This window comes from Trachypithecus francoisi, unplaced genomic scaffold, assembly GCF_009764315.1.
Source record: "Trachypithecus francoisi isolate TF-2019V2 unplaced genomic scaffold, Tfra_2.0 Lachesis_group19, whole genome shotgun sequence".
NCBI classification, from domain to species: Eukaryota; Metazoa; Chordata; class Mammalia; order Primates; family Cercopithecidae; genus Trachypithecus; species Trachypithecus francoisi.
Window position 1 is genome coordinate 23,920,533 of NW_022681464.1, and position 264,455 is coordinate 24,184,987.

A 264,455-nucleotide genomic window follows, 5' to 3' on the forward strand; every position below is an offset into this window, starting at 1 on the left:
CCACCTCAAAACAAGACAACAAAAACTGGGGTAAGTGTTAAATATACAGTTGAAGAACTAAGAATAAATGGGGGATAAAAGGAAGAAAGTACAGTATGCTATACCAGTATGTTCTGAAAATGTTGATATAGTATAACTATTTTAAAAATTGGGGTGCTGGGCGCAGTGGCTCACGCCTGTAATCCCAGCACTTTGGGATGCCAAGGTGGGCAGATCACCTGAGGTCAAGAGTTTGAGGCCAGCCTGACCAACATGGAGAAATCCCATCTCTACTAAAAACACAAAATGAGCAGGGTGTGGTGGCGCATGCCTATAATCCCAACTACTCGGGAAGCTGAGGCAGAAGAATCGCTTGAACCCGGGAGGCGGAGGTTGCAGTGAGCCGAGATCGCACCATTGCACTCCAGTCTGGGCAACAAGAGCGAGGACACCATCTCAAAATAAATAAATAAATAAATAAATAAAATAAAATAAAAAATTGGGAAAGAATGGGAAAAGCAAATGGAACACTTATTTCAATTGCCATATTGGTTGTGGTTGTATTCTGAGACAGTTGCAAGTGTAAGGTAAATAAAAGAAATGAGTAATTGTGGGATGTTCTAATTCTATCATGCTCTGTGTTCTTGAAAACCAGGACTCTCAGTATAGAAGAAGAGCAGTATAGTTGTAACAGAAAGGTTAGATAAAAACCCTGTAGGCCGGGCACAGTGGCTCATGCCTGTAATCCCAGCACTTTGGGAGGCCGAGGTGGTCGGATCACAAGGTCAAGAGTTTGAGACCAGCCTGGTTATTATGGTGAAACCCCGTCTCTACTAAAAATACAAAAATTAGCCAGGCGTGGTGGCTAATGTCTGTAATCCCAGCACTTTGTGAGGCCAAGGCTGGTGGATCACTTGAGGCCAGGAGTTCAAGACCAGCCTGACCAGTATGGTAAAACCCCTTCTCTACTAAAAATACAAAAATTAGCCAGGCGTGGTGGCGTGCATCTGTAGTCCCAGCTACTTGGGAGGCTGAGACAGGAGAATTGCTTGAACCCGGGAGATGGAGGTTGCAGTGAGTCGAGATCATGCCACTGCACTCCAGCCTGGGCAACAGAGTGCAACTCTGTCTCAAAAAAAAAAAAAAAAAGAAAAGAAAAGAAAAGAAAGAACACACCATGATTTACAGTCTTGCCAAAGGACTGAACCAAAGTCTTCTCAAATTCAGTGTGCCTGAACCTGCCCCGTGTGCTGATATCTAGAGGACAGGGGAATGTGCTAAACTGTGCCATGAGTGTGCAATCAGCAAAATACAAAGTATGTGAAACTCTACAGGTCCTAGGATCAGGTTCTTCACCAGGTAAATTCTAAGGAACTGGAAAGAAGGAGGAACTTCTAGATTAAAAAAGAGAGGTAAAATAAAATATACATTTAATAATTTTAAATTGATAATATTAAAATATAGATATATGCATTTAGGTGTTACAGCAGTAATCAAATGCAACAAAGTGATTACCATTTAAATCAGTCTAGTGGTTACTTTTGTGGGATTGTAATTGTTGACAGGATACAAAAAGGACACGTGGGGTGACTGGCTGAGTCCTAAAAGAGTATTTCCTTATAATAAAGCATTCAGCTATAAATTTTGTGTCTAGTTTTCAGTACTTTTATTTCATAATTTTTAAAATGTTACAATCAAAAAAGAAATCAAAACCCTTAGGGTTTTATACTAAAAAGTTTGGATGTGAATACTTCTACTGTAAGTATCACCTGGTGGTTTTTAAGAAATTGCCTATATTATAGAAATATTTCAAAATAAACTACAAATATTTGAAAAATATTGAATTCTTATGTATGCATAGTTATAAAAAGTCAAAGAATTAAGTATACTTTTCTAACACAAAACTTATTTTGTTACAGTATTATGTAATATAATTTGGTTAAATGGATTTCTTTTTTTTTGAGATGGAGTCTAGCTCTGTCACCCAGGTTAGAGTGTACTGGCATGATCTCGGCTCACTGTAACCTCTGCCTCCTGGATTCAAGCGATTCTTCTGCCTCAGCCTCCCAAGTAGTTGGGATTATAGGCGCCCACCACACACTCAGCTAATTTTTGTATTTTTAGTAGAAACGGGGTTTCACAGAGACCAGTGTTGGCCAGGCTGGTCTCGAACTCCTGACCTCATGATCCACCTGCTTCAGCCTCCCAAAGTGCTGGGATTACAAGCGTGAGCCACTGCGTCCGGCCTAAATGGACTTTCTTGACTTCCAAAATTTTCCTTTCCAACTCCCGTACAAGATTATTAATGTTAATCTATTAGAGATTAGAGCAAGAGCATTGGAGCAGACTTCTTATTTCTTTGAATGTCTGCATTTTGTTTCACTCTCTATTTTTTTACATAGAACAAAGATCAGTTATCGTGCCTAACCATGATGGTAGTTATTAATATGTAGCATTATACACAGAGTGTTATCTAATTTGCAAACCGAGATCCTCCACCCACTTGCCTACCATGTGTCTTTTCCATATAATAACGACTGATATAGACAGCTTTTTTTTTGTTAGATGTGTAGGAATCTCAAGGATGTAAAACATTTAAATCATCAAAATTAAAGCAGTTTTTAAATGCACTATAACAATAAACATGGACAAACATATAACTGTGTTGTACATTTTTGCCCATCAAGCATTGACAACTTCCCTTCAATTTGTTCAAGCAGCATCTTAAATGGTGCAATTCAGTGGTCCCTTTTCCCTTCGTTTTAATAAAATTATGTGGCGTTCGACTGATTCACATATTCAAGAAGTGACCGGTCTAAGACTCTTCGGATAAGAGCTTCCTCAATTATATTAAAATCCTACAATAAAGAAAAATAATTAGAAATATTCAGTCAATAGTATTTCAGAAACTGGAGGATGAGGGTCAATCCAACACCCTCATTTTGCAGGGAACTAAAGTTAGGAGACTTGTTCAAGGTTCTACAAAGCTTGTCATAGAACCCAGGACTTTTGCTTTGGGGCTAATGAATTTTCTCCTTCACTTTGCTGCCTATCAATTAACTAGTTACTGTCATAATAAAAAGTCTTCATTCGAAATTTGAAGTTTTTATCTGATATAATGAGAAGTTTTTAGTCATCATTACAAATCCTGCTCAGAGTCCTATGTTCCACACAAACCTGTAAAATGGAGCAAAGTTCAGGCACCCCCACAGGCTTCACCAATGCCAGCAGTACCACTGAATAGCTATTTCTGAAGCAAATGTTAAAAACAAAACTTTCTCTTTACCTCCCTATGTGTCAAAGTGGAATTCAAAATTCTATGTCAGCACATTCTATAAGTAAAACAAAAACCAGTAAGAACCCTATCCTCTGCAATCCCTCTCCTCTTCCACAATAACAAAAGATGAAATCTCTATTCAAAGTCCATTCTGCAACATAAAAACAAAAACCAAAAAAAACTCCACAAAATCCAAAGGAAAGCCATAAAGCACAGCAGAGCACAAGGTTTGGTCTTGATACTGGCTTGTTCTTAGGTAATTTAGTTAACCTTTGAGCTTCAGATATTTCAGTTAAATGAAGATAAAAATACAGTATTCACTTCACGGAAGTTGCTACAAGGAATAAAATGTGATATATACATAGAGTGCTTAGCTTAGTATATAGTAACTCAGGAAGCAAAAAATCAAAACAAAGAACACTACTTCAAGCTCACTTCCATACCCAAGAAGATGGCTGTGAGTGGCTGCAAAGAATTCTTATCAAAGTGGCTTCATCCTGCCTAGCTCTGCATCATGCTTTGTCTGAAAGATCTTGAGAACAGACTGAACATGATTAGCCAGAACAGCCATAGAATCGACCTGGCTTTAAAACATCTCATAGAGCTAAGATAAAGAGAAACCTCTTGAGACGGAGTCTCACTCTGTCGCCCAGGCTGGAGTGCAGTGGTGCGATCTCAGCTCACTGCAAGCTCCCCCTCCCCAGTTCACGCCATTCTCCTGCCTCAGCCTCCCGAGTAGCTGGAACCACAGGCACCTGCCACCACACCCGGCTCATTTCTTTGTATTTTTAGTAGAGACGGGGTTTCGCCGTGTTAGCCAGGATGGTCACGATCTCCTGACCTTGTGATCTGCCCATCTCGGCCTTCCAAAGTGCTGGGATTACAGGCGTGAGCCACCACACCGGGCCAAGAGAAACCTCTTTTTTACCAGAGAGAACACATAGACTAGAACCAAGTTCTGTTGAGGCCTGTGTGCCGTATGGGCCACAAAAGACATGCTTAGAGATATGGAGCTGAGGATTTAAAGCCTCTGTCATGTTCCTTGTTCAGTTCCTCAAGCGGTCCTAATAATTCCACTCCTATCCCATCTCCAATTTGCCTAACATCTGTGCCTGAACTGTGCAAATCACTTCATATACATTATCTCATTTAATCCTAAGAAGAGTTTTGGGAGTAGGTGCTTTTAATCTCTTCCCTTAACCAATGGACAAAATGAATTTCAGAGGTTAAATGCCTTCTGCAAGGTCGCACATATGTGACAGAGCTGTTGCTTAAAACTAGTTTAGAACCTAAGCTCCTTATGTCCAACCTGGATAATAATTGGCAGATAGAAAGCATGGAAAAAATTCTCAAATGATGATCTTGAATCGTTATTAAATTTTATCTTGAAATTGCATTTCTTTTTTTTTTTTGAGACAGAGTCTCACTCAGGTGCCCAGACTGGAGTGGAGTGGCGCGATCTCAGCTCACTGAAACCTCCACCTCCTAGATTCAAGCGATTCTCCTGCCTCAGCCTACGGAGTAGCTGGGACTGCAGGCGCATGCCACCACACCTGGTTAATTTTTTTATTTTTAGTATTTTTAGTAGAGATAGGATTTCACCATGTTGCCCAGGCTGGTCTTGAACTCCTGACCTCAAGTGATTTGCCCACCTCGTTCTCCTGACGTGTTGGGATTACAGGCATGAGCCACTGTGCCCGGCCAAAACATTCTATTTTCTTGATTTCTTACATAATGCTAATACTCAACACTATAGCTATATATACATTTTTTCCTCTATAATTGTATTCACTTGGATCAGAAAAGTAAGCTTAACAAAGACAGCATAAAAACATAATGTAAAAATAAGAAAATATACTTACTATGAAATCATCATAAAACAAAGTGTGACTAACTTGCAGATGTCTTATTAAACTGCCACTGAAGCTGCTTGGATTCCCATCGGGTATTAAACGGCAAAGCGGACAGAACTGGAAACAAACGATACCAGGGGTTCAAGAAAGAATGTAAAACAGTTGTTAGTTCCAGAATTCAAAACAACAGCCGGGCGCGGTGGCTCACGCCTGTAATCCCAGTACTTCGGGAGGCTGAGGTGGCCGGGTCGCGAGGTCAAGAGATGGAGACCATTCTAGCCAACATGGTGAAACCCCGTCTCTCCTAAAAATACAAAAATTAGCTGGGCGTGGTGGTGCACGCCTGTAGTCCCAGGTACTCGGGAGACTGAGGCAAGAGAATCGCTTGAACCTGGAGGTGGAGGTTGCAGTGAGCCGAGATCACGCCACTGCCCTCCAGCCTGGCGACAGAGCAAGACTCCGACACACCAAAAAACAAAACAAGGCCAGGTACAGTGGCTCACACCTATAATCCCAACACTTTGGGAGGCCAAGGCGGGTAGATCACGAGGTCAGGAGTTCAAGACCAGCCAGGCCAAGATGATGAAACTCTGTCTCTACTAAAAATACAAAAATTAGCCAGGGCGCAGTGGCAGGCGCCTGTAATCCCAGCCACTCAGGAGGCTGAGGCAGAAGAATCACTTGAATCTGGGAGGCGGAGGTTGCAGTGAGCATTGCACTCCAGCCTGGGCAATAAGAGCAAAAACAAGACAAAACAAAACAAACAATAACAACAACAAAAAAAACAACAGGTAACCATTCAAAAAGAAACTGTCAACTTTATTCATCCATTAGCCATACCTCAGTATTATGTTATAAAATTGCATAAACATGAAAGCAACATTAAGCAAATAAAATTACATTTATGTCTTCATATGCATTTCTCGCTCATATGCATACATAACAATATAACTATTTGTTTCACATTCATCAATTTATTACTTAAACAATATTACAGTTAATAGATGTACCATAATGTACTTAATTAGTTTGCCTACCTCTTGGAATACTTGTTTGTATGTGGGTATTTTGTTATCACAAATGAGAGTAACTACAGTGTTTACCTTTTAGGGGATTAGTTCCTTAGGAGAAATGACCAGAAATAGCAATTACCAGGTCAACAATCATGAACATTGGCCAAGAGTGGTGGCTCATGCCTGTAATCCCAGCACTTTGAGAGGCCAAGGTAGGTAGATTATTTGAGGCCCAGAGTTCAAAACCAGCATGGCCAACATGGTGAAACCCTGTCTCTACTAAAAATACAAAATATAGTCAGATGTGGTGGCTCACACCTGTTATCCCACCTACTTGGCAGGCTGAGGCAGGAGAATTGCTTGAAAAAAGATTTCACCAGGTTTTGCCTGTACTCATATTTTTCAGTATGTGTGTGAGATATAGTTTGGAAACTTGTCCCCACCCAAATCTCATGTTGAAATGTAATCCCTGGGCGTGGCGACTCAGGCCTGTCACCCCAGCACTTTGGGAGGCGGATCACTTGAGGTCAGGAGGTCGTGACCAGCCTGGCCAATATGGTGAAGCCTTATCTCTACTAAAAAGACAAAAAAATTAGCCGGGTATGGTGGCAGGCACCTGTAATCCCAGCTACGCAGGCAGCTGAGGCACCAGCTCTGTCTCAAAAAAAAAAGAGAAAAAATAAAAAGACTTCACCAGGTTTTGCCTGTACTCATATTTTTCTGTGTGTGTGTGTGTGTGTGTGTGTGTGTGTGTGTGATATAGTTTGGAAATTTTTCCCCACCCAAATCTCATGTTGAAGTGTAATCCCTGGGCACAGTGGCTCGGGCCTGTCATCCCAGCACTCTGGGAGGTGGATCACTTGAGGTAGGAGTTTAGGACCAGCCTGGCCTACATGGCAAAACCCGTCTCTACTAAGAAGACAAAAAAATTAGCCAGGCATGGTAGTCCCACGCCTGTAGTCCCAGCTACTCCAGAGGCTGAGGCAGGAGAATGGCTTGAACCCGGGAGGCGGAGGTTGCAGTAAGCGGAGATTGTGCCACTGCACTCCAGCCTGGATGACAGAGTGAGACTGTGTCTCAAAAAAAAGACAAAGATACAGACCATTCTGTCACTACAAAGGAATGTCAGTGCGTTGCTATCCTTTATTTCCTTCTCTCTCCCTAACCTCTGCTCTGTTCCCCATATTATTATTATTACTATTTTGAGAAACTTGTATAAATAGAACTATAGAGTATTTAACTTTTGAGATTGGCTTTTCCCATTGAGCATGACTTTGAGATCCATCTAAGTTGCTGGGTGTATCCATAGCTCCCTCCTTATTACTGAGTAGTATTTCATGGTATGGATGTCCCATAGTCTGCTTATCCATTTATTTTGTAAAGGGCATTTGGGTTGTTTCCAGTTTTTGGTTGTTACAAATAAAGCTGTAAGAAATATTTGTGTACAAATGTTTGCATAAACGTAAGATAACAAAAAAGTTATCTAGGACAAATTTTCAGGAGTGTGACTGCCTGGTTATATGATAGGTATATGTTTAACTTTGTAAAAAAACTGCCAAACTGTTTTCCAGAGTGGCTGTACTATTTTACATTCCCACCAGCAATGTATGAATTATTCAGTTTTTCCTTATTTTCCCCAACATCTGGTATTGTCCAAATTTTTTTTATTTTAGCCACTTTATTAAATGTATACTGGTATCTCAGCATGGTTTTAATTTGCACTTTCAACATTTTGGCCAGGCTGGTCACAAACTCCTGACCTCAGGTGATACACCCACCTCGGCCTCCCAAAGTGCTGGGATTACAAGCATGAGCCACCCCACCCAGCCCATGTATTCATTTTTTAAAGTATGAGATGCAGACTTATTACTGTGTGCCAAGTATGTGTTGTTAGGTAGTAAATTAGGTGGTATTCTCGTTTGATCCTCACAACAACTCAGTGAATTCATTGCTATCCTTATTTTGTTGATGAGCCCAATTTCAGAGAAAAAAAAATAGCTTGAATTTACTCAGCTGTAAGTATCAGATCTGGAATCAACTTCAGTTGATTCCGGTGTTCTTTTCACATTCTAACAGTGTCCAATTTATCAACTTGGGTGATAACGTTTTTCTTTATTTAAATGAGGTCTTCATATACTTCTTTCTTACTGTTTTATGAGGATCTCAGTTTCAATATGCTCAATTTCTATAATTAAAGGTCTGAATTTTGCTCAACTTCGCTAATTTTTACATCTTATTTTTAGTAAAATTACATCCTTTTAATTAATTATTATTGAATTTATAATCATTTACAATTTCCTAATGTTCTTGGTTAATTGGCACCACTGGTCATTCCAAGACAGCATTTAATTTTCCCTGATGCCACTATGTGTAATGAGAACAAAGCTGAGACCGAGAAATATTTCAACAGAAGAGCACTATTAATACTTGTAGTGTGGGAGAAGGAACCTGCTTACAGAAATTTGTTCATCCAACACTCTTTATTATGCCCCTACTACGTGCTCGGCACTTAGAATATGGAGATCAGTAGGATACTTTGAAGTTAGATACTTTGGGTTCAAATCCTAGCACCAGCAGTGTGATCTTGAGCATGTAAGTTTCCCCTTCTGTGAAATGGGGATAATATCACCTGCCTTGTAGAGTAGCTGTAATATTTACAGATAATGTCTTCAGTGTGCCAGGTAAACATCAAACATTCAATAAATGCCACATATTTACTACTATTTGACCCCTGTCCTTGAAGAGTTGGAGCTCCCTGAAGGAAGAAAATACCATGTGTCTAGTTGATCCCTACATTCTTAGTACCCAGAAAATAGTTTCCAATTTCATCTCAGCCTCTTGCTGATTTTCTGTGTCTCAGAGCTGTTAGATTTAAAATAATACACCATTTAATATTACAACGCTCAGTCACATTAACTCAGTCTTCAGCACATGTAATAAACAGCTGCCATTATGATCACTTAAGCAGATACTTTCAAGAGTGTATCATGCACCATATTCAAGATGTGAACAGACAACTATTCAAGATCTGTAAAGGGAATTACTAATTTTGCCCAAGGGTTCGGAAGGGCTTCAGCAGAGTTGCTGGTAACTGAAGTGGGTCTTGAAGAATGAGCTAGCCAGGCCAGCAGGGAGGAGCATCACAGCAGAGAAATCAATGTGGGAAAAGGCAGTAAATCCTAAAAGAAAAAGGCCTGCTTAGAGCAATGGAAAAAGCTCAGTGTAACTGAAGGTAGGGCAAGTCGGGGAAGTGGCGGGGGATGAGTTTGGAATGATAAGTTGGAACTAACTCTGCTCCGTATTTATTCAAGCACCTGACATGGTTTTGGTAGACTTGATGCAAAGAGTCAGAGGTACAGAGATGTCTATTACCTTGATCCCTACCATTAAGGAGTTGATTAGAGTCTAGTGGAGAAGACAAATACAGAAAACTTGGAATTTTAGGCCGGGCGCAGTGGCTCACGCCTGTAATCCCAGCACTTTGGGAGGCTTAGGCGGGCAGATCACGAGGTCAGGAGATCAAGACCATTCTGGCTAACATGGTGAAACCCCATCTCTACTAAAAATACAAAAAATTAGCTGGACACGGTGGCAGGCGCCTGTAGTCCCAGCCACTCGGGAGGCTGAGACAGCAGAATGGTGTGAACCCGGGAGGCGGAGGTTGCAGTGAGCCAAGATCGTGTCACTGCACTCCAGCCTGGGCGACAGAACAAGACTGTGTCTCAAAAAAATAAAAATAATGTTTAGGCCGGGCGCAGTGGCTCACGCCTGTAATCCCAGCACTTTGGGAGGCCGAGACGGGCGGATCACGAGGTCAGGAGATCGAGACCATCCTGACTAACACGGTGAAACTCCGTCTCTACTAAAAATACAAAAATTAGCCGGGCGCGGTGGCGGGCGCCTGTAGTCCCAGCTACACGGGAGGCTGAGGCAGGAGAATGAGGCAGGAGAATGGCGTGAACCCGGGAGGCGGAGCTTGCAGTGAGCGGAGATCGCGCCACCGCACTCCAGCGTGGGCGACAGAGCCAGACTCCATCTCAAAAAATAAAAAAATAAAAAATAAAAATAAAAATAAAAATAATTTTTTAAAAAAACTGGAATTTTAAGCAAAGAAGTTTTTGTTTTGTTTTTGACACGGGATCTCACTTTGTTGACCAAGCGGGTCTTGAACTCTCAGATTCCAGCGATTCTCCCGCCTCAGCCTCCTGAGTAGCTAGGATTATAGGTACAAGCCATTGTTAATCTGACGTTGATAGGGAACTGTTGGAGTCTTCAGTCTCTGGTGTACATAAAATTTAATTGTGTGACTAAAGACACATCTGTCAAAACAACATTGCAAACAATGCGCTGAAGTCAGTACTAGTGGAAAAACTTCTTTTGTTTCTTAAATTGGGAGATTAGACCTGAGGGAAGAGAGGGTAAGAATAGGAAGGAGAAAGAAATGGTAGATAAGAGACAGACTGAAGGTTACCTAAGTATTGACTTACACTCAACGTTGTCCATTTCCTAATATCAGCTTATCCTTTCTTGCTTGTCTCTACTCAATGCTCCCAGGCCATACTACTTATATTAAGAGCCAACAACTGTACAGTATACATTCAAAATATGTTGGCTTCATCTGTGTATGGATTTTTTCTGATGGTGAATGCAATGGGTGAATAATAGCTACCATATTAGAAGCTACTACCAACTTCAGATAATTGAAAACTGTTTCTAAGATTAGCCTCTCACTTATGATAATATCATAATAGTGATATTATCATGTCCTTAGGCTCCCACCAACCCGCCCCAAACAATGACAGGTCTGTAGTGGATAAGCTTACAGCCCATTCACTGTGCAGGCCGGTGTGTCAGGGACCGGACATCTGCCTGTCCTGATTTGTGACCTGGCAGCTTAGAAGAGCTTCACCTCATCCTACTGATGCCTTCAGTTGATCCCCTTAGCCCTGTGGTTTCTATTTTCTGGCCTTGAGCATGTTGACTCCAAATAGGCCCTTTCTGTGCAGTGAATCTTCATTTATTGTTCTTTCTTTTCAAGAAATTATAAAGCCAAAAATAACCAAAATCATTCCGTAGATTTTCTCTACCTTTGTTTTACAAATGACCAAATTGAGGACCAAAGAAATCCTCTTGCTAGGAAAAGGGAAAAGATCTCCTGACCGAGCCTGCTTTAATAGGATTAAAACAAAACAACACTTGATGTGGATGGAAATCAGATGAGGAAGATTCTTTTGAAAGGTTATTTATTCCTCCAAAACCTTAGGATATATTTTATTTAATGCTGGTCAAAATATAATCAAATTTTTAAAATAGTCAAAATCAAATCAAAATGGATTATAGACTTGAATCTAAGACCTCAAACTATGAAACTACTAAAAGAAAACATTGGGGAAACTCTCCAGGACATTGATCTGGTCAAAGATTTCTGGAGTAATACCCCACAAATACAGGCAACCAAAGGAAAAATGGACAAATGGAATCACATCCAAAAGCTTCAGCACAGCAAATGAAACAATCAATAAAGTGAAGAGACAACCCACAGAATGGGAGAAAATATTTGCAAACTCCTCATCTGACAAGGGACTAATAACCAGAATATATAAAGAGTGCAAACAAGTCTACAGGAAAAGAAATTAGCAATCCAATTTAAAAACGGGTAAAAGATTTAAACAGACATTTCTCAAAAGAAGACATATAAATGGCAAGTAGGCATATGAAAAAGTGCTCAGCATCATTGATCATCAGAGAAATGCAAATCAAAACTACAATGAGATACCATCTCACTGCAGGTAAATGGTTTTTATCCAAAAGTCACGCAATAACAGCTGCTGGCGAGGATGTGGAGAAAAGGGAAACTTCATACACGGATGGTGGGAATGTAAATTAGTACAACCACTATGGAGAAGAATTTAGAGGTTTCTCAAAAAACTGAAAATCAAACTATCATATGATCCAGCAATCCTACTCCCAGGTATATTCCCCAAAGACAGGAAATCAGTATATTCAAGAAATATCTGCACTCCCATTTTTATTGCAGTATTATACAGAATAGACAAGATTTGGAAGCAACCTAAGTGTCCAGCAACAGACAAGTGGGTAAAGAGAACGAGGTACATATACACAATGGAGTACCATTCAGTCATAGAAACGAATGAGATTTTGTCATTTGCAACAACAACACGGATGGAACTGGAGGACATCATGTTAAGTGAAAGAAGCCTAGCACAGAAAGACAAATTTCACATGTCCTCATTATTTGTGGGAGCTAAAAATTAAACCAATTGAACTCATAGAGATAGAGGGTAGAATGATGGTTACCAGGGGCTGGGAAGGGTAGTAGGGATTGGGGGAAGTGGGCATGGTTAATGGGTACACAAATATAGTTACACAGAATGTGTAAGATTTAGCATTTCATAGCACAACAGGGTAATTACAGTCAACAATCATGTATTGTACATTTAAGAGTATAGGCCAGGCACAGTGGCTCACGCCTGTAATCCCAGCACTTTGGGAGGCCAAGGTGGGTGGATTACCTGAGGTCAGGAGTTTGAGACCAGCCTAACCAACATGGTGAAACCCTGTCTCTACTAAAACTACAAAAACTAGCTGGGCGTGGTCATGTGAGCCTGTAGTCCTAGCTACTTCGGAGGCTGAGGCAGGAGAATCCTTGAACCTGAGAGGCGGAGGTCGCAGTGAGCCAAGATCGCACGACTGCACTCTAGCCTGGGTGACACCGCAAGACTCCATCTCAAAAAAAAAAGAGTATAATTGGATTGTTTGTAACACAAAGAATCCAATTATATGCTTAAGGTGATGGATATGCCATTTACCCTGATGTGATTATTACACACTGCATGCCTGTATCAAAGTATTTCATGTGCCCCATAAATATATACACCTACTGTGCATCCACAAAAATTGAAAGTACCTATATGGTCATACTTCTCACTTGCCTTCTCTTTAATTTTTTTCTTTTAGAGATGGGGTCTCACTCTGTCACCCCGACTGGAGTGCAACGGTATGATCATGGCTCACTGTAACCACAAATTCCTGGCTTTAAGTGATCCTCCCACTTTGGCCTCATAAAATGCTGGGACTACTGGCATAAGCCACGGTGCCTGGCCACTTCAGCGCTTTAAAGGAAGCAATGGTTCTCAGCGTGGGGTCCTCAGACCAGCAGCATTGCCACCATCTGGTAACTTGTTAGAAATGCAAATTTTCAGGCCCTAGCTCAGACCTATTTTATCAGACACTCTAGGGTCAAGAGCCAGCAATCTATGTTTCAACAGGTCTTCTAGGTGATTCTCAAGCAGGATAAAGTTTAAGAACCACTGCCTTAAAGACAATGTAATTTCTTTCAGAGATATAAGAGAAAATAGTAGGTGAACAAATGAGAAATTCTAAATCTAATACATAGGCTGTAATGGAGAACACCTTTCTTAAATCCAGTATCTATAAAAAAAAAAACAGTCGTTTGGACCAGGCGCGGTGGCTCACGCCTATAATCCCAGCACTTTGGGAGGCCGAGGCAGGTGGATCACCTGAGGTCAGGAGTTTGAGACCAGCCTGACCAACATGGAGAAACCCCATCTCTACTAAAAATATAAAAATTAGCCGGATGTGGTGGCATGCCCCTATAATCCCAGCTACTTAGGAGGCTGAGGCAGGAGAATTGCTTGAACCCGGGAGGCAGAGCTTGCAGTGAGCCGAGATCGCGGCACTACACTTCAGCCTGGGCAACAACAGTCTCAGAAAAAAAAAAAAAAAAAGTCATTTGGGGTTCTGTTTTACTAAGAATCATTATTAGGCCAGAAATATGACTTAATCATAAAAAAGCTAGTACAGTGCTAAATAATGAACTGTATGGATAATATTCAATTATCTAGAATAATGATTGTTTCCTCTGTTCTGCGTTCACTGACCATACTTGGAGTGCTGTGTTCTATTTTAAGTGCTGGGTAAGGAAAACATCAATAAACTGCAATAGACGCAGAAGGGAAATTAACATGTTGAAAGGTCTAGAAACAAAATCCTTGTAATAACTGGGTTACCATTCTGGAAAACTGCAAGCACTCACACAGTAAGTTACTTATCACCTTGAGAAAGAGTCTACATTAGATCACCTCTGAGGACCCTTTTCTCTACGACTGTGTAAAAACCTTTATTACCTCAACACTATAAACAGTCCAAGTATATTGTAGAAATAGAAATACTGCTGTATGTCTATTATGCAGAAGCTTGAGGAGGAGAGGTGAGAAAGAAGATTTGTAATTTTTTGCCATGTAAAAAAAATCATTGTTGGCATAAAGCCAAGGGCATTGAGTTTTGTACCTGTTCTCATTCTCCTACTGTAATCCATGAGAATTAGAAAAACTTCCTACTCCTTTTGCTCTTTTTTTAAAAAATTTTTTTGAGACGGAGTTTCGCTCTTATCTTTTTTATTTTTTGTTATTATCTTTTTTTCTAAAATCATCTCTTTTTTTTCCTGAGACAGAGTTTTGCTCTTTTTGCCCAGGCTGGAGTGCAATGGCGCGATCTCGGCTCACTGCAGTGCAACCTCTACCTCCTGGGTTCAAGCGATTCTCCTGCCTCAGCCTCCCGAGTAGCTGGGATTACAGGCATGGGCCACCATGCCTGGCTAATTTTGTATTTTTAGTGGACACTGGGGGGTGGTTTCTCCATGTTGGTCAGGCTGGTCTTGAACTCCCGACCTCAGGTGATCTGCCCGCCTCAGCCTCCCAAAGTGCTGGGATTACAGTTGGGAGCCACCGTACAGGGCCAGTCCTTTACCTCTTTATTTATGTGAGTCATTTTCTCAGAGCTTTGTAGGGCAATTTTAGAACAGTCTAGATTTACGAGGAGTCAGTACCTAAAGTCTGTTCACTTTACAGAAAGTCTACGAAATCTCTCCTTCTTCCTACATGATCCACTTACTTTTGTTTTCAGAAATATTGAAGAGAGTAAGAGTCCTTGCAAATTCCAGGAAAAAAAACTCCTATATGATGTTTAAAAAAAAAAAGTGTCTTTTATAAAGGCAGCCAGAAATAATAATGGATTTCTTAAGTTTCTTAAAATTAGGATTTAAATCTTTTTTAATTTTTTAATTTTTTTTTTTTTTTTTGAAATGGAGTTTCACTCTTGTTACCCAGGCTGGAGTGCAATGGCGTGATCTCAGTTCACTGCAACCTCCACATCCCAGGTTCAAGCGACTCTCCTGCCTCAGCCTCCCAAGTAGCTGGGATTACAGGCATGCACCACTATAGCCGGCTAATTTTGTATTTTTAGTAGAGATGGAGTTCTCTATGTTGGTCAGGCTGGTCTTGAACTCCCGACCTCAGGTGATCCGCCCGCCTTGGCCTCCCAAAGTACCGGGATTATAGGCGTGAGCCACCACACCTGGCCTAAATGTACTCTTAATAATCCTCACGGCCGGGTGCGGTGGCTCAAGCCTGTAATCCCAGCACTTTGGGAGGCCGAGACGAGCGGATCACGAGGTCAGGAGATCGAGACTATCCTGGTTAACATGGCGAAACCCCGTCTCTACTAAAAAATACAAAAAACTAGCCGGATGAGGTGGCAGGCGCCTGTAGTCCCAGCTTACTCAGGAGGCTGAGGCAGGAGAATGGCGTAAACCCGGGAGGCAGAGCTTGCAGTGAGCTGAGATCCGGCCACTACACTCCAGCCTGGGCGACAGAGCAAGACTCCGTCTCCAAAAAAAAAAAAAAAAAAATAGTCCTCACAATCCCCAAGTGTCAAGGGAGAGACCAGGTGTAGGTAATCGAATCATAGGGCAGTTTCCCCGATGTTGTTCTCATAATAATGAGTTCTCACAAGATCTGATGGTTTATAAGTGTGTGGTAGTTCCTCCTGCGTTCATTTTCTCTCCTGCTTGTGAAAAAGGTGCCTTGCTTTCCATTTGCCTTCTGCCATAACTCCTGAGGCCACCCCAGCCATGTGCAACTGTGAGTCAATTAAGCCTCCTCCTTTCTTTCTAAATTACCCAGTCTTGGGCAGTTCTTTATAACAGTGTGAGAACGAACTAATACAGGGAAGCAAGATGTTGGAACAGGAAAAACTAAATCAGAATAACTTGGTCTAATTTTTTTTTTTTTTTTTTTTTTTTAAGAGACATGGTCTTCTTTTGTTGCCCAGGCTGGAGTGCAGTGGTGCCATCATAGTTCACTGCAGCCTCAAACTCCTGGGCTCAAGGGATCCTCCCACCTCAGCCTCCCTAGTAACTGGGGTTACAAGTGTGCACCACTAGGTCCAGCTAATTTTGTCATTGTTGTTGTAGAGACAAGGTCTTGCTCTGTTACCCAGGCTGGCCTTGAACTCATGGGGTCAAACAATCTTCCCACCTCAGCCTCCCAGAGTGCTGGGATTACAGGTGTAAGCCACTGCACCTGGCCTAAATTCTTGCTATGTTAGCTTGCATAGGATTTGGCACATAATAGAAGCTCAAATTCAATTTTTCATATCTAAAGTAGGAATAAAATACATACTTCGCAGATTAGATAATATATATTTTATTCAAATTTTCTTCTTCCTTAGAATAAAGGATCCTAGGGCAAGAACAAATCATATTTATCTTATTTCCTTATGCCTAGACCTAACATAACTTGGCACACAGTAGACACCTCATGAATAAAGAATTCCTTTTTAGGATAAAGATTTCTGGTACTTTTCTTTCTCTTCTGATGGATTTTTGCTAGGTTTTTGTTTGTTTGTTTTTTCCAAATGTCTTCTACTTCACATCAGTTCCTATAACAGAGCACTTGGGCAGGTCAGAAATGGGAGAAGAATGGTTGATACACAGAATCAGATGGGAGTTCTTTTCCAGTGATATACCCTTCCTTCCCTAAATTCTGATACAACCACATTTTCTCCCCAGAGGAGTTCTCACCACTCTTATGCGTCACTATTACTTATGGGAAAATAAGAATGATTTCATTCAGTATTATATTTTTAGGTGTGATAGGACAGGGAAAAGATTAGGAATCACCAATGTAAAGGCTTCTGAGAATACATAAAATGTACAGGCCAGCTGCAGTGGCTCTTGCCTGTAATCCCAGCACTTTGGGAGGCCACAGCAGGAGGATCACCTCAGGTCAGTAGTTCGAGACCAGCTTGGTCAACATGGTGAAACCATGTTTCTACTAAAATACAAAAACTAGCCGGCATGGTGGCGCACACCTGTAATCCCAGCTACTTGGGAGGCTGAGGCAGGAAAACTGCTTGAAGGTTTCTCAAGGAGGTGGAGGTTGCTCTGAGCCGAGACTGCACCATTGCACTCCAGCCTGGGCAACAAGAGCGAAACTCTGTCTCAAAAAAAAAAAAAAAAAGTACAAACATCTTCACAGGATCATATGAGCTTTGATCATCAGGATCATAGGTGAGAGCATCTAACATGGGTCCATTAGGATACATTTCCTAAAGTTTCTCACACCAAACACCAAAGACACAGAAGTGGATTTGATACTGCTTCATGGATACATGGAATCAAATATCCTGTCTCCCCCCTAGTCTTTTTGAACTGGTCCTTACTAGGGTTTTCAATAAGACACCCCTCCCTTATCCCATTAAGAATAAAGGCAATATTACTGACAGATCATAACCAACAGGGTAGTTGGCTTTCCAGTTCTCCTATTTTTCTTTTTTCTAAAGACAGTGTTTTACTCCCATCACCCAGGCTGGAGTGCAATGACGTGATCTCGGCTCACTGCAGCCTCTACCTCCCGCGCTCAAACAATCCTCCTGCCTCCTACAGGTGCACTCCAATGTGACCGGCTAGTTTTTTTAAATTTTTTTCTAAAGATGGGATTTCACCACGTTGGCCAGTCTGGTCTCGAACTCCTGACCTCCTGACCACAAGTGATCTGCCTGCCTTGGCCTCCCAAAGTGCTGGGATTACAGGTGTGAGCCACCATGTCTGGAGAGTTCGCCTAATCTTGACAGTGTTTCCCCATTTTTCTATTGTTATAGGGAATCCCTAAAAGTATACCATAGCCAGTGCAGGTCTGACAGCCCTCACTGTGAATGACAAGTATTTTCTTTCTTTTTTTTTTTGTTTGAGACAGAGTTTCACTCTTGTCACCCAGGCTGCAGTGCAATGGCATGATCTTGGCTCACTACAACCTCCACCTCCGAGGTTCAAGCGATTCTCCTGCCTCAGCCTCCCGGGTGGCTAGGATTACAGGTATGCACCACTATGCCCGGCTAATTTTGTATTTTCAGTAGAGACGGGCTTTCTTCATGTTGGTCAGGCTGGTCTTGAACTCCCAACCTCAGGTGATCCGCCTGCCTCAGCCTCCCAAAGGGCTGGGATTACAGGCATGAGCCACCACGCCCAGCCAACGACATACATTTTCTACTATAAAACTTGAATTCCGTTTCTAAAGTCTGTACATGACTGATTTAATATTTAATAGAAAATAGGTGTGTCAGAACTTAATTTTTTTCTGGTACCCTTTTCTTAGGTTCTAATAGCATAGATGCATGAACACCATATTTTACCTTTGAGGGCTTTCAGTTGCCAAGTACTATGTATGCAATCTACTATCAATGATCCTTAGTGAACAGCATGTTCTATCAACTTCTCCTGAAGCCAGAAGATGAATTCTAGGAGTACAAGTGTAAAAGAGCTGGAAGACAGTGCACTCGTGTTACAGCCATCCCAAGATGCAAAGGATTCGATCCTTCAGAATATATATGATAATGGATACTCTGCTCAATCTGTGGCTTAGATTAACCTCCACAGCAACTCAGCTGATTATAGAACACTTTCCATGTGATGACAAGTGCCATTTGAGGAGGTAATTAGAGGTTATTCAATCCAATACCCAAGGAAGAAAAAAGGAACATGCACTGAAAATATTCACAGGCAACTATGTAATTAAAATCAAGGTACAAGACTGCATACCTAATTTTTTTTTTTCTTTTTTTTGAGACGGAGGCTCGCTCTGTCACCCAGGTTGGAGTGCAGTGGCACAATCTCGACTCACTGCAACCTCCACCTCCCGGGTTCACGCGATTCTCCTGCCTCAGCCTCCTGAGTAGCTGGGTGCATACCACCACGCCCGGCTAATTTTTGTATATTTAGTAGAGACAGGGTTTCACCCTATTGGCCAGGCTGGTCTTGAACTCCTGACCTTGTGATCCGCCCACCTCTGCCTCCCAAAGTACTGGGATTACAGGCATGAGCCACCACACCCGGCCACTGAAAGCAAATCTATTGGAAATTTTTTTTTCCTTCCAGAATTATTACCACATAGATCTCCACTGTCGCATCAAGTCCCAGATATTCTAAGTACTCAGGGAAATTAACTGCTATGGGGAGGGGTAGCCCAGTATGTAGTCACCACAGTTTACACTTCAAACCAAAAGTCCTGTCCCTTCCTTAAGGAAATGAGCCCTCAGGGTAAGGTAGAAAATATAGAACTCAGGCTGGGCGCGGTGGCTCACGCCTGTAATCACAGCACTTTGGGAGGCTGAGGCGGGTGGATCACAAGGTTGGGAGATAGAGACCATCCTGCCCAACATGGTGAAACCCCATCTCTACTAAAAATGCAAAAATTAGCTGGGTGTGGTGGCGCATGCCTGTAATCCCAGCTACTCAGGAGGCTGAGGCAGGAGAATTGCTTGAACCAGGGTGTTGGAGGTTGTAGTGACATCGTGCCACCACACTCCAGCCTGGAGACAGAGCAAGACTCCATCTCAAAAAAAAAAAAAAAAAGAAAAGAAAATATAGAACTCACTGGAACGTTTGAATCAGGGTGAATGGAATCATGTCTTTTTTTTTTTTTTTTTTTTGAGACGGAGTCTCGCTCTGTCACCCTGTCACCCAGGCTGGAGTGCAGTGGCCAGATCTCAGCTCACTGCAAGCTCCGCCTCCCGGGTTCACGCCATTCTCCTGCCTCAGCCTCCCGAGTAGCTGGGACTACAGGCGCCCGCCACCTCGCCCGGCTAGTTTTTTTTTTGTATTTTTAGTCGAGACGGGGTTTCACTGTGTTAGCCAGGATGGTCTCGATCTCTTGACCTCGTGATCCGCCCGTCTCGGCCTCCCAAAGTGCTGGGATTACAGGCTTGAGCCACCGCGCCCGGCCTTTTTGTATTTTTAGTAGAGACGGGGTTTCACCGTGTTAGCCAGGATGGTCTCAATCTCCTGACCTCGTGATCCGCCCGTCTCGGCCTCCCAAAGTGCTGGGATTACAGGCTTGAACCACTGCGCCCGGCCTTTTTTTTTTTAAGACAGAGTCTTGCTGTTGTTGCCCAGGCTGGAGTGCAATGGCGTGATTTCGGTTCACTGCAACCTCTGCTCCCTGGGTTCAAGCAATTCTCCTGCCTCAGCCTCCTGAGTAGCTAAGATTACAGGTTCCTGCCAACATGCCCAGCTAATTTTTGCATTTTTAGTAGAGACGGGGATTTCACCATGTTGGCCAGACTAGTCTCGAACTCCTGACCTCAGGTGATCCACCTGCCTTGGCCTCCCAAAGTGCTGGGATTACAGGTGTGAGCCACCGCGCCCAGCCTGTCTTTCTTTACTACCCTTTTTCCACATCAGTACATCCTGCTATGTTCTAGGCACTCTGCCAAGAACTGGGCATGCAGTGTTGAATGAAGGACTTAGGTCCCATAACTCCATAAGCCTAATAAATTAGAGGGAGAGACAGACATGAAATGAATATGCAATTATAAGTTGTGGTAAATACTGAAAAGTACAGGGGAGAAAAGCAAAAGCTGAAATTAATTTAAGTGTCAGGGAGGGCTTCCTGGAAGAAGTAAAATTTAAGCTAAGTTCCAAAGGATGAGTAAGAGCCAGCCAGTGAAACAAAGAGCACCTTGAGGCCTGGCGCCGTGGCTCATGCCTGTAGACACAGCACTTTGGGGGGCCGAGGCAGGGGGATTGCCTGATGTCACAAGTTCAAGACTCAGCCTGGGCAACATGATGGTGAAACTCCCTCTCTTCAAAAAAAAAAAGAAAAAAGCACTCTGGACAGAGAGACTAGCTGGAGAGCATGGTTCTTGCTAAAACATCTTCCCTTTACAGAATAAAATACATTTCTCTCAAAAGTAGTCTCATTAATGCTATCTACATTTAAGGAAAAAGAAAAAAGTGGTCTCCTAATGCAGTCTAAAGCATGCTGTTTGTGTCATCGGCTTCCTTTGGGTCTAATATTCCAGAGATAGAATTATTAAAAAAAAAAAAAATTACCGAGCTTAGTGGCTCATGCTTGCAACCTCAATGCTTTCAGAAGCCAAGATGGGAGAATAGCTTGAAGTCAAGAATTTGAGACCAGCCTGGGCAACATAGCAAGATCTCATCTTTACCAAAAAATAAAGAATTATCCAGTTGTGGTGGTGCACACCTGTAGTCCCAGCGACCCAGGAGACTGAGGTAAGGATCACTTGAGCCCAGGAGTTGAAGGTTACAGTGAGCTACTACTGCACCACTGCAGTTCCACCTGGGTGATAGAGAAAGACCCTGTCTCCAGTTTTTAAAAAATGGCAGAATATAACAATATAATTACTGCTTGACAAAAAGGAGCTATTGGCTCTTAAGGCTGCATATAAGAAAAGTCAAAATCCCCTGATGTTTTTTACATACATTTTATCATTCTTGAGCAGCTCAGAAAGAAAAGACTGGTTATCTTGTGGTTTGATCTCTGAGTTATCTAATTATTTTTGGAAGTCAGAGGAATCATTTACCCAGGAAATCTCTAACTGCCAGGAAACCTCTTATGTGAGGTAGGTCAGATCATGCCACTGATCTCATATGCTTGCAAAACCTGTAATGCAGTCCTTTAAAGCAATAATTCCTGGTTAACTTCCACACCCATCTAGAATCAGCATTGGACCCAGCCCTCCTTGCCCAGGACTTCCCTCAGGGTGTTTTCACCCACATGTCCCCATTAGGGACTCCTAAGCATGTGAACCCCAGCTATACCACATATCTGTCCCTTGCCTTTTCCTAACCATGGGGTAAATCATGACTTCCAGTGGCTCTAGATCCTTCAGAGTGACATGCTCTTGAGCTTCTGCTCAACAGTGAAACACTAACACAGGACACCTGAAGGTCTTGTGTTCCAACTGCCACCTCTGGACAGCCCTAGGGTATTACAGAACCTTGGATTTCTGAACAATCTGCTCCTGCTTCAATGCCATGACAGCATCCTGGTCTTTGTGGTGAGATTTTACCACTTCACTTCCCCATCCTCCTCCTCCCCGCCACCCCCCAACTCACACCATCACCCCATGTGGGTTCTCTAACTGTGAGAGGACATCACTTCCTCTAAGAAATCTTCTCTAGGCCCAATTTTATAGAATTGAAAAGCATAGTGAACCTCCACTACCACCACCACCCTCTTCTATTAATGGAGTGATCGGCAGGTGATAGAGTGCTTACTTTATTATATGCCTGATTGATTTACTACCTGTGAAAAAGGTATGAATGTCATCACTATCCCCATTTGACAAATGATGAAATAGTGCAGAGAGAATTTAATAGACTTCCTGGGATTAGAACCAAGCCTATCCCCTTTAAAGCCTAGGATTTAACTACAAAATCCCATAGGCAATCTGATCCCACCATTCCTAGTTTGGTTCCCTGCTTAGGTCAGCTGTCTTCAATGACCCTGAAGACCTATAAAATCACAGAGGACCTAGTTTCATGGGCCACCTTCAATTTGGGCCAAACTGAGCAGCACGTGGACTGGATTTCTGCTGGAGCAGGGACACAGTACCACAGAACTGACCAATCTGTGGCCAGTCTGTGGCCTGCCCCAGATTGCTGCTTAGATGCAGCCTAGGACCACAGTCCAGAGGGCCTGGCATTCTTCCAGCCAAAGCAGCACCCTGGGTACTAATGGTCAGGGTTCAACCTTCTTCATAGAGTTGCTAGGAGACAAGAAAGTACTTAGAACTCAGTAAACTCCGTGATAGTAGTCACTATCATTCCATCCTTATGCTTTCTTCTAACTTCCTCTAGCTCACCAGGGACCTATTGTGCAACAACTCCCTAGCCCAGTTCCTCCTACAGAGCAACTTGAGCAGGAAAAGCCCATAACCATCTCCTCTGCTCCCTCAACATCTAACAAGCTCCTACTTAGCCACTCCAATTGTCAACTCCCTGGGCCATTAAGATCAATAACAAATATCTCTGCATGCTTTTCTCTTGAACTTGCTATAGACCACAGGGGTTTCCCACGCAGCCCTGGAGCTAGATTACTGTATTCAAATTCTGTCTTTGTTACTTACCAGCTGTGTGACCTTGTATGATTGACTTAACCTCTCTGAGCCTCAGTTTATCATTTTTAAAATGGGGATAATCATCAAGCCTATCTCATAGGATTGCTGTGAGGATTTTCTCTGTCTCTCTGTTTCTTTTGAGATAGGTTTTTTTTTTTTTTCTTTTTGAGACAGAGTTTCACTTTTGTTGCCCAGGCTGGAGTGCAATGGCGTCGTCTCAGCTCACTGCAGCCTCTGCCTCCCAGGTTCAAGTGATTCTCCTCAGTCTCCCAAGAAGCTGGGATTATAGGTGACCCCCACCACACCCAGCTAATTTTTTAAAACATATTTTTAATAGAGACGGGGTTTCACCATGTTGGTCAGGCTGGTGTCAAACTCCTGACCTCAGGTGATCCACCCGCCTTGGCCTCCCAAAGTGCTGGGATTACAGGTGTGAGCCACTGCGCCTGGCCTCAGACAGGTTCTTGTTTTGTCACCCAGGCTGGAATGCAGTGGCACGATTTCAGTTCACTGCAACCTCCATCCCCTTGGGCTCAAGTAATCCTCCCACCTCAACCTCCCGAGTAGCTGGGACTGAAGGTGCATGCCACCATGCCTTGCTAATTTTTGTATTTTTAGTAGTAGAGATGGGGTTTCACCAAGTTAGCCAGGTTGGTCTTGAACTCCTGGTCTCAAGTAATCTGCCCACATTGGCCTCCCAAAGTGCTGGATTACAGGTGTGAGCCACTGTGCCCGGCTGTTATGTATCTTTCTCTTTATTCTCTATTATCTTCCTATCTATTATCTATCTACCTACCTAATATACTTACGTTTGAATCTCATCCACTTTCTGAAAGGATTTTATGGAAAAAACCCTAAAACTGAAAAACTTCTAAAAACTTATATAAGAAAACAACACACACCCATTTGTGTATATATTACATAAAAATACATACTACATAAAATAATCTTCAAAGTATCATTTTATATTTGTTGAGCCAGGGTAAATTAAAAATAAATGTTCCTAATTATAGCCCATTAAGGTCAAAGTGGTTTACTCATAGATTGCTGACACAAATATAAATTGACTCAGACTTTTTGGAAAGCACTTTAAAATTACATTTCAAGAGCTATTAAAAAGTCTGCATTATTAATTGCAGAAACAATAATGTAAAGAATTTCCTCTTAGAAAAATTCCAATATAAGGAAAAGTTTAAATGTACAAGAATAGGAACTCAAATTCTAAAAATTAGTAACAATCCAGGCCAGGAGTGGTGGCTCATGCCTGTAATCCCAGCACTTTGGGAGGCCGAGGTAGGCAGATCATGAGGTTAGAAGATTGAGACCTCAGCCTCTCTAGTAGCTGGGATGACATGTGCCTACCAATGCACCCAGCTAATTTTTGTATTTTTACTAGAGATGGGGTTTCACCATATTGGCCCAGCTGGTAAACTTAGATCTTAACTGTGCATTTTGGATCATTTTAGTTGATTATGCCCATGATTACCTGTTAGAGATAATGTGTAATTTCATAAATGAGTGATTACACATTAGTCATTCTTATCAGTTTCAACACAACACTTTCACATATTATAGTCACAGAGTTACCATAACCTTAACATAAATCATTATCCTTTATAATATATCTATAAGTAGAAATCTACTAAATGGCTTTCCTAAGGTGTCCTGGATTCAGACACTGCTGTAATACATGTAACAAAAATCCTTACCACAGGCCTCCTTTCCGATCTGTGATGAGTAATACAGTGATCCAGCAAGCTGTCTTCATCCAGTTCCCTTTGACAAAAGGGACATACACACCTGGAAACAACACAGAATACAAATATTACTAAAATGGTTGGCAACTAGATAGTAGTCACTTTTTTTTTCTTTTTTTTGAGACAAGAGTCTTGCTCTGTGGCCCAGGTTGTAGTGCAGTGGCATGATCTCAGCTCAATGCAACCTCCCCACCTCCCAGGTTCAAGGGGTCCTCCTGCCTCAGCCTCCCAAGTAGCAGGGATTACAGGCCCCCACCACCACACCAAGCTAATCTTTGTATTTTTAGTGGAGATGGGGTTTCACCATGTTGGCCAGGCTGGTCTCAAACTCCTGACTTAAGGTGATTCACCCGCCTCGGCCTCCCAAAGTGCTGGGTGGATTACAGGTGTGAGCCACCACACCTGGCCACATATCTGAATTTGGACTAGCCACATTTCAAGTGCCCAGTGGACACATCTTGGACAGCACAGATAAGGGACAAATATTCCTAAGTGTACATAAGGATTTAACAAGGTAGCTGCAGGTCACTTTTCTTTTTCTTTCTTTTTTTTTTTCCTTTTTGAGAGGGAGTCTCACTCTGTCGCCCAGGCTGGAGTGCACTGGTGCAATCTCAGCTCACTGCAACCTCCACTTCCTGGGCTCAAATGATCCTCCTGTCTCAGCCTCCCAAGTAGCTCAGACCACAGGAACATGCCACCATGCTAATTTTTTGTATTTTCAATAGAGGTGGGAGTTTCACCATGTTGCCCAAGCTGGTCTCAAACTCCTGAGCTCAAGCAATCCACCCTCCTTGACCTCCCAAAGTGCTGAGATTACAGGTGTGAGCCACCTCGCCCGGACTGCAGGTCATTTTTCATTCTTCACTGGAAACTAACAACATAGGCTGACACATGTAGTTATATGCTAGTGAAGGTGGAAAACAATAACACCCCATCTAAATGTTATGTGAATTTGGAAAGGGAGGAAGAAAAAGGTAATCCAAGGACAACTGGGTGCTGCAATCCTCAGTTTCTCAGTTAATGCATGCTCAGATTGCACTTCTCTCCCAAAGAGAAGTGCAGTGAGCCAGGATTGCACCATTGCACTCCAGCCTGGGCAACAAGCATGAAACTCTATCTCAAAAAAAAAAAAAAAAAAAAAATTCAGATTTGCTGGATGTATAAGATACACACTGAATGTTGATGGCTTAATGTAAAAAGAAAAAAGAACGTGAAATATCTTGATAATTTTTATACTGATTACATGTTCAAATGATAATATTTTGGTAATATTAGCTTAGATAAAATATATTAAAAGGCAATTTAAACTTTATCTTCTTATTTGTTTAAATGTTGCAACTAGAAAATTTTGAATTACATGTGATTAACATTATATTTCTAGGCCGGGAGCGGTGGCTCACAGCTGTAATCCCAGCACTTTGGGAGGCCAAGACAGGTGGATCATGAGGTCAGGAGTTCAAGACCAGCCTGGCCAAGACGCTGAAACACCGTCTCTACTAAAAACACAAAAATTAGCCGGGCATGGTGGCACATGCCTGTGATCGCAGCTACTCGGGAGGCTGAGGCAGGAGAATCGCTTGAACTCGGGCGGCAGAGGTTGCAGTGAGCTGAGATTGCGCTTCTGCACTCCAGCCTGGGCAACAGAGCAAGATTCCATCTCAAAAAAAAAAAAAAAAGAGAAGAAAAAGAAAAAAGAAATCATTATATTTCTATTGGACAATACTGCCTCAAGTTCTTAGGGACAACATGGAGTCTTGGAGTTGTTGGCTCACTTTCTTTTACAGATGTAACTTCCTGTCCCCCAAAACTTGTACTCTGGACAAACTCTATGTGTAAGAATTTTTACAATTTGAATTATGTGGTAAATTCTTCTGTAAAGCAAAGATTTTTTATGATAAATCCAAATATTAATTTATCTTGTAAAATAATCAACAACCCTCTCCATTTTCTATTATTTTAATTCTTTACTATTTAATTCTAACCAGTAAAATAACTGGGATTCAAATTAGCTTTCATATATTTTTAAATTTTCATAAAAGCTGTCAACCTTGCAATCAAACCCATACTTTCTCAACCTGTTTGTAATCCTTCCTTCCTATTGGTCATTGTGGTCAATCTAACAGGATCCATACTGTGTTTATAGCTAAAATACTCATTTGAAATTTATAATGTCAGGGTATAAAGCTAATCCTATAATAACAGGTGCTTTTGCAAGGCAATCTCTAGTAAAACAAAAGGAATGAGGTGATTGTTTAGACTTTTAATTTTGAAATGTAAGCTCTATTTTGAGTATATTTTCTAAAAATGAGCAGAACTAACATTTTTCTCTGGGAGAAATTATACAGAATACCAATATTGGATACATGAATCCACAGACAGATTAATGTCTAGAAAGCCATCAACCTTTGCTAGAGAGCACAAATCACTTTATTTGGTTAGTAGGAGCAGATTATAAACTTCATAATTACTCTGATTCAGCTCAATTTCCTTTCTCATCAGGAGAGTAATAACCTAGATGTGTTTCTTTCTTTCTTTCTTTCTTTTTTTTTTTTCTGAGACAGAGTCTTGCTCTGTCACCCAGGCTGGAGTGCAGTAGCCAGATCTCAGCTCACTGCAACCTCTGCCTCCCAGGTTCAAGTGATTCTTATACCTAAGCCTCCAGAATAGCTGGGATTATAGGTGTGCACCACCATGCCCAGCTAATTTTTGTGTTTTACTAGAGACGGGGCTTTGCCATGTTGCCCAGGCTGGTCTCGAACTCCTGACCTCAAGTGATCTGCCTGTCTCACCTTCCCAAAGTGCTGGGATTGCAGGTGTGAGCCACTGCACCCCATGAATGTTTCTTTCTCTTTTTTTTTTAAAGAATAAAATATCATCAATATCCTCCATTATATCTACCAGCTACCTCCCTCCTTCCCCTACCCCCATACCAGATTACCCATCAAAAAGGCAAAGGATTCAGGATGCCTGCCCAGCCTGTTCTCTTGTATACTGAGATGTTGCTGTCTATATTCTAAAGAGAAACAAGCAAAATGATAAGGTACGAGCTGGTGAAATGAGCAGTGGTGACAGAAGATGGATAATCCCAACCACATCTACTTCAGGAATCTATTAGAAAACAAAGCCTAGCAGAAATGTAACGGTTCTGCATTCTATTTTTGGATCTGTGTTAACACAAACTTGTTTGAGGAAGTTGCCCCAATCTCTCCAGTCTGTGGTTGGTTGCCCCTGGAAATTTTTAAAGTAGAGAGAACAAAATTCTTCAACAATGATTGCTGTCAACAAATGATTACCAGTACCAGGTATTATAGTAGAGAATGTAAACATAAATACATAAATATTTTCATAAGAATGTTAAAGTTTCCAGCCCATTAAATTCCTTATAAACATGATCAATTATAGCATTAAACTACATTGTATGGAAACAAACCTCGCTGCTGTCTCCTCAAGTTCTTGTAGTGGTCCATACTTATCTATGTACTTCTGACAAGTCCGAATATGTGCCCTCATTTCACTGAGGCAAACCTACATAAAAACAAATTCAAAATGAACTCACTGTTAAAAAAGGGCTCAATGAAAGCTTAAGTGATCCAGCCTTTTAACTTTCAAATAAGGTCATACTGTGGGATCAATTGACTAAATAGATGCATTCATAATACCAGTACCACCAAAAATTAAGGCATTATCAAGAATACTACTATTTTTCAAATTCTCCAACACTTAGAAGACCCAACTGTTAAGTTCTTGAATTCAGTTCTTCTAAAAAGCATATACATTTTTTAAAGTAGATAGATGTGTAGTAACTCAAATTTACTTCTTTTGTATGCCATTACATAAACAGGTTTTAGAAAGAAGGGGGAAAAAAGGGTGAAGAAAAAGAGCACGAGAGAGAGAAAAGAAGAAACAATCTAAGATAGAAAAAGAGACAGAAAAAAGAAATGGAGAGATAAGAAGAATAAATGGATAAATTTTAGAGGTGCCCATAGTAAGTTAAATGAAACACTGTGCCTTAAGGAAGGATATAAATACCATGGTTTTATAACACACCCAACAGTATTACATGAATTCACAATACATGGTATACTTAATGGTCCCATTAAGAGCAAACATAAAAGACAGCTCTTGCAGTCCATTTTTATCAATGCAGAATAAAGAGCCCTTGTTCTTTCACATATACATTCAGAGATCCTAACCATGAGGGATCTGTTGCTAACATAACACACCCTATTAAATGTTTCATTAGAAACTCTGATAAGATCTTGTGCTAAAGGAAGCTCTGTACAGCTGTGGTAAGGTGGCCGACCCACTCTGCTTCGTTTTGCCCAAGCTACGGAAGTTAAACCTCAAACATGAAATCTGCCATGTCAAGGAAACAGTTATAACTGTTTAACAAATGGCAAAAATAAAAGCAAGTGGAAAAGTAAGAACAAAACCCTGGCTTTACAAATATCCACCTAAAAGATATAAAAACTAGGATTGATCTGCATAAGCTGTCTTAAACAGATGTATTTTACAATCTGTAACATCCAACTTTGCACATTAGCATTCTGTCATGTCTTTATGACTTTTGCTAGTAAAAATTTCTATTTGTATTCTTTGTTCAACAAAGATATGCATTAGTCATGAAAATTAACAAGCTGTGGACTACTGACAAATGAATTGATCAATTCAGTCTAGACACAAAATTATCTGAGACATTATAAAAATGGCAGAAGAAATGTAATTCATTGTGCCTATTCTAATGGTGCTTATAATCTAATAGAGGAAAAAGGATGTGTAGACAAGTAGATAAGAAATTGTCTGGGCCGGGCGCGGTGGCTCAAGCCTGTAATCCCAGCACTTTGGGAGGCCGAGACGGGCGGATCACGAGGTCAGGAGATCGAGACCATCCTGGCTAATACGGTGAAACCCCGTCTCTACTAAAAAATACAAAAACTAGCCGGGCGAGGTGGCGGGCGCCTGTAGTCCCAGCTACTTGGGAGGCTGAGGCAGGAGAATGGCGGAAACCCAGGAGGCGGAGCTTGCAGTGAGCTGAGATCTGGCCACTGCACTCCAGTCCGGGCGACAGAGCGAGACTCCGCCTCAAAAAAAATAAAAAAAAATAAAAAAATAAAAAAATAAAAAAATAAAAAAAAAAAAGAAATTGTCTGATGTAAGGGCTGGGCATGGTGGATCACGCCTGCAATCCCAGCACTTTGGGAGGCTGAAGTGGGTGGATTACCTGAGGTCAGGAGTTTGAGACCAGCCTGATGGAACACTCTCTCTATTAAATTAGCTGGGTGGGGTGGTGTGCACCAGTAGTCCCAGTTACTTGGGAGGCTAAGACAGGAGAATTGCCTGAATCTGGGAGGTGGAAGTTGCAGTGAGCTGAGATGGTGCCACTGCACTACAGCCTGAGCGACAGAGCAAGACTCTGTCTCAAAAAAAAAAAAAAAAAGAAATTGTTTTATATAGGGAACTGGAATACTAAGGCCAGGCCTCAAGGAATGGAGATCTGGTCGGGACTCTGAAGAACATAGAGAGTGCAAAATGGGAGAGGGCAAAATGTGCGAAGGAACGGGGAGCATTCCTAGAAAGAGGGATAACACAGAAAGGAAAAGACAGAATATAAGAAGTATCTCAAGGCTGGGCGCAGTGGCTCATGCTTGTAATCCTAGCACTTTGGGAGGCTGAGGTGGACAGATCACCTGTGGTCAGAAGTTCAAGACCAGCCTGGCCACCACAGTGAAACCTCATCTCTACTAAAATACAAAAATTAGCCGGACGTAGTGTCGGGCCCCTGTAATCCCAGGTATTCGGGAAGCTGAGGCATGAGAACCGCTTGAACCCAGGAGGTGGAGGTTGCAGTGAGCTGAGATCGCACCACTGCACGCCAGCCTGGGCAACAGAGTGAGACTGTCTCAAGTAAAAGTAAAAATAAAGATATAAGCCCAATCTTGGCACTCCAAAATTTACTCTCTTTCTCTGGCTTACTATTGCATTTAAGATAAAATCTAGAATCTTCTACATAACCTTCAAGACCTCACATGATCTGGGGAGGCTGATATAGTACCCAAGCTGAAAGCTGCAACAGGCAAGGTGTGCTTGATAGAGACAAATACGGCAAAGTCCAGATTAATACAGGTGGAAATATGTCACTGGGTTTGATAACAAAGTTATTCACTCGTGGCCTGCAACAGAGTAGTAGAACTGGAGGACACATCATAGAGGATCACTGGAGTAATGGGAAGAAGGGAAAATGGAGGTGGGTCAATGAAAGCATTTGTTTGACAAATTAGGGGTGATGGCAGGAGTTCAGGGTTTTTTGCAGATGATATACATAAATATACAAATTGGAGGCTGGGTGAGATGGCTCACGCCTGTAATCCCAGCACTTTGGAGGCCAAGGTGGGCAGATCACTTGAAGCCAGGAGTTTGAGACCAGCCTGGCCAACATAGCAAAACCCTGTCTCTACTAAAAAGACAAAAAATTAGCCAGGCATTGTGGCACATGCCTGTGGTCCCAGCTACTCCAGACTCTGAGGCATGAGAAACACTTGAACCTGGCAGGTGGAGCTTGCAGTGAGCTGAGATTGCACCACTGCACTCCAACCTGGGCAACAAAGCAAGACTCTGTCTCAAAAAAAAAAGACATGGACCCAAAGAGTGAGCGGTAGCAAGGTTTGTTGTGAAGAGCAAAAGGACAAAGTTCCCACAGCCTGGAAGGGGACCGGAGCGGGATGCCACTGCTAGCTGGGGTGGCCGGCTTTATTCTCTTATTGTCCCCTTTTTTCAATCCAACCTGCGATTGGCTACTTTTAGAATCCTGCTGATTGGTGCGTTTTACAGAGTGCTGATTGGTGCGTTTCATAGAGCAGTGATTGGTGCCTTTCATAGAGCAGTGATTGGTGCGTTTTATGGAGCGCTAATTGTTTAACAATCCTCTTGTAAGACAGGAAAGTTCCCCAAGTCCTCATGTGACCCAGGAAGTCCAGCTGGCCTCACAGCTCACCAGCACTTTGGGAGGCCGAGGCAGGCGGATCACGAGGTCAGGAGATCGAGACCATCCTGGCTAACATCGTGAAACTGTGTCTCTACTAAAAATACCAAAAATTAGCCAGGTGCAGTGGGACGTGCCTGCAGTCCCAGCTACTCCAGAGGCTAAGGCAGGAGAATCGCTTGAACCCGAGAGGCGGAGGTTGCAGTAAGCCGAGATCGCACCACTGCACTCTAGCCTGGGCGAAAGAGCGATACCCCGTCTCAAAAAAAGAAAAGGTGGGTACCATGGGTCAGAAGCAGAGGTGAAATAACTTTCACAGGGACTTAAGCTCGTAACCATGAACATAGGTGGGGTCACATACCAGGGTGTCACACTCAGCGCAGTTCTTATACTCTGATTTCATTCTTTTGGCTACATCAGTTGCTGGAACTCCTTCTGAAGGAAGATATGCCCGGCAATAAGGACAGGTCCATTTGTTGTTCTTTAGACTGGTAGCAATACAGGAACGGCAGAATCTATCCCAAACAAACCAAAAATACATCACTTTCCTTGAAAGCTGTAAGGAGCCACCACGGTGTATTCATTTGTGTAAATTGTAATTTAATGACACCTTGTACCCCATGAGCCATACTACCAAATTACAGGTCCACTTGCACCCTACACATCCCGAGAATTGCTTAACTTCCCAGCAAGACTTCTTTGAAATCACACATTCTTACCATATGCACTTTCACGCATTTCAAGAAAAGTAAGAATTCAAAGTGGGTGAAATAGCTTTCCTACAGGCTAAGTTTAAACGATAATTTTAAGAATGTCTACATTAGATTTTACCTCAAATTTCTTGAGAAAATATGTCTTTCTTCTGTGGGGTTTTGTGTGTCACATAAGAAAATAGCAGGAAGTCAAGGAAGTAAAAATACCAGACACATTTTATAATCCCCTATAAAACCATTTTCTCCTTCCCTCCCTCCCTCCCTCCCTCCCTTCCTTCTCTCTCTTTTTCTCCCTCCCTCTCTGCCCACCTCTCTTTTTCTTTATTTTGAGAGCCAGGGTCTCACTAGGTTTCTTAGGCTAGATTCAAACTTCTTGGGCTCAAGAGATCTTCCCCGCTTAACTTCCCAAATGGCTGGGACTACAGGTGCAAGCACCACACCCAGCATAAAATAATTTTAAAGTCATCCCCAGATATAGAAAATTAGCTAATTAAAGTGACCACTATTAGGAATGTCTTCCAAGTCAAGAAATATGTTCTTTGGTTTATTTAAAGGTGCTCATTATGAAATCTTAACATAATCAACATTTCCAGAAAATTCTCACCTATTTATAGGAGTTGTTGAAGGCTCCATGAACACAGAAATAAAAACGAGCATTTAGGTATTTATACACATCAGCATGAACCTCATACCTCTTAAACTACTCAGCGCATAATATCTTTTTGGGAGTATTAATACATATCAAAAGGTAGGCTTTTTTAATTTTAAGTATACTATACATACTGTAAAGTTCTTATATCATAAGCATATAGTTGAATGAAATTTCAAAATTGAACACATCCATATAACCAGTACCTATAACAAAAACAGCATGGCCAGCCCCTAAAATTTCCCCTCGTTTCTTTCTCTCTTCTTTTTTTTTGGAGACGGAGTCTTGCTCTTGTCACCCAGGCTGGAGTGCAATGGTGCGATCTCAGCTCACTGCAACCTCCACCTCCCAGGTTCAAGCAATTCTCCTGCCTCAGCCTCCTGAGTAGCTGGGATTACAGGCACCCACCACCATGCCTGGCCAATTTTTTGTATTTTTAGTAGAGACAGGGTTTCACCATGTTGGTCAGGCTGGTCCCGAACTCCTGACCTCAGGTGATCCACCTGCCTCAGGCTCCCAAAGTGCTGGGATTACAGGCGTGAGCCACTGTGCCCGGCCTCCAGACACAATTCTAACCCCTCCAAAGCAATCATTGACTTTTTAAAATGTATTTTAACATACAAAAATTATACTTATCAAACATTGTACCAGCCTATAGACCACAGCTTTCTCACCCCTGCTTACTGTCTTTGGTGGTGGTAATCATTGACTTCTAATAACAAAGATCAGTTTTGCCTGTTTCTGTACTTCCTGTAAATGGAACCCTCTGGTATGTATTCTTGGTCTTCTTTAGCTCAATATTATGGTCAAAAGATTCACCCATATTGTTGTACATGGTTGAGATTGTCCATTCTGATTTTGTGAAGTCTATTGTATGAATACACCCAAATTTATTTACCATTCTGTTGTTAATGGGCATCTGAATAGTATTTAAATACTTGCAGATGATAGACTTTAGTGATGAGCAGGCACAGCTATTTTCCAAACCATTCTTCTTCTTTTTTTCCTCTTTAACTCCTAATTATATTAGTCATTACTGATTTTTTTCCTCTTTTTTTTTCTTATTATTTTGAATTTGGCTTGGATCATGACCGATTCATAACAATATTCTCTTCTGCATCTGTTATCAAATTACTATAAGCACACAGAGGATGCTCACTTGTGCGGTGATTGAGACATCTACTTGTTTATACCTGTCCAGCATCCATTCCTCCTTTTTCTTGCAATAGCATCCTGCTCTTGCTGTGCAGGAACAATACCTCTTTTATTACATATAGACTCAGTGGGACCTCAATCAAGGTGCCTGCCAACTCCTGCTGAAGGTGTGAGCACCTGGCAAGCCAAATCATGTACAGACCTTGTCTCTGGAAGTTGAACACTGCACACAGTGACATAATGACTGATTCAGTAGCAACTAGATGGAATTTTTCTCCGTTTACGTAGAACTCCATATCTGCCTTGGTTCCTACCCTTTCCTTCTAGCTATTTTTGTCATTTTTTGGTAATTTTTTTTTTTTGAGATGGAGTTTCACTCTGTTGCCCAGGTGCATTCTCGGCTCACTGCAATCTCCATCTCCCAGGTTCAAGCGATTCTCCTGCCTCAGCCTCCCAGGTAGCTGGGATTGCATGTGTGCACCACAATGCCTGGCTAATTTTTTTTTACTTCCAGTAGAGACGGGGTTTTGCCATGTTGGCCAGGCTGGTCTCGAACTCCTGACCTCAAATGATCTGCCCGCCTCGGCCTCCCAAAATGCTGGGATTACAGGCGTGAGTCACTGTGCCCGGCCAGTAATTTTTTATGTCTGATTTCAAGCTTGATACACTGGCTCTCTACAAAAATTTGTGAAAACACTTCCATATACCTTAATTCACTTAACCTTAATAAACTCCCAAGAAAGATCATTATTTCCACTTATATATAAGGAAACCGAGGCACATACAGGGTAAGTTGTTTCTGCAAGATCACATAAAGGAGCAGTGTGAAGAAGAAGCAAGAACAACCTTCAGACCGACTATAACCCATACGCTGTTGCATCCCCTACCCAGGGTTTATGTCCCACTGCAGCTGCCGCCCTGCTCAAGAGAAAGACTGAGCAGGATGCTAAGGAGATATGCCAAGGTGAAGGACAAACCAGAGAAGATCCGCAAGGTTGTCTGTTAAACCTGCTTCTCCAAAGCCAAGTCTAACGAGGCCCTTGCAAAGAAGGGAGAGAAAGTACCCAGAGATAAAGGGAAGAACTGATGCTGGCAAGGAGGGGAATAACCCTACAGAGAATGCAGATGCCTAAACAGACCAGGCACAGGAAGGCAAAGTGCTGAAGGTGCCAGGTGAAGTGTGTGCATTCGTGATAACTATGTACTTGTGATGACTGTACAGTTTGAAATACTATTTTTATCAAGTTTTACAAAAATGCAGAATTTGGTTTTCTTTTTTTTTCTTTCTTTTTTTAAGGTACGTTATTAGCACTTCATTTTTGTTTGCTGGGGACGGGATATCTGTCACTGTCACTAATAGAATGTCTCGAAGCTGGATTGATGTGGGGAAAACACCTTTCCCTTCTAGTTTTTTGTTTTGTTTGTTTGTTTGTTTGAGACGGAATATCACTCTTGTTGCCCAGGCTGGAGTGCAATGGCAAGATCTCTGCTCACTGCAACCTCCACCTCCCGGGTTCAAACGATTCTCCTGCTTCAGCCTCTTGAGTAGCTGGGATTACAGGCATGCGCCACCACACCCAGTTAATTTTGTATTTTTAGTAGAGACGGGTTTTCTCCGTGTTGGTCAGGCTGGTCTCGAACTCCCGACCTCAGCTGATCCACACACCTCACCTGAGTGCGGCCTCCCAAAGTGCTGGGATTACAGGCGTGAGCCACTGCAACCAGACCTTTTTTTTGGGGGGGGGGGTCGGAGTCTTGCTTCGTTGCCCAGGCTGGAGTGCAATGATATGATCTCGGCTCACTGCAACCTCCACCTCCCGAATTCAAATGATTCTCCTGCCTCAGCCTCCCAAGTAGCTGGGATTACAGGCGTGCACCACCACGCTTGGCAAATTTTTGTATTTTTAATAGTAGAGGAGGGGTTTCACCATGTTGGCCAGGCTGGTGTTCCCTTCTAATTTTGAGAGGCTTCCTCTTGGCTCCCAGGAGGAGGGATTTCCCTGACTTTTACAAACATAGACACCTTGGCACAAGAGCCTTGTGGTACGGAAAAATGAATTTGTTTTTATGTCCTCTTCTCCCTTTCCATCTTCAGCATAAACTTAACTCCATTAAACCCAGACACCTGTTGGGGCCTGAGCCCCAGTCATTGGTTAGCAGCGTGTCAGGCAATCTGGACTTTCCAGTGATGCCCCTGAGATGGGGCTCCTCAAAAGAGCAGTGGTTCCATCTCTATACTGTGTATCTTCAGACAAATTCTGCCATTCTCATTTCACTCCCTGAAAGTCAGGCTCAGCTCATGTTGAACAACATGCTAAATGTGAAATGTCACCCCTTGCCCTAAACTTTCTTGTTCAGAGCATCAAATGAATACTCCATTGGGTTTCTTGTTGTTGTTGTTGTTTTTGCCAGATGTCTTGCTCTGTTGCCCAGGCTGCAATGGCGCAATCTCGGCTCACTTCAACTTCTGCCTCCCAGGTTCCAGTGATTCTCCTGCCTCAGCCTCCCAAGTAGCTGGGATTATACAGGCATGAGCCCGGCCCTCCACTGGGTTTTAAAGTGGCTTTATGTTTTTTGATAGTCCACTGAAAAAGGGAGTTTGAAAGTTGTTGTATACTGTTAAGGACGTCTGCCCATGTTCTGCCTGAAATACTGTGACTGTTTATGGAAAGCATCTTTAATAAAGCTGGATAAAGTTTGGCTTGGGGGAAAAAAAATCACATAAATAGAAAGTGCTTGAGCTTGGCTGGGCATGGTGGCTCACGCCTGTAATCCCAGCACTTTGGGAGGTTGATGGATCACCTGAGGTCAGCAGTTCGAGACCAGCCTGGCCAACACAGAGTGAAACCCTGTCTCTACTCCAAAAAAAAAAAATGCAGCCAGGCATGGTGGCTTCAGCCTGTAAACCCAACACTTTGGGAGGCTGAGACGGGTGGATCGCTTGAGGTCAGGAGTTTGAGACCAGCCTAGCCAACATGGTGAGACTCCATCTCTACTAAAAATACAAAAAATTAGCCAGGTGTGGCGGCACATGCCTGTAATCCCAGCTACTTGGGAGGCTGAGGTGGGAGAACCACTTGAACCCAGGAGGTGGAGGTTGGAGTGAGCCGAGATCATGCCACTGCACTGCAACCTGGATGACAGAGGAAGACTCCATCTCAAAAAAAATACAAAACAAAACAAAATACAAAATTTAGCTGAGTGTGGTGGTGCATGCCTGTAGTCCCAGCTACTTGGGAAGTTGAGGCAGGAGAATCACTTGAACCCGAGAGGCAGAGGTTGCAGTGAGCCAAGATTGCGCCACTGCACTCCACCCTGGGCAACAGCAAGACTCTATCTCTCAAATAAAAAAAGAAAAGAAAAGAAAAGAAAGTGCCTGAACTTCGTTGGTCTTAAGCTGGGGTTTTCTGACCCAAATTTCGGTAACCTTTTATTCCACCACCACAGCTACCCCAGTTGGAAAGAGCAATATTTTAAGATCAAGAAATCTAAGTCCTCTGCTATACATATTTTACTTATTTCTATCTCAGCTGATTATAAGTTCTAAGGTACAATCTGACCTTGAATGTCTCTGAGTCTCTAAGAATTGGTTCTCAAAGTATAGTCTATGAATGAAATTTATGACAAATGGCTCAAATGCGCAACTCATAATTAACATTTCTAATACAACACCTATGGTTCTAACATGAATTATCTGCTTACATTATTTAGAGGCAAGCAGGTAACATTTTGTTTTTTGTCAACTAGCAGTTTTCCCTTTTTCTTCCCCCCCGCGCCCCCCCCCCAACAATTTGAGTTGTATGCCAGTGCAAGCAGAATACAAATACTGGTGCCGAGCCCTATGGGGGACACTTGTAAACATTATCCCCTATAATTGTAGGCTCCTATGATAATTCATAAAATGCTGCTGTGCTAACCCGGGCGCAGTGGCTCACGCCTGTAATCCCAGCACTTTGGGAGGCGGAGGCGGGTGGATCACGAGGTCAGGAGATTAAGACCATCCTGGCTAACACAGTGAAACCCCGTCTCTACTAAAAATACAAAAAATTAACTGGGCGTGCTGGCAGATGCCTGTAATCCCAGCTACTAGGGAGGCTGAGGCAGGAAAATGGCATGAACCTGGGAGGCGGAGGTTGCAGTAAGCCAAAATCACGCCACTGCACTCCAGCCTGGGCGACAGAGAGATTCTGTCTCAAAAAAAAAAAAAAAAAAGTGCTGCCGTGCTTTCTCCTCATTTTATTGATGGCAAACTAAGGTTCAGAGTAGGTAGCAATGTGCCCAGTTTCTGCAGCCACAAACAGTAGTGTTCGGATCCTTAAACAGTTTAGGTAGGGCCTCAAATTTTGTTGTCTTTTCAAGAAACCTCAGTTCTTCCCAGTGACAAGCGGAAGCCACAAATATAAGACCATGAATGTGCCTATATAACCAGGAGTCTTGATATAATGAATGTGTCCCCCCAAAGTTCAGGCATGAAAACTTGGTTCCTGTTGTGGTGGTATTGAGAGGTGGAGCCTTCAGGAGACATTTAGGTCATAGGGGCTCCACTATGATGAATGACGAATGCCATTACCACAGGAGTGGGCTAGTTCTTGCAGAAGTGGCTTTGCTATAAAAGTAAACTCTCTGAGGCAGGAGGATCGCTTAAGCCCAGGAGTTTGAGTCCAGTCTGGACAACATAGTGAGACCCCCATCTCTAAAAAATAAAATAATAAAGTAATAAGCGAGCGCTCTCACATGCATTTTCCCACTCTTCCAACTTCTTTCTACCTTTCCACCAGGGGATGACCCTAGCCAGGTCCCGGCACCACGCTCTTGGACTTCCTAGCCTCCAGAACTGTGAGCTGAAAAAATTATTTTCTTTATCCATTACCTAGTCTGCAGTATTTGATAAATACCCATTCTTTAGAATGCCCTTGGCAGACAGGAAAGGTCCATTCAGTTGGTTGGGGGCCTTAGAATTTTATTTTTGGTTTACACTGGGATTGCACATGTCCTGTAAGAATAAAAGCATTCATGAATATTTCTGGATCAATTTTAAACTCACCAGGAAGACTCTCAGACTCTACTTAGGAAACCACCAATTTAGTGCAGGCTTTACTGCTCATACTTGACCACAAATTGAACGTTTCAATCCATTTACCTGAAAGTACTTCAGAATTATCCTAAACAGAGTTTCATTTTCTAAAAATTAGGTACATTCACTGCTGGGTGGGGTGGCTCACGCCTGTAATCCCAGCACTTTGGGAGGCAGAGGCAGGCCGATAACCTGAGGTCTGGAGTTTGAGATCAGCCTGGCCAACATGGTGAAACCCTGTCTCTACTAAAAATACAAAATTAGGTGGGCATGGTGGCATGCGCCAGTAGTCCCAGCTACTCAGGAGGCTGAGGCAGGAGAATCTTTTGAACCCAGGAGGCGGAGGTTGCAGTGAGCCAACATCGCGCCACTGCACTACAGCCTGGGAGACAGAGCAAGACTCTGGCTCAAAAAATAAAATAAAATAAAATAATACAAAATAAAAATAAAAATTAGGTACATTCTATGACTTAGAACAGTTGTATCTGAGGTCAATGGAGACTTGGCTCTTTCTATCTTATAGTGTGCTCCAGTTCACTGAGCTCTCTTCAGCCCATTCTCAACCTTTAGATAACTCAGTCTCCAGCCCTGATCTCTTTCCCCCAATCTATTCCTCCATAGCCTTTGGCTATTTCCATTTGGATATCTGCCTATCAGACTGCTGTACATTCAGCAGGCCCATTCATGAGTGCACTCACTTCCTCCTGGGTCAGTCTCTCTGACCCTGTTTATCCACCTGCCTTAAAGCCCAGCAGTTGGTTTTTATATCTTTCTCCCTTGCATCTACTATTTTCAATCTGAAACAAATGTCTTCGAACATTTCCTTTAAATGTAAATCTGTTTTTTTTTGTTTTTGTTTTCTTTTGAGGCAGGGTCTTGTTCTGTCACCCAAACTGAAGTGCAGTGGTGCAATCACTGCTCACAGCAGCCTCCCGAGCTCAAGTGATCCTACCACCTCAGCCTCCCAAGCAGCTGGGACTACAGGCATGCACCACCATGCCCAGCTATTATTATTATTTTTTTTTTTTTTTGCAGCAATGAGGTCTCACTATGTTGCCCAGGCTGGTCTCAAACTCCTGGGTGGAACTGGTGGCTGGGTTCCACCTCGGCCTCCCAAAGTGCTGAGATTACAGACATGAACCACCACACCCAGCCTCCAGACTCCTTTTAAGTTCCATTTATACAGCTCCAAGTTATCTACTGGCTCTCACCACAGCTCTCTAACAGAAGATAAGGCAGAAGTGAGAAGGCTTTTCCCTCAAATCTATTTTTTACAACTGATACAGCAATATGAATAAAGTCCATTTAAAATTATAAAACATTAAAGTGAAACTTTACTTAAAGTCCAACAAACGAAAAAGAACTAAGCTAAAAGTGAGGCTATCTGAGACATCTTGGAAATGTCATAGATCAACCTTTCGTGGCACAGTGTTCTTCCAAAAGAAATACAGAGATAAGAAATAATACCTGTTCCTGTGGGTTTCGCTTATGGAATGACTGAAGGAAACAGAAACCATGTTTTGAGCCTTTACTATGGGATATCTTTACATTTTAAATATTCATAAAAATACCACTACTCATCCCATTTTACTTTTTTTTTTTTTTTGAGGCGGAGTCTCGCTCGGGGCTGGAGTGCAGTGGCCAGATCTCAGCTCACTGCAAGCTCCGCCTCCCAGGTTTATGCCATTCTCCTGCCTCAGCCTCCCGAGTAGCCGGGACTACAGGTGCCCGCCACCTCGCCTGGCTAGTTTTTGTATTTTTAGTAGAGACGGGGTTTCACCGTGTTCGCCAGGATGGTCTCGATCTCCTGACCTCGTGATCCGCCCGTCTTGGCCTCCCAAAGTGCTGGGATTACAGGCTTGAGCCACCGCGCCCGGCCCATCCCATTTTACAAATGAAGAAACTTGAGATTCAAAGACATTAAGCAACTTAGTAGTAAAGAAAATCGGCTGGGCGGGTGGCTCAACCTGTAATCCCAGCATTTTGGGAGGCTGAGGTGGGCAGATCACTTGAGGCCAGGAGTTTGAGACCAGCCAGGCCAACATAGCGAAACCCCATCTCTACTAAAAAATACAAAAATTAGCCGGGCATGGTGGCACATGTCTGTAGTCCCAGCTACTCAGGAGGCAGAGGTTGCAGTGAGCTGAGATCACACCCCAGCACCCCAGCCTGAACAACAGAATGAGACTCCATCTCCAAAAAAAAAAAAAAAGGAAACAAAATATTTTACCCCAAAAAATAATTATTTGACATACTTTGAGATGGCTATTGAGATGGCCTGCAGAAAGGAAAAGCCCTGAAAAGCTGCATGTTGTAGGGGAGAGCTGCATTGGTAAAGTCTACATTAGTGAAATAAATAGGCTTTCTCTGAGGTCTCCTTTGCCCCATCTAGGATGATTAACCAAGAGTCTGAAACGTTTGAAGGTCTAACAGAGAAACTTACCATGGACTATTACCTATTCTTTTTTTTTTTTTTTTTTTTTTTTAAAGACAGAATCTCGCTCTGTCACCCAGGCTGGAGTGCAGTGGCGCAATCTCGGCTCACTGCACGCTCAGTCTCTCGAGTTCACGCCATTCTCCTGCCTCAGCCTACCCAGTAGCTGGGACTACAGGCGCCGGCCACCACGCCCAGATAATTTTTTGTATTTTTAGTAGAGACGGGGTTTCACCGTGTTAGCCAGGATGGTCTCCATCTCCTGACCTCGTGGTCCGCCCACCTCGGCCTCCCAAAGTGCTGGGATTACAGGCGTGAGCCACCACGCCCGGCTGACTACCATCTGTTCTTTCTGAGAGCTGCTACCTGTCTAACTTTCTTCTGTATAACAAGACCACCTTTGCCCCTTACCGTTTTTTTTCCCTCTTATAACCTCTGGTGCCATCTTGCAATCCCCCATTCTTCTGTAACCTCAGGTATAAAAACATCAAGCATCTGCCGGGTGCGGTGGCTCATACCTGTAATCCCAGCACTTTGGGAGGCCGAGGCGGGCGGATCACAAGGTCAGCAGATTGAGACCATCCTGGCTAACACGGTGAAACCCCGTCTCTACTAAAAATACAAAAAAATTAGCCGGGCATGCGCCTGTAGTCCCAGCTACTCGAGAGGCTGAGGCAGGAGAATGGCATGAACCCGGGAGACTCAGCGTGCAGTGAGCTAAGATCACACCACTGCACTCCAGCCTGGGAGACAGAGCAAGACTCCGTCTCAAAAAAAAGAAAAAAAAAAAATCAAGCATCTGGTCCTTTCTTTCACTTTTCATATTTTTTATGACTCCCATGCCCATATGCACATTAATAAATGCGTATGCTTTTATCCCATTAATCTGTTATCTGCCTGCTTTATAGACTCAAAGTATCAAAACTTTAGGGGAAAAATTTAAGCTTCACTAAATTTTTGGTGTTGTGATCCGGATATAAGTCATTTTGTTCATTCTAGAGCCAATGAATGGGATCTTGGAACAATGGATAAAAAGCCAGCAAAGAAAGGTGAACTCATTTTTTTTTAACCAAGTCAGTTCTCCTCTCTGATCTCTGCCTATAGTGCCTGGTCAAATGTGGATGGTATGAGTCTCTGTGTTTTATCTTTTCTAAATTTGGATCAACAGGGAAAAACATATAAATTAGTTCTTGTATTGGTTTGAATCGCTTTTAAAATAAATGAATGGCTATATTTAAAAAAAAAACCTTTTAGAGCTCACATCTTAAATAGCTACCTTATTGGTACCTATGAAAAGATAGAAAAGGAATACAGGTTTAGAAACTCCCTCGGCAAGACTGTTGAAAAGTAGAAATCAGATATAAAACAAAGTTAAAATCCTTTGTACTCAAACTGCATGCTTTAGATTCCTTATGAAATTTGTTTAAAAAAAAAAAAAAAAGACTCCATCCTGTAGTCTAGTGGTAAGGATTCTGCACTTTCACCTCTGCAGCCTGGATTCAATTCCCTTTCAGGAACAAGTCCCTAGGAGACAGAAACCCTTTAACTCAGGAAGGAAAAATAAAAGAAACACTTGGAAAAAATTAGTTTGAATTGTTTTGAATTTATATCTGTATAACTTAACCTTTGGGGTACCCGTTCCTATTGTAAGCCTCTCATCCAGCTGTTGTTTTCCTCTGTCTTAAACAGTAGAGAATATGGCCAGACAAAAATGTGGGTTGTATCCCATTCGCGGCTGGCAAAACTTTCCTTTCTTTAAGCTGTTGTAGGGAACGATCTGGATTTTGAAAGGGTTGCAACTTTTGCTCCCTCTTAGGAAACCTTGGTTAAAGCCATCAAGAGCTTCTTGGTTTCAGTCTCAAATGTTCTTATTTGTTTTGATTTTGAGTTATTTCCCTTGGTTAAAACTCTGGTTTATACTTAGAGTGTGATAGTAACTTTTTCCCCATTAATCTGCTTCCTCTACAGAGAGACATACCTCCTGCTACGGCTGGGAACCAAACAGATGAGTAGAGGTGGGTACCCCTCAGACAGGGGGTGCTGGGAGGGTCTGGGGAGAAAGAGGCACGAATGCCACAGCTACCATTCTCTCTGCTCCCACAAAAGACTGGGTGCGCAGGCTGGAGACAGTGGTTCACACCTATAATCCCAGCACTTTGGGAGGCCGAAGCAGGCAGATCACCTGAGGCAGGAGTTTGAGAGCAGCCTCATCAACATGGTGAAACCCCATCTCTACTAAAAATACAAAAATTAGGTGGGCGTGGTGGCACACCCCTGTAGTTCCAGCTACTTAGGATGCTGAGACAGGAACATTGCTTGAACCCAGGAGGCAGAGGTTGCAGTGAGCCCAGATCGGGCCACTGCACTCTAGCCTGAGTGACAGAGCAAGACTACGTCTCAAAAAACGACTGGGTGCTCAGAGGACAAAATGTTTGCTGCTTGCATATTTAAAAGGATTTTTAGGCTGAGGCACGAGAATCGCTTGAACCTGGGAGGCGGAGGTTGCAGTGAGCCGAGATTGCGCCGTTGCACTCCAACGTGCGCAACAGAGCAAGGCTCCATCTCAAAAAAAAAAAAAAAAAATTTAAGAAAAATGGCTCTATGGTCAAAAGCTAGCTTAATTAATAGCTGATATTCTCTGTTCTCTTTCAAATCCTGTTTCTCCCATGGGAACTTCTTAGTCAACTAGACCTTTGTTTGTTCCTCAGACTCCTACTAAAACTGTATTGGCCTTTTGAAGCTTAAAATCTCCCCAAATTGTCTCCTCTAAGACTTGTTCTTCCATTTCCTTCCCCTTCTGCCCCTCCTCCTTTTTGCCATTTTTGATACCACATGAAGAGGCCTAGAGGGGACCTCTATCAACCCTGAGACTCCTTGAGGAACACACACACATGCATATACAAACACAAAAGCCACCAGTCGCCCCTCTTTGGGGGTCCTCTGTCTTCTTCTTTTCTTCTTCTTCTTCTTTTTCTTTTTCTTTTTTTTTTTTGAGACAGAATTTCACTCTTGTCACCCAGGCTGGAGTGCAATGGCATGATCTCAGCCATTGCAACCTCCATCTCCTGGGTTCAAGTGATTCTCCTGCCTCAGTCTCCCGAGTTGCTGGGATTACAGGTGCCTGCCACACCCCTGGCTAATTTTTTTGTATTTTTAGTAGAGATGGGGTTTCGCCATGTTGGGCAGGCTGGTCTCGAACTCCCGACCTCAGGTGATCCACCCGCCTCAGTCTTCCAAAGTGCTGGGATTACAGGTGTGAGCCACCACGCCTGACCGTTAGGGGTCCTCTGTCTCTTACTGAGCCACAGAAGCCGTGGGCAGGGTCCATCCTCTCATGTCTAAAGTTCTGCTCTCATGCATTAAACGTCCTAATCTCTTTGGCTTTTGGATACTGGTGTGTGCGTGTGATATATGTTGTGTCTACACGTATATATATGTTTACAGGTGTGTTTGTACAGTCTGTGTGGTACCAAACTGACTTCTAAATAAATGAGTACTCACAAATTAACTATCCCAAATGTTTTTCAAAGTTCATATGACTTTAGTAATCTTTGGTAAATCAAGCTAGGATTTTTGTTTTTGTTTTTTGAGAACGACTCTCGCTCTGTCACCCAGGCTGGAGTGCAGTGGTGCGATCTCAGCTCACTGCAACCTCTGCCTCCTAGGTTCAAGCGATTCTTCCACCTCAGCCTCCATGTGTGCCACAATGCCCGGCTAATTTTTTTAGTATTTTCAGTAGGGACAAGGTTTCACCATGTTGACCAGGCTGGTTTCCAACTCCTGGGCTCAAGTGATCCGCCTGCCTCGGCCTCCCAAAGTGTTGGGATTATAGATGTGAGCCACTGTGCCCAGCAATAAAGCTAGTTTTAAATTGTTGGTTGGCTGGTGTGGTGGCTCATGCCTGTAATCTCAGCTCTTTGCGAGGCTAAGGCAGGAGGATCAATTGAGCCTAGGAATTCAAGATTGGCCTGGGCAACACAGGGAGACCCTGTCTCTATAAAAAAATAAAATTTTAGCAGGCTGTGGTGGGGCATGCTTGTCGTTCCAGCTACTAAGGAGGTTGAGGTATGAGGATTGCTTGAGTCCAGGAATTTGAGATTGCAGTAGGCTATGATCACATCACTGAGTAGTTTATTCTTAGATCATGTCTCTAAAAACAAACAAAATTACTGGAAATAAGAGAAACAATTCTTCAGGCAGAATATACAAAAAAAGCAAGATATGTTTTTGGAGAGAAAGGTTATAAGAATGGCATGAGGCCGGGTGTGGTGGTACATGCCTGTAATCCCAGCAACTTGGGAGGCTGAGGCAGGAAAATCGCTTGAACACAGGAGGCGGAAGTTGCAATTAGCCAAGATCATGCCACTGCACTCCAGCCTAGGTGACTCAGTGAGACTCCGTCTTAAAAAAAAAAAAAGAATGGCATGAAGTGTGATTTTTTTGTTAATGGAAAATTAATTTTGTCCAGAAGTTATTTAAAGATTGTTTCAAATTGAAAGAATAAAAAAAGATATAGATAAAACTAAATGAATATAGAAAGTTGGAAATAGAAGAAAAATTCTAAGAGGTTATAAAAGATATGTAAATCTTATCTTGTGTGGTCAAAGCTGACTGAAATTAGATGGACTTGTTTATTAGGCTTTATTTAAATTAGCTTTATTATTGATATATTGATTCAAAAGTAAAATACGGTTTTCTCTTTTGAACAAGACTTTTGTGTATTAGAGATGGGGTCTCGCTATGTTGCCCAGGCTGGTCACAAACTGCTGGTCTCAAGTCATCCTCCTGCATTGGTCTTCCAAACTGCTGGGATTCCAGGCATGAGCCACTGCACCTGGGCAAGTATACTTTTGTGAGCAAAATAATTTACCTTTTTCTCTTTGGATTGACAAATTGTTTTTTGAGTATTCTTATTTCGTGGCAATATAGTTACATGCATAAGTTTAGTAACAGTCTGAACAGGACATAATTGGAGACAGTGGTTATTTTACCAAGGCTTTAACTGGAATGTCATACTTAGATACATGATCAAACTGCTTTGAGGGACTAAGATTGACATTAAAAAGCCAATAGACTTAGAAAAAGATTGGCCTGGTACCCTGTGTATATGGTTCCCTTACAAAATTCCTGACCTTGCGGTATGTAAAGAATTGTCACTTTCTTGGCTGGGTACAGTGGCTCACTCCTGTAATTCCAGCACTTTGGGAGGGTGAGGCAGGCAAATCACCTGAGCTCAGGGGTTCAAGACCAGCCTGGGCAAAATGGCGAAACCCTGCCTCTACAAAAAATACAAAAACTAGCTGGGCATGGTGGTGCGTGTCTTTAATCCCAGCTACTAGAGTGGCTGAGGCAGGAGAGTCACTTGAACCCAGGAGGCGGAGGTTGCAGTGAGCTGAGATCACGTCACTGCCCTCCAGCCTAGGCAATAGAGAGAGACTCCATCTCAAAATAAATGAGTAAAAAATAGCCAGGCATGGTGGCAGGCACTTGTAGTCCCAGCTACGTGAGAGGCTGAGGCAGAAGGATTGCTGAGCCCAGGAGGCAGAGGCTGCAGTGAGCCATGATTGCACCACTACACTGCAACCTGGGTGACAGCGTGAGATCCCACCTCTAAAAATAAATAAATAAATAATAAAAGGAAATAAAGGAAATGTTAAAATGGGGGACTCAAGGAAACTGAAAATATTTCACCCCAAAATGTACTTCTTTGACATATTCCCGCATACAGGAATAACCCTGAAAAGCTGCCTTTTGTGGAGGAGACTTGTATCTGTAGAGAAGATCTACACTGGTGAAATAAACAACCAGGCTTTCTTGGAGCCACCTCCTTGTCTGTACCTAGGAAATTATTAACTGAAAGTCTGACACCTATGAAGGTCTGACAGAGCAACTTAACACAGGCTCATGCCTATTCTTTCTAGGAGCTGCTATCGATGAAGTTTTATCTGCATAACTAGACCATCTTTGCCCCAGTACCTTCTTTCTGTCGCCCTCCCATAACCATGTTCCAAGCCCCTATTCTGGTGTAACCTCAAGATGGTATAAAAGCATAAGCATCTGGCCCTTTCAGTTTTCATAGTTTGTATGACTCCCGTGCCCATATGCACATTAATACATTTGTAGGCCTTTCCTCCCTTGTTCATCTATTAGCAGTTTGTTTCATAGACTCAAGTGATCAAACCTTTAGGGGAAAAAAATCAAATACAAATTTCCCTACAGTGGTCACACAGCTGGCTAGTGGCAGAGGGGAATTTCAAATCCAGCTTTCTATAAGTGCCAGTTACTACTGCATCACAATACAACTTATAAAGTGCTCTATACATATTCATTCAAGGTACTGTTGTTACTATTAAACTTGTTTGACTTGAAAATCAGCATAAACCACCAGTTCAATATGTCTGAAAATGAAGCTTCAATATGGGATAATAAAATACAGAAGGTTCATTTGCATTTATTCATTTTCCAACTTAATTTCAATGGAAAAGAGTAATTCATTTAGAATGTACAAATGGCATTAACAACGCTCATAATCTCTACTGCAGAAAGGACTCTGGTTAACATTTATAAAGTGGAAGGGGCCCAAGTAAGTTTGCCAAAAGGAGGAATATGGAAATTCTGCCCACAGCTAGAACAATGGACATAGATTTGTCAAAACAAAGAACAGTAAAGAGAGGAAAGGCAATTTGTTCAGCCCTTGTAATGCTATTTTATGGTTATTTTTCCAGTTGCTAGTTTCCTATTCACTTTAACAAAGAAAAAGATTAAACAAAAAATTTAACATTTTGCAAATTTATATTATCCTTTAGTAGAAAGAAGAATATTGTAAATGGTAAGTTATAATAGTCAAAGTCCAAAACAGGAAAACAATCTCCACTCAGATCATTGAATTAGCAGCAAAGCGGTCTATTCCAAAAAGAATCTTCAAAACGCCCACTGTTTATGTTTTGCACAACTTCAAAGTTTTAATGCTAATAATGATTCAGTTTAAATGGAGGTATCTTTAGGCTGTTATTGCCCTAAAATTATCAATATATTTTATGACTCACACAGCCCATCTTGGCTTCCAGATTGGCCTGTGGATATTACGTTAATGAGCTACATTTGGACAGCTGAGCAACAACACTAGTAATCAGAAAGGAGGGTAAATTTAAGCCTCGAGTTTTAAGAACAAAGCTGAAACAACAGGCCTTGAAAATACAGCTACGAAATACTGCCCAAAGCACTCTTTATTTATACATTGTGCAGGCTGCACACTTTTCTCCCTGGCTCACAGGTGGGCAGTGGTGAAAACTGCTTTTCAGATACAAGGCCATAGGTATTAAGGATCACCTAAGGATTCCAGGTGTGAGCCACCATGCCCGGCCTCAAAACTTCTGAATGCAAGTGCACAACATGTTTTTAAGGACTACCTAAATCCTTTCAAAAGTGATCCTCAAAAGTAATAACGCTATTTCTTTCTTCCTGCTAAGCCAAATGCTGGTACATGCCACTGTGGTATTGCACAGGGCTTCATCATACTAGTCACCCTTCAAAGGACATTAAGTAGGCTTCGACTTCTGATCTGTGCAGACACACACACACACACACACACACACACACACGTATCCACGAACAAAATTCAAACCAAAGAGAGAAGGCTGGGTGCAGTGTCTTACACCTTTAATCCCAGCACTTTGGGAGGCCGAGGTGGGTGGATCAATTGAGGTCAGGAGTTCAAGACCAGCCTGGCCAACATGGTGAAACCCCATCTCTACTCAAAATTCAAAAACTAGCCGGGTGTGGTCGTGGGCACCTGTAATCCCAGCAACTCGGGAGGCTGAGGCAGGAGAATCACTTGAGCCGGGGAGTCGGAGGTTGCAGTGGGCGGAGGTTGCAGTAAGCCAAGATCGCGCCACCGCACTCCAGCTTGGGCGACAGAGTCAGATTCTCTCTCTCTTTCTCTCTCTCTCATACACACACACACACACACACACACACACACACACACAGTAAACAGAGAGCACAAATTCACAGATCCAACTCCACCAGTTACTCAAACACACATTAAGCATGTGCCAATTTTATATAGGAACTTTGTTTTTAAACTCTTCTTAGAAACGACCACGGCTTTGCACCAACTGCGAGTTTTAGCTAAGTACTATGCCGTTTTGAGAAAGTTATTTTACTCTGTAATTTCTGCCGGTTTGGAGAGACGGTGCGTAAAGCAGGTAGTCTGCCATCTCCTGTCACATTGTGGCTGGGTTTTGAAGGAGTACATTCAGGGGCTTGCGGCTAACGTCCAAGCCCCACCCTAGCAGGTTGTTAAACTCTTAACGACTGTGGAAAGTCACTGGGAAGCTCCAGTTTGACTTGCTCTTTGAGGGGATGGGTGTCTGTGTTGGGAAAGGGTAGCAGGGATGGGGGTGGAAAACACTTTGCACAGATCCTTGTTTGTTTAAGACGAGCCTCTGTGAGCATTCTGGGAACACGTGCACAGCTCCAGCAAAACAAAACGGACCCGGGTTTCTGGGGCAGAGGGAAGCGCAGCCCGTTCCACCGTGTTCAGCGGGGTAACTGAGCTTTGAGGGAGCCCCTGCCTTGCAGTTGGAGCTCGTTTCTTTTTCGTGCCCGGGCGAGCGAGCGCTCGTTCTCCAGCCAAGAGCACCCTCCCCTGTTGGCGAGCCCTGGCTCTGGGCGGGACCCGTGCCTGGATCCCCTTCTCTGGAGCTCCGCACCTGGACTTCAGGAGGAGGCTGCGCAAGGGGGCTACAGGGCCCGACTGTTTCTTTTTTCTCCTCCCGAAATCCTGTGTCACCTTCCGACCGGCGTTTTCCCCGTGGCCCCGCACCCGACGGGTCCAGGTTTCTCTCTGCAGCAGTTTCCTAACGCGCTGTCTTCCGTCCCCCTCCTTCCCCACACCATGCTCTCAGCTTCCCGACATCGCCCTCCTTGGGGGGGGCCAAACCGAGCTCCCCTGGCACTTACACGTGGCCACAGCGGGTCCGGACAGGCTGGTGTAACACCTCAAGGCACACGGCGCAGTCGAAGGACGTGACGGGCAACTCCGGGTCCCCCCTGCGCTCCAAGGCCCGCGGGGTGGCAGAGGCGGGAGCCGATTTGCCGCTGTCGCTGCTCAGCACGGAGCCCATCGCTGTGCCTCTCGCCCAGACAGCTGCCAAGCACTCAGTGCCTGCTGCAGGGTTGTTTTGTTGTCGTGCGGTGAAGGAAGGAAGTCCCGGCCCAGCTGCGATGGCCGCCTCCCAGCGCGCGCAGCTCGCGCAGCCCAGAAGCAACCTCCGCCGCTGCGCCCAACCCTGGTCTAGGGCAGGGCAAGTGCGCGGCCGCGGGGCTGAAATCTTCGGCAAGCCGCCTAGGTTAAGGCGCGGAGGCGGAGGCGGAGGCGGCAGCCGCCCGGTGCTCTGTCTTGTGGTATTGGGAGGATTGAAACCTGAAACCTCAACTGCAGAGAAGAGGACTTGAGGCAGTAGTAAACCTTCCAAGCTATCACACACAGCCTCTTTCCCCACTGTCAGAAGTTAAGTGCGGGCGTGGCCATGCTTAATGGTAATCAGAGAACAGCCGCTTGTAAGGTGATGGATAGGACCATCCTCCACTGTTGTAATCACAATAAGCTGCAAAGATTGAACTATGACCTATGATTGGACGTCTGCTAAGACGGTGCTATCATTACTCTGTCATCCAATCAATAGTCCGTTAATGGAGAGATAGCCCGGGTAGTGGAAAGAGTTCTGGAGATTCGGATTCCAATCCTACCTCTCGTACAGATATTTTAGTGCTAAACCCTGCAGTCTGCAGTTTCCTCTGCGGTTCAGGATTTCCTCTGTTGTTTGTACTCTCCCCATCCCGCCCTTTAAATGTGATCAGCCGGGCGCAGTGGCTCACGCCTGTAATTCCAACACTTTGGGTAGGCCGAGGCGGATGGATCGCTTGAGGTCAGGAGTTCGAGACCAGCCTGGCCAACATGATGAAACCCCCCCGTCTCTGCTAACAATGCAAAAATTAGCCGGGCGTTAATTCACAACTTTTACGAAGACTTATTTCGTGCCCACTGTACGCTAGACTCAGTTCTAGTGATGGAGACACAACTGTCAACAAGCAAACAAAATCCCAGTTCTCACAGAACTTACTTGAAAAAACAAAACCAAAACTTTACTTTGAGGTAATTATAGATTCGCAGACAGTTGTAAGAATAGTACATAGTACATAATACACATATACAATAATATATAATGTAACACATGGGATATAATAACGCATATAATACATGTATGTATTTAACAGGCCATAAACTTCATCCAGTTTACCCCAGGCTTTACTTTTAATTAGGAGATATAGGCCGGGTACCGTGGCTCACGCCTGTAATTTCAGCACTTTGGGAGGCTGAGGTGGGAGGATCACTTGAGCACAGGAGCCAAGATCACGCTACTGCAATCCATCCTGTGCGACGGAGCGAGACCCTGTCTCAAAAAACAAACCAAGCTGGGGCAGTGGCTCACGCCTGTAATCCCAGCACTTTGGGAGGCCAAGAAGGACAGATCACCTGAGGTCAGGAGTTCGAGACCAGCCTGGCCAACATGGTGAAACCCTGTCTCTACTAAAAATACAAAACTTAGCTGGGTGTGAGCTACTTGGGAGGCTGAGGCACGAGAATCGCTTGAACCCGAAAGGTGGAGGCTGCAGTGAGCCGAGATCATGCCACTGTACTCCAGCCCGGGCAACAGAGGGAGACCCTCTCTCAAAAAACCAAAACAGGCCAGGCACAGTGGCTCATGCCGAAGTGCTGTAATCCCAGCACTTTGGGAGGCCGAGGCAGGCGGATCACGAAGTCAGGAGTTCAAGACCAGCCTGGCTAACATAGTGAAACCCTGTCTCTACTAAAAATACAACATTTCTTTAGTAAAAATTTTTGTACTAAAAATGCAAAAATTAGCCAGGTGTGGTGGCACATGCCTGTAGTCCCAGCTATTCGGGAGGCTGAGGCAGGAGAACCGCCTGAACCCAGGAGGTGGAAGTTGCAGTGAGCCGAGAGCACGCCACTACACTCCAGCCTGGGTGACAGAGGGAGACTCTGTCTCAAAAACAAACAAACAACAAACAAACAAAAGGAAGATATATGTAATCAATCAATAAACAAATAAACAAAATCAGATAATCAGAGCCATGAAGAAGATAAAACAGTAACTGACAATGAGGAGAAGACTAAACTCAGAATAATTTTTGGATGAAGTGACATTTGAGCAGAGCCATGAATAATGGAAAGAAGTGAGCCGTTCAAAGATTTAGGAAAAAGTGTGGTAAGCACTGGAAACAGTGCTTACTGGGAACAGTGAATGAGACAGGACCAAAGAAAGGAAAGACCTATGGAGCTGGAGCATTAGGTGGTGGGTGGCAGGCGTAGGGGGCAATAAGATGAAAAGATAGTTATTCCTATCTTCGAAAGGAAAACAAAAACCTCCCTTTCATCCCACTTATGCCTCAACTCCTGCCCCATATCCCCTTCAAGGCCAAATCTCTTGATCTGATCCTCTACATTATGTCATCATTTCTTAATTATTCACTTCTTATTCAGTCCATTCTGGGTTCTGAACCAACCTGTCCACCTCCGTCTGTCCAAAAACTGCTTTATTATCAGTGTCACTGGTGACGTTCATGTAACTAATTCCAATAGATTCTTTTCAGCTATTTTTGTGCTTGACCCCTCAACTATTTTTGTCAGTGCTGACCATCCCCTCCTGGAAGCTCTCTGACTTTCCTTCTTTCTTTCTGGCTATTGTTTCTCTCCTTTGCCAGAGTCTCCTTCTCTACCGGCTCTGGGCTGGAGATCCTAGGATTCTGTCTTAGGACCTTTTCCCTTCTCCTCTCTGTTTCCCTCTCTCTTTCTCTCTCTCTCAAAAATCACACAGGTTCTGTCACTATTTTGGTTCCAAAGACTTTCACATCTTTATCTCCACCCCAGGCCATTCAAATGCCCAATAGCCCAATAGCTTACATGACTGACCATTTGACATAGACACCCTCAGCCCAATGTATCCAATAATGAACTCGTTATAGCAGCCACCACCTCACCTTCTCCAGTGGTTGATCTCTCTGTTAGCAAATGGCACTATGATCCACTTTATAGCTCAGTCTAGACACCTGGAAGTCATCCTTGATTTCCTCCTCTTATTCACATTGAATCAGTCATAATCACAATCCTGCCTCCAATATGTATCTCAATAGTTATTTTTTTTCTGAGATGAAGTCTGTCTCTGTCACCCAGGCTGGAGGAGTACAGTGGCACGATCTCAGCTCACTGCAACCTTTGCCTCCTGGGTTGAAGTGATTCTCCTACCTCAGCCTCCGGAGTAGCTCCGATTGCAGGCACATGCCACCACGCCCACCTAATTTTTTTGTATTTTTAGTAGAGATGGAGTTTCACTATGTTAGCCAGGCTAGTCTTGAACTCCTGACCTCATGATCTGGCTGCCTTGGCCTCCCAAAGTGCTGGGATTACAGGCGTGAGCCACCATGCTCATTTTCTTCTATTTCCATAGCCACCGCTTATTTTAAATCACTGCATTCTCTTGTGTGACTTATGGCAATAGTTCCTAACTGCCCTACCTGCATCCATCATTGCCTCTCTCCAGTTTATTATCCACATGGCAACTAAAGTGATCTTTAGAAAAGCAAACATCTTGTGTGCACAAAATCCTTTAATAGGTCTCCTAATCCTTAGGATTAAATTCCAAATCCTTAATATTATCTAAAAAGTCCTGCAAGAGGCCAGGTGCGGTGGCTCAAGCCTGTAATCCTAGCACTTTGGGAGGCCGAGATGGGCAGATCACGAGGTCAGGAGATCGAAACCATCCTGGCTAACATGGTGAAACCCTGTCTCTACTAAAAAATACAAAAAAACTAGACGGGCGAGGTGGTGGGCGCCTGTAGTCCCAGCTACTCAGGAGGCTGAGGCTGGAGAATGGCGTAAACCCAGGAGGCGGAGCTTGCAGTGAGCTGAGACCCGGCCACTGCACTCCAGCCTGGGCGACAGAGCGAGACTTCGTCTCAAAAAAAAAAAAAAAAGTCCTGCAAGACCTTACTCTTGGCCGGGCGCGGTGGCTCAAGCCTGTAATCCCAGCACTTTGGGAGGCCGAGACGGGCGGATCACGAGGTCAGGAGATCGAGACCATCCTGGCTAACATGGTGAAACCCCGTCTCTACTAAAAATACAAAAAACTAGCCGGGCGAGGTGGCGGCGCCTGTAGTCCCAGCTACTTGGGAGGCTGAGGCAGGAGAATGGCGTGAACCCGGGAGGCGGAGCTTGCAGTGAGCCGAGATTGCGCCACTGCACTCCAGCCTGGGCGACAGAGCGAGACTCCGCCTCAAAAAAAAAAAAAAAAAAAAAAAAAAAAAAAAAAGACCTTACTCTTAAATAACTATAATCAGTTAAGATACTTTTGATGGCAGAAATCAGAAATTCAACTAAAAGTGCCTCATTCAATAAGGATATTTATTATCGCCCAGCTCAGTGGCTTACACCGGTGATCCCAGCACTTTGGGAGGCAGAAGCAGGCTGATCACGAGGTCAGGAGTTCAAGACCAGCCGGGCCAATGTGCTGAAACTGCATCTCTACATTATACAAAAATTAGCCGGGCGTAGTGGCACACACTTGTAAGCCCAGCTACTCAGGAGGCTGAGGCAGGAGACTCGCTTGAACTGCAGAGGTGGAGGTTGCAGTGAGCCGAGATCATGCCACTGCACTCTAACCTGGGGCAACAGAGCAAGACTCTGCCTCAAAATATATATATATATATATATTTATTATCAAATATGGTAAATTAGTCCAGGGGTAAACAGTTCCAGAGATGTCTCAGCAGCTCAATTATGTCCTCACAGCCTCAGCCCCTTGCCATCCTCAGCATGTCTCCCTTATGGCTGAAATAGTCACCTCTATACACAACCTTCAAAAACAAAAAGGAGGCCGGGCGCGGTGGCTCAAGCCTGTAATCCCAGCACTTTGGGAGGCTGAGACGGGCGGATCACGAGGTCAGGAGATCGAGACCATCCTGGCTAATATGGTGAAACCCTGTCTCTACTTAAAAATACAAAAAAAACTAGCCGGGCAACGAGGCGGGCGCCTGTAGTCCCAGCTACTCGGGAGGCTGAGGCAGGAGAATGGTGTAAACCCGGGAGGCGGAACTTGCAGTGAGCTGAGATCCGGCCACTGCGCTCCAGCCTGGGTGGCAGAGCGAGACTCCGTCTCAAAAAAAAAAAAAAAAAAAAAGGAAAGGGTAAGATTTCCCCCTTGTAGCTCTCTCCCCTTTTATATGGGAGAAAAATGCTTCCTAGAGGCCTTCCTCTGCAGATTTCCCTTCCTATCTCATTGGTCAAAACTGGGCATCATTGCCATCCTAAATCAGTCCCTAGGAAAAGAGAACCGGAGCACTCTAATTGGCTTAAATTCATTATTTATTCCGTAGGACTTGGCACCTCAGCTGTCTGAAACAACATAACTAGGGTTCTTATACCAAGAAAGGAAATGAAACAATCGGATGGACCAACAGTAAGGTTTCCCAAAATAACTATTTTTCCACTTCCCAGGCTCAAGTGATCCTCCCATCTCAGCCTCCCAGGTAGCTGGAACTACAGGCGTACGCCAACATGCCCAGCTAATTTTTTGTATTTTTTGAAGAGATGGGGTTTCACCATGTTGCCCAGGCTTGTCAGTCTTTAAACGTGTAGATGACAAGGGTGATGATGATAACAGTGATGGTGATGGTGTCAGCCTGAAAATAAATTCACAATTTCATTTCTAATCCCTGAAGTATATCAAAAGTATAGATTAGTACAAAGAAAATTTGAAAGGCCTATAATCAACATCCTGTCACCAAAAAGACTAATGTATCTCTCAACCACCCCCAAAAAAAGCAAAGCTACAGCTCTTTAAAACATCTAGGAAAATACATACTTCACTTATTTATTTCCATGGAAGGGATGAAAAGAAATTAGTTCATAATTTCAAGCAGTGTCGAAGAAATGAGAAAAACATTCCTATATTCTCTGAAGTTTATTTATCAACAAAACTATTAGGAAACCTGAATGTTCATCATAGAGAAATGTTTTGTAAAGTATGGTAAATTCACTCAATGAATAGATAAAACAATGTTAAAAATGTTTGGCGCATCATTTTTAGGTCCATTAGAAAGTATTTCATAAAATAAAAAAAGTACGTAGACAAGATAATACATGGATATTTACTGTAGTGTTGTTATAGCAAAATATTAGAAACACTTTATTTTTGAGATATTTTATTTATTTATTCATTTCTGTGTTTATTTTATTTTGAGACAGTGTCGAATTCTGTCACCCAGTCTGGAAAGCAGTGGCTCACACATCACTGCAGCCTTGACTTCCTGGGCTGAAGCGATCCTCCTACTTCAGCCTCTTGAGTAGCTGGGACAACGGGCACATACCACCATGCTCAGGTAGTTTAAAAATGAGTTTTTTGTAGAGACAGAGTCTTGCTATGTTGCACAAGCTGGTTTTGAACTCCTGGGCTCAAGTGATCCTCCTGCCTTAACCTCACAAAGCACTTGGATGACACTCATGAGCAGCCAGCTAGAAACATTTTAAATATTCACCAATAGGTGATTGGTTAAATAAATTATGGCTATCTCCAGATTGCTGTGAGCCAAGATTGCGCCATTGCACACGAGCCCAGCGACAGAGTGAGACTCTGTCTCAAAAATAAACAAATGAATAAATAAAGGCATCTCCATACAATGGAGACGTGAGCCACTACCCTCGGCCTGTTGTTCTTTGAAACACTGTCTATGGTACCAAAAATATGCAAGCAACAAAATTTCTATTTATTAGAGGGATAATTAAATGTTACAGTGTAATATATTTAAAATATAAATATTAAATGCAGCAGTTAAAAAGAACTTTCGGTGGGGGGTGTGGGGACTGGATCTTCCTCTGTCATCCAGTCTGGAGTGCAGTGGCTCACTGTTCACTGCAGCTTCAACCTCCTGGGCTCAAGCAATCCTCCCACCTCAGCCTTCAGGTAGGTAGGACTAGAGGTGCCCACCACCATGCCTGGCTAAGTTTTTTTATTTTTAGTAGAGATGAGGTCTCACTATGTTGCCTAGGCTGGTCTCAAACTCCTGGGCTCAAGCAATCCTCTTGTCCCAGCCTCCCGGAGGGCTAGGAACACAGGCATGAGCCACAGCACTTAGCCTAACAAACAAAACTTTTGATAGCACTTAACTATGTATCAGGTATTATTCCAAGTGCTTTATATGTGTTAACTCATTTAATCATCATAATAACTCTATGAAATAGGTAACTAATGTTGTCATCCTGCTGTTTCCAGAGAAACAGAGGTACAGACAGTCCAAAAACTTGCCTCAGATTACATTTATGATAAAAAAAAACAGCTGAGTTGAAGCCAGGAATTCTGACTCTAAATGTTAATGAACTTAACCCCTACACAATATTGACCTTCTTCTAATTTTTCCAAGACATTGTTAACTAAAAAGAGATGTTACTGAAGAACACAAAAATCAGGCTGGGCGTGGTGGCTCACACCTGTAATCCCAGCACTTTCGGAGTCCGAGGCTGGCAGATCACCTGAGGTCAGAAGTTCGAGACTAACCTGCCAACATGGTGAAACCCTGTCTCTACTAAAACTACAAAAAGTAGCCGGGCATGGTGGCGGGCACCTGTGATCCCAGCTACTAGGGAGGCTGAGGCAGGAGAATTGCTTGAACCCAGGAAGCGGAGGTTGCAGTGAGCCGAGATTGCGCCACGGCACCCCAGTCTGGGCAACAGAGACAGACTCCATCTTAAAAAAAAAAAAAAACTGTGGACAGCAGGATTTGCTTGTTCCTAGCAAACTTGGAAGTGTGTCCCTTTTGTAATTGTTTATATTCTTAAACTTAACATTAAATTACAGGTTAATTTGGAAAGAACTGCCATGTTTACAGTGCTGAGTCCATAAATAAAGTATATCTCTCTATTTAAATGCTCTTTCAAATTCTTCAGTTTTTTGTTTGTTTGGTTTTGAGATAGGGTCTTACTCCTGCCCCTCAGGCTGGACTGTAGTGGCACAATCTTGGCTCACTGTAACCTCCGCCTCCTGGGCTCAAGCCATTCTCCTGCCTCAGCCTCCTGAGTAGCTGGGATTACAGGCACCTGCCACCACGCACAGCTAATTTTTGCATTTTTAGTAGAGACGGGTTTCACCATGTTGGCCAGGTTGGTCTTGAACTCCTGACCTCAGGTGATCCGCCAGCCTTCACCTTCCAAAGTGCTGGGATTACAGGAGTGAGCCATCGTGCCTGGCCATATATGCTTCTTATGGAGAAAAAAGATTCTATATTTCTCACTGAGGGAAGTCAATGCCCACACACTCAAGGCCACAGCTTTCTCTTGCTGAGTGTCCTTGGCAAGTTTTTTCTTTAGTCTTAGGTTCCCCATCTGAAAAAACACCGTGTTTACCTACAGAATTGTTGTGAGAGGTTAAATGCAATAGCAAGTAAATCCTTAAGTCATTGCCTAGTAGGTGGTGTTAAGTATCAGTTCTCTGTCTCTCTGACTTCAATCATTCTGAAAATATTCAATAAAAGCCTAATTTGTGTTAAGCACCTCATTAGACATTGGAGACACAGTCCAGAGCAAGGCCCAATGGAGTGAACGGCTATTACTTTCGGCTGCCAAGCACCTCTTCAGCTTCTTCTGTAACAGCACCATACACCCTTCCTTCGAGGGAATCGTTCTTTCATCAAGCCACAGATAGCATTTTGATTGATTACTATGAACTGTCTCACGTGAAGAGACCACCAAACAGGCTTTGTGTGAGCAACAAGGCTGTTTATTTCACCTGGATGCAGGCGGGCTGAGTCCGAAAAGAGAGTCAGCAAAGGGTTGTGGGATTATCATTAGTTCTAATAGGTTTTGGGATAGGTGGTGGAGTTAAGAGCAATGTTTTGGGGACAGGGGGTGGATCTCACAAGGTACATTCTTAAGGGTGGGGACAATTACAAAGAACCTTCTTAAGGGTGGGGGAGATTACAAAGTACATTGATCAGTTAGTGTGGGGTAGAAACAAATCCCAATGGTGGAATGTCATCAAGTAAGGCTGTTTTTACTTCTTCTGTGGGTCTTCAGTTGCTTCAGGCCATCTGGATGTCTACATGCAGGTCACTGGGGACATGATGGCTGAGCTTGGGCTCAGAGGCCCACATTCCTGTCTTCTTATATTAATAAGAAAAATAAAACAAAATAGTGGTCTAGTGTTGGGGCGGCGAAAATTTTTGGGGGTGGTATGGAGAGAGAATGGGCGATGTTTCTCAGGGCGGCTTCAAACAGGATTAGGGGTGGCATGGGAACCTAGAGTGGGAGAGATTAAGCTGAAGGAAGAATTTGTAGTAAGGGGTGATATTGTGGGGTTGTTAGAAGGAGCATTTGTCATATGGAATTATTGGTGATGGCCTGGATGCAGATTTGTATGAATTGAGAAACTAAACGGAAGACACAAGATCCGAAGAAGAGAAGGAGAAAAACAGGTATTAAAGGACTAAGAATTGGGAGGAACCAGAACATCTAATTAGAGAGTGTCCAAGGAGGTGTTAGGGGGTTTAGTGTAATTACTTGCTTGGTTGGCAAGTTTTTAGGCTCTATCTTTGAGTTTTTTTTAATGTTGTCATATACCAGGCCAGTCTGATTTAGGGAAAAACAACACCCTTCATTTAAAAATATACAGAGTCCTCCTTTCTCAGCAATGAGTAAATTGCGGTACTCGGTGATTTTGGAGGAAAGAAATGCAAAGCCAGCAATTGTTTGTTAAAGAAGGATTAGAAATGGCTAGGAGAGAGTGAGTGAGATTGATAGCGTGGTGGAGATAGCTGGGGAGAGGTAGAGGGTGGCATAAGAATGGGAACAAGAATAATTGAGTATAAAAGTAAAGGCCGGGCGCGATGGCTCAAGCCTGTAATCCCAGCACTTTGGGAGGCTGAGACGGGCGGATCACGAGGTCAGGAGATCGAGACCATCCTGGCTAATACGGTGAAACCTCGTCTCTACTAAAAAATACAAAAAACTAGCCGGGCGACGAGGTGGGCGCCTGTAGTCCCAGCTACTCGGGAGGCTGAGACAGGAGAATGGCGTGAACCCGGGAGGCGGAGCTTGCAGTGAGCTGAGAGCCAGCCACTGCACTCCAGCCTGGGTGGCAGAGCAAGACTCCGTCTCAAGAAAAAAGTAAAGAATAGGACTTCATCAGGGTGAAAGTGTTGGAGTGTGTCCTGTCAACAAAGATCATCTATCCACTCCAAAAGGGAGTCAAGAGTGGAGGACTGGGGATACATGTTCACGATGGAAAGGAAATGAGACGTTTTAAGAGGCAGGCTAACAGCTTGTAACCTACATGGAAGAGGTTATGAAATGACGACAGAATAGAATGGGCCTGTGGGTTGGAAGGAGATATTCTCCTTGGTCCAAGAACCATTTGCCTTGTGTGGGAAGAGATTGATAGGTGGAAACTTCAGTAGGAGAGTAAATAGGAGTGACCAGTGAGAAGGAGAAAAACTGGCCATGAGGGATAGAAGTTGGAACACTAGCTGCTTCTTTAGTTACCTTATCAGCATAAGCGTTGCCCTGAGCCATGGGATCTGATGCCTTTTGATGGCCCTTGCAGGGAATGACTCCAGCTTCCTTTGGAAGTAAAGCAGCTTTGAGAAGAGTTTTTATTAAAGAAGCATTAATAATGGAGGACCCTTGCATAGTAAGGAAATTTCTTTCTGTGCATATAACAGCATGGTGGTGCAGGATATGGTAGACATATTTAGAGTCAGTATAAATATTGATGCGTAGTCCCTTTGCAAGAGTGAGGGCCCAAGTTAAGGCAATGAGTTCGGCTTGCTGAGAGGTAGTGGAGGGGGGCAGAGTGGTAGCCTCAATGACATGTGAAAGATACTATAGTATAGCCTGCCTTTGCTGGTGAGTGGCAATTAGGCCTGGTGGAACTGCCATTAATAAACCAAGTGTGATCAGGGAAAGGAACAGGAAAGAAGGAAATATGGGGAGTGAATATCAGGTGGATCAGAGAGATACAGTCGTGCGGGTCAGGTGTGATATCTGGAATAATGTGGGAGGCCAGATGGAAGTCTGGGCCAGTAACAATGGTAATTCTGGGAGACTCAACAAAGACTGAGTGTAGCTGAAGGAGCTGGGGGGCAGAAAGTATATGCGTCAAGTGTGAGGAAGAAAATAGATTTTGAAAGTTTTGGGAACAGTAGAGAGTAAGCGGAGCATAGCTTGTGATTTTGAGAGCCTCTAAAAGTATTAAAGCAGCAGCAGCTGCCACATGCAGATGTGAAGGCTATGCTAAAACAGTAAGGTCAAGTTGTTTGGACAGAAAGGTTACAGGGCACAGTCCTGGCTCTTGTGTAAGAATTCTGACCACACAGCCCTGTACTTTGCCTGTGTGTAATGAAAAGGGTTGGGATGAGTTAGGGAGGGCTAGTGTGGAAGCAGCTTTTAGGTCTGTTTTTTAAGGAATGGAAAGGGGAGTGGAGAAAGGATTTAGGATTTCTGGGGTCAGCTAGGTTTATCTAGAACAGAATGGGTTGTGGAGGGAGGTATTGAGGATAGGAGAGTATATGGGTTTGGCACCATGGGGTGGATAGGCAAGACAATTTGGTTGATAAGGCGCAGATCCTGAACTAAGCTGTGAGACTTGTCTGGTTTTCCAACAGGTAAAATGGGGGAATTGTAAGGAGAGTTCATAGGCTTTAAAAGGCCATGCTGTAACAGCTGAGTGATAACAGGTTTTAATCCTTTTAAAGCGTGCTGTGGGATGGGATATTGGCATTGAGCAGGGTAAGGGTGATTATATTTTAATGGGATGGTAAGGGGTGCATGATCGGTCACTAAGGAGGGAGTAGAGGTATCCTATACTTGTGGATTAAAGTGGGGAGATACAAAGAGAGGATGTGAAGGAGGCTTTGAACTGGGGGAAAGGTGGCAATGAGGTGTGGCTGTAGCGCAGGAATAGTCAGGGAAGCAGATAATTTAGTTAAAATGTCTCGACCTAATAAAGGAGCTGGACAGGTGGGGATAACTAAAAAGGAGTCCATTAAAGAATGTTGTCCAAGTTGGCACCAGAGTTGGGGAGTTTTAAGAGGCTTAGAAGCCTGGCCATCAATACCCACAACAGTTATGGAGGCAAAGGAAACAGGCCCTTGAAAAGAAGGTAATGTAGAGTGGGTAGCCTCCGTATTGATTAAGAAGCGTACGGACTTAACCTCTACTGTGCGAGTTACCCGAAGCTCAGCGTCCCTGATGGTCTAGAGGGCTTCCGAGGGGATGGGGCAGTGTCAGTCTTCAGCCGCTAGAGGATCTGAGTCGGTCAGAACACCATGGGCCAGAGTTCCAGGGGCTCTGGGAGTGGCTGCCAGCTGAGTCGAACAGTCCAATTTCCAGTGGGGTCCAGCACAGACGGGACACGGCTTAGGAGGAATCCCGGGCTGCGGGCATTCCGTGGCCCAGTGGCCAGATTTCTGGCACTTGAAGCAAGACCCTGGGGGAGTCGGTCCTGAAAAAACGCCTGGCCACTGCGGTTCAGATGTTTTGAAGTTCCTGTGTGCTGGAGATGTGGCTGGGGTTTCTCTCACAGTGGAGGCAAGGAATTGCAACCCAGAAATAGTTGAAACTTGGCTGCCTCTACTCTATTATTGTACACCTTGAAGGCGAGGTTAATTAGGTCCTGTTGTGGCGTTTGAGGGTTGGAATCTAATTTTTGAAGCTTTTTTCTAAAGTCAGGAGCTGACTGGGTGATAAAATGCATGTTAAGAATAAGGCGGCCTTCTGGCCCCTCTGGGTCTAGGGCGGTAAAGCGTCTAAGGGTTGCTGCTAAGTGGGCCATGAACTAGGCTGGGTTTTCATCTTTACCTTGGGTATTTTCTTTAAGTCTGTCATAATTAACAGCTTTGTAAGCTGCCTTTTTAAGTCCTTCAGCTAGGCAGGAAAGCATGTAATCTCGCCTAGCTATACCTGGGGAATCTGCCTGATAGTTCCTTTGGGGATCTTCTCAGGGAACTGCTCTAATGCCTTCCTGCAGGTCTGGCTCATGAAGCCAGCGGTTATCTGTGTGAGACTGGGCTAGAGAAAAACTCTTTCCCATTCATCTGGGGAGAAGGTAGAAGTCAGGATGATATTTAAGTCACTCCAGGTTAAATTATAGGACGGAGTTAGATATCGGAATTCCTGTATATATTTAGTGGGGTCTGATGAGAAAGAGCCTAAACGCTGACTGATCTGAGAGAGGTCTGATAGAGAAAAAGGCACATGTACCCTGACTATGCCTTCAGCTCCAGCCACCTCTCTAAGAAGAAATTGTTGGGCAGGTCGGGGAGGGCTAGTCGCAGAACGAAACTGTCAGCCAGACCGGGTGTGGGGAGGGGAGGTGATAGAAGGATTATAGGGTGGGGAGCAGAGGCTGAGGAAGAATTGGGACCCGGCTTGGCCTGGTGAGGAGCAGCCTGGGGAGAAGGGGAGAGGTCAGATAAGTCTGTAGAAAAGGATTCAAAGGACTCAGAGCTTGAGGTGGAGACTGAAGGAACAGACAGGTGAGAAAGATGAAAGATTTGGGACAAGTTTCATTGCGAGCAGAGACTAGGGAGCGACAAATGTGTAAAAGAATGCCTGGACATCAAGCACCTCAGACCATGTGCCCATTTTTCGACAAAAATTATCTAGATCTTGTAGGATAGACAAATCGAAAGTACCATTCTCTGGCCACTTGGAACTCTTGTCGAGTTTGTATTGGGGCCAAATGGTATTGCAGAAGAAAATAAGACGCTTAGATTTTAGGTCAGGTGACAGTTGAAGAGGTTGTCAATTCTTGAGAACACAGGCTAAGGGAGAAGAAAGGGGAATAGAGAGTGGAAGGTTGCCCATAGTGAAGGAGGCAAGTTTAAAAAGAAAGGTAGAGACATGGAGAAGGGGGTGGGTGAGCAGCTAAAGCAGGCGTCCCTGCAATTGATTTGCCACCAAGGGAATGTGGGTGAATGACCAAGGCAGGCATCCCTGCACTGATCAGAAAGGTGAAAGGTGGGTGAAAAATCAGGCAGGCATCCCTGCACTGATCAGAAAGGTGAAAGGTGGGTGAATAATCAGGCAGGCATCCCCGCAGTGATCAAACACCAAGGGAAGACTGTCTTCCAGAGTCCGTGACCGGCACCGGAGTTTTGGGTCTGCGGATAAAATGTGTCTCCTTTGTCTCTACTAGAGAGGAAAAAGAACTGGAATTGGAAGGACAGGGAGATTGAAGGGTAGCGAGAGAGGAAGATTGAAGGGTAGCGAGAGAGGCTGAAGAAGAGTGAAAAGACCGCTTACCTGATTTGAAATCGGTGAGATGTTCCTTGGGCTGGTTGGTCTGAGGACCCGAGGTCATAGGTGGATCTCCTCACAGAGTGAGGGTAGGGACAGGGGACTGGTCTCCCGAAGGAGTCCTCCTGTCCCGGGTTTCTGCACCAAATGTCTCACCTGTCCATGTGAAGAGACCACCAAACAGGCTTTGTGTGAGCAACAAGGCTGTTTATTTCACCTGGGTGCAGATGGGCTGAGTCCGAAAAGAGAGTCAGCAAAGGGTGGTGGGATTATCATTAGTTCTTATAGGTTTTGGGATAGGCGGTGGAGTTAAGAGCAATGTTTTGGGGATGGGGGTGGATCTCAAAATGTACACTCTCAAGGGTGGGGAGAATTACGAAGAACCTTCTTAAGGGTGGGGAAGTTTATAAAGAACCTTCTTTTTCTTTTTTTTTTTTTTTTTTTGAGACGGAGTCTCGCTCTGTCGCCAGGCTGGAGTGCAGTGGCCGGATCTCAGCTCACTGCAAGCTCCGCCTCCCGGGTTTACGCCATTCTCCCGCCTCAGCCTCCCGAGTAGCTGGGACTACAGGCGCCCGCCACCTCGCCCGGCTAGTTTTTTGTATTTTTTTTAGTAGAGACGGGGTTTCACCATGTTAGCCAGGATGGTCTCGATCTCCTGACCTCGTGATCCGCCCGTCTCGGCCTCCCAAAGTGCTGGGATTACAGGCTTGAGCCACCGCGCCCGGCCAGGAACCTTCTTAAGGGTAGAGGAAATTACAAAGTACATTGATCAGTTAGTGTGGGGTAGAAACAAATCACAATGGTGGAATGTCATCAAGTAAGGCTGTTTTTACTTCTTTTGTGGATCTTCAGTTGCTTCAGGCCATCTGGATGTCTACGTGCAGGTCACTGGGGACATGATGGCTGAGCTTGGGCTCAGAGGCCTGACATGAACCACACACAATGTTAAATGCAATGTATGTGTATGTATGCGTGTGTATGTTTCAGTGATGTAACAATGACCTTGTTGAGGCTGCCACTGATAGTCTCCACTTTTTATCCTTCATGACCCTCCTCTGGCATAGGTAGAAGTTCCTATTGCTGTGACCTGTAGCTTCCCTAGTGTCTGCCCTTCCTAAGCACAGTTGAAATACTTCTTTTTTATCTCTTACCTATGCAGCATCTTACCAATACTTCTTTCTTTCTTCAGATTTGAGTTCTGTTGCCTGCAACCAAACTGACCAACACATTTATCCTGTCCTCAAGACTTTCATGGCCTATTATGTAATATGTACAGAAAAATAGCCCTTGAGGCCACGCAGTGGCTCACGCCTATAATCCCAGCACTTTGGGAGGCCGAGGTGGGGTGATCACCTGAGGTTGGGAGTTCAAGACTAGCCTGCTCAACATGGAGAAACCCTGTCTCTACTAAAAATTCAAAATTAGCTGGGCGTGGTGGCACATGCCTGTAATCCCAGTTACTCGGAAGGCTGAGGCAGGATAACCTCTTGATCCCGGGAGGCGGAGGTTGTGGTGAGCTGAGAACACACCATTGCACTCCAGCCTGGGCAACAAGAGTGAAAGTCCATCTCAGGAAAAAAAAAGAAAAATAGCCCTAGCATTTATAATTCCGTATAAGGCTGATGATACAGATCTACAAAGAGAAAGAGCAGCCATGTTAACTTAGTTCAGGAGATGTAATGAAGGGGAGGAAGAAAGAAAGAACATTCTAGATAGAGGAGCCTGGAAAGAAAAGGAAGGAAGAGGCTGGGCGCAGAGGCTCACGCCTGTAATTCCAGCACTTTGAGAGGCCGAGATGGGTAGATTGCCTGAGGTCAGGAGTTTGAGACCAGCCTGGCCAAAATGGTGAAACCCCGTCTCTACTAAAAATACAAATATTAGCCTGGTGTGGTGGCAGGTGCCAGTAATCCCAGCTACTCGGGAGGCTGAGGCAGGAGAATTGCTTGAACCTGGGAGGCGGAGGTTGCAGTGAGCCAAGATTGCGCTATGGCACTTCAGCCTGGGCAACAGAGCCTAGATCGTGCCATTGCCCTCCAGCCTGGGTGACAGAGCAAGACTCCGTCTCAAAAAAAAGAAAAAAAAAAAAAAAAAAAAAGGAAAGGAAAGAAAGGAAGGGAGGGCATTCCAAATAGAGGGGACCTGGTCAGCCCAGTCAAGGAGACCAGAAGCAGCAAGCTCTGTTTGCAGAGACTGCAAACAGTTCCTTGTTGCTGGAATTTTAAGCACACAGCACGCAGCGGGGAGAGAATGAAACTGGAGACCTAGGCAGAGAAGTCATTAAAGCTGTATTTGACAGGTTGAAAACTTTCAACTTGCTTCTGTGGCTTTGTGGAGCCAATTAAGGGTTTAGGTAGAAGAGGGAAAGAGCCCTACCTACAGTTTCAACAAGTCATTCGGTTTAAGTCAAGAGTTCTCAAACTTTATCTTGCATCAATCACCTAAGGAGCTTGTTAAAATGGCCCCATTCTGAGATATTTCAATTCAGTGGGTTGGGATGGGCTGCAAAAGCCACATTTTTTAGCAGTCCCTGGCTGATTCTAAAGGGGTCAGCAGATCATTCTTTGAGATATACGGTCCTACATGATGGACCACAGGAGACTCTGCAGGTTACTTTGACAGCAGGAGGGACGTCAGGTGGCAGGAGGGAGTTACATTTTTTTCTAGTGTCTTCTGCCCACAACTCTGCCTTCTCACTACTGGATGACATTACACTGGTTAAAAATCCTGGCACTGAAACATAGATATTTCTACAGTTAATAAGATAATTTTAAAAAAATTCTTATCTATAAACCTATCGAGAGTAATAAAGTTTCACAGTATTCTACAGAAATACAAACATCTGAGATATGAATTTGAATAGCACACCTCCTCAATCCGAAGCATCATTTGATGGTAAAACAAGGCACCATCTCTTAAAGCCAAAGGGACATAATCACAAATAAAATTCTGCTGAATGAAGGATTTATGAGTTCACCCAGGTAAGACAGCCAAGGACCTGAACCTTCTGCCTTGATTTTGGCACAGTTGGGTTTTTAAACTTACATATTGCCCTCAGTTCTTCTGCTAGCCAATCTCATTGCTATTTATTGCTAGGCCCTCCAGATAGCATATTGGGGGCAGCTGTCTTCTTGACAGTCTGACCATTGTCGCTTACTTCAGCTGTGGGCAGTCACATTACAGACATCTTCAAAGCATGCTGTCTTCCTCCAGGAATAACTCAATGAATATTTCAGTAGTTGTCAGTTGGCAACAAAATTGGGTAACATTTGCCAGGTGTGGTGGCTCACGCCTGTAATGCCAACACTTTGGGAGGCCAAGGCAGGCAGATCACCTGAGGTTGGGAGTTCGAGACTAGCCTGACCAAGAGGAAGAAACCCTGTCTCTGTTGAAAATACAAAATTAGCCAGGCGTGGTGGTGCGTGCCCTGTAATCCCAGCTACTTGGGAAGCTGAGACAGGAGATTCGCTTCAACCCAGGAAGTGGAGGTTGTGTTGAGCTGAGATTGTGCCATTGCACTCCAGCCTGGGCAACAAGAGCAAGACTCAAAAAACAAAACAAAACAAAAAACCTGGGTAATGTCTGAATCAACTCCACATTTGTGGTGTTCCAGCTCAATATGCATGAAATCATGGCATATTTAGAATGGGAAAAGTCAAAAAGGGCATCTGACCCAATTCTCTAATTTTGCAGAGAAACAAACTGACTCTCAATGAGGCAAAAGCATATTGTATCTGGAATATTACATCCTTCAACATTCCAGATCAACACATTTGAAATAAAAATTAAGCCATTAAGTACAGTACTTGGAAAGCACTGGCCTATTTAGAAGGGATGTAACCTATTTGGTAAGGTAAAACCACAAATGGTAAAAATATAAAAAACAATAAACTATTTAAATAGTAGTTTAAAACAAAATTAGGCTCGGCGTGGTGGCTCATGCCTGTAATCCCAACATTTTGGGAAGCTGAGGTGGGAGGATCGCTTGAGCCCAGGAGTTTGAGAACAGCCTGGGTAACAGAGACCCTGTTTCTACAAAAATTAGCTGGGGCTAAGTTTGCAGCACGAGGCTACAGTGAGTCCTGCTCATGCCACTCTACTCCAGCCTGGGTGACAGAGTGAGACCCTGTCTCAAAATAAACAAATAAATAAAATTAGAAGCAATATAACAAAGCAGTCCATGCATGATTAATTGCAGGCAATTATAAGATCATTTTGTAATTTTGTTTTTTGAAATGGAGTCTCGTTCTGTCACCAGGCTGGAGTGCAGTGGTGCGATCTCAGCTTACTGCAACCTCCGCCTCCCAGATTCAAGCAATTTTCCAGCCTCAGCCTCTGGAGTAGCTGGGACTACAGATGCACACCACCATGCCCAGCTAATTTTTGTATTTTTAGTAGAGACAGGGTTTCACCATGTTGGCCAGGATGGTCTCGATCTCTTGAACTTGTGATCCACCCACCTCGGCTTCCCAAAGTGCTGGGATTACAGGTGTGAGCCACCGCACCCGGCCTTTTTGTAATTTTTTTATTTTTTACTACACAACACCAACAATTATATCAATAGTTTTCTATTGGACATTATTCTACACAACTAACCATCTTTTGTCATTTTGTCACAGAAGAATGTCAGTGCTTCAGACTTCACCTCTTTTTTTAAAATATTTTTTGAGATGAAGTCTTGCTCTATCGCCCAGGCTAGAGTGCAGTGGCGCCATCTTGGCTCACTGTAACCTCTGCCTCCTGGGTTCAAGCGATTCCCCCTGCCTCAGCCTCCCGAGTAGCTGCGATTACAGGAGCCTGCCACTATGCCCACCTACAGACTTTACTTTTAAATAATGTGATTGCTTCCTGTGCTGACACTATAAGTAAATAACATAGATAAGTTATATCTTTCACCTCGGGTAAGTAGAAATGTATTTTATTCGTACATACATGTGTATATAAGTATGTTCCCACTATGGAAAGCTCCTTTAAATTAGCAGAAAACAATAAAAAATAACAACAGATCCTATTTTGATTGATTACTATGGACCATGCAGAATGTGAAGTGTAAAAATGTAATATGTGTATATGTATGTGTCAGTGTTATAACAATTAAAACATGTATATATGCATATGTACACATGAACATTTATATACATATATGTATACATTACACTTGTGCGTATAGTTTAATGTTTACAACACTTTTTTTTTTTTTTGTATTTTTAGTAGAGACGGGGTTTCACCATGTTAGGCAGGATGGTCTACGATCTCCTGACCTCGTGATCCATCCGTCTCGGCCTCCCAAAGTGCTGGGATTACAGGCTTGAGCCACCGCGCCCGGCCAACAACACTTTCTTGTTTACCCTTTTTTCAAAATTGAGGCTCAGAGAGCTTACGTAACTTGCCTGAGGCCAAACAATCCCTGTGTGGTAGAGAAGCGTTTGATACTCAAGTTTTAGACTCCTAAGTCTTTGCTTCTGACCACTATGCAAGGGTACGGGTTCATAGTACCATTTTTTCCTATTATACCATCAAATAGCTAGGTAGGACTAAGTCTGTTCTGCTTATGTTGCTTGTTTTCTTTAATGTATTAAAAGTTCAGCACTCTGAATGCTCCAATCCAGAAAATATTATAGAATATGGTGAAAACAGGCAGACTTGATTTTTTAAAAGATATAACATAGGTAATTAAAATATCTTATAGTAGTAAAGATGTCCCCAGAATACAGCAGATATAAACTTTATTATTCCCATTTTATAAATGGAAAAAAATACACAAATAGGCCTCACACACCATTTATTTCTAGCTGTGCCTCCATAATTTGAAACATAGGGCATTTGAGATATAAATACCTGGAAATTATGGTAGCAGTTAGATCCTAATGATCTAGAAATGGCAACAACAACTAGTGTAGGGATTTTATGCAGAAATGTTTGGGAGGATTAGTGGTAAGAGCTATTCTTCTGTGCCTCAAACTAAGAGAGCAGGTTCTCTTCCTTTTTTTTTTTTTTTTTTTTTGAGATGGAGTTTCATGCTGTTGCCTAGGCTGGAGTTCAGTGGCACAATCTTGGCTCACTGCAACCTCCACCTCCCAGGTTCAAGTGGTTCTCCTACTTCAGCCTCCTGAGTAGCTGGGATTACGGGTGCCTGCCACAACACCCGGCTAATTTTTGTATTTTTAGGAGAGACGGGTTTTCTCCCTGTAGGTCAGACTGGCCTTGAACTCCTGACCTCAAGTGATTTGCCTGCCTTCAAGTGATTCGCCCACCTTGGACTCCCAAAGTGGTGGGATGACAGGTGTGAGCCACGGCACCTGGCCAAGCTTATTACTTTAAAGACTTCAACTAGGATCATCAAAATAAAAGTATAGCAGGCCAGGCGCAGTGGCTCAAGCCTGTAATCCTAGCACTTTGAGAGGCTGAGGCGAGTGGTTCACCTGAGCTCAGTAGTTAGCGACTAGCCTGGGCAACACCGTAAAACCCCATCTCTACTAAAAATACAAAAAAATTTGCCGGGCGTGGTGGTACACACCTGTATTTCCAGCTACTTGTGGGGCTGAGGCAAGAGAATCACTTGAATTCAGGAGGCAGAGGTTACAGTGAGCTAAGATCGTGCCACTGCACTCCAGCCTGGACAACAGAGCTAGACTCTGTCTCAAATATAAATAAATAAATAAATAAATAAACAAACGTGAGTATAGCATTTCTTAACTTCAGTGCAATAGACCAAAACAATAAATAATTACTGGTAAACACAAGTTTATTGAAAGCACAATATCCAAGAGTACATAAATGATCATATGAACAGAAGTAACTTAAATCCATAAATCCTTCTTCAAGACACTGGGGATCCAGTACGATGACAATATGCCACAGTTGTTTTTTAGTTTATGTCTATTGCTCTAGTGAATTGCATTAGCCTTCTTTCTTCTTCTATTATCTAATACAATACCGACTTCCCTCCCAATATATTATGGCAGCTACTATTAAAATGCCAATGTTGGCTGGGCGCGGTGGCTCACACTTATATTCCTGATCACTTGAGGTGTTTGAGACCAGCCTGGCCAACATGGTGAAACCTCGTCTGTACTAAAAGTATTAAAAAATTAGCTGGGTGTGGTGGCCCGCGCGCCTGTTACCCCAGCTACTTAGGAGGCTGAGGCAGAAAAACCGCTTGAAACCAGGAGGTGGAGGTTGCAGTGAGCCGAGATCATGCCACTGCACTCCAGCCTCAGTGACAGAGGGAGATCCTGTCTCTAAATATATAAATAAATTAATTAAATAAAAATAACATGCCAGTGTTGCTGTGGTGAGCAACTCTGTGATCAGGAATATAAGAATACAACCTGTCAAATTGGAGGTGATTAATTATTTTAACATGAGACTGATTAAAGATGATTCTACTTAAACAAAAAGAAAGCAGCTGTGAGTTTGTCTTATATTTAACCTTCGTATTCATAATTGCTGACCACGATACACAAATGAGCAAAAGATTTCATGGCAATGCTAGTTCATTCCATTTGTTTCAGGATACTCCAGCAGCACATAAACAAAAATTGGAATAATACAAAGAATAATAGCATAATTTTTTTAATTAAAATTTTAAAAATTAAAAAACCAAGAAACTAAAAAAAAACTTAAAAATTTTTTTTTTCAGGGAAGCATCTGTCCCCATTGCCAAATGCGAATTAACAGCCAAGCCAGGTGTGGTGGCACCTGCAGTCCCAGCTACTCTGGAGGCTAAAAGGGGAAGATTGCTTGAGCCCGGCAGTTCCAAGCTGCAGTGAACCATAATCGTGCGTCTGCACTCCAGCCCAGGCAAAAAAGCAAGACCCTATCTCAAACGAAACAAGATAAAAAGAGGCCAGGCACGGTGGCTCATGCCTGTAATTCCAACAGTTTAGGAGGCCAACGTGGGCAAATCACTCGAGGTCAGGAGTTCAAGACCAGCCCCGCCAACATGGTGAAACCCCATCTCTACTAAAAATACAAAAAAGAGCTGGGCGTGATGGTGCACACCTGTAATCCCAGCTACTCGGGAGGCTGAGGCAGGAGAATCACTTGAACCTGGGAGGTGGAGGTTGCAGTGAGCCGAGATGGTGCCACTGTACTCCAGCCTGGGCAACAGAGCGAGACTCCATCTCAAAAAAAAAAAAAAGAGAAAGAATGAATAGCCAAAAGTTTGGCCAAAAATGGAAGCAATTAATAGCTATCTATAGAGTAGCTGTAATACAAAGGGCATCCAGATGTTAAATGAAACAATTTTTATGTTAGGGTAACATCAAGTTAATATTAACGATGGGTTAATTCTACCCTAAACATAAGTCTTATCTGAATGAAAACTCAACAAAAATTTTAAACTGAACTACAGGGCTTCTGGCACACATAAGACCTAAATCAGAAATGATGTTTTTTTTTTTATACAGCATAGCCGTGCCCTTTTTCTAGCTTGTCTCTGTGTTATCGAAGTGAATAAATGAAGGAAGAAAAAAAAACCAAACAGATGATTCTAAGTCAGCAGTTGCAGAGGTAAGAGAAGAATCATTGTTTCCTTCACTTTAAGGCCCCTAGAGAGTCCTCCCTCAGGAAGTACAGTGGAAAAATCAATGCCAGATGGCGCTCAAGGAGATGCTGCTAATGGTTCTGCTATTGTTAAATCTCCTGTGGAGAAAATTCCCTCACAGTCAATCAATACAGTAATGCAGCTCTACAGACTTTCCATCTCAGGAACCACTGACCTCCATTGTAGGTGACCACCTGGCTCAGTGTCACCCCACAGGCCCCAGCAAAGACTATATCTTATGGTACCAATAATTTATAACTTTGTTCAGACAAAGCAGCAGAAATATCCCCCCCTTCCACCTTTTATTTGTTTTTAAATGGTATTTTAACCAATTAAGGAAAATTCATAAATAATACCAGCTACTACTTATAAGGCACTCATTATGTACCAGTATGGTGCTGAGCATATTACATCGATTAACTCATTGCATTCTTAACTTTTGGACAGGTATTATCCTCATTTAAAGTTAAATATTGGGCCGGGTGCGGTGGCTCAAGCCTGTAATCCCAGCACTTTGGGAGGCCGAGACGGGCGGATCACAAGGTCAGGAGATCGAGACCATCCTGGCTAACCCGGTGAAACCTCGTCTCTACTAAAAAATATAAAAAACTAGCCAGGCGAGGTGGCGGGCGCTTGTAGTCCCAGCTACTCAGGAGGCTGAGGCAGGAGAATGGCGTAAACCCAGGAGGCGGAGCTTACAGTGAGCTGAGATCTGGCCACTGCACTCCAGCCTGGGCGACAGAGTGAGACTCCGTCTCAAAAAAAAAAAAAAAAAAAGTTAAATAAACGGCACAAGGCTATGCAGCTTGTAGGTGGTGCAGCAGGAATGTAGGTGGGGTTGGGGGCCGGGTGAGTGTGACAACAAAGTTTCAGTTTTTTATCTGCTGCATTATGTTTTCTTTTTCTTTTTTCTTTCTTTCTTTCTTTTTTTTTTTTTTGAGACACAGTCTTGCTCTGTTGCCCAGGTTGGAGTGCAGTGGCTCCATCTCGGCTCACTGCAACCTCCACCTGCTGGGTTCAAGCGATTCTCCTGTCTCAGCCTCCCCAGTAGCTGGGATTATAGGCACACTCTACCACGTCTGGCTAATTTTTGTATAGTTTTATTTTTATTTTGAGACAGAGTTTCACTCTTGTTGCCCAGGCTGGAGTGCAATAGTATGATCTCAGCTCGCAGCAACCTCTGCCTCCCGGATTAAAGCGATTCCCCTGCCTCAGCCTCCTGAGTAGCTGGGATTACAAGCATGTACCACCACACCCAGCTAATTTTGTATTTTTAGTAGAGACGGGGTTTCTCCATGTTGGTCAGACTGGCCTCGAACTCCTGACCTCAGGTGATCTGCCCACCTCGGCCTCCCAAAGTGCTGGGATTACAGGCATGGGCCACCAGACCTGGTCAATTTTTGTATTTTTAGCAGAGATGGGGTTTCACTGTGTTGGCCAGGCTGGCCTCAAACTCCTGAACTGAAGCAATCTGCCCGCCTTGGCCTCCCAAAGTGCTGGGATTACAGGCGTGAGCCACCGCGCCCGGCCTGCATTATGTTTTCTGTTCTAAAATACAAAATTTAAAATAATAACCTCATAAATAATCTCATAAATTTGATAAATGCTTTCGTTTTCTCATATTCCCTTTCATTGTTGTTCAAGTGTATATTGCTAAGAACTTCTTTTCTCTTTATTGTTCTCCACTCCTGCTCTATCCGTTTGGTGCAGCAAGAGTACCCACTTTCCTAGAAGTGGCCTTCAACCCGACACCCCTTCCCCAGCCACCAGCCACTGTTCATTAGTTCAAGAATGGCTACCTGACCCAAGCTGGGCTAAGTTTGTTCTGTAGGAATTTTAAAATTCAGAGCGATTTCAAAAGTTAGGAAGGCAGGAAGAGAGGGAGAGAAAATAAATCCGTCTCTCTCTGCATTAGCTGTAACATGGAAAATTCAAAGGCTGTGTGTAGTTATGTTCTTCATTGTGGACGGAAGAACAAAGAAAGCCTTTCTGGCAGTAAGCAAAAGACACTGCAAAAAGATGAAGAAAAAGGACTCTTAATTCCTTACAATTGGCTTATTCCAGAGGCCAAGCTGTGACTCTGTCCTTGGATTCCATGAAATGTCCCGGTTTTCCAAAAAGTCCTCTCTTTTGCTTAAGTTAGCTACAATTTACTCTTGTTACTTGCAACCAAAAGCATCCAGATTAATACTTTTTTAAATGCCATAAACATTTTCTCAGTGGTCTGGAGGGGAAAGGGCTGGAGTGAAGTCTGAAGATGCTCCTTCTTTCTGCCAAAAGGGGAGATAGTCCATGTCACGCTGACTTAAATGGTGAGGAGACTTAGTGGTTCCGGAAGCTATGAGTCCAGAGGAAGTGCAGGTTTCTGGGATGACTTAATCCAGGACTGTAGCACCATTTCCCTGCTGTTCTTCTGATTTGCCTCCTCTATGTCGACCTCTTCCTCGGGCAAGTGGTGAGATAACTGCTGCCTATGAGTGCAAGGAAACTTTTCTAATGTTCCCCAGCACATTTTCATTGGGCTGAATTCTTGTGGTTTTTTTTTTTTTTTTGAGACAGTGTCTTGCTCTGTCACCCAGGCTGGAGTGCAGTGGCATGATTTTGGCTCATCTGCCTCCTGGGTTCAAGCAGTTCTCCTGCCTCAGCCTCCCAAGTAGCTGGGATTATAGGCACCTGCCACCATGCCCTGCTTATTTTTGTATTTTTAGTAGAGACGGGGTTTCACTATGTTGACCAGCTGGTCTTGAACTCCTGACCTCAGGTGATCTACCTGCCTTGGCCTCCCAAAGTGCTGGGATTACAGGTGTGAGCCACCATGCCCAGTCTGGCCCTTATTCTTGTAACAATTCCTGTGACCAGGGTACAGTCATGCGCTGAGGTTAGGCCCTGAACTAGCATCTGGAAAGCAGGATGGAGATCCATCAGGTTCACTTTCCAGAAGGATGTGGCTGCCACTCTAGAGCCTGGCAGAATAGATGACGGAGATTCTACCACAGTGTCACCTTGGGCTCAGCCAGGGCTTTGTTATTGGCCTTATACATGCCCCTTCCGCTTCCTTACTGAGAAGCAATACATATGGTATGAATAGAACAGGCTGTGAAGCCAGAGTGCCTGAGATTTTTCAGATTCTTGGCTTTCCTCTGGGTCTTTTTCCTGTTCGCAGCAGCAGCTGCCCCTGCCCCATTCTTTGTTTAAAGGAGACACTGGAGTCTTTGGTATGTGTTAAGGAGCCTGTGCTCCCCGTAACCTCTACATGGCCAATGACTGCCCCTTCTGAGACAGCCCAAGAAGCTAGGGGTGAGCTGGGGAGCACCTAGAGTTGGTGATCCTGTTGGCCATGGGCAAGCTGAGCCCACTGCCACATTTTATCCGGTTTGCATCTGCTTCTTACAGCAACTTGATATTTTTCTTGGCCTTGAATTTCTCTGTAGTGGTGCTGGGTGAAAGGTGTTGGTACGTCATGAATACTATCCAAGTGTCTCTGAGATAGTAAAGAGTGCAGTACTCTGCAAACAGATTGCCTAGGCTTGGATCCTAGCTTTGGCACTTACCAGCATGTGAACTTGGACAGCTTAACCGAACCTTTCCGTGCCTCATTCTTTCCATCTATAAAACAAAATTAATAATAGCATCTACCACATTGGGCAGTGAGAATTAAGTGAGTTAATATACATAAAGCATTTTGAAGAGTGGTTGGCTCACAATAAGTCCTAAGCATTTCCTACCACATTATTACTATTATTGCTATTATTATTATTATGTTTTGAGATGGAGTTTCGCTCTTGTTGCCCAGGCTGAAGTGCAATGGCACAATCTCAGCTCACCACAACCTCTGCCTCCCGGGTTCAAGCGATTCTCCTGCCTCAGCCTCCCGAGTAGCTGGGATTACAGGCATGTGCCACCACGCCTGGCTAATTTTGTATTTTTAGTAGAGATGAGGTTTCTCCATGTTGGTCAGGCTGGTGTCAAACTCCTGACCTCAGGTGATCCGCCTGCCTTGGTCTCCCAAAGTGCTGGGATTACAGACGTGAGCCACCGCACCCAGCTTCCTAATATTATTATAATTATTATGTATTATCTTAGGTTGCATTCCTAGGAAGTAGACTTTTTTTAGATGGAGTCTTGCTCTATTGCCAGACTAGAGTTGCAGTGGTGTGATCTTGGCTCACTGCAACCTCCGCCTCCCGGGTTCAAGCGATTCTCCTGCCTCAGCCTCCCAAGTAGCTGGGACTACAGGCATGCGCTCCCATGCCCAGCTAATTTTTATTTTTTAGTAGAGACGGGGTCTCATCGTGTTGGCCAGAATGGTCTCTCTCTCTTGACCTCGTGATCCACCCACCTCAGCCTCCAAAAGTGCTGGGATTACAGGCGTGAGCTACTGTGCTTGGCCTGAGATAGACTTTTTTATATTAATTTTTTTTTTAATTAGAGACAGGATCTTACTCTTTTGCCCAGGCTGGAGTGCATTGGTGTGATCACAGCTCACTGCAGCCTCGAACTCTTGGGCTGAAGTGATTCTCCTGCCTCAGCCTCCTGAGTAGCTGGGACTACAAGAATATGACACACAGCTAGATAGGGATTTGGGTGTAGGAGAGTTACTGGGTAGTACTTTTGGGATCAACCACTGTGAATAAGAGAAAGAAGGAGGATTGGGCAGAGAGAGAGGTTGAACAGTGATGCAGACGCCACAGAGACCTCAGCCTATCCCCAGGGGAAAGGTGCAGCAGGGATGACACTTGAGGCCTTTGTACCACTCATCATTCCACACTTCTGTTTCCCTATTTCCCTGAGAGTATGTTGGGTGTAGGCTTTCCCTGAGGACAGGTGTAATTTGGAGACAGGACAATTCCTAGAGTGAGACTTGGCTGTGGGCCACTAGCCGACTTCACTCCTGGCAGCTGGCAGGAATGAGCGCTTTGGTCATAAACCCGCTTATATGAGATGCATTCACCTAGGAGTCAACCCAAAGACCCATCTAATTATGACATCAGCACCAAGTTCAGCGATCTAGGCATTGTGTTGTCATGTTTATCAGTCCTGGCTATAGCTTCTCAGAATGATAACTTACCTCCCAACACCCCAGTACTCAAAGAACAAGATTACTGATTAAAAAGTTGGAAAATAGGCTGGGCACTGTGGGACATGCCTGTAATCCCAGCACTTTGAGAGGCTGAGGTGGGTGGATCATTTGAGGTCAGGAGTTAGAGACCAGCCTGGCCAACATGGTGAAAACCCATCTCTACTAAAAATACAAAAATTAGCCGGGCATGGTGGCGCACACCTATAATTCCAGCTACTTGGGAGGCTGAGGCAGGAGAATTGCTTGAGCCTGGGAGGCAGAGATTGCAGTGAGCCGAGATTGCACTACTGCACTCCAGTCTGGGTGAGAGAGTGAGACTCTGTCTCAGAAAAAAAGTTGGAAAATAAGAGACTGGGCAACAATACACACTGTCCACTGTTCCAGAACACATACCACATCCTGTTGGGCAGGAATAGCAAGAGCTCTGTGCCATGCACAAGGTTGAGGCCCTTGATTAATCACACTGGCAGTCTCAGGCAGTACCCCTGAGAGGACTGCCCTTTCTATCCCCCTTATTGAGCCCTAGTTCTGTCTTCTAGAAGGTTCTCTTTTATCCCAAGTCCTTGGCCATATATGAACATCAGCATAGATCCTCTTCTAACAGCAATATCAATTAAGCAACTTATTTCCTGATGATAGAGTTTCCAGGTCATGGAGATTACCTGAGAATTGAATGGTCAGAAGATATTCAAAATGACACTTTGTGTGTGTGTGTGTGTGTGTGTGATGGAGTTTCGATCTTGTTGCCCTGGAGTGCAATGGTGCAATCTTGGCTCACTGCTCCACCTCCCGGATTTAAGCGATTCTCCTGCCTCAGCCTCCCGACTAGCTGGGATACAGGCATGTGCCACCACGCCCGGCTAATTTTGTGTTTTTAGTAGAGACGGGGTTTTTCCATGTTGGTCAGGCTGGTTTTATTAATCTGAATCAGGTTATATACAGTCTCAAAATAAGAATGGTCTACATAATTTAGGCCTAGGATCCTGAAGTAATAATTGGGCATTGGAATGGGTTTATCTAATTGGGGCACATTCCTATAACTGTTCCCTATTTCTCAATCATTTGGCTTAAAAAATAGTGAAAGAAGGCCGGGCGCGGTAGCTCAAGCCTGTAATCCCAGCACTTTGGGAGGCTGAGACGGGCGGATCACGAGATCAGGAGATCGAGATCATCCTGGCTAACACGGTGAAACCCCGTCTCTATTAAAAATACAAAAAACTAGCCGGGCGAGGTGGCGGGCGCCTGTAGTCCCAGCTACTCCGGAGGCTGAGGCAGGAGAATGGCGTGAACCTGGGAGGCGGAGTTTGCAGTGAGCTGAGATCCGGCCACTGCACTCCAGCCTGGGCGACAGAGCAACACTCCGTCTCAAAAAAAAAAAAAAAAAATAGTGAAAGAAGTAATGGATACTAAGGAATCATCTATACATTGCGTCATTAGTGACAACTGGATTAACTTGTTTTATGGGCAAGCTATATAAAGCATGGACTAATTTGGAAAAGTTTGCAATATAATCTCCTCCAATTGTACTCAAGAATCCGAAGCTGTACTTTCAGCCAGAACAATTGCTAAAGAGACATAATTTATTCTAGAATATAGTTTAGAGAGAAATGTTTAACAGGTGATTGTTAGTGGCAAGGAAAGGCAATTAGCAAATTAATTTATTTGGTTTTACTTATATTGCTTTTATAATGGTGGCTTATTGTTCATTTTACATTAGATGGTATGATTTTGCAATCATTACTGTCAGGGGATAAGTAAAATTGCCAAAAAATAAATAAAAATGCATGGTGTCCATGGTTAAGTACAATAGGGTGTTTTGTCTTTTTCCCCAATTAGTAACTTGATCTCATTCAGCTTTATAAATCTGACATTTTATCACAAGGTCTTAACCATGGTGGAAACATAACCAAAGGCCAGACGTGATGGCTCACGCCTATAATCCCAGCACATTATAGGCCAATGTGGACAGATCACTTGAGGCCAGGAGTTTGAGAACAGCTTGGCCAACATGGTGAAAAACCATCCCTACTAAAAATGCAAAAAAATTAGTCGGCCATGGTGGTACATGCCTGAAATCCCAGCTACTTGGGAGACTGAAGCACAAGAATCGCATGAACTCAGGAGGTGGAGGTTGCAGTGAGCTGAGATTATGCTACTCCACTCCAGCCTGGGTAACAGAGTGAGATCCTGTCTCAAAACAAAAACAAAAACAAAAACACACAAATAGGCCGGGCGCGGTGGCTCAAGCCTGTAATCCCAGCACTTTGGGAGGCCGAGACGGGCGGATCACGAGATCAGGAGATCGAGATCATCCTGGCTAACACGGTGAAACCCCGTCTCTACTAAAAATACAAAAACTAGCCGGGCGAGGTGGCGGGCGCCTGTAGTCCCAGCTACTCGGGAGGCTGAGGCAGGAGAATGGCGTAAACCCGGGAGGTGGAGCTTGCAGTGAGCTGAGATCCGGCCACTGCACTCCAGCCTGGGCGATAGAGCGAGACTCCGCCTCAAAAAAAAAAAAAAAAAAAAAAAAAAAAAAAAAAAAAAAACACACAAACAAACATGAACAAAGATTGTCAAATGGCAAATGGAAGTTCCTGTTAACTTAGTTGTTCACAATTATTCCACATTTACTAATGTTTTAAAAATGAACTCTTTAGGATGAAACTTTTTCTCATCTATCTATATCTATAAACCAAGCATAAACTGCAGAAATATAGTGAGTTCTTGAGAAATGAAATTACTAATATTAATGTCAACATCACCTTATTAGCAAAATAAGTCTTCCAAGTTAGTTGAAAGTGGTTGAAAACAATTTGCTTTTCTAAAATGTATAAATATATATCATTTGTATTTATGTAGTGAAAATTATTCTTTTTGGGAAAATTGAAAATGAGTAAATTTTCCAATGCTTTATCTGTCTATAGAAGACTTGCACACATATTAATAATCATCTTTCAGGGTCAGGCACGGTGGCTCATGCCTGTAATCTCAGCATTTTGGGAGGTTGAGGTGGGAGGATCACTTGAGGTCAGGAGTTCGAGACCAGCCTGGACAATGGGGTGAAACCCCACCAACTAAAACTACAAAAATTAGTCCAGTGTTGTGGTGCATGCCTGTAGTAACAGCTACTCAGGAGGCTGAGGCATGAGAATCATTTAAACCTGGGAGGCAGAGGTTGCAGTGAGCTGAGATCTTACCATTACACTCCGGCCTCCGTGACAGAGCAAGACTCTATCTCCAAAAAAAAAAAAAAATAGGCGGCGCATGGTGGCTCACGCCTGTAATCCCAGCACTTTGGGAGGCCAAGGCTGGCAGATCACGAGGAGGTCAGGAGTTTGAGACCAGCCTGACCAACATGATGAAACCCTGTGTCTACTAAAAATACAAAAATTAGCCAGGCATGGTGGCACACGCCTGTAATCACAGCTACTTGGGAGGGTGAGGCAGGAGAATCACTTGAACCTGGGAGGCGGAATTTGCAGTGAGCCGAGATTATGCCACTGGACTCCAACCTGAGTGACAGAGCAAGATTCCATTTCGGAAAAAAAAAAAAATTACAATAATAAATAAATAAATAAAGCTTCAGTGAACATCCTGGAAGTCAAACCTTGCATATTTCCTTAAATTTTGCTTTAGAATCACAATTGCTAATTTAATCTGCTTTACATGCTTCTTAGTAACAAGGAAATGGTTTCATATGCCCTCAAGGACTGAATAGTTTTCAGAATTTGGAAGAGCAATTTGATAAAAATAGAAAATATTAACAATCATACCATGTATACCAGCTTAATTACCAGCTACAACAATTCAAGGAAGAGCTGTCCAGTGGCTTAGGACAACTATTTTCCTGGCTACACTGGTTTTGTTTAGAAACTGTTCACCATCAAGCAAACGATGTGCTTTTGGAACAATTTTTAGATGTTTTTCTTCCTTGGCTTAAAATATGTAACTAAGCCATTTGAGTCTTTAAAAAAGTACAACTGAATAAGGACGAAATGAGCTCCTTTAGTTTTACTATTTTCACCTGTTTAAATAATGCAACCACTTCAACAGAAGTAGTGTTTGTGTAAGAGCACATTCCAGGGAAACCAATAATGGGATCTCTAGTGAGGGCAAAGAAAGGACATAAGGAAGTTTCTTTTTTTTTTTTTCTTTTTTTTTTGTGAGACAGAGTCTTGCTCTGTCGCCCAGGCTGGAGTGCAGTGGCACGATCTCGGCTCACTGCAAGCTCCACCTCCCAGTTCACGCCATTCTCCTGCCTCAGCCTCCTGAGTAGCTGGGACGACTATAGGCGCCCACCGCCACTCCTGGCTAATTTTTTGTATTTTTAGTAGAGATGGGGTTTCACCGTGTTAGCCAGGATGGTCTCAATTTCCTGACCTCATGATCCGCCCACCTCGGCCTCCCAAAGTGCTGGGATTACAGGCGTGAGCCACCGCGCCCGGCCTATAAGGAAGTTTCTAAAGCAGAGCTGGTTGTTTGAGTTACTAGGACCACAGAAAAACTCCTAGCTGAAATCTGGAAATTAGGAAGGGTACTACATCCTCAACATTTATACCAGTTTTGCTTTGTTTCTTCTGCTAGTGTCTTGCCTGTCAACCAGAATCTAAACCTGGTTTGCCAGAGGCAAATCTCAGGCCAATTCTCTACCCCTTATTCTAGTCTTCTTTCTTTTTCAGAGACTGAGTCTTCTCACCACAACCCTTATCAATAGGTGTTTTGTTTTGTTTCGTTTCTTGAGACAGAGTCTCTCTCTTGTTGCCTAGGCTGGAGTGCAACGCCACAATCTCAGCTCACGGCAAGCTCCACCTCCTGGGTTCAAGTGATTATCCTGCCTCAGCCTCCCAAGTAGCTGGATTAGAGGCATGCACCATCACGCCCGGCTAATTTTGTATTTTTAGTAGAGACGGGGTTTCTCCATGTTGGTAAGGCTGGTCTCGAACTCCTGGCCTCAGGTGATCTGCCCGCCTCAGCCTCCCAAAGTGCTCGGATTACAGGCGTGAGCCAGCATGCCTGACACCAATAGGTGACTTCTAATAGATCTCCCAGTCATGATCACTACAGCAAGTGACTTACAAATTAGGTCTCTACCTAAAATAATATTAATAGCTATCATTTATATATATATGTACTACACACCACACTAAAATCTTTAATTATTAGGATTTATTCTCCCAATCACCCTGGGTTGCTATAATCTGCAAGTAACAAACTTTATTGGCTCAGCCGGGCCTGGTGGCTCACACCTGTAATCCCAGTACTTTGGGAGGCTGAGGCAGGCAGATCACCTGAGGTCAGGAGTTCAAGACCAGCCTGATGAACATGGGGAAACCCCCGTCTCTACTAAAAACACAAAATTAGCCAGGTGTGGTAGTGCATGCCTGTAATCCCAGCTACTGAGTACAGGAGGCTGAGGCAGAAAAAATCGCTTGAACCTGGGAGGCAGAGGTTGCAGTGAGCCAAGATTGTGCCATTGCACTCCAGCCTAGGCAACAAGAGTGAAACTCTATCTCAAAAAAAAAAAAAAAAAAAAAGAAATTATATTGGCTCAAATAACAGGAAGTGCCATAATATTACACTATTGACTTCAGGTATGATTTGATCAGGGTTCTCTCTCCATTTTCCTGAAATTCTGCACAATTGTATACATCAGCTTTGTTTTCAAGTTGGTTTCTCTGGTGGGGTGCAATGGGTACTGGTAGCAGTTGGCACTATTTCTGTGTTTTTTGATATACGAAGAAAGAGACTTATGGTTTCCCTTAGAAGAGCAGGAAAAACTTACCTAGTAGCCTCCATTAACTCCTTTTTTTTTTTTTTGAGACAGAGTTTCGTTCTCGTTGCCCAGGCTGGAGGTTAATGGTGCGATCTCGCCTCACTGCCACCTCTGCCTCCCGGGTTCAAGTGATTCTCCTGTCTCAGCCTCCCGAATAGCTGGGATTACAGGCATGTGCCATCATGCCTGGCTAATTTTGTATTTTTAGTAGAGACGGGGTTTCTCCATGTTGATCAGGCTGGTCTGAAGCTCCCGACCTCAGGTCATCTGCCTGCATCAGCCTCCCAAAGTGCTGGGATTATGGGCATGAGCCTCCGTGTTGGGCCCATTAAGTCCTTTTTGTCAGTCAGCTCAGGTTGACATAACAAAATACAGAAATTTATTTTCTTACAGTTCTGGAGATTGGAAGTCTAAGAGCAGGGTGCCACCCTGGTAAGGTGAGGTGAGGACTCTCTTTCTGGCTTGGAAATGGCCATCTTCTCATTGTGTCCTCACATGGCATAGAGAGAGAGCAAGCAAGTTCTCTGGTGTCCCATTGCATTCTTCTGCATATCTCATCAGCCATCCCTGGACCAATCATTAGCAAGGAGAATGGGATTACCATGATGGCATTAGATGGATCAACTGAGGTGGAAAGGATTTGGGGGAGTCAACCACAAAGTCTAACATAAAGTAGTTATATTTCATAATTTAGGAAACTGAATCTGAAAGATGTTAAGTGACCAGCGGAATGTCATACATATAATAAGCAGGAAAGCCAAGATCTAAACTCAACTGACTCTAAAGCTCTTGTATGACATGACACTAGCATTTCTTATTTTCTTTTCTAGTTTGCAGGTTATCTGTACCTTCTAGTTTTAGCCTATATCCTCTTTTGATATCAGAAACCTTGTCCTTGCCCTTTCTTTTTTTTTTTTTTTTTTTGAGACGGCGTCTCGCTCTCGCCCGGGCTGGAGTGCAGTGGCCGGATCTCAGCTCACTGCAAGCTCTGCCTCCTGGGTTTACGCCATTCTCCTGCCTCAGCCTCCGGAGTAGCTGGAGCTCGGCCTCCCAAAGTGCTGGGATTACAGGCTTGAGCCACCACGCCCGGCCTGTCCTTGCCCTTTCAACCTGAATTGGCACAACCTAAGATCCTGAGCTCCATGCCCTATCTTTGGCTCCATGCATAGAGGGCTCAAACATAAAGAGTTCCCCATGACTCTTTGCACTGCTATTTAAGGCCTTTCACAAACTACTCCTTCCTTAACTTTTTAGGTGGAATGCCACCCTTTCACTTTCCTGAAATTTCTACTCCTATCAAAAAGGGCTATTTGCAGAACTCCAAACATATCTTCCATTATTAGACTTACCTGAGCTTGTTTACACTGTTCAACCTGACTGGACGCCTCTGGTTTCTTTTCTTTTCTTTTTTTTTTTTTTTCGAGATGGAGTCTCCCTCTGTTGCCCAGGCTGGAGTGCGGTGGCAGGATCTCAGCTCACTGCAAGCTCCGCCTCCCGGGTTTACGCCATTCTCCTGCCTCAGTCTCCCGAGTAGCTGGGACTACAGGCGCCCGCCACCTCGCCCGGCTAGTTTTTTGTATTTTTTTTTTTTTTTTAGTAGAGACGGGGCTTTACCGTGTTAGCCAGGATGGTCTCGATCTCCTGACCTCGTGATCCGCCCGTCTCGGCCTCCCAAAGTGCTGGGATTAGAGGCTTGAGCCACCGCGCCTGGCTCTTTTCTTTTCTTTTTCCCCCTTCAGAAAAAATAGAAACTTTGAAGTAACATACATATGGGTCTGAGCCTCTATGCTTTTTACTGGCTGGGTGACCTAAGAAAAGTTGCTTAAACGCTCAGCGTCTCAGTTCCCTCCTTTGTAGACTATGGATACCAATGCCTATTTCATAGGATTGTTCTGAGAAATAAGAATCCATATGTGAAAATGTTTGACAAATAGTAAGTACTTAATAAACGGGAAGTCCTTCAAGACTTGATGTCCCGGCTGGGCACGATGGCTCACACCTGTAATCCCAGCACTTCGGGAGGCTGAGGCCGGTGGATCACCTGAGGTCAGGAGTTCAAGACCAGCCTGACCAAGATGGTGAAACCCTGTCTCTACTGAAAATACAAAAATTAGCTGGGTGTGGTGGCATACACCTGTAATCCCAGCTACTCTAGAGGCTGAGGTTGCAGTGACCCAAGATCATGCCACTGCACTCCAGGCTGGGTGACACAGTGACACTCTGTCTCGAAAAAAAAAAAAATACTTGATGTCTTGTTTCCTGCAAAATATTTTTTTATCTTCCTAATCTGAAGCAGTTACTCTTTCTCTTTGAACTCTCATAAAAATTACAGCTAACACGACTGGTTTGACTATTAACCAGGCGTGAGTTTTTGATAACTCTTCTGTTGCTCTCTTGGACTGCTATTTAAACCTTTTATAATTATTTAACTTTCCAATTAGATTATAAGCAACTTGCAACCTCTGCATGATGTAGCACAGTGTCTTGTCCATATACTTGGAAAGAACACCCTGCGCAAAACATTCTCTTCTTCAGGGATAGTTAGTTAACACTCTTTCAAATGTTAAGTAAATAGTAGTGATTCTCAGTGATGAGTCTGATAATAAAAATACCGATATAGGAAGACTATCTCCTCCTGCATTTTGGAGGATTGCAGGTGCCATTGTTAATAAGGACAAAGACCCTCATTGCTTTCTGCTTGGGATATGGGTAGTACTGTCTCTTGAGATTTCTAGTAACTACAAGGACAGCCTGCTTTTCCAAGGTGGGCCATAGTTCCCACCTTGATTCTTTCTTGCCCCAGTTTATAAAGCTGGCTTTTGCCTTGGTTCCTGTTGCAAAGTTGTTTTTCTGGGGATTCTTCCAAGTATTCCGTGCCAAAAATGACATATAATTTATTGTCCTAAGTAGGAGCCTGTTGAGGACAAAAAAGCATGTTATTTATCATTATATCAAGACAGCAGGCATCACACGGTACTGCCAGGTCCACTCTCCATACTTCTTCTGGCATGACAGCTTTGCCTTGCATTTGCCTACTCTCTCCTTGGGACTTGAGAGCCTGTCCCCAAAACCCAGGCTGGTTGGTGAATGGAAGTCACCACCAAGCCACAGATGTGCCAGACACTAATGGCTTTACCTGAGGACATTGTTCTTTGCCCTCCTGGCTGGACCTCCATTGTCAGTTGAGTCAGACTCTCCCGCCCCCTTCCTATGTGAGCCAGGGCCAAGTCCCAAAATTAGTGCCTCTTTTACTCTGAGAAAATAGTCACACTTCCTGCAATAGGGCAAGCACTGCTGTTAATCCAATCATTGGTTAAAGTACAAGCAGTTCTCAATTAAGGGCCCATAGGCACAGGGTGTTTTGCACTTATAGGGCTCTGTTGTTACACTTTGCTATATTTTACAGCACTCCCAGCCTTGCACGAAGTAGGTCATTGGGTCAGAATGCTGGGGAGTTCCATCACATTGTAGTGCTGCCTTGGCTGTGATTCAAGCTGCCTTCCTCCCATCCCGTCTTTTCTCTTGAGGGTCTTTTCAGTCTCTTGGCCAACTCATGGACTTGGGTTTCTCTGACTCTTACTTTTAGGCACTTGCCATGAAAATACTTTCCAAAACATCTCTGCCTATCATTATAATTTCCCCTTTATTTAAAAACACTAGCAGGATCAGTGGTTCATGTCTGTAATCCCAGTAGTTTGGGAGGCTGAGGTGGGCGGATCACCTGAGGTCAGGAGTTCACGACCAGCCTGGTCAACATGATGAAACCCTGTCTCTACTAAAAATACAAAAATTAGCCGGACATGGTGGTGGGCACCTGTAATGCCAGCTCCTGGGGAGGCTGAGGCAGGAGAATGGCTTGAGGCTGGGGGGCAGAGGTTGCAGTGAGTTGAGATTGTGCCACTGTACTCTAGCCTGGGCGACTGAGTGAGACTCCGTCTCAAAAACAAAACAAAACAAACAAACAATAAAACTTCCTTGGAGTGAGTTCAGTCGCCTTTTCCTGGTCTGTACGTTTCTCCGGTGACCTCCCCATTTCTGGAAACTCAAATAAATTCAATTCAACAAGCATTTATTGAGGCCTACTTTGTGCACAGCATTATACTAGGTGCTGGTGATACTAAGAAGGATAAGACATAGTCCTGGCCTTCAAAACACTCAAAACCTTGTAGGAGGCTGGACACAGTGTCTCAAGCCTGTAATCCCAGCACTTTGGGAGACTGAGGTGGGCAGATCACCTGAGGTCAGGAGTTTGAGACCAGCCTGACCAACATGGAGAAACCCTGTCTCTACTAAAAAAATATATTAAAAATTAGCTGGGCGTGGTGGCGCATGCCTGTAATCCCAGCTACTCGGGAGTCTGAGGCAGGAGAATCACTTGAACCCAGGAGGCAGAGGTTGCGGTGAGCCAAGATCGCACCATTGCGCTCCAGCCTGGGCAACAAGAGCGAAACTCCATCTCAAAAAAAAAAAAAAAATTAGCCAGGCATGGGGTACACACCTGTAGTCCTAGCTACTCGGGAGGCTAAGGCAGGAGAATCACTTGAACTTGGGAGGCGGAGGTTGCAGTGAGCTGAGATTGCACCACTGCACTGCAGCCTGGGCAATGAAGCGAGACCCTGTCTCAACAAAAAGAAAAAGTATGTATATTTTATGAAACCTTTGTCTTAGTTTTACCTTTACAAGTGTGTGTGTACTGGTTTATGATATGAAATCACAGTTTAAAAACAAAAAAAAAAAAAAGAAAAACCATTGTCCCCAAGTGTATTCCCTTGGAAAGTTAGTCCTCAAAACCAAAGTAGGGGGTGTATGGGTCGAATAAGTTTGGAAAGTCTAAGAACCAATTTGCCTTTTGGAGATTTAAAACTCATGTTAGTATGTTAAAGGCATTATACAGTCTTGCCGTGAAGAACTCTGTGTAACTACACTTTTTCCAATGATTGGCTGCAGAACCTTTTGTGTATTCCAAGGACTACATCTATTCACATGCCCCAGTACTGTCGAGAGAAGCCGCTGTCATCTGTGCCATCACAATCTCTGAATTCTACTGGCAAATTATAATCTCTGAGAGTGCTAATTTTTGTCCTTGAGTTTTAACTACTGCAGTCTAACCCAGATTGTTAGCAAGAGGGACAATCGTGCATCTGTGTAGAGAAGTATAGACCATTGACAGTAAGGAAACAACAGCACCTGTCAATTTGCTCAGTCTTAGTCTGGTGTTTAGAATTAAATTGCTCCACTATGCCTTGCTTTTGCTCTCTCATTTAAATCCCAGAGTTTCTTCCAAGTCTGTGGCTAAGACTTCTTCTCAAGCTTCCTCCAATCTGAGCATGCTAATCTGGAGTCAATCTGAGCATGCTAATCTGGAGTCAGAGTGCAAGATCCCACAGTCTTCCCATGATGATACTTCCTGCAGCTCCACTAGTGTTACATTAAGAAGACTGAAATCCAAAGTCCTGGCCAGGTCCGGTGGCTCATGCCTGTAATCCCAGCACTTTGGGAGGCCGAGGCTGGTGGATGACTTGAGCCCAGGGGTTCAATACCAGCCTGGGCAACAGAGGGAGGATACCTTGTCTCTACAAAAACACAAAAATTATCCAGACTGCACTCCAGCTTGGGCAACAGTCACTCTGTGACTGTGTGCACGCACGCACACACCAGTCCAAAGTCCTAACATCTGGGAATGACACAGTAACCATCTAGCCTGAGATATTATAACCCTGGGAAGTTAGTGAACTCCTCTGTGTCTCCAGTTCCCATATCTAAAATAAGGAATCTGGACATAGATTTTGGAGATCCCCTCCTGCATCAATATTTGGGCTTTTATCTAATGTTCCTGAAACTTCTTTCCTCATTCTCTTGGCTTTTCTCTCTTCCTCTTTTGTATATTTACTTTCTAATTTTTTTTTTTTTTTGAGGATCTGCTTTTTACCAAGCATTGTATCAATTGCTGGAGATACAACAGTAAGCAAATTGTTTTTACATCCTGTTCCCAGTAATCACCTGTTTGGACAAAATGGTGATTCCTTTAGATCAGGCCATTCTTTAACCTGATCACTATCATTATCACAGAAAACATTGCCTCATTTCAGAGAAACATGTAATCTGCTCAAAAAAAATAAATCTAAGCCAGGCTGCATTTATTATAGTGGTTCATGGCTATAATCCCAACACTTTGGGAGGCCAAGGTGAGTTGATCATTTGAGGTCAGGAGTTCAAGACCAGCCTGGCCAACATGGTGAAACCCTATCTCTAGTAAAAAATAAAAAAATTAGCGGGGCGTGGTCGTGGGCACCTGTAATCCCAGCTATTCAGAAGGCTGAGGCAGGAGAGTTGCTTGAACCCAGGAGGTGGAGGTTGCAGTAAGCCACCATCATACCATTGCACTCTAGCCTGGGCAACAGAGCAAGATCCATCTCAAAATAAATAAATGAATAAATAAATAATAAATAAATATATGACTCATATTGACATTAGAAAACAGATCATGCCAGTTTCCTGTTGGGGATGCTTCCCCAGATAACATTACCCTTTCACTCTTGGAGAAAAAGCATGATATCATTTCTTGCTGCCAATATCCAACAATAGCTGGTCAACATTCACTATGTATTCATGCTTGGAGTAGGTCTTATCCAGGGGAATTCTATTCAGGCAAGAATCACTTTTGAGCTGATAGATTGCTTTAAAGTTGAGTTAAATGAAAGTAGTAAGTGGGAGCTAAACACAGAATACATATGGACACAAAAAATGGAACTATAGACACTGGAGCCTGCTTTAGGGCAGAGAGTGGGAGAAGGGTGAGGATTAAAAAAGTGCCCATCAGATACCGTGCTTATTACCTGAGTGATGAAATAATCTGTACTCCAAACCCCTGAGACATGCAATGTACCCATATAACCAACCTGCATATGTATCCTTGACACTAAAATGAAAGTTAAATAAAAAAGAAAGTGGCTACTGATGCTAATGAAACTGATCCTTGAAAAAGGTGAAGTATCCATGTGAAGCCAGCATATCAAATATACTGAGAAGGTAGCTACAAATTAAAGTTTTACAGGTCCCATAAAACTTTAGCCTCATATTCTGCAAGTTTCCTTTTTTTTTTTTTTTTTTGAGACAGAGTCTCACTCTGTCACCCAGGCTGGAGTGCAGTGGCATGATCTCAGGATCTCAGCTCACTGCAGCCTCCACCTCCTGAATTCAAGCAATTCTCCTGCCTCAGCCTCCCGATGTTGGAAACAGTGAGTTCCTCTTCAAAGGTTCTGCTTGTCCTCTATTTTCAGAGCCTAATTTCCTTGCCTCCTTGCTGCTAGTTATGGTAAACAATTTCCAGCTGTTCCCAATCTGTAACCCACATCCATTCCCAATCTGTAATCCACATCTGTTCCCAATCTGTAACCCACATCAGTTCCCAATCCGTAACAACCCACATCTATGGTAAACAATTTCCAGCTGTTCCCAATCTGTAACCCACATCCATTCCCAATCTGTAATCCACATCTGTTCCCAATCTGTAACCCACATTGGTTCCCAATCCCTAACAACCCACATCTATGGTAAACAATTTCCATCTGTTCCCAATCTGTAACCCACATCCATTCCCAATCTGTAATCCACACCTGTTCCCAATCTGTAACCCACATCCATTCCCAAGCTGTAATCCACACCTGTTCCCAATCTGTAACCCACATCGGTTCCCCATCTGTAACAACCCACATGTGTTCCTTATTTGATGCCCTTAGTTGCAAAACTGCTCTTCCCTCTGCTGTAGCTCCCACCCCTGCTCCATTTTGAAGTAGCCAATTGGGATCAGCTTAGGTTGTGTGGTCTGACCCCAGCCAATGGGGACTGGACACGGTAGTAGGGACTGACTGTGTTAGGGATAAAAACCCATTTCCTTCTTTGTTTGGTGTGCTCTTGCAGTGACCAGAAGAATGAGCAATATGCTTCTGCAGAGGTAAATTTGCCTTGCTGAGAAATCCTTTATTTGAGTGCTTGTTTTCTTTGTAACTCTGAGCTCTTATTTCCCGAGCTCATCTGGGATTCCATTCTCCTCCAGGAACGGGTCTTCAGTCCCCTCTCATGAGGAGAAGCACCCCACTGCCTTGTTGTAGTGGCCTCAGAGTAAGGAATCAGGCCCTACTAGGTGTGACGAATAAACCTGGACACTCAGCAACGTGGGTGGAAAGGATCCTCACATACTGCAGAAACCAGGTAACTCGGTGCACAGACCAAGGTAAGAAATGTCATGTGGGTGACAAAGTATATCCTTGGTGGTCGGGATAAAGGCAAGAAATCTCCAGTAAGGGGGGGGGGGGGGGGGGGTGTTAAGCCTTTAGAGAAAGAAAAGGCAAGAAATTTCCAGTAAGGGGGGTTGAGACTTTAGAGAAAGGAAAGGCAAGAAATCTCCAGTAAGGGGGCGTTGAGCCTTTAGAGAAAGAAAAGGCAAGAAATCTCCAGTAAGGGGGGGTTGAGCCTTTAGAGAAAGGAAAGGTAAGAAATCTCTAGGACAAGGGATTGGGCCTTAGGTCAAATCTCCAGGATGGGAAATATCCCAAGTCTCCTTTATCCCCTAAAAGCTATAGGAAGTAAGTCAGAAACCAACTCATTGGAAAAGAACAGGGTCCCTACCCCCAAACAGTTCACCAGAGTATGGGATCCCCTAGACCACCTTCCCCTGCTTAATACCCCGATCCTAACCTCCCTCCCCTTCAGACAGCCACTGCTGCCCCAGATCTTGCCCCAGATCCTTGCCTTACTGACGTTGTTCCTCTTTTTGACAACCCTGACTCTTGGAAATTATTGTTCCAGGAGTCTGCTCCTAAGTACCCTTCCCTAAAAGGACTTCAACATGAGGTAGAGCAATGTAAAAAGGATATTCAGAACTTCCCTTTCCCCTCTACCTCTAGGGAATCAGTTCCAACACTCTTCCCCTTAAGAGAGGTGCCCATAGGAGGGAGAGCCATTGGCTTTGTGAATGTCCCCTTAACCAGCTCAGAAGTTCAAAATTCTCAAAAAAAAAAAAAAAGAAAAAAAAAAGTCAAGCCACTGTTAGATGACCCTTGTGGAGTGGCAGATAAAATTGACCAATTTTTAGCAGCCCAATTATATACTTGGGCTGAATTAATGTCCATCATGGGCATCCTCTTTTCAGGGGAAGAAAGGAGCATAATCCATAGAGCTGCTATGGTAATTTGGGAACATGAACACCCTCCTGGTCAAAACGTTCCCACCGCGGACCAAAAATTCCCCACCTAAGACCACTGAAAGGACAATAACAATGCAGCTCACTGGGAAAATATGAAGATTCCCTCAGGCAGGGAATGCTAAAGACAAAAGAGAATTGAAAAGACCATCCCATCAATGAACTCCTTAGAGAAGTTCAGGAAGTATACGTAAGCAAAAACAAAAAGCAAGTATTATATTATCCACCTGCCAGCAGGGGGCTCCAAAGGATAAGGCCCACCAAAATTACTCTCCATTGGCCTCCTTAACCATTTCAGAGAAAAAAGCTTACAGGTTTCAAAGGGAAAGGTCCGATTTGTAGAGCCTGAAGTTAAATACTTAGGGCATTTAATAAGTAAGGGCAAAATGAAGGATAGGACCTGAGTTGAAGGAATTGTATCCTTACCTTTGCCTAAAACTAAGCAGGAACTCCTAGAAAAGCCATTTCACCTCTTCATTAATGTAAACAAGGGGGTAACTTTAGGGGTACTTACCCAAGAACATGGGGGCCACCGGCAACCTGTAGCTTTTCTATCAAAAGTTTTAGACCTCATAACCTGTGGATGGCCTGAATGTGTTCAATCTATTGCAGCCACTGCTTTGTTAACTGAAGAAAACAGAAAGCTAATTTTTGGGGGAATTTTGGTTGTAAGCACACCCCATCAAGTTAGAGCTATTTTAAACCAGAAAGCGGGAAGGTGGCTCAATGACTGAAGGATTTTAGAGTATGAAGCTATCCTATGAGATGATTTAACACTAACCACTGATAATTCACTTAACCCAGCAGGTTTTCTAACAGGGAATCCAAATCTAAACGGACCTGAGCATCAGTGTTTAGATTTAATTGATTATCACACAAAAGCCAGGTCCAATTTAAGAGAGACCCCTTTCAAAACAGGACAGCATTTATTTATAGATGGCTCTTCCTGGGTAATTGAAGGAAAAAGACATCATGGGTATTCAGTAGTTGATGGGGAAGCTCTCACAGAAATATAGTCAGGAAGATCGGCTAATAATTGGTCCACCCAAACTTGTGAATTGTTTGCATTAAATTGGGGTTTGAAACACTTACAAAACCAGGAAGGGACTATTTATACTGATTCCAAGTATGCCTTGGAGGCGGGTGGCTCACACCGGTGGAAAATTTGGACTGAACGAGGTCTCACTAATAGCAAAGGCCAAGACCTTGTCCACGAGGAATTAATCACTCAAGTATTATCCAGCTGCCAGAAAAGACAGCTGTTGTTCATATCCCAGGACACCAAAAAGGTCTGTCTTTTGAAAGTCAAGGGAATAACCTTGCAGATCAAATAGCCAAACAAGCTGCCATTTCCTCTGAAACACCCGTTTTTCACCTAATCCCTTGTCTTCCTCCCCCAACCAGTCCCCATCTTCTCTTCCACTGAAAGGGAGAAATTAATGAAAATAGGGGCCAAAGAAAATTCAGAAGGGAATTGGGTGCTACCAGACCAAAGAAATGTTTTCCAAACCCCTCATGAGAGAAGTCTTGTCTTACCTGCATCAAAACAGGACCTCAAGCTATGTGTGATACAGTTCTCAGGGTTTATGGATGTATAGGAATTTATACTCTGGCAAGACAAGTTACAGATAGTTGCCTAATATGCAAAAAGACTAATAGGCAGACCCTGAGAAAACCACCCCTTGGGGGAAGAAGTCCAGGATGAAGACCATTCCAAAGTGTCCAAGTTGAATACACAGAAATGCCCACAATCGGTCACCTACAGTACTTATTAGTGATAATAGATCACCTTACTCACTGGGTGGAAGCTATTCCCTTTTCAAGTGCAACTTAATAATGTAGTCAAAACATTGATTGAAAATATTATACACAAGTATGGACTAACAGAAAATATTGATTCAGATAATGGGACTCATTTCACTGTGCATGTCATTAAGAAATTAACCCAGCCGGGCGCGGTGGCTCAAGCCTGTAATCCCAGCACTTTGGGAGGCCAAGACGGGCGGATCACGAGGTCAGGAGATCGAGACCATCCTGGCTAACACTGTGAAACCCCGTCTCTACTAAAAAATACAAAAAAAAAAACCAAAAACTAGCCAGGCGAGGTGGCGGGCGCCTGTAGTCCCAGCTACTCCGGAGGCTGAGGTAGGAGAATGGCGTGAACCCGGGAGGCAGAGCTTGCAGTGAGCTGAGATCCGGCCACTGCACTCCAGGAAAAAAAAAAAAAAAAATTAACCCAAGCACTAGACATAACATGGGAATACCATACTCCCTGACACCCACTTTGATTGGGAAAAGTGGAGAAAATGAAGAAATTAGTCTTAGAGAAAAGTGGAGAAAATGAAGAAATTAGTCTTAGAGACTCAGTTGCCATGAACTAGATGCCTTCCCATTGCCTTGTTAAGAATCTGAACTGCCCCTCAGAAAGACGTTGGTTTATCTCCTTATGAGATGCTATGTGGGTTGCCCTATTTATACTCCACTGACATTCCTACGTTTGAAACAAAAGATTGGGTTCTCAGAAATTATATACTTGGTCTATCTTCCACTTTCTCTTCTCTCAAAACTAAAGGTCTTTTAGCACAGGCGCCACACCTAGAGTTCCCAGTACACCAGCATCAGCCTGGGGGTTACATCCTCATCAAAAGTTGGAAAGAAGGAAAACTCGAACCAGCTTGGGACCCTACCTAGTGCTTCTAACCACCGAGACTACAGTCCAAACAGCAGAAAGAGGATGGACTCATGATACCCGAGTCAACAAGGCGTTGCCACCTCCAGAGTCATGGGCCATTGTTCTGGAGTAGAGTCCTACCAAACTAAAGCTAATAAAAATTTAACCTTCCTATACCTCCTTGATCCCTTCCATACCCAATGACCACTTGGATGATCTTCCACCCGACAGGGCATGAGCTGTATGGTAGCTCTCTTCCAAGACCCCACAGCCTGGGGTAATGAATTCTGCTGATCTCTCTTTCTCTGCTCTTCCATGAAGTCTGACACTCTGTGGGTCAGCCCCCGAGGGCCATCCAGCCTCCATCTCCTGATGCCAGTTTTACCTCGTGTCCCTCATGACAGGAAGAAAACTTAGCATTCCTTGGAGACCTAATGGGATGCAGTGATCTTAAGCCCTTCCAAGAGCTTACCAACCAGTCTGTCCTGTCCTTATTCCATCCCTAATAACACAGCCCCCAATGGAACAATTACAAAGGCATTATAAGGCCTTACCTCTTGCAATTAGTTATAGGTGTACTTATTCTTGGATGCTGCATCATGCCCCGTACTCATAGATTAGTGCAGGGACTTATAGAAACAGCTGCTCTCACCAAAACCTTTAATTCTCCCCCACCTTACTCAGATAAATTCCTACTTTCAGAAAACCAAGCAGAACAGCAGAGTCAAGATATGCTAAAAAGTTTGAAGAGGAAGAATTATGAAAATCAAAAGGGGGAAGTTGTTAGAAACAGTGAGTTCCTCTTCAAAGATCTGTCGTCCTCTATTTTCAAAGCCTAACTTCCTTGCCTCCTTGCCCCTAGTTATGGTAAACAATTTCCAGTCATTCCCAATCTATAACCCACATCTGTTCCTTATTTGGCGTCCTTAGTTCTGAAACTGCTCTTTCCCACTGCTGTAGCTCCCACCCCTGCTCCATTTTGAAGTAGCCAATCAGGATCAGCTCAGGTTGTGCAGTCTGACCCCAGCCAATGGGGACTGGACATAGTAGTAGGGCCTGACTATGTTAGGGATAAAAACCAATTCCCTCCTTTGTTTAGTGTGTTCTTGCAGTGACCAAAAGTATAAGCAACACCCTTCTGCAGAAGCAAATTTGCCTTGCTGAGAAATTATTTGAATGTTCATTTTCTTTGTGACTCCGAGCTCTTATTTCTAACACCGAGTAGCTGGGATTACAGGCATGTGCCACCATGTCCAGTGAATTTTTGTATTTTTAGTAGAGAAGGGGTTTCACAATGATGGCAAGGCTGGTCTTGAACTCCTGACCTCAAGTGATCTCCCCACCTCGGCCTCCCAAAGTACTGGGATTATAGGTGTAAGCCACCAAGCCCAGCCTGTTTAAGAGACAATGTCTTATTCTATCACCCAGGCTGTGGTATCATGGCACATTATAGCTCATTTCAGCCTCAAACTCCTGGGCCCAAGAAACCTCCCATCTCAGTCTCCTGAGTAGCTAGGACTATAGATGCAAGCCATCACAACTGGTTAATTTAAATTTTTTTTTTTTCAGAGACAGGGTCTCACTATGTTGCCCATCCTGGTGGTGGACTCCTGGCCTCAAGTGATCCTCTTGTCTCAGCTTTCCAAAGCACTGGGATTCCAAGTGTGAGCCACAGTGCCTGGCCTTGTTCTGCAAGTTTTCTTAAAAACAAAAACAGGCCAGGCATGGTAGCTCACACCTGTAATCCCAGCACTTTGGGAGGCTGAGGTGGGCGCATCACGAGGTTAGGAGTTTGAGACCAGCCTGGCCAATATCGTGAAACCCCATCTCTACTAAAAATACAAACATTAACTGCATGTGGTGGCAAGTGCCTGTAGTCCCAACTACTTGGGAGGCTGAAGCAGGAGAATCGCTTGAACCTGGGAGGCAGAGGTTGCAGTGAGCCGAGATTGCGCCACTGCACTCTAACCTGGGCGACAGAATGAGACTCTATCTCAACACATAAATAAATAAATAAATAAAATAGAAAAGCCAGCATGTTTTGTTTGGTTAGATTTTTGTTTTTATTTTTTTACTTTTTTTTTTTTTTTTGAGACGGAGTCTCACTGTGTTGCCAGGCTGGAGTGCAGTGGCATGATCACGGCTCACTGCAACCTCCACTTCCTGGGTTGAAGCAATTCTCCTGCCTCAGCCTCCCGAGTAGGTAGGACTACAGGCACCCACCACCTCACCCAGCTCATATTTTTGTATTCTTAGTAGAGATGGGGTTTTACCACGTTGGCCAGCATGGTCTAGATCTCTTGACTTCGTGATTGGCCTCCGCCTCCCAAAGTGCTGGTATTACACGCATGAGCCACTGCACCCGGCGTCTTTTCTTTATTCTTTCTTTTGGTCTCATTCTGTTGGCCAGGCTATAGTGCAGTAGCATGATTATACCTCACTGCAGCCTCGACTTCCTGGGCTCAAGCACTCCTCCCACTTCAGCCTCCTGAGTAGCTGGAACCACAGGTGCATGCCACCATGCCTGGCTAATTTTTAATTTTTTTGTAGAGAAGGGGGTCTTGATTCCTGGGCTCATGTGATTCTCCCACATTGGCCTCCTAAAGTGCTGGGATTACAGGCATGAGCCACCATTCCCAGCCTGGCTTCTCATTTAACATTCAGAAATACTTTGGCATTGCCAGCTACATACATTCCAATAACTGTAAAACTTTTTTTCTTTAACTTCCTGTTTGTTAAATGACATATAAGAAGTACACTGTCAAGATGGTAGAGAACAGTTGCATTGTACTTCATACTGGTCAGATCTCATCTAGAACTGCATGTTCAATTCTAAGCATTGCATTTTCAGGGTAACACAGGCAAATAAAAATATTCTTATAGAAGAGAGGAAAATGGAGAGGGAGTTTAAAATTATACATAAAGGCATGTGCTAAAGAAGGTGTTCATTTTGGGCCGGGCATGGTGGCTTATCCTCGTAATCCCAGCACCTTGAGAGGCCAAGGCGGGTGGATCACGAGGTCAGGAGTTCAACACCAGCCTGGCCAAGATAGTAAAACCTCATCTGTACTAGAAATACAAAAATTAGCCGGGCATAGTGGCAGGTGCCTGTAATCCCAGCTATGCGGGAGGCTGAGGCAGAGAATTGCTTGAACCCAGGAGGCGGAGGTTTCAGAGAGCTGAGATCGCACCACTGCATTCCAGCCTGGGCAACAGAAGGAGAGTCTGTCACTCCCATCACCCCCAAAAGAAAGGTGTGTAAGAGAAGGGCAGATGATCAGGGCACACAAAAGCTAATTAGCTCTCTTCAACTACGTCCAAACAGACAGCATTCTCATTATATATCGCAATGGAAAGTAAAACCCAGAAAAAGGCTAGAAGTCATGAGAAGTCATGTTTCAACTCAATCTAAGATCTAGGTTAGGTCTTTGCTTTGGTATTCAATGACTTCTGGATTATCACCAGTAAACAGGCTTAGACTAGACTACCACATTGCTGGAATATTGTAACTTTTTTTTGAGACAGAGTCTCACTCTGTCACCCAGGCTGGAGTGCAGTGGCATAATCTCGGCTCACTGCAACCTTTGCCTCCTGGGTTTAAGCGATTCTCCCACCTCAGCCTTCCAAGTAGCTGGGACTACAGGCGCCCACCACCACACCTGGCTAATTTTTGTATTTTTAATACAGACAGGGTTTCACCATATTGGCCAGGCTGGTCTTGAACTCCTGACCTCAAGTGATCCACCCACCTCAGCCTCCTGAAGTGCTGGGATTACAGGGGTGAGCCACTGCGCCTGGCATGTAACTTTTAATTCTATTTTGAATATTAGATTTTATGTTCCTTCTTGATCTTTAGTCAATGTGAAACTCAGAATCTGATGAAAACTTAGGCCACAATTTGTAATTCTACAATACATTTGAAAAAGTTTAGCTTATATAATTTGACATAAACCTAGGTATTTTTTTGAAACCCTGTTACTCACTGCTCTTAACTAATTGCAAAGTTGTGCGTGATCTCATTCCTATTTCTAATGTATATTTCCAAGGATAAATAGTGTAAAATATCTCATGACCTCAAGGATAGAGTTTGGAAATATGGATTACTTACAGAGCCAGAAATATAGCTTTTCAGCTTTTTATTTTTTTTTTTATTATTATTATTTTTTTTTGAGACGGAGTCTCGCTCTAGCCCGGGCTGGAGTGCAGTGGCCGGATCTCAGCTCACTGCAAGCTCCGCCTCCCGGGTTTACGCCATTCTCCTGCCTCAGCCTCCGGAGTAGCGGGGACTACAGGCGCCCGCCACCTCGCCCGGCTAGTTTTTTTTTTGTATTTTTTAGTAGAGACGGGGTTTCACCGTGTTAGCCAGGATGGTCTCGATCTCCTGACCTCGTGATCCACCCGTCTCGGCCTCCCAAAGTGCTGGGATTACAGGCTTGAGCCACCGCGCCCGGCCTAACCAGCTTTTTAAAAATTGAAACTTCAAGAGCATTTTTTTAAAAAAATAGATTGACTTCAACCTGTCCTGCAATTTTCTGGAAGAAAACCTATCAGTTTTCAGAGAATCATTCTGGGAAATGCTCTCTGACTTTCAGAAGTAGAGTGGAAATCATATCCTATGTATATCGCATCCAGTGGATGGGCCTCTAGAAGGTATTACTACGGGTGCACTGCTCTGAGGGGTGAGTGTGAGGGTCACAGGATCCAGGCAATGCATACGTTGGGGGGCGGGGCAGGCAGGGAGGAGAGAAGTAGGAGGATGCAGATCAGCAGGAGAGGGGGAGGACTGGCAGGTGTCACAGAAAGTGGTGGTTAGAACCTTCAGCAGAGCAGCTGAGATTGTGCAAAGATGCATGCAAGGAAACTGGAAAAAGCAAGTCTCTTTCCCTTTCCAGATGGATACTTAGATGGATGAAAGGAGAATTGTATAATCAGATTTCAATCCTTTGATGTTGAAAATGGAGACACAGATTCTGATGATGGTAATAACACTACTTTATGTCTCAATGCTATCTTATATTTTTCAAAATTCTTTCACATTTTATGGGACCAAACAGAACATTGTAGAAATGTTAATATTTTCTTGAATTTTTGGAAGCCCCAAACTTGCTTGCTGACTGCCAAATTCAGAGTATCAAATTTCATTAAAGGTCAGTGAATTTAGTGGGTGTCTGTGATGTTGTCTGCATTTTACTCCTGCAATAACTAATACAAAGATCACGTTCCCAACCTGACATTCTAGCCTACTGTGTAGTTTGGAAGGCTAGAGTTCGTAGTTCTGTGGTGCAGAATATTGTCCAAAGAGAGTTTGGTCAGGACACTCACTCAAATGCTTAAAAGCATGAAGGGTCTAGGATGCATTTTACATATTTATTCTGGTTTATTCTAGTAAACTTTATGTTAATGTAGTTTTAGGTCTTGTGCCAGTGATTCCTCAAATTAAAGCAGAAATGTTGAGTATTATTTTTCAAATTAATAATTAATAGCCTTTTTTTTTTTTTTTCCAAGACAGAGTTTCACTCTTGTCACCCTAGCTGGAGTGCAATGGCACAATCTCGGCTCACTGCAACCTCCACCTCCCGGGTTCAAGCGATTCTCCTGCCTCAGCCTCCTAAGTAGCTGGGATTACAGGCACCCGCCACCATGACTGGCTAATTTTTCTATCTTTAGTAGAGACGGGGTTTCACCATGTTGGTCAGGTTTGTCTCAAACTCCTGACCTCATGATCCGCCCACGTTGGTCTTCCAAAGTGCTGGGATTATAGGCGTGAGCCTCTGCACCCAGCCCCAAAATATTCTTATAGAAGAGGGGGAAAATGGAAAGGGAGTTTAAAATCATACATAAAGGAATGTGCTAAAGAAGGTGTGTATTTTTGGACAGGAGAAGGGCAGATGATCAGGCACACAAAAGCTGGCCAGCTCTCTTCAACTGTGTCCAAAGAGACAGCGTTTTCATTATATATCACTATGGATCTAGATTAATGGCCACAAATTAAGCCTTGTAACTTAAGGTCTTTCTCTGAAAATGCCAACTCTATTATTTCTCAAATACATATTAAGAATTATATTCAGACCCACTTAACGTGTTAATTGAGGATACAGCCAAAATACTAGTTATGACATTATGAAGCACTGTGGCAACAGAAGGGATATAGTATATAACAGATAAGAGTATGGAGTTGGCCAGGTGCCATGGCTCACACTTGCAATCCCAATACTCTGCAAGGCTGAGGTGGATGCGTTGCTTGAGCCCCTGAGTTTGAGACCAGCCTGGGCAACATGGCGAAACCCCGTCTCTACTAAAAAATACAATAGCTGCGGTGGTGGTGTGTGCCTGTATTCCCAGCTACTTGGAAGGCTGAGGTGGGAGGATCGTGTGAGCTCAGAATGTCGAGGCTACAGTGAGCTGAGACTGTGCCACTGTACTCCAGCCTGAAAGACAGGGTGAGACCCTATCTCAAAAAAAAAAAAAAAAAGAAGTAACAGTAGGGAGTCAAGCCATACTGTTTAAATTCTATGTCTGCCCCTTACTACATGGGATTTCCAAGGGAGGTCAATTAATTTTGTGCCTTTGTTTCCTCAGTTGTGAATAACAAGATCTACCTCTGAGAACTGTTGTGAAGTTTCAGTGAATCAATACATGTAGAACACTTTGATGTTGCTTGGCTTTAGGTAAACACTCTGTAAATGGTAGCTATCATTATTCAAGGATGTCTACTTGGAGTTCTACGAATTAAGCAAAAGTCTTCTTTTTTTTTTTGAGACAGTTTTTGCCTTGTTGCACAATGGTGCAATCTCCATTCACTGCAACCTCTGCTTCCTGGGTTAAGCAATTCTCCTGCCTCAGCCTCCCAAGTGGCTGGGATTATAGGTGCATGCCACCACACCCAGCCAATGTTTGTATTTTTAGTAGAAACGAGGTTTCACCACGTTGGCCAGGCTGATCTCGAACTCCAGACCTCAGGTGATCCACCTGTCTTGGCCTCCCAAGGTGCTAGGATTACAGGTGTGAGCCACCACGCCCTGCCAAGTTTTCTTAACTTACCACAGAGTTTGAAGAACAGGAGAAGAATATTAGAACCTTAGACTTTTTTAGAAAGTATGCTTCTTACTGTTTTCAAAATTTTATTTATTTATAATTTTTTTCAGTCAGTGGAAAGACATTTAATTTGAAATTAAAGAAACAAGATTATCAGCCAGGTGCGGTGGCTCACATCTGTAATCCCAGCACTTTGGGAGGTCGAGGCAGGCAGATCATGAGGTCAGGAGTTCGAGACCAGCCTAGCCAACATGGTGAAACTAAAATATCTCTACTAAAAATATGAAGAATAGCTGGGCGTGGTGTCAGGTGCCCGTAATCCCAGCTACTCAGGAGGCTGAGGCAGGAGAATCATTTGAACACGTGAGGCGGAGTTTGCAGGGAGCCGAGATTGTGCCACTGCACTCCAGCTTAGGCAAAAGGGTGAGACTCTGTCTCAAAACAAAAAACAAACAAACAAAAAAACAAGATTACCAAGAAAGAGCATTTGTTTCCTCCAGTCTACCAGAGTCAACTCCCCATTGGATGTGCAGCAGGACAACCCTTTGCTGCCAGACCCACTCTGAGGAGGAAGCAGACAAGACCTGCCTCTGCCCACCTTCTGGCCAGATGTACAGAATGAGACCCCACAGAGCAGCAAAGGGCCTTAGAGACCCCTGAACCAGAGCATCCAAAGGGCTAAAAGTCCCTTCATAACCAAAACTCAACCCAGACCAAGGACAATTTGCCTGGGCTGCCAAAGGCTCAGTACTGAGGACAGATTCAAGCTCTGCGGGGGCCACCACTCCCTAAGCCCAGGGACACCCATCCCACCAGTCACCCATTGCTGCTGCTCTGGCAAAGGGTGAGAAGCACTTCCATTACTCACAGCCATGGTAGGAGCCTGGGGACCCCCGGCTTTGCCATACTCCTGCTCCAAGTGGCTGGTGGAGAGGTTGGGCTGGCTGGAGCCTCGCCCAAAGATGATCTGGTTGCTGCCCATGCCAGTGGCAACCTGGGCCATGTGCTCTTTGGTTTTGAGAGCCTGGGCCCTCTCAGCCTTCAGCCATTCCTCATCTTTGAGGAGGGCCATCAGTTGCTTTGACTTCTCATGCACATAGACGCCCTGGTCCTTGCCATCTCGGTCAATGTACTGGAAGTCCTTCAGGGTCTGGATGGTAAAGATGTTCTCACGGCACTCCTGGGCCACGCACTCAGAGCTGTCTTGATGAGGTAGTCCAGCAGCAGCAGCTCCTTGTACGCATGCTGCCAGTTCTAGCTATGGTCCTTGAGCCGCTTCCACAGCATGCTCACGATCTCCGAGAAGGCCGCCATGTTGTAGGTCAGGTTCGCAATCTTGGTCATCAGAGAGCTGGATGGGCCCCATGGGTCATTGGAGGTGGCTTCCCGAACTTTGGTTTCTGCCCCTGAGTAATTGTTCACAATGTTTTTCATCTGCTATCTGATAAAGTCATCATTTTTCTTTGTTACATATTTAAAGCCCTTCAAAGAGAGAAACTTTCCTGTCCTTGGTAGGTGCACACCCTGTGAAGGTTCACTTTCCATAATTGAGCTGGAACAAGATCCCTGCATGGTCATTTCCTCCTTTGGAGCCTCAGATCCAAAAAGCTGGAAGCCATGACCAGGCTACAGTGAAGTCCATGTCTGTTACATGAGGCTCCGGCCCACAAGTTTGGTAACCTCCATCTGCCTCATCACCAGTGAAGACCTAGTACTAGCACTGTGCCCGACACAGAAATGAACACTAAAATCCTTGGAATCTCCACAGTGATGTCTTTTTGCCTGTGAACGATTGACAGAGGGCTGGCAGCCTCTAGGCAGCTTCAGGATGGGGCTGGTCACCAGAAAGACCAAGGCAGGATCAGTCCAGGGAGGGGACTGAAGGTTAAGTTTATCACCAATGGCCAATCATTTAGTCAATCGTGTCTCCATAATGAAACCTCCATAAAAACACAAAAGGACAGGTTCAGGAAGCTTCTGGATGGCTGAACACATGAAGGTTCCTGGAGGGTGGCACCTAGGTATGGCATGGAAGCTCTGCACTCCTTCTCCCATACCTGGTCTATGCATCTCTTCATCTGTATGCTTTGCAGTATCCTCTGCTCCTCCAGGCTGGTGTGGGTGTGCCACCAGCGCTGGGGAGGCGGGAGCTACTGGAGCCCGTGGAGCCATGGCTGCCATACCTGGCTCTGTTTTCTGAATTTTAAATCAATGGACAAAAGTAAATATATTTAGATATGTATCATCTTTTTTAAAAAAAATGGAGAATTTAGATATATGTAGATTAAGGGACTTGCCCAAGGAATGAGTGAGGAAGACTGGCATAGGGATTCCGTCTTCTGATAGTCTGATAATCTCTACAGCATTGCTTACACATGTAAACCATAATCTTCAAGCGAAAGTAAATACCCAGAGCTTACTTTGGGTTACATATATTAGTAATACTTTGTGCCCTTTGGTGTCTTTATAAACATAGTTTTTTTTTTTTTTTTTTTTTTTTTGAGACAGAGTCTCGCTCTGTCGTCCAGGCTGGAGTGCAGTAGCTGGATCTCAGCTCACTGCAAGCTCCGCCTCCCGGGTTTACGCCATTCTCCTGCCTCAGCCTCCCAAGTAGCTGGGACTACAAGCGCCCGCCACCTTGCCCGGCTAGTTTTTTTTTTTTTGTATTTTTTTTTTAGTAGAGACGGGGTTTCACCGTGTTAGCCAGGATGGTCTCGATCTCCTGACCTCGTGATCCGCCCGTCTCGGCCTCCCAAAGTGCTGGGATTACAGGCTTGAGCCACCGCGCCCGGCCTATAAACATAGTTTTAAATGAAAAGTGATTGATATGGTTTGGATGTGTTCCAACCCAAATATCTTGAATTATAGTTTCCATAATCGCCACGTGTGTGCGAGGGACCAGGTGGAGATAAATGACTCATGGGGATGGTTTCCCCCATCCTGTTCTCATGATAGGAAGTCAGTGCTCATGAGATCTGATGATTTTGTAAGTGGCTTCCTCCTTCTCCTTTCTGCTGCCATGTAAAGAAGGAAATGTTGGCCGGGCGCGGTGGCTCAAGCCTGTAATCCCAGCACTTTGGGAGGCTGAGACGGGCGGAGCACGAGTTCAGGAGATCGAGACCATCCTGGCTAATACGGTGAAACCCCGTCTCTACTAAAAATTACAAAAAACTAGCTGGGCGAGGTGGCGGGCGCCTGTAGTCCCCGTTACTCGGGAGGCTGAGGCAGGAGAATGGCGTAAACCCGGGGGGCGGAGCTTGCAGTGAGCTGAGATCCGGCCACTGCACTCCAGCCTGGGCGACGGAGCCAGACTCCGTCTCAAAAAAAAAAAAAAAAGGAAATGTTTGCTTCCCCTTCCACCATGATTTTAAGTTTCCTGAGACCTCCCCAGCCCTGTGGAACTGTGGGTCAATTAAACTTCTTTCCTTTATAGATTACTCAGTCTAGGGTATGTCTTTATTAACAGTGTGAGAACGGACTAATGCAGTGAGTTAAAGTCCAAGGTGAATTTATCTAGTGAATTGAGTCATTTTACCTCTCATTTGCCTTTCCGTGCCAGCAACTTTAAGATAGGATCCATACCCAGGCAGGGTAGAATAATTAAACTGGGAAAAGGAAACCATGTAATTTAAGCCAAATGACCTGTTTTGGCCTGAACTATCCAAATAACTATGACTAAATTGGCTGTTCTCGTTGTTCTTTTTTTTTTTTTTTTTTTTGAGTCGAAGTCTCGCTGTCGCCCAGGCTGCAGTGCAGTGGTGCCATCTCAGCTCACTGCAACCTCTGCCTCCTGGGTTCAAGCGATTCTCCTGCCTCAGCCTCCTGAGTAAACTGGGATTATAGACATATGCCACAATGCCTGGTTAATTTTTTTTTTGAGACAGAATTTAGCTCTTGTTGCCCAGGCTGGAGTGCAATGGCACAATCTCAGCTCACTGCAACCTCCGCCTCCTGGGTTCAAGCAATTCTCCTGCCTCAGCCTCCCAAGTAACTGGGATTACAGGCATGTGCCACCACATCTTGCTAATTTTGTATTTTCAGTAGAGATGGGGTTTCTCCATGTTAGTCACGCTGGTCTTGAACTCCCCATCTCGTGTGATCCGCCCACCTTGGTCTCCTAAAAGTGCTGGGATTACAGGTGTGAGCCACCATGCCCGGCCTTATTTTTTTGAGACGGAGTCTCAATCTGTTGCCCAGCCTGGAGTGCAGTGGTGCAATCTTGGCTCACTTGCAACCTCCGCATCCCAGGTTCAAGTGATTCTCCTGCCTCAGCCTCCCGAGTAGCTGGGACTATAGGCACCCACCACCTGCCTGGCTAATTTTTGTATTTTTAGTAGACATGGAGTTTCACCATATTGGCCAGGCTGGTCTCGAACTCCTGACCTTCTGATCTGCCCATCGTGGCCTCCCAAAGTGCTGGGATTACAGGCGTGAGCCACCATGTCCAGCCTAATATGTGTATTTTTCCCATCCAAGTACTAACCAGGCCCGACCCTGCTTAGCTTCCGAGATCAGACGAGATCAGGTGCGTTCAGGGTGGTATGGCCGTAGACAATATGTGTATTTTTTAGTAGAGACAGGGTTTCACCATGTTGGCCAGGCTGGTCTCAAACTCCTGACCTCAAGTGATCTGCCCACTCGGCCTCCCAAAGTGCTGGGATCACAGGCGTGAGCTACCACACCTGGCCTTTTTCGTTTTATTTTTAAGTTTACTTATTTTTGAAACTAGAGGATCAGCAATAAAAGTGGATAAAGAAAGAACTAAATTATCCAAACTACCTCAGTTGTCTACCCAGGGACAGTCAGTGTTGATCTTTATTTTTTTATCAGTCTGATGTAGCTTTTATTGAGTAAAGGAAAAAGGGAATTCAGCCACATGAGACAGAGGTTCCAACTGATCAGAGCACACAAACACCCTTCCTGTCTGTGTGATGGCAACCACACCAGCACATGGGGCACGAGGAAACCGCTGCTGCAAGGAGGTGGTTCCCACTCTCACACACAGGAACAGCTCCTGGTCAGTCCCAAGAGGCAAGGACAGAGGGCACGGTGGCTCTCACAGAGTTACCTTACAAATAAACTCTGTGCCTTCCTCAGGAGTCTCTTACAACACTTTTAAAAAAGATCTGGGCCAAGTGCAGTGGCTTGCGCCTGTAGTCTCAGCACTTTGGGAGGCCGAGGCGGGTGGATCACCTGAGGTCAGGAGTTCAAGACCAGCCTGGCCAACATGGTGAAATTCTGTCTCTACTAAAAATACAAACATTAGTGGGTCACAGTGGCATGTGCCTGTAGTCCTAGCTACTCGGGAGGCTGAGGCAGGAGAATCGCTTGAACCCAGGAGGTGGAGGTTACAGCGAGCCAAAATTGCACCACTGCACTCCAGCCTGGGTGACAGAGCGAGACTCCGTCTCAAAAAAAAAAAAAAAGATCTGAACAGAAAATAGGGCAAAGGGCCAGCTGGCAGTGCCATGAGGCACATGGAATGTCCTGGTCTGTGGAATCGTGGAGGGTGACAGTAGCCGCATCATCAGGTATTGTATGACAAGGATGACACACTGCCACCGTGGCCTGTCCAGTTGGTGTGGATAAACTGCCCTGGTTTGGCCAAGAGTTCATAGGTGTGAGCCCCGAAGTACTCCCGCTGAGCCTGGATGAGCTTGGCTGGAAGCATCTCATGTCTGTACCTGTCATAGAAGAAGAGGGCAGTGGTAAAACAGGGCATGGGGATGCCAGCCTGGACCCCAGTGCTGACTGCCCGCCACCAGAAGTCCTGGCAGTTTTCAACAGCTGACTTAAAGTTGTCCAGTAGGAGGTTCTGAAGTTCTGGGTTTTTGTTGTTGTTGTTGTTGTTGTTGAGACAGAGTCTGGCTCTGTCGCCCAGGCTGGAGTGCAGTGGCCGGATCTCAGCTCACTGCAAGCTCTGCCTCCCGGGTTTACACCATTCTCCTGCCTCAGCCTCCCGAGTAGCTGGGACTACAGGCCCCCGCCACCTCGCCTGGCTAGTTTTTTGTACTTTTTAGTAGAGATGTGGTTTCACCATGTTAGCCAGGATGGTCTCGATCTCCTGACCTCGTGATCCGCCTGTCTCGGCCTCCCAAAGTGCTGGGATTACAGGCGTGAGCCACCGCGCCCGGCCTCCTTGAGTTTCTTTATGTTGTCATATACCAGGCCAGATTGATTTAGGTAAAAACAACATTCTTCATTTAAAAACATGCAGAGTCCCCCTACTCCCTTTTTAAAAATTTTTTCTTAGCAGTGAGTAAGTCAGGGCCTCATAGAATTGAGGAAAGAGAAATGCAAAGCCAGCAATTGTTTGTTAAAGAAGAATTAGAAACGGCTAGGAGAGAGTGAGATTGATAGTGTGGTGGAGATAGCTGGGGAGAGGTAGCAGGTGGCATAAGAACGGGAACGAGAATAAGAGTATAAAAGTAGAGAATAGGACTTCATCAGGGTGAAAGTATTGGAGTGTACTTTGTCACTGAAGATCTTCTATCCACTTAAAGAGAGACTTAAGGGTGGCAGTTTGAGGTAAAACCAGGAACCACTAAATACCAAGAGCCTTAGAAACTGCTTGGGTGATTTGACTAATAAAGGCCGGTCCATTATTGGACTGTATAGAGGTGGGAAGGCCAAACTGAGAAATTATGTCTGACAAAAGGGAAGAAATGACCGGGGTGGCCTTTTCAGACCATGTGGGAAAGGCCTCTACCCATCCAGTGAAAGTGTCTACCCAGACATGTTTCCTGACTCGAGGCATGTAAATAAAGTCAATTTGCCAGTCCTGGGCAGGGGCAAATCCCTGAGTTTGATGTGTAGGGAAGGGAGGGGGCCTGAATAATCCCTGAGGAATAGTAGAATAGCAGATGGAACACTGAGAAGTGAGTTCCTTGAGGACAGATTTCCACAATGGAAAGGAAATGAGAGGTTCTAAGAGGCAGGCTAGCGGCTTGTAACCTACATGGAAGAGGTTACAAAATGACGATAGAATAGAATGGAAGGAGATATTTTCCTTGGTCCAAGAACCATTTGCCTTGTGTGGGAAGAGATAGGTGGAAGTTTCAGCAGGTGAGTAGGTGGGAGGGGCCGGATGAGAAGGAGAAAAACTGCCATGAGGGATAGAAGTTGGAATGCTAGCTGCTTTTTTAGCTACCTTATCAGCGTAAGCGTTGTCCTGAGTGATGGGATCTGATGCCTTTTCATGGCCATTGCAGTGTATGACTCCAGCTTCCTTTGGAAGTAAAGAGGACTGGAGAAGAGTTTTTATTAAAGAGACATTAATGATGGAGGACCCTTGTGTAGTGAGGAAACCTTTCAGCCCATAAAACAGCATGGTGGTGCAGGCTATGGAAGGCATATTTAGAGTCAGTATAAATATTGACGTGTAGTCCTTTTACAAGAGTGAGGACCTGAATTAAGGCCATGAGTTCGGCTTGCTGAGAGGTAGTGGAGGGGGCAGAGCAGTAGTCTCAATGATAGATATCGAAGATACTATAGCATAGACTGCCTTTGCTGGTGAGTGGTGATTAGGCCTGGTGGGACTGCCATCAATAAACCAAGTGTGATCAGGGTGAGGAACAGGAAAGAAGGAAACATGGGGAAATGGGGTGAATGTCAGGTGGATCAGAGACAGTTATGGGGGATCCGGAATAATGTGGGAGGCCGTACTGAAGTCCAGGCCAGGAACAATGGTAATTGTGGGAAACTCAACAAGGAGTGAGTATAACCGAAGAAGCCGGGGAGCAGAAAGTGTATGTGTCAGGTGTGAGGAAGAAAACAGATTTTGGAAGTTATGAGAACTGTAGAGAGTGAGTTGAGCATAGTTTGTGATTTCGAGGGCCTCTAAAAGTATTAGGGCAGCAGTAGCAGCCACCACACGCAGACAGGAGGGCTAGGCTAAAACAGTAAGGTCAAGTTGTTCGGACAGAAAGGCTACAGGGCGTGGTCCTAGTTCTTGTATAAGAACTCCGATCACACAGCCCTGCACTTTGGCTGTGTGTAATGAAGAGGGTTGGGATGAGTTAGGGAAAGCTAGTGTGGGGGCAACTTCTAGGGCTGTTTTTAAGAAACGGAAAGAGGAGTGGGGAAAGGAGCACCATGGCTGTTTATTTCACCTGGGTGCAGGCGGGCTGAGTCTGAAAAGAGAGTCAGCAAAGGTGGTGGGATTATCATGAGTTCTTCTAGGTTTTGGGATAGGCAGTGGAGTTCAGAGCAATGTTTTGGGGGCAGGGGGTGGAGCTCATAAAGTACATTCTCAAGGGTGGGGAGAATGACAAACTTCTTAAGGATGGGGGAGATGATAAAGAACGTTGATCAGTTAGGGTGGAGTAGAAACAAATCACAATGGTGGAATGTCATCAGTTAAGGCTATTTTCACTTCTGTGGATCTTCAGTTGCTTCAGGCCATCTGGATGTCTACGTGCAGGTCACTGGGGACATGATGGCTGAGCTTGGGCTCAGAGGCCTGACAGCCTCAGCCTCCCAAAATGCTGGGACTACATGCATGAGTCAATGCCTGGCCACCACACTAATGTATTTAACATGTATACTTGGGAGCCTTCAGCATGACCACTCAACCCCTCAGTTAGTTACAGAAGCTTATATACTATCTCCTTTTTTTTTCTTTTTAAATAGGGATGGGGTCTGGCTCTGTTGCCCAGGCTGGAGTACAGTAGTAGGATCACTCCTCACTGTAACCTTGATCTCCTGGGCTCAAGTGTTTCTCTTGCCCAAGCCTCCTTAGTAGCTAGGACAACAGGCAAGAATCACCACATATGGCTAATTATATGCCATCTTGAGGCTACAGAAAGGATGGGAGCATTAGATCCTTGCAAAACAGGTTATGGGAGTGAGGACAAGAATTTTGTTGAGGGGCAATAAATGATTACTAGGGAGAAGGGCTGGATCAGGAAACAGAAATTAATGTGTAAAGAGTTTTCTTTGAAATGCAAATGATCCTTGGAGACAGTCATTATACTTGTTAAAGGGTCTGTTCAGGTGTGGGTACATCTGGGTCTTATTTTCTGCAATAGATGAGATTACGGGGGCTGGGGGAGGAAAAAAATAATAGTTTTCCTTGGTAGGTCTGGATCTTAGGTAAATAAAGAACTTCAACTTCAATGGGGGAGGGTGGGTCAAACAGATCTTGCAGCTTCTTCAGCTCAGCAGGTCAAAACACCTTATTTTGAGATATTGATTTCTGAGGACTAAACTCAGATTGTATTTTATTTTGCCCAAATTCCTATCTGAAGGGTCTGGGGAGTCGTGCCCTACAAATCATAAATTCTCAACAAATGCGTTTTATTTAACCTTATATATTGTAACTTACTTTCCAGCTTCACTCTGGCATAACATTACGAGACAAAGAAGAAAATCAAAATGTGTTACCCCAAAACGTGTTTCTTTGCCATTCTTTGAAACAGCCCTGCAAAGCTGTTAGTTGTGGGAGAAATTTTGCATCTATAAAGAATCTCTGGCCGGGCACAGTGGCTCACACCTGTAATCCCAGCACTTTGGGAGATAAGGCGGGCAGATCATGAGGTCAGGAGATGGAGACCATCCTGGCTACCATGGTGAAACCCCGTCTCTACTAAAAATACAAAAATTAGCTGGGCATGGTGGCCGGCACCTGTAGTCCCAGCTACTTGGGAGGCTGAGGCAGGAGAATCACTTGAACCTGGGAGGCCGAGGTTGCAGTGAATCAAGATTGCGCCACTGCACTCCAGTCTGGGTGACAGAGCGAGACTCCATCTTAAAAAAAAAAAAAATCTCTACTAGCATAGCTAGTTCTTTCTCTTCCGGACCATCCCAATCCTAAAGAGATTAACAAGTATCTGAATAGGAAACATTTGTCATCTACTGTCTCTAAGGGCGGTCACTATAAGACTTAAAAAGAACTTTGACCTCCACAATCTTTATCTTTTTTTTTTTGAGACAGGGTCTCGCTCTGTCGCTGAGGCTGGAGTGCAGTGGCACTATCTTGGCTCACTGCAACCTCCACCTACTGGGTTCAAGTGAATATCCTGCTTCAGCCTCCTGAGTGGCTGGGATTACAGGCATATGCCACCATGCCCTGCTGGCTAATTTTTGTATTTTTAGTAGAGATGGGGTTTCAACATGCTGGCCAGGCTGGTCTCGAACTCCTGACCTGGTGATCCACCCACCTCAGCCTGCCAAAGTGCTGGGATTACAGGCGTGAACCACTGCATCCGGCCATAATTTTTATCTTAACCTGAACATTCCCTTTCTGTTTTTTGCTTTTTGAGATGGAGTCTTGCTGTGTCTCCCAGGGTGGAGTGCAGTGGTGCGATCTCAGCAGATGAATCCCAGAAAGTGCTTGGTAACCCAATCCCCTTGCCCGACTTTGAGTTGTCCCATCTTTTGGGATCAAACTGTAGCAGGACAAGCCACAGACAAAACCCCTCAGACACCGAGTTAAAGAAGGAAGGGCTTTATTTGGCCAGGAGCTTCAGCAAGACTCATGTCTCCAAAAACCGAGCTCCCGGAGTGAGCAATACCTGTCCCTTTTAAGGGCTTACATCTCTAAGGGGGTCCGTGTGAGAGGGTCGTGATCGATTGAGCAAACAGGGGGTATCTGACTGGGGGCTGTATGCACCAGTAATCAGAATGGAACAGGACAGGACAGGGATTTTCAGAGTGCTTTTCCATACAATGTCTGGAATCTATAGATAACATAACCGGTTAGGTCAGGGGTCGATCTTTAACCAGGCCCAGGGCGCGGCACTGGGCTGTCTGCCTGTGCATTTCATTTCTGCCTTTTAGTTTTTACTTCTTCTTTCTTTGGAGGCAGAAATTGGGCATAAGACAATATGAGGGGTGGTCTCCTCCCTTAAAACCAGTGTATTTCTTAAATGTATTTGATTGATGTCTCAAGCCTCCTTAAAATGTATAAAACCAAGCTGTGCCCAACCACCTTGGGCACATGTTCTCAGGACCTCATGGTCGCTCATATTTGGCTCAGAATAAACAGAGTGAGTCAAAGTCTCACTCTTTTGCCCAAACTGGAGTGCAGTGGTGTGATCCTGGCTTACTGCAACCTCAACCTCCCAGGTTCAAGTGATTCTCCTGCCTCAGCCTCCTGAGTAGAGGACTACAGGCATGCACCACCATGCCCGGCTAAATTTTTGGTATTTTTAGTACAGACGGGGTTCCACTATGTTGGCTAGGCTGGTCTTGAACTCCTGACCTTGCAATCCACCCACCTCAGCCTCCCAAAGTGCTGGGATTACAGGTGTGAGCCACCATGCCCAGCCCTAAAGAGTTTATTCTAAACAAAATATGAGTGACCAAGGCCTGAGGCACAGCCCCAAGAGGTACTGAGAATATGTGCCCAAGACGGTTGGGTTACAGCTTGGTTTTAATACAATTTAGGGAGACATAAGACATCAATCAGTACATCTGGGGCATACACTGGTTTGGTCTGGGAAGGTGGGACAACTTGAAGAGGGTTTGGGGGAAAGCTTATAGGTAATAGGTGGATTAAAAGATTTCCTGATTGGCAATTGATTGAAAGAGTGAAGTTACTATTTAAAGACCTGGAATAAACATAAAGGAATGCCTGGATTAAGATAAGGGGTGGTAGACACTAAGGTTCTTATTATGTAGATGAAGTCTCCTAGGTGGCCATCCTTAGAGACAATAGATGGCAAATGTTAGGCCGGGCGCGGTGGCTCAAGCCTGTAATCCCAGCACTTTGGGAGGCCGAGACGGGCGGATCACGAGGTCAGGAGATCGAGACCATCCTGGCTAACATGGTGAAACCCCGTCTCTACTAAAAAAATACAAAAAATTAGCCGGGCGAGATGGCGGGCGCCTGTAGTCCCAGCTACTCGGGAGGCTGAGGCGAGAGAATGGCGTAAACCCGGGAGGCGGAGCTTGCAGTGAGCTGAGATCCGGCCACTGCACTCCAGCCTGGGCGACAGAGCGAGACTCCGTCTCAACAAAAAAAAAAAAAAAAAAAAAAGATGGCAAATGTTTCCTATTCTGACCTGTAAAAGAGGCTAGACTCTCAGTTAATCTCTTCAGAATTGGGAGGGCCTGGAAGGGGGAAACATCCAGTTATGTTAATAGAGATTCTTTTTTTTTTTTTTTTTTTTTGAGATGGAGTTTTTTGCTCTTGCCCAGGCTGGAGTGCAATGGCACAATCTTGGCTCACTGCAACCTCTGCCTCCTGGGTTCAAGTGATTCTCCTGCCTCAGCCTCCTGAGTAGCTGGGATTACAGGTGCCCACCACTATGCCGGCTAAATTTTTAGTAGAGATGGGGTTTCACCATGTTGGCCAGGTTGGTCTCAAACTCCTGACCTCAGGTGACCCACGCGCCTTGGCCTCCCAAAGTGCTGGGATTGCAGGTGTCAGACACTGCACCCACCCAACAGAGATGCTTAACAGATGCAATTACCTCTCTCCCCACAAAATGGCTTTGCAGGGACATTTCAAAATACAGCAAAGAAATATATTTTGAGGTAAAATACTTTGATTTCCTTTGTCATGTGACGTTATGCCAGAGTCCAGTTGGAAAGTAAGCCATTTTATATAAGTTTACATAAAACCCATCTGATAACATTTTTTTTTTTTTTTTTTTTTGAGACGGAGTCTTGTTCTGTCATCCAGGCTGGAGTGCAGTGGCACTATTTTGGCTCACTGCAACCTCCTCCTCCTGGGTTCACGTGATTGTTCTGTCTCAGCCTCCTGAGTAGCTGGGATTACAGGTGCACATCACCACCACCATGCCTGGCTAATTTTTTGTGTATTTTTAGTAGAGACGGGTTTCACTATGTTGGCCAGACTGGTCTCGAACTCCTGACCTCGCAATCCACCTGCCTCAGCCTCCCAAAGTGCTGGGATTACAGGCGTGAGCCACCGCGCCCAGCCAATTTGATAACATTTTATGGTTTGTAGAGTGTGACTCCACAGGCCACTTAGATAGGAATTCAGGGAAGAGGGGAAAAAAAGTCAGAGTTTAGTCCTCAGTATCATCGAGACTTTAAGGTGTTTCCACAGTTCAAACAGTACCTTGCCAAAAGAAAGAAGAGACCAGGATAGATTATGAAAGAAGTAGATTTACATAGTGAAGTTACTCACTGGAAACACTGTGTATGGGTGTGGTATTAGATTGTGAAGTGAGTCTGGGTGCCGTGGCTCATACCAGCAATCCTACCATTTTGGGAGGCTGAGGCAGAAGGATCAACAGAGCCCAGAAATTTGAGGTCAGCCTGGGCAATACAGTGAGCCCTCATCTCTATGTATTAAAAAACAAACAAACAAAAAACCCAAAAAAACCCTGCAAAATCAATGCATAAGACAAAAACCCATTTAGGCTCAGCCATAAAAAGGAGAGAAGTAATGATTCACGTAACATATTGCTAAGTGTAGTAATATGTGTAGAGGCCAAATATTATATAATTTCACTTATATGAAATGTCCAGAATAGGTAAATCTACACTGACAGAAAGCATATTAGTGATTGCCAGGGGATGGAGGGCGTGGCAGAATGATAAAAGCCTGTACCAGGCTTCTTTTTGGGATGAACATGTTCTGGAATTAGATAGTAGTAATGGTCGCACAACTTTTGGAATAAACTGAAAACCATTGAATTGTACACTTATTTGAAGGGGTAAATTTTATGGCATGTGAATTATATCTCAGAAAAATCTATTTTGGCTAAATTATCATTGAAATTCCTTTACAAATAGTCTAATTCAGTTGTTTTTACTTTCAGCATAAAAATAAATGGACTTTGAAACTTTTTCGAGTACTAGGATAAATAGTATGTTTGCATTTAGGAGTCCTGTTATAAAAAATGTGGTCTTACAACTTAAGTCACACTAAATTATACGAGATTCTCACATTATAAAGGGTAAGGAAGTGTATCAGAAGCATTGAAAAGGGATTGTGTGTACCCCTAGGGATTTAACATAATTTCCAGACATAGTTTCAAGGAAATGAATTTCCAGACCCTTAACTAGCAGATGTTATCTCTTGCAAAAGGAAATTACATTTTGGGACCCCAAACTGATGTAGCCAAAGGGAAAAGTCAAGCTGGGACTGGTCACGCAAATCTGCCTCCCCCTTTTGGTTCCTAAATAAGATGGCTGCAAGATGAAAAGCTACACGTCTCCCACATATTTTGCCCATAAGGAAATCCTTAGTGTGCTGTTAAAACTTCATGGCAATGCAAATTGATAGCTTATCTTTACAGGTGGTCACCCCAGCCCGCCAGACACAAATGCACATCTGATTGTTCCCCTACCCAATTTTGTCTGTTATGAAAAATGCAGATTCCCACATTTTCCCTCTGCCCCTTTTATGTCATCTTATGTAAAAAAGGCAGATTCACTGAGTCAAAGGCAAGAATTACTATTTTCTCCGACCCCCCCGCTTACACGAAAACTGTGTGCTTCTCAATATCCCGCCCATTCCCCTTTAAATTTGGAGCCCTCAAAATCATCTTCGAAGAAAGGCATAGACCTGTTTCCCGGGATCGTCCTTAACTTTGGCAAGTAAATCTCCTAAAGTGATGGACACTCTTATAAATTAATCTGTAGCCAACGCATGCCATCAATATGTCCTACTGTGCCTTCCTACCTCCCATTTATCAACTTACATGAGAAGCCTACATCTTACTTGTCATAAATTATTACCATAGTAAAAACCCGAGGGTGTCAAGAAGTCGAAAAATTTGAGACACTGACGTTGGGGAAGACTCCTTTAATTAAAGCACTCTAAAATCATGACAAAATGATACATTTTTCCCTGCCTTATCTTTTTGGCATGTAATACAGAAGGAACTCAAAACAATTGAGTGACACATTAGTAAAATTCTTTTCATTCACTTTTACTTACAAGGCACATACCATTGACATCTCCGCCCCCTCCCCCCTTTAAAACAATGTTTGAAAAGTTAGGAATGAAAGCTGGTTCAGGACAGTACACAGTACATAAAAATACTGGCTTCCCCTACCTCCACCACCAGTAAGTAAAGATCCTAGCAGAGTGCAAAAAGGAAGAGGCTGAGGACGAACCACGCAGACATTTGCAGGCACACCCTTTCCCTGCGACCAACAGAAATGCAGTAGCGCAATTACACTCTAGTGAATTGCAGCACTCAAAACAGCACACATTCTGTTCAATGGTTAAGTCCGCATAAAGTGACAGTCCGTTTCTAAAAGCATGGCTGTATTTAAAGGATACATGGTCTGTTCAGGTCCGCTTCAGCGAAACCCCAAGCACTTCCGAGAGATCCACACCCTCTCCCCGAGCAGGTGCAACTCACTGCTCCGCCAGCGAGCGTAGGGAGCAGCGCGACTAACCGCATCGGTTGCCCACAACAGCCAACGAGAGAGCCTTAGGGACGTCAAAAAGGCCGGGCCTGCGTGGAAAACGAGCGTGCGCCTCCATCACTGCGACAGCACCCGTCCCGAGGTTCCGCGGGCCGCTAGCAGGTAGCTCTCAGCTCCGCTCTGCTAAGGGCGAGCCTGAGAACCTGGCCTAGAGTTGCCCACCTCCCGCTGCCCCCGGCCCCGCCCACCGCACTTGTAGCCCCGCCCAGTGGGTGGGGGAGCTTCCGTCACAGCACTTCCGGCTCCAGCCTCCCAACCGGCCTCCGTCGCTCTCCACTTCCCTCTTCTCAGCTCTTACCTTGCTCCTACTGTCTCCTTTAACAGTCACGTGAGGGATGCGCGCGGGGGCAGCTGGGAGTAGTACTGCCGGTTGGTCAGCGTTCGGCCTCAACATGGCGGTTCCGGCCGGGCAGTGACCAAGGTTTTGCCGTCCGAAGGACTAAGTGGTGACTCTCGGCGTCCACCTATCGAGGTGGAATGCGAGCACGCGGGGACGAGCGCTGAGGATCGGCGGTGACGGCAAGGGGGGGTTCAGTGGATTGTGCCCCAGAAACCGAAGCGGCGGCGTCTGTTCCTTCTACTTGTCTCTAGGCTCCAGTGCGTTGGGGGCCCCGCCCGGCCGGGCCAGGCCGGCGGGCGGCGGCGGTAGCTGCTGCAGCCGCAGGATCACCTCTCAGGGTGGGCCGGAGGGCCGGCGCCGCCGCTGCTTCTGCCGCGGCGATGGCCCAGTGTGTACAATCAGTGCAGGAGCTAATCCCGGACTCCTTCGTCCCCTGTGTCGCTGCGCTGTGCAGCGACGAAGCCGAGCGTCTCACTCGTCTCAATCACCTTAGCTTCGCGGAGCTGCTTAAGCCCTTCTCCCGCCTCACTTCCGAGGGTATGTGGTATCCTTCCTTTTCCAGTGGGCTCTCGCAAAGCCGTGATCGGGAGAAGGAAGTTGCGGGCGTGCAGGGTCGAGAAGGGCAGTGTTTACGTGCCGGAGCCGGTACCGTGGCGTCTGGGACTGTGGCCCCGCAGTGCTTCGGGGGCGGCCGGAGGAGGGACCATGAGGTTGTCAAGACAACGCAGTCCTAAGCTCCAGTATTTCTGGGCACTTTCTTTCTTCCTCGGACAACCTAGGTCGTTAAGTAGTAATTGGTTCCAAGATAAACGTGAGTCTTCCTAGGAGAACAGCATTGATACTGTTCTCCGCGGCCATAGCGAAGGAATTAGGCACTTGCAAAGCAGCTAAGGTAGGAAAAGTTTGCCTCTTAGACCGACAGGGTCTGAAGAAGGAAGACCTGTCATCCTCCCTTGGATGTTAACTGGACTTTCAAAGTAGTTCTGGATGTTGTTACATTCTTGTAGCGTTGAGGGTCATCTCTATCTGAACTACCGTTTAGCTGTTTTACTAAGATATTCTTAGCTCTACGGTATTTTGCTTACCTCTCAAGAAAATTAAAAGTATTATATGACGAGTAAAACTTGAGACAGCTTTTTGCCCGAAGGAAGAGGAAGCAAGCCCAAGTTGTGGTTCATTTGATCTAGATATTTGGAGTTATCTATACTTATAGGGATGGAAATGTCTTCTCTTGTTAAGGAATGTATTGTTAAGGAGCTACCCGTTTTCTCCAGATTTGGATTTTTTTATTAGGAGAAAATAATGTAGTAAAGCTTCAAGCATGTTTTAGCCAGTAGCTTGCAAACAACAAAGTCCAAGTAAAGTTTTTTTTGTTAAGGTCGGTAAGAACTGAAGAGTTTCATAATAAGTCTTTCTCAGGCAAAGAACTGTGATGTTTATTAGCTTAATATGACTTATCCACAAAAAAAATTAGTGCTGTACCATAAATTCATGTATTTTTGAGCTACCGTGTTTTGTGGGAGAATAGTTCCATTACAAATTAGCTTTTGTTTTTAGCAGAGAGAGGGAGCCGTTCAAAAAAAACAAAGTTTGGAAACTTTTGGATTTTCTTTAGCCTGTATTTTAGCCATCAGTCTCAGTTCCTTCAATGTTGGACTTAACAAGAACAACAAAATGCCCTACGTTTTTGATTTTTTTATTATTTATTTATTTATTTGGGACGGAGTTTCGCTCTTGTTGCCCAGGCTGGAGTGCAGTGGCGCGATCTCGGCTCACCACCACCTCCAGGTTCAAGCGATTCTCCTGCCTCAGCTTTCCGAGTAGCTGAGATTACAGGAATGCGCCACCACGCCCGGATAATTTTTGTATTTTTAGTAGAGAACGGTCAGGTTGGTCAGGTTGGTCTCAAACTCCAGACCTCAGGTGATCTGCCCGCCTTGGCCTCCCAAAGTGCTGGGATTACAGGCGTGAGGCACTGCACCTGGCCTTGAATTCCTAAAAAAAACCACAAACACTTGAGCTAGTTTGACTTTTATGTATATACTCTTTCCTACTTTGTTAATAAGTAATAATAATGCTAATACTTGATACTTGCTTTGTGTAACTTTTTTAGTCCTCATTGAATCCTGTGTTATTGCAATTTTAAATTTGAGGACCTTCAAGCATGGAAGTGTTAATTTGTTCACAGTTTTGCATCAGGGAAAGATTTGAAACAGGCAGGCAGTGTGACTCAAGACATTGGGTTCTTAATCATCTTATCTCCTGACAATGTTTAGAATTACGTATTTACACCATGGAGCAGTGCTGTGTAATTGAAATATAATGTGAGTCACAGTATAATTAACAATTTTGGGCCGGGCGCGGTGGCTCACGCCTGTAATCCCAGCACTTTGGGAGGCCGAGGCAGGTGCATCACGAGGTCAAGAGATCGAGACCATCCTGGTCAACATGGTGAAACCCCGTCTCTACTAAAAATAGAAAAATTAGCTGGGCATGGTGGTGGGCACCTCTAGTCCCAGCTACTCGGAGAGGTTGAGGCAGGAGAATCACTTGAACTTGGGACGCGGAGGTTGCAGTGAGCTGAGATGGCACCACTGCACTCCAGCCTAGCACAGAGTGAGACCCCATCTCAAAAACAAAAACAAAAAAATTTTAGTAGCTACGTTAAAAAAGTAAAAAGAAACAAGTAAATTAGTTTTTTTTTCTTTTTTTTTTGGAGATGGAGTCTTCCCCTGTCGCCCAGGCTGGGGTGCAGTGGCACAATCTCGACTCACTACAACCTCTTCCTCCCGGGTTTAAGCGATTTTCCTGCCTCAGCCTCCCGAGTAGCTGGGATTACAGGCGCCCACGGCTTATTTTTGTATTTTTAGTAGAGATGGGGTTTCACCACGCTGGCCAGGCTGGTCTCGAACTGCTGACCTCGTGATCCGCCCACCTCGGCCTCCCAAAGTGCTGTGATTACAGGCGTGAGCCATCGTGCCCAGAGGAAATTAAACTCAGTATTTCCAAAATGTTACTATTTCAATGTGTAATCAATGTGAAAAACATTCATGAGATATTTTACATTCTTTCTTATTGCTTAGTCTTTGAAATTTGGTGTGCCTTTTATACTTAACATCTCAATTTGTACTAGACACATTTCAGGTATTCAGTAGCCATATGCAGCTGGTACCTACTGTATTGGACAGGCTCATTGTCAGTACACTTCTGATTTCCTTCAGGAAACTGGGGAAGATTAGGGAAGGAGTTTTTTTTTTTTTTTTTTTTTTTTTTGTTTTGAGACAAGGTCGTGCTCTGTTATCCAGGCTGGGAGGGCTGGAGTGCAATTGTACCACCACAGCTCACTCACTCACTGCAGTCTCAACCTCCCAGGTTCTAGCTATCCTCTTGTCTCAATCTCCCAAGTAGTTGGGACTACAGGCACATCATGCCATCATGCCTGGCTAATTTTTTTTCTTTGAGACGGAGTTTCGCTCCTGCTGCCCAGGCTGGAGGGCAGTGGCACCATCTCGGCTCACTGCAACCTCTGCCTCCCGGGTTCAAGAGATTCTCCTGCCTCAGCCTCCTGAGTAGCTGGGATTACAGGCATGTGCCGCCTGGCTAATTTTTAAATTTTTTGTAGAGATGGGGTTTGTCCTTGTTGCCCAGGCTCGTCTCAAACCACCGCGCCCGGCCTAGTGAAGGAGTATAATGAGTTGGACGTTAGTGGATAGGTAGACAGTTGGTAGAAAGCAAGAGGGCAGTCATTCCCTAAGAAGGAGTGGTGTGAAATTAGAATGGTATGGGCAAAAGGTCTAAATTATGACTGAATGGTTGGGGAACAGGGAGGAAACTCTCCTTACTGGGGTACACAGTAGTAAGAGAGGATGCTTAGATAAAGGGAGGCGCTTGCATTCTAGGAACGGGATCTGAGATTTTATATCTGATGGTAAGTGTGAGTAGATTCTTGAGGGTCTGAAACATTTGGACACTAATGAGTTGAGAGTTTTGGAGATTAGTGAGTTGTGTGGTTTATAAGGATAGATATAAGTAGGTGCAAGTTTTACATTTCAAGATGATCATGGACTATAGTGGTAGCATTAGAAATTTGGCCAAAAGGACTTAATTTTTCTTGGTTTTAGTTTTTTGCTGGTAAATACTTTTTAGAATTCTTTGCCATCCAGAACAGGCTGCTTTTTGTCTCAAGTGTGGGGATTCTTCAAAGACGGCCTTTTTTTTTTTTTTGCGATGGAGTCTCGTTCTGTCACCGGGCTGGAGCGCAGTGGGGAGATCTTGGCTCACTGCAACCTCCGCCTCCCAGTTTCAAGTGATTCTCCTGCCTCAGCCTCCCTAGTAGCTGGGACTACAGGCTTGCACCATCATGCTCAGCTAATTTTTGGATTTTTGGTAGAGATGGGGTTTCACCATTTTGGCCAGGATTGTCTCTATCTCTTGACCTTGTGATCTGCCCTCCTCGGCCTCCCAAAGTGCTGGGATTACAGACATGAGCCACCAAGCCAGGCAACAGCTTTTCTTTAGGAAGTGAGGCCTGAAAATATCATTTCAGGCAATGTAATTTAAGAATACAACTGACTAAAACAAACTAACGTTTCCTTAGAGGGAGAAAAAAACGTTAAGAAGACTCAATTTCTGGCCTGTAGGTATACCTTTACTTAGGGTAAAACTTTGCCTTAACTACTGAGGTATCAAGTACAGTGCCAAGTATTGTCAGGTGACTTGTTTTTAGATTTTAGTAGAAAACACATAGTTTAAAGCTATACCGAAGAGAGGGTTGATGGAAGAGATTTCAGAGGGTTGATAAAAGATTTGAGTACTATTTATGTGTAGTGCCTTCAAAATACAGTTTAGACTTTTGATGTATTACACAGTGGAGAGCCATTTTGGGTTCCTTAGAGACATTTTAAAACCTAAAGTGTATTAAATTATGTTAAAATTAAATTAAAATATATAATTAAATTTATTTTATGTATTTTCTGTGATTGTTATGCTTGATGTATGTTTGAGACTTAACGTAGTCATTATTTGACACAAACTTTGAGATCCTAATACTCGAAGAATTTCCACTGGCCATGTTGCAAAGAGTCGTGGTATTAATCAAGCAAAAAACAAAAAATTAAAATTAAGCTTTATTGTTTTTGCTTAGTGATAATTCTTTGATAGTTCTAAACAATGTTGCAGTACATCATCTAGATGTTCTACAAGTTTTAAGAAAATGTCACTTAAACACTAACTTAGAAGTATGTGGGTTATACATTATTTTATTTTGAAATTAAATTTATTAAAGGGATTAAAAAGTAGGCCAGGTGCAGTGTCTTAGGCCTGTAATCTCAGTACTTTGGGAGGCTGAGGTGAATGATCACCTGAGGTCAGGAGTTTGAGACCAGCAAGACCAGCATGGCCAGCATGGTGAAACCCCATCTCTACTGAAAATACAAAAATTAGCCTGTTGTGGTGCTGGGCGCTTGTAGTCCCAGCTGCTCGGGAGGCTGAGGCAGGGGAATCACTTGAACTCTAGAGGAGAATGTTGCAGTGAGCCAAGATTTTGCCTCTGCACTCCAGCCTGGGCAACAGAGCGAGACTGTGTCTCAAAAAAACAACAAAAAAGTAGACTAGGATATAATTTTTGAAAGCTATTTAATATCTCCAGTTTTCTTTTTATTTTATTTTATTTTTGAGACAGAGTCTTGCTCTGTTGCCCAGGCTGGAGTGTAGTGGCCGGATCTCAGCTCACTGCAAGCTCCGCCTCCCAGGTTCATGCCATTCTCCTGGCTCAGCCTCCCGAGTAGCTGGGACTGCAGGCGCCTGCCACCTTGCCTGGCTAGTGTTTTGTATTTTTTAGTAGAGACAGGGTTTCACCGTGTTCGCCAGGATGGTCTCGATCTCCTGACCTCGTGATCCACCCGTCTCGGCCTCCCAAAGTGTTGGGATTACAGGCTTGAGCCACCGCGCCCGGCCTATATCTCCAGTTTTCTTAAATTTCTTTTTCTTTTCTTTTTGAATTCTTGAAAAGAAAAACATTGTGTGATCCTTGTGCAGTAGCTATGCTAATCTTCTCTGTATCATTCCAATTTTAGTATATGTGCTGCTCAAGTGAGCAGTTGTTTTAATTTTTAATTTTTAATTTTTTTTGAGACAGTCTCACTCTGTTGCCCAGGCTGGTCTCCAACCCCTTGGCTCACTACAGCCTCAACCTTCTGGGCTCAAAAGATCCTCCCACATAAGCCTGCCCAGTAGCTCGGGTTACAGGTGTGTACCACCAACCACACCTGGCTAATTTTTGTAGTTTTTGTAGAAATGGGGTTTTGCCATGTTGCCCAGCTGGTCTCAAACTCCTGGACTCAAGCCATTTACCCATTTTGAGCTCCCAAAGTGTTTTGATTACAGGCACAAGCCACTGTGACTGGCCTTAAATTTCTTTCCTTTCCTTTTTTTTTTTTAAGATGGAGTCTTGCTCTGTCACCTAGGCTGCAGTGCCATGAGATAATCTTGCCTCACAGCAACCTCCGCCTCCCATGTTCAAGCAATTCTCCTGCCTCAGCCTCCTAAGTAGCTGGGATTACAGGCACAGGCCACTACTCTCTAATTTTTGTGTTTTGTGTTGTTAGTTGAGTCAGGGTTTTGCCATGTTGGCCAGACTAGTCTTGAACTCCTGACCTCAAGTGATCCACCTGCCTTCAGCCTCCCAAAGTGCTGGATTACAGGTATGAGCCATTGTGTGTGGCCCGTTAAATTTCTTTTAGTTGGAAATATTTCATCAATCTTTTTTTTTTTTTTTTTTTTGAGGTGGAGTCTCGCTCTGTTGCCCGGGCTGAAGTGCAGTGGCCGGATCTCAGCTCACTGCAAGCTCCGCTTTCCGGGTTCACGCCATTCTCCTGCCTCAGCCTCCTGAGTAGCTGGGACTACAGGCGCCCGCCATCTCGCCCGGCTAGTTTTTTGTATTTTTTTTAGTAGAGACGAGGTTTCACGGTGTTAGCCAGGATGGTCTCGATCTGCTGACCTGGTGATCCGCTCGTCTCGGCCTCCCAAAGTGCTGGGATTACAGGCTTGAGCCACCGCGCCCGACTATTTCATCAATCTTAACTACCATGTTGATATAATGAAGTAATTAATCTCCATGGTGTGGAAGTACCAAACTTTGGATAAAATTCAAGTCAATTTTTCAAAATTTGTTTTTGTTTTGTTTTATTTATTAATTTTTTGAGACAAGGTCTTGCTTTGTCACCTAGGCTGGATGCAGGGGGCATAATCATGGCTCACTGCAGCCTCAACCTCCTAGGCTCAAGCGATCATTCCACATTGGCCTCCTGGGTAGCTGGGATTACCAGACTTGCACCACACACTTGGCTAATTAAAAAAAATTTTTTTTTGTAGAGATGGGGTTTTGCCATGTTGCCCAGCTGGTCTCAAACTCCTGGACTCAAGCCATTTACCCATTTTGAGCTCCCAAAGTGTTTTGATTACAGGCACAAGCCACTGTGACTGGCCTTAAATTTCTTTCCTTTCCTTTTTTTTTTTAAGATGGAGTCTTGCTCTGTCACCTAGGCTGCAGTGCCATGAGATAATCTTGCCTCACAGCAACCTCCGCCTCCCATGTTCAAGCAATTCTCCTGCCTCAGCCTCCTAAGTAGCTGGGATTACAGGCACAGGCCACTACTCTCTAATTTTTGTGTTTTGTGTTGTTAGTTGAGTCAGGGTTTTGCCATGTTGGCCAGACTAGTCTTGAACTCCTGACCTCAAGTGATCCACCTGCCTTCAGCCTCCCAAAGTGCTGGATTACAGGTATGAGCCATTGTGTGTGGCCCGTTAAATTTCTTTTAGTTGGAAATATTTCATCAATCTTTTTTTTTTTTTTTTTTGAGGTGGAGTCTCGCTCTGTTGCCCGGGCTGAAGTGCAGTGGCCGGATCTCAGCTCACTGCAAGCTCCGCTTTCCGGGTTCACGCCATTCTCCTGCCTCAGCCTCCTGAGTAGCTGGGACTACAGGCGCCCGCCATCTCGCCCGCTAGTTTTTTGTATTTTTTTTAGTAGAGACGAGGTTTCACGGTGTTAGCCAGGATGGTCTCGATCTGCTGACCTGGTGATCCGCTCGTCTCGGCCTCCCAAAGTGCTGGGATTACAGGCTTGAGCCACCGCGCCCGACTATTTCATCAATCTTAACTACCATGTTGATATAATGAAGTAATTAATCTCCATGGTGTGGAAGTACCAAACTTTGGATAAAATTCAAGTCAATTTTTCAAAATTTGTTTTTGTTTTGTTTTATTTATTAATTTTTTGAGACAAGGTCTTGCTTTGTCACCTAGGCTGGATGCAGGGGGCATAATCATGGCTCACTGCAGCCTCAACCTCCTAGGCTCAAGCGATCATTCCACATTGGCCTCCTGGGTAGCTGGGATTACCAGACTTGCACCACACACTTGGCTAATTAAAAAAAATTTTTTTTTGTAGAGATGGGGTTTTGCCATGTTGCCCAGGCTGTTCTTGAACTCCTGGACTCAAGTGATCGGCCAGCCTCGGCCTTCCAAAGTGTCGAGATTACAGGCTTGAGCCACTACACCCAGCCAGAGAGTTTTTTAATACAGTAAAGTTTTATATGTATAAAGTATACAAGATCCTCCTACCTTAGCCTCCTGAGTAAGGTGTGTACCACCACACCCAGCTAATTTAAAAAAATGTATAGAGATGGGATCTCGGGTTGGGCGTGGTGGCTCACGCCTGTAATCCCAGCACTTTGGGAGGCCGGGGCGGGTGGATCATGACGTCAGGAGTTCGAGACCAGCCTGACCAACATGGCGAAACCTTGTCTCTACTTAAAAAATTAGCCGGGTGTGGTGGTAGGCGTCTGTAATCTCGGCTTCTTGGGAGTCTGAGGCAGGAGAATGGTCTGAACCTGGGAGGCAGAGGTTGCAGTGAGTTGAAATCGCGCCATTGCACTCCAGCCTGGGCGACAGAGTGAGACTGCGTCTCAAAAAAAAAAAGAAATGGGGTCTCTCTGCCTCTGTTTTTCAGGCTCGTCTTGAATTCCTGCGTGCAAGTGATCCTTCTGCTTTAGCCTCCTAAAGTGCTGAGAGTACAGGCTTGAGCCACTCACTGGGTGCAGTGGGTGCAGGGGTTCAAGCCTATAATCACAGGCTTATTTACAAAGCCTGCTATTTTTTTTTTTTTTTTGAGATGGAGTTTCGCTCTTATTGCCCAGGCTGGGGTGCAATGGCGTGATCTCGGCTCACCACAACCTCCGCTTCCCAGGTTCAAGCAATTCTGCCTCAGCCTCCCGAGTAGCTATTACAGGCATGCACCACCACGCCTGGCTAATTTTGTATTTTTAGTAGAGACAGGGTTTGTCTATGTTGGTCAGGCTGGTCTCGAACTCCCGACCTTAGGTGATCTGCCTGCCAAGGCCTCCCAGAGTGTTGGGATTACAGGTGTGAGCCATCGCGCCCGGCTTAGCCTGTTGTCTTTATAAAGTTTTATATGCTAGGTAAAACCATAAAAGGTGTAATTATTTTCAGAATACATTTTATTTATTTATTTATTTATGAGATGGAGCCTCGCTCTGTTGCCCAGGCTGGAGTGCTGTGATGTGATCTCAGCTCTCTGCAACCTCTGCCTCCTGAGTTCAAGTGATTCTTCTGCCTCAGCCTCCTGAGTAGCTGGGACTACAGACACGTGCCACCACACCTGGCTTGCTTGCTTATTTACTTATTTATTTATTTTGAGACAAGAGTTTTCACTCTTGTTGCCCTAGTCTGCAGTGCAATGGTGCAGTCTGCTCACTGCAACTTGTGCCTTCCCAGATTCAAGCAATTCGTTTGCATCAGACTCCTGAGTAGCTGGGATTACAGGCATGTGCCACAACACCTGGCTAGTTTTGTATTTTTAGTAGAGATAGGGTTTCACCATATGGGCCAGGCTGGTCTTGAACTCCTGACCTCGTGATCCAACTGCTTCGACTTCCCAAAGTACTGTGATTACAGGTGTGAGCCACCATGCCCAGCCTGTTTATTTTTTATTTATTTAATCTTTTGAGACGGAGTCTCGCCTTGTCGCCCAGGCTGGAGTACAGTGGCGCGATCTGGGCTCACTGCAAGCTCCACCTCCCGGGTTCACCCCATTCTCCTGCTTCAGCCTCCAGAGTAACTGGAACTACAGGCGCCCGCCACCGTGCCTGGCTAATTTTGTGTATTTTTAGTAGAGGCGGGGTTTCAGTATGTTAGTCAGGATGGTCTCGATCTCCTGACCTCGTGATCCGCCCGCCTCGGCCTCCCTAGAGTGCTGGAATTACAGGCGTGAGCCCCCGTCCCCGGCCTGTTTGTTTATTTTTATAGAGGCTAGGTCTTGCTATGTCGCCCGGGCTGGTCTTGAACTCCTGGGCTGAAATGATCCTCCTGCCTCAGCCTCGCAAAGTGTTAGGATTACAGGCATGAGTTTTGAGCCACGATGTGTGGCCCCCAAATACTTTTTATCAAACAAACACCAGATGTTTTAGGTGCTCCCTTGAAAAAGATTTTTGTGGTGAAATAAGTTTGCTTAAGGTAGCATGTGTTTGGGAGTATTACAGTTTGGTTTAGCAATTAAGGACTCTGGAAAGATCTATTATAAAGAGACCTTTAAAGACTTAATCCACTATTTCTCAAATTTATTTGAACATAGAATCATTCAGAAACATTCTTTACTTTTCTTAAGGAACCGGTATTCCATGGAAAATTCTGGGAAGTATAACTTCAAAATACAATATTTAAGAACTTAAAAATGTAACAGTAGAGCTGAATTTCATTTTGAAATTGAGATGTTATATGATAAATAAATTCAGTGAAGTCTAAATATATTTACCTGAGGCTTTTGAATTTTTTGTGTCTGACTTAAGAACATTTCACATTTCTCTTAAATCATTCTTTGCTCTTGCTTCATTAGATTGGTTTTCTGATATCCCAGTGTAACTTACCTGTTGTGTAACAAATTACCCCAAAAATGTGTACCTTAAATCAAAAGCATTTATTATTTCTCACTTCCTCTGGAATCTGGGAGTGGCTTAGCTGGGTAGCTCCAGTTCAGGGTCTCTCATGAAGTTGCAGTAGAGCTGTCAGCAGGGGCTACAGTCATCTGAGGCTGGAAGTTCTTTTTCCAAGCTCACTAGTATGGTTGTTGGCAAGCCTCAGTTTCTCACTGGCTATTAGCCTGCAATCTCAGTTTTCTCACTCAGTTATAAGCTCCTTGAATGTTCCCATAGTGTGGCAGTTGGCTTCTCCCAAAAATAATTAAGAGAGAACCTAAGATGGAAGCCGTAGGCTTTTAAAACTTATCTCAGAAGTGAAATACCATTGTTTTTTCTGTCTTCTCTTGGTTACACAGAATTACGTAGTAACTGATAAACACACCTTGAATATAGGGCAAAACTAGAATATCCTTTTGTGTTAACACTTTTTTTCTAATTAAAAGTTTTTTCCTGTGTTAACACTTACGAACACCAAAAGGTAGTTAAAGCGAACTTTAATATATGTATGGCTACTTATGTTATTTGACAATTATGAAGCAACTTTATTGTTTTATTTTTTTTTTTGAGACAGAGTTTTGCTGTTTTTGCCCAGGCTGGAGTGCAATGGCGTGGTCTCTGCTCACTGCAACCCCCGCCTCCCGGGTTCAAGCGATTCTCCTGCCTCAGCCTCCAGAGTAGCTGGGACTACAGGCACACGCCACTATGCCCGGCTAATTTTGTATTTTTAGTAGAGACAGGGTTTCACCATGTTGGCCAGGCTGGTCTCGAACTCCTGACCTCAAGTGATCTGTCTGCCTCAGCCTCCCAGAGTGCTGGGATTAAGACAGTGAGCCACCGTGCCCGGCTGCTTGTATATTTTTTGTATATATATTTATATTTACAATATAAATACACATTTGTACCACATACAGTATTTTAAAAATGTTTTTTTTTAAGTAAAAAATGTTAGAAATCAATAGAACACATAGGAAATTTAGAAAAGTCTGTATGGATATAACTTTATTTAAAATATAGGCAGGCCTCGATTTTGGTATAAGGCATTTTCCATTGAGAAGAAAGTGTCATTATTTGTAGGTACCCAGACCACTTACCCAAAGTTGCCTCTTATTTGTATATGATGACCCGTGATGCAGTTGAATGGGTGATGTATCTGCTGCTGCTGCTATACCGCCTCCATTACGTGTTGTTGAGTATGGTGCTCAGTGCTTTACAATTACTGTCTAACGATAGCTCACCCAAATCCCTAAAATGATCCTGTGAAGTAGATAGTAATCACATGTGCAGATGAGGAATTTGAAGCACAGAAGAGTTAAGTTGTTCAGGGTAATCCAGTTGATAAGTAATGGGTTGGGATTTAAATTAAGGTCCAACTCCAAAAGCTGGGTGCTCAATTGTTTTTTTTTTTTTTTTTTTTGAGACGGAGCTCTGTCGCCCAGGCTGGAGTGCAGTGGCCGGATCTCAGCTCACTGCAAGCTCCGCCTCCCGGGTTTACGCCATTCTCCTGCCTCAGCCTCCCGAGTAGCTGGGACTACAGGCGCCCGCCACCTCGCCCAGCTAGTTTTTTGTATTTTTTAGTAGAGACGGGGTTTCACCGTGTTAGCCAGGATGGTCTCGATCTCCTGACCTCGTGATCTGCCCGTCTCGGCCTCCCAAAGTGCTGGGATTACAGGCTTGAGCCACCGCGCCCGGCCTCAATTGTTTTTTTTTTTTTTTTTTTTATGAGACGGAGTCTTGCTCTGTGGCCCAGGCTGGAGTGCGGTGGCGTGATCTTCACTCACTGCAAGCTCCGCCTCCCGGGTTCAGGCCATTCTCCTGCCTCAGCCTCCCAAGTAGCTGGGACTACAGGCGCCCGCCGCCACGCCTGGCTAGTTTTTTGGATTTTTTAGTAGAGACGGGGTTTCACGGTGTTAGCCAGGATGGTCTCGATCTCCTGACCTCGTGATCCGCCCGTCTCGGCCTCCCAAAGTGCTGGGATTACAGGCTTGAGCCACCGCGCCCGGCCCTCAATTGTTATAATGGATTACATTTTTTTTTTATTTGAGACATCGTCTCACTCTGTCGCCCAGGCTGGAATGCAGTGGTGCAATCTTGGCTCACTGCAACCTCCTCATTCAAGTGATTCTCCTGCCTCAGCCTCCCCAGTAGCTGGGACTACAGGCGCCCGCCACCTCGCCCAGCTAGTTTTTTGTATTTTTTAGTAGAGACGGGGTTTCACCGTGTTAGCCAGGATGGTCTCGATCTCCTGACCTCGTTATCTGCCCGTCTCGGCCTCCCAAAGTGCTGGGATTACAGGCTTGAGCCACCGCGCCCGGCCTCAATTGTTTTTTTTTTTTTTTTTTTGTATGAGACGGAGTCTTGCTCTGTGGCCCAGGCTGGAGTGCGGTGGCGTGATCTTCACTCACTGCAAGCTCCGCCTCCCGGGTTCAGGCCATTCTCCTGCCTCAGCCTCCCAAGTAGCTGGGACTACAGGCGCCCGCCGCCACGCCTGGCTAGTTTTTTGGATTTTTTAGTAGAGACGGGGTTTCACGGTGTTAGCCAGGATGGTCTCGATCTCCTGACCTCGTGATCCGCCCGTCTCGGCCTCCCAAAGTGCTGGGATTACAGGCTTGAGCCACCGCGCCCGGCCCTCAATTGTTATAATGGATTACATTTTTTTTTTATTTGAGACATCGTCTCACTCTCGCCCAGGCTGGAATGCAGTGGTGCAATCTTGGCTCACTGCAACCTCCTCATTCAAGTGATTCTCCTGCCTCAGCCTCCCCAGTAGCTGCGATTACAGGCACCCGTCACCATGCCTGGCTAATTTTTGTATTTTTAGTAGATACGAGGTTTCACTGTGTTGGCTGGGCTGGTCTCGAACTCTTGACCTCAGGTGATCCACCCACCTCGACCTCCCAAAGTGCTTGGATTACAGATTTGAGCCACTGTGCCTAGCCCTGTCATGGACTGCTTTTAATGCTACTGTGGAACATTTTGTCTGATTATGTGAAAAAATGTGCTCACATTTTGTTCTGGTTCTGTGGACGATGCTGTCTTCTTGCTGTGCCTCAGAACCTGTTCCCTGTCCTGAAGCTCTGAACTACTTACTGTTTATAAATTGTATAGGCTGGAAGCAAGGACTATAGCGCAGTGCAGGCAGGAAGTATTAGGGTGGTAAAAGGGATCTGGACATTTTTTTGTTTTTGAGACTGAGTCTCTGTCACCCAAGCTACAGTGCAGTGGTGCAATCTCGGCTCACTGCAATCTCCACCTCCCGGGTTCAAGCAGTTCTCCTGCCTCAGCCTCCTGAGTAGCTGGGATTACAGGCTACAACCACCATACCCAGCCAATTTTTTGTATTTTTAATAGAGACAGGGTTTTGTCATGTTGGCTAGGCTGGTCTCCAACTCCTGACTTCAAGTTATCTGTCTCGGCCTCCCAAAGTGCTGGTGATTATAGGCATGAGCCACCACGCCTGGCCAGAGTTTTTTTTAAGTAGACTCTATTTTTTAACAGTTTTAGATGAATGGCAAATTTGAGCTGAAAGTACAGAGAGTTTCTACATATCTCTTGCCCCTGCACATGCATAGCCTCCACCACAGCATCGTGCACTGGAGTGGGCATTGATTTTTATGAGAGTGAAAAAGAGTCTAAGAATGCAGGCCGACTAGGGAAAGCAGAAGGAAACCCAAGTGCAACATTTAACTCCCCTTTCTTTTTCCTTTTACTGCTTTTAGTGTTAATACCACAGGCCTTATGCTGCCTTGGACCAGCTTTAGTGTGAGGTGAGAATTAGAGAAGTGGTCTGGAAAGTGGTTGGTTTCTGGCAACTCCAAACATAGTAGGAAAGGAAAGGGCCTACAGTAGGAAAGCTGAGCAGTAGTGAGAGGGGAAGGAGTCCTGCGGTTAATAAACTGTCTAGCTAGCCCTTTTGGTATATGAAGGAATGTTGTCAACCATTTATATTTCTGGAAGAATGTTCCACTTGGAATTCCTGGCTTCTGCTTTGTACATCCTTTTTATTTGTAAACCATTAGCCCAATTTTGGGTTATTGTGCATTGTATAGAATTAATTTCAAGTTTTTTTTTTTTTCTTTAAAGTTCATATGAGAGACCCTAATAATCAACTTCACGTAATTAAAAATTTGAAGATAGCAGTAAGCAACATTGTCACCCAGCCACCTCAGCCTGGAGCCATCCGGAAGCTTTTGAATGATGTTGTTTCTGGCAGTCAACCTGCAGAAGGATTAGTAGCTAATGTGATTACAGCAGGAGATTATGACCTTAACATCAGTGGTATGTAACAAAATTTATTGTTATTTTTTTGAGTGAAATTTCCTTTTGTTAGAAAAAGCGATTCTGTGACTTGGGAGATCATCAACATATTTAAGAGCTTAGTAAGTGCTAGAGGCTGAGAATATAATGTTGAAAACAGTCCTAGGAACTTTGCCTGTTTATTTTATTCCAGAACCTAAAATAGTATCTAGAACATATGCATAATATATATTTGTTGAATGAAAGAACTAACAGTAAATTAAAAAAATTCTTCTGTGACATAAGTAATACTATAATTAAATAAAGAGCATTAAGTTTATTGTATTTTTATCTTGCTTGGTGTTAAGTGGAGGAAATGTTTATAAAAAATGTGTAAATATGTAATGTTTTGTGAGTATGTCTTTAACTTGAATGGTAAATGTTTTCATAACAACATTGGTAGGTAAAATCATATATATATACACATTTTTTTTTTAAATTAAATGTTTATAGAGATGGGGGGGGGTCTCATTATGTGCCCCAGGCTGGTCTTGAACTGCTGACCTCAAGTGATCCTCCTGCTTAGCTTCCCAAGTGCTGGTATTACAGGTGTGAGCCACTGTTCCCAGCCTGAAATTATATATTAATATGTGAAGTGAGTTAGTAGCATTTGGTTTAACTGTTTTCCAATGTTAAAAAGTCTTAATTAATTGACATGGGGTAGATATTTTAGAGGGAAAATACTCAAAGTACATCATCAAATTAGCATATTTCAGCAGTCTAATAAAATAATCTTTTTAGGCCAGGATAATTTATAATCTAATACTTTAATACTTCCTAATTTCATGTTTAAAGATTTTCCTAAGCAGTCAGGCGTGGTGGCTTATGCCTGTAATCCCAGCACTTTGGGAGGCCAAGGCAGGTGGATCACTTGAGGTCAGGAGTTTGAGACCAGCCTGGCCAACATAGTGAAACCCCATCTCTACTAAAAATACAAAAATCAGCTGAGTGTGGTGGTAGGTGCCTATAATCCCAGCTACTCAGGAGGCCAAGGCAGGAGAATCGCTTGAACCCAGGAGGCAGAGGTCGCAGTGAGCCAAGATGGCACCATGGCTCTCCAGCCTGGGCAATAGAGTGAAACTCTGTTTTTAAAAAAAAAAAAAAAAAAAAAGTTTTTCCTAAACATATGCACAGAATTTGAAATGGACATATTTTAAGTCACCAAGTTAGTTGTTTTCCCTTGTATAGTTAAAAATATTTGTAGAATTATTTTGTTAAATGTTCTTTATTTTTTTTCTTCTTTCGTTGCCTTTAGTTTTAATTCCAGCAAGATAAGTCAACTTGATAATTTTAAGTTGAGAATATTATGGTTATCTTTACCAATCAAAAAAATCTGAATTTCAGGATATAGTACATAGTTGGACAATTCCTAGCATATGTTTTCAATATGAAGCAAAAATCTGGGTATTTCTTGGAAAAAAGAATAGAATTTGAACTGTTATTTTTCTCTCATTAGTGTTGTAGTGTGAAGGGCAATAAATCAAATGCCAGAGTGTCTAAGTTTTTATACTACCATAGTCATTAGTTAGTTAGATAACTTGAATAAGTCACTTAGTGTTTCCTTTTGTTTTTATTTTTAGTATTTTTTGAGACAGGGTCTCACTCTGTTGCCCAGGCTGGAGTGCAGTGGTGCTATCACAGTTCACTGTAGCCTCGACCTCCCTGGGCTCAGGTGATCCTCTCACCTCAGCCTACCAACCATGCCAGGCTAACATATTTTTTTAAAAGAGACAAAGTCTCTCTCTCACACAGGCTGGAGTATAGTGGTGTAATCATTGTTCATTGCAGCCTTGAACTCCTGGACTTAGGCAATCTTTTCACCTCTGCCTCCCAAGTAACTAGGACTACAGCTGCACACCACCATGCTTGGCTAATTTTAAATTTTTTTTGTAGAGACAGGGTCTCACTATGTTCAAATGATCCTCTCACCCTGGCCTCTCAAAGTGTTGGGATTACAGGCATGAACCACCATGCCCAGCCAAGTCACTTAGTGTTTCTGAGACTCTGTTTCTATCTCTGAAAATGGGAGTTTGGCTGGATTCTTTTTTTTCTTTTTTTGAGACAGCGTCTCACTCTGTCGCCCAGGCTGGAGTATGGTGGCGTGATCTCGGCTCACTGAAGCCTCCACCTCCCGGATTCAAGCGATTCTCCTGCCTCAGCCTCCCAAGTAGCTGGGATTACAGGTGCCCACCACCACGCCTGTCTAATTTTTTGTATTTTTAGAGGTGATGGGGTTTCACCATGTTAGGCTGGTTTCAAACTCCTGACCTCAAGTGATCCACTTGCCTAAGCCTCCTGAAGTGCTGGGATTACAGGCATGAGCCACCACTCCTGGCCTGGCTGGATTCTTTCTTAAGGCCTACGCTAGACCTTTATATGTAATTCTGTTTTGCAGGATCTTAACAATTTTGTTTAGCCTTGCAACAAATATTTATTGATTTCTGCTGTATGCTTTATATTGAGATTGAGAGATGAACAAGACATGCTTTAAAGTTTATAATCTGGTAGGGAGACAAACATGTTAATCAGTAATCATAGTATGGTCTAACTTATCATATATTAATATCACAATACATTGTAATAGAGCTGTGGCATATCTGGTGTGCCAAAAGTGCTGAAGGGGCACAGAGAGGGATTACCTGTCATATTTAAAAAACAAAAGTATCTTTTTCTCTTATATTTCTTTTATTTATTTATTTATTTATTCTTATTTTTAAGAGACAGAGTCTTACTCTATCACCCTGTCTAAGGCTGGTGTGCAGTGGTATGATCATAGCCCACTGTAACCTTGAACTCTTGAGCCCCCATCTCAGCCTCCTGAGTAGCTGGGACTATAGGTGTGTACTATGCTCGGCTAATTAAATTTGTTTTTTTTCTTTTTGTAGAGACAAGGTCTCGCTGTGTTTATTAGCAGGCTGGTCTTGAACTACTGGCCTCAAGCGATCCTCCTACCTTGGCCTCCCAAAGTGCTGGAATTACAGTTGTGAGCCACTGTGCCTGGCCTATATGTTTTAAATTTAATTTAATTTTAATTTAATTTTATTTTATTTTCTGAGTCGGAGTCTCACTCTATTGCCCCAGCTGGAGTGTAGTGGCATGATCTTGGCTCACTGCAATCTCTTCCTCCTGAGTTCACACAATTCTTCTGCCTCAGCCTCCTGAGTTTCTGGGACTACAGGTGTGCACTACCATACCCGCCTAATTTTTGTGTTTTTAATAGAGAAGGGGTTTCGCCATATTGGCCACGTTGGTCTAAAACTCCTGACCTCAAGTGATCTGCCTGCTTCAGCCTCCCAGAGTGCTGGGATTATAGGCATGAGTGACCAGGTCCACTCATTCGCTATGTTGCCTAGGTTGGTCTCAAACTCCTGGCCTCAAGCAATTCTCCCACCTCTCAAAGTGCTGAGATGACAGGAATGAGCTCAGGTGCTGACCAAAAGTATCTTTTTCTTTTTTCTTTTTTTTTTTTTTTGAGACAGTTTCGCTCTTGTTGCCCAGGCTAGAGTGCAATGGCGTGATCTCAGCTCACCGCAACCTCCGCCTCCCAGGTTTAAGCAATTCTCCTGCCTCAGCCTCCCAAGTAGCTGGGATTACAGGCATGCACCACCACGCCCAGCTAATTTTGTATTTTTAATAGCGACGAGGTTTCTCCATATTGAAGCTGATCTCGAACTCCTGACCTCAGGTGATCTGCCCGCCTCAGCCTCCCAAAGTGCTGGGATTACAGGCGTGAGCCACCGTGCCTGGCCAAAAGTATCTTTTTCATACTGCAAATATTTTGCTAACCTCCAAAGCCCATATACCTGTTACATTTAAAAAATTTATCAAGGCCAGGCACAGTTGCTCAGGCCTGTAGTCCCATCACTTTGGGAAGCTGAGGTGGGAGGATCACTTGAGGCCAGGAGTTCAAGACCAACCTGGACAACATATTGAGACCCCCATCTGGACAAAAATTTTTTAAAAAATTAGCTGGTGGCTAGGCATAGTGGCTCACACCTATAATCCCAGCACTTTGGAAGGCTGAGACGGGTGGATCACTTGAGGTCAGGAGATCAAGACCAGCCGGGCCAACACAGTGAAACCCTGTCTCTACTAAAAATGCAAAAATTAGCCAGCAGTGGGCACCTGTGGTTCCAGCTACTTGGAAGGCTGATGTAGGAGAATCGCTTGAACCTGGGAGGCAGAGGTTGCAGTCAGCCGAGGTCACATCACTGCATTCCAGCCTGGGCAACAGAGTGAGACTCTGTCTCAAAAAAAAAAAAAAATTAGCCGGGTGTGGTGGTGTATACCTGTAGTCCCAGCCACTCAGGAGGCTGAGGTGGGAAGATCACTTGAACCTGGGAGGTCAGGGGTGCAAAAACAGTGATTTTGCGACTGCACTCCAACCTGGGTGACAGAGCAAGACCCTGCCTCAAAAGAAAAATAAATTTATCAAAATGATATGTGTTCATAGACATAATGATAAAAAGACTTAAAGGAAAAAACAGCAGTGATCTGTACCTTGCCCACCAATTTCTATAGTCTTTTCTTCCGGTATTGATTATGTGCTTCTAAGTAATATTTTTATATGGCTGTCTATGGCATGATAAGTTTTAGATTTAAATAAATTTTATTTATTGGCTTCTCATTATCACTGATAAGGATTTGGCTTAATTTCTCCCCATCCTTTTCCCTCCATCTCATAGTTTTTGGTTAATATTCACTGCTAATAATATGACTAAATGTCGTTCACTTCTTCACTGCTTAGCCAGTTATTGGGCTTTCTAATACAGTATTTTGTGTTTTCAGGAGTTAGTAATTGTCTTTTTCAAAACATCTTGCTGCCGGGTGAGGTGGCTCACACCTGTAATCCCAGCACTTTGGGAGGCTGAGGTAGGTGGATCCCCTGAGGTCAGGAGTTCGAGACCAGCCTGGCTAAAATGGAGAAACCCTGTTTCTACTAGAAAATACAAAAAAAATTAGCTGGGCGTGGTGGAACCCGGGAGGTGGAGGTTGCAGTAAGCCGAGATCGCGCCATTGCACTCCAGCTTTGACAACAAGAGTGAAACTCAGTCTTCAAAAAAAAAACACCACACATACACAAAAACACAAAACATCTTGCTCAGTTCTTTGTGTCTGTTGCTAGTCTCTCAGACTTCTTCGGTTGGATTTTCTACTTGTGAGATTAATTTGTCAAATAACCCATTTATCAGGAGCTCCTTCAAGAAATCTCTCTTGTTACTACATACATTTTCATTAAGGATGATATCATGCCTATGTGATAAAAATTGGTCCTTAGGGGACAAAAAAGTCTTAGCTATTATAAGGGTTTGTGGCTCTCCAAAGGGTCTCCATGCATAAATAGATACATGATACAATTGTGGTGTTGTTTAAAAAAATACTTTGGTCAGGGGAAAGGGTTGATTAGGAAAAACCTCTGAAACAGAATATGATGCAATAAAATTTGGGAAATGGTGTTCAGTTTTATGTTGGACTGGTTGCTGTCCAAGGCCCACTCCACAGCTGTCATCCTGAGGATTTCCTTCCCTTCACTTCTCTGTAGTATTTCATTTATATATATTTTTTGTGTATTTCCTTAATATGGTGAAGGACATCTCTAGTAGCTTCCTGAGAATGGGTGCTTGGAAAATAAAATTTTTGAGGAATGAATGTTGGAAAGTTTTCTTATTTTATATAGTTGATCGATGGTTTGACTGTGTACATTGTTATAGATCATTTTTCTCAGAATTGATCCACTTTCTTTTAGCTTCAAGCATTGCTCTTAAAAAAGCTAGAACCATTATATGTATTACCCCCAACCCTCCAGCTTTTAGAAGTTTTTGAAGGTCTTTATCCCTGTTATTTTGAAATTTCATGTTAGGGGTTATAACTCCTTTTTCACTTATTTTACTGGACAGCTTCTTTTGACAGTCTGGTCATGCACTTTTTAGTCCTTAGAAACTGTCTTGTTTTTCTTAAATTTCTCCCCTATTGTTTTCTCTGTTCTTTCTGAAACTACTGTTAGTTGGATGTAGAACTTCCTGTGTTGGTCCTCTAATGTTCTTACCTTTTTTTTCTCAAATTGTCTATCTCTGTCTTTTTGTTTTATTTTTCTGGGTATGAATATCCATGACTTTGTCTTCTGACCCTTCTTTTTTTTTTTTTTTTTTTTTTTTTTTGAGGCGGAGTCTCACTCTGTCGCCCGGACTGGAGTGCAGTGGCCGGATCTCAGCTCACTGCAAGCTCCGCCTCCCGGGTTTACGCCATTCTCCTGCTCAGCCTCCGAGTAGCTGGGACTACAGGCGCCCGCCACCTCGCCCGGCTAGTTTTTGTATTTTTAGTAGAGATGGGGTTTCACTGTGTTAGCCAGGATGGTCTCGATCTCCTGACCTCGTGATCCGCCCGTCTCGGCTCCCAAAGTGCTGGGATTACAGGCTGATCTTCTGACCCTTCTATTGAAGTTTTAATGTTTGATGTCTTTTTGTGGGTTTTTTGGAGCTGTTTTCCTCTCTAGATTTTCCTTTATTATGCCATCCTATTCAGGTTTTATGTTATAGTATCTTAACTCTGAAGATAGTAATAAATTGTTGTTGGCTGTTTGTTTTTAAGTTTTCTTCTATCCTGTGCCTTTTTAACATTCATATTATTTTTGTTTTGATTTTTTCATTTTGGACACTTACCTCAAATGTTTGGTAAGACCATGCATTATTTTCTATTTCAAATTGAGACATTAAAACCCTGACTGAGTATAAGAAAACTTACCAGTTAGTAGACTTCTTTATTGGGTGGTAAGGCTAAGAATAGGTTTAAGGGTTGCCCAATTTTTATGGCTTATAGTTTTTTTTTCTTTGAGGCCATTTAGTTTATCCAGAGAAGGATTCTCAAATCTGCTCTCTGGCTATCTGTGTCCTGGGCCTTTTTTTTCTATTGAAGTGGTTTGGCAGATCATTTATAGGAACAGTGTAGTTACGATTTGGTTGTGGGAGATTGTTTTATCTAATTATATTACTTGCATTCTCAGGTCCCTGCCAGCATCTCCTCATATGGGAGGATTGATTGCTATTTGCATTTAAAAGCAGGTGGAGGCAATTACTGTAGCTTAACTCTTCAGGCAGATTTTTTTTTTTTTTTTTTTGAGACTGAGTTTCCCCCTTGTTGCCCAGTCTGGAGTGCAGTGGTGCGATCTTGGCTCACTGCAGCCTCCACGTCCCGGGTTCTCCTGCTTCAGGCAGATTAAAAAAAGAAAATTATTATTATTTGTATTTTCAGTAGAGGACAGGGTTTCACGATGTTGGCCAGGCTGGTCTTGAACTTCTAGACTGAAGTGATCCACCTGCCTTGGCCTCCCAAAGTGCTGGGATTACAGGTGTGACCACCACTCCCAGCCATTTTTTTTTTTTTTTTTTTTTTTTGGTGGGGAGGGACGGAGTCTTGCTCTTTTGCCCAGGCTGGAGTGCACTGGTGCAATCTTGGTTCACTGCAACCTCTGCCTCCTGGTTCAAGTAGTTCTCCCTGCCTTAGCCTCCCAAATAGCTGGGATTACAGGTGCCCACCACGACACCCAGCTAATTTATATATATATATTTTTTGAGACAGAGTCTTGCTCTTAATGCCCAGGCTGGAGTGCAATGGCGTGACCTCGGCTCACTGCAACCTCCATCTCCCGGGTTCAAGCAATTCTCCTGCCTCAGCCTCCGAGTAGCTGGGATTATAGGCACCCGCCGCCACGCCCGGCTAATTTTTTGTATTTTTAGTAGAGATGAAGTTTCACCATGTTGCCCAGGCTGGTCTCGAACTCCTGACATCAGGTGATCCACCCATCTCAGTCTCCTAAAGTGCTGGAATTATAGGCATGAGCCACCACACCCGGCTAATTTTTGTACTTTTTTTTTTTTTTTTTTGAGATGGAGTCTCGCTCTGCCGCCCAGGCTGGAGTGCGGTGGCCTGATCTCAGCTTACTGCAAGCTCCGCCTCCTGGGTTTACGCCATTCTCCTGCCTCAGCCTCCCGAGTAGCGGGGACTACAGGCGCCCGCCACCTCCCCCGGCTAGTTTTTTGTATTTTTTAGTAGAGACGGGGTTTCACCGTGTTAGCCAGGATGGTCTCGATCTCCTGACCTCGTGATCCACCCGTCTCGGCCTCCCAAAGTGCTGGGATTACAGGCTTGAGCCACCGCGCCCGGCCAATTTTTGTACTTTTTAATAGAGGTGGGATTTTGCCAGGTTGGCCAGGCTTGTCTTGAACTCCTGACCTCAGGTGATCCAGCCACCTCGGCCTCCCAAAGTGCTGAGATTACAGGCATGAGCTACCACAGCTGGCCTTATTATTTTTAAAACTAGAGGCGAGGTCTCACTGTGTTACCCAGGCTGGTCTCCAACTCCTGGGCTCAAGTAGGATAAACTACACACCAGAAGAACAGGTTTTTTTTTTTTAGCTTCTTTCCCTTTTACTGTAAGGGACCTCCTTTCAGCTTTATTTCTGTGTTGGCCATAAAGACTGAGAATGAGATATGATGAAGTACTAAGTTAATTTTAGTAAAATTTAATTATAACAGAATAATACTCTTTGGAGATCATAGAAAAGTGGTTTTATCCGTTTTAATAAGGTATTAATTCTTACATATTCAATGTATGCTTCTAATTTTCACCATTAATGTGAGTCAGCATACTTTTCATTCATTCTGTTAAAGAAATAGATGTTAGATATTTACCTCATAAGCTTAACAGTGCCGTGTTTTCTTCAGATCGGTCATTGAAAGCTACTGTTTCTTGGTACAGTAATTGGAAAGACACATTGCTGGAGTTGAAAGTCTTTGTTATATACAGGGATTTCTTGTGATGGTCTCAGTTTTCTAGATTTTTCTCACCTACTTCGTATCTATTGTCTTTTTTTTCCACTTAAGTACTATTTTGTATTTGTCCCAATTGACATGTCTAATTTTTCTAAAATGAGGAAGGTCTAATGATGCCTTTTCAACTTTTATCTATTTTATCATCCATTATTCTGTTTACTCGTACATGTTTATCTATTAAATCCAAGCATTGTCTTTGAATGGTGTATTTTGGGCTGGATCTTATTTTAAAAGGAAGGAAGACCATATTACCTTTCCTTACCAAAACAGTACACTCTGCATGGGTCTTTTTTTTTTTTTTTTGAGGCAGGATCTCATTGTGTCACCCAGACTAGAGTGCAGTGGCTCCATCTTGGCTTACTGCAACCTCTGCCTCCTGGCCTCAAGTGATCCTCATACCTCAGCCTCCTGAGTAGCAGGGACTACAGGTATGGGTGACCATGCCCAGTTAATTTTGCATTTTTTGTAGAGATGAGGTTTTCTCATGTTGCCCAGGCTGGTCTCGAACTCCTGGGCTCAAGTGATCTGCCTGCCTCGGCCTCCCAAAGTGCTGGGATTATAGGCGTGAGCCACTGAACGTGGCCAGAAAACTTTAGTAGGAAAACATGGTTGCTATTTCAATTCCAGACAAAGAACATGTAGAGATGGAAAAGGGTATGAGGAAAATAGTGATTTTTATCCCAAGATAAGTGCAAGAAAATTTTTTCTTCTTTGTTCATTTTGAGCCAAGGTCTCGCTCTGTCGCCCAAGCTGGAGTGCAGTGGCGCCATCTCGGCTCACCGCAGTTTTGACCTCCTGGGTTCAAGCTATCTTCCCACCTTAGCCTCTTGAGTAGCCAGCACTACAACCTCATGTCCCACTCCCGAGTAATTTCTGTACTTTTTGTAGAGACGGGGTTTACTATGTTTCCCCAGGCTGGTCTCTGACTCCTGGGCTCCAGTGATCCCTCCACCTCAGCCTCCCAAAGTGCTGGGATTACAGGTGTGAGCCCCTATACCCAGCCACAAGCTACTAGTTACTACTGGTATTTAGAAAGTTATTATTTCAATTTAATAGTATGTCTGTGTATGTCTGTATGTGTATGTATTTTGCTTTTTATTTTTCATTATGTGTACATTCACATCGTTTCAAAGTCAAAACTATATAAAGCAAGATAGAGAGGAGGCTTGTCCTCTATTCATGTCCCTTCTTTTTTTTCCCTCAAACACGTAGACCTATTTAAAACACAATAACAATCTAATTACAGTTAACTCTTTTAGTACTTTTATGATGAACTTTTAAAAAAAATGACAGTTTTGGGTTTCATTCTTCTTTTGTCTTAAAGAGGCAGAAGCACTCATGCAATATAGTTTTCAAAAGATCTTTTGCGTTATTAGAGGGAACAACTGTTAAATTTGATTTTATTCGATTTTCAGGCAATAAGAAAGCGCCATAAACATTTTGAATTTCCCCTTCATTTCTTCCTCTAAATATATAAGTAATTGGATAATTTCATCCTGAGAGTAGAACCCAGATACAAGAAAATCAAAGAGTAATAAATGAAATATTTAATCACATTCCCTTTTCCAGAAGGTGAGATGAGAAGGCTACATTATACAGTGCAGAAGGCTCCAAGGCTGACAATGTGGATTAGAGGCTTTTCTGACTGAATCAAATCTCAAAGATACCTTTTTTTTTTTTTTTTTGAGACGGAGTCTCGCTCTGTCATCCAGGCTAGAGTAGTGCAGTGGTGCAATCTCTGCTCACTGCAGCCTCTATCTCCCAAGTTCAAACGACTCTCTTGCCTCAGCCTCCCGAGTAGCTGGGATTACAGGCATGCATCACCCCACCCACTCAGATTATTTTGTATTTTTAGTAGAGACAGGGTTTCTCCATGTTGGTCAGGCTGGTCTCAAACTCCCCACCTCAGGTAATCCACCCGCCTCAGCCTCCCAAAGTGTTGGGATTGCAGGCGTGAGCCACTGCGCCTGGCCTAAAGATCTCTTTATTCACAAAACTTGGTAGATCCCTCTCCTTTCTTATTTCTCTTCTTTCTCTTCTCTCTTGTATAGATAATTAAATGTAGTAGATGTATTCTATTACTTCTCTTTGAAACTATAAGCAAATATAGGTATGGCTCTTCATATTTTCCTTTTCTTGCACAAAAATACATACTTTTCTGCTGTTGCTTTTTTCACTTAATATATCTGGAAGAGCACTTCGTTGTAATATGTAGAGTTCTCCCCGTTCTTTTACAGCTGCTAATGTATCTTTTCAATGGATGGGCCATAATTTATTTACACCTCAAGAGAATGCTGGGACTGAAGATGTGCACCACCACGCCCAGCTAATTTCTTTTTTTTTTTTTGAGATGGAGTTTCGCTCTAACACGTTGGTTTCACCATGTTGGCCAAGTTGGTCTCAAACTCTTGACCTCAAGTGATCCGCCTGCCTTGACCTCCCAAAGTGCTGGGACTACAGGCATAAGCCACCGTACCCAGCCTCCAAAGTGTTAGGATTACCGGTGTGAAGCATCATGCCCTGCCTATTTCCTCTTTTATAACAATGAACATGAAATCGTGATAGTAGTTGCTTTCCTAATCAGACTATATGTAATATATGGGTCATTCTCGTGAGGCATTTGCTGGAGTTAAAATTTCTGTATGTTTGGGACCAGGTTAGAATGCTATTTGGTTAAGATGAATGACTTTTTCTTCAGCCCTTCCATTTGTTTAATATAGTATTATAATGTAAGCAGAAAGAACATATTTGCTGTTTTCAGTGGTTAAGATGAAAGCAAAAGGAATATAAGGTTTGATAATCAGCATAAATCAGCATAGGAATGGAGTCCTTTTAGTAAAACTGTGATATAGATAATCTGCTTAAAACCTAGTGAAACCAGAACTTATTAACATTAAGTTTTACGTAAGTTTTACATAAGTTCAAATAAAAAGAATAGTTGTGATACAAAATACTTGATGTGGAACAAGAGAGTTGACTTTTTAAGAATCACATTGTATACCTTTATACAAACAATGAAAATACACTTCTTGTATTTGATTATAAGGTAAGTGTACTTTGAAATTTCATTTAAAGAGGCTTTGTTACTGTCATATTCAAGTAATCAAATTACAAAGTAAGATTTATCAACCATACCACCATTTACATTTTGAGCTAGATACTTCTTTATTGTGGGGGCTGTCTTGTCTTGTCTTGTGAGATATTTTGCATTATACCTGACCTCTTTGATGCCAGTAGCATAACCCACCTACCCCAGAACCGATAACAAAAAATATCTTGAGAAGTTGCCAGATGTTTCCTAGGGGTCAAAATCATGCTCAGTTGAGAACCTCTATGCTAAGTGTTATTTCTGAAAAGGATCTACTTATGGCAGTGTGATTAGTGACAGGGTCACAGAACTTCAGTTCTAAAGAAATAATCTTTTTACTCATGTAGATAATATTTAGAGCATTAATAGGTAAGTAGGTTGTGGGAACAGTAGGTTTGGGAATAATTCAATTTTATTTTTGCAAATATATATACTCATGAATATATGAATATATTCTCGTGTGAATATATTCTTGTGAATGGCTTAAAAGGTGTGTGTACATATATACTCAGTTTATTATTATTATTAGTATTATTATTTTGAGATGGAGTCTCGTTCTGTCACCCAGGCTGGAGTGCAGTGGTGTGATTTCGACTCACTGCAACCCCCACCTCCTGAGTTCAAACAATTTTACTGCCTCAGCCTCCTGAGTACCTGGGATTTACAGTCACGTGCCACCACGCCCAGCTAATTTTTGTATTTTTAGTAGAGACACAAGGTTTCGCTATGTTGACCAGGCTGGTCTTGAACTCCTGACCTCAGGTGATCCACCCACCTTGGCCTCCCGAAGTGCTGGGATTACAGGCGTGAGCCACCGTGCCAGGCCCTATACACAGTTTATATGTACACACATGTACATCTGAAAGCACAGGTGAAAAATGCTTGTTTACTGTTAGAAATTTTTTTTTTACACCTTTTAGGAATATGGACTTGAAATTTTGTCTGTTGTAAACTGATTCTATTGAAGAATTTTAACTGTTTTGTATATTGTTAATTTTAGCCACTACTCCATGGTTTGAGTCTTACAGAGAAACCTTTCTTCAGTCGATGCCAGCGTCGGATCATGAATTTCTGAACCACTATTTAGCATGTATCCTTTGACACTTATGTTCTCCTAAAATAAAATATTTTGGAAATTATTAATCTCAGAAATAGTTAATGAAGGGAAAATTGTTGAAGATATAGAGAATAGAGAAATTATTTTTTATTGATTGACGATGCATGGAGTCTTTGTTATTTTGTTAAATGGCCTCCTAGATATAGGACTGCTATAACAGTTTTTTAACCAATTTAGTTTTTGGTTGTAAAATAAGACTACAGAGGGCTTGCTTATTTTTCTTTAGCCCCCAGCTTGAATATTTCATGCTTAATAAGTTTTTTAGCCATTTGAGAAAGAAAATGTAAACAATGTTAACTGCTTTCGCTGATTGCTTCAGAATTGACTGCTTATCCTAAGACTCATGAAAAATAATTTTGGATATTTTTAGTAATTTTTTAATGGGTATTCTTTTTTGATGATTGTGGCTTAGTTTTCTTAATGCGGTTACTGACGAAAGTTAAGAGGTAGGATGAAATTTGTAACTGCAGTGAGATAGAATGGAGAGAAGCAAGATGCAGCAGAAGTCATTCTGTTGAAGCTGTACAGTTGTCCATTTTTATTTTTGTGAGTTTCCTTATTATAAAGGCCTAAAAAACTGTCAACAAAAACATCTGTTAGAATTATCTGGAGTATTATTTGGAGTGTTGGAGAAATTATTTTGTGCTTGCAGTGAAAACCTATGAAATTGGATTACCTGAGAAAATATCACTGGGAGCGGTGGCTCATGCCTATAATCCGAGCACTTTGGGAGGCCGAGGTGGGCTGATTACCTTAGGTCGGGAGTTCAAGACCACCTGGCCAGCATGGTGAAACCCCGTCTTTACTAAAAATACAAAAAATTAGTTGGGTGCAGTGGCTCGCACCTGTAATCCCAGCTACTCTGGATGCTGAGGCAGGAGAATCGCTTGAACCTGGGAGCCGGAGGTTGTGGTGAGTCGAGATCGTGCCACTAGCACTCCAGCCTGGGCTACAGAGCGAGACTTTGTCTCAAAAAAAAAAAAACTTAAAGTTTATCTCAATAGGATAATATTTATCATTGAGTAATAAGCGATAATTACCTTAATAATATGGTTTACAAGGTATGTTGGTAGCGTCATCTAGTGAAGCTGAACCTGTGGAACAGTTTTCAAAGTTGTCACAAGAACAGCATCGAATTCAGCACAACAGTGATTATTCCTACCCCAAGTGGTTTATACCAAATACACTTAAATATTATGTACTTTTACATGATGTAAGTGCAGGAAATGAACAGAGGTAAGTTTTTTTTTTAATTAAAGATTTTTTCCAGTTAAATGATTTAACATTAATTTGGAGAAAGCTTGTTTACATTTTGGATTTATTTTTGATACAAGAATGTAAAAGTTTAATGTGAATTTTATTAATAAAGCATTTAACTTTATTTTATCCTGGCATTATATTCAACAGCCAGGTTTTTTTTATGTTAGGTTTCTTTTTTTTTTTTTTTTTTTTGAGACAGGGTGTTGCCCTGTCACCCAGGCTGGAGTGCAGTGGCATGATCTCGGCTCACTGCAACCTCCGCCTCCTGGGTTCAAGCGATTCTCCTGCCTCAGCCTCCTGAATAGCTGGAATTACAGGTGCCCGCCACCACGTCGAGCTAATTTTTGTATTTTTAGTACAGATGGGGTTTCACCATGTTGTCCAGGCTGGTCTTGAACTCTTGACCTCAGGTGATCCGCCCACCTCAACCTCCCAAAGTGCTGGGATTACAGGCGTGAGCCACCGCGCCTGGCCCCCCCACCCCCCCTTTTTTTTGACGGGGTTTCACTCTGTCACCTGGGCTGGAGTACAGTGGCACGATCTTGACTCACTGCAGCCTCTGTGCTTCCTGAGTTCCAGCGATTCTCCTGCCTCAGCCTCCCGGGTAGCTGGGATTACCATGGCTGGCTAATTTTTGTATTTTTAGTAGAGATGGAGTTTCACCATGTCGGCCAGGCTGCTCTGGAACTCCTGACCTCAGCTGATCTGCCTGCCTTGGCCTCCCAAAGTGGAAGGATTACAGGCATGAGCCACCGCGCCTGGCCTTATGTTAGATTTCATATGCTTACCCACACTTTCTTTTTAATGTATAATTCTTACAGTCTGTACAGAAACACCTGTCATTTCACAACTGTAGATCTTAGCTGTTATTTCTGGTTTTATATAAAATTATTTATCTTTCTTTGTTCTTTTCTGTTTCCCTCTCACTTTTCACTTCCTGACTTGCTTATAGGCACTTTTTTACTGTCCACTTTCTTGTGACTTCATATTTATAGCCTTGATATTTTTCATAGTCTTAGAAATAGTCAAATATTTTTAAATGTTTCCTTTAATATTCATTATTTGTTGTTTGCAGTAGTCCTTTTGTATTTAGGATATGTGAATAGATTGTCTTTAAAAATAAGTTCTTGAAAAATAAGGTAAACACAGTAATTTTACTTGTATGGCTTTGGAGCTTATTTTGGCTTTTGGTTCAAGGTATGGAGCAGATTAATGTTTTGTCTGAAACTATTCTGATGCCTTAGTGCCACTGAGGAAATGTAGTGTAATAATTATTACCTGCCCTTGTTTTGAGCATGGGCCACCATCTTTTTATTAAATTTTCCTCTGTAGATCCAAATAATTACTCTGAAGATTTCTAATCTTTAGGATATTTTGAAATGTCTGTAACATGTTGGGTAAGCTGTACTACTATATTAATATAAAAAATTTGAAATGACTATTAGAATTAGTTTCTGTCAGTTGAATTTGGAGTGTGTCTTCCATATTGAATGGTTGTAACTAGAATATTTGAGGTAATTCAAGTATCAGATGAATGGTTCTTAGATTTAGCAGTATCATTAGTAATGTAAGCAGGAGTTTGCTTTATTGTCCTTGAGTGTGTGTACACACACACATACATCTGTATTTATACAAATTTTCTATAACTATTTTACTTATCCAGCCATAATTTTTTAGTGCTAGGCTTGTTGCTTACATAGTATTAGTATTTGCATTTGAATGTGCTTTAAAGTTTTCCAGGTTTTTTTTTTCTTGTTTTTCCTCCTTTTTTTTTTGAGATGGGAGTCTCACTTTGTTGCCTAGACTAGAGTGCAGTACCTGGGCTCAAGCAGTCTTTCCACCTCAGCCTTTTGGGCAGCTGGGACCACAGGTGTGTGCCACCATTCTTGGTTAATTTTATTTTTGGTAGAGATGGGGTTTCCCTGTGTTGCCTAGAATGGTCTCTAACTCCTGAGTTGAAGTGATCTTCCCACCTTGGCCTTCCAAAGTGCCAGGATTATGGGCGTGAGCCACCACGCCAGGTCAAAGCACTTGTTTTGTTTGCTGTAGTTCCTGCTCAAGCTAGTGTGACCACCAGAGCTCTCTCTTTGAATAACACAGAGGAGTTTATGTTGCAGAATTTTATTCCATGGAACACACTTTGGTAACTGCTTTAAGGTGGTGTCTAAGCTAGCTAAATTTCAATTGCGATCATGATTTTTGTTTTAGCTTTTAAGTTATTCTGTCCTAATTTTCTGTTCTGCCTTTTTTGGGGATTATTTTAATGTTATTTTTGTACTACTTTAGTATCTATTATTGCCTAAGGCCTACTCCTCTTTTACTTCAGATTTTTTTCCATTTTCTGTTTTAGAGCTGAATCAATTTATGAAGAAATGAAACAGAAATATGGAACTCAGGGTTGCTATTTACTTAAAATTAATTCTCGAACATCTAATCGAGCATCAGATGAACAGATACCAGATCCTTGGAGTCAGTATCTCCAGAAAAATAGTATTCAAAACCAGGTATATGTAAAAAATAAAATAAAATGAAGCAAACCACAAAAACTATACTTATGGTTTTACATTTTGGTTTAACTAGTATAATTATTAATTATGTGGGATCTGATCAGTTTTGATCTGTCAGAGGTGAGCTTTTAGATCAGTGGTTTAAAGCTGTTTTTAACTAACTACAGTAATCCCTTATGTGCACTCTTTTCAGTTGTGTAACATATTGATCTTTTTCTTTTTTTTTTTTTTTTTTGAGACAGAGTCTTGCTCTGTCGCCCAGGCTAGAGTGCAGTGGTATGATCTCAGCTCACTGCAACCTCCGTCTCCCAGGTTTAAGTGATTCCCCTGCCTCAGCCTCCCAAGTAGATGAGATTTACAGGCACACGCCACCATTCCAGGCAGATTTTTATATTTTTAGTAGAGGTGAGGTTTCACTATATTGGCCAGGCTGGTCTCTAACTTCTGACCTCAAGTGATCTGTCCGCCTTAACTTCCCCAAGTGTTAGGATTACAGGTGTGAGCCACTGCGCCTGGCCTGATCTCTTTATTCTTAAAAGATGAAAAGTGAATTACACATTAAGAATTGAATTAGATAGGCTAGACATGCAGAATAGAATTTTTGTCTTTTTTTTTTTTTTTTTTTTTTTTGAGACGGAGTCTCGCTCTGTCGCCCAGGCTGGAATGCAGTGGCCGGATCTCAGCTCACTGCAAGCTCCGCCTCCTGGGTTCACGCCATTCTCCTGCCTCAGCCTCCCCAGTAGCTGGGACTACAGGCGCCCGCCACCTCGCCCGGCTAGTTTTTTGTATTTTTTAGTAGAGACGGGGTTTCACCGTGTTAGCCAGGATGGTCTCGATCTCCTGACCTTGTGATCCACCCGTCTCGGCCTCCCAAAGTGCTGGGATTACAGGCTTGAGCCACCGCGCCCGGCTAGAATTTTTGTCTTGTCAGTTTAATTCATTATGAATGCCTATAGTCAATTCTTTATTATCTGCATGCTCTGGGGTTGGTCCCTACATTTTCTTTTCTTTTTCTTTTTCTTTATTTTTGAAACAGAGTCTCTGTCACCAAGGCTGGAGTGCAGTGGCATGATCTCAGCTTACTGCAACCTCCGCCTCCTGGTTTCAAGCGATTCTCCTGTCTCATCCTCCTGGGTAAATGGGATTATAGGCATCCACCACCCACCACCACACCCGGCTAATTTTTTTTTTTTGGAGACAGAGTCTCGCTCTGTTGCCCAGGCTGGGGTGCAATGGCACAATCTTGGCTCACTGCAACCCTCTACCTCCCAGGTTGAAGCAGTTCTCCTCTTTGAGCCTCCCAAGTAGCTGGCACTTCAGGTGCACACCACTATGCCCAGCTAATTTTTGTATTTTTAGTACAGAGAGAGTTTCACCATATTCGTCAGGGTGGTCTCGAACTCTTGACCTCAGGTGATCTTGCCTACCTTGGCCTCCAAAATTGCTAGGATTATAGGCATGAACCATCCTGCCCAGCCTCCTTCCTACCTTTTCAACATGCTTTTATAGCCACCTTCGGGAACTCATACTTTTTAGGTGGATGGGCATTTCCCTCCAACTTTCCCTTAATTTCCCTTCTTTCCGTACTCTCAGGAGTTACTGTTTCTTAATTACTCCTTTCTTAACCTCGAGTTCTGGAATAAGATTGATTGTCCTGTTGACTTAAGTTGATTTGATGTTTTGTCAGACTTCTAAGGTACAATGCCACTTGGTAGTCGTCAAATGCCAAGTTCATATGCTTAGTTCAGATAATCAAGAGTCACTGTTTCTGTTTTTTGTTTAGAAGAATTTATTTATTTATTTATTTATTTTTTGAGACAGGGTCTCACTCTGTCTCCCAGGCCTTGGCCTTCCGAAGTGCTGGGATTACAGATGTGAGCCACCATGCCAGCCTAGAAGAAATTCTTTTTTTTTTTTTGAGACGGAGTCTTACTCTTTTGCCCAGGCCAGAGTGCAGTGGCACAATCTCGGCTCACTGCAACCTCTGCCTCCGGGATTCAAATGATTCTCATGCCTCAGCTTCCCGAGTAGCTGGGATTACAGGCTCCCGCCACCATGCCTGGCTAATTTTTGTATGTTTAGTAGAGGTGGGATTCACCATGTTGTCCAGACTGGTCTCGAACTCCTGACCTCAAGTGATCCCTTGCCTTGGCCTCCCGAAGTGCTGGGGCTACAGGTATGAGCCACCACACCTGGCCAGAATATTTTTTTTTGAGATAGAGTCTCACTCTGTCACCCAGGCTGGAGTGCAGTGGCGAGATCTCGGCTCACTGCACCCTCTACCTCCTGGGTTAAAGCGATTCATTTTTAGTGGAGACGGGGTTTCACTGTGTTGACTAGGCTGGTCTTGAACTCCTGACCTCACGTGATCTGCATGCCTCAGTCTCCCAAAGTGTTGCTATTACAGGCGTGAGCCACAGCGCCTGGCCCAGAAATTCTTAAGTAAATGGAAAATATATTTATATTGTTCAATTAAACTGTATTATGCACTCTTTGTGTGACATTTAAAAAATCAATTATAAAGCTTATGTAATTTTCAGTCTTCTAATATAAGTATTGTTTAATCTGTCTATTTGCCTTATTTTTCTGTCTCATAAATGGAATCTTTAAATCTAGATGCAGTGCTATTCTGGTATTTTACTGACTTTAGAATTGAGGTGATTACTGACGTTCTTTAGGATAATGCTGGGGAAAAGTCTCTGAGCAAAGAAACACCAGTTGGATGTGAAGGAACTTTATTTTTAAAAATGGTCTTTTAGGGCCATTCTAAGAATAAGAACAGTACTGAAAAAAATTCACTTTAGAGTTCATTCACCTAAGGTTGTGAAGGGGAACATAAAGAAGATTGTCCAGTATGAGAACTTTTCACAGAAGGCAGAAATATCAGAAATCTATGCCTTAGAATCCCAGAAGCTCAAAGTTGGAGACTAGTTTGGAGGTTTTACATCCAGTGCTTGATCTAATGCTTTAATTTTTTTTAAACTTACAAATGACTGCATCTATTGATAGTACTCACTGTATTCTTATTAAGTGACCTATTGCGTATCTGATCACCCAAAAATTCTCTCATTTTGCTTGAGAATCAACCATAAATTCTTGATCTTTGCTTGTACGCTTGATCCTTTGGGGGTGACTATGTCAGTTTTCTGTTAAGATAACTTTCAAAATATAGAAGAATAATTCTCATATCTTCTTTTATATTTTTACAGTCTAAATATGCCTAGTTTCTGCAACTCTTTCTCAAGGAGTGGCTTCAGACTTTCTTGTCCTGGTCACTTTCTTCTTAAGTTCCAGTTTATGTAAATTCCTTCAAAGCGTGACACTCAGAATAATATATCATATTTACTGGTCTTGTAGAGTAGTCTGGGTATTTTTAGTTTAAGTGTTTTTTTGTTAACTGAGAAACCAGTTACTTTGCACAAATAAACATTGCGTTAGATATTTTTCTAAAACACTTCAATATATTCGGAATTCACTCTAACCTGCTTAAACTGTGACCCAAAAAATTTCATACCTGTGCCTCTCTTCTTTCCCTGTCTGACTCTGGTAGTCCATCTCTCTTGCCATTATTCCTTACTTAAGATGCATAAGCATGTGTATGTGCTTGTATGACATTCGTATGTATACATATCATATATAAGTAGATATCCTGAGAGATAATTTGAATTAAGAAGAATTAGGATAGTAGCTTGAATGTGAAAGGGGATTTAAGAATATAGTAGGTGTGAGTTGGAGTGATAGAATAAGATCTGTGGAAGAAGTTATGAATTTGGAGAAAGTGCTCACTGTAGCAAATAAATGAGGCCAACAGCAGAATAACCATAGTTGTTGATGGATTTGATAGTATATTAAATATGATTAAGTATAACTGCTAATGCTTTTTAAATTTTATTTTGATAGGAATCATATGAAGATGGCCCTTGTACTATAACTTCAAATAAGAATTCTGATAATAACTTGCTTTCATTGGATGGATTAGATAACGAAGTCAAAGGTCTTGATATATTTTCTCTTAAGTTTCTCTTTTGATTGAAAATATGCACTGTTGTCAGATCATGCTAAGCTTTATAGATAAAAGATGGGGGAGAGTTTCATAATACAGAAAGAAATTGGGCAGGTTAGTTTTTCTTCTGAAGATTTTACTGAGCCACTTGAGTTTTGATTGTTTTTGACACTTAAAAATTTATTGTATATGAATAGTGTATAGATTTATTTTAAAACATTTTGAAGCAAGGGAAGATATGATGTACAGCATTAATTTTTAAAAAATTTACATGATTTTGAGAGCTTTATTTCTGATTTTAAATTATAGTTTTCATAATGATAACTAAAAATTTTTTTTGTTATATTTTTTCTTATGGCTTAGTCATGCCATTTAAAAGTCATTCTTTATAGTATTTAAAATAAAGTATTTTTCTTCATTTCCTGGTGTATACGAATTTGCGAATTTCTAATACAGGTACCAAAACAAATATTAACTCAAGCTCTTTAATTTTGGGGCTGCAGGATGTTACTGCTGTTTTATCTTACACATTTACGTATACAGAAAGAAAGGATTTTAACATTCTGCTTTTTTTTTTTCTTTAGCAGTATGGTAGTATTATCACTATTTTCTGTTGCATTCTGAGAGTAAAAGACATATCTCTTTTTCAGTAGATGGCTTACCAAATAACTTTAGAGCTCACCCACTTCAGTTGGACCAATCCAGTGACCCTTCTAACAGTATTGATGGCCCAGATCATGTAAGATCTGCTTCATCGTTACATGAAACAAAGAAAGGAAATACTGGAATAATTCATGGTGCATGTTTAACACTTACTGATCATGATAGAATTCGACAGTTTATACAAGAGTTCACATTTCGGGGCCTCTTGCCACATATAGAGAAAACAATTAGGCAATTAAACGATCAGGTAAGGTTTCATTTTTTTGGATTCGTATTTTAAAAATTTAAGTAAATAGTAAATTTAAGAATTAATAAATGTATTTGAGGTTTTGTTTTGTTTTTGTTTTAAGATAGGCCAGTATTAAGACTTCTCAAAATTACTTCATTGTGGTGAAATTCTGTTCAACTCTAGAAGAGGCTGATTCATTTTCACTAGGATTTTGTCAGCATATTAGACAGTTTTCTTTAAATCAGTTTTATTAAAATGAACATTTGCTATTAAAGCTTTTTAGTTAAAATTTTTTTATGTAAAAGAAAAATACTAAATTATATATGTCAACATATTTAATCTCTTTTTTCAAGCTAATATCAAGAAAAGGTTTGAGTCGATCTCTATTTTCTGCAACTAAAAAATGGTTTAGTGGCAGTAAAGTTCCAGAAAAGAGCATTAATGAGCTGAAAAATACATCTGGCTTGCTGTGAGTAAAGTGTTGTTTTTGTTTTTCCTCTGTATACTTCTGACTAGTATTTGATTGTATGATATCCTGCAGAAGATAGCTATCTCTTTAATTTCTTAGTTTCTTATTGGTGAAAATTCAGGTAAATAAGAAGAGTGACTCTTAAGTAAATCATATTAATTTTTTAAAAACTAAGTACTTGGACATCTAAAAACAAATGATAAGGTCACTTTACTTTTGGTCTGTTTCATTATTTGTAAAACAATGAAGTTAGACTAGTTATTCATTAGTAACTATTCTATATCTAAAATGTAATGACTTGATGATTCTATTTAATAAATTTTGCTTTACACAAAAAACCATTTTAAGGGAAAAATATAATTAATACATTTTGGATTTTAGTTTTTCTCCTGGTTGTATATAAATGTGAGTCACTTGGAATTAACCATTTACTTCATTATTCGACCATGGAGAAAATGTTGCCTGCCTTTGAGACATTCTCAGGGCTATAAATAATGAAACAAGGAACTGTTTCCAGGTATTTTTGAGAATTGACACTCTAGTTGGAGGTAGAATTTCTTTAAAATAGCATTAGTTTTCCTCATATTCTAGAAGAACATGGCAGCTTGTTAAAATATTTTATAGTGGTTTGGGGGGTAATAAATTATACATTATTTTCTTTTGTATTTACAGGTATCCACCAGAAGCACCAGAACTTCAAATCAGGAAGATGGCTGACTTATGTTTTTTGGTGCAGCATTATGATTTGGCTTACAGTTGCTATCATACTGCAAAGAAAGATTTTCTTAATGATCAAGCAATGCTTTATGCAGCTGGTGCCTTGGTTGGTATTCTGTGGTATTATAATTCCTTAATTCTGCTACCATAAATGCTTTAGAAATTTCTCTTGGTGGCAAACAGAATCCTTAGGGATAAAGTTGTACTCAGAGAGCACATAGTGCTTTATAGATTGTGAATTCCTTAATGCTGAATTGATGGATTTCCCTCAGACTAGTTCATTAGCTGGATATGGTGGCACTTTCCTGTAGTCCCAGCTACTTGGGAGGCTGAGGCGGTAGAATTGCTTGAGCCCAAGAGTTTGAGACCAGCCTGAGCAACACAGTCAGATTGCATCTTTAAAAATAAATTGAAAAAACTTATTTCTTAAAAACAAAACCCAAAAAACTAGGTAATTAAAAGATGGTCATATATCAGGATTTCTTCCTTGATTAGTACTTTCTAACTTTTTCATCAGCTTTCAGAATTGAATTTCATTTTCTAATATATTAAAAATACAAAAATTTTTTTAGAAGTTTTCTTAAACCATGACATTTTTAAGTTGCTTGATGTGTGACTTCATATTAGTCAAGATCATGTACTTTAGGTGTGAGACACTCTCTCATCCTAGGCAAGTTATTGAATATCTCTAAGCCACAGTTTTCTCACCTGTAAAATATGTGAATCCTAATGGTATAGGATCAGATAAGGTATAAGGCATGCACTTAGCATAATGCCTTATATATAATAACCTGTCAATAAGTATCGGTGGTGTTAGGTTTGTAATTGATTACAAAGCCCGGTATTTCAGAAGAATTTTCTATACTTGTTGCCTAAAACCTTTTAATGTTTTTGAAAAGTTACCACAAATATATGTGTTATCTGCTTTATGTGTTCAGAAAAGAGTAAAATTAGCACTGTTAGTTTCTATTTAATCTTTTAAAAAACATGTAAGCTTATAAACAAAAGTGAAGAAAAATGTGTAAGAATAATTCATTGGTAATTGTGTAGATACTTTTTTTTAACTAGAAAATATTCACAAGTTGACAGATACTTATTTAATAACCGGCATTTGTTTTGCATTTATTTTAATACTGTGCATATATAAAATTAGTAACTTAAAAATGGAAGCCAGAATAGCAAAATTATATTATTGTTGCTTTCTGGTTCTTTATTTTTTAATGAAAAAAGTCATCCCACTTTTTTTTTTTCCTGGAGACAGAATTTTGACTCACTGCAACCTCCACCTCCAGGATTCAAGCGATTCTTGTGCTTAAGTCTCCTGAGGAACTCCAGCCTGGGCGACAGAACGAGACTCCGTCTCAAAAAAAAAAAAAAAAAAAAAAAAAAGTCTCCTGAGGAGCTGGGATTATAGGCACACCCCACCATGCTCGGCTAATTATTTTTGTGTATGTGTGTTTTTAGTATAAACGGGGTTTCGCTGTGTTGCTCAGGCTGGTCTCGAATTCCTGACCTCAGGCAACCTACCGTGCCTGGCCAACCCAGTTTTTTTTTTTTTTTTGAGACGGAGTCTCGCTGTGTCGCCCAGGCTGGAGTGCAGTGGCGCGATCTCGGCTCACTGCAAGCTCCGCCTCCCGGGTTCCCGCCATTCTCCCGCCTCAGCCTCCGAGTAGCTGGGACTACAGGCGCCCGCCACCGCGCCCGGCTAGTTTTTTGTATCTTTTTTTTTTAGTAGAGACGGGGTTTCACCGTGTTAGCCAGGATGGTCTCGATCTCCTGACCTCGTGATCCGCCCGCCTCGGCCTCCCAAAGTGCTGGGATTACAGGCTTGAGCCACCGCGCCCGGCCATGCCAACCCAGTTTTTAAAAACCTTTCATAGAAATGGAAAATATGCTAGGTTCATGAGAAGCGTTTGAAAACACAAGTGAATTTTCCTTGGCTAAATATTCTCTGATTGCTCATTATAGTCATCCAAATTAGCTAATATGAAATCACAAATACTTCGTGTTATTATTAATACCTTATAACCTAGGTATGCATTTGTAATGACAAAATTTTATTTAATGTACCTGGAAGTAGAATGTTTGATAAAAACTACATTTAAGCTATTCAACTGGAAGTATTAGTAGCTGTTTGAGAGAAAATAATATAGCACTGAAAAATAAAGGCATATTTGCTCTTACATATTTGTGCACCTGAAAATCATTGTAGCCTTTAAAAGCTACCCTAAAAATAATAGGCTTCTGAGAAAAGTTGGGATACTCTTCTTGAAACCTATTCATCTTTGTAACCAGAGCACAAACAAAAACTTTAAAAGGTACCTTGGAAGATTACCTAAATAATCTAGATAGACAGCCTAGCATGGCTGAGGATACCTCAGGGAATATAAAAAATAAATTTTGTGTAGGGATGGAGGTGAGCAAGAAGAATTCCTAACCAGGGGAGCTGCCATGAAACCTATCATAGAAGAAAGTGCAGCCTGCCCTGAGCCCAGAGCTGTGAAAGGCTGGTAGTGTGCTTCTCTGGAGACAGAGTCCATACACACCAAAGTGTAGGCATTAGTTTTTAGCAGCTTGAAAGAGAGCCTTTCTGTGCAGCAGCTGAGCTCAGGGCTTTTTGCTTTCCTTCTGAATGATATAAGTTTATAATACTGCTATTTTTGATTCCCTTGGCTAAGAAAAATTATGTATGAATAAATAAAAATTTAATTTGAACTGATACCATTTCCCTTGCCATTCACATGTTAACTAATTGATAAGATCAAAATGTGTTATAGTAGAATAGACTAGATCGTATGCCTTTTTAGATGAAAATTGTAGAAAATATTTAGTCATTGTAACTACAAAGGCAAAATAAATATCACAGCAAAACCAGTAATAGGAATTCTTGAAGACTTTTTTGTTTTTGAGACGGAGTCTCACTCTGTTGCCCAGTCTGGAGTGCGGTGGCTTGATCTCAGCTCTCTGCATCCTCCACCTCCTGGGTTCAAGCGATCCTCCTGCCTCAGCCTCCCAAGTAGCTGGGATTACAAGCATGTGCCACACCCAGCTAATTTTTGTATTTGTAGTAGAGATGGGGTTTTACCAAGTTCGCCAGACTGATCTCGAACTCCTGACCTGAAGGGATCTGCCTGCCTCGGCCTCCCAAAGTGCTAGGATTACAGGTGTGATCCACTGGACCCGGCCAAGAAAACATGTTTTAGAGCTGTACGATATTTTGTCACATGGATATTATGTATTTTTATTTAGCTCCTTCAATGAATTTAGAGCAGATACTGCTGAGTGCTGAGAATGCAGAGGCATTCTGAAATAGATATGGTTCGTATTGTCATTCAGGGAACTATCAGGTTAAAGGCTTTAATCGTATTTCAGTTCCCAAGTCATTATTTGTTTTTTCTTCTATTTTAAAAAATGTGGCAGAGAAGTACATTTGTTTGTCTTAAAAGTGAATTATGGCTTTCCCGTCCTGCTATTCTCCCATCTCAGCCTCCCAAGTAGCTGGCATTACAGGCATGCGCCACCACACCTGGCTAATTTTGTATTTTTAGTAGAGACAGGGTTTCTCCATGTTGGTCAGCTGGTCTCAAACTCCAGACTTCAGGTGATCTGCCCGCCTCAGTCTCTCAAAGTGTTGGGATTACAGGCGTGAGCCATTTTCATTAAAACTTAGGTGTTTTTTTTTTTTTTTTTCTTGGAGACAAGGTCTTGCTCTGTTGCCCAGGCTGGAGTGCAGTGGTGTGATCACAGCTTATGTAGCCTCAACCTCCTGGGCTCAACTGATCCTCCCACCTCAGCCCCTCACAGTAGCTGGCACTACAGGCGTGCACCACCACATCTGGCTAATTTTTATATTTTTTGTAGAGATGGCATTTTGCCATGTTGCCCAGGATTGTCTTGAACTCCTGAGCTCAAGCATTCTCCCCACCTTGGCCTCCCAACGTGCTGGGGTTACAGGCATGTGGCACTGTGCTAAATCTTCATTTCTAAATCCTTTGACCACCATTGTATATTATTTGAATTATTAACTAAAGTCCTAGGCATTGCCAATAGAATGAGGTTTTTTTGTTTGTTTGTTTTTTTGATCTAGATCTCAGTATGTTGCCCAGGCTGGTCTTGAATTCCTGGGCTGAAGCAATCCTCCTGCCTCAGCCTTCCAAAGTGCTGGGATTACAGGTGTGAGCCACTGAACCCATCCAGAATGAAGTTTTAAAATGAAATATGACCTAGGAAATTGACAGTAATAGGTTTAAGAAAAATGGTCTTTGCACCATCTATGTGATAGTGGATATAAACTAGAGTTTGTAATTGGCAGAATGTATTGATAAGGCAATCTTGTGAGCTCTGATTTTATATTCTTACCAATAAATTGGAAAGAGATGTACTTTATTTTTCTCTTTGTGATCCATCATTGGTCTGTTCTCTACTTATTGAAGGTTAGGGAAGAACAGGGAGGAGGGTGTTAGTAGAAATCTTAAGCTAGGCTAATTTGATAGTATATATACACCATAGTTTTTTTGAAAATCTCATTTAAATATTGAGGACTTCGGATACTGACTAGAGAATTTTAAGATTGAAAGCTTAAATAAATGTATTACTTATATTACTATAGTAGATAATTCTTTTGAAGTACAACACTAAATCACTCTTGTCATAGCCTCTGCTCCTTTTCCACTAGCAAATATTTGGAAATTCATTCTTGGAGCATTTTGGATCAAAGCTTTTCTCTGGGTGGAAAATTGTTTCCACTTCCAGTGTCACAGGGAAAACACACACACACACAATCAAAAAGCAGGACACTGGAGAGGAATAGGGGCTGTTTTCAAACAGAAAACCCAGCAAACAGATTAGAGGAGAACAGTCCCAACTGCAGAGTGGAACCTAACATGTTGGTTATGTTGGGCCTGGCCAACCTTTTTTCCCTTTTGTCTCTATAACAGATGATACCACAACCATAACTGTGTTATATCTTAGCATATCAGAGGCCCATGGAGTAAAAATAAATGAAAAGACCTTTCAAGCTAGTTTGGAAAAATAGATGATTTAGATAAACTGACTATTCAACCTCCCATTTAAAGCTATTAGGCAGCTATCTGGGAGAACACTGCGGGTAAGATGCTGCTTAACAGAAATAACCTCTTGCTCTGACCAGCGTAGGGTCAGCATATTTTGTTGTTGTTGTTTGTTTTTTGAGACCAAATCTTACTCTGTCACCCAGGCCAGTGTGCAGTGGCCCTATCTCGGCTCAATACAACTCCTGCTTCCCGGGTTCAAGCGATTCTCCTGCCTCAGCCTCCTGAGTAGCTGGGATTACAGGCACCTGCCACCACTCCTGGCTGTTGAGGGTGTTCAGGAATTTCTGTATTTTTATTAGAGACAGTGTTTCACCATGTTGGCCAGGCTGGTCTGGAACTCCTGACATCAAGTGATCCATCCACCTCAGCCTCCCAAAGTGCTGGGATTATAGGCGTGCGTCACTGCACCTGGCCAGTTCAGCATATTTTTGATGGGGAGAGAGAACTGTCAAATACTACAATGACAAACAGGGGAAACATAAGTAGCTCTAGGAAACAGAAGATTAAAAAATCTGGACAAAATAAAGAAAAGTGATAGACAACACACGTAACCACTAGGCCTGACATAGCATTCACTCATAAGCACATTGTGTATACATGCACCCACTCACACCGCCACACACAACATTCAGGTAGACACCCAAAGGAGGACAAATCCAAATGTCTGCTCTCTTTGGAATTTCCGTGGCAAATATGAGTCTAGGCAAAAGTAAAGACCTCCCTGGGGTCTAAACAAATCTTAGAAGCAGTCTTTGCTCCCCATGTAGCCAATGGTGCCCTTATATTTGCCTGAGCCTTTCGTAATTGTCTGTACACCAGAATTCATTCTTTATATTCCTGCAGTTTAACTGCTAAATCTTATCCGATCTAACTTTACCTGTGATGGAAGCATCTCCCTTTTGGTCTCTGTATTCCTCATGTTCTTTCAGGAAAAACACATCCCCAAACAGTGGTCATTAGAGGGTGTTCAGGAGTTGGAAAGTGTAGGAAGAGAGTAATATAATACAATAAGGAAATGCCTGTTACTGTCATGATTTCTCTGAGACCAGGTGGCCAAGGAGACTGTAGTCTTTAAGGATATGTTTTAGAGGCCTTAATTGAAGGTACTGCAGTCTTGCTCAGAAGAGCTAAGTAAGACATTACTACTTGGAGGTTGCTATGGGACTCTTACTCGTTACTTATTTGAATTCTAGGTGCTCTTTTGACCTCTGACTTCAGTCCTTCCAGAGTCAGATCACCCATCTTCTCTGATGAGTGACTGGGCTATAAATGTGTTTTTCAAATCTGCATTAGGCTATAAAGTTTATACATGTGTATCCAGTTAAAAAAAAACAAAAACAAATTTCATTCCAACTTTTAGTTTCCTATCTAAACTGTAAGACTGTTTCTTCTTTTGAAATATGTAAACTATATCTTTTATTTTAGGAAATGGCAGCAGTGTCCGCTTTTCTTCAACCAGGAGCACCTAGGCCATATCCTGCTCATTACATGGATACAGCAATTCAGACATACAGGGATATCTGCAAGTAGGTGACTATATAAGATTTATATTGTATCCAGTTAGAGGTCAGTTTGTTCTTTTTTTTTTTTTTTTTTTCCATTCCTAAACTCCCAAATCAAGTTAATATAGTCAGAGACAAGTTGAGGTAATTTTTAAAAAATTAATGTTTTATTATACCTTTTTCTTTTCTATTTTGTTTGGATTGGCAGGTAGGAATGTGTTATGTAGAGATTATATGTTACATTGAAGGTAATTTGTATTGTGGGGACATTTCTAACTTTAAACTGCTGTCAAGTTAGGAATTAGTCATTTTGCATTTTCTTTGTTAAAGAGGCAAAAAAAAAATAGTTAAACAATATTGTATTCATAGTGCTTTCTGTTCAACCCTGTAAGAGTGAGAACTCACCACCTGTAAGGAGACTATGAACGGGTCCCCAGTGGTCAGGGGAGATTTCATGGGATATTTGATGGGTAGACCTTGAAAGAAAAGTGGTTAGGACTTGATAACCATGAAGATGTATCAGGAGTTGTGATTGGCAGGCATAATGTTTTCAGTGTGCATTATTGGCTAAAGAGAAGAAAGCCCTGGCTAGGTTGGAAGGTTTCTGTATAGGGAAAGTACTGGATGATAAATTTGGAAAGGAGATTTGAGATAAATCTGTGTGAGGAACCTTTACTGTCGTGTATTATTTTTATTTTTGTTTTTGTTTTTTTTTTGAGACAGAGTCTTGCTCTGTCACCCAGGCTGGAGTGCAGTGGCTGCGATCTTGGCTCACTGTAACCTCTGCCTCCTGGGTTCGAGTGATTTTCCTGCCTCAGCCTTTGGAGTAGCTGGGTTTACAGGAGTGCGCCACCTTGCCTGGCTACAGTAGAGACAGGGTTTCACCATGTTTGCCAGGCTGGTCTCGAACGCTTGACCTCAAGAGATCCACCCACCTCAGCCTCCCAAAGTGCTGGGATTACAGGCATGAGCCACCATGCCTAGCCCATGTTTTTTATTTTTTATTTACTTATTTATTTTTTTGAGATGGAGTCTCGCACTGTTGCCCAGCTGGAGTGCAATGGTGTGATCGCAGCTTATTGCTACCACCACCTCCTGGGTTCAAGTGATTCTCCTGCCTCAGCCTCCCAAGTAGCTGGAATTATAGGCATCCGCCACCATGCCCAGCTAAGTTTTTGTATTTTTAGTAGAGACGGTGTTTCACTATTTTGGCCAGGCTGATGTCGAATTCCTGACCTCACGATCCGCCCGCCTTGGCCTCCCAAGGTGCTGGGATTACAGGCGTGAGCCACTGCACCAAACTCATGTATTATTTTTATTAAGCTGCAGTGAAGACTTACGTAGTAGTAAATGGAAAATTACCAAATATTTGAGTAGAGACTTAACATAATAGAAGTTACTTTTCGGAAAAATTAATCCGACTTTTCTGTTGTTTCAGAATAGGTGCATTGGAAGACAGATGTAGAGCCAGTTTTGATCCCTATAATGTTGCAGTAAAAGTAGTCATCGTAATGGTAACATGGTTAGAACAGAAGAGCATCATTAATAAGATAATAATAAACATTTTTTGAGTGTTCAGCATTTGCCATCATGCCGAAAAAATTTATATGCACATTTAGTCTTAACAACAAACCTCTGAAATCGTGCATGTTATTTTTATCCTAATTTTACAGATGAAGAAACTGAAGTAATTGACTATATGGGATAAATCGTTTAGGAATCAAACATAAGTGTTAAGATTTAAGGGAGTTTATAAAATTTACTGAAGAAAAATCTTTAAGAACTGAACCTGTTAAATAAGTAGTTGCTAGTATATAGGAGTTAGTCTTTTGTGTTCATCAAAACAATCTTAGGTATTCATAAATACCTAACCTCCAAGGAAGAAAGGTATGATTTGTAGAAAGTTTGTGACAAGTCAGTATAATAATTTTTGAATTTTTGAAAGGAGTAAATTGTGTTTCTAAAGTAAATACTATTCATTGTTTAGAATGGGCTTCCAAAGTAAGTTCAAATTAGCAAACTTTAGTTATATTAATAATTTTAAAGCCAAGTGATATTTTGATTCTATAAGGATTAGAAAGTAAAAAGAAAAACTTTTGCTGCTGTTTGCCAGCAATAGGATTCCATCTTATAATTTCATAGTAAGAATGTTTTCATTCTTTTCTAAAATGGATAATCTAATTCTAGATTACTGATATAGTAGTACACAAAATCAACTGATTGTGTTTTTACAAAAAAGACTAAAATTGGGTCAGGAATCAATCAGACAACACGGGCTGTATGCCATCTCTAGCAGAAACATCTTAATGGTACTGTCAGGGGGAAAATACCTAAATATTCCTCAAAGTAGCCAGCAAGATGAAACACAATCAGAATTTGCATAAGGAAAGAGAAAGAAATATGTGTGACATGTTTATATTTTTCTGTTCAAAGCAGACTTTGTTAAATATGTTATGGAACCAGTTCTAGCTTTTCTGCATACAGGAGATAGGACTTTGCATTGTATTCTTACTGCCAAATTACGTGATAATGAAAAGTTTTGATGAGTTATGAGAAATTTTTGAAGATTTTTTTAAAAAGCCTTTTTGGTAGGTGCAAAACAAGGACATAGACTTCTTTTCTTCTTTTTATAGTCAGCCCTGTGTATCTGCGGATTTGACCAACCACAGATTAAAAATATTTGGGAAAAACCAACAATAAATAATAATATAAAAATTAAAAATACAAATGAAAAATAAAGTATGACAATGATTTACATAGTATTTACATTGTAGTAGGTATTATAAGTAATGTAGAGATTATTTAAATTACACAAGAGGATGTGTATGGGTTAATATGCAAATACTATGCAATTTTATATAAAGTACTTGATAAACCTTGGATTTTAGTATCCTGGAGGGTCCTGAAACCAATTCCCTGCAACTGTCCTCTAAAATTGTAATTGGAATCTTTTGCTGAACACATTTACTTTGATGTGCTAGGGTATTATTGTGCTGATTTTATTTTCTTGCCCTTTTTTCTACAGGAATATGGTGTTGGCTGAAAGATGTGTGTTGCTTAGTGCTGAACTTTTAAAAAGTCAAAGCAAATATTCAGAGGCTGCAGCTCTCCTAATACGGTTGACCAGTGAGGTACTGAAACTGTGTAGTATTTCCTTTAATTAGCATTGTTCATTTTTTAAAAAGACGTATCTTCTTTCTTGAAAGGGTTTACAAAACATAAAATTAGCCAGGGAAATCACTCTTTGGGAATTTACAACATGGCTATTTTGGTTTTTTGTTGAGTTAATTTTAAATGTAATTTTTTATAAATTAAATTTATTTACATATTTTAAGGCTACATTTCATTATTAACTACAGACATGTATTGAGCATACTCTGTGACTTATTAGGTTTTTGTCCTTTGAATAAGAATATTTAAAACAATGTGCATGTGCGTTGTTCCTAATATAAAATGATATTTTATTTTTTATTTTTCATATTTTGTTATCTGAGTCTGCTAGGGAAATAAAGCTGATTTTAAAAGACTAATCACTGAGGAGGTTTTAATTTTACTTTCAACTAGCATGAACTTTTTAAGATAATCATCTTAAACATTTAAAAAACCTATATTGTGAATATTTTAAAAGAGAAAAAAGTAATTCATTTATAGTTGTTGAAGATTTTACAACGAACATTATTGAGTTGCATTGACTGCAGGCTTGTAAAGAATGGTAGTAATTCCTTTATAAGTGTTGTTAATAACACGTGTTTTAGATGACTACTGAAGAATGAAGGAACGAAATCAAACATCTCCTTTGTTTGCTCCTTAAATGTTAAATTATCCTAGGATTTTAATCCTTGGACCACTGCACTTTTTAACTCTTTATGTTTTGGGGATGATCTTATCCACAACCATGCTTTCCACTTTCAAATCTGTCTTTAACCCTGAGCTTTCCTTGAGCTTTAGATTTGTATGGCCAACTGTCTTTAAGATTTATCTACTTGCGGCCAGGCGTGATGGCTCACGCTTGTAATCCTAGCACTCTGGGAGGCTGAAGCGGGCGGATCACCTGAGGTCAGGAGTTTGAGACCAGCCTGGTCAACATAATGTAATCCCATCTACTAAAAATACAAAAATTAGCCGGGCGTGGTGGTGCACACCTGTAATCTCAGCTACTCAGGAGACTGAGGCAGGAGAATTGCTTGAACACAAGGTGGGGTTTGCAGTGAGCTGAGATCGCGCGCCACTGCACTCCAGCCTGGGCGACAGAGCAAGACTCTGTCTCAACAGCAGCAACAAAGATTTATCTACTTCGTGTTTCCAAGGCATCTTAAATTAACATATAAATAAACCCATAACATTTTTTACCTGATATATCATGATCTTCAATTATGTTATCACTAACTAGCCCTTTATTTGCTCAAGGCAGAAATGGCTTGAGATATTCCTGTATTCTCCTATCCTGTCTGTAATCCAATGTAGCATGGAGGTGGGGGTGGGAGTAATTTTTGTTTTCAAGCTCTTAAACATTATTTATTTAATTAAAAAAATTTTAATCTTTAAAAATGTATTTTCTTTTTGTATCTCCATATAGTTTACTTATCTCTCTCTCTTTTTTTGGTTTTTTAAAAACTTCTCCTACTGTACTAGTTCTCATTCTTAATATTTTTTCTTTGGAACTGTGGCCTTTTTCCTCTTGCTTTGTGTAGTTTACTAGTCATGGTATCAGTTGTGTACTTCAGATAGTCTTGCCTAGTACACCCGTTTGTCCTAAGTGTCTCTGTTCTGCTCTCTCATATAATGCTGTAAAACCTGACATCATATTATATTATATTGGAAATTATGTTTAAGCTTCTTAAGCTGTTAGCTTCTTCAGGTCAGGGAACCGTGTTGCCTTCTGTTTTTATTCCTGTTGCCTAACACTGGCCTTGGCACGTGGATTAGATGCTCTACAAGTGTTTGTTGGAACTGAACCATTAATTCTTCTACAAAAGTTTCTGTAAGATCTAACTAGTTAGGTTCAGAAGCGATATTTAAAATGTTTAATAATTGTTATTGCATGGCCACTGACTAATAAATATGAACAGATAACAAACTATTTGTAGAGCTGAATACAGGCTTTTGAGTATTCTGATGTTCTCTATTATAATAAATAATCTTAACTTGGATTTGAATGTGTTGCTGTGTTTTTCAACCTAAGGATTATCAGTGAATGTAAAAAGAATTTATGGTTCAGGAGCTTGAATAAAATTCCTTTTTTTCTTCCTTGCTTAAATGCTTTTAATTGCCATTCTATCCACATATATGAATAAAATTTCTTCAGAGCAAATTCTCCTGTCTGCATTATAACCGTGTTATTTTTTGTCATTTTTCTCTTCTTTCCAACTCTTTGTTTTCCCTTTTCTTTCTCAAATCTGGATGATTTGTTTTATCATGAAAGTCTAGAAAATGTATCATTGTTATTTACTGCCATATGGTGGGGAGAGGGGGCAGGTGGTGGTGCATGTACCCAGAAATTGTGATTCTCAGTGGCCTTTTCTGCAATACCTGTCATAAATTTCTTTGGGGTAACTTGAAACTAATGATTATTGGGCATAATGTTTATAAATTATGTTAAATCTTTACCAACAATTTACATTTATTGTATGTATTTTGTTAACTAGAAAGGCTGTATAATATCAAGAGATGCACACTGGTTTTGAAGCTGGAGAACTGAGTTACATACTCTTGACATGCCTGAACTGTGTTCCCTAGATTTTTGCTAATACTGTCACAGTGAAAGATAGTTAATGAGGCCTGGGCAAGAGGAGGAGCTGTGCTTTGACTTTATGTACTGCAAATTTTTGGGCAAGTGGATCTTATTTTTTGTTTTATGCCCTGGGATTCTCAGAATGGCAGAGCAAACCCAGTTTAATGATGAAACGTGCCACATTTATCACCACATAGGATATATATGAATTTGGTGCTTAAGACATACCTGCTTGTGTCTGTTTCTGTGTTGAACACTTATTCTGGTCTTACAACCCATTTTTTCTGTTACTATATTTAAATATGAAAAATCAGTTTCTAGGGATGCTAATGTCAGTTTTTTGTAAGTTTCTTCAGCTTGGGAGTAACTGGTCTTATGGGAAATTTATCAGCTGAAAGCACCTTTCTTTCCTGTTAACTTCATGGTTATGCAGAGATGAAATCTTAAAAGCTTAGAGCCATCTTTTTTGTTTGATGTTTGATTCAGTTAGTTAGCTACAACTGGTGACTTTATCAACTGTGTTTTTATTGGTTTATTGAGGCCTCTACCTCAGATGATTTTTTTTTTCTGTACATAACCCTCATATTTTAAGTTATTGTTGTCTTTTTATCTTTTGTTAAAATTATCTCTTGGTTGTGGACAGAATTTTCATAGGCCGGAGTTCTTGATGAAGTGCTATCAACAGGTTTTTTTTTTTATTAGTTTCTTATGGAACATATATAAAACTTATTATTTGATAGTATGAAATACAGCACTATATTAAAATTTTATCTTTCAATTCATTTAAAGTCTTTGCTTTCTGGATAAAACCATCACTTTGTAAAAATCCTTTTATTTCTCTTCCATCAACACTGATAGCAGTTGTCATTCTTTTCAGGGCTATTTTTCTCCTTTCAAAATAATGTTTTTACCACTTTGGGTGTCACATTAAGAATCAGGGTCTAATGAAGAATAAAGCTGGACTAAGATATGAAAGCACAGTATTCAGCTCTAGAAACTGATTCTCATTCAGTCTAGAAACTGATTCTTTACATGCAAGAGTCAAAATTTTGTTTCAGCCAAATTAATACAGGCCATGGACTTCCACATGTGCCTTCAGTTGGTCACTTCTTGAGTGTTAAATTTGGAAATGCTAAGAGTTTCTCATTTTGGTTTTTAACTGGATTGTACATTAGAATCATTTGCAAACCATTAAGTATTCTCAGGGGATATTCTTAGCTTTTTAGAATGTCCAGGATTGCTGCCCATTCAGGTTTTGCAGTTTAGTGAAGCTTCATATGCATTAAAGAAGTGTGTGTGTATATATTATTTTATTTTATTTTTTCATGTGTGTGTGTATATATGCATGCATATGTGCGTTGTGCTAAGAATAGACTTAAGAAATTACAGCACTTAAAAAACTGAACTCTGTTGAGGCCTAAGTGAAATTCTGAAATAGAAACAATAATTAGGGAGAATTACCTATTTTGGATATTAAAATATATAGATACTAAAATATAAGGCTACAGAAAGTAAAACTCTATACAGTGATAAGAATAGACATATTAATGGGCTAGAACGAGGATTTAAATACTACATATGGTTAAGGTATCATTTAAAATTAGTGGAGAAAGCTAACTTATTCACAAAATGGTATTGTGATATCTAACCCGCTGCTTGGGTTGGAATCTTAGCTTATTCATTGTGTTTTAATATATTATAGCTTGATTAAGCTATAATAAAAAATGAAACCAGAGTAACACACACACACAGACAGACACATTCACACACACACACACACACACACACACACCCCAGAAGCAAATACTAGGAGAGCATTTTTTAAAGTCCTGGAATGATAACATCCTTTCTTAGTTTGATAACAATATCTTGACACTATAAAGGCAACGATAGTGTGCTGCCCTGCAAAAGAATAAACTCTTGTCAAAACTGGAAAATACTGTTTGCAAAATATATCACAAAGGACTAATATTAAGAGTATACAAAGGGCTCTTACAAAGCAGAAAATCACAACAAACCATTCACAAAAGAGCATAAACAGGCAATTCACAGGAAAAGTACAAAATCCCCTAAACATATTAAAAGATTAACAGCCCTGCTATTAAGTGTATGTTAAGGAACAAGGTGTTATGTATATATTTTTTCCCTTATTTCAGACAGGTCGTCCTTCTGTCACCAAGCCTGGAGTGCAGTGGTGAATTCATGGCTCACTGCAGCTGCAGTCTCCCAGGCTCAGGTGATTCTCCTGCCTCAGCCTCCCAAGTAGCTAGGACCACAGACACTCACCATCATGCCCAGCTAATTTTTGTAGAGACGGGGGTCTCTTTCTGTTGCCCAGGCTGGTCTTGAACTCTTTGGCTCAAATGATCCCCCAGCTTCACCTCCCAAGGTTCTGTTATAGGTGTGAGCTCCCAGCTGTCATTTTTCTTTTATTAGCTAAAAATTTTAAAGATTTTTGGCTGAGTAGAGTGGAACACATATACTCTTATTCTTTGTTGATGAGAGTATGTATTGGTGCTACTTTTTTTGTAGCAGTTTGGCTATATTGATTAGAATCTGAAGTAGTGTATGCATAGCTTTCATTAACTCAGCAGTTCTACTACCAGAAATTTCTCTATTAAAAATATTTGAATAATTATTCAAATATGTTTCTATAAAGATAGTTATCAAAGCATTTTATGTAGTAACAAAATATGAAACAATAATCAATTGGTAAGTTAGGGTACATTTTATAATGGAATACAGTGTAACTTTAAAAGAAATGAGAGAGATGTAGATGTCTTAGAAAGATGTCCATTACATAAGTGAAAAAAGCAAGGTACTCTATATAAATGCCACTTATGTATCAAAATATATGTGTATTTTTAAAATCCATATGTTTTAGGCATGTAAACATATGCACATACATACACAGGAGGGGTGACGAAGGACACAACACTAAGCTGTAAAGAATAGTTACCTCTGGCAAATAACATGAAACATGGGCTAGGAAAGAAAGATGTTCACTTCTTTTTCTTTCACTTTTTTCTTCAAACACGTATTCTTTTTTAAAAAGTTAGTTTGTATTAATACTTTTTAAAAAGAAAACATTTTTCTAAAAAATAAAGTAAGCTCCCAAGCTCCCCTAAGTATTTCTGACACAAACCCATTTTTAAGAACCACTAATTAATTACGTATTCCTGACTTTTTTGCTTACTAGCTTTTGGATCTTAATTACTTGAGCAATCATCTAATCATTTAGTTTTTGTCAGGAGGAGGTTGAAATAGATAATAGCTGACATTTACTGAATGCTTTCTAGGTGGTTTCCTGGAGTCTATTTCAGCTCTAATGTAATTCTATGATTGACGTAGAGATAGTTTATGATAATCAATGGTCTGTGAACACTTTTGATGTAACTATAATTTGTTGAAATTATTGCATTTAAAGTCAATGTTTTCTGTTTTCAACTTTCCCTGGGGAAAATAATGGCAGCAGAACACATGGAAGGGCATGGTAAGTTCAGCTTGAGAACAGCTAAAAACCTGGAGAAAGTTTTGGTGAAAATGTTGTTGATATTTAATCAGCAACCTTCAGTACTTTCTCAGTTATCTGTAAAATGATGACTCTTTCAGTCGAAAGATTTGTCTTAAGGGTGGTGACGTAATGTAGTATGTGGTTTTGTAGATTCTGTACTGTGAGGGTCAGCTGAAGTGGAAACTTTCTTGAGTTGTATTCTTTATTAATGTAATAATAGCAGGTGAAAAGAAAATCTTTGAAACTGAAGCCTTCTGAACTTTTTAATGAAACGCTGTCGATTTGGCCCTCTGGAATTACAGCAAACGTTGAGGATTCCTTTACCTACAGTAAAATTTTACAGAGAATTAAGGAGTAGATTAGAATATTTCATAATCTATGTACATATTTTCTTGGGTGGATGAAAATATGCTAACAAGTCAATTTTCAGAGGAAATCAGATTGGTGTAAATGTTTTCTGGTTTATTATTTATCGGTATACCTGTAATAAATTTGTAGTTGACAAACTTTTTTGCCATTTGAGAAGGAATTGCAGTTATTCACAGATTTTGGTACATGGCACATAACATAACCAGACATTCGGCTTTTATGAAAAGCTAAGTATTTCATGGTAGAAAATGTTTTCAAAGCTTAAAAGAATTTTGTGTTTATTATAAGAATCAAGATTGGTTTGCCCCTTGATCTTTGCCCCCATATACTCTTAAGTTAAACATTGGATATGCTATGTATTAAGATATTAAATGTTTTTTCACTAGTTATGTATTTACTTTTAACTTGGTGAAACTAACCTTTTTCTCTTTTAACCATTCACTAGGATTCTGATCTTCGAAGTGCACTTCTTTTGGAACAGGCGGCACATTGCTTTATAAACATGAAAAGTCCCATGGTTAGAAAATACGCATTTCATATGATATTGGCAGGCCATCGATTTAGTAAAGCGGGGCAGGTAAGTGCTTTTCCTTTACAATGAAAAGTTGCTGTTAATTTCTTTTATAAATGTGTGTCATTTGTCCATTTTTTGTTATTTAAAATGAATCTTAAAAACTAAATGAAGTTTTGTTCTGAGGTAATGTATTGGTAAGGGCATGAGATTTGGATTTAGACAAATCTGGCTATGGATTTTGATCTTCTCTTCACAACTTAGGTCAGGCTACTTCTCTGAGCCTCAGGGTTTTTTTGTTTATAAAATTTGTAATTTTGCCCAAATTTTGGTTAGGTTAAACTAAATCACATTTGTGAAAAGCCAGGTAGATTGTATGCATTCAAGTAGGAATGAATTCTCCCTATTTCAGCTCTGATCTTCTGTTCTCTCAAAGTAATTTTTTTTTTTTTTTTTTTTGAGATGGAGTCTTGCTCTGTCGCCCGGGCTGGAGTGCAGTGGCTGGATCTCAGCTCACTGCAAGCTCCGCCTCCCAGGTTTACGCCATTCTCCTGCCTCAGCCTCCCGTGTGGCTGGGACTACAGGCGCCCGCCACCTCACCCAGCTAGTTTTTTGTACTTTTTGGTAGAGATGGGGTTTCACCGTGTTAGCCAGGATGGTCTCGATCTCCTGACCTCGTGATCCGCCCATCTCGGCCTCCCAAAGTGCTGGGATTACAGGCTTGAGCCACCGCGCCCGGCTCTCAAAGTAATTTTTTAAAAGATCCTGCTCTTTCTGTTTCAGAGTGCTTTATAATGCTATTTACTAAATACTTAATGTATAGACGTCTTCTGTCTCTTATCTCTTGAAGCAGTTGAGTTGCTGGGATCTTTACTGATTTATAGAGATTTATCCAGCCCCAGTTGTCCTAGAACCATTAGTCGGAGAGAGCTAGCTTTCTTGGAGGCTGAGAGTAGCAGTAGGGAGATGGTGATTTACTATAAATATAAATAGAAACTTGGATTAAACAACCTTTAAACAACCATCTCTATATTTCAGAGACTATACTAGGAGCTGAACATACACCCATAAAATCAACTTGGTCTTACCTCTTAAGGAGCTTTTGATCTATTAGGGGCATATGAAGATCTTTTAAAAATTTAGTTAATATGGGCTGGGCGCGGTGGCACACGCCTGTAACCCCAGCACTTTGGGAGGCTGAGGTGGGTGGATCATGAGATCAGGAGGTCAAGACCATTCTGTCTAACACAGTGAAACCCCGTCTCTACTAAAAATACAAAAAAAATTTAGCCGGGCGTGGTGGCGGACGCCTGTAGTCCCAGCTACTCAGGAGGCTGAAGCAGGAGAATGGCATGAACCTGGGAGGCAGAGCTTGCAGTGAACCAAGATTGTGCCACTGCATTCCAGCCTGGGTGACAAAATGAGACTCCGCCTCAAAAAAATAAAAATGTAATACGAATATACTAAGTATGAAATGTAACTGTGAACATCCTTACATTTTTGTAAGTCTGTGCTAACCACAGCATCCCGGTGTTTTACACAATGTACATTATTTCAAAGGTACAAAGAAAAGATGTTCAGAAATTACTCTCAATTTCATGTAAAAATACTGTAATTTTTTAAAACCAACATTTCAAAATTGGGTTCCTTCCTCTATTTTTGGAACCCGTGGAAAGTTAGAAAATATGTGGAATTGCTTAATGTTCATTAAAAAAACCTTTCAAATCTTAATATAAAATTAAATGTCTTTATAATAATTGATACACTCCATGAATTAGAATTTCTCAGGCTCTAACATGGAAAAAACTTAAAAAAAAAAAAACTATTATTACTTTTCATGGCTTTTCTTCAGTAGTAAGTGCAAGTGCATCTGAAACATGTTACCCCATTGTGTATCTCTGATTAAAAGGTTTCTGTTCAAAAAATGACAAAATGTATTAAGCAGGAGGTTTCCTTTGCTTGAAAGAAAATATATGTCCCATTAGGAATGGTCTGTTGTCTCCTATTGAAAATAAGTCATCATTTTTCTACATCTTTGTCCACTTTTATGAATGGTTTCATTTGTGAGAATGGTAATGTCATTGGAACTAGAAACAGCTGCTTGTATCTTACCTTCCCAAATTATAGGGCATATTGCTTTTAGGAAATACCTAACAAGTTAAAAATGCTACCTTTGTGGTAGGGTGAGATATATTTGCTGTCTGGCTTGATAATCATCTTCTTACTGTAGCATATAACCCTGCGAAGTTAATGATTCAAGGTAGCTGGGTTTGCTCTTTCATGACCACTCTATACGCTCTGAACCCAAGACAGCTCTTCCACGAAGCAGTACAGTTTGTGGAAATCTGAGAATATGACTATAAATTAAGATCTACTGGATAAGCCAATACAATATATATCTAACTGAAGTTAGTCAAGAACAGTCTCTTCCTTGGAAGTTAGTGTGCATAGAACGCATATAATTCTGACTGAGGCCTAGTTTCTGAGAAGCACCAACTTTTTACTATTTAAAAAAAATTTTTAAGTTCCAGTGTACATGTGCAGGATGTGCAGGTTTGTCACATAGGTAAATGTGTGCCATAGTGGTTTGCTGCACCTGTCAACCCATCACCTAGGTATTAAGCCCAGCATTCATTAACTCTTTTTGCTAATGCTTTCCCTCCCCGCATCCTACCCCGCAACAGGCCGCAGTGTGTGTTGTTCTCCTACTGTGTCCATGTGTTCTCATTGTTCAGCTCCCACTTATAAGTGAGAACATGTGGTGTTTGGTTTTCTGTTCCTGTGTTAGTTTGCATAGTATTCCATGGTGTGTATGTATGTGCCACATTTTCTTTATTCAGTCTATCATTGATAGGCATTTGGGTTGATTCCATGTCTCTGCTATTGTGAATAGTGCTGCAATGAACATAGGTGTGCCATAAAACAGAATTATCCTGCCTCAGCTTCCCGAGTAACTGGGATTACAGGCATGCATCACCACACTCAGCTAATATTGTATTTTTAGTAGAGACGAGGTTTCTCCATGTTGGTCAGGCTGGTCTTGAACTCCCAACCTCAGGTGATCTGCCTGCCTTGGCCTCCCAAAGTGCTGGGATTACAGGCATGAGCCACCACGCCTAGCTTTGACTTTTTAATAATCACCATTCTGACTGGCATGAAATGGTATGTCATTGTGGTTTTGATTTGTATTTCTCTAATGATCAGGTTTTGATTTGCATTTCTCTAATGATCAGTGATGTTAAGCTTTTTTTTTTTTTCCCATGTTTCTTGGCTACATAAATGTCTTCTTTTGAGAAGTGTCTGTTCATGTGCTTTGCCCACTTTTGGATGGGGTTATTTGTTTTTTTCTTGTAAATTTGTTTAAGTTCCTTGTAGATTCTGGATATTAGACCTTTGTTAGATGGATAGATTGCAAAAATTTTCTACCACTCTGTAGGTTGTCTGTTTGCTCTGATGATAGTTTCTTTTGTGGTGCAGATGCTCTTTCATGATTTGGTTCTCTGCTTGTCTGTTGTTGGTGTATAGGAATGCTTGTGATTTTTGCGCATTGATTTTGTATCCTGAGATTTTGCTGAAGTTGCTTATCAGCTTAAGAAGCTTTTGGGCTGAGACAATGGGGTTTTCTAGACATAGGATCATGTCATTTTCTGATGAAGACAATTTGACTTCGTCTCTTTGTATTTGAATACCCTTTATTTCTTTCTCTTGCTTGATTGCCCTGGCCAGAACTTCCAATACTGTGTTGAATAGCAGTGGTGAGAGAGGCATCCTTGTCTTGTGCTGGTTTTCAAGGGGAATGCTTCCAGCTTTTGTCCATTCAGTATGATACTGGCTATGGGTTTGTCATAAATGGCTCTTACTATTTTTTTTTTTTGAGATGGAGTTTTGCTCCTGTTGCCCAGGCTGGAGTGCAATGGCATGATCTTGGCTCACTGCACCCTCTGCCTTCCGGGTTCAAACAATTGTCCTACCTCAGCCTCCCAAGTAGCTGGGGTTACAGGCACCCGCCACCACATCCGGGTAATTTTTTGTATTTTTAGTAGAGACGAAGTTTCACCATTTTGGCCATGCTAGTCTTGAACTCCTGACCTCAAGTGATCCGTCCACCTTGGGCTCCCAAAGTGCTGGGATTACAGGCGTGAGTCACCACACCTGGCCAACTCTTAACTATTCTGAGTCATGTTCCTTCGATACCTAATTTATTGAGAGTTATTAACATGAAGAGATGTTGAATTTTGTCAGAAGTGTTTTCTGCATCTATTGAGGTAATCATGTGGTTTTTCTCTTTAGTTCTGTTTATGTGATAAATTATCTTTATTGATTTGCATATGTTGAACCAGCCTTGCATCCCAGGGATGAAGCCAGCTTGATTGTGGTGGATAAACTTTTTGATGAGAAGCACCAACTTTTCATGACATTTGAATTTAAAACAGGGTTGTATTGATAGGGATGAGAGAAGAAATTACAGAGTAATGCCGTTTCTCTTAGTCCTCTCTTTGAGAATTCATGCTGAATTGCTTATCTTGCCTCAGAAGTGTGTGTGTGTGTGTGTGTGTGTGTGTGTGTGTGTGTGTTACCCAGCCTGGATTGCAGTGGCACGATCTCGGCTCACTGCAACCTCCACCTCCCGGGTTCAAGCGATTCTTTTGCGTCAGCCTCCGGAGTAGTTGGGACTACAGGTACGTGCCACCACGCCCAGCTAATTTTTGTATTTTTAGTAGAGATGTGGTTTTACCCTGTTGGCCAGGCTGGTTTCGAACTCCTGACCTTGTGATCCGCTCACCTCAGCCTCCCAAAATACTAGGTAATTACAGGCGTGAGCCATTGTGCTTGGCATGACAGAAAGTGTTTATAGTTCAATTATTTTTCATTAAGAATATCAGAAAGTAAAGTGCATTTTAAAAAGAAGTGGCATGAAAGTTTAGTCAGTTAAAAAAAATTAAAATACTGGGGAAGAGTGTATGTGATTAGACAACCTTTCTTTCTGTTCTTACTATAAAAAACTGACTCAAACCTTGTACCTCATTTAAATTTCTTTTCCAAAAAAAATCTTCAAAAATCCACTTGAACACTTTCGAAAATCCACTTGAACACTCAGACACATTCGATTCTTTTCTGTATCTAATAGTTTTTAATAATGTGTTCCTTTACTAAATGCTAAAGATAGGGTTGCTTTTTTTTTTTCCCCAAGAAACATCACTTAAAAATTAATTTGGAAACAGGCCATGCATGTTGGTTCACACCTGTAATCCCAGCACTTTGGGAGGCCAAGGTGGGCTGATCACCTGAGGTTTAGAGTTTGAGACCAGCCTGACCAACATGGAGAAACCCTATCTCTACTAAAAAGACAAAATTAGCTGGGCGTGGTGGTGCACGCCTGTAATCCCAGCTACTCTGGAGGCTGAGGCAGGAGAATTACTTGAACCCGGGAGGTGGAGGTTGCAGTGACCCAAGATTGTACCATTGCACTCCAGCCTGGGCAATGAGCAAAATTCCATCTCAAAATAATAATAATAATAATTTGGAAACAATCTCAGGTTTATAGAAAAGTTGTAAACAGTGTTCAGAAATTTTTTTTTTTGGCCATTGGAGTGTTAAGTGGTTTATCTATTGCCCTATTATCCCCAAATACCTTAGGACATATTTCTTATTTTCTAGAAACAAGAACTTTCCCTTACATAACCGTAGCATAACTATCAAAGTAAAAAAATTGGCATTGATACAGTGCTACTGTGTAATCCTCAGACCCCATTCAGATTTTGACAGTCATCCCATGCATGTCCTTTATCAGAGGGCATAGGATGTTTTGTCCTTTTTTAGTCAAAGGATCATTTGACTTCATGACTTAAGCACTCATGAAGGTTAGTCCAATTATTTTTGTAGATTGTTCCAAGTTACATGTCTCTGCTATTTTCCTCATGATGAGATTCAAATTCGGTATGTTTATAGGAATATCACAGAAGGCATCCTGTATACTCATTTCATGCCATCCAGTGGCAGACTATTTTTATTTATCATTTAATCAATAAAGTGTTTCTTTTTTAAAAAACTTAGTTTTTTACGAAATAGGGTCTCACTGTGTTGCCCAGGCTGGTCTCAAACTCCTGACTTCAAGAGATCATCCCATCTTGGCCTCCCAAAGTGCTAGGATTGCAGGCGTGAGCTACAACACCCAGCCAAGACAATACTTCTTTTAAAAAACCCCTCAAAGACAATTCTGACAATACTATAAGGCACGTATGGAGGACAGTGGAAACTGGTATATTTTGAAACAAAAGTTTAATGAAAATAAAGCCTTTTCTTGGTACCAGTACCACATTTCCATTTTTTAAGATGGAGGTTGTCTGAGTTCAGAGAGTGGCAGTGATAAGTAATTTATGCCAAATAGCTGCTTATGCTTGTGATAGGGTGCAGTGATGGCCAGAAGAAAAGAATACCAAACTGTATCACTACAGAACAAACCAGTTGTATAAAAATGTGCTTATATCATAAATATATACAAACACATAAATACACATACACATTTATTATCCACTCACATATAGTTTTAGCACACGCTGGTATTTCCATTCAGGCCAGTGCAGTGGTGTAAAGAGGGATGACCACATCAAAATTAAATTTCATAAAATAGCTTCCAGTTACAAGATAATAACAAAGCCTCTAACTCTATCCATGACTCCATATGCTAATGCTCTGGAAACTCTCATCTTGTTTTGTTTTTTGTTTTTGTTTTTTTGGCGGAGTTTCGCTCTTTCACCCAGGCTGCAGTGAAGTGGCTCCATCTTGGCTCACTGCAGCCTCCGCCTCCCAGGTTCAAGCGATTCTCCTGTCTCAGCCTCCCGAGTACCTGGGATTACAGATGTCTGCCATCAAGCCCAGCTAATTTTTCTATTTTTAGTAGAGATGGAGTTTCACCGTGTTGGCCAGGCTGGTATTGAACTGCTGACCTCAGGCGATCCACCCGCCTCAGCCTCCCAAAGTGCTAGGATTACAGGCCTAAGTCATCACGCTCAACCGCCCAACTGGTTTTTCACAGTCATTAGTATTACTGAGTTCATATACTTCTGGCCTTTGAACAAAGCAGGTGCTTGCTTGTTTCAGGACTTCCTCTTGGTTTTTAAACTGCAGGTCTAAAACTTTTAGGTTTTTAGAACTGTTACCACTTTTGGATTTCTTCTGTCTGGTTAATTTGTCTCTATTTGAGATTCCTGTTATTAAAAATCAGCCTTCAACTTTGCAGTCTTCTTTTCTTTTTTGAAAACATTGGATCCTTTTGATGTAGCATCTTCATCAGTGTTCACTTCTTTCATTAGTTGGGCAGTGATGGCCAGGTGGTTAGTACTTGGTGAGTTCAGAGCCAGGTCTGGAGGAAAGCTGTCTCCATGAATTGTGATTGACTGGAACTTGGACCTTTTTCTTTGGAATTTTATTTTGATGTAGAGATGTGGGAAGTCTTCTACCCTGTTACAGTGGGTGCTACCCACTCTACTGTCCATCTTCTTTTTGTGGTGACTGACATTGAATAACTGCTTTGGTGTTTTTGTTGCTTATTTTGTTTTCTACAGGGTGTACTTTTATAGTGTGTTTTGTCAGCATCAATTTCCCATCCCTTCTTTTTTGGTCATCTTTTCTGTCAGACATACTGTTGCTGGCACTGAGAGGTGGTCTGTACCTATCTCTCTCTTTTTTTTTTTTTTTTTTCTGAGATGGAGTCTCACTCTTTTGCTTAGGCTAGAGTGCAGTAGCATGATCTTGGCTCACTGCAACCTCCGTCTCCCGGGTTCAAACGATTCTCCTGCCTCAGCCTCCCAAGTAGCTGGGATTACAGGTGCATGTTACCATACCTGGCTAATTGTTGTATTTTTAATAGAGATGGAGTTTCACCATGTTGTCCAGGCTGGTCTCGAACTCCTGAACTCGTGATCCATCCACCTCTGCCTCCCAAAGTGCTGGGATTACAGGCGGGAACCACTGTGCCCGGCTGTACCTCTCTTTTAAAACAACAGTTACAGAGGCCAGGCACGATGACTCACGCCTGTAATCCCAGCACCTTGGGAGGCTGAGGCAGATGGATCATGAGTTCAGGAGTTCGAGACCAGTCTGGCCAACATGGTGAAACCACATCTCTATTAAAAATACAACAATTAGCCAGGCATGATAGTGTGCGCCTGTAATTCCAGCTACTTGGCAGGCTGAGGCAGGAGAATTGCTTGAACCCGGGAGGCAGAGGTTGCAGTAGGCCGAGATCGCGCCACTTCACTCCAACCTGGGTGACAGACCGAGACTCCGTCTCGAAAAAAATAAAAGTAAAAATAATTACAAATTCAGGAGGTCCATGTCTGGGTTTGCTGCATGAGTATGTTGTGTAATGCTGCGATTTGGGCCTCAGAGAACTGACCCATCACCCAAATAGTGAATATATTACCCAGTAGGTTGTTTTTCAACCCTCACTTCCTTCCCTTCCTCCCTCTCCCCTTTTGGTGTGCCCTATGTCTATTATTTCCATCTTTATGTCCATGCATGCCCATTGTTTAGCTCCCACTTATAAGTGAGAACATTCATATTTGATTCTCTATTTCTGATTTATTTCCCTTATGATAATGGCCTGTAGCTCCATGTTGCTGCAAAGGATATGATACCATTGGTTTTTATGGCCATGTCATATTCCATGGTGTGTATGTGCCACGTTTTCTTTATCCAGTTCACCATTGATGGGCATCATAGGTTGATTTCATGTTTTTACTACTGTGAATAGTGCTGTGATGAACATAAGAATACAGGTGTCTTTTTGGTAGAACAATTTACTTTTCTTTGGTTACATACCTAGTAATGGGATTACTGGTTGAATGGTAGTTTTGTTTTTATCTGTTGGAGAAACCTCCAAATTGCTTTCCACAGTGGCTGAACTAACTTACATTCCCATCAACAGTGTATAACTGTTCTCTTTTCTCCATAGCCTTTTAAAATAGCCATTCTACACTGGTATGAGATGGTATCTCATTGTTTCGATTTACATTTCTCTAGTGATGTTCAGTATTGTTTTCACATTTTTTCATGGCCAATTGTGTGTCTTTTGAGAAATGTCTGTTTCACTTTTTAATGGGATTATTTGATTTTTTTTCCCCTGATTTAAGTTACTTTTAGATTCTGGATAATAGTCCTTTGTCGGATGTGTAGTTTGCAAGTATTTTCTCACATTTCAGAGGCTATTTATTCTGCCAATAGTTTCTTTGCTGTGCAAGCTTGTTAGTTTAATTAGGTACCACTTGTCAATTTTTGTTTTTGTTGCCACTGCTTTTGAGGACTTATTCATAATTTTTTTGCCAAGGCTGATGTCCAGAAGGGTATTTCCTTCGATTTCTTCTAGGATTTTTTTATAGTTTGAGGTCTTTAAATCTTTAATCCATCTCCAGTTAATTTTTTGTATATGGTGATAGGTAGGGGTCTAGTTTCATTCTTCTGAATATGGCCCAGTTATCCCAGCACCATTTATTGAATAGGGAGTCCTTTTCCCCATTGCTTATTTTTGTTGACTTTAGTTAAAGATCCGTTGGTTGCAGGTATGCTGCTTTATTTCTGAGTTCTGTATTCTATTCCATTTTTCGTGTGTCTATTTTTTGTACCAGTACCATGCTGTTTTGGTTACTATAGCCTTATAGTGTAGTTTGAAGTTGGGGAATGTGATGCCTCAGCTTTGTTTTTGCTTAGGACTTTGTTGGCTATCTTTTTTGGTTCCATATGAATTTTAGAATAGTTTTTCGATTCTGTGAAAAATGACATATTTATTTGATAGACAGTTTGTTGAATCTGTAGATTGCTTTGGGCATTATAGTTATTTTAACTATATTGATTTCTCCTTGTCCATGAGCATGGATTTTTCTTGCTTGTTTGTGCCTATACTTTTTTTTTTATCAGTGTTTTGTAGTTATTTTTCCTCCTTGGTTAAATATATCCCAGGTATTTTATTTTGTGTGTGTGTGGCAGTTGTAAATCGGATTGAGTTCTTTTTTGGTTCTCATCTTTAATTTTATTACTGTATAGAAACACAACTGATTTTTGTGCATTAAATTTGTGTCATGAAACTACTGAAGTCATTTATCCTAACGACTAGTGTCTTTAGGAGGAACCTTTAGATTCTTAGGTATAGGATCTTGTCATCATGGACAAGATCATTTCACTTCCTCTTCCTATTGTATGTTTTCTTTCATTCTCTTGCCTGATGCTCTGGTAGGATATAATACTATGTTGAATAGGAGTGGTGTGAGTGCAGAGTGTACATCCTTGTCTTGTTCCACTTCTTAGGGGGAATGCTTTCCACTTTTCCCCATTCAGTATGATGTTTGCTGTGAGTTTGTCATATATAGGTCTTACTATTTTTAGGTATGTTTCTTACAATACTTAGTTTGTTAAGGGTTTTTATCATGAAGGGATTTTGGACTTTATTGAATGCTTTTTCTGTATCTATTGAGATGATCATATGGTTTTTAATTCTCTTTATGTGGTGAGTAACATTTATTGATTTGCAAATATTGAACCATCCTTGTATTTCTGGAATAAAACCCACTGGATTGTGATTAATTTGACTTTTTGATGTCCAGCTGGATTTGGTTTGCTAGTATTTTATCGATGATTTTTACATCTGTGTTAATCATGGGTATTGATTTGTTTTCTTTTTGTGTATATGCCCTTGCCAGATTTTGATATCAGGATGATATTAGTTAAGGAGGAATCTTTCTTCCTTAATATATATACACAATTTTTTTTTTTTTTTTGGAATAGTTTCAGTAAAATTGGTACCAGCTCTTCTTTGTGCATATGGTATAATTTGGCTTTGAATCCAGCTGATCTTGGGCTTCATTTGTTGATTTTTTTTTTTTTAATTACTGATGGAATTTTGTAACTAGTTAATGACTTATTCAAGATTTGAGTTTCTTCCTGATTCATTCTTGGGAGGTCTTATGTTATGATTCTAGGAATTAATCCATTTGCTCTAGGTTTTCTAGTTGTGTGTATAGGAGTTCATAGTAGTCTCTAAGGAGCTTTTGTATTTCTGTGGTATCCGTTGTGATGTCACATTTGTCATATCTGATTGTGCTTATTAAAATCATCTTTTCTTTTTCTTGCTTAATCTTGCCTAGTATTCTCATCAGTTTTGTTTGTGTCTTCAAATAACTTTTTATTTTGTTGATACTTTGTATGATTTCTTTGGTCTCGATTTCATTTAAAGAATTAAGATCTGCTCTGATCTTTATTTCTTTTATTTTGCCAGCTTGGGCTTGGTTTGTTCTTATTTCTATTTCCTTTAGGTGTGACATTAAGTTATTAATTTGAGATCTGTCTTTTTGATATAAGCATTTAGTGCTATAAACTTTCTTCTTAACGCTGCTTTTGCTGTATCCCAGAAGTATTGATACGCTCTGTCCCTATTTTCATTTGTTTCAAAATTTTTAAAATTTCTGCCTTAATTTCATTGTTTACCCTAAAGTCATTCAATACCAAGTTTTTTAGTTTCCATGTACTCGTATGGTTTTGAGAGTTCCTCCTGGTATTGATTTCTAATTTTATTCCACTATGATCTGAGAAGATCCTTGATAATGATTTTGACTTTTTTGAACTTATTGAGACTTGCTTTGTGACCCAGTATATGGTCAACTTCAGAGAATGTTCCATGCACAGATGAGAAAAATGTATATCCTGTGGTTGTCAGCTGGAATGTTCTGTAGATGTCTATTAGGTCCATTTGGTCAAGAGTCCAATTTAATTCCAGAGTTTCTTCTTCCTCGATGATCTTTCTAGTATTGTCAGTGGGGTGTTGAAGTCCCCCAGTATTATTATATGGCTGTTTGTCTTTTCTTTGGTCTAGTAGTACTTGTTTTATAAAATTGTATGCTCTGGTATTGAGTGTGTATATGTTTAGGCTAGTTAAATCTTCTTGTTGAATTGAACTCTTTATCATTATATAATTCCCTTCTTTGTCTTTTTTTTTTTCTGTCGTTGGTTTAAAGTCTGTTTTATCTGGTAACAAGTATAACAACCCCCTGCTCTTTTTTGTTTTCCATTTGCATAATTGATCTTTCTCCACCCCTTTACTTTGAACCTATGGGTCTTATTACACAGAATATAGGTCTGTGTAATAAGACCTATCTTATTAGGTCTTATTAGGTCTATCTTATTAGGTCTTGTAGGTAGCATATGCTTGGATCTTGTCTTTTGAGCAGAACAATTAAGCTATTTTTGTTCAAGGTTAATATTGTAAGTGAGGCTTTGTACTTGTCATAATGTTGTTAGTTGCTTTGTAGTCCCAATTATATAACTGCCTTATAGGATCTTTGAACTTTGTACTTACATGTACTTTTATGGTAGCAGGTATCGTACTTTTTCATGTTTAGAACTCCTTTGAGCATTTCTTGTAGAGCTGGTTGGGTGGTGACAAATTTTTTTTAGCATTTTCTTGTCTGGGAAAGACTTTTTTCCTTCAATTATAAAGCTTAGTTTGGCAGGCTATAAAATTCTTGGCTAGCAGTTTTTTTTTTTTTGTCATTAAGAAGGGTAAAAACAGGCCCCCAATCTCTTTTTGTTTGTAAGGTTTCTTCTGAGAAGTCTGTTCTTAGTCTGATAATATTTACTTTGTAGATTATTTGATCCTTTTTCGGGTGGGGTGCACCAGTTACTCATCCTGAGCAGACAGAAGCTTCCTTATCATGCCCCGTCAGAGGGCTCACAACCATCAGTTCATGTAGACTTTGTCCATTGGGCCCTGGCCAGAGTACACGTCCACCAAAATGGGCAGCTACCACCAAAATGGGTTCAGGGTAGAACTTCTTCCTGTAGTACAGAGTAAGCAACTTTGCGGCTTGTCCACCTTCTGTTGCCCAGATGCTTCTCTGTAGGGAGGGGGAACTGGGCCTTGCCCTTCCTGCAAGCCCAGTTGACATGGGATCACTTTTTTTTTTTTTTTTTTTGGGAGACAGAGTTTTGTCACTTGTTGCCCAGGCTGGAGTGCAATGGCACGATCTCGACTCACTGCAACCTCTGCCTCCCGGGTTCAAGTGATTCTCCTACCTCAGCCTCCCAAGTAGCTGAGATTACAGGCATGCACCACCACGTCTGGCTAATTTTGTGTTTTTAGTAGAGACAGGGTTTCACCATGTTGGTCAGGCTGGTCTCGAACTCCCAACCTCAGGTGATCCACCTGCCTCGGCCTCCCAGAGTGCCTGGGATTATAGGCTTGAGCCACCACGCCTGGCCATGGGCTCATTTTTAACTGGGATGGAGCCATCACAAAAAGCATGAAAAGTGCTTTCCCCAAGAATATATCTGCCAGCTCCCAGCAGGGAGAACCTTTCCTGTGTCCACAACAGTGGATGGGGTGGGCGGGAAATGAGCCCTTCTTCATTTTCATTTCCAGCCGCTGGGGCTGCCCACTTCAGCGATTGTTGCTTGCTTGCATTACCTTTGTCTCAAGGTGGGGCTTTGGCAGGCTGCAGTCCCCCTTCCCCTAGGGGCAGCCTAAGTTAGGGGTTACATCTCCATGGGTCTCACACCTTCTCTGGGGACCCACTGGTCTCCTAACTTGCTAATGTCACAGCAGTTGTGAACATGTTAGGGATCTGGTGATGCGGCAGTGATTCAAGAGCAGAGATTTCCCGGCAGCAAGGCAGTGGTATCTGCTATCTCAGTTCAGGCCTGAAAGGAGGGCGGGCATGCCTGTGTGAGCTGGCCACCCACATCCTTGTCCCTGGGACGTTCTCAAACTGCCACTGTTAGTGTTGTCCTGGGTCATGAGGGCAGAGGGACTCGCCATCAGTTGGATGGTGAACAGATGATCAGAGGGGAGAGGGCAGCAGAGAAGTACTCCCACTTACCCTTTCTGTGGGGTTTTGTGTTCCTCAGCGGTCGATCCCTGCCAAACTCTTGTTGTTTTCCTTTCCTGCACTCTAGTTTCTTTCCATGGGTTCTTCATCTGATCCTGGCTGTCTTTTTTCAGTTTTCTGTTTGGACCATTAGTTACTTTGATCTTTCTGAGGAGAGCTGGCATCTGAGGTCCCTAGTAAGTGATCATTTTGTTTTTTTTTTTTTTTTTTTTGAGACTGAGTCTCGCATTGTCACCCAGGCTGGAGTGCAGTGGCGCAATCTTGACTTGCTGCAGGCTCCGCCTCCTGGGTTCACGCAGTTCTCCTGCCTCAGCCTCCCGAGTAGCTGGGACTTCAGGCGCCCGCCACCATGCCTGGCTAATTTTTTGTAGTTTTAGTAGAAACGGGGTTTCACTGTTTTAGCCAGGATGGTCTCGATTTCCTGACCTCATGATCTGCCCGCCTCAGCCTCCCAAAGTGCTGGGCTTACAGGCGTGAGCCACCCCTCCCAGCTGTAAGTGATCTTGGAAGAAAATACTCTCCTTTGAAAAAAATTGATCCATAGTAGACATACATAGTTTGGGGTATATATGATAATTTCATACATTCATATAATTTATAAAGGTCAAATCAGTGTACTTGGGATATCCATCACCTTAGAGCCATTCAAATTCTCTATTTTGAAATGTAGAGTAGATTGTTGTAAACTATAGCCACCCTGCTGATCTAACACTAGGTCTTCTTATTTCTTCTATTAAACCATATATTTGTATTCATTAATCAACTTCATTCTCCTTCACTGACTCTCCCTGGCCTTTGGTAACCACCAGTCCACTCTCTATCTTCATGAAATCCACTTTTTTAGCTCCCACATATGAGTGAGAACATTCAGAATCTGTCTTTCTGTGTACCTCTTTTGATTTTTGACATTGATGATGTTTATCACCACAGATACTGCATTCTTACTGCAATACTCATAAGATTTTGGCATTCCTTGCAATTTTCCATTTTGAACACACATCTTGTATATCATTCTGGTATATTATTAATCTCTTGCTCTTCTTAAGTCCTGCAGTAGATGCACCGGTCACCAGGAAGTATGCCCTGACACTTGGCAATAGCACCTTAAAAAGGAGGCTGTGGTAGCACCTGATGCAGTAATGTCTGGCCCAGGCAGTGTTTACTGTGCTGCTGTCCTAGCCCACTGCTTTATTTGAACCGCGTGAGGTATAATCTTTCAGTGGTCACAAGACTGGCCAGTGAGTTCTGGCTGGCAGGCAGGCAGGCAGGCAGGCTGGGATCAGCATGGTTGGTCCAGTATGTGAATTGTTAATAACAATATGCAAATTGTTATTTGTATATTATTAGACTTTGTGCTGTGCAATACTATGGCATATGTGTACCTCTGGCATATGTAGCCACATACATTCAATGTAAGTCTTTGATCGTAGGCAAGAAAAAAGTTTGATAAATGTGTTTGATGTTTTACATAATATGAAGAAACTGTTTGAAGACATAACATGCTTCTAGTTAGAGTATGAAAACATTTTTTTCATCATAGTTTTAGTGAAATCTAACCATTTTAGATGTTGAAGTTTGTTTACATATTCCTTGGCTTTTTTTCCAGAAAGAATTTGAGGTAGATAAAGTCAAGTTGAGAAGTAAGCTCTTTCCTCTGTAGCTGACGTTTTGAAATTGTGGCTCAGAGAAGTAGTGGGCAGATGTCAAAGCAGTCGGGTCTCCCTTACCCTCCTTTATGTACCCTACTCCTCTCTAACACACACACACACACACACAAATGGCTCAGGTAACTTAATCTGTATCATGCCGTGTATAATTGTGAAGGGATTATCATAAATGTTAGTTTTATTTTCTTCATTATCCCAGTCTCCCTTAGAGGAAGAACCAGTTACTTAATTGTTTCTATGTGTGTGTTTGTATTTGTTTTTTCTAGTTCAAACAAATTTGGAGTATAATACATTATTTTGTTTATTTTCTTACAGAAAAAGCATGCTTTACGCTGTTATTGTCAAGCCATGCAAGTTTACAAAGGAAAAGGCTGGTCTCTTGCAGAGGATCACATTAACTTCACTATTGGGCGCCAGTCCTATACTCTTAGACAACTGGACAATGCTGTGTCTGCTTTTAGGCATATTTTAATCAATGAAAGTAAACAATCTGCTGCTCAACAAGGGGCTTTCCTCAGAGAATATCTTTATGTTTACAAGGTGAATGCTTATTTTCATTCAGGAGTAGATATTAAAACTGTATTTTAGTGAAAAGTGTTTATTTATTACCTTATCTTAGGATAGTTTTATTAGAATATATGTAGTTATCAGTCATAAACAAGCTGTGGCAGGCTAGGCTTCTTGGCTATAGATCTTGGTTACATCGCCCCTTCCACAGTTCTTGAAAAGAGAATTTTAATATTGCAATGAATACTTGATTTATGGCTGTTCTTAGGATCTCAAAAAAAAAAGATTCCACGGGTTTTCTGGATTCTTTATTCATCATGCTTTTATAGACTCATAACCGATTTTACAGTTGGTTTTAAGTGGGTTCTCTTTACCATCCTTTGGAGATGGACATTCTATGTTCTTTTCCTTGTGAAAGATGAGGAGGTATGGATCTGTGGAAAGTAGACAGGCTATTATGATGCAATGCAAAAAAATTAACAGGAAGAAGGACTGTTTCACTGAGGCAAGCAGATAGAACATATAAAGCATTGTTTTATGGAAAAATTGGGAAGTTGTAAATCTTTTCCCAGGGCCTGTGAATAGAGCATAGTATATCTATCCTGCAGAAAATAACTACCCTTAGGGTCTAGACTTTATTAATTTGAAATTATATGGGTTAGAATTTTGGCAGATAGGATGCTATAATGAGTCATAAGAAGTAAAATGCTTACTAAAATAAATTTTGCACGTTTAACATCCAGATAATTAGCTGAGTAGCCTCAGTAAGATTCTTTTGAGACAAAATAAATATCTGAGGTTCTTCCGAGTTGTAAAATTTTATGACTGATATGTGAAATAAAACTAGTAATTATGTATCTTAATATTCTTGCTTAACATCTTTTTAAAGCCTTGTGTATTAAGAAATGAGGAAACAAAAATACCATTTTCACAAAAACTACCTTTTTTTTTCCCTTTTATATTTCTCTCAGAATGTAAGTCAGCTGTCACCAGATGGTCCTTTGCCACAGCTTCCTTTACCATATATTAACAGTTCAGCAACACGGGTTTTTTTTGGCCATGACAGACGACCAGCAGATGGTTAGTGAAGTTTTATTTAGCCTAATTACCTAATGACAATTTAAAAAAAAACTTTTTTTCCTTTCTCCATTTAAAAAACGATGTATAGTTGAATATTTGAAAATTAATAGCTCAGCCAGGCGCGGTTGGCTCATTCCTGTAATCCCAGCACTTTGGGAGGCTGAGGCTGGCAGATCACGAGGTCAGGATATCGAGACCATCCTGGCTAACATGGTGAAACCCTGTCTCGACTAAAAATACAAAAAAATTAGCTGGGCGTGGTAGCACACACTTGTAGTCCCAGCTGCTCAAGAGGCTGAGGTAGGAGAATGGCGTGAACCTGGGAGGCGGAGGTTGCAGTGAGCCAAGATTACAACACCGCACTCCATCCTGGGCGACAGAGTGAAACTTTGTCTCAAAAAAAAAAAAGAGAGAAAATGAATAGCACTTTTTTTTTTTTTTTTTTTTTTTGAGACGGCGTCTCGCTCTGTTGCCTGGGCTGGAGTGCAGTGGCTGGATCTCAGCTCACTGCAAGCTCCACCTCCGGGTTTACGCCATTCTCCTGCCTCAGCCTCCCGAGTAGCTGGGACTACAGGCGCCCGCCACCTCGCCCGGCTAGCTTTTTGTATTTTTTAGTAGAGACGGGGTTTCATCGTGTTAGCCAGGACGGTCTCGATCTCCTGACCTCGTGATCTGCCCGTCTCGGCCTCCCAAAGTGTTGGGATTACAGGCTTGAGCCACCGCGCCCGGCCTATGAATAGCTCTTTATTACTTCTTTTGTCCTGCCACCTGAAGATAACTGCTATTTTGGTGTTTTTCTTCCCAGCTTTAAAAACTAAAAACAATGAAAACAAAACAGTTGTAATTACAATAGCTTTTCTCACATAAAGAATGCTTTTGTTATTATATAATCTTCATAAACTTTTAATGTTAGTAAGATACTCTATTCAGTGCTTATAAAGTACTTTATTTTAACATCCACTTGATATATATAGACTGTTTCCATCTTTTGCTTATATAAAATTATATTGTGACCAAGCGTGATGGCTCACACGTTTCTCCTGAATCAGGAGAAACGCTTGAACCCAGGAGGCGGAGGTTGTAGTGAGCCGAGATCGCACCACTGCACTCCAGCAAGACTGTCTCCCAAAACAAAACAAAAAAAAAATCGTATTGTGATGGACATCTTTGTAGATAAAATTTGTTTTTTAAATGTCTTATCATGAAAATTTTCAAATGTACATGGAAGCAGAGAATACCAATGTTCTGTTACCAATGTTCTGTTCTTGTAAGACTGTTTTAAAAATGCAGGATTATTTCTTTAGGATTGAGCCCTAGGATGGCAATAATGGAACAAAAGTATAAATATATTAAGCTTTTCATTATTTTATGTTAAATAACTCAGAAACAGAAAGTCAAATACTACATGCTCTCATTGATAAGTGGGTTTGGAGCTAAATAATGTGTACACATAGACATTGAGACTTGGGAGGGTAGAGAGTGAAGGATGAGAAATTACTTATGGATACAGTGTATACTATTTGGTTGATAGCTACACTAAAAGCCCAGACTGCCACCAGGGAAATATATCTGTATAACAAAACATCACTTGTACCCACTAAATCTATACAAATATATTATATAAATACATATATTTTAAAGCTCTCGATGGCTGTTAAACTTTGTAATTTTAAACACTCTTATATTTGAATTTAATCAGTATGTTTCTCCTTGAGATATGATTTAGTATTTTTTTTTAAAAATTGTCATATTCATAGTAGCATTGTTTGCAATAGCAAAAGAGTGAAAGAACTAGAATTCCTAATGGAGAATTAATTGATCTACTTTTGTATATTCACGTAATGGATTTATGCTGCAGTACATGAGAATTCATGCTAATTCTGCATTTCCCACAACATGATACTGAGTGAGGAGTCAATCACAGTATAAGTTTCAAACATACAAGCTAATTTCATGCATTGTTTTTGTATATACTTATGTGGTAAAATCCTGGATGAAAACGATACACTTTAACTTTGGAATACCTCTGCAAAGAAGTAATGCCAGTGGGGGCGAAGGAGAGTAGTAAGATTGGGGGGAGGAGTGCAGAGAGGACATTGACTCTATCTGTGATGTTTGTTTTATAAAAAATATTTGGGATCATAGGCAAAAGTTGACATTTGTTAAATTTTAGTATACAAATATTTGTTATATTAGTCTCCATGCCTTTTCTGTATATTTGAAATGTTTTATATAAAAATTGCTTGTGGACACAAGGGAAAATACATTCTTTCAGAGTCAGGAGGAAAAGAACATCAGTATTATAAGCAAAATCCACATAAGCTAGGGTTAATGAGAGTATATTTTTCACTCAGAGTTAGAAACAGGCAAGAGTGAGTGTGTATATATATGTATTTATTTCTGTACTTTATATTTATTTAAAATACATTTTATTTGAGGCAAGTCTTCATAAATGTGTTGTTACAAATTTTTTTTAGGTGAAAAACAAGCAGCTACTCATGTAAGTCTTGATCAAGAATATGATTCTGAATCCTCTCAGCAGTGGCGAGAACTTGAGGAACAAGTTGTTTCTGTGGTTAACAAAGGAGTAATTCCATCCAATTTTCATCCCACACAATACTGTTTGAACAGTTACTCAGATAATTCAAGATTTCCACTTGCAGTTGTAGAAGGTGATATACTTAAATTTTTATTTGTTTTTTTTGTTTATTTGTTTTACTTACAACCTGATCAAGATAATTTATTGTTTGGCAAACATAATTGGTGCTGGGGATGCAAAAATAAATTAGGAACTCATAATTTACTGAGCTGCATTTATAAAACCAGACAATGGGGACTCTTCTACAACAATTTGCAATGTGATGTTGGAATATAGAAGAGGGAATGGCATCCTTTAGTACAGAGAAATTGGGGAAATCTTTTCAAGGAGGTAATGTAGTATTACAACCGAATCCTTAATACATGGACATTTATAAGGTGATAAAGGACAGTCTAGACAGAAATGCAGAGCTATGAAAGCAAGATACATTTAGAAAATTGAAGCTGAGAATGAGGTGTGATGTTTATTAAAGTTATTAATTTAGGCTTTTTTTTTTTTTTAAATAGAACCAATTACAGTGGAAGTGGCTTTTAGAAACCCTTTGAAAGTTCCACTTTTGTTGACTGATTTGTCATTACTTTGGAAGTTTCATCCTAAAGATTTCAGTGAAAAGGATAATGAAGAAGTTAAACAACTAGTAAGTTATTAAAAGGTATTTGTAATTATGTTTCAGTTACAGCCTAACAGACGCTGTAGTAACATTTCAGTTTACTCTGTACAGTGAGCTATACTTCTTTTTGGTTTATTTTTCCTTAGTTATAAAAATTGTGATACGTACTTATTTTTGAAAATTGAAAATACAGAAAAACATAAGGAATAGAAGTGAAACCATCTGTCTTCATAATATTTAGAAATAACCACGTTAACATTTTGTTGTGTATCTTTCCAGTTTTTTTTTTTTTTTGAGACAGAGTCTTGCGCTGTTGCCCAGGCTGGAGTGCAGTGGTGCGATCTTGGCTCACTGCAACCTCTGCCTCCCAGGTTCAAGTGATTCTCCTGCCACAGCCTCCTAAGTAGCTGGGATTACAGGCTTACCCACCACGCCCAGCTAATTTTTGTATTTTTAGTAGAGATGAGGTTTCACCATGTTGTCCACACTGGTCTCCAATTCCAGACCTCATGATCCTCCCGCCTCAGCCTCCCAAAGTGCTGGGATTACAGGCATGAGCCACCATGCCGGGCTTCCAGTTATTTTCATTTGTATGTTTTTCCCACATATTTGGGATTCCTTTATGCTGTGTATGTTGCTTTTTACATTCTATGTTTTATAGTCACATTCTGATACCAAAGTGACTTAATATTTTATTTTTGCATAATATTACATCATATGGGTGATTCATAAACTATTTTACTATCTTTGATAGTTTTTTTTGGCAAGTTTCCATTTGTTGACTATCATAGTAATTCTGTGGTGCACATTTTTGTGCGTAGCTTTTTACCTTTAGATTATTTCTGTGGGGAAGATTCCAGGACATGAAGTGAAGATTTTAGGGAAAAATATTTTAGTGCCCTGCTGGTTTCACAAAAGTTCATACCAATGAGCTTCTTACTAAGCAGCATATGGGTTTGGGTGTCTCATCTTTATGACAGTAAGCAGTATTACTTAAAAACTTTGTTGATTTGATATTTTAAAAATGCCATCTTTTATTTTCCATTTTATTGATTGCTGGTGAAGTTGAACTCTTGTATTTGTTTTTCCTCTTTTGTGAATTGCCTATTCAAAACTTCATTTGTATTTTTTCTTTTCATTTCCATGTCTAATAAGTCTTTTATATATCTAAGATATTTAATTTTGAAGCAGAAATGATCTGGCCAAATAGTTTGTTAATATCCAACTGACTATAAATGAAATAACTTGGACATATATATATATATATATATATATATATAGCTACTAATTTATTAGTTTATTCACCAGTATCTGTTATATAACTTGCTTTTTTTAAATACTACCTTGCTAAATGCTTTAATAATGTGGCAAAAAATAAAGGGGGTGAGATTTTGGAACTGGGAAATACCCCAGCATTTTAGTGCTCAAGTGTTTTGATTTTTTAAAGATTGCCTTATTTTAAGTCTTGCTCTAGCCTAGGCAACATAGTGAGACCCCCATCTCTAGAAAAAATTTAAAAATTAGCCAGATGTGGTGATACACATCTATAGTCCCAGCTACCCAGGAGGCTGAGGTGGGAGGATTGCTTGAGTCTGGGAACTTGAGGCTGCAGTGAGCCGAGGTCATGCCATTGTACTCCACCCTGGGAGACAGAGCAAGATCTTGTCTCAAAAAAAAAAACACAAAAAACAAATAACAAACAGTAAAATTAAATAAATAAATAAGTCCTGCTAGTTAAATTTGTTGAAGATATTTTGTATTATTTATATTCATTGTTAATAATTTGAATGACTGAGATTTCCCAGACTGTATTCTGACTTGAATTTTAGCAACTTCTGCAATTTTTCTAATGTTTTGGATGCCTGGAATACTCATTAGAAGAGTATGAACAATTACACTTGGAAACGTTTTTTTAAAAGATTTATTAGCTTTTTAAGTATATTAGTCTATTCAATATGGGAGATTTTAAAGGAGGTTTAAAGTTAAGTGAATATTTTCATTTTGTATGATGAAATATTTCTTAAAATAATATTTTCCTATAAATTTCAAACTCTTTGGATTTTTTCGTGACTGAGAAATGAAGAAATGGACTAAGATGGTGATGGGCTAAGATGCTGAACTGGAATGTAGGGAGTTTTTTGTTTTTTGTGCTAAATAATGTCATAGTAAAATAGTGTTTATGAGGATCAGGTTTATCTCCAGTATGAGCCAGTTAGCTCTGCTTTGCTACATGACCAGAGAAATGTCATTGCTTTAGGGGAAACAGGCCTTTTTTCCCTCTCTCCCACTGCTCTTTTTGTCCACCTGTCTGTCTTTATCGTGCTTAGCCCACCATTACCTTTTCTATGTAGTTGACCAATGTTGAAAAAGAGGCAGGTCAGAGCAAAAGAAGAAATTTGCTATTATTGTAAGATTAAATTAAATGACCATTTTGGCCATTGTTGACTGTGAACAACTAGGTATTTTCTCTCAGGGTTTTATTATCTTGGTGGTGGCATCTTTGATATGCTCCCCCGTTTTGAAACAGAGTCTTGCTCTGTCGCCCAGGCTGGAGTGCAGTGGCACCGTCTTGGCTCACTGCAACCTCTGCCTCCCAGGTTCAAGTGATTCTCCTGCCTCAGCCTCCTGAGTAGCTTGGATTACAGGTCTGTGGATAGTGGCATCTTTGAATCGATTGCTTATCCTTCTCAGTTGAGTTGGACTGAACAAAATGAAGAAAATATATATTGAGTGCCTACTATAGCCTGGGTCTACTCTAGGGGTGGAAATAAAAACATTTTGTGTAGAGCTCAGCATGTGGTAAAAAACCTAGTAAATGCAGACTTCAATTAGTGTTATTGTTTGAAAGTATTGATATATAGGAAGTTAATAATCTGATATTTTGCTCATTAGAATGTATAATTTATGAAATTTATTTTTTAGGTTACAAGTGAACCTGAAATGATTGGAACTGAAGTTATTTCAGAGTTCTTAATTAATGGCGAAGAATCAAAAGTGGTAATTATTTTATTTATCTGCTTTATGCATTTCTGAAAGTAAGATGAAAACAAATTTTTAAATCTTTATTCAGTTTATTTTATATTCTCGTTTTCTTAAGAACTAAAATTTGGAAGATTAGGAAATAGAAATTGCTCAGGAGGAAATTGGTGATTTGCAGTGGTCTTGGATTTGTTAGTTTCCTGAGAAGCCCGTTGCTTTCTTCTTGATGTCCTTTTTATGAAAAGTTATTATTGAGGGTTTAGGCCTATAATTGTTAAATTTAGAGATTTTCTTTTGAAGAGGATGCTTTTCATAAATTAATTGGCATTTTAAAAGTTTAGGTCATGAGTTTATGTTTTTGCAACATTATAGAATTAGGTATTGTGCTATTTAAGATATTATGAAAGCATAATAAGAGTGACTTAAATATCTCCACAGGCAAGACTAAAGCTCTTTCCCCATCACATAGGGGAGCTGCATATTCTGGGAGTTGTTTATAATCTTGGCACTATTCAGGGCTCTATGACAGTAGATGGCATTGGTGCTCTTCCCGGATGTCACACAGGTAAAGGCTATAGCATCGGTAAACAATTAGAAAACTTTCTTAAATCATTCTATAGAATAAAATGAACAAAAACCTGGTATTTTCTAAATAGGTTTAATGTATCGTTAAATAAAGGCATTTAGCCAGATCTAAGAATGACAAATTTAGATTATTTTAACCTCTAACATCATCTCTAGTGTCAAAAATAAACAACTTGATTCCCTTCTGATATGTTTTCTTTTGTTAATTTTTAGACTGTATGCATTTTTTTTCTGTTATTGATCCAAATTTAGTAAATTCTAACCATTGATCGTCTGCTGCCAATATAAAACCCATCTTAATATGTTCTATTTTTTGAATATTTCCTTTTTATAAAACATGGAACAAATTAAAGACCTATATTTTCACATCATTGGATATTAAATACCTTAAGTTCTGTCTTCTGTCTTGAAAAAAGAGTAGGGCTTTAGTGTTAATCTGATATTCTTTGTGCACTATACAGTATGTTCTACACATTTTTGAAGGGTAAAACTACACAGTATGTGCATTTAACATAGTTTTCTTTGTTTTTTAAACTCAGGGGACCCTTCACGATTTAACATTACCATGTAATTACTGTATATAGTTATTTAAGTTGGAAAGATGCTAGGAGACAGAGTTTACCATGAAACTTCCTACTTCTGGCTCTTCATTTTAATAGATATGTCTTATTTTGTAACAAATAGTCCTTGACAAACATGAATTTAGCATTTACAAAAGCTGATTATTAACATTGAGAAAGTGGGCACACTTGGAAAATTTGTTGGTTCTTTTAACTTGCAATTAAATATACTTGCCTGGATATCTGGGATAATTCAGTACATCATTTAAGAAAAATAAGTGAAATGAATCCATAGAAACTAAAAACATTTTACTAAAGAAAAAAATTTGCACTAAAATTGAGTAAGGTAGTCTGCATTTTAGTACTGTATTTGTATTTTTTGGTTGACAAGTACCAGACAAGGTTTATTTATAATTTATATAATTTATAATTTAAATTATTTATAATTTAAAAATGCTAATTTATTGCATTTTTAAAGCAAGATAACTGGATATTAAGAGCTTTTTGAATCTCCTTTCTTTTCACACTTGTACGTAACTAGGATCTTAATCTAGTACACACATTTATGGTTGTCAGTAAAATGGTAGTTGTTTTATTTAAGGCACCAAATATATGCATTAAAATACTTTATATGTTCATGTATAATATTAATGGGAAGAGACTCTGAATTAACTGTTAAAATCCTATCTTCTAAGCAGAGTTTTCATGATTTAGTGTAGCTCATTATTATGTAAAATGCTAATAAGGATTTCGGTCACATGAAGTGTGGGAATCAATACATTTTATATCTGATTTGAGATTATTACAGTGACTTTCAGCACATTAAAGGCTTTAAGTAGTCCTGCAAGAAAGATAGTTATTATACTCTAACTTTTTTCACACATACATGCACTACATGGACGCTTTTGGGAAAAATTTCACATGAATATTAAATAAGTTTAATTTTGAGAAAACTATGCTGTATTTAATTTTCTTTGTGCAGTCTCTTGAGAAGATTCAGTTATTTATATTCCAGAAATAATTCAAATTAGTGTATATATTCGAATATGAGTGAAAGTAAAAAGTTGACCTTTTCATTGCTTTCCACTTCTTTTCTTTGTGAATAGATATCCATTCTCATGGCCTAAATTAAATTATTGGGCCTAAGACAGTTATTCTCTCAGGTTGTGTTAGTTAATAGGCACATGGTTAAATACAGATTTTAGAGGACTTCCTGTTGAGTAATGTGTAGTCTTTTTTGCAAAGTGAATGTAAAACCAAGGGAGAAATTAAGTAGCATACCTTAGTTGGTGTTAAACATGAGATGAAAATATACTAAATTCTTTGGTTAATCATGTTAATCAAAATTGTCTAGAATTTTTCTAGAAATAATCTGAAACTTACGGTATTCACATATTCAAATTAAATTGATGTCAGTTAACATACCGAATTATTTTCAAGGGCATTGATTTTTTTTTTATTTCAGGAAAATATTCCTTGAGTATGTCAGTCCGAGGGAAGCAGGATTTAGAAATTCAAGGTCCTCGACTTAACAACACAAAAGAAGAGAAAACATCTGTTAAATATGGCCCTGATCGACGTTTAGATCCCATAATCACAGAAGAAATGCCACTGTTAGAGGTATTTCACTTTTTAAAAATTTCAGACTTAATATATCTATATGAGCAAATATTCTGAGTAAATTAATTTTAGGCTCTGAGGTTTTTGATATTACATTGAACTATACTTTTAAATTATTATTAAACTAGTGTTAAATATATTTAATTCACAATGTAAGACAATCATGCAATTTCCATTAAGTCATAGCTGGGCTATAAGATATAACCCTCAAAATATTAATGGAAATTGGGAAAAATACTTCTAAAAAAAACACTCCGGCTATTTTAAAAATCAGTGACTCTTTTTCATAAGTTATGAGAAATAATTTGTGAATTAATGCTTATAAAAAAACTTAAGCAATATAGAAGTGTCTGAATAAAAAGCAGTGTTTCTTCACCTTCTTATCTTCACCTTCTTCTTGTCCCATCCTGTGCTACTTTTATACCATACAAATTAAAAGTTGCAAAAGATAGAAACTGTTGCTAGGTAGTATAGCCAGAGAAAGAGAAATGTATTATTTAGTTGAAGGACCTTGTTCTATAATACTAAAGTATTACCATATTTTATATTTTATAGAACATATATATTATATAATATAAACTATATATTTTTATATTTTATAGAACATATACTTTATTATATTATATTACATTATAAAGTATTATAATATGTTCTGTAATACTTTCATATTATAATACTAAACAAGAAGTGGCAGAAGCTCCAGGGAATTTAAGAGCAAATGTTTTTAAGCCTCTAGAAAGCATTGCTTTTGATATAACCCTAGTCCAGCAACTTTCAATCTTTGTGTCACTTCAAATTTCAAGTTTCTAGAGGAAAGATGTGGTCCACTTTGGATCAGGCTTATACCTGAGGAGCAGGGCAAAGGTGCTAGGGTCATGTAATGTAAGGGTGAACACTAGAAAGAGGCCCTTCCTCCCACATCCTCAAGTTATTCTATCTAGTAGGGAGTTTACAAGGATAGCAACCTACCTCCAAAAGTGCCAGTGATACCAAATTGCTGTTTATCTTTCCAGAGCTTGCATTGTCCACTTATATATAGTTTTAATAATTATAGGTGGAATCATACTATACATGTTTATCTTGTACTTGCTTTTTGTCTTTAACAGCATAACTCAGTCTTCTTTTTAACCATTAAATATGGTATTCTTTTATTTGGTTATACTGTAATATATTTTCATGCTCTTAATGGGTTTACTTCTAGTTTTTCATCAGTACAGACAATTTTGCGGTAAATATCATTATGTATATATTTTGTCCATGTTCTAGATTTGACTAGACTTTAAAAATGGAATTACTGGGTGGAGAGATATATACATTTTAAATTTTGCAATATATACTACAAAATAACCTTCAGCAAAGCTATAGTAAATTGCACTTTTCTTCAGAGAGAGAGTGCTTGTTGCCTCACATCTGTGCCATTCTGGATAATACAGTTTTTGTTTTTTAATGTTTGCAAATCAGATTGAGAAATGACGTTTTTATTTACATTTCTCTGATAACTGATAGGGTTGATCAGTGTTTTTTGTCTGTATGACTTTTTTCCCCTCCATGTGTTCATATGATTGCCTGCTTATACTCTTTTTTTTTTTTTTTTGGAGACCGAGTCTTGCTCTGTCACCCAGGCTGGAGTGCAGTGGCAGGATCTCGACTCACTGAAATCTCTATCTCCCAAGTTCAAGCAATTCTCCTTCCTCAGCTTCCTGAGTAGCTGGGACTAAAGGTGCCAGCATGCACTGGCTAATTTTTTGTATTTTTGGTAGAGACGGGATTTCACCGTGTTAGCCAGGATGGTCTCGATCTCCTGACCTCGTGATCCGCCCACCTCGGCCTCCCAAAGTGCTGGGAACTCTTTTTTTTTTTTTTTTTTTGAGACGGAGTCTCGCTCTGCCGCCCAGGCTGGAGTGCAGTGGCCGGATCTCGGCTCACTGCAAGCTCCGCCTCCCGGGTTCACGCCATTCTCCTGCCTCAGCCTCCCGAGTAGCTGGGACTACAGGCGCCCGCCACGTCGCCCGGCTAGTTTTTTTTTTTTTTGTATTTTTAGTAGAGACGGGGTTTCACCGTGTTAGCCAGGATGGTCTCGATCTCCTGACCTCGTGATCCGCCCGTCTCGGCCTCCCAAAGTGCTGGGATTACAGGCTTGAGCCACCGCGCCCGGCCGCTGGGAACTCTTTTAATTGGATGTTATTTCTTCTTAGTAGATGATTTTTATGATAGTAATCCTATACATGTAGTGGTGATATAGGTAACATACTGAAGAAAATGGTGATGGGTGGTGTGTGCTGAGAGGTGGGTATTGCTGAACTACCTGTATTTTGTCCACATTTAACCCTTGCTTAATTATGATGCATGTAAAGAATTTTGTAGGACAATAAAAAAAAACTTACGGACTGACCCAAGTGCCAGTTTCTGGTTGTCAAGAGATAAGGCTCAAACTTTGTTTTTTAGTTCCAGTACCATTAATAGAATGTGGACAACTCATTGTGCCATCTTTCTATTATATTCTGAAAGTATCCATACTAGGTTCTCTTTTGGATGCAGCCTACTCTGTTTGATAATATTTCCTTATTTCTTTCTGTGTCAGTACTATACTGTTGCTTTATCTTTTTTTTTTTTTTTTTTTTTTTTTTTGAGACGGAGTCTCGCTCTGTCGCCCGGGCTGGAGTGCAGTGGCCTGATCTCAGCTCACTGCAAGCTCCGCCTCCCGGGTTTACCGCCATTCTCCTGCCTCAGCCTCCGGAGTAGCTGGGACTACAGGCGCCCACCACCTCACCCGGCTAGTTTTTTCTATTTTTTAGTAGAGACGGGGTTTCACAGTGTTAGCCAGAATGGTCTCGATCTCCTGACCTCGTGATCCGCCCGTCTCGGCCTCCCAAAGTGCTGGGATTACAGGCTTGAGCCACCACGCCCGGCCTATCATTTTTTTAAAAATCTGGCAAGCCAAGTCCCTTTTTTAATCTTTAATTTTTTTTTCATTTTTCTTATACTTGTGCCATTTTTGTCCAAGATTTTCAAGTTTCCACAGTAATTTTGATTAGAATTGCATTGGTAAAGCCTAGGAGTTAAAAAACTGATGATGAATTGAAATGAGTTAAGATCCAAATGTTATTTTAGGGCTATTCACCATTATTGTTTAAAAATCATGAACCAGGCCGGGCATGGTGGCCCACGCCTATAATCTCAGCACTTTTGGAGGCTGAGGCGGGTGGATCACGAGGTCGGGAGATCAAGACCATCCTGGCTAACACAGTGAAACTGTGTCTCTACTAAAAATACAAAAAAAAAAAATTAGCCGGGCGAGGTGGCGGGAGCCTGTAGTCCCAGCTACTCGGGAGGCCGAGGCAGGAGAATGGCGTGAACCGGGAGGCAGAACTTGCAGTGAACCAATATCGCACCACTGCACTCCAGCCTGGGCAACAGAGCAAGACTCTGTCTCAAAAAAAAAAAAAAAAAAAAAAAGGTCATTAAGTAATGAACGTTTTGTTTGGAATTATATATGTAAAAATTTGTTAGAGCTTACTTTCAGATAGGAAGATTCTGATCTGTGTAGTCAAAATAAATCATTTGTAAGACACCAAAATATACTGTTTTTAATGATTCTGCTAGTTGCTAGCTTATGATTTTTTTTCTCTCCTCCCCAACCCTCCCCCTCCCCCCTTTTTTGGAGACAGAATTGCTCTGTCAACCAGGCTGAAGTGCAGTGGCATGATCTCTGATCACTGCAGCCTTGGCTTCCTGGGCTCAAGTGATCTTCCTGAATAGCTGGGACTACATACAGGTGGATGCCACCACACCTGGCTAATTTTTTTGTGTTTTTTGTAGGGACGGGTTTCACTATGTTGCTCAGGCTGGTCTCAAACTCCTAACCTCAAGTGATCCACCCACCTCTGCTTCCCAAAGTGCTGCAGTTATAGGCATGAGCAATCATGCCCAGCACCTACGATTTTCAATAAGCCATATCATTTAAGTATCCTTCAGTTATTAAGATTGTTAAATGTACAGATGGTTTTTGATTGCAGTGCTTCTCAAATAACATATTCCTATGAATAGAGGTTTACTTTTACATTGTTTAAGCCTCATCCCTAATTATCTGGCCTTCATTTTCTAAGTGAAAGTTTTTTCACTTAGAAAGGAAGGAAACTTAAACCAGATGATATCTTGGATTTTTAACCCTGTTAAACTTAACAGTCCTTATATTTACATTCATCTGGTTTTTGATATTGCTAGGTCTGTATTTAACTTTGCTTCTCGCATATCACAATTTTAGAAAAATTTAGTTATAGAGGCAGTTGTTGAAGAGGGTATTTTAGAGCAGAGGGCCTCTTATTCTACATAATAACAAAAATGGTGTTTGATTGATGAAACAAAGCTTGTAAAGTGAAGAACAAAAAAATTGGTAGATCCATACATTTGTTCACCATTTCTAGGGGGATGGATTTAGAGCAGAGACCTTTTCTATGATGGTTGGTATGGGTTTCCTGTTAGGAGTTTCATCTTGCTTCATGCATTAAACTACATGCATAAGTTGCACCTTAAGTTTCCAGTTTGGGTTTCTTCAGAGTCAGAATCTGGACAATTTGTCAAGTAATCTAAATACTATGTTTGTCTAGATTTTTATCTACAGATAAAAGTAGCTATACTTTCAGCTACAGATGAAAGCAGTTTACACAATACTTAATTTATGTAAACAAGTTTGGGAATAGATAGTGACTCTTGAAAGGAGAATATCATGGGCACTATAGAAAGCCTAAAGCCACTGATGTTCAGTTCCATAAACATCACTCAGTATTTTCTAGTAAGAGAATAGAGAAGTTGGTTAATTCAACAAGATAGTATGATTATGATGGAAGTCAGCTAATAGGCCACTTATTATATTTGGACAGACAATGGAAGACATCAAAACTGGTGAAAAAATTTGTAGAATATTCCTTTGCCTAATATGTCAGAAATATTTTATGGAATTTGAGATGTTTATGAATAGTAGAAGTAGTTACCCATCTATACTGTCTGATGAAATAATCTGTAACAATATATATTAAATGGGTGAGAATGAAAGTTACTGTAGCTCATTGAGAGAAGATAAAAATAAGAGTCATTTGCATACTACTATGTATATAGCATACTGAACTCAAACAATGAGCTGTGTGGATTAGAAATCTTTCCCCCCAAATCTTTTTTTTTTAAATACAATTGTTTCTGTTAGGAATAATTTTAACATGTAGAGAAGCAAAGAGCAAACTCCTTTAATTTCTCACTACACAAGCACTGTTATATATATATATATATATGTATGTATCATTCAGCTAGACCATTTGATTTGTGTCTAGTCATTTTCTGTTACAGATGAAGCCCCAATGAACAATCCTAAGCATGTCATTTTGTACTCACACACATATATCTTTAGGATAAATTAGAAGTGAGATAGTGAGTTCTTGGTCTTGTTTTCCATTTATATTTGAAGCTATCACAAATATCAACTATTTAAAAGGACTTTCAGCAACTGAGCATTTGAAGTAAAGGCTAAATGTTCTTGTTCTTTTTTTGTTTTTGAGACAGAGTCTTGCTCTGTCACCCAGGCTGGAGTGCAGTGGCACAATCTTGGCTCACTGCAACCTCTGCCTCCCAGGTTCAAGCGATTCTTTTGCCTCAGCCTCCTGAGTAGCTGGGATTATAGGCGCGCACCACCATGCCCGGCTAATTTTTGTGTTTTTAGTAGAGACGGGGCTTCACCATGTTGGTCAGGCTGGTCTCAAACTCCTGACCTTGTGATCTGCCCACCTCCCAAAGTGCTGGGATTACAGGTGTGAGCCCCTGCGCCTGGCCTTGTTCTTCTTAAAGAGTCAAAATAGTGTATTTAATAAACCTGTGTTCTGAAGGAACATGTGATCCTATACATAGTTGGTACCACTGGTCTTTTATGTGTTCTGTCACTGTTACCATTTTACCAATGCTGTTAACTTCTTGATGGTATCTAGGTGTCTGTATGTATTTTAGTGTGTTTTTACACACTAAAAACTCTATTTCACTTTTTATTAATGCAGCTGTGTTGAATGTAATAACTCAAAAGTAATAATTCCTCCATAAGTTTTAGCTTGACTATAAGCTTATTTGACACTGACTAATCAGTACAGAGAGTCAGTGTCTTCAGTATAATGCTATGTCTAGCTTATTTTCTTATCCTATTAAATCTGTATGAGAAATTTCTACATTAATCCCTTGTTTTCTCATTTATTTTTAAAGCTTCTGATGTCCCCAAATTTCATCTGATTTTTTTTTTTTCTTTTTAAGAATATGGCCATAATGAAGTCCCACTCACATTTAGATTCAAAACATATTTTCACTGGAACTTCATGAAGTGACTGCCAGCTATAACTTGATTAGAACGTTTCACTCATATTGTTACCTTTATCTTCCTGCTTGCTTAGATGTTAGTGTAGTTGTGACATTTAAAGATTTTTTTTTTTTTTTTTTTTTTTTGAGATGGGGTCTCACTCTGTCACCCAGACTGGAGGGCAGTGGCACGATCTTGGCTCACTGCAACGTCCACTTCCTGGGCTCAAGCAGTTCTCCCACCTCCCACCACAGCATCTCCAGTAGCTGGAACCACAGGCGTGCGACTCATTTTTTATAGTTTTGGTAGAAACAGGGTTTCACTATGTTGCCCAGACTGGTTTTGAACTCCTGAGCTCAAGGGTTCCACCGGCTCTGGCCTCCCAAAGTGTTGGGGTTACAGGCATGAGCCATGGTGCCCAGCCAGTATACTTAAAAGATCTTTTAAATGCAAGTAACTTACTGTATGATTTCATTAGCCCAAATTTTCGTCTCTTTAAGCAGAAGTCCACAATCCCTTATCTGAAATCTTGAGGCCACATGTGTGTTGGAAATCAATTTAAAAAATTTTTTTAGATGTATGTGTGTGAAGTTATGTAAACCCCATTGCTTTGTGGCAGCACCTAGTAATCAAACACATTAATACTTCTTGAATGAACTATATTAATATCACACTAAATGGGAAAGACTATAAAAAGCCTCTATTAGGTCAGGTTTTGCCCCTACATGAGTTACTAAAAGCCTGAGGTTGGAGTTTTTTGGATTTTAAAATTATGGATATGGAATCATAGATCTGCCCATTCTTTCACTTTAAAACCCATGGTAAATCTGGCATATCTTTTCATCTTAATGATATAGACATAAGTAGTTGAGCTGCTTCTTTAGTTGACAGTTACAAGGGTTATAAAACTGATACTTACTTCATAAAGCCATGTTAAATTACTTTCAACTTTTCTGGTCTATAATCTACCAAGTTGTGAAAGTTTTGACATGTTAGCCCTCTTGTGTACTGATAATATATCTTTAATTCCTAAGTCTAGAATCACTACTGAGTGGCAGAGTAACATTCTTCTGTCTCATCATATTTTCTAAAATGGAGTCATTAACTGCCACATATTCAGGGAGATACCAAAGAATTAATGAAATAACTTATAAACCTTTAGTTAAAAAAAAGCATCATTAGAGGTTCAAAATTTTTAACAGACAAATAATAATATTTTTTCCCTCCAATGCAGGTGTTCTTTATACATTTTCCTACAGGGCTCCTCTGTGGAGAAATCCGAAAAGCATATGTAGAATTTGTCAATGTCAGCAAATGTCCACTTACTGGATTGAAGGTTGTTTCTAAACGTCCAGAGTTCTTTACTTTCGGTGGTAATACTGCTGTTCTAACACCACTAAGTCCCTCAGCTTCTGAGAATTGTAGTGCTTACAAGACTGTTGTGACAGATGCTACCTCTGTGTGTACAGCACTCATATCATCAGCTTCTTCTGTAGACTTTGGCATTGGCACAGGAAGTCAACCAGAGGTGATTCCTGTTCCCCTTCCTGACACTGTTCTTCTACCCGGAGCCTCAGTGCAGCTGCCAATGTGGTTACGTGGGCCTGATGAAGAAGGTGTCCATGAAATTAACTTTTTGTTTTACTATGAAAGTGTCAAAAAGCAGCCAAAAATAAGGTTAGTATTATAAAACTTGTAAAATGTAACATCTTTGTTTAATGTATATGTGCATATTGAGATAAACATTTTGATATTTACTAACATTAAGAAATTACTCCCTTCCAGATTATGCAAGATATTTATATGTGAAATTGTCTCAAATAGAACTGTTAAGTTCTAGGTACCCAAAAATGGAAAAATAAAATTTAACTGCACACATTTTTTGAGTTGCTTCTCTCTATAAACTTCTCAATTGTTTGATATGATTAAGTACTATGGACAGAGCTATCACATAGTAATGAAATTAACAGCTACCATGTATTAAAATAGGGCATCATTTGTGTATGAAGACAACCTGCCTAGTCGTCTCAGGCATCCTTTTTTAAGAAAATTGTTGCCGGGCGCGGTGGCTCAAGCCTGTAATCCCAGCACTTTGGGAGGCCTAGACGGGCGGATCACGAGGTCAGGAGATTGAGACCATCCTGGCTAACACGATGAAACCCCATCTCTACTAAAAAATACAAAAAACTAGCCGCGCGAGTTGGTGGGCGCCTGTAGTCCCAGCTACTCGGGAGGCTGAGGCAGGAGAATAGTGTAAACCCGGGAGGCGGAGCTTGCAGTGAGCTGAGATCCGGCCACTGCGCTCCAGCCTGGGCGACAGAGCGAGACTCCATCTTAAAAAAAAAAAAAAAAAAAGAAAGAAAATTGTTTTGTTTTACCTTTTCCCTGGTGTTGCCTTTTGCCGCGCAAGATTGTATGAAAAACAGTACATATTTACAGAAGAGATGATTATGATGGTGTTACAATAGATGATCACTGAAGAAATCAAAGCTAGCTGCCTCATCCAGGATCTATGACCTATATTTTGTTCAGCAGTATTTTTTTTGATACCTCCATTGTCGTTTTTACAAAATTAACTAGGAATAACTTGGGAGGCTGAGGCAGGAGATTCGCTTGAGCCCAGGAAGTCAAGGCTACAGAGAGCCATGTTTATACAGTTGTCCTCCAGCTTGGGCGACAGAGCAAGGCTCTGTCTCAAAAAAAAAAAAGATTTTAGCGTTTGAATATCAAGAGAGGAGTATGCAGGAGAGTAGTAGGTATTATTCCAGGGGGCGGCTGTATATATTTAATTTGTAAAGATTTACAGGTTAGAGAATATAAACTGAATGTAATTAGTTCAGCCACAGTGTAAAATTTTTGTAAAAGAAGAGGAAGAAACCTTTGAAATGTAAAGCTTATATGGTGAGGAGTTTTGAATACCAGGTTAAAATTTGAATTTTATTTGGTAGTCATTCAGTAGCTTCAGAACCACTATTAGAAGCAAGGCTGGGCGCAGTGGCTCACACCTATAATCCCAGCACTGGGAGGCTGAGGTGGGCAGATCACTTAAGGTCAGGAGTTTGAGACCAGCCTGACCAATATGGTGAAACCACATCTCTACTCAAAATACAAAAATTATCAGGTGTGATGGTACACGCTTATAATCCCAGCTACTCAGGAGGCTGAGGCAGGAGAATCGCTTGAACCGGGAGACAGAGGTTGCAGTGAGCTGAGATAACCCTACTGTACTCCCGCCTGGGCGACAAAGTAAGACTCCATCCCCCCCAAAAAAGCACAATCAGAACATTACCATATGAAGATTATTTTTATGTGTTATACAGATGAATTTGATAAGCAGGGCAAAAACTGTTTTTTGTTTTTGTTTTTTTTTTTTGAGACGGAGTCTTGCTCTGTTGCCCAGGCTGGAGTGCAGTGGCATGATCTAGGCTCACTGCAAACTCCGCTTCCCAGGTTCACGCCATTCTCCTGCCTCGGCCTCCCGAGTAGCTGGGACTACAGGCGCCCGCCACCATGCCCAGCTAATTTTTTTGTAGTTTTAGTAGAGACAGGGTTTCACTGTATTGGTCAGGATGGTCTCGATCTCCTGACCTTGTGATCTGCCCGCCTCAGCCTCCCAAATTGCTGGGATTACAGGCGTGAGCCACCACGCCTGGCCAAACAAGGCAAAAACTTAGACAGGGAGACTAGTAGTTTCCTTCCAAATTGGATAGAAAGAATTGAACTGAAGTTAGGCTATGTAATTTTACTTAATGTATTCTATGGAGTTTTAGAGTATAACTCGTCCTGAGAGTGATCTGTTTTTAAAATCTTTATTTGGAATTAGATAATTATAACATAGAGACTCTTAGATTAAATGTGTGTTTTTTTGTTTGTTTTGTTTTGTTTTATTTCAGGCACAGAATATTAAGACACACTGCAATTATTTGTACCAGTCGGTCTTTAAATGTACGGGCCACTGTCTGTAGAAGTAATTCTCTTGAAAATGAAGAAGGCAGAGGAGGCAATATGCTAGTCTTTGTGGATGTGGAAAATACCAATACTGTAAGTTGGTTTAAAACTGAATTTTGTTTTTAATTATATTTGCAGTGTTTCTCTTGTTTTTAGTAGTGGGTTTTTTTTTCCCCCTTTACAAGACAGCATAAGCTAGGGATTTTAGGAATGTTCATGTAGAATAGTATGAATTCATCTTAATTCTTCATTAGATTTATAATTTTATCCCTTAGCCTCTCTTCAAATAAAAAGATCTTCTGATATTAATATGGTACACACTGATATGCTATATAGTTATATATGCTAGTAATTCATTCTGAAGGATCTCATAAAATGCTTTCTAGGTCTCACCATTGAGATCCATTGGTGTTATTAAATTGTGAGCTTCTGTTAATATATCACATTCAGATTAACTTGGTAATCTTCACTTGCACATTTCTAACAGTACCATTTCCTTTATATAGTAAATTTCTGAAATATTGCCATTCCTGTTTAGGCACTCTATAAAAATGAATATATATATATATATTTTTCTCTTGAGACAGGTTCTCACTCTCACCCAGGTTGCTCACTGCAACCTCCGCCTCCTGGGTTCAAGTGATTCTCTCCTGCCTCAGCCTTCCCAAGTAGCTGAGATTACAGGCACATGCCACCATGCCTGGCTCATTGTTTTGTATTTTTAGTAGAGACAGGGTTTCACTATGTTGGCCAGCCTGTAAAAATGAATTTTCTTGAAGATGAGAGCGTGATCTCTCATGTTTAAAATAGGACCTTAGTATTAGATTGATTCAGTTCAGGTACTTTTTGAAATGTTAATTCTGTAATGTTCTTTATTTTTAACTTCATAAATTTGTAAGGTGTCTACTTTCTAGGATATTTAGGGTTAATGTGCTGTACTTTGGTGATCTCCCCCCGAAAATCAATATTTTTATAGTAAGAATGAGAATATTTTAATAATTTCAGATTAGCTTTTATTCAGGAGAATTAAAAAAATACATGCTACTTAAATAATTTCATGTGTGCTGACCATATATTAGGATTCTGTTATGTGAGTTTTTTGTTGCTTGTTTTTTTTTTTTTTGAGATGGAGTCTCGCTCTGCCGCCCAGGCTGGAGTGCTGTGGCCAGATCTCAGCTCACTGCAAGTTCCGCCTCCCGGGTTCACGCCATTGTCCTGCCTCAGCCTCCCGAGTAGCTGGGACTACAGGCACCCGCCACCTCGCCCGGCTAATTTTTTTGTATTTTTTTAGTAGAGACGGGGTTTCACCGTGTTAGCCAGGATGGTCTCGATCTCCTGACCTCGTGATCCGCCCGTTTCGGCCTCCCAGAGTGCTGGGATTACAGGCTTGAGCCACCGCGCCCGACCTTTGTTGCTTGTTTTTTGCCTAATAAGAATGAGGTATCTCAGAAAGAGTAGAGAAATAAAAAGAAAATGCCATAATTTTGATTAAAAATTGACAATTTTTATCTTTTAAATACTACCAATAGCTCATTGTGATAGACTTTAATAACTCAATGGCTTTCAGTATTTTTAAATGTACCAATGAGTATGCATTATAGTCAAAAATACTTCTTGGAAAAAATGATGTTTCTGAAAATGTTTAGAAAGGGATTTAAATAAGTTTTTTGAAATGTATGTTGTAATTGCATCTTATGTTAGTTGAGATTGACTTTGGTAGCAGTATCTGAAATTTGTTCTCATCGGAACATTCTGATTTAGTGCTTCTAAATCCTGAATGACTCTCCTATCTTTTTTTTTGACAGAGTGAAGCAGGTGTTAAGGAATTCCATATAGTGCAAGTATCAAGTAGTAGCAAACACTGGAAGTTACAGAAATCTGTAAATCTTTCTGAAAACAAAGGTTTGCACGTTTTTCCTGCTACATAATAAATTTTGAAATTTCATTACTTGGTTTTCCAGAATAGTACCAGAATGTCTTAAGATTATTAGGATTAACTTTTTTAAGCATTAAATTGTGATTTCATTAGTTTACCTAACTATAAATCAAATTACCTATCTTGATCCAGTCTTTCCCATTTTTTAATTCCCTTCCACATCTCTTATACTTGTATTTTCTTCTTTTTGTTTTTTATTGTAAAATCAGTGCTTGGGTACATGATTACTGTCAAAAATTCAGCCAGGGTTGGGCGTGGTGGCTCATGCCTTTAATTCCTGCTCTTTGGAAGACCGAGGTGGGCGGATCACTTGTGGTCAGCAGTTTGAAACCAGCCTGGCCAACATGGTGAAACCCTGTCTCTACTAAAACTATAAAAATCAGCTGGGTGTGGTGGCAGGCGCCTGTAATCCCAGCTACTCGGGAGGCTAAGGCAGGAAAATTGCTTGAACCTGGGAGGCAGAGGGTGCAGTGAGCTGAGATCATGCCACTGCACTGCAGCCTGGGCAACAGAGTAAGACTCTGTCTCAAAAAAAAAAAATACAAACAACCGGTACAAAAATATATAGACTAGAATATGGAATTTTCTTTTTGTTTCCTTTACCACTGGTGGGTTTATCTGTGAATAGCCTTACCTACTTACTGACTGGCTGTTCTGTGATTTGTCATGTTTATATAACATTCAAGCAAAAGAATGTGTACCGGAAATGTACTTGAAGTACCATTTTAGAAGTGCCTGCAATTGTGGGAAAACATATTGTAGAGTGTGTTCATTTAGTAATATTGGTAAATATCATGCCTATGAAACATACTGAAAGGAAATTAAGAAATTGATAGAGTGGCAGGATTATGGGCTTTCCAGTCCCCGTGTTCTGATCTTTCAAACTTTCTGTTTATCTGAAATGTTGCATATATGAATACATATATATATGTGTATATATATATATATATATATGCACACACATGGATATGTATTTTGAGAAAATTGAAATTTATCCTTTTTAAGACGTCACTTCATTGAGATAAAAACAAAGATGTTCTTCATTAAACATTATTTATAATTACGAATTATTTTCCATTTGACCACGGAAGTCTAAATAATGAATTGGATTTTATCATGTGATGAACTGAGAAACATCTTTGAGATTTCCCTTTTTCTTCCTAGATGCTAAACTTGCCAGTAGGGAGAAGGGAAAGTTTTGCTTTAAGGCAATCAGATGTGAGAAAAAAGAAGGTAAATTCACTTTACTTTTACACTTTACTAAATGGTCATTTTATATTTTATGCCAATGATATGATTAGTTTGTTTTCCCCTGTTTTTTAGCGGCCACACAGTCCTCTGAAAAATATACCTTTGCAGATATCATCTTTGGAAATGAACAGGTATGCAAGTATGCATAGTAGTGTTTGATGTTAAGTTATAGTTATGGCATGGCTGCCTGTTTTGGCAAGACTTATCGCAGTAGTTCCCAAATTCTTCTTTTTTTTTGGAGACAAGGTCTTGCTCTGTCGCCCAGGAGTACAGTGGCACGATCACAGCTCACTGCAGCCTCGACCTCCCAGGATCAAGTGATCCTCCCACCTCAGCCTCCTGAGTAGCTGAGACTACAGGCATCAGCCATCACACCTGGCTAGTTTTTAAAAATTTTTTATAGAGACCGGGGTCTCACTGTGTTGCTCAGGCTTGTCTCCAGCTCTTGAGCTCAAGCGATCTGCCTGCCTGAGCCTCCCAAAGTGCTAGGATTACAGGTGTGAGTCACTGCACCCAGCCTCCCCAGACTCTTTGGAGGATAAACATCTCAACTTTATTGAGTTTTGCAACCTGCCTTCAATCCCCAAAACAGACCAAAAATGTTTATGGACTATACCATTTTAAGTAGTTATTTAAAATTAACTTTCTTTTGAGAATATCATATGAAATAAGTATAGTTCTTGGGATTTTTTTTAGAAAGCAAGGTTATATGAGGGAGCTTTTCCATTAGGGAAATTGGTCATAATGGAACATACAGATGATAACCCTCTAAATTTTGGCATATCATATCATATATTCTGAGACCCAGATAATAAGGTAGATACATAAGACTGTATTGTGATTATAAAGCTATTACTGTCTAGGTCAGTGATATTCCATCCTAATTACGTGTAACAGTTATGTAGAGGGCCAGGTGTGGTGACTCACGCCTGTAATTTCAGCACTTTGGGAGGCTGAGGCAGGAGGATTGCTTGAGGCCAGGAGTTCAAGACCAGACTGGGTATCAGAGACCAAGGCAAGACCCTGTTTCTTAAAAAAAAAAAAATAGAGAAAGAGCCTCCTAGAACAGTGGTATTCAGAGTTTCAAAACGTGTACGTATAAGTTATCAGAAATCTTGTTAATATGCACATTCTGATTCCATAGGACTTGGGTAGAACCTGAGGTTCTAAATTGTTATAAGCTACTGGGTAAGGTTGACGTTGTTAGCCTGCAGACCATACTTAGACCTAGATTTTGTAAAAATACAGGCTTTGCCTCCCTACCTCTAAAGCTCTGGTTGATTATATCTTGGGTGGACTTTGGGAGTATGCATTTTAAGCTATCCCTGAAGATAATTTGAAGTAGTGGCCTGCTTTGAAAAATGCTGAATCTAGGGTGTAAAAGTTCATATACTTGTGTGCTCTTAGTGGGATGATTTCTTCTTTATGTTCGTCTCCTTGATAATTCTAAACATCCTTACGTTTTTATACTTCTTTTATCATTTGCTTTCATCTGACTCATCATTACTATCTTTTTACCATTTGAGGAAACAGCTATTTAGAAATATCTCCAAATTTCAAAAGCTCAGTAATTTCAAAACATGCATTACTTTAAGAGATACTGTGTTTCCTGAATGGTTGAATTAATTTTCAGGACGTCAGTTATTTTTTTTTTTTAATTTCTTTAAAAACTTTTAAAATTCCAGAAACATCAGCAGGACTCTTGTATTGTAATTTTTATTGTATTTCTTGTTAAATAATTTAGTGTAAGAGCACTGGCAAAGGCAGAAACAAACACATTTTTCATTTTGATGAATCTGGTTGAATAAATAGAACTTGCCAAGCACTACAGATTAGTGAGAAAACTATGGGGACAGTGTTTTATAAGTTCACTTGTAAGGAGAAAAACGTACATAATTATTAATATTTAATACTTATTTAATAACTTGAAGTTTAACATCTACATAATATATACAGAGCCTGTAATACAGGAAACCATAAATATAAAGATGTTATTATGTGGCACAATAGTCATTAATTCAAGGAAATCCTGTAATTGAGTCCATTTAAAATTCTTATCTCATGCTTTCATTGTTCAAGCATAAAAGTCAAGTTAATGCGGCCGGGCGCGGTGGCTCAAGCCTGTAATCCCAGCACTTTGGGAGGCCGAGACGGGCGGATCACGAGGTCAGGAGATCGAGACCATCCTGGCTAACATGGTGAAACCCCGTCTCTACTAAAAAATACAAAAAAACTAGCCGGGCGAGGTGGCGGGCGCCTGTAGTCCCAGCTACTCGGGAGGCTGAGGCAGGAGAATGGCGTGAACCCGGGAGGCGGAGCTTGCAGTGAGCTGAGATCCGGCCACTGCACTCCAGCCCGGGCGACAGAGCGAGACTCCGTCTCAAAAAAAAAAAAAAAAAAAGTCAAGTTAATGCCAATAATTCTATTTGTGTTCTGCTTCATTGGGTATTGCCTAGGATTTAAATGAGAAATATTTCTGTCATTTTAAAATATGGATTTTCAACATTTTATTTTCTTGGTGATATTCATTCATTCTCCCTAGATAGTTGGAAGGTCAAAGCTAATGTCATGGGAGTGTAGCTTAATTATTTTGGGGTGATGGCTTTAAAATTCAGGGTAACTTCAGCTGGGCGCAGTGTCTCATGCCTGCAATCCCAGCATTTTGGGAAGCCGAGGCAGGGGAATACTTGAGCTCAGTAGTTCAAGACCACCCTGGGTAAAATGGCAAAACTGGCAAAACACTGTCTTTACAAAAATTAGGCGGGTATGGTGGTGTGCACCTGTAACCTAGCTACTCGGGAGGCTGAGGTGGGAACATTGCTTGGGCCTGGGAGGTGGAGGTTGTAGTGAGCTGAGATCGCACCACTGTACTCCAGCCTGGATGACAGAGTAAGACCCTGTATCCAAAAAAAAAAAAAAAAAAAATTTAGGGTAATTTTTGAATGTTCAAGTGGCCACCCTGTATTCAACTACATTGACAAGAATTATTGAATAAGTATTTGGGGTATATATAAGCTATAGAAATGTAAAATTTGACAGGATATATCTAATTAAAGCTATGAGTTATACAAAATAAAATTTTACAGAACGTAATTAAAAGCATTTATGAAGACAACTGGTTTTCTTTTAACAGATAATAAGTTCAGCAAGCCCGTGTGCAGACTTCTTTTATCGAAGTTTATCTTCTGAATTGAAAAAATCACAAGCTCACTTGCCTGTGCATACAGAAAAACAGTCAACAGAGGATGCTGTGAGATTGATTCAAAAATGCAGTGAGGTGGATTTGAATATTGTCATATTATGGAAGGTATGTGCTACTAAATTATTTCAGCAAGCCTCACTTGTAGATACTTGAGTCTTAAGCTGAAGAAAAAACGTATATTACTGTTTATATTTTTTATGCGTATCTTTTCTAGTTTCAATATTGAAACTAACAGTTACATAAGTTTTTTTTTTGGCCTCAAAAAAGAATTCATTCAAATTAGATAACATTCTTCTGTGTTACTGTTATTTCTGTGTGTTACCGAGAATATTGTAGACATGATAAGCTTTGAAAGCAGGTGGTATTAAACTGTTCGGGGCATTTCCAAACATTCTACAGAGGGAAAAATAGCACCAGGAACCTCTGGAAACCCACTACATTGGCTCCAGAAACCATTAATTTTTTGTTATTCATATTTCATATAATCCATTTACCTTCCCTTTTATTAAATTGTTAATTTTTTTGCTGTAGTATTTCTAAAATGACATATTTCATCTGTAAATGCTTCTGTATGTACTTTTAACAGATGAAGACTTTTTTGTTTAATATAACTGCACAGTATTATCTTTCCCAACCAAATTAATAATTCTTAAATAATTATCTAATTGGTCTGTGTTCAGTTTTTTCCAGATTATTTAAATATACTATTTTACTCTGTTTAAAAAAAATCAGATTCAAATAAACTTCACACAAGGCAGACCCAAATGAGATTATTTAGACATTAGTATTCCCTAAGGTTAACTAAACTATACTGCAGAGGAGTCTTATTTCTTACATTACACCCTTTTGTATCATATGCATGTACTACCTATTTTTAAAAATGATTCTACAGTGAAATTAAGGATCTTGTCCAAGAATAATCACTCGAACTTTGTGACAAGGTTTTGACTTTGTGTTGTTTGATACAAACAGCCAGCATAAAGACATGTTCATACTAGATGATCAACACATGTATTTTAAACTGACTCAGAAGTTTTTATAAAGTGTTCTTTTTTTTTTTAACTAAACCATGTTTTTAAATAAACTTTTTTTTTAAACCAAGCTGACTTTGCATGTTTCAAATGAAATCTAAATAAATTGATACTTTTGTTGATTATAGAAGAAGTTTTATGTTAAAAAGATCAGTTATACATTATTGGTGAAATCAAATTCTTCTGAACTTTAGAATCATATTGTATAAGTGTATAAAGATCTTTGGTTTACGTCTTCATTCAACAGGTTTATGCCATGTAGCAATCCATAATATTTCTGAGACAAGGTTTTGTATAATATATTCTGTACTCATTGTTTTTTTTTTTTTTTTTTTTTTGAGACGGAGTCTCGCTCTGTCACCCAGGCTGGAGTGCTGTGGCCGGATCTCAGCTCACTGCAAGCTCCGCCTCCCGGGTTCACGCCATTCTCCTGCCTCAGCCTCCCGGGTAGCTGGGACTACAGGCGCCGCCACCTCGCCCGGCTAGTTTTTTGTAGTTTTTAGTAGAGACGGGGTTTCACCGTGTTAGCCAGGATGGTCTCGATCTCCTGTCCTCGTGATCCGCCCGTTTCGGCCTCCCAAAGTGCTGGGATTACAGGCTTGAGCCACCGCGCCCGGCCTGTACTCATTGTTAAGTGCATGGTATTCTTTGATGAGGGGAAAAGTGTTATCTTTTAAGAAATGGCCCTGAACCTAAAGCCCACTGCTAGTATCACTAATCACATAAAGAAGAAAGTTATCTAAGATTGTGATGCTCCTTGGCTGGGAAACGGAAGTTTGAATAGATTAAATAATGGGTTATTAAGTTTGGTAGTGGCTAGTACCTTGATAAGTTTATAATTTATTCAATGGGGAAAGTGACTGGCAGATTTTTGTTTGTTTTAGTTAGAGTTCCAGATAATGCAAAAATGATTCATTAGATTAAAGAAAATTTGAAAAGTCATTAAAGTCCTAAGATGCACAGGAAGCATAGGACTCTTGAATAAAATATGATTCAGGAGAAAACCAACAGCTCGAACAGTTTTGTGAAAAAAATAGTTGAAAAAGGGACATAATACAACTCCTAAACAATTTTAATCAGAAATAAAGGTTAGTTTTAAAAATCTAAGGTTTTGTGCAAGCAGGAGGATGCATTATAGAATTAGCCATGGCTATGGGTGACTGTCAGTCAATGCCATAACATCATCAGAAAAGACATCTGACAAGTCTCAGAACCTTATCTGTCAACTCTTACCCCTTTTTGAGTAAAGATTACCCTAGCAGGTGTTTAACTTCTCCTGCCTTTCTGGGTTTTGCAAATATAGATACTGAGCAGATCCTGAGCCATCCTATGCCTTACTGCAGCACTACTCAAAGTTTGTTCTGCTGTGGATGGCAAACTGTCACTAGTCCATTATAAGTACAGAAATTGAAAGTAAATGATAAGAAACTTTGATAGCATTTTGACTGAGTAATTTTATGTTTTTTGAACCTAATAAAAATATTGGGCTAGTCAAAAGAATTAAGCCTTTGTGTTTGCATAATGTGATAATGACAGTAAATCAAAGCCATTTATAGATTATATTTTCCCCAGCACAGAAGCAATTCAAGAGAGAGAAGAATTATAAACTGTAACAAGTATTTTAATGTAAAGTCAGCTCACTATATTGGAAGAAAAAAGCCTTTTTTAAAGCATATATATTTATATTTACAAACATACATTTCCAGTTAAAGGATTTATGATTGTACTCACTGATTTTGCTCAGCTATGTGATAAACCCTAGGACATTTCAGAAGCTAGACTGTAAGAATAAGCCTTTTGGCTGTATATTGGTAGTTCAGTAAAGAAAAAAGCTTGTGTTATGGTATGGTTCTTTTAAAGTAGTTTCTTAAGGACTCTAAAGAATGTTGGAAAGGATTTTGCGACGTTTGCCTCTCTCAAATATCCAGGCCAACTGTGTTATATTGAGGCAAAAAAGATTTGTTTTTTTGGATAGATACTTTATTGATTGAATGAATAACTAAAAGTAGAAATGGTGACATTGCCAGGAGTGTCAATAATTGATAGATATTGGCCATAATATTTCCACTTTCCATTAAATATTGGGTTGGTTACTTTAGAGGTTACTGTCAAGCAGGTAACATTTTTGTGCTTTGCATTTTTTAGGCATACGTTGTGGAAGACAGTAAACAGCTTATTTTGGAAGGTCAACATCATGTTATTCTTCGCACTATAGGAAAAGAAGCCTTTTCTTATCCTCAGAAACAGGTGATAACATAGTTTGCTTTCTGGTGAACTTGTGGGGTTTGATTGGTTGGTTGATTGGTTGGCTTTTGTGTTTTTGAAGGGGTCTGGTTTTTTCAGTTTTTTTTTTTTTTTTTTTTTTTTTTTTGAGACCGGATCTCACTCTGTCACCCAGGCTGGTGTGCAGTGGCACAATCATGGCTCACTGCAGCCTTGACCTCCCCAGGCTCAGGTAATCCTCTGGCCTCAGCCTCTTGAGTAGCTGAGACTACAGGTGTGTGCCACCACACCTGGCTAATTTTTGTATTTTTTTGTAGAAATGGAGTTTCACCATGTTGCCCAGGCTGGTCTCGAACTCCTGAGCTCAAGTGATCCTCCTGCGTTGGCCTCCCAAAATGCTGGGATTATAGGCGTGAGCTACCACCATGCACCACCATGTTCAGGTTTTTATATTGGTATTTGGATTGGGTGTTGGTGACAGAAGAATGATTAAAAGTGGACATAAATTGATTTTAAAATTCATTAGCACCTTTATCATAGTATTAAGATGCAGTTATGATTTTTGGGGTTTCCTCAGATACATTCCATATTGAATCCGGAATTCATAGGTATGAAAAGAACTGATTTGCTTAAGAGTAGAGAAACTATATCTCTATATTTTCTTATTTGTTATAACAGGATATCATTGCAGAGCTCCGAGGATATACTGTAATATGTAAAAGGTGGCCCCTGGAGTTGTGTAGCAGCTGCTGATAGCATCGAATATACTTTCTTACTTTTCCCTAAAATAATACTTAATGTTACCGAAAAATTTTCATAGTAAATATGAATGAAATATAAGCACATTTAGTCTAGTAATTCAAACAGTGGCCCTATATTTTGCTTTTAAATAACAGATCTTAATTTTCAAGGCTCCACCACCATTATTATTATTATTATTTTTATTTCACCGTGGACCTCAAGGCAACCCCTACCATTAGTTTTGATAACTTTTTATTTTGAAATAATTTTCAAACTTACAGAAAACTTTCAAGAATAGCGGAAGAGACTCCCTTATAAATAACTTTCATTCAGGTTACTAGTGGCTGACATTTTGCATTATTTGCTTTGTTGTTATTTACATATGTATTAATTTTTTTCCCTTAATCATTCTTAATTACTCCCAAGTAAATTGCAGACGTCCTGTCACTCTGTCCCTGGATATAATGCTTCATTGAGTATTCCTAAGAAGAAAGACAAATCTCTTACATTAAAAAAAAAAAAAATCTACAACATTATCACATTCAGGAAGTTTAACATTGATGCAGTACTCTTATATATAATCCATATTCAAATGCCATCAAAGGTTTTAATTCCATCCATGTGACTATTTGCTCTTTTCTATGCAGGATCTAGTTTAGGATCATGCTTTGCATTCATTCGTTATATCTCTTTAGTCTCCTTTAATCTGAAACAGTTTCTTAGCCTTTATTTGTTGATTATGACATTGACATTTTTGAAGAGCTTGGGCCAGTTATTTTCGAGAGTAATACCTCTTTGGGTTTTTCTTGTGTCTCCTCATGATTAGATCAAGTTCATACTAAGTGATGTGTTGCGTAAGAAAGCGCATGATGTTAATTTGTCTCATGATCAGTATTGGATCATTTAAGGTGGTGCCATGTTTCTTCACAGTCAAGTTACTGTTTTTCCTTTTGTAATAATAAGTGATTTGTGCGGAGATAATTTGTGGTGGTATAAATGTCTGGTTTCTTTCTTTCTTTCTTTCTTTTTTTGGAGACAGAGTCTCGCTCTGTCACCAGGCTGGAGTGCAGTGGCACAATCTCGGCTCACTGCAAGGTTGCAGGTATTCTTTTAAGGCCATTTTTTCCTCCTGACAGGTGGTATATAGAAATGTATTCAGTATAATTTAGAAGTCTCAAATAAATAGCTTGTATTTTTTTGGTGACTTGAATACATTAATACATTTTTGTACTTTTTACTGAAGTGTAACGTAAGTACAGAAAAGTAAATAGCTTATTGGATTTTCATAAACTGAAGAACACTCCAAACGAGGACCCAGATCAAGAAATAGAACCTAACCAGCACCCCAGAAGTTCTGCATTTGTTCCTTTCCAATCAGAAATCTTTCTCTTCTAGACCAAACTTCTAGTCACTTCTTTCTGACTTATAAGTCAAAAGCAAAGCTGCTTCTTTTGAATTTATATAAATAGTCATACAATATATACCTCAGCTTCTTTTATTCAACTTCTGTGTTGGTGAAATTTACCCATATTGTTTGGTATACTTGTAGTTTTTTTTATTTGCAACAAAAATTTCATCTTAAAACTTACTGACTATTCTCTAATAAAAGGAACCAGGGTTCCTTGGAAAAATGCTTGATTCTAGGGCTGGGGCAGAGAAAATGCAAGATGAGCGAGAAGATTTTATGGTACCGGAAAGTAAGGATATGTACCCAAACTGATTGAGAGCATATTGAATTTGTGTTTCTTACAGGTTACAAAGTGGCTTTTATTCTCCTTTGGTCCTCATACTCTGTAAGCAAGGCAGGTAGAATTACCCCCGTTTTACAAATGAGACTCTGTGAAATAAGTACAGCTATAATATTTCATAATAATCGTCAGTTTTAAAATTGTCTGAGAGAAAATAGAAATCTGTTGATTGAGGATGTGTAATTTATCACTTTTCACATTGTTGCATCCATCCCTCAGGTAGACTTATTTATTGAGGTTGAATTTGTTTGCTTTATTTACTATTTTACTACACAACTTCTTGGGATAGTGCTACCACATAATAAGTACTTGGTAATTATTAAATGAATGAATAAAGAAAGCTGAGTTACCAAATTCATCCTACTGCATTAAGAAACCAAAAATATTTAACCAGATATGAGTGGCTCTGTCATACTAATAGTTTGCACACAAATAGATAGTACACAGTAAGCTTTAAGATTGCAACTTTCAGCATTGCAGTTCTGTAATCAGCATGTCTTTTAATTTTTGTTGTGCCTTATAAAGGATAAATATAAGGAATACTATGCACAAAATCATTTTACCAACGCAACAACAAAATCTGTTTCCTTTAGCACATATTCTATTTCCAGAACTTATATGCGTGCTTATATTATGCATTTATTACATATTAAGTTCATGTAAATATTCATTCAGCTCACTTAATGAATGGTAAAATTTTAACCAAAAAAGAAAAAAGACAGAAGAGGTGATATTGTTTAATAAACTACAGGTATCATTGAGTGGTTGGTATAATTATAAAAATAAAGGAATTATAATTTCTCTTTTGTTATCTTTAAATATTTAAGAGCCTGCTAAATTGGTTGTATTGCAGATTAATATACAACCCGTAAGTTTAAAGTGTTTTAGAAACATTTTTCCTTAAGAATTTATAAAAGGAAAGTCTTTCTACTTTTTATCTTACAGTTTTGTACATTAATTTTTTTTTTGCATTGAAAATATATTGCACCTTTAGGTCTTTTTCTTTTCATAAAGTGATTTATTCACATAAAAAACAACAACTATGTAATGGATCAGAGCAGAAATATGCAAGATTTGAAAAAGCATTCCTAGTCATACACAAACTGAATTCAGCCTGAGAGAAAATAAGAAGAGATTGAGTATCCCTTCTCTGAAATGCTTGGGACCCAAAGTGTCTTGGATTTTGGAATATTTGCATCGTATACCTGCTAGGTGAGCATCCCTAGTCTGAGAATCTGAAATCCAAAATGCTCTAAAGAGCATTTCCTGTGAGTGTCATGTCAGCACTCAAAATATTTTGGATTTTGCAGCATTTCCGATTTCAGAGCGTTTCAGATTTTGGATCTTTGGATTTGGGCTGCTCATCTGTATAAGTAAAGAAAGAAACTGTCCATCAGTAGGGGAGTCGGTCAGTTGTAAAATTACAGAATTAAAAAAAGACATTGCCAATATTCATCCAACCATTGTCATGGGATAAGTAGGTTCTGCTTACCCACATTAGTATTTGTTGTCTCTGTAGTTACACCTTCATTGTGCAGGTGATCAGCCTGATGCCAGTCATCATTTATGTTGTCTCACTAATATCCCTTTTCTGATTTCATGCTTCGTAATCAGTGTTCTGAAACTTTGATTCCTGAGTATTCTACCAACAGAAAGCCTGTGCTCATTGGTCAGTTGATAGCAAGTTATATTTATCGCTATACATTGGCATTCATCCACATTAACTGTGTTGTAGTGATTAACATCTCACCATTACTTAACTCTGAGAAAATAGTGGGATTAAATACCTGAGTCTGTAAGGCCAAATGACAGACCTTGGACCAAGATAAAATCACCAATATAAGTGTTATGTTTTGAGACCTGTGAAAAGCTGGCAACTATCCCTTACACACATCAAGATGCTTGTGTACCGAGAATATACTAGTCTTGTATTTGAATCTCTGACTGGCCAATCTAAATTTCCTTAAAGTCTGAAAGAAGCTGAGTGTGGTGGTACATGCCTTTAGTCCCAGCTGCGAAGGAGACTGAGGTGGGAGGATTGCTTGAGGCCAGGAGTTCAAGACCACCTTGGGCAACATAGCAAGACCCTGTCTCTTAAAGAAAACAAGTCTGAGATAGTTTATTTTTTAAAATAAATTTTAAAAACATTCAGCTAGAGAAAATTATCAGATACTGGGGGATAAAGTAAGCCACATAGGTAAATAACAATAATAGATACCATTAATTAGGTATTTGGTATTTGTCAAGTGTTGGTTCACATCAGTACTTAAAATTCCAACCCTGTGAGGTGTAGGTAGAAGTCCTCATGATCTGAATCCTGTGTTTAGGCAACAGAAGGCATATAAAATTGTAATTTTAAGTCATATGATTAGCAAAAGGAAAATTTAATTGCCAAAGCCGTATAGCACAGTAGTTTAAAATAGAACTGTATTTGTATATAATCTCTGCCACTTAAAAAAGATCTTCAGTTTTTTTTAAGATTTCTGAATTAATTTTCCTCTTTTTAAACATAAAAATACTTCTACCTACATCCCACATGTGAAGGCTATTACATTGTATCGGATAGTTTCTATCTCTGGTTTCCCCTTAATCACACTTCTATTCTCTTTTATATACTCTGGTTTATCTGATTTTTTAAGATTTTTATTATAAAAGTAGTAATTTTTATTGCAAAAAAATAAAATATCCACAAACTGTCAATTGGAAAGATAAAAAATTTAAGACAAAAAATCAAATATACAAATGAGAAAGCGAATTCTGCTTTACTTTTCTCTCCTCAGGACCACTTTTTGAAGTTACCCATAGTCAAGTTCTTTTTCTGTTCCAGAAATGTTCCATGCTTATGCAAATATTAAGTATTGGAATATATGTATTTGTAACATGCTATTAAACTTTGACTACTATATGATATTTTTGGTCAATTTTCATACATTTGTATATCATACCAGTTTCAAATATTTTGCTTTTTACATATTTTGTGGGACAGATTTCTAGAAATGAAATTTCTGGCCATATTATTATATGCTCGTCTGTTACCAGTGACTAGGTTATAATCTTTTTTTTGTTTGGGTTTTGTAAAATTTGTCTTTTTTTTTTTTTTTTTTTTAAACCAGTAGCCCCAGGGTGTTACTTGCATATAATATGGTTAATTTGTTACTTGTTAATGGGATGAATTTGGAACCAGTGCCAGCTTTTATTTTATTTCCAGCAAAGTTAGCTCTTGCTTTTGCAACTGTGTAGATAAGGGGTCAGCAAACTTATTCTGAAAAAGGCTAGGAAGTATTTTAGGCTTTGCTCACCAGATTGATTATGTCATAATCACTCATTTCTGTCACTGAAGTCAAAAAGCAGCTATGGACAGTATGTTAACAAATGGATGTGGTTACATTTCAATAAAACTTTACAAAAACAGGATGCAGGCTAGATTTAGCCCATGGACTGTAGTTTGCCAATTGCTGGTATAGATCAAAATCAAACTCGGCTATCAGAAAATTATAAATCAAATATTCTTCTGGGGGGTGAGGGAAAATAGAGAAAAAAAAATTAACCAAGAAATAAAATAATAGCAGAAATGGGATGTTTCTCCACTTTCATCTTTCTCTCTCTCTCACCCTCCCCAACTCCCTGCCTCCCTCCCTCCCTCTGTCTTTCTATTTATTTTGACACAGAGCCTCACTCTGTTGCCCAGGTTGGAGTGCAGTGGTGCAATTTTAGCTCACTGCAACCTCCACCTCGGGTTCAAGTGATTCTCCTGCCTCGGCCTCCTGAGTAGCTAGGATTAAAAGTGTGTGCCACCACACCTGGCTAATTTGTATAGTTTTAGTAGATGGGGTTTCACCATGTTGGCCAGGCTAGTCTCCAACTCCTGGCCTCAGGTGATCTGCCTGCCTCAGCCTCCCAAAGTGCTGGGATTACAGACGTGAGTCACCCTTCCTGACCTCTATTTTCATTAGAGGATAATGATTATTTGTTGAAATGGTCATAATGTGCCTGACAAATGGCTATGTTAATACTTTTCACATGCATTTTAACCTTCAGCTACTATAGTTGAAGCACTATATTCTATACAATGCAACAGGATATTTTCAGAATGAAATATTAAGACAGTTTTAGATTTTCAGCTGTTAAAACAGGTGCTATGCTATGGAATATCTGCAGTTCTAAGTCCTGTACAGTATTATCATATGAGAATCACAGCCACCTTTGAACTTATTATTGTCATGAACTTCTTTTTACATATGAAGAAATTATTAAAGTATTAAGTAACTTATCTAAGATCACAGAGCTAATATGTAAAGCTACTGAGATTCAAACCTAACTCCAACATGTAATAAATGAGGAATGAATAAATGATTCCAGATACTGATTTTTTTATCCTAGATTATACTGCAAATGATAGCAGCTATTAGCTTAACAGCAGAAAAAGTAGTGTTCGTGCATTACATGATCTCTGCTGATTGTAACTTTTGTATGTATACTCTATGCTTGCTGTTTTTTTTTTTTTTTTTTAAAACAAGGCAGTGTTCTTAGTGTCGTATGTTTTTTCTTTCTTTTCTCAGGAACCACCAGAAATGGAACTATTGAAATTTTTCAGGCCAGAAAACACTACAGTTTCCTCAAGACCATCAGTAGAGCAGCTTTCTAGTCTCATTAAAACGAGTCTTCATTACCCAGAATCATTTAATCATCCATTTCATCAAAAAAGGTTTGAGCTTTATTTTTGTTAAAAATTTTCTACAACACACTGGCACATGTATTTGTTTCTTTCTTTATTTTGGCAGTGACATTAACCCAAATATTGAAGAGGAAATTTAGAATGTTTTTGAGTCTATAGAAACTTGAACTAAACAGTTCAAGTATAGACAATATCAGTTATTTCAGATTTATTAAGTACTAAGCTTCATGGCAAATGTGATATATTTGTAATTTTGGTAAATAGCTTCAATATATAAACCTATAAAATTCTAAAAATAAGAAGTCCTGAATCAGGCAACATTTCAAAAGGTTGCCAGTTTTGCACATATAAGAAAAGATGGAGAGAAGCCTATTAGAAACAATCTAAGTAATAATTGAAGGTATGAATTTTGGTGAAGTCACCCTGGATGGGGATGGGGATAGAACAGAAAGAGGGTGGTGACCTGTGGAACAGTGACATCTGAGAAAGAAGCTAAGGAAAAAGAATCCTGTGAAGAAGACTGAAGAAAAGGACCAATTAAAAAATTAGGAAGAAAAGACCAATAAAAAACTATCTCAAAGGTTGAGTGAGAATAGTTCAGCAGAAGTGGTTAATAGTTTAAGATGCTACAGAAAGGTCAAATAGTAAATGGGCCAAAAGGTCATTGGATCTGACAATAAGGAGATCATTCATGATTTTTGAGAAGAATACCACTGTATAGGGGGTAGAAGCATGACATAGGTTGAGAAGCGAATAGGAGGTAAGAAAGTAAAGATACTGTGTTGACCATCGTTTCAAGAAACTGGGCTATGAAAAGGGATCAGGGAGTATCTGTTCTTACTAGGTACGATATAGGTATGTTTGTGGTCCTGAAGAAAATGATGAGATACAGGGAAAGTAACAAAATCCTTAGTAGATGGAAAGATAACATGCACTGAAGAATGATAGGATTTGCTTTGCGCTAAAGAAGGGACCTTCTTACACATTATGGAGTGCCTCCATTTTAGGGGGTAGTTATAAGAGCAAGGTTAGCTAATTAATCTAGGAAATAAGAGTAAAGAATAGAGAATTTGAAAAATGTGAAATTTTAGGATAGCTACTGAGAAGATGCTAGCTGAGGATGCACAGAAGGAGTACTGAGCAAAATTAAGACCTTGACAGTGACTTTAAGAGGAAAAATATTTTACAAAGTAACTTAGAGCTGGGCATGGTAGTACACACCTGTAGTTCCAGCTACTTGGGAGGCTGAGGCAGGAGGATCACTTGAGCCCATTAGTTTGAGGCTACAGTCAGCTGTGTTTGCACCACTGCACTCTAGCCTGGGCAGAACAGCAAGACCCTGTCTCTGTTTTTTATTTTTTTTAAGTGATTTTTTTTTTTTACAAAGCTAACACCTAAATAATTACCTCTATAATCTCTATGCAAGTAGAATTATACAGAGTATATTCGTATGTCTAGCTTCTTTCATTTAATACTATATTAGTAAGAGTCAGCCATTGCATGAACCTGTAGAATTGATTTTCATTGCATATGAATATGTTTGGATATACCAGAATTAGTTTATCTACTTAAGTGTTAATGGACTTTTAAAATATTTTCTTTTTTTTTTCTTCTTCTTTTTCTTTTTTTTAAATTTTTCTGAGACAGAGTCAGTCTGTTGCCCAGGCTGGAGTGCAGTGGTACGATCTTGGCTCACTGCAAACTCTGCCTCCCAGGTTCAAGTGATTCTCGTGCCTCAGCCTTTGAGTAACTGGGATTACAGGTGTGCACCGTGCACCAGCAGCTCAGCCAACTTTGCTATTTTTAGTAGAGATGGAGTTTCACCATGTTGGCCAGGCTAGTCTCGAATTCCTGGGCTCGAGCAATCTGCCCGCCTCGGCCTCCCAAAGTGCTGGGATCACAGGCATGAGCCACCACGCTCAGCCATAGAATAGTTTCTGGTTTGAACTATTTTGAATTCTGCTGTGAATATTCTTCTGCACCTTTCCTTGTACATCTGTGCTTGCCTTTTTTTTTACATAGAAACTTTTCCAAAGTGGTTTCACTAATTTGCATATCCCAGTAGCAGCATATGCGAATTCCTTCTGCTTGATACCTTCATCAGTACTTACTCTTGTTGGATCTTTAAAAAATTTTATCCTAAGTTATTCTTTAAATACGTATGGTCTTAAGTCTTTGTCATGATCTTAATGTTGCCCACCCAGTACTCATTCTTTGTTCCTTTCTCCGATACAGATGTGTGCAGGGTTCACCTGGGGAAATGTAAGAAATACTGAAGGATGGGCCAGGTGCAATGGCTCACGCCTGTAATCCCAGCACTTTGGGAGGCCAGGGTGGGCGGATCACGAGGTCAGGAGATGGAGACCATCCTGGCTAACACGGTGAAACCCCATCTCTACTAAAAATACAAAAAAGTTAGCCAGGTGTGGTGGCAGGCAGCTGTAGTCCCAGCTACTCGGGAGGCTGAGGCAGGAGAATGATGTGAACCCAGGAGGCAGAGCTTGCAGTGAGCCAAGATCGTGCCACTGCACGCTAGCCTGGGCAACAGGGCAAGACTGTGTCTCCACAAAAAAAAAAAAAAACAACTGAAGGATGCTTCATTCAGTCCTACCCCCAGAGGTTCCAATTTGATTGGCCCAGAGTAGGGCTTGGCATCTGGATTTTTCTTAAGTTCTCCAGGTAATCCTAATATGCAACCATAAGTGAAAATAAAAATGTTTATATTTTATCCTTATTGAATCTCATACACTTCTATGAGCAATTTTGATTCCCTGATTCATTTTAACCCAACCTTCTACTTCAGCTCTGTTTATTAAACCTGTCCTGCTTCATGTACTTTCTGAATACCCTTGGTGCTTCTTTTTAACCTTAGTGTTTAAAACCTTTGCTACATTTACAGGCTAGGATGTTTAGGAGTTCTCTACATCATTCTACTGGGGTTAAAAAACCCTATAGAATCTTTGTGAAACAGGGAAGTTTTGATCAAACTAAAGTAGAAGAGTAGGTTAAATGAAGCATTCCAGAATCAAAACTCTGCATGGAAGTATGTAAAAACAAGGCAGGTTCAAGGATAAAATGTGACGGTTTTCTCCTTGGCTGCACATTAGAATCACTTGGGAATTTCTGAAATTCCCAATGCTCGGGCTGATGGATTCAGTCAGATTCTCTGGAAGCAGGGTTCAGGCATCTCTAGTTTTAAAATGTCTTCAGATCATACCTATGTACATCTCTATTAGTCATTGTTGCCACAATAATGCTTCATAACAAACCATTTCAGAAATCAGTAGCTTACAATAAAGCATTTATTTCCATACTCATGGGTCTGCTGGTTGATAATTTGGCTGTAGCTCTGCTTTGGTCTGTGTGCTGTTTGGATTTGGCACTGAAGAAACTTAGGTTCACGTCTGTGCCACATATATTTTGGGCCCAGTTCAAAGGGGCAGCTGCTACCTGGAGTATATTCTGGTGGCATGGCTCCGGAGTATAAAAAATGAGCCAAATTGCAAAAGCACATTTAAGACTTTTGCTTGCATCGAAAGATACTAATATTTCATTGGCCAAATAGCCTCACTTCCATAATCAACAAGGATGATTCACAGTCCCACAGTGGGTGTGAATAACTGCTAAGTAGTACTCACAGTTACCACAGTAACCAAGGTTGAGAACCATTGAAATGAAGGATCAAGTGATTGGGTGTCCGTGTAAAACTCAAAAACAGATGAGAGAGTATAATTGAGAAAGCTAGAGAGATGGGAGGTGGTAGTGGGGTGACCGAGTATTATGTTAGGAATAGTTGTCTGATGTGATGGGGAAAAATTTCCTGGTTTGGTCATGGAAGTTGTGTGGGTGAGTTTTGAATAGTACTGAAGATTGTGGAGATGATAGGTCCAGGATTTGGGAAGGTATTGAATAAGTCATCTACCTAGACAGTGAAGTTGTCCAAAATGATGACAAGACTTGGAGTTGAAGGAAGAAAACAGACTTCCCTGACACTTTTAAAATTACGCCAATAGATTGTACAAAAGAGGTAGCCGGAGAATAGTGTCTTACTAGGTGTATGCCTCTGCTTGACCGATACAGCAGGTGAATTCACAAATGAGAGGTGAAGATGTTCAAACTACACATGCTTCATCTTTACCTCAAATATTTCAAAATATCCATTTCCTCCCCCTTCCTCAAAGAATTCTCACTGTCTCACTGTGTTACTTTATTGGAATGAGAACAGAAAAAAGAATACAAACCTTAAGGTAGTTTATGATGCAAGAGTGGAGGCATCTCTACAGCAGAGGTAGTAGGAAGAAATCATTAAGAACTACATCAGTCACCCCGAGATATGGAAGATGTTGGAAGAAATACAGCATCTATTGTTGAGAGGATGATACAGTTAAAGACAGATGTAGAAACACAAAGAGAAGACATGGAGGATATAGGGAAGCATTCTTAATTTAATGGGGCTTTCAGAAAACAAGTAGAAATGTGAGGAAATGGGACAGTAGGATGTTTGGTCATGGTGGTGGGACACAGAGCAGTAGAGGTATGAGAGTAGAATAAAGAACAGGTGACAGGAGATAACAAAGATAAAATCATACTGGGTGATTTGTTATATTATGAGCATGAGTTGTTATATTAAATAATGTTTCTGGAGCTTTTGAACATGTGCTAGTCACTATTCTCAGCACTTAACATGTTTTATCTAATCACCACAACAAACCCAAGAGGTAGGTAGAATCAATTATTATTCTTTGCAGTTTACAGTTGAGAAAACTGAGGTGCAGGTAGCAGTCTGACTCTAGAGCCCAGCTTTTTCTTTGGGGGCAGCGGTGGGAGAATAGTTGTCAGAACTTTGATTTCTCAGCCCTGTTTGTGGTTCATTAGATTAGCATTTTAGAAAAACTACCATGTAAAGCAGTTTTCAAAATGTAGTCCCAAGGCCAGGCCCAGTGGCACACACCTGTAATCCCAGCACTTTGGGAGGCCAAGGCAGGCAGATCACCTGAGGTCAGGAGTTCAAGACCAGCCTAGTCAACATGGTGAAACCCCTTTCTATTAAAAAATTAAAAAATTAGCTGGGTGTGGTGGCGAGCACCTGCAATCCCAGCTACTTGGGAGGCTGAGGCAGAATAGCTTGAACCTGGGAAGCGGAGGGTGCAGTGAGCCAATATTGCACCATTGCACTCCAGCTTGGGCGACAAGAGCAAAACTGCATCTCAAAGAATAAATAAATAAACAACAACCACCACCACCAAAATGTGGTCGCAGACCAGGAGCATTAGTATCATCTGGGAACTCAGAAATGAAATTTCTTTTTTCTTTTTCTTTTTCTTTTTTTTTTGAGACAGAGTCTCGCTCTGTCGCCCAGGCTGGAGTGCAGTGGCGCCATCTCGGCTCACTACAAACTCCGCCTCCTGGGTTCACGTCATTCTCCTGCCTCAGCCTCCTAAGTAGCTGGGACTACAGGCACCTGCCCCCACGCCCGGCTAATTTTTGTATTTTTAGTAGAGACAGGGTTTCACCGTATTAGCCAGGTTTGTCTTAATCTCCTGACCTCATAATCCGCCCACCTCAGCCTCCCAAAATTCTGGGATTACAAGCGTGAGCCACTGCGCCCAGCCTAGAAATGCAATTTTTGGGGCTACACCCCAGACCTATGGAATGAGAATCTCTGAGAGTAGGCCCAGCAGGTTTTTTTTTTTTTTTTACAAGCTTGCCAGGTATTTCTGGTGCATGCTCAAGTGTGAGAAACATGGTTAAAGAATAGATTGCATTGTGGTGCTAATGAAGAGGCTCTTGCAGTAAAATGAGACATAAGACTTGAACTTGTAAGGAAAATGAGATACAGTGAAGTAACCAAGTTCCAGAGATGTGTAGGTGAGAGAATTGGCAGGAATTTGTGAAGAACATTGGGAGTGAAGGTTAGTGAGTGTTAGGAGGAGTCAGTATGATACTTACAGTTTGCTGGGGTAGATGGGGGTACTCTTCACTGGAATGAAGATGATGAGTTTCACTTTGGACCAGGAGATATCCAGATGTTCACATTTCTTCCTCTACTAGAAGCATTTGGATAAGGTACAAAGAATTTGACATTTGAGGATCAAATGGGAACAGAATAGCATAAGTTCCCGAATATTTACTTGGGGCTACAAATTGAACAATTGGAGTTTAATTTAATGAGATGCTTCAGAATGACTGGACACCTACCCAGCAGTCTCTGTTGCCGTTCTTGCTACATGAGAAGTTTGGGGGGGATGTTAGGGCATAGCATCAGTACAACCTGGTATGGTTTTTAAATCATCTTAGTTTTTGCTTAGGGAAACCTGATGTTTGCAGTTTGCAGTATTGTTTAAAAGGTATTTCTCAGTAAGAAGATATAAAATTTCTGAAAGTGTAAAATATATTATCTGAGCAGAATTTAAAAGTTAATGTGTATGAACTTACACGATTACTATTTTTTCTTCTTTACTATCTTTGTGTTTATAGAGTAAAATGTGTATAATAGTATATAACCGTGCTTCATTTGTACATGTTACGTTCATTTCTTGCATTCTTGATTTGAAATCTGTACTACTCTATTCACATGTCCTCTTCTATCACTGCCTGTCTTTTTTCCTACGCTTTAGTAATTTATTAATGATAACATGGTATCAGAAAGTAGGCTACCTGAGCAAAATGAATCCACTCTAAAGGGATTTCCTCACAACTATATAGAAATCATTCTCATGTTCTTCAGAACATGCTGTTGTGCAAATTTGATAGAAAAACAAATGTCAGTCTAGGCCAAGTTCTCAAAATTAAGTAATTTTTAATAAGCACAAAGATAACAGTATTCGTTGTTGGCATTTTCATGGTTTACTTTTTCTTCATTGATTTAAGTTGAAATTTTGTTTTTCATTTTGTGAAATATCTAGAAACATTTTAGTTGTTTTTAGATTAACTGTAATAAATGAAAATAAAATAGTTCTATGAATGTATATATTCTGATATTTAGTATGGTCATTGTATTAATATATTTTTTATTTACAAAACAATTTGTCTTGAGTGATTTTGGAACTTGATCTCTTTCCTTCTTGAATCTGGTTGGTTTTAAGGAGCTTATGCTCTGTTACATATTCTTAAGTGTTATTTTCAGGAAAATTGCTTTTAAGAAGAAAAAAATATGTAACTTTTTTGTTTATTTTTCTTCCATAGCCTTTGTTTAGTACCAGTCACCCTTTTGCTTTCCAATTGTTCTAAGGCTGATGTAGATGTCATAGTTGATCTTCGGCATAAAACAACAAGGTAAAGATTTGTTTAGTGCAAGGTTATTTTGTAGTTTAAGGTTCAAAGTGATTTGGGAGCAATTTAATATTTTGAAATTATGCAAATAATTTCATGGATAAGAAAGTTACTAAAGCATGTCCTGGTTTTTTATTTGGTAATACAGAAGGCTTACAGATGTGTTACAGAGGTTTTAAATATTAAAGATTTTATTTCTTGATTATAAAATAGTACTTAAAAAAAATTCAGTTCCACAATCCCACATCACATACTCCTAGAGCCAAATGCTTTTGGGAATTCAGAAATTTTTGAATTTTTGGAAAAATACTATGAAGCATACACTTAATATTTTTGTATAACACCCCAAACAGGATCTGAGACAGTTCTCTGAAATCCAGACACACACCTATATATATGATTTTGTGTATCATAAATTTATTAACAATACTTTATTGGGGGCTACTGGGTTGTTTTCCATTTTTCAATATTATAAAGTTTCAATATTATAAGCATTCATGTACACACATTTATATATGGCTAACTAAGGGTTTAAAAGCTTAGATTTGAAACCAAGTTCTAACATACTCTTATGGGCATTAAATGAAATAAACCACTCTTAGCATTGTGCCTAGAAAATAGTAACTATTAACAATAAATGTTAGCTGTTATAGTAATGATGTTGCTATTATTAATAAACAGTTGGCTTCATAAAATAATTTTTAGAAATAGAATTGTTAGACGAAAGGCATATGTATGTTTGTTTTTTTCTTGAGATGGAGTCTTGCTCTGTCATGGGCTAGAGTGCAGTGACGCAGTCTCAGCTCACTGCAACCTCCACCTCCCAGGTTCAAGCGATTCTCCTGCCTCAGCCTCCTTGAGTGGCTGGGATTACGAGCATGCACCACCATACCTGGCTAATTTTGTATTTTTAGTAGAGATGGGGCTTCATTATGTTGGTAGACTGGTCTTGAACTCCTAACCTCAGGTGATCCACCTGCCTCGGCCTCCCACAGTGCTGGGATCATAGGCGTGAGCCACCGTGCCCGGCTGAAAGGGATATGTTAATGTGACTTTGGGGAGGAAAATTATAAAGAAAAAATCCTGCAACTTACCATTTTCCTCCTCCCTTAGTCCAGAAGCACTGGAAATCCATGGGTCGTTCACGTGGCTTGGACAAACACAGTATAAACTTCAACTTAAAAGCCAGGAGATTCATAGTCTGCAGCTGAAAGCGTGCTTTGTTCATACAGGTGTTTATAACCTTGGAACTCCTAGGGTATTTGCCAAGTTATCGGACCAAGTTACAGTGTTTGAAACAAGTCAGCAGAATTCCATGCCTGCCCTGATCATCATCAATAATGTGTGACAACTTGGACATTTGTACTGAAATCCACAATAATCAGTTTGTGCTGGATGGGCTTTACAGCAGTATTTGATACACCTAACTTGTTATGGAGGTTGATTGATATCTTATCCCTGCAAAATACTTTGACTTGTCATTTTGTTTATGATGCAAAGCACGTTGGACTGAGAATACTTACATTCTTTTTCTGTATTTCTTTAAACCCTGAGAATAATTTACATGCTCATAATACAGGATTTCAACATATCTGTGCACCTTATTAAGCCCCATCTTAAGAAAACACAAAGTCTAAGTCTGCTGTTACAACTTGTCAATGGCATATAAATATTAGGAGGTGATTCTGAGAAAGGAAAGGCGTTGTTGGCAGTACACCTGTTAAGCCATTAGTCTCTAAATTCCAGCTTTACTGTGAAGTTCTATAGAGTGTTAAATACAAATTTTCTTGTCTTGCTTCACACAGTTCCTTAAAATCAGTTTTGAACTTTGGTCATAGAGTCTTCATATTTCAGTATCTGGTGGTCCCTATGGCTTATACATAACTTTGTAAAAAGAAAAAAATTTTTTTTCTGATGCTTTGAATATAGTTTTGAAAGGAGTTTTGACTTTTTCCCCCTCATCTCAGTAGAGTGTACTATTTCACAATACAATTTTTGTCATTAAAATTATCATATTCTTTATTATATAACGTTAACAATTGAGTTGATCTGTTTAAAATATAAATCTCAATTAAAAATAAGCTTTTCAAAAATGTATTATATTTATAACAAATGTACTGTAAATAGAATAAAGACATGCTATTCACTGTATAGAGTATCTGTTGATTAGAAAGTCTGGTTTCAAAATAACTTTTTATTCAGAGAATGGGCATTTGGACATAGGAAATTTCAATTCAGCCCTGCTGCAGATAAAGAAATGGGAGCAAGGGTGTTTCAAATGAAGCTCTCTTGTAATTGGAGAAGGAGGGAAGACAGGGTGTAGGGGTGGGTGGCAGGGAGTACAAGAGCCAGGGTCAGCCAAGTCTGGAGCAGATGGGGTCCTTGTGCCATTGACAGCTACCATGGTTTGTTCCATCTCAATCCCGGCACTAATCAGAGCACACTGCACCAAAGTGGGGAGAGATCAAAAGACCCCGTTTTCAGACTGAAGATTCCAAACTTGTACTTGGAACAACTCTTCTTGAGAGAGAGGGGTGGTTAGTCTGTGTGCCTCTCTGCAACTGCTGCTCATGCTTCTCAGCTCCTTCCACTCTGTGTCTTGGCAGGTGTGGGACAAGGTGGAGAGGAAGGTCACATTCTAAGGACACTCATTTCCTTCTTGAGAGTTTAGGGCCATGGGCTTATAAAAAAGTCTGAGGAGCAAAGGAAATACAAGAATGAGAAGGAGGCATAGTCACAGTGGTATCTCATATTTAAACCACTCAGCTGAATATTAAATTGAACAGATTGTTAGACACTAATAAAAAAATTAAACTACATAAACCTACAACTGAATATATTAAAAATAAAGGTAATAAAGCACTCAAAATTTGTAGATATTACTCAAGATTATTTATTTCTATTGCATCTGTATCCTGGAAATATGTAATGGTGTGTTTCTGTTCATCTCTTGCCAACCCTGCATTCAGTGACTTGCTGGTAGCTTGAAATTGATGATAGTGGAATGTTTACCTCAGGAAAACCAGCAAATGCTACATACACACCAGGGCTTGATTTATTTTTGTGGTCTACGCTAGACCTAAGAAAGTGTTGGAGAAAATGTTAGTGATGTATATTAAATTTAAAAGTGTTGCATATTTGTAGCTATTACGAGTAGCACAAATAGTTTAGGAAAATATTCCTGCCGTATCTGAAAAGTGTTAACACTTTACAGCTGTTAACCCAGTTCAACAAAGAAGTTGCCCATATCACTGATGAACTAGTGAAGATCCAACATGTTTTCTCAATTCCTCTTCCTCCTTAATATAAACAAAAATACCAACCAGCATTCATACTAAAATTATTCTTGCTTATCATTTGCAACACAGGTTGGTTTTATACAAGAGCTCAGCAAAAATCAAACTACCCTGAGAATCAATTGACTTTTTGGAATTTACAGTAAAGAGTATTGCATATTTTATTGTTACTTGTAAAGTGTGTGCTATACAAACTTTACACAAGCGCAGTTTAAAAGATTTTTTTTTCCCCTGGAGAATAATTTGATAAACATTCATCAGCGTACCTCTGGGCATAGACCATGAGAAATGTTCTGATGTCTACATTGCAGTTGGCCAAGAACTAAGGAATTTTATGGAATCTTCCAGCTTTTAGAACCCAGTAGAGCAGTGGTTCTCAAAATGGAGGAGCATAATCATTAGGGAGTTACTAAAAATGTAATACCAGAGGTTCTACCTCCTTAACCCAATTTTGTTGGTCTGGTTTGGGGATGAAACTTTGTTTTTGTTGTGAATTTCCTTTTGTTTTCGTTTGTTGTTTTTAAATCTGGATTTTAACAAGCCCCGGTTCTGAAGAAAGGATCTGCATGGTACACTTTGGGAAACATTGTCCCAGGAAGCCTGAGAAGCACTTTATAACGTCGATTAAATTGTCAGGCACATCATGGAAATGTTAATCTTTCAAAGTTCTAGGTAGCTAGGCCAGTGTTTTAAACACATGCCCCTAAGATACGGTGATTTGTTCCAAAGACTAATTTTCTACTTTAAGGATATTGAAATGAAAATTGAGTTTCTAGTAGCTCATTTGTTCAGTTAGGTTAAACATTTAATAAGGCTGGGGTTGACAATCCCAGCTGGCCTATCAATTTTATTATTTCTTGGCTATTGATCAGAACTATGAACTCTTACAAGGTTTTGGTGTTGGTTGGTCTATTTTGCCATTCCCAATTATTAGGTTCTTTTGGGCAGATACATGCAGTCTACTAGGTATAGGTAGATGAGAGTTAGGATGACCACATAAGTTTTCATCCCAAGTGAGACATTTTGAGAATGAAGGAGGGCACTATTAACAGTTACAGTTATGGGGACAGTGGGGTAAACTGGGTCTGTTCTGGGCACCGAGATGTAGGCACCAAGGGAAAGCTTCCCCTCTGCCTTCAAAAGGTTCACTGAAAATAAACTGACAATAAGCTGATATAGAAGAAGGCACGTGAAACTTATTGAACCTGCTTAAGCACAGGGGAGTCACATGAGAACGATTTCCCAGTAACCCAGTGAGGTCCAGATGCTACTGTACACTTCAAAGGGAAAGGGAGACTTGAGGTGTGGCAGTTTTGAGGAGTAAATGATTGGTAGTGGAGGTGAATGAACCTGGAGGCAGTAACTTGTAAATGATTCTCTTTGGAATTTGAATGAGCCCAAGAGGCAAACATTGTCAGGCCTCGGAGCCAAAGCGAAGCCATAATATCCCCTGTGACCTGCATGTATACATCCAGATGGTCTGACGCAACTGAAGAATCACAAAAGAAGTGGCTGGTTCCTGCCTTCACTGATGACATTACCTTGTGAAATTCCTTTTGCTGGCTCAGAAGCTCCCTGACTGAGCACCTTGTGACCCCCGCCCCTGCCTGCCAGAGACATCGCCTTTGACTGTAATTTTCCACTACCCACCCAGATCCTATAAAATGGCCCCACCCCATCTCCCTTTACTGACTCTCTTTTCGGACTCAGCCCACCTGCACCCAGGTGAAATAAACAGCCTTGTTGCTCACACAAAGCCCGTTTGGTGGTCTCTTCACACGGACACACATGACATTTGGTGCCAAAGACCCGGACTTCTTTGGGACACCGGTCCCCTGTCCCCACCCTCACTCTGTGAGGAGATCCACCTACAACCTCGAGTCCTCAGACCAACTAGCCCAAGGAACATCTCACCAATTTCAAATCGGGTAAGCGGTCTTTTCACCTCTTCTCCAGCCTCTCTCGCTACCCTTCAGTCTCCCTGTCCTTCCAATTCCAGTTCTTTTTCCTCTCTATTAGAGACAAAGGAGACACGTTTTATCCATGGACCCAAAACTCCAGCACCAGTCACAGACTCAAGAAGACAGTCTTCCCTTGGTGTTGCAGGGATGCCTGCCTGATTATTCACCCACACTCCACTGGTGTCTGATCACCGCAGGGATGCCTGCCTTGATCATTCACTCACATTCCCTTGGTGGCAAGTCAATTGCAGGGACGCCTGCTTTAGCTGCTCACCACCCCCCTTCTCCGTGTCTCTACCCTCTGTCTCTTGGCTGGCCTCCTTCACCATGGGCAACCTTCCACCCTCCATTCCCGCTTCTTCTCCCTTAGCCTGTGTTCTCAAAAACTTAAAACCTCTTCAACTCTCACCTGACCTAAAACCTAAGCATCTTATTTTCTTTTGCAACACTGCTTGGCCCCAATACAAACTCTATAATGGTTCTAACTATCCAGGAAATGGCACTTTTGATTTCTCCATTTTACAAGACCTGGATGACTTTTGTTGAAAAATGGGCAGATGGTTCGAGGTACCTGACGTCCAGGCATTCTTTTACACATTGGTCCCTCCCTAGTCTCTGCTCCCAATGCGACTTGTCCCAAATCTTTCTTCTTTCTCTCCTGCCTGTTCCTTCAGTCTCCACCCCAAGATCTGAGTCCTTCGAATCCTTTTCCACGGACCCATCTGACCTCTCCCCTCCTCCTCAGGCTGGTCCTCGCCAGGCTGAGCCAGGTCCCAATTCTTCTTCAGCCTCCATTCCCCACCCTATAATCATACTTTTATCACCTCCCCTCCTCACGCCCGGTCCAGGTTACAGTTTCGTTCTGCAACTAGCCCTCCCCCACCTGCCCAACAATTTCCTCTTAAAGAGGTGGCTGGAGCTAAAGGCATAGTCAAGGTAATGCTCCTTTTTATTTATCCGACCTCTCCCAAATCAGCATTTAGGCTCTTTTCCATCAAATATAAAAACTCAACCCAGTTCATGGCCCATTTGGCAACAACCCTTAGACGCTTTACCGCCCTAGACCCAGAGAGGCCAGAAGGCCGCCTTATTCTCAAGATGCATTTTATTACCCAACCCGTTCCTGACTTTAGAAAAAGCTCCAAAAATTAGATTCTGGCCCTCAAACCCCACAACAAGACTTAATTAACCTCACCTTCAAGGGGTACAAAAATAGAGTAGAGGCAGCCAAGTAGCAACGTATTTCTGAGTTGCAATTCCTTGCCTCCACTGTGAGAGAAACTCCAGCCACATCTCCGACACACAAGAACTTCAAAATGCCTGAACCACAGCGGCCAGGTGTTCCTCCAGGACCGCCAACCCCTCCCACAGGATCTTGCTTCAAGTGCAGGAAATCTGACTACTGGGCCAAGGAATGCCCGCAGCCCGGGATTCCTCCTAAGCCATGTCCCATCTGTGTGGGACCCCACGGGAAGTCAGACTGCCCAGCTCGCCCGGCAGCCACTCCCAGAGCCCCTGGAACTCTGGCCCAAGGCTCTCTGACTGACGCCTTCCCAGATCTTCTTGGCTTAGCGGCTGAAGACTAACGCTGCCCAATCACCTCAGAAGCCTCCTGGACCATCACAGACACTTGTGGAGGGTATGTTCACCCCCTTCTTAATCAATACGGAGGCTACCCACTCCACATTACCTTCTTTTCAAGGACTTGTTTCCTTTGCCTCCATAACTGTTGTGGATATTGATGGTCGGGCTTCTAAACCTCTTAAAACTTCCCAACTCTGGTGCCGACTTGGACAATATTCTTTTATACATTACTTTTTAGTTATCCCCACCTGCCCAGCTCCCTTGTTAGATCAAGATATTTTAACTAAATTATCTGTTTCCCTGACTATTCCTAGGCTACAGCCACACCTCATTGCCGCCCTTTTCCCCAGTTCAAAGCCTCCTTCACATCCTCCACTTCTATGTCCCCACCTTAATCCACAAGTATAGGATACCTCTACTCCCCCGGTGACAGGTCATGCACCCCTTACCATCCCATTAAAACCTAATCACCCTTACCCTGCTCAGTGCCAATATCCCATCCCACAGCACGCTTTAACAGGATTAAAGCCTGTTATCACTTGCCTGTTACAGCATGGCCTTTTAAAGCCTATGAACTCTCCTTACAATTCCCCCATTTTACCTGTCGGAAAACCAGACAAGTCTTACAGGTTAGTTCAGGATCTGGGCCTTATCAACCAAATTGTCTTGCCTATCCACCCCATGGTGCCAAACCCATATACTCTCCTATCCTCAATACCTCCCTCCACAACCCATTCTGTTCTACTCCCCTTTCCATTCTTTGAAAAACAGCCCTAAAAGCTGCTTCCACACTAGCCCTCCCTAACTCATCCCAACCCTTTTCATTACACACTCCCCCTCTGTCTCTATACGGGGGAGCTTCTTCCTTCTGTCTTCTCCCTTCTTTCTTGCCTATTAAACTCTTCACTCCTTAAAAACCACTCCACGTGTGTCTGTGTCGTTTTATCCAATTCGCATGAGACAAGAGCCCTGGTGTTCCTCCACTCAGAGCCATATCACTCACACTGGGATGTGTATTCGCATTCACTACAGCTCTCCTCTCAGGCTGTCTACCCACTAGTATGCTACAATGAATTTGGCCACATGTACAAATATTTCATATTAACAAGACAATCATATGATTACTTAGATGCTTGGGTAAGTTCCAGTTTCCCACTTTTTGGCAGAAGGGTTCACTCAATTCGGATATGATGGACAACAAGGTTCAGCTAAACTTCAGATTGGAATCAAGGGACAGAACCCTCTGATAGCTTAGTGACCAGAACCAGGACTGAATTTTAGCCCTGGGTGGAGAATGCCACTCCAATGGGTATGTGACAGGAAAGGGGTCCTGATCCAGACTCCAAGAGGATTCTTGGATCTCACCCAAGAAAGATTTCAGGCCGAGGCCGCAGTGCAAAGCAAAAGGGAGTTTGTTAAGAAAGTAAAGTGGTGAAAGGACAGCTACTCCACAGATAGAGCAGGACGTTCCCAAAAGTAAGAGGAGGAACACATCTACCCTAGGTACAATGCCTGTGTATATGGGGAGATGTGTTCTGCTACAAGGGTTTGTGATAAAGAATTAATTTTCTTAATTACTATACTTTGCGAGAATAGAGATTATCATCTTTAAAGCAAAGTTAGGAATGCCTTTGTTCTTCTGGATCTGTTTTAGTAAACTTCATTTGTTCCCTTAACTGTAATATCTAGAGGCTAGGAATGCCTATTTTTCTGAGCATGCAGCCAAGCAAGTCTTAGCCTCGTTTTCCTAGCCCTCACTCAAAATGGAGTATCTCTGGTTCGAATTCCTCTGACAGGTATAGGCTACTGGCCTAACTAGATTTTTTTTTTTTTTTTTTTAAAGACAGGGTCTCGCTGTGTCTCCCAGAGTGGAGTGCAGTGGTGTGATCTTACCTCACTGCAACCTTCACCTCCTGGGCTCACGAGATCCTCCCACCTCAGCCTCCCAAGTAGCTGGGGTTACAGGTGCATACCACCATGCCTGACTAATTTTTGTATTTTTAATAGAGACAGGGTTTCACCATGTTGGCCAGGCTGGTCTTGAACTCCTGACCTCAGGTGATCTGCCCGCCTCAGCCTCCCAAAGTGCTGGGATTACAGACATAAGCCACTGTGCCCCACTGAAAATGAATTTTTAAAATATTGTTATACAATAAATAAAAGCTAAGCATAGTGCTATTCTTTAGAAAGCAATTCTTGCCGGGCGCGGTGGCTCAAGCCTGTAATCCCAGCACTTTGGGAGGCCGAGACGGGCGGATCACGAGGTCAGGAGATCGAGACCATCCTGGCTAACATGGTGAAACCCCGTCTCTACTAAAAAATACAAAAAACTAGCCGGGCGAGGTGGCGGGCGCCTGTAGTCCCAGCTACTCGGGAGGCTGAGGCAGGAGAATGGTGTAAACCTGGGAGGCGGAGCTTGCAGTGAGCTGAGATCCGGCCACTGCACTCCAGCCCAGGCGACAGAGCGAGACTCCGTCTCAAAAAAAAAATAAAAGAAATAAAAAAAAAACACAATATTATAAAGTAATATTTCCCAAAATGCGTTTCAATAAATACGATATTAATAGGTCTTCAGTGAAAAAAAGAATTCCCGGAGTAAACTAATCAAATAAATACAGAATTAAAATTAAAGAGGTTTCTTGACTGCTTAATGTATTAAAGGAGGGTTTCCCAAACATATTCAACTAGGGACTAGTCTTTCCTAGCCAAAGCATCTTTCAGAACTAGTGATATGTTCCATGATTAGAGGTTAGTGAAGTTTGTTTGTAAAATGACAGATAATACATATTTTAGGCCTTGCAGGTCATACAGTCTTTGTTGCAACTGCTCAGTTCTTTTGTTTCAGCACAAAACCCACCAGACACAAGTGGGTTCGGCTATTTTTCTAAATAAACACCTGTTTTGTAAATAGAGTTTTATTAGCATTAACACCGAGTAACATTGTCAGTATATCTTGGGAACATGAACAAGACCAAAAAATAGAGGAAGAGAAAGGAGAGAGGACAGACTCTAGTGACAGAGCATTCCTTTTTATGGAAAGTTTCACTAAAACCCTAGCAAGTGATGCATGAAACCAACTATATCCACTAGAGGGCACTAGGAGTGCAAGTTTGCATCAATGTTGTCCATACCCTTTGCCTTTAAAATGTTGAAATTAGCATTATATGAGGTAACACATAGCAGAATTTGGAGTAGCTCACCAAGAAAAAATGTGACCTGAGGAGGTGGCCAGATGATTGAAACTTATATACCATTTTAGGCTAAACAAAAGAAAGGGGGATTTGGCCTGGAGTTGGGGGCAAGTTCTGGGAAGGAGAATGAGAGGAAACGCATGATAACTGAAAGTTGTTTCGTCATGCTGAGAAGAGCCTCTCTGGTGGTGTATTAGTTCATTCTCACGCTGCTAATAAAGACATATCTGAGACTGGCAATTAATAAAGGAAAGAGGTCTAATTGACTCACAGTTCAGCGTGGCTGGGGAGGCCTCAGGAAATTTACAATCATGGTGGTAGGGGAAGCAAACACGTCCTTCTTCACATGGTGACAGCAGGAGAAGTGCTGAGCAAAACGGGGGGAGAGCCCCTTATACAACCATCAGATCTCCCGTGAACTCACTATTACGAGAACAGCATGAGAGGAACCACCCCCATGATTAGATTGCCTCCCACCTGGTCCCTCCCATGACACGTGGGGATTATGGAACTACAATTCAAGATGAGATTTGGGTGGGGACACTGCCAAACCATGTCAGGTGGTAAGGGTTGTCTCCAGGAGCCTCTCTTCTTGGTATGGAGACATCTTTACAATGGAAATTTCCTTTATAAATATAAATATCCTTTATGAAAGGAAAATTTTATACTTTCTTTTTACATAGTGGGAAGTAAAAAGCTTTTCCTGCATCTACTGGTTCTCAGTTGCCTATAACAAAATAATTCTTGTCAAAGTGATATATATTTGGTGGAGCATATTCTGGTACCTTTAAATTTCAAAATCGATATCCAGATTGATGTATCAAGTTTATAGAAAGTATTTGAATATTTTAAGTATTTGAAGGTAGGTTGTAATATTTTCTAAACAGTAATACATTTTTGGATGTATGCGTTTACTTGCAAATAACAGGCTATAATATGGTTTGGCTGTGTTCCTTCCCACCTGAATCTCATCTTGAATTGTAATCCCCGTAGTCCCCATGTGTCAAGGGAGAGAGACCAGGTGGAGGGAATTGAATCACAGGGGCAGTTTCCCCCATGCTCTTCTTGTGATAGGTCTGATGGTTTTGTAAGTGTTCGGTAGCTCCTCCTGTGTTCATTCTCCCTCCTGCTGCCTTGTGAAGAAGGTCCTTGCTTCCCCTTCACCTTCCACCATGATTGTAAGTTTCCTGAGGCCTCCCCAGCCATGCAGAACTGTGAGTCAATGAAACCTCTTTCCTTTATAATTTACCCAGTCTCAGGTATTTCTTTACAGCAGTGTGAAAACAGACTGATACAGGCTGTCATCTCTGCAAACAAGACTGCCTTGGAAGAGCTAGTATTGAAAGGTTCCTAAATCATATTACCCAGGTTTCAATCCATGGCTTTACTCCTTACCACATATAAGACTTTGGGAGAGCCATCTGAGTTTTTTTTGTTTGTATAGTGTAGCAACAATAATTCCTAATTCACTGGGTCATTGGGACGATTGGCTGACCTAATTCCATAAATTTCTTAGCTCAGTGACTGACAGTAATAAGTACTCAAAAAATGTATTATTTTAAAACACGATTTACTTAAATTCCATTTGAACTTTGTAAGGCCCTCTAATAGATGTGATTTCAAATGGCTGTATGAAACCGAAATAATTCAAACCTAATTGTAATTTTTGGAAGCCTAAAAATTATGTTGAGCCTTAAAGGAAATGTGACTGTGTGGTCTGAGCACATGCATGTGGCTGCAATTTCTGGTTCTCAGATTATAGATTCATTCTTTCTCGTTGCTCTTGTTCTGCAAATCAATTAGGAACAACTAAATGGCGCCAGACACAAGACCTCCCCCTCCTGATGATGGCTAGCCTTTCTTCCTTTATTATCTTGCATCTAATTCAGATCAGATGGTGCAGAAGACCCCGTGACTGTTATATCCTCAATGTGGAATGTTAAATATACCTTTCCCAAAAAGCACACCACCTCAGTTAATCAGGTTACTGTAACCGCGTGCTAACCTTGTGTGGAAAATGCTGAAACCTTGTTAAGCTTCCCAAACTTTATTGATATAAATGACCCCCAAAACTTCTCCACTTTGAAGCACTCTCTTCCATTCTTTGGAATCTGTGTTCCTGGATGGCTATCCTTAAAATTTGTGCTTGACTAAACTCTACATTTAACCATATTTCCTGAATCTCTTTATTTAAGGTTGACACTCTATAGCAACCACTGCACTATTTTAAGTTTCCAATTCTGTTCAAGATTCTAGGCTTTATTTTGATTGTGAACTTGGGGCTTGTGCACATCAACTGTGAGGTTTGCTTCTTTCATATCATTCCTTAATACTTAGAACAATGCAAGACACATACTAGAAATTATTGTTGACTTGAACAGAAGAAATGAACTGATGAATGAAATATTGAGTACCATAACTCTTTTGACCAATGCTCTCTGGTCACTTTAAATTTCAAGAACAGCCTGAATTTCAATAATTAAATTTTCCAAGAAGTTTAATAACCAGCATTCTGAATTTCATAAAGTTAACATTGGCTTCTCTCCTAGGAAGCTTTCAGTTTGGGAGGAAGATGACCAACTTCTCCATTTTTCTACTGTGTGCTTCTCCTTCCTGTCTCAGTATACTTGGCTGCCTCTGAATCTTCCAGAATTTGGTAAGAGTACCTAAGTAGGAGCAAGGGTGTAGGAATGCCTTACCTCACCGGTACTGTGATAACCTGGCATTGATGGTCTCTGGGCACTCTGGTCTTGGCAGTTGTCTCAAACTGAGTCTATCAGGGAATGTTTTGTGGGTTCTTGAGAGACCTCCCATTACTGAGAATCTTCCACAAGGTGGAAGCCATGTGTCGATGATGGAGCGACAATTTAGTAGAAGCCCATGGTCCCAATGATTGTAGAGTCTACATAGTGGCCTGGGACTATCTAGACCTTTGTGCAAAAGAAATAAAGTTTACTTTTATTAAATCTATTGGTATTTTTTGCTGAACATACTCTAATAAAACTGTGTTGCCCTTGCCAGTAATATGTGTTGTCCCCTCTGAGTGTTTAAGATCCTGGCAGGAAGCCATGTTGTTCATCATGTTATACCTATGGGTTTTGTGCAGTGCCTGGGCATAGACTATATGTTCAAAAATATTTGATGATTTTTTATAGGGTCAGGCTGGTTTGATGTGCCACATTTTATTATTGAAACCCAATTTTTAATACAGCAGTTAATTTGGTTCAGTTTAGTATTGTTATTGTTGACCACTTATCTCCTCAATTCTCATCTCCCAGAGTCATTTTTTTTTAATACTTTAAGTTCTGGGTACATGTGCAGAACGTGCAGGTTTGTTATATAGGTATACACGTGCCATGGTGGTTTGCTGCACTCATCAACCCATCATCTACATTAGGTATTTCTCCTAATGCTGTCCCTCCCCTTGCCACCCCCCGCCCCACAACAGGCCCCAGCATGTGATGTTCCCCTCCCTGTGTCCACATGTTCTCATTGTTCAACTCCCACTTATGAGTGAGAACATGCAGTGTTTGGTTTTCTGTTCCTGTGTTAGTTTGCTGAGAATGATGGTTTCCAGCTTCTTCCATATTCCTGCAAAGGACATGAACTCATTCTTTTTTATGGCTGTATAGTATTCCATGGTATATATGTGCCGCATTTTCATTATCCAGTCTATCATTGATGGGCATTTGTCCCAGAGTCTTTTTTTTTTTTTTTTTTTTTTTTGAGACAGAGTCTTGCTCTGTTGCCCATGCTGGAGTGCAGTGGTGTGATCTTGGCTCACTGCAACCTCTGCCTCCTGGGTTCAAGTGGTTCTCCTGCCTCAGCCTCCCGAGTAGCTGGGACTAGAGGTGTGCATCACCACATCTGGCTGATTTTTGTATTTTTAGTAGAGACGAGGTTTCATCATGTTGATCAGGTTGGTCTCAAACTCCTGACCTCATGATCTGCCCACCTTGGCCTCCCAAAGTGCTGGGATTACAAGAGTGAGCCACCACACCCGACCCAGAGGCATTTTTTAGAAGTCTAGTCTTTGGGCCGGGCCCGGTGGCTCATCTCTGTAATCCCAGCACTTTGAGAGGCTGAGGTGGGTGGATCATGAGGTCAGGAGATCGAGACCATCCTGGCTAACACAGTGAAACCCCTTCTCTACTAAAAATACAAAAAATTAGCCAGGCGTGGTGGTGGGCACCTGTAGCCACAGCTACTCGGGAGGCTGAGGCAGGAGAATCACTTGAACCTGGGAGGCAGAGATTGCAGTGAGCCAAGATCACACCACTGCACTCCAGCCTGGGCGACAGAGCGAGACTTCATCTCAAAAAAAAAAAAAAGAAGTCTAGTCTTTGACCAGGTTCCCCTTATCATCCACCAGGACACTCACAGCCATCTGGGTTGTTCTTGTCTGGGCAGCAGCTGTGCTGGCTTCTAGGGTCACCTCTGGCCATTGGCAGGTAACAGGCTTCTCTTTGGCCACAGCTTTTTTTATGCTGCTTTGTCCCAACTGTGGCCAACCTAAGCCCTTCCTTAAGGCCCCAAAGCACAGCTAATACTATAAGCTGCAGCACTGAATAAGAAATTAGTGAAGAATTGGGGTTTACAAGGGCACCAACTGCAGTCTGTTTTCTAAACGAGTGAAATTGCCCAAATAGCAAAATTTCCACATGGAAACGAAAGTTGAAATTTCAGTCTTTGTTGTTCCATTTGTCTCAATGGGCTTTCATGGGTTGATTGCGGGGCAACATAGATTCAAACTTGGGTTTCTAAAATATTTATAAACTATCTATTATAAAGGGCTACAAGCAAACCTGCCTGACCTTCACTGTAGGGGGACATATTAGCATTGTTATACTGGACAGGAAACAATCAACTCTCAGTTTTAGAGAGAGACAGATCTCAATCTTCCAAGGCTGACACAAACATCCAGGAAAAGGTAGTCTGAAACAAAATGGAAGTTAGTGCTTTGGCTCACAAGAGATGCAGAAATGCAACCGATTCATGGATATTATCTCCCAACAGAAAACAGCCGTTATAGCCCTTGAAAATACCTTTGCACGTCTGAGAAGCTTTTTTTCTTTGAGTAATGTTAAGAGTAGCAAAATAATTTTAGAATGCAACCCACTTGGAAAATTATCCTTAGAAGTGTCATATCAAGAAATTGTTAAGATTGCTAGCCAAGAACCAAGGAGTAGGGATAGCCTTAGAAATCATTTTTATATATGTCCTCCAGTGTAATGTCATAAACAGAAAGTCTGTGCTAGACATTTATCTCTTAGTATTACACCACAACAGTCTGATGATAAGCAGAAATTCTTTGCAGATCAAGACGATTGTTCTGCAGTCTGTATGTCCTCAGATGACTGATAAAGCAATTCTAGGGTTCCCAATACTCACACAAACTTTTCTCTTTGAGGAGGCTGACACCTGGTTCACAGCTTATTTCCTTTTGATTATTCGCCATTTTGGCTTTGCATGCGTTCAAGATGTTCTATATTTAGTGTAACGCTTTTCCCTTAGGAGATGGTGTGATATTATAAAGGATTTTTAACTCTTTGCAGGAAAATTAGTTTTACCTTTTAGTCCATTATTTGTGACAGGGATATCACAACTCTCATATTTTGTGGTATTTTTAATTGTTTCTTTTATTTTTTCTGGGATGGAATGGTATGATAGGAAGCATACAATTGTAAAAAGAAAAGCTGATCTTAAATGAAAAAAATTAAACTCTGATTTATATTAACTTTTAAATGATTGTAGGGTTGGGATTTGAAATTACATGTTCTCCATTTGTGCATTAGAAAATGTCATGTGTGTGTGATATTTCCTAGTTTGTAACATTAAAATTCACATATGTATATATTTAGTTAGTGATCCATAGAGATACTTTGAAAATTAAAATTATTTGTAATGATCAAAACAATGTCCCACTAATAAAGTTTTATACAAAGAAAGCTCTGTAATTTGTTAATTTAAATTAAGTCCACATTTTCGCCTGTTAAATTTTCTTTTTTTATTTTTCTTTTTTATTTATTTATTTTTTATTATACTCAAGTTCTAGGGTACATGTGTATAATGTACAGGTTTGTTACATATGTATACATGTGCCATGTTGGTGTGCTGCACCCATCAACGCATCATTTACATTAAGTATTCCTCCTAATGCTCTCCCTCCTCCCTCCCCGCCCACCCCACGACAGGCCCCAGTGTGTGATGTTCCCCACCCTGTGTCCAAGTGTTCTCCTTGTTCAATTCCTATCTATGAGTGAGAACATGTGGTGTTTGGTTTCTGTCCTTGCAACAGTTTGCTCAGAATGATGGTTTCTAGCTTCATCCATGTCCCTACAAAGGACATGAACTCATCCTTTTTATGGCTGCAGAGTATTCCATGGTGGATATGTGCCATATTTTCTTAATTCAGTCTGTCATTGATGGACATTTGGGTTGGTTCCAAGTCTGCTATTGTGAATAGTGCCACAATAAACATAGGTGTGCATGTGTCTTTATAGCAGCATGATTTATAATCCTTTGGGTATATACCTAGTAATGGGATGGCTGGATCAAATGGTATTTCTAGTTCTAGATCCTTGAGGAATTGCCACACTGTCTTCCACAGTGGTTGAAATAATTCACACTCCCACCAACAGTGTAAAAGTGTTCCTATTTTTTCACATCCTCTCCAGCACCTGTTGTTTCCTGACTTTTTAAGGATCGCCATTCTAACTGGTGTGAGATGGTATCTCATTGTGGTTTTGATTTGCATTTCTCTGATGGCCAGTGATGATGAGCATTTTTTCATGTGTCTGTTGGCTGCATAAATGTCTTTGAGAAGTGTCTGTTCATATCCTTTGCCCACTTTTTGATGGGGTTGTTTGATTTTTTTCTTACAAGTTTGTTTAAGTTCTTTGTAGATTCTGGATATTAGCCCTTTGTCAGATGGGTAGATTGTAAAAATTTTCTCCCATTCTGTAGGTTGCCTGTTCACTCTGATGGTGATTTCTTTTGCTGTGCAGAAGCTCTTTAGTTTAATTAGATCCCATTTGTCAATTTTGGCTTTTGTTGCCATTGCTTTTGGTGTTTTAGTCATGAAGTCCTTGTCCATGCCTGTGTCCTGAACGGCAGTGCCTAGGTTTTCTTCTAGGGTTTTTATGGTTTTAGGTCTAACATTTAAGTCTTTAATCCATCTTGAGTTAATTTTTGTATAAGGTGTAAGGAAGGGATCCAGTTTCAGCTTTCTACGTATGGCTAGCCAGTTTTCCCAGCACCATTTATTAAATAGGGAATCCTTTCCCCATTTCTTGTTTTTGTCAGGTTTGTCAAAGATCAGGTGCTTGTAGATGTGTGGTGTTATTTCTGAGGGCTCTGTTCTGTCACCTGTTAAATATTCTTATAGTACATTTTATACTGTTGCCATTTTGAATGTTAAGAGATGAGCCTGCTTATGTAAATTTAATGTTAAATTTTTCAAAAGAGAGAGAAGCCCAGGTGTTGCCAGACTAAGCCTGGCTATCAATCCCAGGATCTTCATAAATGGTATTTTCCTGGGCTGGTTCGCCGCTTTCAAGTAACTGTTGTAAAGCGTTTAATTCTCAGAAATAAATCTCTTCCTAGTTTTCTGTCAAAGCCAGAGATTTGTATAGAGTAAGGTGAGCACACACACGCACACGCACACATACACACACGCACACACACACACACCAGCACAGTGTTGCTTTTGTAAATTAATAGATGTGATACATTATCTGTTCACCTCAGTTCCTGTAATGACTGAAATCATGCTTCAGAAGCCTTTGCTATGGCCCTTGAAAGGGCATGCTCCTCTAAAAATCCTTTTTTCTTTTTCAAGAAGTAAAACCAGTGAGTGAATTAGGTCTTTCAGGGTATTTCAGGTGGTGGGGGTTTATTGTAGGAAACCAAAGGAAAGTTAAGAAGCAGAAGAAAACATCCCAGTTACTGAGCTTTCAATACCGTGGACCTAGCACGCCATTTTGCATCCGGATATCACATCGGCAGCTCATCGGTCTACTGCTCCACCATCGCTTCGGGTTCTAATGGTACTTCCGTTTTAGTGCTGTTTCTGCTGCCAATCCCTCTAATGACTCTAGGTAATACCACCTTTGCTTAAATTTCTATCTTTCCCATGGTCTCTACCTATGAATTTACAGTTGTCTCTCTGAGAGTCTCAGATTTTGCTGCTCAGGACTCCGTTTTCTTTTCTTTTCTTTTTTTCTTTGTTTTTGTTTTGTTTTTGTTTTTGAGACAGAATCTTGCTCTGTTGGCGGGCTGGAGTACAGTGTCATGATCTTGTCTCACTGCAACTTCTGCCTCCTGGGTTCAAGCGATTCTCCTGCCTCAGTCTCCTGAGTAGTTGGGATTACAGGTGCCCACCACCACACTTGACTAATTTTTGCATTTTTAGTAGCGACGGAGTTTCACGATGTTGGCCAGGCTGGTCTCGAACTCTTGACCTCAGGTGATCCACCCCTTTCGGCCTCCCAAACTACTGGGATTACAGGCGTGAGCCACTGTGCCACGCCAGGACTCTGTTTTCTATCTGTGTGTGTCACCTTCCAACACCCCAAGGGAAAATCTGATTGGGTGTCTTCCTCACAGCCCTATTGAGAAGACGTCTCAGGCCTCTTCGTATGTCCCTTTGTGTTCTGATTGTGGGTTTCCAAACTTCGTTAATCATCAGAATCACCTGGTGGGTATTTTAAAATATAGAATTCATACCCCTTTCTTGGGAAATTTGATCCTGTAGCTGTGGGCTTGTTCCTACAAGACTGGTTTATAAGAAATGCTCTAGAAGATTCTGAAACACTGCGTTAGATGGCTATATTTGTGTCAGGCATGCATTTCTGGTCTAGCTGGTTATGTTTAGATTGTAGGGTCAACTACCCAAAGAACAAGGGAACCTTGTTTTGCTGCTATCCCAAGAAGAGAGAGGGTAACTGGCAGGCCCTTTGAGGGCCAGCACCACGTTGGAAATAGGTGGTATATTAGAAGCAGTGTAAAGCCCATCAGGGGAGTTGAATTTCAGACTTGACTCATGGTGCATGAAAGTTTACTTTAATTGTGCTTCTGACATTTTGATAAATGAGCCATATTGTCTGGAACTCAACCTGTTTGTTGCGGGTTCTCTCTGGTAGCCTGTGTGTCTACAACGTTTAAGTTCAGCGCAAGCTCCGCTGTATACTCTGTAGAAGGAAGACCTATAATGCATGCTCATGGGAAATTTAGACATGAGGGTTAACAAAATTAACAATGTTGTTTTTAAAAATATTGAATATAATATAGTTACCAACTCAGTGGGATTCCTTTGAAAGACAAAAAGATTATCTTCACTTGTAGGTGACATTTTCTTTCCTGCATAAAGACTAGAGAGTGAAACAAAGTGAAAACACCTATTACCTCAACGTAGAAGATTCTGTTTGTGGGTAACGTGGTAACTAACCAAACATACTAGTTGGCATACGCCTGTTGAAACGAGAATGGCCATGTTCCAGGAAGTGAGGAGTTGTAGTCTGTTTATATTTACTGGCTAATGGAGCCTTGAAAGAAAACATGACCTGGCTGGTATTTATTGAAGCTGTGTTTAGGGGCTGGCATGAGGGATGTGTTTATTTGTATTCTTTTTGTTGCAAGTGAGAAAGCCAAATCAGTTCTAATCAGGAGAAATTGGAAACATGGCTATCAATAGCTCCAAACCCCTTACGTTTTATAGTTTCTCTGTGAGTCTACATATCTATATTCTATATATCTATACACATTCCATATGATTCTCTGTATCCATCTGATTCTACAATCATGTTGATTCTAGAACCTCTAGATTCTGTATGTGATTCTTTCTTGGTACCAAGATCTCAGATCCCCGGAATGGGCCACAATGGCCTCACCTGAGGTAAGTCTGCACCCCTGACCAATCCACTGTGGCCAAGGAGCAGAAGCAGGGAGCGTGATGTTCTCAGAAAAAGGAAGGTAGAGGTGAGGGGGAGATTGTGGAGGGAAGGCCAAAAAAGGACATCTAGGGGACATCCGGAAATAAAGGAGGAGAAAAGAAGTGCAGAGACATAGAGGAGAAGAGAGTCAAAACACTCTGACAGCAATACCAGGCAGTGCATTCTGACAACAGCGGAACTTCACTGGCTGGGCTTGGTCCACAGGCCATACAGAGCAGAGGTGCTTTGTCGTTGGTGGTGGTGATGTTGATAGTGAGAAGCAGCTATTAGTTCATCTTATTGTATTAGGCTCTCAGTGATGATGTATTCATGGAGGAAGAGAGATTTAAAGAATTGGTTAGCTTAGACAAGTGCAGCTCTCTGAAGAGGGAGAGTACTGCAAAGGAAAATTGAGTAAAGACAATGAGGGTGGTCAAAGAGAACAGATGGGGAAAAGAGGCAAGAGAGAATTAGACAATGGGGCTGGGACAGGGAACTGTTCTTCCCTCTATGCCCTTCATCTCTTTCCCCCAATGCCAACCTTGAGATGGAAGATGGGAGACTCTTATCTTCTTCATTTTTCTCTAGTATCTTCAGAATAGGAATTTTCTGTTTTTCCTTCAAATCTCTCCCTTCCCCATGCTTTGTATGGTGAAGTGGCATTTAACATGGAAAAGATTTTGGGATTTTGGTGTTTTGGGTGGGACTGAAAAAAGAAAATGCATGTTGTTGGTTTCATAGAACTGGCAACAGGATCTGGGCTTTAAGAGAAATGGATGAAGTGGATCTGGAAGTTTCTCTTAACCTGCCTGCTCCCCAGGTAGGGACGACAGCCCTTTTGTTCTTGCTGGAAGACAAGAGGATAATTGATACCACCATTGTGAAACAATTAGGGAGCTGAGTATGGGATCAGAAAAATTCAAAAATTTTGAATCAGCAATTCAAAATACTGAAAGTATTGAATAGAAACTAGACATCTCTGATTCCATTTTTAAAAACCATCTCAATTTGTTTTGGGTTCTGATTCCATTTTTAAAAACCACCTCAATTGCATTTTCTAAGTAGATTCCCAGTGAAAAGAGATATTTCTAACTAAAAGTGTTGAAATTGACTTTCTGTACCAAATTAGTCCATTCTGAGCCTGCATGTTGTAACACAATATTCTCTGGGCCTAATCCCTCTGTATGAACAAACATTGAGATTCCAGAACTGCACAGCAGAGGGCCAAGGGCTAGAATGTTTTAGAGTAACTCTGAGGCTGTTCTTGACCACCCCTTTTCCTACAGTTTCAAGAAGGATGTAAAAAGACTTTGAAAACAAAATCTTTTAAAAATGGGCATAAATAATTGAGTGTGATTTGGCACTCTAGATTCACCTTGCTTTCTGTAATAAATGGATGGTTCCATTTAAACTAAATAATAATTGTTGATTCCTTGCACAAACTTTTTTTAAAAAGAAAATAGACAGGATCTTGCTATGTTGCCTAGACTGATCTTGAACTACTGGGCTCAAGCAGTCCTCCCATCTAAACCTCCCAAGGTGCTGGGATTACAGGCGTGAACCACCACGCCTGGCCCTGTACAAACATTTTAAAGATAATTAGTTGTATTTCTCATTGATTTGTGTATTAGTCAGGGTTCTCTTAGAGGGATAGAACTAATAGGACATATATATATATATATATATATATATATATGTTTATATAGATACAGATGTAGATATATAAAGGGGAGTTAATTAAGTATTAACTTACACTATCACAATGTCTCACAATAAGTTTTCTGCAAGCTGAGGAGCAAGGAGAGCCAGTCTGAGTCCCAGAACTGAAGAACTTGGACTCCAGTGTTCAAGGGCAGGAGGCATCCAGCACAAAATATGTAGCCTGGGAACCTAGACCCATCTTCTCCTTTTCACTTTTTTCTGCTGGCTTTATATTCGCTGGTAGCTGATTAGATTGTGCCCACCAGATTACGGGTGGGTCTGCCTTTCCCAGCCCACTGACTCAAATATTCATCTCTTTTGGCAACACCCTCACAGGCACACCCAGGATCAATACTTTGTATCCTTCAGTCCAATCAAGTTGACACTCAGTGTTAACCATCACAAGTCCACTGCTTGTCTACTTGAATCCATACACATCTGAGATCACAAATAATCTTCAAATAAAGACAATAATAAGGTAATAACTACACCTAACATAATACAACTATTCTTCATACAACTGGAACTGCACCAATCCCTAACCCAAATACTATTACATAAAGTTAACAACACTTTAATGCCGATATGAAGTCAATAAATCTTACGTCACATGATAAAGAAGAAAGGAAATAAAATGAAGACATTTTCTTAGTACAAGTGTATACATGCACAAACATGTTCTTAACAAAAGAAGGAGGAAATTACTCATGACAATTACAGCCCTCATTTCTGTAGCTGGTCACGTGGTCATAGCTGGTATTGATGACTACCTTTTTCTACCACCCATTCTGTATTCCCTTTGCCTTCAGCAAGCACCTAAGCAGGTTGTGGTTTTTTCCTCATGGAGTGACCCAAACCTTCATTCCTGAAGGGTCTGGGTCATTTGTAGTCCTGCCTGAATTGGGCTGTTGTAGTTTCCCATTGACCTTAATCACAGGGCATGGTAAATACTAAGAGACACCCCAGTGGATCTCTTGTATTCCATGCGAACTCTTCTGTCCTCCGTTGTGGAGTAGTAGACTGATTTCATCTTAGTAGTCCAGGCCAATCACCCCAGCCAACACTGTAACTCCCTTCTTAGCCTGTTGACTTAAAGGTAGGAGGAGCCCAAGGTGTCCAGGTGGCAATCTTAACTTCCAGTTTAATGGAATCATTGTTGTGTCTCCTGGTGGCAGTGTTCCTTCCTCTGGAACCAAGACCTCTAGACCAGCAGAACGTAATGTCATGGTAACAGGAAGCAAAAATTTTGCTAATGGATCACTAGGGGTAATGGTGAGTGGTGCCACTTCCACTTCCACCCCTGATTCCTGGACCCGTGAATCCTGGCTATGGGAGAAACAGTACCATATATTGGAGGCTGATTCAGAGTGTATATGGCCTTCTGGAGAACTTTGCCCCAGACCTGCAAAGTATTGTCATCTAGTTGGCATTGTAATTGTGACTTCAAAAGGCCATTCCACTGTTCTGTTAATCCAGCTGCTTCAGGATGATGGGGAACATGGTAAGACGAGTGAATTCCGTGAGCATGAACCCACTGCTACACTTCTTTAGCCATAAACTGAGTGCCTTGGTCAGAGGCAATGCTGTGTGGAATACCATGATGGTGGATAAGGCATTCCATGAGTCCATGGATGATAGTATTGGCAGAAGCATTGCATGCAAGATAAGGAAATCCATATCTAGAGTAAGTGTCCATTTCACTGAGGACAAACCTTTGCCCTTTCCATGATGGAAGTGGTCCAATATAACCAACCTGCCACCAGGTAGCTGGCTGATCACCCTGAGGAAGTGTGCCATATGGAGGGCTCAGTGTTGGTCGCTGCTGTTGGCAAATTGGGCACTCAGCAGTGGCCATAGCCAGGTCAGCCTTGGTGAGTGGAGGTCCATGTTGCTGATCCCATGCATAACTTCCATCCCTGCCATCATGGCCACTTTGTTCATGGGCCCATTGGACAATGACAGGTGACTGGGGAAAGAGGCTGAGTGGTGTCCACAGAACAGGTCATCCTATCCACTTGATTATTAAAATCTTCTCTGCTGGGGTCTTCATTGGCTACAGCCCATGAAACAGTGTATAATTACACATCTGGCCAATTCTCCTTCCATGCAAAGTGCACAACCAGGTGTACTGCTCAAAGTTCTGCCCCCTGGAAAGATTTCCCTTCTGCACTGTCCTTCAGGGATGTCCTAGAAAGGGGCTGGAGTGCTGCGGCTATACACTTTCAGGTGGTGCTTGCATATCGTGCAGAGCCATCTGTGAACCAGGCCCTAGTCTTGTCTTCCTCTGTCAACTGATCATAGGGAACTCCCTATGAGGCCATCAGTTCAGGCTGGGGAAGAGAAGGCAGGGTGGCAGGAGTGGAGACCATGGGCATTTGAGCCACTTTCTCATGTAACTTACTTGTGCCTTCAGGACCTGCTGGAGACCAATTACATATATACCACTTCCATCTGATGATGGAATGCTGCTGTGCACAACCTGCTTTATGGCTAGATGAGTCACAAAGCACCCAGTTCATGATAGGCAGTTCGGGTCACATGGTGACATGATGACCCATAGTCAAATGTTGCGTTTCCACCAAAGCCCAGTAACGGGCCAAGAGCTGTCTCTCAAAAGGAGAGCAGTTATCTGCAGAAGACAGCAGGGCCTTGGTCCAAAATCCTAGAGGCCTCTGCTGTGATTCACTCATGGGGGCCAGCCAAAGGCTCCAAACAGCATCCCTGTCTGCCACTGACACCTGAAGCACCATTGGATCTACTGGGTCACATGGCCCAAGTGGCAGAGCAGCTTGCACAGCAGCCTGGACCTATTGCAGAGCCTTCTCCTGTTCTGGACCCCATTCAAAACTAGCAGCCTTTTGGGTCACTCAATAAATGGGCTGGAGTAACACACCCAAATGAGGAATGTCTTGTTTCCAAAAATCCAAATAGGCCCACTTGGCATTGTGCTTCTAGTCACTGGCTAGGCCAGTCTCTCCTTGTCACGTATTTCTGCTTGCTTTATGTTCGCTGGCAGCTGATTAGATTGTACCCACCAGATTAAGGGTGGATCTGCCTCCCCCAGCCCACTGATGCAAAGGTTAGCCTCTTTTGGCAACACCCTCACCCAGGATCAATACTTATCTGTATCCTTCAATCAAGTTGACATTCAGCATTAACCCTCACAATCTGCAATGGGGAAACTTCCTACATTTTCCTGCCTCAGCTTCTTTCGCGAGTACAATAAATAGTTTGCTTTCCCCAGTTTAATCATTCCACCTTACCTATGTATAGATTCTTTTATACATACTTTTTTTGTTGTTGTTGTTTTACTTTAATAGAAATAGGATCTCACTAGGTTGCCCAGGTTGGTCTCAAATTCCTTGGCTCAAGCCATTCTCCCACCTCAGTCTCCCAAAGTGCTGGGATTACAGGCATGAGCCATTGTGCCTGGTCCTTTTATCCCCATTGGTTCACAGAGACACAGATTCTGTCTTTAGGTCGCTGGCACGGAAAGGCAAATGAGGGGTAAAGTGATTCAACTCACTCATAGATATTCACCTTGATTTTAACTCACCTTGTATTTAAAGCTGTGTTTATAAAAAGCCAAAGGGTACAAAGGAGTTAATATCTGTGATATGATCCAAAGTTGGCTCTGGATATTTATTTACTTTGATTGCAGATTCTGCTTTACATGTTTAAGCAATATTCTAAAGAGTATCATATTATCAGAAGACAAAATCCATGATCCAGCCTTCCCATTCACTCCTTGCGCAAGTCCTTAATCTACATATATTTACATTTTCTAATTAAATAAAAGATGATAAATATCTAATTATATTTACTTTTGTGGACTGATTTAAAATTTTGAAAACAGGCTGGGCGCGGTGGCTCACGACTGTAATCCCAGCACTTAGGGAGGCCAAGGCAGGCGGATCATGAGGTCAGGAGATCGAGACCACAGTGAAACTCTGTCTGTACTAAAAATACAAAAAATTAGCCAGACATCGTGGTGGGCACCTGTAGTCCCAGTTACTCAGGAGGCTGAGGCAGGAGAATGGTGTGAACCTGGGAGGCAGAGCTTGCAGTGAGCTGAGATCACACCACTGAACTCCAACCTGGGCAACAGAGTGAGACTCCGTCTCAAGATAAATAAATAAATAAAAATAAAATAAAATATTGAAAACAATGAGAAATATAAAAAGGCCTAAGACCTTTCTAAAAGGGCCTAAAAATCTAAAATTATTTTCCTATTCTTCAAAATGCATTGTGAGATTAAGGAGACTGCATTAAGTTAGCTGAATTCATTTATTATATTTATTATATATTTATTATAGTTAATTACACAGCAACATATTTATGTTAAATTCCCAAATATATTGGTAAAATTATATTTTCCAGAAAATATATCCTGATCCTCCAGATGGACATGTGATTTGCCACATGTCCTTGTTGAGGCTCAGAACACAATACCCAATGTATGGTGTCTTGGCATGCTGAGTACTTTGAACTAAAGGAGATTGGAAGGTCTCAAAAGAAGGTCTTTCTGATCTCCTGCCCTCCCATCTTTCTCCCCTCCTTTTCCCACCAAGTGAGTCATAGAGGGCAATATTCCGCTTTCCCAAGGGGAGTCATAGAAACTAGAACCTCTGTTACCCACAGCAAATCATAAAACCTAGAAAGGTCACTCTCTAATCTCCCTTTGCCCTTGAAGACCCTCATGTGACACGTGTCCTCTCCAATACCCAGAGCAAAGGAATGCCCCAGAGAGAGGCCAAGAAGAATCTGCATCAGTCTTGCTGGGTCCCCCCGAGCCTATTACCATTAGATCATACCCTTTATCTAACCACATTTCACACAGCTGTCCATTCTTCATCAAACCTAAGCAAAAAAACAGTTTTCTCTGGGTCTTTGAGTCTTCATTTCTGAAGGCTCCCATGTCATGTAAAACTTTGATTAAGTAAATTTGTTGTGCTTTTCTCTTGTTAACCTGTCTTTTGTTATAGGAGTGTTGACATGACCCTTAATGATGAATGAGGAACGGGGTGACTACCTTTCTAACCCCACATTCTCAACCATTCATTGAAAAAAACTTTCTGTAGTTTTGTAATTTTTCTCAGCAGTCTGGACTTGCATAGCATGACAGATTTTCACAGTTTGATTTTCAAAATTTAACCTAATTTCCACATTGCAGGGAACCCTGACAACATTGATTTGCTGACAAAATGAAAACAAAAATTACACCATTTTAGAGACAATGCTCTGCTATCCCTTGATCAGAGCTTGCTACACTTCTGATCGTCCCACTAAGCTTTCTAATTGACCATTTTTTTTAGTGAAATAAAGTTGAATTATATTTTGTCATACATCAAACCCTATTCTGACCCTTGAAGATGTTGTCTTCTTACTGTATTTACTGGAATTTAATTGTATAAATAAGTAATCCACTGATTTATGTGGTATTTATCTTTGGTATTTGGATAATTTTCCAGTAATGACATCAACTAAGTTTATATATTCTATTGTCTAAAATAAAATACTTAAAGATTTTAGGTTTCTCTAAATATTTTACAGACCAAGTAAAGCTAAATGTATTCATTTGTTCTAGCAAATAAAATCCTATGAGAATAAAAATTGATACATTAGACTTCATTTGGGTTGTTGTGAGAATTATTTAACTCATATATTTTATTATTTTACATATATAAATTAAAATATGTAAGGTATTTAATATAGGCTTTGGCACATATAGGCTCTTAATCTATGGTACTTTTAGTTATTTAAATGACTCCTAGAGCTAAGTGTCTAAGGTCACACAGGTTGTCAGTAGCCAACCAAGTTTAGAATTCAGATCTGCTGATTCCAGTCCTCATGCTTTCCACCTCGCCATGATGACTTTCTATTGGCTCCTGGCACAAGCCTCAGCTTCACCTCCTGAGAAAATGAAGTCATAGGATAGGAGCTCAGCCTAAGCAGGGCCTGAGGGTGCCTGGCCCACACTGCTGCTGGGACAAGTTGACCACAATTAGCCCAGAATTTGAATTTTATTATGGTGGGTACCAGGACCCTCTCTCCCAAAAGTCTGGGACTACTCTCAGGTTTCAGAAATAAAAACAAAATTCTAAGCCCACTCACCAACTGAATGAATCCCCCACTTGCCCAAGGGGACCCCAGAGAAAGCTTGGAAGCTGAGTTCCTAGCCTTGACGAGATGGGAGATTGACTATCCCTCATTATACCTCCTTCCTTGCTGACGCCATTAGGGCTTTCTTCCCTGATGGTTAAACAGAAACTAGCCTTTTTGGTTTTCAATTTTTTAAAAATGTTTAAATTTTTATGTATTTATTTATTTTAATTAAAAAAAAATATGAGACAGGTCTCGCCATGTTGCCCAGGCTAGTCTCAAACTCCTAGGCTCAAGCCATCCTTCTGCCTCAGCCTCTCCAAGTGCTCGAATTACAGGTGTGAGCCACCTTGCCTGGCCAGAAGCCAGCCTTTTTTTTTTTTTTTAAATTATTAATATTATTATACTTTTAAGCTCTAGGGTACATGTGCACAGCGTGCAGGTTTGTTACATATGTATACATGCACCATGTTGGTGTGCTGCACCCATTAACTCGTCATTTACATTAGATATATCTCCTAATGCTATCCCTCCCCCTTCCCCCCTCCCCACAATAGGCCCTGGTGTGTGATGTTCCCCTTCCTGTGTCCAAGTGATCTCATTGTTCAATTCCTACCTATGAGTGAGAACATGCGGTGTTTGGTTTTCTGTTCTTGCAATACTTTGCTGAGAATGATGGTTTCCAGCTGCTTCCATGTCCCTACAAAGGACAGGAACTTATCCTTTTTTATGGCTGCATAGTATTCCATGGTGTATATGTGCCACATTTTCTTAATCCAGTCTGTCACTGATGGACATTTGGGTTGATTCCAAGTCTTTGCTATTGTGAATAGTGCTGCAATAAACACATGTGTGCATGTGTCTTTATAGCAGCATGATTTACAATCCTTTGGGTATATACCTAGTAATGGAATGGAAAACCAGCCGTTTTGAAAGACACCACTGCAGTTGTCAGTCAACAGCCAGATGCTGTCCTTCCCTTTTGCAATGTTGACACAACAACCAATCAGGCTTCCTTCCTAATGATAGACCACTTACCACAGAGTGGTTCTGGCCAGTCCACAGAGGATGCATAGTGAGGGTTTTTGTGTCTTCTGCTTTACCTTTTGATGTTAGAGGGCCAAGAACGGATCTTGCCACTGCCACCATTTTTTGGGACCCATGAAGGGGCATGAAGCTCAGCTGTGCATGTACATGCTTCTCATCTCATAAATATTCATGACTCCTCCTATAGCTCTTTAAATGTGGGGGGTATTCATATCAGAATTAGCTGAAGAGCTAAGATATATATATCTATGGCTAATCGTCCACCCTGCTTGCATAAATTCCTGTTCCCTTTCCCCCTCCCTCAAAGTGTCTGTTTCTGGCTTCTGACTGAAGGCTATGCTTCCCAGCCTGTCAGAATTGCCACCATACAGGCTGCAAGCCTTGCTGAGAATTTAAGCTCTCCTTTCCAAATTTATGAACCTCCTTATTCTTCAGTTACAGGTTACATAGAGGAGTTTGAGAACTGTCTGACTCATAGAATCACAGACTATCCATAGGAAGATACCTCTAGCTCAATGGGAAGGAACAAAGCTTTGTTCAAAGTTCATCCTTGTGACATAAGAGGACATAGAAATCAGGATCCTTTTTTTTTGTTTTTAATGACTTTGTGTTCTCTCTGGGCATTACCTGCTTTCTGATAGCACATCACGTATATCTCACCAGGTGAATCATATGAATTCTGGTTCATAAAATCTCATGTCCCAAAATTTTGTTTCAGTGGCATGGGAGTTGGCCGGGATTGAGGATTTTGAATGGATTAGAAGGTAGTAAAACCCAACAGATGGGCCGGGCATGGAGACTCACGCCTGTAATCCCAGCACTTTGGGAGGCTGAGGCAGGAG

The 264,455-nt window shown here is 41.3% G+C and overlaps 2 protein-coding genes, 3 long non-coding RNA genes and 2 pseudogenes across 9 annotated transcripts; 2 read left to right on the top strand and 5 right to left on the bottom strand.

Annotated features, from left to right (window-relative positions):
- Nucleotides 1–1,931: 1,931 nt before the first annotated feature.
- On the bottom strand, nucleotides 1,932–51,742 carry RNF125 (ring finger protein 125). Of its 2 annotated transcripts, XM_033178049.1 has the most exons (6): nucleotides 51,092–51,742; nucleotides 32,464–32,617; nucleotides 28,554–28,648; nucleotides 25,076–25,166; nucleotides 5,119–5,226; nucleotides 1,932–2,837 (listed from the first exon to the last, which is right to left on the bottom strand). In XM_033178049.1, exons 1-6 carry the CDS (start codon nucleotides 51,253–51,255, stop codon nucleotides 2,751–2,753), a joined length of 699 nt encoding a protein of 232 aa, XP_033033940.1. In that variant the 5' UTR covers nucleotides 51,256–51,742; the 3' UTR covers nucleotides 1,932–2,750. The 2 variants fall into 2 exon arrangements, with proteins under 2 accessions (XP_033033940.1, XP_033033941.1); XM_033178050.1 differs by lacking the exon at nucleotides 5,119–5,226 and having other exon boundaries at nucleotides 2,362–2,837.
- A 52,762-nt stretch (nucleotides 51,743–104,504) lies between these two features.
- Nucleotides 104,505–105,562, bottom strand: LOC117064243 (annotated as a pseudogene).
- Nucleotides 105,563–116,657: 11,095 nt separating this feature from the next.
- LOC117064011 lies at nucleotides 116,658–119,588 on the bottom strand. Its single transcript, XR_004429219.1, has 2 exons — nucleotides 119,457–119,588; nucleotides 116,658–119,187 (listed from the first exon to the last, which is right to left on the bottom strand). It is a non-coding gene; the product is annotated as an uncharacterized LOC117064011 (long non-coding RNA).
- Nucleotides 119,394–236,950, top strand: TRAPPC8 (trafficking protein particle complex 8). 4 transcript variants are annotated; one of them, XM_033178051.1, is made up of 29 exons: nucleotides 119,394–120,035; nucleotides 134,570–134,764; nucleotides 147,700–147,789; nucleotides 148,878–149,052; nucleotides 151,427–151,580; nucleotides 155,484–155,577; nucleotides 156,237–156,496; nucleotides 156,832–156,947; nucleotides 157,620–157,770; nucleotides 164,162–164,262; nucleotides 167,264–167,369; nucleotides 174,298–174,429; nucleotides 190,220–190,444; nucleotides 191,383–191,491; nucleotides 193,969–194,163; nucleotides 194,597–194,727; nucleotides 197,623–197,697; nucleotides 198,118–198,244; nucleotides 200,290–200,444; nucleotides 208,007–208,449; nucleotides 210,666–210,813; nucleotides 212,526–212,622; nucleotides 213,821–213,889; nucleotides 213,980–214,038; nucleotides 217,041–217,214; nucleotides 220,286–220,387; nucleotides 227,412–227,557; nucleotides 234,713–234,802; nucleotides 235,913–236,950. In XM_033178051.1, the coding sequence occupies exons 1-29, from the start codon at nucleotides 119,879–119,881 to the stop codon at nucleotides 236,145–236,147; spliced, it is 4,311 nt and encodes a 1,436-aa protein (XP_033033942.1). In that variant the 5' UTR covers nucleotides 119,394–119,878; the 3' UTR covers nucleotides 236,148–236,950. The 4 variants fall into 4 exon arrangements, 3 of the variants coding, with proteins under 3 accessions (XP_033033942.1, XP_033033943.1, XP_033033945.1); XM_033178052.1 differs by having other exon boundaries at nucleotides 156,240–156,496; XR_004429214.1 differs by lacking the exons at nucleotides 213,821–213,889; nucleotides 213,980–214,038 and having other exon boundaries at nucleotides 235,913–236,147.
- On the bottom strand, nucleotides 125,504–125,596 carry LOC117064330 (annotated as a pseudogene).
- Nucleotides 162,596–163,268, top strand: LOC117064008. The gene is made up of 2 exons (XR_004429215.1): nucleotides 162,596–162,819; nucleotides 163,153–163,268. It is a non-coding gene; the product is annotated as an uncharacterized LOC117064008 (long non-coding RNA).
- On the bottom strand, nucleotides 225,039–233,498 carry LOC117064010. The gene is made up of 3 exons (XR_004429218.1): nucleotides 233,477–233,498; nucleotides 231,769–231,888; nucleotides 225,039–225,169 (listed from the first exon to the last, which is right to left on the bottom strand). It is a non-coding gene; the product is annotated as an uncharacterized LOC117064010 (long non-coding RNA).
- Nucleotides 236,951–264,455: the final 27,505 nt, after the last annotated feature.

What these genes read in the sequence shown, in the direction of transcription:
- RNF125 (XM_033178049.1), bottom strand. Translation starts at nt 51,255, where the DNA reads ATGGGCTCCGTGCTGAGCAGCGACAGCGGCAAATCGGCTCCCGCCTCT. An exon ending in GCGCTGAGTGTGACACCCTG is followed by an intron (nt 28,649 to 32,463) that starts GTATGTGACCCC and finishes GTTTTTATGTAG; the next exon opens with GTTTGCCTCAGTGAAATGAG. An exon ending in CTTGAGGAGACAGCAGCGAG is followed by an intron (nt 25,167 to 28,553) that starts GTTTGTTTCCAT and finishes TGTTGTTTCCAG; the next exon opens with GTGTGTATGTCCCTTTTGTC.
- TRAPPC8 (XM_033178051.1), top strand. Translation starts at nt 119,879, where the DNA reads ATGGCCCAGTGTGTACAATCAGTGCAGGAGCTAATCCCGGACTCCTTC. An exon ending in AATATCTTTATGTTTACAAG is followed by an intron (nt 190,445 to 191,382) that starts GTGAATGCTTAT and finishes TATTTCTCTCAG; the next exon opens with AATGTAAGTCAGCTGTCACC. An exon ending in AAGAAATGCCACTGTTAGAG is followed by an intron (nt 200,445 to 208,006) that starts GTATTTCACTTT and finishes CCTCCAATGCAG; the next exon opens with GTGTTCTTTATACATTTTCC.